The 237,486-nt window shown below is 54.8% G+C and overlaps 7 protein-coding genes across 15 annotated transcripts in view; 6 read left to right on the top strand and 1 right to left on the bottom strand.

Moving 5' to 3' along the window:
• Window positions 1-16,615: 16,615 nt before the first annotated feature.
• Window positions 16,616-32,204, top strand: SF3B2 (splicing factor 3b subunit 2). 2 transcript variants are annotated; one of them, XM_045025300.1, is made up of 21 exons: window positions 16,616-16,829; window positions 17,255-17,301; window positions 19,014-19,091; window positions 19,537-19,788; window positions 21,924-22,050; window positions 22,244-22,344; window positions 22,650-22,755; window positions 23,561-23,649; window positions 24,581-24,784; window positions 25,597-25,734; window positions 26,074-26,154; window positions 26,685-26,912; window positions 27,295-27,444; window positions 27,767-27,856; window positions 28,205-28,312; window positions 29,041-29,148; window positions 29,696-29,838; window positions 30,012-30,113; window positions 30,616-30,715; window positions 31,417-31,602; window positions 31,862-32,204. In XM_045025300.1, exons 1-21 carry the CDS (start codon window positions 16,715-16,717, stop codon window positions 31,931-31,933), a joined length of 2,625 nt encoding a protein of 874 aa, XP_044881235.1. In that variant the 5' UTR covers window positions 16,616-16,714; the 3' UTR covers window positions 31,934-32,204. The 2 variants fall into 2 exon arrangements, with proteins under 2 accessions (XP_044881235.1, XP_044881236.1); XM_045025301.1 differs by having other exon boundaries at window positions 16,617-16,829; window positions 23,564-23,649; window positions 31,862-32,200.
• Window positions 32,205-35,725: 3,521 nt separating this feature from the next.
• PACS1 (phosphofurin acidic cluster sorting protein 1) lies at window positions 35,726-145,879 on the top strand. 4 transcript variants are annotated; one of them, XM_045023322.1, is made up of 25 exons: window positions 77,868-77,947; window positions 80,925-81,037; window positions 92,964-93,051; window positions 106,113-106,202; window positions 109,719-109,844; window positions 110,144-110,288; window positions 114,238-114,329; window positions 115,007-115,087; window positions 116,424-116,483; window positions 117,455-117,615; window positions 120,901-120,994; window positions 121,925-122,005; window positions 122,392-122,507; window positions 125,215-125,353; window positions 125,997-126,101; window positions 128,028-128,134; window positions 131,918-132,072; window positions 132,577-132,687; window positions 133,289-133,391; window positions 133,966-134,008; window positions 135,424-135,466; window positions 136,320-136,455; window positions 137,401-137,627; window positions 141,894-142,013; window positions 142,468-145,879. In XM_045023322.1, exons 2-25 carry the CDS (start codon window positions 80,940-80,942, stop codon window positions 142,578-142,580), a joined length of 2,634 nt encoding a protein of 877 aa, XP_044879257.1. In that variant the 5' UTR covers window positions 77,868-77,947; window positions 80,925-80,939; the 3' UTR covers window positions 142,581-145,879. The 4 variants fall into 4 exon arrangements, with proteins under 4 accessions (XP_044879256.1, XP_044879255.1, XP_044879257.1 ...); XM_045023321.1 differs by lacking the exons at window positions 77,868-77,947; window positions 80,925-81,037 and adding an exon at window positions 35,726-36,000 and having other exon boundaries at window positions 116,427-116,483; XM_045023320.1 differs by lacking the exons at window positions 77,868-77,947; window positions 80,925-81,037 and adding an exon at window positions 35,726-36,000.
• Window positions 145,880-149,803: 3,924 nt separating this feature from the next.
• Window positions 149,804-163,543, top strand: KLC2 (kinesin light chain 2). 3 transcript variants are annotated; one of them, XM_045025088.1, is made up of 16 exons: window positions 149,804-149,895; window positions 152,755-153,004; window positions 155,037-155,267; window positions 155,500-155,572; window positions 155,659-155,881; window positions 156,535-156,622; window positions 157,178-157,279; window positions 158,273-158,446; window positions 158,939-159,038; window positions 159,245-159,294; window positions 159,425-159,492; window positions 159,848-159,956; window positions 160,413-160,568; window positions 160,954-161,078; window positions 161,315-161,372; window positions 162,206-163,543. In XM_045025088.1, exons 2-16 carry the CDS (start codon window positions 152,765-152,767, stop codon window positions 162,287-162,289), a joined length of 1,881 nt encoding a protein of 626 aa, XP_044881023.1. In that variant the 5' UTR covers window positions 149,804-149,895; window positions 152,755-152,764; the 3' UTR covers window positions 162,290-163,543. The 3 variants fall into 3 exon arrangements, with proteins under 3 accessions (XP_044881023.1, XP_044881022.1, XP_044881024.1); XM_045025087.1 differs by lacking the exon at window positions 149,804-149,895 and adding an exon at window positions 150,237-150,320; XM_045025089.1 differs by lacking the exon at window positions 149,804-149,895 and adding an exon at window positions 150,244-150,366.
• Window positions 163,544-166,252: 2,709 nt separating this feature from the next.
• On the top strand, window positions 166,253-184,607 carry RAB1B (RAB1B, member RAS oncogene family). Its single transcript, XM_045023403.1, has 6 exons — window positions 166,253-166,407; window positions 179,511-179,583; window positions 180,649-180,744; window positions 180,985-181,080; window positions 181,994-182,125; window positions 182,966-184,607. The coding sequence occupies exons 1-6, from the start codon at window positions 166,394-166,396 to the stop codon at window positions 183,158-183,160; spliced, it is 606 nt and encodes a 201-aa protein (XP_044879338.1). The 5' UTR covers window positions 166,253-166,393; the 3' UTR covers window positions 183,161-184,607.
• Window positions 184,608-195,391: 10,784 nt separating this feature from the next.
• CNIH2 (cornichon family AMPA receptor auxiliary protein 2) lies at window positions 195,392-217,238 on the top strand. Of its 2 annotated transcripts, none has more exons than XM_045023404.1 (6): window positions 195,392-195,652; window positions 203,995-204,063; window positions 213,295-213,342; window positions 214,482-214,594; window positions 215,659-215,802; window positions 216,041-217,238. In XM_045023404.1, the coding sequence occupies exons 1-6, from the start codon at window positions 195,572-195,574 to the stop codon at window positions 216,066-216,068; spliced, it is 483 nt and encodes a 160-aa protein (XP_044879339.1). In that variant the 5' UTR covers window positions 195,392-195,571; the 3' UTR covers window positions 216,069-217,238. The 2 variants fall into 2 exon arrangements, with proteins under 2 accessions (XP_044879339.1, XP_044879340.1); XM_045023405.1 differs by lacking the exon at window positions 195,392-195,652 and adding an exon at window positions 203,256-203,366.
• Window positions 217,239-222,080: 4,842 nt separating this feature from the next.
• Window positions 222,081-229,014, bottom strand: YIF1A (Yip1 interacting factor homolog A, membrane trafficking protein). 2 transcript variants are annotated; one of them, XM_045025505.1, is made up of 8 exons: window positions 228,835-229,014; window positions 227,729-227,946; window positions 226,930-227,034; window positions 226,463-226,541; window positions 225,994-226,051; window positions 225,408-225,563; window positions 224,660-224,753; window positions 222,081-224,076 (listed from the first exon to the last, which is right to left on the bottom strand). In XM_045025505.1, exons 1-8 carry the CDS (start codon window positions 228,863-228,865, stop codon window positions 223,921-223,923), a joined length of 897 nt encoding a protein of 298 aa, XP_044881440.1. In that variant the 5' UTR covers window positions 228,866-229,014; the 3' UTR covers window positions 222,081-223,920. The 2 variants fall into 2 exon arrangements, with proteins under 2 accessions (XP_044881440.1, XP_044881438.1); XM_045025503.1 differs by lacking the exon at window positions 228,835-229,014 and having other exon boundaries at window positions 227,729-228,357.
• A 5,929-nt stretch (window positions 229,015-234,943) lies between these two features.
• TMEM151A (transmembrane protein 151A) overlaps window positions 234,944-237,486 on the top strand; it is a 3,768-nt gene continuing 1,225 nt past the window's right edge. Inside the window, exons 1-2 of the mRNA XM_045025122.1 lie at window positions 234,944-235,105; window positions 236,643-237,486. The exon at window positions 236,643-237,486 is cut by the window's right edge and continues 1,225 nt beyond it. Coding sequence (XP_044881057.1) covers window positions 235,046-235,105; window positions 236,643-237,486 — 904 coding nt within the window. The 5' untranslated portion in view covers window positions 234,944-235,045. The remainder of the gene's footprint in view (window positions 235,106-236,642) is intronic.

Genomic DNA, 237,486 nt, shown 5'->3' with positions numbered 1-237,486 from the left:
TGCATGGTGCACACTGCTACACACAGAGCTACACACACTGCACTGTGCACACTGCTACACACACTCATTGCACGGTGCACACAGCTACACACATACACACTGCACTGTGCACACAGCTACACACACAGAGCTACACACACTGCACTGTGCACACTGCTACACAAACAGCTACACACAGAACTGCACACAGCTACACACACTGCTACACACAGATCTACATACACACTGCACCGTGCACACAGCTACACACTGCACTGTGCACACAGCTACACACACACTGCACTGTGCACACAGCTACATACAGCTATACACACACACTGTATAGTGCACACAGCTACACACACAGCTACACATGCACAGCACACTGCTACATACAGCTACACACACACTGCGTACTGCTAGACACTGCACATTGCTACACACACAGCTATACACACTGCTACACATACACACACTGCGCACAGCTACACAGTGACCACACACTGCACATTGCTACACACACACTGCACACTGCCACACATACATACAGCTACACACACCCCTCTACATACATAGAGATACACCCTATTATACACATACTGCACACTCCTACATAGTTACACACACACTGTACACAGCTGCACACTGCTATACACACATCTACACACACTGCACACCTCTACACACACCCAGCTGCACACTGCATACAACTACACACACTGCACACACAGCTGCACACACACTGCACATAGCTAAACACATGTATGGTGGATTGGAAAGGTTGTAAAGACAGGAACCATCTGGTCACCCTTGCATTCTTCTCTTTATTTTGCTTCATCCACTGGAGGGGTGCATGATCGGTCACAAGGGTAAACCGTCGTCCCAGTAGGTAATAAGGAAGCATTCCCATGGCCATTTCACAGCAAGGCACTCTCAACCACTGCATACTTCTGCTCTCTCGGAAGGCGTTTCCTGCTGAGGTAGAGGATTGGGTGTTCTTCGTCTCCAACCATCTATGATAGGACAGCTCCCAATCCTACTTCAGATGCATCGGTTTGTAAAATGAACTCTTTGTTGAAGTCTGGGGCTATAAGCACGAGGTTACTGCAGAGGGCTGTTCATAGAGCCATGAATGCGGTCTCTGCAACGTCAGTCCACTTCACCATATCCGGACCCCGGGCTTTTATCAGGTCTGTCCGGGGACTCGCTCTGGTTAGCAAAATGGGGACTAAATTGCCGGTAGTATCCCACCACCCCCAGGAATGCCCGGACTTGCTTTTTCCGATTTGGCCGGGGCCAATTTTGGATAGCTTCCAGTTTGTTCAGTTGGGGCTTGACTGTGGCCCTTCCTACAATGTAGCGAAGGTATTTAGCCTCAGCTAGCCCTATAGCACACTTGGCTGGATTGGCTGTGAGGCCAGCCCGTCTTAGCGTGTCCAGAACCGCGTCCACCTTTTCCAAGTGGGTTTCCCAGACGGGGGTGTGAATAATCACATCATCCAGGTATGCCGCTGCATAACTGGTATGGGGCCGTAGGAGCTTGTCCATAAGACGGTGGAAGATGGCAGGTGCCCCATGCAGTCCAAAAGGAAGAACAGTATATTGAAACAGACCCTCTGGTGTAGAGAATGCCGTCTTTTCTTTTGCATCTTTGGCAAGGGGAATCTGCCAGTATCCCTTTGTTAAATCAAGGGTGGTGAAAAATCGGGCATTGCCCAGGCGATCAACTAACTCATCGATGCCGGGTATGGGGTATGCATCAAATCTGGATATCTCGTTCAGTTGGTGGAAGTCATTACAAAATCTAGTGGTGCCATCGGGTTTGGGCACCAACACAATCAGGCTCAACCATTGACTGTGGAATTCTTCAATGACTCCTAGTCCAACATCCTTTTTACCTCTGCCTTGATCTCCTCCCTTTTTGACACCGGGACCTGGTAGGACCTTAAAGTTACCTTTGCCCCAGGGTCTGTGATAATGTGGTGATATGCTTTGGGGGTCTGGTCTGGTTTGGTTGAAAACACGTCCTGGTACTGGTTGATCATCTCAGTTACCTCCTTCTTCTGGTTCAGTGTCAGATCAAGGGATATCCTGATCTGCTCATGTAGGTTATCTCCCTGGATTGGGGCCTCTTGGGCCACCACACATGCCTCTCACTGGTTCCAAGGTTTCAGGAGATTAATGTGATAAATTTGTTCTTGTTTCTGGCGTCCTGGCTGCCGCACCTTGTAGGTTACTTCCCCCACAGGTTCAACCACCTCATAGAGCCCCGGCCAGAAGCTTGCTTTCTGCAGTGGGTACCAACACCATCACCCGATCCCCTGGTTGGAACTCTCGGACTTTTGCCTGGCGATTGTTGTTGGTTTTTCTGGGCCTCCTGTGCCTTTTCCAAATGTTCCTGTACAATAGGGGTGACCCGGGCAATCCGGTCTCGCATCTTTAATGCATGTTCAATTATGCTTCTCCCCTCATTGGGTTCCTCTTCCCAGATCTCTTTGGCGATATCTAATATGCCACGGGAATGGCGCCCATATAATAATTCAAAGGGTGAAAACCCAGTTGAGGCCTGAGGTACCTCCCGGATGGCGAACATAAGATAAGGTAATAGGGTGTCCCAATCATTCCCATCCTGACTTACCACCTTCCTTATCATAGCCTTGTGGGTTTGGTTAAACCTTTCTACCAGCCCATCGGTCTGCGGATGATAGACTGAAGTTCTCAGGGTATGTATATGGAGCAGTGTACAGAGGTCCTTCATTAGCTTCAACATAAATGGGATTCCTTGGTCTGTTAATATCTCTTTCAATAGCCCAACTCAGGCAAAGATCCCCACCAACTCTTTGGTTATCATTTTAGAGGCTGGGTTCTGCAGGGGGACGGCTTCTGGGTAGCGAGTAGCATAGTCCAAGACCACAAATATATATTGGTGGCCCTGAGCCATCTTCTCCTGGGGTCCCACTAGGTCCATCGCTATTTGCTTGAAGGGGACCTCTATGATGGGAAGGGGCACTAAAGGTGCCCTCAGGTGGGGACGGGGACTGTGCCGCTGACATTCCAGGCAGGAGGCACAATACCTCTGCACTTCTTCATGTACCCCAGGCCAGAAGAACCGTCACAGGACTCGTGCCAGGGTCTTCTCTACCCCTAAATGCCCCCCAAAAAGATGACCCTGGGCAAGGCTTAATACAGTGTTCTGGTGTTTTCGAGGTACTAGGAGCTGCTGTACCTTCTGCCCCTGTACTGGTGCAACCCAGTACAAGAGATTCTTCTTCATTATGAAGTAGGGTCCTGGTCCCTGGGTTTTTCCTTCCATGGGGACCCCATCTATTTCGGTCACCTCCTTCTTAATGTTGTCATACCTTGGATCTTCAGCATGGTCCCGTCCAAAATTTTCTCTCTCAGGCCTGGTATGTCTACTGTGGATGCCTCACTAACTTCAGGGTTCCCCTCTTTCTCCAATCCTCCTACTGGGAGTAAGTCTCCAAACCCTGGGAAGTCCCTCCCTATGAGCACCGGGTATGGGAGTTTAGGGACTACACCTGCTGCTACCTCAGTAGTGTTCCCCTGGATTTCAATTTTTACTGGGATGATCAGGTAGTAACTAACTGTCCCATGGACGCATGTTATCCCCATACATTTAGCCAGCAGCAGCTGATTATGCTTCACGAACTTCCCTGAGATAAGCATGATAGCACTCCCTGAATCAACCAGTGCTGGGGTCTCTACTCCATTTAGTTTCGCTGGTCTGGTGTACATATGTGGGGTTAGTGAGACTCCCACAAGGTGGATTAGGGAGCATGGGTCTGCCTAGTTCCCCAGGTTACCCTGCATAGGCTCCTCAGCATTGGGACACTGTGCAGCTATGTATCCCCACACCCCGCAGGCATAACATCTGTATGAGACCTAGGCGTTCCCCAGTCTCTTGGTTTGGGCAGTCTTATATCATGATCCTCTTCTTCTTCAGTGCTCCGACTCTTTGTGGCCTCTGGTGGGCCTTCAGCCCTTCTCTTTTTCCACCTGGGCCCTCCTGGTGGCCCAGTCACCCAAGCTTTAGGGCATAGTGCTGCTGGCCCGTATGAGCCGCGTCCCATCATGGCCGCGGTTCAGCTCTGTAAGGGTCTTTACCTGGTTTACCAGTTCCCGCAACATAGCACAGTCCTGAGCAGCCTGGTCCACCAGCAGCCGATTAGTCTCTTGCTGCAGCCGCACTGCCTCCTGTTGGGCAGCTGCCTGGACACGGGTAGCCTCCTGCTGGGCCGCCGTAGCTTGTATCAATGCCCGTACTACATCATCCATTGTGGTTAAAAAAAAAAATAAACCCGCTCCCTTTTTTTAAAATCACCCTCCTTCTTCTGCCGTGCACACCAAATCCCACTTCTGACACCAGTTGTGATAAAGTTCCTCCTCTACCTTGGTGGATCCTGCGCTTATTGGCGGATTTTGCTAGCCTCAGAGATCTTCCTGTGTTGGATCAGGAGTCGGGAGGTTTTGGGGGGAACCCGGGCCCGCCCTCTACCCTGGGTTCCATGCCAGGGTCCTGTGGACTGCAGCTGTCTAGAGTGCCTTCTGGAACAGCTGCACGACAGCTACAATTCCCTGGGCTACTTCCCCAGGGCCTCCTCCCAACACCTTCTTTGTCCTCACCACAGGACCTTCCTCCTGATGTCTGTTAATGCTTGTACTCCTCAGTCCTCCAGCAGGACACCCTCTCACTCCCAGCTCCTTACGCACACACCACTAACTGGAGTGAGAGCCTTTTTATACCAGGTGTCCTGATTAGCCTTAATTAATTCTAGTAACTTCCCAATTGGCTACAGGTGTCCTAATTAGCCTGCCTGTCTTAATTAGTGCTAGAAAGTTCCTGAGTATTCTGGAATAGTCCCTGTTATCTTACCCAGGGAAAAGGGACCTGCTTAACCTGGAGCGAATGTATCTACCTTTGACCACTCTCTTGTAGCCATCTGGCCTGACCCTGTCACAACACATACTGCACACCACTGCACAGTTACACACATGGCTACACACTTTCACACTTGAACACACACTGCACACAGCTACACACACTCACTTCACACTACTACACCCCCCCACACACTACTACACTCAGACTGCACACCCCTACACCCCTCACTAACCATACACTGCACGAGCTACACACACTGCTACACCCCACACTACACACACACACAGCACACCGTTACAAACACATCACTACACACACGGCACACAGACATACGCAACTACACACACACATGTCGCAGAGCTACACATGCACACTGCACACACTTGCACACCTACTCACCATTACACACAGACGGTAGACCTACACACACACCAGGACAGCTGCCTACACACACCCACCCACCCACATGCACAACCCTCTGTCATGCACACTCCCTGCTGCTCCACATTGCACTGTAGCTGGAATTCAGTGAGAGGGGACAGGAGCACACAGACATGCCTCCCCACCCCCACCCCCCTGCTACACACACAACCAGCTCGGTGGAGGACAGTGCATACACACACACACACACACACACACACACAGAGTCACATCCTCAGCACAGCCATCATCACCATCACCACATGCACGTCAGTGCACAGCAAGCGTCACACATTCTGTCACCATCCCAAACACACACTGGGGCCTGCACACACAGTCTGTCTGTCATACACACTTCAACACACACACTCTGTCATGTATGCACTCACACAACAGCCCATTTGCTCCTGCACGCACACAATCACACAACCCTTGCTCATGCACATGCACACACCCCATGCACCCTCACCCCCTGCCGTGCACCTTACAGGGCTGCTTCTGCAGCATGGGGGAAGGGTACCTGGGGACGGTGCCAGGCGGGGGCAGTGGGGTGTCTCACATTACCACCTGGTCCACAAAGCCGTCATTGTGGCTGGAAACTCCTGCTGTGGGGGGGCAGCTGGGAACTTATACCGGATCTGGGGCCGAGGACAATGGGGTGTGTGTCTGGAAGGGGGAGTGAGGGGCCAGCTCCCTGAGGGGACAAGGGGTAAATCCACCCTTTATCCTGGCAGGCAAACTTGGCACCCCCTGCCCTGCAGGGACCTCTCCAGGGGTCTGGGCCTCCACACCCTGCTCAGATCGAGGGGGCCAATTATTTGTGCCCAGGAGAACAGCGAGCTGGGCCGAAATCTGGCAGAATCACCACACACATGGGGCGGGGGGGAGGAGGGGCTGTCTCTGCAGGATCCCTGGGGCTGAGTCTGCCATACAGGGGTGGGTATGTTAGGGGGCTGGGGGTCCAAGGCAGGACGGCAGAGTGAGCTAGTAGTCTGGGATCAGCCTCTTGCGGGTCACACAGCCCTGCACACTCACTCACCCCATGGGGGAAACTGAAGCACAGAGAGAGGAATGGACTTATCTATGTTCACATGGCAGGACAGCAAATAGAACCCAGGAGTCCTGGCTCCCTTTCCATCCCCACTGCTCTAACCTCTCATCCCACTCCCCTTCCCCCAGGATAGAACCCAGGAGTCCTGACTCCCAACCCCCCGGCTCCAACTCCTAGACCCCACTGGACTCAGGGGTCCCGGTTCCCCTGTGCTGGAGTCTGGGGGCGGGGAGTGTTGCACACAGCCTCAGAGAGGAGGCCAGTATAAATAGCTACTTGTTCTGCAGCAGAAGCTGGGAGCAGACAGTGACTCATCCTGGGAAGGCGCATGTGGGAACTGGTGCTTGGGGAGGGGCTCCTGCCGCAGGCGTCTCAGCCAGTCCTCCTGCCCAGGGGCTGAACTGAGGCAAGGGCTCCCTAGAGTGGAAAGGGCCTGGAGCCCATCCGTTCCTCGCCCACCCTGAACCAGCCCCCCTCCCCCTCACCCAGCCTAGGGCTGGACTGGAGTTGGCGCCCCCCCCCGCCCCCCCGGGAAAGGGCCTGGAGCAAATTCCCCGCCCCAGAGCCAGATCAGAGCTGGTGCCCCTGGAGGCAAAAGGCCCTGGATCCCCTTCTCCAGGGTCCAAGCGATGTCTCTCTGGCAGATGCTCTCGATTATGGTTTGAGTTAAGGCTGTTCCCGTCACTCAGCAGATCAGCAAGGGGGCCAGCAGCCAGCAAGCCCTCCCTCTGGCCGCATTGCCGTGCTCAGGGGGAGCCGAGTGCCCTGGTCCCATGCACCCAACAGAGGGTTAAGCGGTGCCCCTCCAGGCCAGCAGCAGATGAGGTCTGGGGCCCCGGGGGGTGATTCCTGGGCACCCCAGGGGTTGGGGCGATCTGCTCACGTACAGACTGTGTGACCTTCCTCTGCATGCGACCCATGAGCTTTGGAACCGATCCCTAGCCACCCATGCCAGCCTGGCTCCCCAGAAGCAGCTGTCCCGGACCGGTCTCCAGGCAGGACACAGTGCAGCACCCACACATACTGCCTCCTACCCCCCCGCTTTCCCAGCCCCACTGCAGCCTGCCCAGCTGTGCTACCCTGCATGCATGTGAGCTCGTGACATGCTGGCTGGGCATCCCACTTGGATCGAGCAGCCCTGGCAGCTCCCCTTTCTCCCTGCACCCCCAGATGGGATAGGCGAGCTCTTCGTGCACAGCACAAGTGATGCTGGAGTGGCGTCCCCAGGGATCTCCGTGCCTGTGAGGCTGCAGGGCAGAAGACTGTTTTCTGCAACTTGGCCTCCCGCCTCATGCCATGGCAGCGAGTGAGGGTGGGAGCCCGGACTCCTGGGTTCTATTCTGTTCTCAGCCATTTGCTCCGTGTTCCTCTGATGAAGGCAGCCCAGCAGGGGATTTGAGGAGCTATTATGATACCAGACACCTCTGTGTTCTTGGGGGACCAGGGTGCAGTATCCAGCCTGACTCATGAAAGACACCTCCCCCCAAGCCTCTGCTTAAACCAAAACCCATCAGAGGAAAAAACTTGCAGAGATCAGTGAAGGGCAGATGGGAGACACACCAAGACCCCTTCTGACAAGGGTGACAAGATTAAGACATCTCCATTAGCATACGGAAAGGAGAGCAGAGACAACTCCCCATGCCTCATCTGCATGAAAGATGGGACAGGGAGACATCTCAATTTACATACAGAATGGAGAACAGAGAACCGCACTGAACTCTGGGACCAGAAAATGCAGGGAAGCACTGCATCATGGGAATCTCTGCTCCAGATGCTAATGAACCTAGGCCTGCACACACCCAGCTCAGCAGTTATCAGACCAACTCTAGTAATGAATCCTTAATTGATATCCAAATGCTGAAGCAGCCTAGTTGCATTGTGAGCTCCCTGGAAGAAAACACCACCCATAGCCAAGAGTGATCAGCTCCAATTATCTAGCCTAAAAAAACCCTTGTTTAACCTATAAACAAATTTAATGTTCTCCCTTGAACCATTGTATTTTCTCTACAAAAATCCCTACTCACCCTCTAGTGAGGGTTCTGATGCTTAGATCCAAACTATGCATCAGTTCTACTGGGACTCCATCGTCTCCTGACTGATCATGCTGTGGACTCTGCCTGTCTCCAGCATTCAGGACCCTCCACTACCACTATCACTTGGGAACCCCGACCAGTTCAAGCCTCATGGAGTGGGTGAGATCCCGCCCCCTTCTCGCTCTCTGTTTTCCTTTCTACCTTAGGTATTAACCTTTAATAATGTAGGTTCTGTTGGTCAAGCCTCCTTGGGTAGTTATCACTATTATTCAATAAATAACTTGTATGGTTAACTTGGGTGCTTCTCTCTCCTTGCTGAACTTTACGCTTTTGTTTTTAGCTTCCCCCATTCACTCTACAGCAACGCTTCTTTTTACCTGAGCTAAAGATCCCTGCAGCACCCAGAATACTGTGGGGTTTGCTCATCCAGTAGGTTACTGCCAGTACAATCGTGATGTGAAAGTGGGGATAGGGACGTGCTGAATCTGGGACGCATAAGGGTAACAGCATGAAAGTGCTGCTTGACCCAGTCCATGGAGCCCAGGGGCAGATAAGGAGAGGCAGCTTGAAAGTGCTGCTTCCTCCAGCCCAGTGAGTCAGACTTGCTCCCTTAATGTATGTGTGGGGGTGGGGGTGTTCATCCGGTTCTGGGGCTGGAGGAACCCAGCCCTAGGAGTCCTGCAGGAGAGCTCCATTGGGAGGGGACTTGCAGCAGGGAGAAGTAGAGCTCCCTATGGAAACACACGTGACACAAGCAATACATTGATAGAATTACACAATACCCCCCCCCTCAGAAGAGTAACCCGAATAAAGGAGCAGACCCCCAAGTAACCGGCAAATCTGGTGACAATTAGGAAGAATCAAGGGTTCAAGGATTTTGTTTTCCCCTCCACCAGGGGCTCAGGTCACCGCCTGCCCCACTCCATGGGCCTGGGGCAGAGTGGGCTCAGCACACACTGGTTCTTCCTGGTGGGAGGAAGGGGGAGAAGCCTGTGAACTCTTGTGTCAAGACTGGGAAGTGCAGGCCAGAACTGGGCAGTCGGGCAGACCACAGGGTGTGTCTGTGCCCCACAGCCCAGGGCCGCCCAGAGAGGGGGGCAAGTGGGGCAAGTTGCCCCAGGCCCTGCAGGGACCCCCTCGAGAATTTTTCGGGGCCCCTGGAGCGGGGTCCTTCACTCACTCCGGGAGTCCTGGAAAACTCTCATGGGGCCCGGGCCCCTGGAGCTTCTTCCACTCCCGGTATTCGCCGGCGGGGGGCCCTTACCGCCAAAGCGGGACCCACCGCCGAACTGCAGCCAGGTCTTTGGTGGTAATTCGGTGGCGGGGGGGCCCCTTCCATTCCAGGACCCGCCGCCGAAGTGCCCCAAGGACCCACGGCGGGAGCTTCCCGCTGCCGAATTACCACCGAAGACCGGGCTGCACTTTGGCGGCAGGTCCCACTTCGGCGGTAATTCGGCAGTGGGGGGCCTCTGCCGCGGGTCTTTGGGGCACTTCGGTGGTGGGTCCCGGAGCAGAAGGACCCCCCGCTGCCAAATTACCGCTGAAGCGGGGGCCCCCCGTCGCCGAAGACCCCAGGCCCCTGGAATCCTCTGGGCGGCCCTGCCACAGCCTTGACAGAGACACCCCTCCATGCCAGTCCCTCCCCTGGCCACGGAGGGGGCTCTCATTCTGGCTTCACCCCATCCCATCCCTTCCCCGGATGCCCCAAGACAGTCCTGCCCTCCCCCCACCCCCTTGCTCCATTCACCACATAATCGAGATCTCAAAGAACATTTCAAGGTCATGTTCTATTCCCAGGTTTGGGAGGGGTCTAGTGGTTTACAGCTCGGGGGCTGGAAGCCAGGACTCCTGGGTTCTGTTCCCAGCTCTGGGAGGGGCATGGGGGTCTAGTGGGTTACAGCAGAGGGGCTGGGAGCTGCTGATCTGGCACTTTTGAAGTGAATGAGTGATTGCACCTGTACCATGACCCTGCTAGACTTGAAAGGTTCCTGTGGCTTTGGGTCCAGTATTGAGCTACTCTGAATGGGGAGCAGTGGTAGGTGGGGTGGGGGCAGAGCGCCCATGGCTGGGGTAGCAAGGGGCTGCTGGTTGAGATTGAGGGGCACCAGCAAAACTGGGATGGGGGAAGCCAAGGCTGGGATGACAGGGGTGCTGTTAATACAGCGACCCCTCTCCCAGTGCTGAAATGCAGGCACCTCTGGGGTGGGGGTGGGGATCCCTCTCCTGGCACTGAGATGCAGACACTTATTGGATGGGGCATGGGGGGAGGTCTGTTTATACTAAGACTTCTTGCTCAGTGCTGAGATGCAGCTGCCTCTGGGGTGGTGTCTATAGAGGGACCCCTCTGGCTGAGAGCTTTAGGGCAGTGGGCTGAGCTGCGGGCAGTGGGCATGTGTAAGAACAGACAGGCAGACTCACCTTTTAGTCAGTGCCCCTTGCAAGGGACAGGCTAATGTCACCTGCTGGGACAGAGACAAAAGGCTCACTTTGGCTAGTGCAGCTCATGCTGCAAAACGTCTGTTAGTCTATAAGGTGCCACAGGATTCTTTGCTGCTTCTTGAATAGTTAGTGAATCTTGCAGAAACCGCAACTGTTACGAGCTGACCGATTCCTGTCAGTGCTCCCCCCTTTCAAACTGCCCGTTCTAAGCGCAGAGCCAAAGCCAAATCGACGCCCGCTCTGCCTCAGCCCCCAGCGCTCACCACGGGATCAGCTTGCCAAGCCTCCTCCTGGGGCTCTTGCTGATCAGGAAGCCGACAGCGGGGTCGGTAACTGCGTCCCAGGCTCGCCCGAGGAAGAGGATCAGAGAGGAATGGAACGGTTCCAGCTGGGAGACAAACGGCTGGATCAGGCCACAGCGCGAACGTGAGCAAGAGCCCAGCCAAAGGTGGAAAGAGTCCGAATGACTCGGCTCTGGGCAGAATTCCAGGCTATCTTTCTGGGAACTGGAATGACATGGAAACCTCCCCCCCCCCCCGCCCCACACCACACACACCCTCCTCCTGCAGCTCTTTGGAGCTAAGGCTCCTGATGAAATCAGAGCACTTGAAGCTGTGGGGCACCATCAAGGTCTTTTTCTAAGAACAAGCTGCAAGACCCACTTTCACCCAGGCTGCCCCACACATGCACACTCCTGTACGGAGTCGCTCTGCTTCCGAGCCCCACCATCCAGCGAGAAAGCGGCCGCTCACTTGCACAACATCCAGTAGGAAGATCTGGAGGAAGAACCCGAGGGCATTTCCCGTCATTTGGTAGGGAGCACCCCCTATGGCGTAACAGAGCTTCCTGTAGAATGGCAGTGGGGCCGGCTGCATCTGGAACCAAGACACAAATGAGCCCCACTCGCTGCAAACTGACATGCGCCCAAGATGGGAGCGACCCTGCTCTCTGCCGATGCTCTTCCCATCTCTGGATATCCTCCCAGCCCTGCCCAGAGCCTCAGCTTTCCCCTACCCATGATCCCTGCCACTGCAGCTGTCACTTGGGCTGAGGACTCCACAATCTGAAGCAGCCCCAGGAATTGGTGTAACATGAGGCTCGCCTCTTTCTTCCTTCCAGGCCTGAGTATGTGACTGCAGCTGGCCCACCACGCTCCGGCCTAGCAGGGAGCAACGACCCATGTGTGCAGTGGCCTGTGCAGCGTCCGGGCACGTTCCTGCCAGAGGGACTTTTCTGGATCAGCGTTTAGTTGGCTAGATGCCCAAGACTGCTTGCATCCGAAGAAGTGGGTATTCACCCACGAAAGCTCATGCTGCAAAACGTCTGTTAGTCTATAAGGTGCCACAGGATTCTTTGCTGCTTCTACAAAAGGCTCACTGCCGTCGGACATGCCAATGCTATGCATGTACTGCCCTCTGGTGGGGGCTTTGAGACTGCAGGAGCATTGACGTTAAAAACCTGCTACGTATGTGTACAGAAGTTGGAGACACCAGATGGGAGAGGTAATATCTTTTATTGCACCAACTTCTGTTGGAGAGAGAGAGATGCTTTTGAGCCACATAGAGGTCTTCTTCAGGTCCGGGAAAGGTAGTAGAACAGATTGTTTAGCATAATGAGTTAGCACATATTCTAAGGGACCATTCAAGGTAGAGGGCCTGTTAATATCTCTGCAGTCATAGGACAAAAAGGGGGGTTAGTGGGTGACAGATTGTTGTAATCAGCCATAAATCCAGTGTCTCTGTTCAGTCCATGATTTTTAGGCCTTGTCTACACTACAGAGTTTTGTTGATGCAAGTTATGCTGACGATCAAAACCCAGTATAATTACATCGCTCTGCATATTCACACAACGCTCCTTCTGTTGGCAGAGGAGCATGTCCACAGTTGATGTTCTAGCATCAACAGAGAGAGCAGTGCACTGTGGGTAGCTATCCCACTGTGCTACTCACCACCTTCTGCAGCTAGGAGTTATGGGAAGGCAGAATGGATCGCAGGGCATCATGGGTAAGGCTTTGTGTTTGCCGCGGAAAGTCACGGATTCCGTGGCTTTCCATGACCTTTGTGACTTCTGCAGTGGCCCATGTGGCTGGCCCGGGAGCCACCTGAGCAGCTCAGGCAGCCCCTGGGTTAGTTACACTGGCTGCTGCTGGGGCAGTCTTGGGGCCCCCCTGCTGCCCCCCAGCAGCAGGAGTTGGGGAGGGCGCTCAGGGCTAGAGGTTGGGGTGCTGGGCGGTGCTTACCTAGGGCAGGCTCCCCAGAAGGGTGACAGGACCTCCATCCTTCAGCTCCCAGCAACACGTGCTGCCTCTGCCTGCAGGCACTGCCCCCACAGCTCCCACTGGCTGCAGTTCCCAGCCAATGGGAGCTACAGAACTGGGCCTTGGGGCGGACCAGAGCCAGCACGTGGAGCTAGGAGCTGGAGGTCAGGGCTTCCCAGGAGCTGGGTAGGGAACCTGCCCCAGCCCCCTCAGCACCTGTGGGGCCCCCCGGGGGGCACCTCCCCAAGCACCCGCAGTGACCCCCCAGGCCATGCCCCGCCGAGCAGCCACGGCACCCCCTCAGGCCGTGCCCCCACCAGTACCCGCAGTGTCTCTGGGGTCCCCCTCCAGCACCCCCTGGGACCACCCCTCCAGCACCCGTGGCATCATCTGGGCTGCTCCCTGGAACTGCTACCCCCAAGTTTTAGTCAGGGATATATGGTAAAAGTCATGGAAAGGTGATGGGCCATGAATTTTTGTTTACTGCCCGTGACCTGTCCATGTCTTTTACTAAAAATACCCATGACTAAAACGTAGCCTTAATCATGGGTGTGGGCTCAATGTTCCATGATGCAGTTTTTTCCATCCCATCATTCCATGGGCTTTCGACTGTGCTTCGTGGCATTTCCCAAGGGCCCCTGTTTACTGTGCGCCGACCATCTCTGCCTGAATGGATGGATCCTGAACTGTTCTCTACTGTTGTGGTCACTGTTATGAACACATTGTGGATGGTCATGCAGTATATAATGAGCTCCCAATATGAACAGGAAACAGAGGTGCCTGACCTGCTGTGTGCTATGGAAAGAAACAACACCAGATTATTTTGGCATTCAGGGAGCAGTTGCACATGGTGGACCATCACTTTGGGGCTCAGGAAACAAGCACTGAGTGGTGGGATTGCATCGTTATGCAGGTCTGGGATGACCAGTGGCTGCAGAACTTTCAGATGTGCAAAGCCACCTTCCTGAAACTGTGTGAAGAGCTCGCCCCAGCACTGCGGTGCAAGGACACCAAAATGAGAGCTGCCTTCTCGGTGGAGAAGCATGTGGCAATCACTGTGTGGAACCTGGCAACTCCAGACTGCTACTGGTCAATTGTGAGTCAGTTTGGAGTTGGGAAGTCCACTGTTGGGGCTGATTTAATGCAGGTGTGCAGGGCCACTAATCACATCCTGCTATAGAGGACTGTGACTCTTGGCAATGTGAGAGAAATAGTGGATGGCTTTGGGGCAATGGGATTCCCTAACTGTGGCCGGGTGATAGATGGTATGCATATCCCAATTTTGGCCCCGGATCATTTTGCGATGGAGTACATCAATAGAACGGGATACTTCTCTATGGTATTTCAGGCACTTGTGGATCACTGTGGCCATATCATTGACATCAATGCGGGGTGGTCTGGGAAGGTGCATGATGCATGCATCTTCAGGAACACTGGCCTGTACAGAAAGCTGCAAGTAGGGACTTTCTTTCCAGATCGAAAGATTCCAATGGGGGATGTTGAAATTCCCATAGTGATCCTGGGAGATCCAGTGTACCCCTTACTCCCATGGCTCATGAAGTCTTACACAGGAAACCTGGACAGCAGCAAGGAGCGCTTCAACAATTGGCTGAGCAAGTGCAGAATAACCATAAAATGTGCCTTTGGCAGATTAAAAGCATGCTGGCGCTGCCTTTATGGCAGGTTAGACCTAAATGAGGAAAATATTCCCATGGTCACAGCAGCCTGTTTCGTGCTCCATAATATCTGTGAGGCGAAGGTTAAAAGTTTCCCCCAGGGTGGAATACAGAGGTGGTTTACCTGACAGCTGATTTTGAGCAGCCAGATACCAGGGCTACTGGGGGGCACAAGGGAGGGCTATTCAAATCAGGGAGGCTTTGAGGCACCATTTTGACAATGAGCTCCAGTAATCATCCAGAAACATTTCTTTCTATACAGCACTCTGCCATACTTTGTTAACTTGCCGCCATGCATGAAAATGTTGATTATTCCCGACCGTGATTTGTTCTCAGCGAATGATTAAATTGCCAATGTGTATTAATTCCAGCAGCAACCACCATGTGTAGCAGACCAATAAAGATTGGCTATCTTTCAGATAATATGTTTTGATTAAATACCAATTAACAACACACACAAAAGGCTTGGTGAGAAGGGAGAGAACAATGAAGGGCAGTGTAGGCTCTTATAGCTGTGTGTAAGTCCAGCTATCACTCTGGAAACTTTCCCAAGGAGTAGAATGAAGGGTACCAAGACAGGCCAGGAAGTTACAAGGAATGTGTGGGAGGAATTTGGGAAGGGGATGGAAAACAGTTCTGTATTGGCTGCAGGAGCTGCCAAGCACACATGAATTCTGCCTGCAGCATGATTAGGGACTTCAACATCTCCGTTTGCTCCTCCATCACTTTTATCATCCACTCCTGGCCCATTAAAATTCGCTCCTGGCTCTCCTTTCTGTCCTGCCTGTCTATTTCATAATTTTCTTTTAAAGTCTCTCTCCATGCCCTGTGTTCTTGTTTTCCAGCCTCTGAGGATTGGAGCAACCCTTGAAACATGTCCTCCTTGCTCTTCTTTGGTCACTTCCTTGTTTGGTGGAGGTGCTCCACCGATGTGTAGGTGTATTGGGGTTCCCGGGATGCAACCTGAACTGTGGGACTGGTAAGCCCTCTGTTTCACCAACCTGGGCTCCCTCTTACGCTGTGATGCTTTTGGCAAGCTGCAAACCTCTGGCAGGTACTGCTCTTACACAGACATCCACAGGCAGGGACACACCCAACTGAGTTACATTAAATGCTTCTCCCAGCCACTCGCGAACCAACAATAGAGAGACTCCTGCCAATTCCCCTCAGCTCCATACCCTCGCACCCCAGTACCCTCTTGCCCTGGTCAGAAGCCTGAGCAGTGTAAGTTTATTACTCAGTCTGCCCCTCCCTCAATGTGGAGAGGATGCACACTCGCCTTTGTTCACTGAGCTGAGGTTTCCCAAGCACTTCAGCCAAAACACACTGGTTTAGATGAAATATAAAACAGGTTTATTAACCACAGGAAGATGGATTATAAGTGATTATAAGTGGTAGGCGTAAGCGGTCAGAGGTCGTTACCAAAGAAAATAAAAGATAAGGGCACACGCTAAATCTTAACCCTCATTACACGAGCAGTATTTAGATCTGGCTGTTTTCTCACCCAGTGGATGTTACATCTCTTAATACACAGGCTTCTTCCTTAAGCCTGCTGGACCAGTCCCACGCGGGCCTCGCCAACCCCTCAGAACTACAATTCCCAGAATGCAAAGCTACGGGGGGGGGGGGGGTCAGCTCCTACATGTCTCAGAACTACAACTCCCAGTGGAAAGCGCGGTAACTGGTTTCCTCACTGGTCGCTTCATTACATGCGCGCTGACGTTACCCTACTGGGGACGCTCCCAGGACTACAACACCCAGAAAGCAGCGCGGGAGGAACCTTCCTCCCTCATTGGTTGTGCGTGTCGATGTCATCACGCTGCATGCGCAGCCGAGGCACTCATTACTCGAAGGTAGCACTTCTTCTGTTTAGCTGTGGGGCGCCCGCCGCGTGCCTGCGTGGTGACGTAGGTGCGGCGCCTACGGCGGCTGTTCAGGGTCGGACTGGGCGGGAAGATGGCGGCCGAGCACCCTGAGCCGCCGAAGGGGGAGCTGCCGCTGCCGGCCTACGGGGCCTGGGCGCCCGCCGAGCTGCAGGCGAAGTTGGCCGAGATCGGAGCCCCGGTGCAAGGTGGAGCCCGGCCGTGGGGAGTTGGGGGGGGCGGCTCCCTCCAGGGGCTTCCGGGGCCCATGTGGGGGTGGCGGCGAGCCCCGCTGGAGGGAGGGGACCCCACCTAGGAGAGCGGGTGGGAGCTGCTGGGGGGATGAGAGTGGGGGTGGCGCCCGCCGGGGGGTGCCTGGGGCCCGTGGGCGGCGGGAAGCCGCACGGGGGTGGGCGTGCTTGGGGCCGTATTGGGGGTAGGGTCTGTTCCGGCCCGCGGGCCCCGAGCTGCCTTTCCCAGGCAGCCCAGAGGCGTGGGGTAGGTTGGGGGTCGGACGGGAGCCTACTGGGCTGCTAGGGGTGGGGGAGCCCCTGGGTGGGGAAAGGCAGCTGGTGGTGGCGGCTCAGGCTCGGTTTTGGCCTGTGGTCTCTGACCCTTCATGTGTGTTTTCCAGGCAGCCGTGAGGAGCTGGTGGAGAGGCTGCAGACATACACGCTGCAGGTGAGGAATAACCTCCCCGTAAGCACACACTGCTCACATGAGGCAAGGGACTTGCTCTGCCATCAGAAACAGCCTCCCCAGGGCCCTAGCTGGAGCCCTGACACCAGAGGTGAAAGTAAGCTGGTACAGTCCGCTACTGCATACCGGTAAGAGCCGGTACACAACTGATCGTACTGGCAGGGCCTCTGGTGAAGGGAGCCAGAAGGGGCAGCTTCTCTGGAGCCTGGCAATTTAAAGGGCCTGGGGCTCCTGGCTGCTGCTACTGTGCGGCTGGAGCCCTGGGCCCTTTAAGTCACTGCCGCTACCCCAGGACTTTGGCGGCAATTTAAAGGGCCCAAGGCTCCAGTCGCTGCTGTGGTAGTGGCGGTGCTGGCCGGGAGCCCTGGGCCATTTAAATTGCTGCTGACCGCCCTGAGTACTGTTAAGTCCCTTAAGTTACTTTCACTCCTGCGTGCCACCCACATCCCAGTTTCTCTATATAAAAGGGATCCGTACAGAGGCCCAAACCTGGGGCTGCCAACCTGCAGTGGGAAACCTTACTGCCTTGCATGTACTGTAGTGTCACACCCCCAGCATGTATGATAGAGCATGCGGTAAGGGGCTCCCACCTTTACTGCCCTCCTAGCCACATGCACACCATGCTAGCTACACAGTGTGAGCAGTAACCACACTCAACAGCTTTGTGACTAGGAGCCAGGAGGCTACCAGCCTGGATTCACTGGTGTTAGAGTAAATGAGCAATATTAGAAGATGAAGGCTGGTGTAGTGGTTAGGGCACTAGCTGGGATTCAGGAGCCCTGGGTTCTAGTCCCTGCTCTGCCACAGACTCCCCCAGGAGACCTTCCGTGAGTCACCCAGCCTCTTTAGGTCTCAGTTTGGCATCTGTATAATGAGGATAGTAGTGCTGCCGGACCTGTAAGGATAAACAAATTAACAACTGGGAGGCGCTCAGATACTATGTTAACATAACAAGAGGTACCACTCAGCGTGAACAGTAAGCTGGGTTGTGACCATCCTCTGATTGACCCATCTTGGGTGCTAGTGACCTGTGGAAGGAAACTTTTGTGATCTTAATCTTAAAACTGGAACATGTGAGTGCTACTGCTGTGTTGGGCGGGAGGTGGGGGCACCAGTGACATAGCCAGTGCTGTTCGGATGCCAGTAGGGAGCTCTGTCCTAGTGAGGGTCATTGAGGTTTCATCTGGGCTCTTGTATTCCTTCCTGTCCCAAAATACAGCAGGGTCTGACTAGCCCACCTGCCCGCCCAACAGCAGAGGGATAATGACAAGTGCTCTGCTGAGGCCTCACCTCTCTACCCCACTATCTCTGCTGGTGTTCGTAGTAATTAGGGCAATTATAGTGCTGCCTGGGGGGAAGCTAGTGCGTGGGCTGCTGGGGGTGGCCTTACTTCTATCCCCATCTCTGAGCCACGTGCTCTGTGGGCATCAATATCCCCGTCCTGCTTTCTGTCTTGGCTATGGAGACTCTGGTATTGTGTTGTGGGGGTGTATGCGCAGCACCCCCAGGCTCCATCTTGCTTGGAGAATTCCACACTAAGGTCCTTCCTTGCCGTGGTGGTAAATTGGCCTCCCCAGCGCCTGCAGTTCCTCTCCTGACCCAGCGCAAGCCAGTGGGAGTCTCAGAGAGAGGCTCCCCAGTGGATAGGCTTTCACCTGCTTTGCAGCCGCATTTACTGTGTCCTCTCTCTGCAGACTGGCATCGTGCTGAGCAGGCCGTCTCTTAGGGGAGATGATGGTGACAAGCCCACCCCACCCCCGATACCTGGACAGGTAAGTGTGTGTGTGTGTGTGGGGCGGGGGGTTGGGGAGGAGGAATCCTGGCCTGGCTAGGTCACAGGGGCTTCCCTAGGGGCTGACTGGCCCGCTCTAGCTCTCCTATGTTGGGAGGAGGCTGTCCAGCTTCTCAGGGTGACTGGCATCCGTTGGTACTTCCTGCCAGGAGCTATTGCTAACCCCAGCATCCTGAAGAGCAGTGCTGTTCTACCTTCCTAAGTCCCTCCAACTGTGTCTGAGATCCACGAGCCGCCTCCTCTTCCTATGCTGAGCATGCTCAGCGTTGCTTTGTGGCTCTTGGGCTGTTACTGCTGCCTCTGCGGTGGGGCACAGCATCTCAGTGCAGGGCGATGGCTCTTGGTATAAATAACCCATGAATTGCTTTGTGATCCTGCACACTCTGCGTTGGTCCTTACCTCCTCATCTTTTCTCTCAATCACAGCTCCCTGGGATCCCTTTGCCCCCTCCCCCCATGGGGATGCCACCCATGCAGCCCCCGCCACCCCCTCCTCCTCCCCCTGGCATCAGCCTCAACTTCCCCATGGGCGTGGGGCCCCCTCCGCCACCCCCAGGCATGGGGCCCCCCCTCCGCATGCAGAGCGTGGACCCCTCAGCTCTGTCAGAGGAAGATCGTCTGAAGCTGGCGCAGCAGCAGGCAGCCATGCTAATGCAGCAAGAAGAGAGGGCGAAGCAGGTAAGGGCTGTGCTGCAGGCGGGCAGAGGTGCTCTCCCTCAGTGCTGGCCCCAGGGTGGCACTAAGGGGTGCTGTGCTGTAGGGGCTCAGTCTTTGTGCTCTCCCCTGTCTGTCAGTGCTGACCCCAGTGCCCCTGTGTGGTGTGAGGCGGTGCTATGCTGCAGGGATCTGTAGCGGCCCTCTCCCCGGGCAGTGAGTGCTGACCCGAATGCCCCAGTGTGGTTAGCCCTGTGCTGCAGGGTATCTGCCAGATGACATATAATGAAGATTCAACCACTTCGTTTGCCAAGAGTCTGGGCTTTTTAATCCTGGGGTCCTGGATTTGGCCTCCTCAGATCCCCCCTTCCCAAGTGCAATTTGAGTTGTGTATCGGATTCTTCACGTCCTGCCTTAAACCACTGTGAAGTGCTAATGCTGAGCAGCCTCTGTGTCCCACCCCAGAGGTGGCCACATCTCAGCACTAGGTGAAGGATCCCTGTATATCTAGCCCCATGCCCCACTTCGGAGGCAGCTATTTCTCAATGCTGGGTGAGGGAAAGTTCACCTTTAAATTCTAGCTTGTGCAATCTGTTCTGTCTGCCCATAGCCAGGGGATAGGGAAAGACACATGGGTGAAACCGACCAGGTAGCAGAGCAGTGGGGTCTGTATGTCGCATCTGGGCCTGAAGGAGCCTGATCTGGCTCCTTCCCCCCTCAAGTTGCTGAAGACACACTGCTCTCTCCTCTCTGATATTGAACTGAATTGGATCCAATTGCTGTCCTGGCAGAGAACAGATGTTGCGATCCATTCAGCTCCCTGTCTGCCCCCCTGCCAAGTTCCGCACAGCTCTGCTGACCCATTCCCAGATTGCTGCCTCGATTGCTGGCCTTTCCCAAAGCCCTGAGCAGGCAGGGGATGGGTGCCACATGCCACCTGCCTGGCCCCTGAGCTCCTGTCCGGGGAGCCTAGTCCCTGGCTCCTCCCCCACTGTCCCCCCTTTCCCATAGCCGCGTGGGCCACACTCTGGCCTGCCACTCCCACTGGGCAGCATGGGAAGCACAGCTGGCTCTGGCCGGGTGTCACGGCTGCGAGCGTCTGCTGCTGGTGAGGGGGGTGGGGTTGGGTAAGGGAGCGGGGGTTCCTGGGGGGCAGTCAGGGAGGAGGGGGTGGTTGGATGGGCTGGAGGTTCTGTGGGGGTGCTCAGGGGATGGTGAACAGGGAGGGTTGGGAGTGGGAGTCCCGGGGGGGCCTGTTGGGGTGGAGGTGTGGATGGGGTCGAGAGGGCAGTCGGCCCAGGGAGCAGGGGGAGGGGGGTTGGATAAGGGAGTGGGATCCCAGGGTGCAGTTAGGGGAGGGGGGTCCCAGGAGGGGGCGGTCAGGGGATGAGGAGCAGAGGGCGGTTGGATAGGGGGTGGGAGTCCCAGGGGGGCAGTCAGGGTGCAGGGGTGTGGATAGGGGTTGGGGCAGGGGGGGTTGGATGGGTTGGGAGTTCTGAGGGGGGCATTTGGGGCAGGAAGTGGGAGGGGGGCAGGCTTTTTGGGGAGGCACAGCCTTCCCTACCCAGCCCTCCATACAATTGCGCAACCTCGATGTGGCCCTCGGGCCAAAAAGTTTGCCCACCCCTGGCCTACAGTCTCCCCCAATAACCTTCATAGAATATCAGGGTTGGAAGGGACCTCAGGAGGTCATCTAGTCCAACCCCCTGCTCAAAGCAGGACCAATCCCCAGACAGATTTTTGCCCCAGATCCCTAAATGGACCCCTCAAGGATTGAACTCACAACCCTGGGTTTAGCAGGCCAATGCTCAAACCACTGATATGTCTATCCAGCACCACCTCCCAGCCACAAATCTGCCCTCTCCCTGCAAATCTCCAGCTCCCGTGGGCTCTTGGAGTCCAGAATCTGCCCCCTCTGTCACCAGTGGGCCTATCTGGCCCAATATCTCCACCACCAGAGGGCTCATGGCCTCATGTCTCCTGGCATCCCTCTCCATGATTATGGAGTGAGCATCCAACACTCCTGCATGGCAGGGGTGTTGCCTCTCCCACCCCATCCTGCCACAGACATCCTGTGGGGAAGGCTGGGTGGGGAGCAGGGCTGCTGATCTTCAGCTTCAACCCAACAGTGACTTCTCCATGTGTTCTCCTTCTCTCAGGCTGCAGTCTTACTGGAACAGGAGCGACAGAAAGAGATGGCCAAGCTGGCCCCCCCGGTGCCCAGACCTCCTCTGGATGTGGGGCCTGTCAGACCCATAGGACCAAGGCCCCCAATGGTGCCACGAGGTGAGATTATTTCCCCAACTGGGGTATGGATTCGGGGGCCTTTTGCCTCTACCAGGCTCTGGCTCTGATCCAACTCCTGGCTGCTGCCTCTGCTTTGGAAGTAGGGTGTCAGGAAGCAACAGGGAGCTGGTTACTTCAGATCCATTCCTTATGGGGACTCACCCCTTTGTTTGCGTCTCTCCTGCCCATCTAGGTAGTGCCCCTGTGGGACCGCCGCTGCCTGGAGTTCCTATTGGTGCCCCTGGCCCAAGGCCGCGGGGGCCGCCGCCGCCTCCTGGGGAAGAAGGCCGAGAGGTAAGGATGCAGAAGGTGGTGGCTGGAGGGTGGCCTGTTGCAGGTGGGGCAGCTTTCTGAGATGTGTTGGAGGTAGAGAGGAGAATTCCTATCCTCCTTCTCTTCTCTTCTCCCCCCCCCCCCCACACACACACACACACACACACACACACACACACACAGTGGGTTCTATACCTGGCTCTGGGAGGGGAATGGGGTCTGGGTGGGGTGCTAGGAGCCAGGACTCCTGGGTTGTTCCTGTCCAAGTCAGCCTGTGGGTCCTGTTGTGGAACATCCCCCTGCTTAGTGATCGCCTCCGTTTGTAGACAGACGATTCCACCATTGGCCCCAAGATCCCTCAGGCCCTGGAGAAGATCCTGCAACTCAAGGAGATCCGGCAGGAAGAGCTCATAACTGTGCCTGGCACCACAGGTAACAGGCTCCTTCCATTCTGTTCCTGTGTGGTTTGGGGCAGGAGCCCTGGCTTCAGGCGGAGCCCTGACCTCTCCCAGCAGGAGGTGCTGTAGGGAGCAAGGGCAGGAGTTCTGGAGGGTCAGGATGGACATCTGGGTTTTATCCCCAGCTCTGGGTGGGGAGGAGAGTCTAGTGTGTTAGAGCTGGTGGGCGACTGGGAGTCAGGACTCCTGGATTCTACTTCTGGCTCATGTGGAAGTGGGGCCTAGAAGTTAGAGCTGGGAACTGCATGCCAGTGATCTGTGCCCCATCATTCTAAATCCTCTTGCTTCCCCTGCCCTGCTTTTTGGTTGTGCCCTGGCACTGGTGACTGCTGTTGGGACTTGCCCAAGAGCTGGGTGCTGTTTGAAGGCAGGGGGAATCCTTCCTTCCAGGAACACCCCAGTTAACCTCTCTTTGCTGTGTCTGTACCCCAGAAGACAGAATTGTCAGGCATCTCCTAGGAAACCCATCTCTTGTCCCTTGGTAATGCTCCCCACAAAGCAGAGGCAACTAACCTGCCTGGGTTGTGTTCCTTCTATATGCTGCACCCCCCACTAAGCCAACTCTTGCACTGGGACAAATGGGGGCTGGTTGGCATGTGCTATGGGGGGCGCAGGAGAATTGGCCTCCCTTGTAATGTGGTTGGTCACTCCTGCTCCCAGCGTGCAGTTCTGAGGGGTTGGCAGGGCTGTTCCCTCCTTGTCTTCCCCCAGAGCTTGCTGCAGTGCGTCTGACACCCCCTCTCCCCCTCCACCCGTTGCTGATTCTCCCTGTATTTCAGTAGATGACGATATGGAGACAGATTTGAAGGCATTGATCAGTATCTCTGCTTCAGAGACCGAGGAGGACATGGCTCTGTCAAAGAAAGAGGTGAGCAGGCTGTGTGCCACGCATTAGTCCCCAGCTCATCAAGTGGCTTAGAGGGGAGAAGCTGGGAGCCAGGACTCCTGGGTTCTCTCCTCACTTCTGGGAGGAGAGCAGGGGGTACTGGGAGCCTGGACTCCTGGGTTCTATTCCCAGTCTGTCGTTGGCTTCTAAGGACCGGTCAACCCCTTCATCTGTCTCTGCTTCGGTTTTCCCTTCCGTTGAATGAGGCTTGTCTATCTTCAGGAGCAGAGAGCTCTGTTAGATGTGGAGATGGGCACTTCCCCCTAGTCTAACCTCAGCCTGGCTAGTGACAGATAGATTTAAAGTGACCGCATCAGCTGAGCACAGGCCTTGATGTTGAGGCTGAAAACATTGGCTTGGACTGTAATAGATTCCCATGAACCATGTTTCCAATTAGGGCGTTTGAATCTTCCCTGGCCGCCAGTGTGGGGAGGGATGAGAGTGAAATTGACTCTGAGTTGCATGTGAAACTCACAAGAATCTCCCTGCAACAGGGATGCTAGGAGTGAAAGGAGGTGGGAGATATTTCCCTTTGCATTCAGGGGGCTCTAGATTGGAAACACTTCACAGCAGCTGGGAACTGCCACATAAAGCTGAGGCCCTGGCCATGTGTGGCAAGTCTCATGAGCTGCTGTGCCGAGCCCAGCATCCTGCAAGATGACTGTCAGGATCATTTCGTGCTGTCACCATAAAGTTCCTCCTCCAGAATTCTTCTTCATGTCTGCCATATACGGTGCAGCTCTGTCATGTGCAGTGGAAGAGCTGCCACTTACAGGATGGAGTGTGACCTGCGTCTCAGTGCTGGGGAGGGTTCTCTGTATAAACAGCCCCTCTCCCCCGCTCTACCCCAGAGGTGGCCGCATCTGAGCACCAGTGGAGGGACCTATAGTTATTAACACACTTCTCTCGACAGAGGAACCGTAAGCGCCGTAACCGGAAGAAGAAGAAGAAGGCACGTGTGGCAGCACAGGGCACAGAGGGCAAAGGGGAGAAGGAGTCTCAGCGCACTGAGCCCAAAGACACTGAGTCAGTGGTGGAGATTGAGTACGTCACTGAGGAGCCGGAGATTTATGACCCCAACTTCATCTTCTTCAAGAGGATCTTCGATGCCTTCAAGGTGAGCCAGGCTCCGGGTGCAGCCCTGGGGTTTTGGCGCTACACAGCTAAAGGAGCCTCTAGTGGTTAAAGTGCTGGCATCTGGCCGAGGAGTGGGGTCTAGTGGTTAGAGCATAGAAGGGTGCCAGGACTCCTGGGAGGGCAGTGGGGTCTAGTGGTTAGAAGAGTGGGGCTGGAAGTCAGGACTCCTGAGTTCTACCCCTAGCTCTGAGACCATTCTCTTGAGTGGGGCATGGGGAGACTCACGGGCTGCACTGAGCCCCAAATCCGGTGCTGATCTGTTTGCAATGGGGCGGGGGAAGTAGCTGCAAGCTCCATCCGCCATGGCTCTGGGGGCAGTGCTTCCCGCCTCATCAGGATACAGATCGGTGTCTGCCCTCCAGCATCATGTTCCCTGCAGCCTGAGAGGGGGCACAAGCTGGGTTCTCGTGCCTGCTGCTGAGTTGGCTGACCCCTGGATGGTGCTGAGAGGAGGGGGAACTTCCCCTCCATAGTTCAGAAGTCCCTCCTCTTACTTAAGGGCCTGGCTTGTAGATCTTCATTCCCCAGGGCAGCAGCACCCCCACATGGCCTGTATCCCCCATCTGTTCTCTTTGGGGTTCTGCTAGCTCCTCTGAGGAGATGGGGGACAGAGTGAAGGATGCTCCTTTCCCAAGTCTTGTGCCTCCCCCGCTGTGGGGTTCCCAGCTGCTCCTTGGGGGACAATTGCTCAGGCTCATGCGCTCCTGCTTAAATCCCCCTCTGGTCAGTGTCTCCTCCCTGGGGATGGAGTCTCCGGCCTCTGCACCTTCTCACCCTCTCTTACCCCCACAGCTGACGGATGATGTAAAGAAAGATAAAGAGAAGGAGCCCGACAAGGCAGACAAGCCAGAGAGTGCAGCCGCACCCAAGAAGAAGGGCTTCGAGGAGGACCGGAAGGGCAGCGACGATGACAGTTCCGATGATGAACAGGTGGGCTGGGGGCGGGGCCAGGCAGCTAGCCAGTGGAACTCCCTGCCACCACAATGTCCCAGAGCGCAGGAGAGACTTGGGGGTGGGGGGAGGTATTGCTAGGGATCAATTAGGTTGGCATCTGCACTGACCCCAGTTGGTGCTGTGGTCCCGAGGCTGCAAAGCTGGGCTAGTGCTGCAGGGAGGTGCTTTACTGGGAGTGGGGATCTTTCATCTGCATCTTGCACTGCCCAGTATTAGCGTGTGGGGGGGGATATTGGGTCCATTGGTCTGATCAGATGGAAGTGGTGTGGGGGACTCTGGCTGGATGAGCCTATTGTGTTTCGTTCTTGGGTCTAGGAGAAGAAACCTGAGGCCCCAAAACTGTCCAAGAAGAAGCTGAGACGCATGAATCGTTTCACGGTGGCAGAGCTCAAGCAGGTGAGATGGTCGGTCACCCCCAGTGCCATGTGGGTGGCTGTGTCACAGCTTCTCTGAAGGGGCACTCCCTGGGGAACAGAGCTGGCCCTGCTCAAAACGCTGTAGGGAGGGATGGGACTGAACGGCCCCTCCCCTCTCAGCCCCTGGTTCAGGGCACAGGGGACTCTGCATTGGGGTTGGTGCCCTCTGGGCCCAGCTTGGCTAGTTGGGTTGGTACTCTTTAGGCAGCAAGAGTGCAACTGACCCAGCTGGGTGTTGGGCCGTGCTTTGTCCCGCAGGGAACACTGTACCAGCAAGGGGTCTCCCAGGATGAACTTGCCTCAGGTCCCATTGGGACCGTTTGGCCTCTGCTGTCTGGCTGGGATGGAGCTGATGGAGCAGGGGGAATCGGACGCAGTGGCTGGGATTGGGGGGCGGGAAGAGAAGGTTCTGGTGCTCTAAAGGTTAAGCTGTTGGCCTGGGGTAGAGATGATGGGCGGGTGGTGAACTCTGGCACTTGGAGGGTTAAGCCTGTGCTGTCCTGTCCCCAGCTTGTGGCGCGCCCGGACGTGGTGGAGATGCATGATGTGACAGCCCAGGACCCCAAGCTGCTGGTTCATCTCAAGGCCACCCGCAACTCTGTGCCAGTACCCCGGCACTGGTGCTTCAAGCGCAAGTACTTGCAGGGCAAGCGGGGCATTGAGAAGCCGCCTTTTGAGCTGCCTGACTTCATCAAGCGCACGGGCATCCAGGAGATGCGAGAGGCGTTGCAGGAAAAGGTACCCACACGTGCACCACACTCCAGAGGTAGCTGCATCTTGGTGCCAGTCGAGGGGTCCCTGTATAAACAGTCCCTACTCTCAGCTCCCCCTCTGATCTGGGTTGCTGTGTGGTGACTTGGAGGGGCTGGTGCTATATTCCCCTCCCTGGGATGACTGGAAGACTTGGTCCAGTTATCCATTGCCATATTTCCATGCCACGCACACACCTCCCCTCCCACCCCGTTGGTAGATCAGGTCTGCCTCCTGGAGAGGGGTTTACATCCTGGGCCCTGCAGGGGGTGGCAGGAGGCTGTTTGGTGGCACTGTCTGTCCCTGCAGGGCCTATGGCGTGGTTGAGGTGTGCTCACGGTCTCCTTTCTCCTCCCCCCCACCCCCCCAGGAGGAGCAGAAAACCATGAAGTCAAAGATGCGGGAGAAGGTTCGCCCCAAGATGGGCAAGATCGACATTGACTACCAGAAGCTGCACGACGCCTTCTTCAAGTGGCAAACCAAGCCCAAGCTCACCATCCATGGAGACCTCTACTACGAGGTAAGTGTGGGGCCCGGGGAAGCCCTGTCCCTATGGGAACCCCTCAGATGGGGCAGTGCCTCCGGCTGGGGTCTGGGTCCAGAGTGTGCCCCGTGACTCAGGAGGGCAGTCTCCATCTCTAGCAGACCGCTGGGGATTGTGGGCTGGGAAGGAAAACCTATCCTGGCCTGGCTCTCTCTGACCCTGGGTTTCTGGTTGCTGGGAGCCTCTCCCCAGCTGGATGCTAGGCTGTGATCAGCCCATGTGGAGTGCTGCCAGAGCCCACTAGCATTGGGGCACCCTCTCGCGATTGCTCTGACCCCAAGACTCTCCTCTCCACCAGGGCAAGGAGTTTGAGACGCGGCTGAAAGAGAAGAAGCCAGGGGACCTGTCAGACGAGCTGCGCATTGCCTTGGGGATGCCCGTTGGCCCGGTAAGTGCTCTTGGAAGCCGCCTGTCAGACGAGGGTAGCTGGTGTGACCCTCACCTGCTGGTCCTACGGCCAGCCTTTGGGAGGCAGCTAGTCATGGCTGGGCACCTGGGGGCTAGAACAGCAGAGCAGCTCTAGGGTGGGATTGCAGGGCACTGGCAGAGCTATGGTGGTGGGGAGGTAGGTAGCAGGAGGCTGGAGGTTGGGACTGACGGGTGCCTGTGAGTGAGAGATGAGGTTTTCAGTCCCCTCCTTCTGGCACTTCCTTGCTGATGGTCCGGGGGCTGGTTAGCTAGGGCTGGGCAAGCAAGTCTGTCCTATTGGCTAACACCATGTCTCTACTGATTGCAGAATGCCCACAAAGTGCCACCCCCGTGGCTGATCGCCATGCAGCGCTACGGCCCACCTCCCTCCTACCCTAACCTGAAGATCCCGGGCCTCAATTCCCCCATCCCAGAGGTGAGTGGCTGAGTCTGTCCTGCGGGGCGCTGGGGAATGATCCCTCGTCCCAGCATGTGCTCTTTGGGTGTCTGCAGGGCTCTCGAATGGCTGGGAGGCCAATGGCGCTGTCACTGGTGCCGGAGTCCCTGTTGGAGTGGTCCTAGTCCAAGAAAACCCCTCCCCATTTGGCCCTTTTTCACTAGGGGGAAAAGGGGACTCTTAACTCGGGGCAGTGCTAGTGCAGCTGAGTCACTGGGCCTTCCCACAAGCTCGGCCTGCCAATACAGAGTGACACTATCCCTGAGACTCCCCTTTTCCTAGCAAAGACCAGGTTGGAGCACTGGCCTCTTTCCTGCTTCCCACTCCTGAGCCCCCCTGCCCTCCCACCCCCCTAGATCGCTTTCATCTGGCACTCCACGCTTCTTGTTCCCGTGTTCCCCACTCCACGTGGTTATATGCTCGTCTTCCTCCTGCCCCACTCACACCATCCACAGACCTGTATTAACCATCCCGGAGTGAAATCTACCCCTTCTGCGTAGAAACCAGCACAGTCACAAGAGGTGAGAGGAGCACTGGCACAGCTTCCCAGCTGGGAGGCTAAGGCCCACAGATGGGAGGTGACTTAGCCAGAGTCAGTGGCTAGCCAGGACCAGAGCCCAGGAGTCCTGGCTTCCAGTCACCCCCTGCTCTAACCAACTGGACTCCACTGTCCTCTGGAGCCTGAATAACTCTTTCCTCTTGTCCAGGGCTGCTCGTTTGGGTACCATGCTGGGGGCTGGGGGAAACCCCCCGTTGATGAGACTGGGAAGCCCCTGTATGGAGACGTCTTTGGGACCAATGCTTCTGAGTTCCAGGTAGGTAGCCAAGTGATCACGGCCCTGGAGAGACTGGGTGGGGGTGGGAATAGCCATTGCTTGGGGGATTGTGGTCACATGCCACTCCTGTACTTTCTAGGCGCAACGGGATGAGCTAGGGGCCACCCACTGGCCGGCATTCTCCCTCTTTGGTACTGCCAACCAGGCCGGGGCTCTTCCAGGGTGGCGGGAACCAAGACGAATACACAACCTGCACTGACCCATTACCTCCCTGCTGAGTGTCAGTAGGACCCCTGGAACTGCTCCTCCATGGGGCTGATGAGCTGAGGCAGAGCCGGGGGGGGGGGGGGGGCAGCAAGGCTGGTGCTGGGGAAAAGATTGGATCCCTGAATGTTGGAGACTGAACCCCCGTTCCTACTGTACTGGGGCTGGAATGGTGCCCCCTAGAGGAGGAAAGCCCATTTCCCTACTCCTCTGAGCCAGCCTGTCTCCTTGCTCTGCGGCTGAATCAGAGCAGCGCCCTCCAGTGGGGAGAGGCCCCCGTCCTCACATCTCCCTCTGTCCAACCCATCTCCCCTCATTTCAGACCAAAGCAGAAGAAGAGGAAATTGACCGGACACCCTGGGGAGAGCTGGAGCCATCAGACGAGGAATCCTCAGAGGAGGAAGAGGAGGAGGAGAGTGATGAGGAGAAGCCAGATGAGACGGGCTTCATCACCCCAGCTGACAGGTCGGTGCCTATCGGGGTGGGGGCTGCCCTGGCATGGGCTATGGTGGCGCTGGGGCTGGCGTGGGGTTGTGGCGGGTGGGGGCATGGTCAGTGAGGGCCATGTGGGGCTCCTCCATTCTAGCCAGGCCATGTGGCCCAGGTGCTGTCTCTAACCATTTGCCCTTCCTCCCCAGTGGCCTGATCACGCCAGGCGGCTTCTCCTCCGTCCCTGCCGGCATGGAGACTCCTGAGCTCATTGAGCTGAGGAAGAAGAAGATAGAAGAGGCCATGGATGGGTAAGTCAGGCCTCTGCCTTGCTTGTGCCACTCTGCTCCCCCAGAGACAGCGCGGGGAGCAGGACTCAAGAGGGAATCCCATGGAACCCCAGGGAGCACCGTAGTGTGCACTCTGTGCTGGCCCTAATGCCCCCATGTGCCGTACTGGCATTAGGGCTGTACTGCAGGGAGCGGGGGTGGGGCTCGGTAAGGTGTGCAGAGCCTAGCGTGAGCCAGGGCGTGATGCTGGTGATGCTGTTATTTTGGAGGGCTCTCGGTCACTTACCTTCCCAGTTGGAGCTCTTAGTCCTGCTCTCTTGGCCCAGTCTCAGCCTTGCTGTTCCCATTCTGCTTCCCAAATCCCTCCTGCTGTTTCATTAGGGCCAGACACTCTCTTCTCCATTTCCTGTCCCAATCTGCTGTCTGGCTACCAAACAGCCCACCCCAGAGGTAGCTGCATCTCTGTCCCCCTGGCACTCATGGCCTGTTGTGCTGATCCTGTGTCTGACCCCCTTACCCACAGCAGCGAGACGCCCCAGCTCTTCACGGTGCTGCCAGAGAAGCGAACTGCCACGGTTGGGGGTGCTATGATGGGTTCCACTCACATCTATGACATGTCCACGGTGAGTGACTTAGGCCAGCCAGCCAGGTGAGCTCTGAGACCTGAACCAGCGACCCACGGCTTGGCGGGATGGGGACCTGTACTGCCAGAACCCACCTATTCTCTCTGGGCCCCTGGAGCAATTGTGGTGACAAGGCTTCCTTGCATGGGAGGGGCAGTGGGGTGGGGCTGCTTGTCCTTGGCATGAGCACTGGTCTGTGTTCACTAGTGATCTGGAGCAGGGATGGGGCCAGCTGGGCAGGGGAGTTGGGTACTGAGGGCAGTGGGGCTTGAGGAGTGGAGCAGAGAGCTGGGAAGCCATGGTGCAGGGAGGGGGGCAGGACTCAGCTGGATGGGCTATGGAAAGGGGTTGAGCAGCATGGAGGGCAATAGGTGGCCCTTAGCTGCTGAAGAGCCAGGCTAGAACTGTAGTTCAGTGGGACCACCCAAGCCCGGTTCAAGTGCAAGGCCCTGGCCTTCCCCACTGCAGTTAGCCTGTGGGACTCTCTGCCCACAGGGGCTCATGGTGGCTGGGAGCCAAGCAGGGTCTGGGTGTTTCTGTGGGCATTTGAGGCAAGAACTCTGAATGCTCCGCCTGGGGGAGATTGTCCCCCCCAATAAGATAAACCAGGCTAGTGTGGCCCCTGGCTGCTGTTCCCTGGGGGCAAGGGCTCCCCACTCCCATGCATAGTGCTGGCGTCTCACCCTTCTCCTCGCCTGCAGGTGATGAGCCGGAAGGGGCCGGTGCCAGAGATCCAGGGAGTGGAGGTGGCGCTGGCTCCTGAGGAGTTGGAGCTTGATCCGATGGCCATGACGCAGAAGTACGAAGAGCACGTGCGGGAGCAGCAGGCCCAGGTGGAGAAGGAGGACTTCAGTGACATGGTGGCTGAGCACGCAGCTAAGCAGAAGGTATTGGGGGGGCTGGGCTGGGGGAAGGGGCCTGGGGTGGGACATGGGGCTGAACCCTCTATGGGGTGCCAGCTCCTATCTGGCCCCACAGGGTAGGGGGATTGATTTGGCTCGGGGTCAGTGAATGGGATACAGAGCCTGTCCCCTCTAGGGGGTGCCAAAGCTCCTGTCCAGCCTCAGGGTTGGGGGAGAAACTGGGCCAGGGAGGAGGTCATGAGTCTCTTGCTGGCTGAACTTTCTCTCTCTCTCCCCCCTGCAGCAGAAGAAGCGGAAAGCGCAGCCCCAAGACACGCGTGGGGGCGGCAAGAAGTACAAAGAGTTCAAGTTCTAGCCCCATCCCCTTGGTTTGCATCCCTTCTGTTTTTAACCCACTTGTTCCTGTGCCTGTGCTGTGGGGAGAGCCACCCTCGCTGGCGCCCCCTGCTGCTCAGTCCCCTCCAACTGTTTTGTGGTTGTTTTTTTTTTTTTGTAAATAAAATCCTGGGTGCTGGGGCGATGCCCCTGCCTGGGTTCTCGCTCAGTCTGGCCCGTTGGATCTTGTCTCTAGGAGGCGAGCACTGCCTCCTCCCTTTGCTGTCTCAGGATCCCCATCAACCACTGCACCTTCCCATCTTCGGCCAGATGCTGTGGGGCAAGTGGAGACAAGGGGGCCAGGCAGGGTGGGCTCCTGGGAATCTTGCTCCTCAGGCAATAAGCCATGCTGTGAAGACTCAGACGTAGAACTTCTGTTGCCTGGGTGCCAGGCCTTGGAGTACAGTGATCTCTGTGCACTCTGCTTCCAGTTCCCTGCTGGCTCTGTGTGTGGCTCTGCCAGGGAGGTGAGATCTCCAGGTCTATTGTAAAAAGCCGGTGGGAGCAAAGGGGTAGTTGCCTTGTAGGGCTGTGCTGTGCTGAGTAATCTCCCCTGGCAGGCCCCCCTCTGTTGTAGTAAAACTGCTGTAAGCTGGGTCACTGCCCTCACCCCAGGGCTGCAGCCCCTACCGTAGTGTCTCGGGGAGCCCTCGCTGCTTTGGGAAGAGGGGATAGGGGGCAGCTGCATATGAAGCAGCACTGCTGCCCAGCCATCTCAAAGTGCTTGCCAGTCATCCCCGTGCAGCAGGCAGTGACTTGCCATTGCTCTGTGTGACCATGGGCCAGGCTGGGGATAGAATCCAGGAGTCCTGCTAGAGAAGCAATGAGCTAGAAACATCAGTCTGGAGCCTTTGTGCCATAGCTGTAGGCCCAGCTGGCCCCCTTAGCAAGCACCAGCTATCCTGGAGCTTGGGGCAGTGTTGGCCGTGGCTGTTTGAGAGGGGAAACTTTTTTCCTTGGCCTCAGCACAGGTGATCTGTGCCCTTGCCCCTGCTGGGAAACTTGGTTCTTGTTTCACCCGAGGGTGCTCCAAACCATGGGCCCCTCCAGCTGGCATCCTTCACCCCTGTCCTTCTCTGTAGTGGCTGGGTAGGTGGGATCCAAACTCCAGCTCCTTTCTGCCCCGCTGCCTGCGCTTTGCTTCCTGCTGTTGGTCCCAGCAGTGTGGCATGGCAGTGCCTATGATCCTGGCACTCTCACTGCAGAGCAGTGGGCACAGCACAGCCCTGGCACAGGGGTGGGATTCTGCTCTGGTTAGAGAGGAGCTTTTGGGCACAGGGAGGGATGGCAGGGGAACTGGGCTTCCTACTGTCCTATCACCTTGACAGTGGGGAGGGAAGTTTAGGGGCTGCCTTGCTCGGCAGCTGGGAGTGTCTCTAAAGCTGCTCAAGGAAAAGGGTGCCCCCCCACCCCCAATTCCCAGCAAGCATGCAGGTCTTTGTGTGCCTGGGAGAGGGGACTGCTAGTAGCTGCCTCACTGGAGTTGAGAACAGAGCAAGGAGGGGTGGATAGGTCTTGCTATCGGGTGCTGGGCTGGCACTTGGGCGGGTATGGCACTGAAGCAGCTGTGGGCATTCTTTCCCTGAGGAGAGGCCCCCACCCTTTTGTAGTAACCAACCTTGCCAGCTGCAGCCTGGGGCTTGGCCCCTGGGGAAAGCAGCTGCATGGCCCAGCCTTGGTGCTTGTCTGGCCAGAGCTCTGCTAGCCAGGTCAGTTACATGACCTCCCAGAGCTGGGGAAGGGAAAGCTGAGGCCAGGTAAACACCTTGACCTAGCACTGTCCTGTGTTGCTATCTGGGACCTGTGCAGCAGGCTGGCTGCACAGCAAAGGGTCAGACTGGGTTCCTATGACCCTTCTCTCATGCCCTCCGTTCTGACATGGGGAAACAGCTGGAAGAGCTGGAGCTAGATGTCTGGACTCCTGCCCCCACTCTATTCCAGAGGCTGCTCCCTTTTCAGTCTCTGGTCCTGCAGTCACTGTGGGAAGCTCTTGGGCTGGGTCTAGCGCCTGGAGCCAGCGCTTGGAGCCCAAGCTGCTGCATGGCAGTGGACAGGGCTGCTGGGACAATTTGTACAGGGGAGGTGCTGAGAGCCACTAAACTAAACCTTGTATACAATGGAAACCACTTCAAGCCAGGGGGTGCAGCAGCACCCCTAGTTCCAGCACCTATGGCAGTGGGAGAAAAGAAGTGAGCCAGCACCCTCATTTGGGCTGCTTTCCTGCCCTGGCTCCCCACCACCATTCCCTTACTGGGATAGAGGGGTCCTGGGGCCTAGAGCTGGGCTGAGTGACTCCCAAGCTGGGGAGGCTCTCCTCAAGCCAGTATAGGCCCAGCCCCCCTGCACTAGCATGAGTGGGGCAGTGGAGGGTGCCAGTAGGGGGCAGGATGGGAAGAGGGAAGAGGGATGGGTCTGGGTTAGTGGTAGGGTGGGAATCAGGAGGCAGTGAGGTGGCTGGGCAGCGAGGATTAGACGGGGGGCAGAGGAATTTAGTGGAGGGATGGGAAGGGGAGCGCAGAGGAGGTTAGTGGGAGGGAGGGGGCTGAGGGGTGAGGCAGTGGGGTGAGTGGGCAGAGAGGATTAGATGGGGCAGGGAGGGGGCTGAGGGATTTAGTGTAGGGGTGGGAAGGGGGTTAGTGGGAGGGAGGGAGCTGAGGGGTTAGTGTGGGGGTGGGAAGGGGGAGGCAGTGGGGTAGGCAGAGGGGATTAGTGGGAGGGAGGTTTGGTAGCAGGGTTAGTGGGGAGGGGGCTGAGAGATTTAGGGTGGGAAGGGGGAGGCAGTGGGGTGGGGGCAGGTAGGGGGGGTGGGGGCGGGGAGGCAGTGAGGTGGGGAGGGGGCTGAGGGGGTGGGGGTGGGGAGGCAGTGGGGTGGGCGGGCAGAGGGGATTAGTGGGAGGGAGGGTTGGTAGCAGGGTTAGTGGGGAGGGGGCTGAGGGATTTAGGGTGGGAAGGGGGAGGTGGTGGGGTGGGGAGGGGGCTGAGGGAGTTGGGGTGAGGGTGGGGGTGGGGAGGGGGAGGCAGTGGGGAGGGAGCTGAGGGAGTTAGGGTGAGGGTGGGGAGGGGGAGGCAGTAGGGTGGGGGCTGAGGGAGTTAGGGTGGGGGTGGGGAGGGGGAGGCAGTGGGGAGGGAGCTGAGGGAGTTGGGGTGGGGGTGGGGAGGGGGAGGCAGTGGGGAGGGGGCTGAGGGAGTTGGGGTGGGGGTGGGGAGGGGGAGGCAGTGGGGTGGGGGCTGAGGGAGTTGGGGGTGGGGGTGGGGAGGGGGAGGCAGTGGGGAGGGAGCTGAGGGAGTGGGGGTGGGGGTGGGGAGGGGGAGGCAGTAGGGTGGGGGCTGAGGGAGTTGGGGTGGGGGGGGAGGGGGCTGAGGGAGTTGGGGTGGGGGTGGGGAGGGGGAGGCAGTGGGGAGGGGGCTGAGGGAGTTGGGGTGGGGGTAGGGAGGGGGCTGGCCTGGCCGGGACGGGAGGAGGGGAGAAGCTCGGGATGGCCCTTCCGACCCTTTAAGCCGCGGGCAGGAGTTGGAGGCGCGCTCCCGCAAGCGGGTCCTCGCAGGGCTCAGCACCCCCCCCCCCCTTCTGTTTCCCGACCCCCGCCCCCCACCACGGGGACGAGCCTGGCGCTCCAGCGGGGCGGAGCGGTGGGGAGGTGCGAGCCCCGCTGTGACCAATCAGGTTGGCGCGGGCTCCCCCGTGCCCCGCCTCCTGCCCTCGGGAGCGAGCGGCGGCGGCGACGGGCGGGAGCGCGCCTGGGGCAACAGGCAGGGCCGGGCAGCGGTGCGGGTCCGGCTCGACTTCATGGCGGAGCGCGGGGGTCCCGGCGGCGGGGGGCAGCGCGCCCCCGCCCCGCAGCCCGCGGCGGCCGCGCTCCCCCAGCAGTCTCCCTCGGGGCAGCCCCCGGCCCAGGCCCCGGGCGCGGCGCCCCTGCCCCCCAAGCCGGGCTCCGGGCCCCTCACCCCTGGCGGGGCGGCCCCGGGCGGGCCGGCGGGGCGCCCGGTGCAGATGAACCTGTACGCGACCTGGGAGGTGGATCGGAGCTCGCCCAGCTGCGTGCCCAGGTGAGAGGCTGGTGGGGCGCGGACCTGACCCCCTTCCCCGGAGAGACCCGGCTGGACCGGATCCCCCCTTCTCCCCCTCCCCGGAGAGACCCGGCTGGACCGGACCCCCCCCTTTCTCCCCCTCCCCAGAGAGACCCGGCTGGACCGGACCCCCCCTTCTCCTTCTCCCCCTCCCCGGAGAGACCCGGCTGGACCGGACCGGACCCCCTCATTCCCCCTGCACGGAGACCCGGCTGGAGCAGACCCCTTGCCCATGGAGAATCTCACCTTCGCTTACTCCTGCTCCCTTCTCCTACTTTGTCTCCCCTCCCCACACACACCTTGTCCTGCTTCTCCTTCCTAACGGGGGTCTCCTCTCTCTGCCCTGCTGTTCCCCAGCTTCCTCCCACATGGGCTGCCATCATCCTGCTCTTCCATGGAGCGACCGCAGGGGACCCTGCCCCTGGACCCAGCCCCTTGGGATAACCTCCGGGCCCTCCTATCATAGTGGTGGGCTCTGTAGGATACCAGCTTCCCCCGCCCCCCGCGGGCCCATATGAACCACAGAACCTGCATAGGAACATATGTCTGCTCCTGAGCCCAGAGGGACCAGCATGGGGTACCCACTCCTTAGTATCCACCCATTCCCATGGGAACCACCCCCCTCGAAGCAAGGTGAAACCCAATTCTGTTTCGTCCCCCAAGTACCCAGGAGAGAGATCAACTTCCTCTGTCCCACACATCCCTCACCTGCCCAATCTTGTGGGTGTGACAAGCCACAGCCACCTCAGGGGAAAGCACCCTTCTCTCACTCAGGTGTGTGTCCAGGGACCCATCCTGTTCCCTTTCTACTTGTCTGGACCAGGGACACACCCCCTTCCTAAAAATGCTAGTTGTTGTGAAAGCCCAATTGGTGGTATTGGCCTGGCGGATGGGGGCTGCTGCCTAGCTGTGCCTGGCTAGGGAGAGGTGTGTGGCTACTGGGAGATAATCAGTCATCTCAGTTCATTGATTGTTTATTTTTAGCGCGTTCCTTTGATGCTGCCAGAGTCCAGGTGACTCGTTGTCATTCTGCTCCCGTGCTGCTGCTGTGGCAGGGATCGTAATTGCCGTGCTAATCTGTTGGTGGTAGCAGAAAAATATCTCAGACAACACATCCGGCTGTTGCTGTATTGTGGCGATTTGTGGTCACCAAAGCGGCTTCCTACATGCTCAAGGGCACCCCAATCTCAAACAGGGTGATGGCAGAACACACTTACGTGCACATTTCTCAGCTCACAGAGTACTGGCCTCAGACTTGCCCCACACCCCACTGAAGGGTTTAAAAAACAGCCAACCGCTCTTGTTTATTTCTTGGATGTTTTGATGAGAATTCAGGTTTTTTCCACCCAGTGCATTTAGGATCTGCTCTGTATTCAAATACATTCAACACCCCTTTAAGAACAGTGCGTGTAGCCCACCGAACCAAACCTGCACTGAGGTCCACCTCCAGTAAGCGATCCTGCTTCTCCAGAGAACACTTAGCAGTGGATCCTCCAGGTTTCCCTGTCTAAATAGGTAACTGGTCTAGGTTTTTTGTTTTTTTTTTTTGCACGGTTTGCTCAAGTCACTAACTAACTTGTATTTCATTGTCCTGGCAAACTATGCATCTAGTGATGAGTGAGGCTCACTGCAGAGGGGACAGGCTCCCTCGGGTAGCTTGTGGTCTGCCTTGGATGGGGTATATAATGTTTGTTATTTCACCACCCCCCTTCAACATCTCTCTTATGGGGGTCCATTTCTGAGGGAGTGGCAGGTTAATGTGTTGCATATGCAGAGTTTGGTTCAAGGTGAAAGCTACTTCTAAAGCAAATGGAGTAAAAGGTGAGGCTTTTTGTTTGTTTGTTTTGGGGCGGGGGGTTTGGTGTGATTATACCAAGCTAAATTGTGCTCACTTGAGAGGATGGTCTCATAATTCAATCCTGGGCTAGTGCCTTAGGAGATCTGGGTTCAGGTCCTGGCTCTGCCACAGATTTCCTGTGTGTCCTTGGGCAAGTCCCTTCATGTTTCTGGGCTTCAGTTTCCTATTTCTGACAGAGAATTAAACCTCCCAGCCCACAAGGCGTAGAAGACAAATTCAGTAATATTTGAGGTACTTGGATGTGATTGTCAGAAGGACCTTATACAAATACTACCAGACTGTTACTCAAGTAACAAAAAGTTAGTTCTGTAAGACTAAACTGAATCTATGCAGTGTTGTATCCTGGGACCAACACAGCTACTAGAGAGACATGGTGGGTGAGGCAATATCTTTTATTGGACCAACTTCTATGGGGGGGAGACAAGCTTTTGAGCTGCACAGAGATCTTCAGGACAGAAGAGCTCTGTGTATCTAGAAAGCTTGTTCCTCTCACCCACAGACGTTAGTCCAATAAAAGATATTACCTCACCCACCTTGTCTCTCTAAACTGAATCTTGACCTTTCCATAAGAGGTAGGTGCATTTGGTTTTTAAGAGCGAACTACTGCTCTTTGCGCTTTATAACTAGACACCTCTAGGCCATTAAGGTCCATATTTCAGCGCTATTCGAGTACTGGCTCAGTATACTTCCCCTTGGGCTACTTTGCCCTCCCTAAGGCATTTCTGGGTGATGCCACACATGGCAAACTTTTCTTGTCTGCATTCCCCTCTCCCCTGCTCTGAGCTTTGGCTATAAAATGTATATTTGCTGTGCATGCAGTTTCTGCTGGTCAAAGGGTTACTTTGATTACCTGGGAGAAAAGGACCATTCCAGATGAATGTGCACTCTTTGCAAAGGCTGCCGTTGTCTCTCAGCACTTCGCTCATTGTGCACGTCCTAGTCAAAGTCACTGACATTTTCAGGATGAGCTCTGAAACCCTCCTAGGAAAGGTGCCCTGATTGCCAATTATCAGCTCCTGTAGCATTTTGTCATGTGATTGCTTCTCTTTCAGATGGGCTGCTAAGGTCAGGCTTGTGCTTACACACTCCTCACCTCCCATCCTGTCAGGCTGGTAGTTAAATTGTTTCATCATCCATCCAAAAAGAAAGCAGATTTAGGGCCTGATGGGTTTTTTTCCTCGAGGTCCTGAGCAGCTCCTTCTCTCGTTCACTTCAGCTGGAGCTAGGGAAGCTTGCCACCTCTGAAAAGCAGACTCTTAGCGTAGGCCTTCCCAGTACCCGCAGACTGCTGATGTTTTGGTCCTAGTCAGTTTTAAAGGCGACTGTAGAGACCTGTTCTGCACCAGGGTTCTGTACTGCATTTCAGCATGGCTGTGCAGGACCATCCCTTTGTTGGGATCTTAGCTCTTTGTGACTGAACACTGAGTGCCAGTACAAGTGGCTTCACAAGATGGAAGTCTCCTTTCTCATTTTAGTGGACAGCTGTGTGGAGCAGAGAGCCTGCTGTAATTCCTAGCTGGATTCCTAGATTATAAAGCCAGAAAGGACCCTTGTGATCATCTGTGCTGACCTCCTGTCTGTCGAAGGCCATATGACTTCCCTGGATGAGGAACCTTAAGTCAGTGAGGATATCACAGGGATTAATTTAGCTTCTCATGTACAAAGCAATTGAAAACCTACAGCCTGAATAGGGACTCCCTGAGGCACTACTGACTGAGCTAGCCAAGCTTCTAGGGGCCCAGGAATCAAAGGACCATGGAGCCTGGTTTCTTTCTCACCTAGAGGGAGTCCATCTGAGTTTGGTTTGTGGCATGTTGGTTGTGAGTGCTGCATGCTCACAGCCTGGTGGCTAAACTGGAGGCTTGTTCTCCAGGGTTATTTCTTGTGGTCATTACTCCAGAATTGCTTTTACATTGATCCACCATTCATAGATAAAATCTCAGCTCGTGTTATAACTTCCTCTGCTGTGAAGATGACAGGACCTCCTTTCTTGCCCCATAGACTCGGGGTGATTTGTGCGCTACATTTTTATGGTCTTGCCATTTACCGTACATCACCGTAGCTGGCATGGTTTTGATTTGAGAGGCTGGCTTCTGTGTCTCACATAAAACTCTAAGGCCGCTTGGGTTTTTCTCTTGTATCTCACCCATCTGCTAATCCTGGCGTTTGGTAGATAAGGTAATAGGTAATAAGGTAATAATTGGAGATATACCAATCTCCTAGAACTGGAAGGGACCTTGAAAGGTCATCGAGTCCAGCCCCCTGCCTTCACTAGCTGGACCAATTTTTGCCCCAGATCCTTAAGTGGCCTCCTCAAGGATTGAACTCACAACCCTGGGTTTAGCAGGCCAATGCTCAAACCACTGAGCTATCCCTCCCCCCCATTCCAGATGTAACTGGAATGCAGAGAGTTCCTGAGGAAATGCAGTAGGCCAGGCCTCCTCTTGTTGGCTGCTGCTGTTAGAGTCCTGCGTCAGTTTTGAAACACAGCTGTACCAGAGTCTGTTATACCTGCTGTGCAGAGCTCCGCTGCCCTCGGGGGTGGGGGAGAGACAAATCCAAGAAATGTTTTTTTCTCCATTATCCTCAATTATTGTGGTGAAGGGCAAAGTGAGGAGATATGCCTGCATTGGCAAGCGTCCACGGTGATTTGTCATGGTTGCATTAAGAAATAAACGCAGGCAGGGATTTATCAACCTTGGTGGGTCTACGCTCCCTCCCGTCCCTAATCTTGTAACAAGGAAGCCCTCCATGGTTTCGTAACCTGTTTCTGTGTCTAGGTGGTAACTTGTTTCACATTTCCTACCTTCCAGAGGTAGCATGATGAGAGCGGTCCTCTGCTAGTTTGGTTCCTGAGCAACTTGACCATTTTTGTGATGTGCTTCATGTACTTGCCCCAGTTTACAGATGGAGGAATTGGAGTCCTACAGAAATCAAATGAATTTCTAGCAGAGCTAGGAATGGAACCAGGATCTCCAAATTCTAAGTTCCCTGCTCTAACCCTTCCTCCCAGAGCTGCAAATAGACCCTAGGAGTCCTGGCTGGCTCCTGCTAGAGCATGTTCGTATTGCACAGTGTCTGCTGGCTAGGGAGGCTATGGAGGTATACAAGATCATCTTTAATTTATGTGCGCCCATGCCTTAGAGCCTTAATTATCATTTTTAAACAGCAACATGGCTGATCCGATTTCAGACTGGGAACAAAGTATGAAAAATGCAGACCCCCACAAATGCATGAGAAAAGCAGGCGTTGTCAAGTCTTGAGCTTAGTGTGCAAGCAGCACATTCTGGGATTAATTGGTAGAACACCAATGGACTAGGAAGCAGAGGAAAGGAGGCCAGGACTTCTAGAGTCTTAACCCTGCCCTGCCGCTAACTGTCACCTGGGGCAAGTCACTTTGTCTCTCTTTCTCCAGCTCTGAAGGGGGGCAGCTTGCCTGTTTACCAGAGATTGTGAGGAGTAATGTTTATGCAGAGCTGTGGAAGTATTGATACTGAAGGATGCCATGAAAGTCTTAGCCTCCTGTGGTGATAAGATACTCAGAATTTGAGCGTGCTTTTAACCTGAGCAGAATCCTTGTATATTTCATTGCCCTGCTGCTTCATAAGACAGGAGCAGATGAGAGAAACACACACCCCAGCTGTAAATTAAATAATAAAATCTTGCTGTTCTAGAACAAACTTCTTTTTTAAAAACCTCATGGAACTTAGATAACAAGCAAACTTAACCTCAGACTCCAGGTATTGTTAGTCAGCAAACCTGAACAAGCTTTGGTTTAAAAGAAAATACAAATTTCTCAAGAAACTTGGACACTTCAGACAATTGGGAGAGGAGATCTTTGTCTTAAAAATAACTCAAAATCCTCCTTTCTGTCTGAAAATGTTGTGCCTCCCGTAGATAAGTGACACTTAAAAGGCCTATAACTGAAGGAAGGTAACCAAGTATATTTTTCTTTGTGCAATGTACAGGGAGTTGTGTATAGTCAATTTCATTATTTCCCTGCTTAGTTGATTGGCTAGTCAGTTTCTTCATTCCTGAGAAATCATTGTAGATTTTTAATTGCCTTTGAGTTCTTGCTCTTGAAGGATTGGGGGGGGGGGGGGGGACAGGTTGTGTCTCTTTAAATTTGACCCAATCTGTAAATTTTATTTTCAGGTTGAAAACAGCCCCTTTTAATAATGAAGACATTTGTTTACAATTTATGACTCTAAGATTGTGTCCCTTAATGTCTCAAGTCATTGGCAATAAATATATTGATTTTAAATGTATACACAAGTTTTTTAGACAAATATTTGATTTTGTATTTAACATCTGAAATGTTGCAGGGAGCTGCTTTTCTTGCATTGTTTTATAGGCTAGTGAAGCTATCAGCTTTGAAATTTAGAAGCTTGAGGCCAAGTCTACACTACCCGCTGGATCGGCGGGTAGTAATCGATCTATCGGGGATCGATTTATCATGTCTCATCTAGACGCGATAAATCAATCCCTGAATCAACACCTGTACTCCACTTTGCCAAGAGGAGTAAGTGGAGTGGACGGGGGAGCCGCGGCGGTCGACTTGCCGCCGTGAGGACGGCCAGGTAAGTCGAACTAAGATACGCGAATAGCGTAGCTGAAGTTGCGTATTTTAGATCGATTTTCCACCCCTCAGTGTAGACCAGCCCTGAGTGTGAGTATTAGTATGTTTTTAAAAAAATATTTCAGTGGTAAAGCACTTATTGGGATTTAATGAAGCACTGTGAAAGTGCAAAGCTAACTTTGATGGCTTCTAAATTAATTGTAGCCCTTCAGAAAAGGATCAAGGTGTTCTGGTGAAAGGCTCAATAAAAACCTTCTACTGTGCAAGGGAGATCAAACCAGACTGACAAGATCTTAGGATGTATAAAAAGACAGAGAATGTCAGAGCCCTGAGAGAGGTCTAGCTCACAGGGATGAGTAAGGGAAGACATGATAGAAGTGTGTAAAATAAGTGTTGTTGAAAAGTTCAATTACATACTCCTAATTGACCCTTTCTAATACAAGAAGAAAACACTGAATTAAATGAAAGGGTGGCAAATTGAAGCTGATAAGAGTAATAACTTTTAGTGCAGTGCATAATTAACCTGTGGAACACACGGTCACAGGACATTGAGACCAAGATCTTAGGAAGGTTTGAGATGCTTATTTTAATAACACCCAAAGCTACGTTAGAGAGGATGGAAACATCTAATGTGCATGTTGCGTACAAGCCAATCTCTCACTGATCTGGGTTTAGGAAGAAACATAGGGCTGTTATTGCCGACTATAGGGGTTTCTTACACCTTTCTCTGAAGTATTTGATACTGCCACAGTTGGAAACTGGAGACAGGAATCTGGAGTAGATGGACTATTAGTCTGATCCAGTGTGGCAACTCATTTGTTCTGAAAAAAGACCTTCAAATATGCTGATGGGGTCTGAGAGATGCATAGCAAAGTGTATGAAACACACTAATTTGGTTGCTACATCACTGCTCAAAAGGACTGTTTTTCCTTTGGTGAATTAGTCCTGTGTGTGCTAGAAAAGTATCCAGTGTGCTTTTGAAACTGAATATTAAACTGCCACCCAAATATGTTCTTATTACAGTAAACATTTCACGCCTCTTAGGCAGTACCTCCTCTGCCTTCCGTTGCTTACTTTTTAACATAGCTATGATGGTTCTGCTGATTTAGGTGACACCTCTCAATTACAGGAGCAGCAGAATGGATGCTTGTCTTGAGCTGCTTAACTCTGTCAAGGAATGGTGCAGAAATGACACGTTGTGTTTAAAAACATGCAGCCTGTGGAATTTATGAGCAAGGTCATTTCAAGGGAAAAGCGGACAGTGTGGAGATCTCTGGTGGTGTTGTGGGGAATATTTCCATTTAGTTTCACTTTGGCCTGATCAGCACATCTCTGCTCTCACTGTTACAAGGGGAAATGGTAAACAACGTTCCAGCAGTTGCTATAAAATCACTCTGTTGTCAAATAGTTCAGTGTTTGAAAATAAGTGGCCTGCAAATGTAAGGCAACCTGGGTTAGTGCATTATTAATAATGTATTTAAAAAGCCATCCCTTTATGTGTTTTCTCTCTACTTGCCTTTACCTAACAAATAGGAGGCATGTCAAGTCTGCACTAACTGGGGTTTTCTGGAGGACGCTTAGGAGGTGTGATGTGTTAATTGCGAGGTTTCTCAGGTGTCAGATCTGTAACTAAGGCCCCTCTTTTCCCAAGCGTTTGCTGGATGTCCGTTATAGGCCCAAACACAAACGTTTTCAATACTCTGATTAAAAGTTGCTCCTAATTATCTATGATATCCTCGTTTTCCATAGAGACTTCCAGGACAAAAGACTAGACAAGACTTGAATTTTTAATGGGTATGGAACAGGTTTGAGCTCTTTCTGCATTATAAAGAAGACCAACCCCCTTTCATTTCACCTTTTGAATACAGTTTAGGGACACAAATTAATGCTGAAACTACAGCATTGTGTAGGGGGCAGACTGATTTTGTTTGAAGAGAAATTTTGTTTCTGTGTTTCATATACTGTCTGGCTTTGCTGGGATAGGCTAAGCCTCAGTGCATGTTCATAACTGGCCCAAGTTGTTTTTCCAGATGGTGATATAGAGCATGAGGTGAGGGGAAATCATTCCCGAAGCCATGAAGTGTCGCAATGCATCATAGTTATCCAGGAGGTCCTGGCCCTTAAGCTATTTCTATCCTTTATCAGGCCATTTGCCAGTGCAGTTACCTGGTTTTAGGTGCAGAGACCGCAGTAACCTACCCAAAAATGTGCCCCTTATGTCATGTTAGGTGCCAGAATGAGCATCCCATTTATATGGATGGGATTAGCTCACCCCTGTTTGAGAGCTGTTAAAAGCTCTGATGTTCAGGTTCCATTCAGAAGGCTTTTAACAAGAAGGGCTCAGAAAATGAACCTATGCCAGCCTGAATTTGAATCTGTCATGGGGCTTGGATAGGTAGATCAGGTGGGCTGGGAGGTTAACCCCTGAGGTAGGCAATGGATGGGGGGAGAAGGTAGAGCAATGGTCTCTTGTGTGTCTTCAGCTTGTCCCACCTTCTTCCTTCTCTACCTATGTTCCCTTGGCATTCTTGCATTTCCCTTGTTGTAACCAGATGATTTGCTTAATTAATGATTCATTCGAGGCAATGGCTTTTCTGATAAGATTGTGTCTTCAAAGGGAACGAGTAATGCTAGACAGCCACCACACACACTTCCTATTGACAGGGTTTGATTTAACCCAGGGTATTTGAAGGTAAACTCTGGCACAGATCGGCCTGATCTTGTTAATGCAATATGTTCTGTTAATTATTTTAATCGCATGGAGGAACTGTCAGCACTGTACTTGCAAGCTAAACAGTGACTGATGAGGGCACTATGTGGATGGGAGATCTGTGTGGGGAAAATAGGGGCTGCAGGGAGTAGAGTGGGTGGCTTAGTAGCTGGTGCTCCTCCTAAGTCAGTATGGAACCCTGGCAGTCGGTGATTGAGGGGGAACCCTGTGTTACAGTGTGTGGTTTTTTGTTTTGTTTTAAAAAAGGGGGGAAATCCCATTTTCAAAGGGCAGAACATTAACTCCATTATCCTGAGCAAGTTTGTCCTTGCATTTGCCATTGGATACAGTCGTCTTTTTGTACTTAACTGTTAATCAGATAACTTTTCCATGACCAAGGTCGCTGCTTTGCTATGATGGTAGGAGGTGATTTTTCCCCCCACACTTTTCTAAAAATCGTTCTGGAGGCACCAATTTATAGACATTATAATTTTTACTGAGCGTTTGTGTCTGTCCATAAATTACCATCGGTATGTTACAGGCATCAATAACTGCGTGGAGTCTTAAAGAGCACTGGCAGATGTTATGATTGGAAGCATGATGAGCTCATTCAAATGATTTTCTATTAATGTAAATAAATGGAGGCGTACACAACAGCATATGCTAGTCCTTATCTGAAGCACAGCACAAGGTAGGCCAAGAAATCCAAAGGCTTACTTTGGCTAGCCAGTGATTTAAAGAATGACCTGGTCAGAACTCGTTAGCCTTGTCACAGAGCTAAATAATGATTTGCACATAAAGATTAGCAAAGGAGAACTGGCGGAATCTCAGTTTAAAGATCCAAGGCCAGGCCCCGGGAATGGGGCTGTCAGGAATCCCCCTCAGGTAGAAGATACAGAATGAAATCAGGATGGGTGTGAATCAGTTATTAAATCTCTGATTGGGATTGGTGATGAGTGAGCTGCCATTCCCCTCCCTCCACCCCCAGGTTTGTTAGTGTGATCTTATTTTTAATGCCGTACATGGGAAAGGACAGGAGGCCTTGCTTTGCTTTTTATGATGGTGAACTGACACCTGTGGGACAATCAGAAATAATGCTCTGCCTGTCTTCCATAGTGCCACACTTTCTGTAGTGCTGAATCATCTATGGGCATTGGGACAGTCTTGTCTAGCATCACATGTGGCACAATCAGGAGTAGAATGCAGCTGTCCTGGGTTCCAATCTAGTGCCTTCATCACAAGAGAACACCACTGCTCTGATACTAATCTTCACTTCCTACAGCCCCCTGACTTAGTCCCTGTTCATCCTGTGCCCTGAATGAAGTACTGGTCCTGCAGAACAAATAGCATGTGACTGTCATTAAAGACTATCTTCCATACATGCAAAGGGAGCTCATGAAGGTTGCTCATACAACCTTAATTCTGTCACTTCCTGACTTTTGAGTCCATGATTTTGCAGCTTCAGTGTTCTTTTAGTGTCGTTTTTTTGTAAGAAATTTCCTCTGTGTGTGTGTGTGTGTGTGTGTGTGTGTGTGTGTGTATATATATATAAGCAAACTAAAAAACTAAACCTATCCTAAAGAACTATGTTGGCCCCTGCCTGGGTCAGCAGCAGGATTTGAACCCAGGACCTGTAGCTTCACACAGGGCCGGCTCCAGGGGTTTTGCCACCCCAGGCAGCCCCCCCCCAAAGTCACGATCGTGATCTGCGGCAATTCAGCGGGAGGTCCTTCACTCTGAGCGGGAGTGAGGGACCCGCCGCCGAATACCGTAAAGTGCCTCCCTGCTCCGGAGTTGCCGCCCCAAGCACCTGCTTGATAAGCTGGTACCTGGAGCCGGCCCTGGCTTCACAGCATGGACCTCTACCACTAGAGCAAAAGGACTGATTGCTAGCAGTAGGAGGGTGTAATCCTCTGTGTGGTTCCTTCATTGTCTGTAACAGACCTTGCCAGCAGGAGTCAGGAATCCTAGGTTTTAATTTTCTGGCTCTGAAGAGGAGCGTGGTGTGATGACAGCGCAGCCAGACAGAATGAGTGTGCCAGGTCTGAAAGGCAATATGCCTCTGGATGAGATGTGGGTCTGCTCTAATAGAGACGGGATTCTGTTCCCAGTTCTGCCTGAAATGACCTTGTGTGTGACCTCTCAGCTCCCCCATAGGTAGCAGGGAATAAACGGTAGCGGCTTTGCTCGCTAGTAAGAGCTGTGACGTGCACGTAACTATTATTAGCAAGTGGAGCAGCTGAGATTAGAACACATGGCTTCCCGTTGGTTCCCACCCTAGTACTTCTTTCCACTGACCAAAGGGATAGTGGCTGCTTTGTTCCATGGGAGCTCAGGGTGGGGCCAGGACTGTGCTCAGGGAAGATGGAAAGTTCAGAGATTTTAGCAGCAATCTTCTAGCAAACTGTACGGAGCATGTGCAAAAGGTGATTTTCCTTCAGCTGCTTGTTACACTGTCAAACCTGGGTAGATTTTCATGAGGCAGCAAAGGGCCCCTTTGAGCACAGCACTGTCCCCTAGTGAGATTTCAAGTTCCTGCTTGAAACCCTGGCAGTGCTTTAAATAAAGGAGTGGTGGTGGGAGGAAGTTTAATATTGGCAAAACTACCTGTTACTCCCTAACCTCATTTGTGCTCAGACTTACCCCCAAAACTCAGCTTGTGGCAGAGAACAAGTATGGAAAGCTTCAGTGGTGAAAGTTTGGCAAAGTTATAAGCAACAGAAAACAAGAGCTTATAATGGAAAGTGACTGTAAATCTAGGTGTCAGTACCAGCTGTGCCTGTTATGTGTGTAGGTACACAGACACACACACCTCTCTCTCTCTCTCTCTCTCTGCCCCTGGAGTCCCTCAGGAGTGCTGCTAGCACTAGCCAGGCTGGGTTACTCCCCAGCAATGCAAGAGGCTCCCTCTGGATCCTGAATGTACTGCTCCCCTGGGTTACAGAGTAACAGCCATGCTGCCAGGAAGGACAGAATGAAAAAGAAGTGTGTCGCCTATTTCATAGTTGGTGCCTACGTGCTCCAACGCCACCATAAGCCTGATCTCCGACCTTATTAGCACCAATACACAGTCTGCCTTTAATAAGGTTTGTATTCAAACAAAGCGGTTTTTGTCCCAGTGTGTAATTGAGGGAGTCACATTCCTATACAGTGTTCCAGTCTGATTTCTTTTGCTTTGAATTGGTGGAGCATTCTGTTGCAGACATTTTGTCTCTGTGTAAGTAAGGGAACTGTATGTGTAGCACTCTATATATCCCCGAATCTTAACTCCTGTGAATAGGTTGGAGTTGTTGAGACGGAGCACAACCATTTAGGACAGGAAGTGAAGATTAACACCTTAGCTAATTGAAGCTGCTGGGGAATGTAATTAGCAAAATTAGCATGGGCTAGGGAGTGAGGGAGGCTCTTCTCTTTTCAGACATCAAATATGATTCTAACTATGTTCAGATATATTTGAGCTTTACTATGTCAGTTACATTTTATTGCACTTTCCTCTGCCTGCTAATGATGCTGGGGAGCTGAATCCCCTGCAGCATTGGCAGTGCCCCCAACCTGTAGCAGCCCAGAGCACTGTATAATGGGAGGGACCTTCGGGGACTTGCCTAGTGTCTCTGCAACAGGGAAGAGTCAGTGTAATCCTCCTTAACCCAGCCTCGATTCAGGCATGTCTAGTTGGAGCTTTGCTTCTCTCCAGGGCTGGCCATTCCACAAGTGTCCTTAGCAGCTAGTCCCATTGCCTGGCACAGAGTTGCTTTGTTTCGGTGTATTTTTATTATGGTATCTACTGCAAACAGGGCTCAGTCATGGTAGGCGTGGAGGGCTCTGGCTCCAGTCCAGCAAAGCACGTCAAGATTCCATTGTCTTTAGTGGGATTACTCAAGCGGTTAAAGTTAAGCACATGCTTAAGTGCTTTGGTATAGTTATAATAGTAAAGCAGTGATTTTCCTATTGAGTTTTTCTTAATAACCACAAAACTAATAGCATTGTTGCAAAATCAACATGAAAGCTTATCAGCAGTGCTGCGTGTCTAACCTACATCTCCCTAGCTGCCCCTAGGCGCTCATTCAGTCCTCCATGGCTAATCAGAATAACCCCTCCCTGTTGGTCCTCTTTGCAGCAGGTTGGCCTACATTTACCATGCTTCCCTTGCTGCAGATTCCATTATCTGTCACGGCAAAGGTGTCCTCAGCCGAAGAACTCTCCCCGTCATGAATAAATGATGTGGCAGATCTTCAGCCAACCTTAATGCACTGTTTATGAAACTGCAATTACTAAAACATTTTATGAAATTATTATTACTGGGCGGCAAGAATGACTCTGCAGAAATGGGCTCCTGAGAATTGGAAATAGGAACTAAACCGAGATTTCGGCATTCTCTGTTTACTCATTGCAGTTTGATGGCGCCACACTAAGTTGCTTCTGGTAAGTTTTCCTTTGGCTAAACTGCTCTGAACTCTTGCCTGAGCAGCAGTTGATTGAAGAAATGTTGGCTATCCTGCGGGTCTTCACCAGCACAGTATAGAAAGCTCCTCCTCCATTCATTTCCTGCAGCTCACAGCACATACAGTCAGTTAAGAGTAACACAGGTGGTTCTGTAACACCCACACTATTTACTTCCCCATATGTAGGGTAAATATATCCACATGCTGGCTTTAGTTACAAAAACAGGAAGTAAGTGTTGACTTTTCCTCCCTGTAACGGTCTCACTTGACGGGGAAGGGAGGGTTCTTAATCCTTAGCTCTGCTGTAGCACTTTTCACAGCAGATCTCAAAGCACTTTACAAAGGAGGTCAGAATCATTAGCCCCGTTTTACAGATGGGGGGGGGGAACTGAGCACAGAGCAGTGGCTTGCCCAGCATCACCCACCAGGCAACAGAAACAGGGCTCCTGAGTCCCAGTCTAGTGGTCTATTCCCTGGGCATGTTGCCTCTCAGTTAAACGTAACTATTCCCACTGTGGCTCCAAACCTAACATGGAATCAGGGCACTGGGTTGGGACTCGGCCCTGTGTTAAACTATCTGCTCTGCTACAGACTCTGTAACCTTGGGCAAGTTACTTAATTTCCGTGTCTTGTTCCCCCATCTGTAAATGGGGATTGTGACAGGTTAGATCACAGAAACCCCCCTGGGAGCTGCCACCTGATGTGCCAAGACGACGACTACCCCTGCTTTCCCTGCCAGCTCAGGACTCCAGCACCCTGTCATGTTGAGCTAGACACTCCCATCTGCTCCAGCACAGACCCAGGGTCTGAATTACTTGCCCCAAAGCTGCAGGTTTACCTGAAATCAGCTCCCAGAAGTGTTCCTGTCTTTAACACTCAGATGCCCACCTCCCAATGGGGTCTAAACCCAGATAAATCCATTTTACCCTGTATAAAGCTTATGCAGGGTAAACTCATAAATTGTTCTCTCTTTATAACACTGACAGAGAGAGATGCACAGCTGTTTGCCTCCCCTAAACATGGCGACTGTGTAGGGGAGGGATAGCTCAGAGGTTTGAGCATTGGCCTGCTAAACCCAGAGTTGAGAGTTCAATCCTTGAGGGAACCATTTGGGGATTGGTCCTGCTTTGAGCAGGGGGTTGGACTAGATGATCTCTTGAGGTCCCTTCCAACCCTAATAATCTATGATTCTATGATTAATCCATACTCTGAGTTAATAAGTAAAAAGTGATTTTATTAAATACAGAAAGTCGGATTTAAGTGGTTCCAAGTAGTAATAGACAGAACAAAGTAAGTCACCAAGCAAAATAAAATAAAATGTGCAACTCTATGTCTAATCAAACTGAATACAGATAAGATCCTCACCAGTTCCAGAATGCTCCCTTTTACAGACTAATCTCCTTTTAGTCTGGGTCCAGCATTCACTCTCACCCCTTGCAGTCACTGCCCTTTGTTCCAGTTTCTTCCAAGTATCCTGGGGATGGAGATGCTCTCTCTTTAGCCAGCTGAAGACCAAATGGAGGGGTCTCCCAGGAGTTTAAATAGACTTTCTCTTGTGGGTGGAGACCCCCCTCCTCACTCCTATCCAAAGTCCAGCCCCAAGATGGCATTTAGGAGTCACCTGGGCAAGTCACATGTCCATTCGTGACTCTCAGTTTTTACAGGTAGTGTCCATTGTTCACATGCTACCTTGAAGGTCCTCAAGTAGACTTCTTATGTGGATTGGATCCATTGTCCTCTAAGTGTTTCTTGATTAGGTACTTAATTTCAACATTCCTTTCTCCAGGTACTGACCAAATGCTCTACTAAGGTTATTTAGAAATCAAGCCAGTACACTGCCAACATTCATAACTTTTAATACAAAAATGATACATACATACAAATAGGATTAATACATTCAGTAGGTCATAACCTTTGAGATATGTTACATGGTATACATAGCATAAAACACATTCTAAGCATATTTCCATAAAGCCTTATGGGATGGTGTCACAGGGATGATGATTCTTCTCTTCCCCCCTGCATTGCCTATCTTGTTCATTTGGACTGTAAGCTCTTGGGACAGGGGCGCGCTGTACAGACATGACTTTGATGCGATTTCTCTGCTTGCCTCTTTAGCCATAAACATTTCCATCTCACATATTGTGACGCTGTCAGGAAGCTCCAAATTCAAGTAATTAGCCTTGCATCCAGCCCCAGCCCCTTCCTATATTCCTGGGCCCCCTCCCCAGCACCCTGGGTATCAAGATAACAGATGGAGCAGGCACTATTTAGAAGGATTTTGACCTTTCATTATTGTGAAGCCCGAGTCAAGGCTGATCTCTGTAGTGATATTAGATAATGTGACTCAGCTAATCACTGCAGAACTAACTGCATTCACCCAGACCTAGGGAAACAGCAACTAATCATCTGCTACCTAGTCAGTGCTACCCACCTCATACCCCCTCTTTGGCTGTGTCTACACCCATAATTCACACGGGTGCACGCTTCCCAGGGCCAGATCCTGTGTCAACAGGGCTTGTGCATTTTTACTAGTCTATCCTCTCAGAAGGCTTGGTAAATTGCAGTTCGATTTGTAACACCTCTGAGATCATCGTCATCTTGGCCAGCCTGCTTGTCAGTGCCTTGCAGTTTGTTTGCCTGTATTTTGTCTAGCCGGGTGTGCTATGGGCAAGCACTGAGGCGGCACCTCTCACGAAAGTGCCCCAGGGTCTGCGTTGGGCTGGCTTCAGTGAAAATAAAAACGGGGTCCCTGCTGGATTCCAGTCCGGAGTGACTGTGGTCATTTGGTCTCTCTGGGCCTGCCTTGCTCTCTCTTTGTAAAGCAGGGAGGAAGCTTGGCCTGAAACACCTCTGTCTAAGCGCAGGGTACGCACCTCCCCTGGAGACTACTCCACAGTCAGATTAGAACCATACTCCTAGCTAGGGAGGCAGGCAGGCCAAGGAGGAAGTTGTAATTAATCCTCCTTGGGCTGGTTCTCTGACATCTGCCCCTTGCCAGTTAAGGGGAGTTTCCTCCCTGAAGGCCTTCTGCTGGGCTTGCTTACACTGGTGTACAAGGGGAGCCTGCTTAGGGCAAGCTGAATCCCGCCCTGGGGCTCTCCTGAATAAGCCCTTCCCCTCTTAACAGTGCAGTTACACACTCCCAGCCAGGTTTGTGCCATTGTTCCAAGGTTGCCCATGTACAGTGTGCTGGATCTTCCTGCAATCAAATCTTTCCTGAAACATTAGTGTGGGGAGGGTGCCAGGCAGGCGGTGGGGTGGAAGCGGTTCCCCATGGGAAGGACTGGGAGGGTGCCAGGCAGGCGATGGGGTGCAAGTGGTTCCCCAGGGGGAGGGCACTAGGCAGGCGGTGGGGTGAGAGCGGTTCCCTGGGGGAAGGGCCGGGAGGGCGCCAGGCAGGGGCTGGGGTGAGAGCGGTTCCCCAGGGGCAGGGCCGGGAGGGCGCCAGGCAGGAGCTGGGGTGGGGTGAGAGCGGTTCCCTGGGGGAAGGGCTGGGAGGGCGCCAGGCAGGCGCTGGGGTGGGAGCGGTTCCCCGGGAGCAAGGCCCGGAGGACCCCGCTCTTGTCCAAGGTGGCAGGCCAGCTTACTTGCAAGCATCAGTGAAGCCCCCTCGCAGCATGGATATTTGTCTCTTTTCCCCAGGAGTGTGGGTATTGGTCAAACACTCTTTGAAATCTGTTAAAGCAGGTCCTGCTGCCTGACCCTCCTAGGTCCTCTGCCTCAACGTGCTGCTGCTGCCGCTTGCTACTGGGATCCCAGGACAGGTCTTTTCCCTGGGTAGTGTGGTGAGCCCCCCTTCCAGAGCCTTTCCCTGACCCAGGGTCTCCTCCAAGGGCTGCCCTCCTCCCTGCAGCTCCCCCTTTAGGGTGACCAGATGTCCCAATTTTATAGGGACAGTCCTGATATTTGGGGCTTTTTCTTAGATAGGTGCCTATTACCCCCCACCCACTGTCCCAGTTTTTCACACTTGCTGTCTGGTCACCCTATTGCCCTCCCCGAAGTGAGCTGTCTTTTGTCTCCCCAGCTGGGATGCAGCTGATCAGTCACATGGGGACCTTGTGACACTCAGCAATGGAAGTGCCCTGCTTTTTTCAGCAGCCCCAGTTGGCTCAGCTGAGGGCAGCCCAGCCAGTGTGCACTGCCCCCTGCAGAATGCTGTCTGCTCCAGGAATTAAGATGGCATTTAAAAGAAATGACGTTTCTAGCCATATGGCAACAGAACATAACCGGTGCAGTGGTGTGACTCCTCGGCAGGGCCGCCCAGAGGGGGGGGCAAAGGGGGCAATTTGCCCCGGGCCCCGGGCTCTGCAGGGGCCCCCAAGAGAACAGCGGAGGCTCCCGCCTCCGCCCCTCTCCTGGAGCCTCAGCGCTTGATGTCTCCGGCGGAGCCCCTGAGCCCCGCCCTGCTCCGAGCCGCGTGGGGAGGGGGCGGGGCTGGGAGCTCCGCTCCCTCCGCTCGGCGTGGAGCTCCCAGCCCCGCCCCCTCACCACGCGGCTCTGAGCGGGACGGAGCTCAGGCCCCGCCGGCCACACGCTGCAGCTGTTCCGGCGAGGCGCTGAGACTCCGGGCGAGGAGGGAGCCAGGGGTAAGAGGCTGGGGCCCGGGCTGGGGGGAAGCGGGACCCGCCGCCGAAGCGCAGCCCGGTCTTTGGCGGCGGGGGGCCCCTTCCGTTCCGGGACCCGCCGCCGATGTGCCCCGAAGACCCGCGGCGGGGACACCCCCCCCCCCCCGCCGCACTTTGGCGGTGGGTCCCGCTTCGGCGGTAATTCGGCAGCGGGGGGGTTCCCGCCGCGGGTCTTCGGGGCACTTCGGCGGCGGGTCCCGGAACGGAAGGGCCCCCCGCCGCCGAAGACCCCGGGCCCCCGGAATCCTCTGGGCGGCCCTGCTCCTCGGCCCCTGAAAGAGATGAGAACTGCTCCTGCCTCTTGGCAGAGCTTAACTCTGAAGCTTAATGGTGAGTTTAGATGCCAGCATTAACTATTTCACTGCTGATCAATGCACAGTAGGCAGGGACCTACCTGCTCCCCTCGAGCGGTCTCTCTCAACCATGGCAGGTGGGCATCCCTTATTCAAAGTCAAACGATTTCAGAGCCTCCTTAATTTCCTATGAGTACAAACGTATCAAAAATAGCAATGGTAAGGGTTCTGCTCCCAACCCTGCCACTGGCTTGCTGGGTGACCTTTTGGTGCCTCAGTTTTTCCCCCCTGTAAGGTGGTGGTGATAATAATATTGACCTCCTTTGTAAAGTGCATTGGGATCTACTAATTAACAGCTCTGGATAAAAGCACATTGGGATCTACTGAGTAACAGCTCTGGATAAGAGCTGGGTGGTGGTATGTAGTTTCTTTTATAGAAATATTAAAATTATAAGGATAGAAATGTTTTGATAGCTTTGCTTTAGAAGTGTAATAAAAATCCCAATGCCTCATGACCCCTCTGATTACCTTTCATGAGCTCCCTGAAGGTTGCCACTCACCAGTTGAGACATGCTGCTTTAGAGGAGGGTAATCCCATATCCCCCTGGGCCACTAGAGCAGCACAGGATGGTTCATGAGGGTGAAACGCCTTTCTGACCTCTTGGCAGTCAGCTGCTGTCCTGAAGCATAATAATTCTATCACCTCTCTTTTAGGGAGCCTAGCTACTAACCAGGATGCAGCAAACAACTTCCTGACAGTGACTCAGTGTGGCTAATCTTTAGTTCATCAACATAGTGTGCTCATGTTTGATGGCAAGTGGCGTAATGAACTTGCAGGTGGTGGAGAGTGAAAGTCCTGATCAGCTAAGTTGCATTGCAAGATGCAAATCACAGTCCCAGCTAGTGAGGCCCTTTCTGTGGCAGGCAATGATGTTGCTGTATGAGAATCTCGCCATATCCCAAAGCTCCTCTTGACTTCAGCTGGATATGTGGGTGCTCAATGCTCCTGGAAATTAATGTCAGAGCGTTCTCTTAGGCATGTTGCAACCGCTAGTGGCCTGTGGCCTTCGCAGGGGAGGAGGGCTTGAACGAAAGGTCTGATTAACTCAGAAATCCAAGCCTTGTCATTCTCATTTCACTGCTCACATAGGTGCAAAAGTCTTTTAGTTTCAAAGGGACGCTCTCGAATTGAAAATCCCTCGTCTGCAGACTTTCGCACCTCCTCTCGTTATAAGTAACACTTAAAACGGCTTGAATGTCTTTGATGTTCAGTTATTTTCAGTTTCTTCACCTTGCACTTGGGACCATGTGACTGCATACACTCGTGGCTCCTTTATTGCATTCTTGGGGGCAGGAGGTCTGGTCTTCCATGGAGAAACGCTGATTACAGAATCAGCACAAGGTGGGAAGCTCTAATTCTGTAGCTGGGTACTGTCAGTATTAACTCCTGTTTTTAGCCCTCCTCCCCTTCAATTTTGCAAACCCCTCTTTTGGCCCAGAAAATTCTCATGTCCCAGACTTCAGGAAGTTTGCAGTGAAATGCCCAAGTTGCTGTATGCCTTTTAGATTCTAGTGAAGTGACCGTAGTGCATTTCTGAGCCGAGTCCTCTGAATAATTCTAACCTTCGGCTTCAAGATTGCCATGTCCTTAGATTTTTGTTTTCTATGCATAAGATAACTTTTGAACGTAATTGATCTACAAACAAATTCAGTTCCCTTGCACACTAGTTAATAGCAGCTGCACATGGGAATACTTAGTCATCCACAACTTCATGACTAAATATTGCATTGCCAGAGGCAACTGCATCTAAATATTTAGTCTTTGTCTAATTAGCAGCAAAATATTTAGACGTCAGTTAATTAAACTAATTGACAGTTCTAATATGTCAGTATGTCTGAAGACCAATGATGATGTCAGAGACACACTCTAGCAGCAGCTCCGTGAAGGATTTAATTCTTACCTGATTCAGTGACAAATACCTGGAGTCTTACAAAGCAAGGTGTTCAGACAGGTGTGCGTGGGAGAGTCATCCTGCAGTGGCACGTCAAGAATGACCTAACATTCATGATGAGCCACTGGTGTTAGGTCATTCCCAATGAGCAAACTTCCTCCGTTGTCCTTGGAGATGTGAAGTCTGAGAGATTGAGATGAATCCTATTTTTTTTAAAGGGAACTCACAAAGTTTGGCTGTTAGAAATGGTCCCCCTGATAAAGCTCAGAAATATTGTAGTTACAAAATTTCACTGAGAATTTCCAAGAGGTGGTTTGAGTGGAGAGTAACTAAAGCTTTCTGTTCGGGGAGCATACTGCACAATGTGTCATTCTTGTAACAGGGAAAGGGCCTCCAGTGTTTGCTTTTGGCAAGAGGCAGGAGACAGAGAAAGGAACTGTGGGTAGAATTTTCAAAAGTACCTAAGTCCCATTTTCAAAAGTGACTGAGGTACTTGGGAGCCTTAAATCTTAGGCTGCTAAATCACATTTGAAAATGGGCTGACGAGCTCTGTGTAAGCTTGATAGCTTGTCTCTCTCACCAACCCAAGTTGGTCGAATAAAAGATATTGCCTCACCCACCTTTTATCTTGGTCATGGCAGGGCCACCCAGAGGATTCAGGGGGCCTGGGGTCTTCGGCGGCGGGGGGCCCCCACTTCGGCGGTAATTCAGCAGCGGAGGGTCCTTCTGCTCCGGGACCCGCTGCCAAAGTGCCCTGAAGACCCACGGCGGGGGCCCCCCGCCGCCGAATTACCACAGAAAACCCGGCACTTTGGCGGCGAGTCCTGCTTCGGCAGTAATTCGGAAGGACCCCCCGCCGCCGAAGACCCGGAGCAGAAGAAGCTCCAGGGGCCCAGGCCCCGCGAGAGTTTTCCGGGGCCCCCAGAGTGAGTGAAGGACCCGGCTCCAGGGGCCCCGAAAAACTCTCGTGGGGGCCCCTGCGGGGCCCAGGGCCTGAGGCAAATTGCCCCACTTGCCCCCCCCCCCCCCCCCCAGGCGGCCCTGGGACCAACATGGCTGCAATACCACCCTGAACCTAAATCAGTTGGGCACTCGTTAATCGTCCCTCTTGCCTAGTGATCAGTTCACTCAACCAGGAGCCAAAATCTTGTGTGTTCTGATCCCATCTCTGCCAGTGACTTGTTCAGGCCTTAGATGAGTCACTTAATCCCTCCTCTTCAGCATCCCCAGCTGTAAAATCGGGATAACACCCAGCTGCTTCCCGGGAAGGGGTGGTTAGGACAAAAGTTGCCTGCTTTGAAAATGGAAAAGCACCAAGGGCTTGAATCTCTTTAAAAGACCCAAAGTGCCAAACTCCTCTCAAAGAACTCCTGTGTTAGCTGCTCTGCTCTGAAATGGCTTTAGAATGCTTGTCACAAATGGCAGCTCTTGTTTAATTGCAGCTAATGTCCTGCTGGAGTCACTAAGGCCCAGGGAATGCTGTGCCCACCACCACTACCACCTGCTGCCACTCATTCCACTTGGCAGTGTGACTGTAGGGGCTTTAGCACATCTCGCATGGCTGAAGCCACTGAGCCTTCGGCTTCCTCCCTCTAGTCAGCATCTGAGGCGTGCAGTGATCTCCCACAAATAGTCTTGTCACGCTATATTGCTTAAATCTCATTAGTCTCTTAATTGCAGTAAATTAAGATGATTCACCAAGTGCTTCAGTTCCTCTTATTGAGATGTGAGGGATCTTGGCCTGTTGGGGTGCCTGTGTCATGCCAGAAGCATGCAAAGGGTTAAATTTGCAATACAGATCCTACCCCAAAGAGTTTGCAGGGAGTGGGTTGAACTTTAGAGTGGGGGAGTGGTTCTCAGAGCTGGGATGCTGCCCTGGAGGGCTGGTTTTTCACAGCTGAAATATTTTGAATGGAATATTGAATAGTCTTTGTAGTTGGAGTACTTCTTGGCCCAGCTGGCTCCAGAGTGGCTTAAGGCATAAGCTAGCTAAGCTACAGTTTAGGGCCTTGTAATATGAGGGGCCTCTTAAAAAAAAGAAAAAACTGACTCTGTTTCAAATGTTATCAAAATTGGTGGATAAAGAAAGGAGATATGGGAAAAAGGAGATTCTCTCCAAATATAGAGATTTTTGTTCAAATATGAAAAAAATATACACATCTGGCTACACAAATTCCCTTACCCTTCACTAATTGTTCATTATTGACAGCCAGGAGGCCACAGCTGAGAAAAGATAATCACACTTGTAAAATTAGTATTTCTGCAAGTAAGTCTGCTATATCCATCTTCTAAGGCAGTGTTTTGTTGGCCAGCTGCTACTGGTAAACTCCTGACCATGCCTTCATAACTTATTTAAATAATAATCTCACTGCCAATAAAATTGGGGAAAATGTGAGGTCGGACTAGATGGCAGTGTCATGAAGCAATCCTGCTGCACTCATACTTGTATGGGATTCATCCTAGGAGTGACGTCATGTAAAGCGCCCCCCTTGGCTGGTAATAGCCGGAAGGCCGCCGTCTTCCGTTTAAGGTCCAGCACGCTCAGTCGTATAGTGCCTTTGCTGCTGTTTTTTCTTCTTTTTCTTAAGTGTCAGCATGTGCTTCTTTTGATCTGTACATACGTACAATTGTGTATTTTAGTGTGCACACCGCTTTTTGCTTCATGCAGTATCCGTGCTTCAGATGATTGAGTTTGCAGGCGATCGTCTTATGGACTTGGGTTGAGTGGCTCTTGAGGAGGATAAATTTGTGTTGGCTTCCCTCCATCAGTTTCAGGAACCTTCACAGTAAATATCAGAGTGTGCTGACAAAAGGATAAATAAAAGGTTTCGAGAGAAGTGAAGGAAGATATACGTATATATCAAAATATTCTGAGTACTTGGTGAGCAAGTTATTTTAAACTACATGCATTATGATTTATAGGCTACTAAAGCCTATAATAGTCATTATATTTGCTTGAATATAGGCAAGTTTTTCTCACTTTCTCAATTCCTGTCTAGAGATTACCAGTCTTTTTTTCTGGTAAATTCTCTTTCGCACGTATAGCTTGTTGTCACTCTGTGTGTCTGAGGTGTTTACTTGAGATTAATCAGTGGTCCTGGGAGAGACCGAGGATAGAGAAGCGAATGCGAAGAGAGAGATTTGCCTTGAAAATGCTGCAAGAAAAGTTATCTGCCCTAAGCATTCTGTGCATCGAAAGTGACAAACTCTGTAGCTTATCATTTGAAGACATCATCAATGACTTTGCTGTCCAAAAATCATGAAAGAAAATGTTTTAAATTTCAGTGTGAAAATTAATGTGATGTGCAAACCGACATACTGCAGGTTGCACTGCTTCCATTAAGTGAGCTGGTCTGTGTAACTGTTGCCGTAGATACAAAGTTTTCAAACTACTAATTAAGAAATCATAGATGAAAATATGTTAATGTGAAACTATTTTATAATGTAAACAGGCATATTGCAAGACATGTTTGTTAGATGATTATTCTGTTTTTACAACTTCGCCTTTGTATATATGCAAATATAAAGCTTTCGTGTTTATATATTCAATGTCCTTTCTGTGACAATAATATATATATATCTTTTTAATCGTAAGGGGCCTCAGAATGTCATAATGCAGCCCTTGCTGGGTCTCCAGAAGCCCATTTGGAGAAGCCTTGCAGTGCTTGGAAAGTGACAAGGAGGCTGGTCTGGCATAAAGGGTTAATGTGTGAAAGAACGCTCGAAGTTGACAGTGGGCGAAGGAAATAGAGGGAGTGGGTGGGATGTTTGGAAGATGCAATTGAAATGAGAGCTGCTGTGTTCCACTCCCAACAGCTGCCTTTCTACTGTGGGTGAAGCATTTATTTTGTGTTAAATGTGCACACAGCTTTTTGTGGCAAGACAGTGAAATGCATGGTGATGGTTTCTCTTTTGCATAGGTTCTTATACCCCTGCATCAAGGCAGCTTCCTTTGCTCTCCAATTGACACTTGTTTAGCATTGCTGACTCTGCAGCTACCTGTGCTAACTGCTCAGCAGATGAGAACTGAATACATTGGTACCTGTGTATGCAAATCCTTCCAATCTCTGAGGCAGGTGTGATTTGGGATGGCTTCCAGGTCACTCCTTACTGGAAATGCTGGCAGTCAAATTCCAGAATGAGTAGCTGGCCTCTTTCACTCACGCGAGACAGTTGAGAGCTTCTTAGAGCTAAGGAAAATGTGATCTGATTTTTAAAAGCACCACATGGTATTTCCATGCTAGTGGAGCTCCGTTCATGGGAAGGTGCTACTTGGCTGCTGAAGTTACTCACACGGAGGTTACTTGACAATGTGAGTCCAGGGGAGTTATGGGAATGGAGGATTAATGAAATTAACAGGGCACTGGTAGTGGTTTAGAGCTCTCTGCCCGTACATAATGTCTCCTTTCAAAGCCTGTGTCTTGATACAGACATGGCGAGAGAATTGATCTAAACTGATAACTGGATTATTGGCGGGAAATGGCTTTCTAATAAAAAATCAATATGGGTCTGGGACCGGAGGAGGAAACAAACGTTTGTATTCTGGTGAGAGGGGTTTGTGTGTTGGGAAGGCATGTTTGTGATTCAAGATCTTTTCTGTAACCAACATTTGCACTAGTTTATAGAACTCGTATAACTCAGTTTTACCTTCAGATATTGACTTGCTTTATTTTTTTCTCCAGTGCAGCCTAATTAAGAAGTTGAAGTGACTGTTTCACTTCTATTTTGAGGTGTTGTGCTGGGCTGTCTGGATCAGTCTTGGAGAGCTATCGCTAATGCTCTTCCTTTTGGAAGAAAGCCTGAGTGGAATGGATGAGGCTCTTCTGTTCTGGAGTAATGAGTATGGAAACTTGCACTGTCAAATGGCCAGGGCTTGAAAACTTGCCAGGCATCAATCGCCAGAGGACTAAATAAGCCTACTTAGGTAGAGCTAGGTAAAAAGACAATATGGTGAATAGCGTTCCTCACTTCCTGCTCCCCCGCTCCCAGGAGTTGGTATTCATTCATACTTAGATAAGAGGATAATGCTGGACTGGGATTAAGTCTTGCCTTTGTCATAAACTCCCTGTGTTACCCTTGGACATGTTTTACACTCTGTCTCAGTTCTCCTTATGTCAGATCAGGGTAATACTGCCTGATCATCCAGCAGTGCTGTGAGGATAAATTCATTAGTGTTTGTGAGCCATTCAGATATGAGTGTGATCAGGGCCATGAGAGGAGCTGTCTAGTTGAAATTCAACTGCTGGAAGCCGCAGCTGGACAGGTTCAGACTAGAAATAAAGGGCACACTTTTAATAGTGAAGGTAATTAGCCATTGGAACAACTTACCTGCAGATGTGGTGGCGGTGCCATCACTCAGTCTTTAAATCAAGGTTGGACAGCTCTGTAGCTCAGCCAGAAGTGACAGGCTTGACTCAGGAACCACGGGAGGATATTCTCTGGCCTCTGTTATGCAGGAGGTCAGACTTGATTGGGGTGGGCAAACTTTTTGGCCCAAGGGCCACATTAAGGTTGCAAAACTATATGGAGGGCCAGGTAGGGAAGGCTGTGCCAGACAGCCTGGCCCCCGCCCCCATCCAACCCCTCCCGCTCCCTGACTGCCCCCCTCAGAGCCCCCGACCCATCCAACCCCTCCCCCCTCCTTGTCCCCGAACCACCCCCTCCTGGGACCCCCCACCCCTAACTGCTCCCAGAACCCCACCCCCTATCCATCCCCCCTGTCCCCAATCCCCTGAATGCTCTGACCGCTATCCATACCCCTGCCCCTTGACGGGCCCCCTGGGACTCCCACTCTTATCCAACCCCCACCCCCCAGAACCTCCGCCCCATCCAACCACCCCCTGATCCCTGTCCCCTGACTGTCCCCCGGGACCCCACCCTCGCCCCTTATCCAAACCCCCGGCCCCAGCCCCCTTACCATGCCGCTCAGAACAGCATGTTTGGCAGCCATGCCACCTGGCTGGAGCCAGACACGCTGCCGCTCTGCTCAGCAGGAGCGCGCAGCCCCGCCACCCAGAGTGCTGCCCTTGCGGCGGCGTGGTTGCGGGGGAGAGGGGACAGCGGAGGAGGGGCCGGGGGGCTAGCCTCCCCGACTGGGAGCACAAGGGCTGGGCAGGACTAGGGTGACCAGACATCAAATGTGAAAAATCGGGATGGGGGTGGGGGATAATAGGAGCCTATAAAATCGGGACTGTCCCTATAAAATTGGGACATCTGGTCACCCTAGGCAGGAGAGTCCCATGGGCCATAGTTTGCCCACTTCTGGACTAGATGGCTATAATCCCTTCTGGCCTTAAAACCTATGTATCTGTTAATTCTAGAGCGTGATGGTTTAGGCTGCCATGCACATCTGACAAGGAGGCCAGGAGCATCTCTCTGCTACTGTAACTCTGCATTGGAGAACATCAACACCCCCCCACACACACATGCACAGCACATCCTGTCAAAGCTAAAATGGCTGCCAGGTACAGTGCTTGCTAGATCATCCGTCCAGTTAGTTACTGCTGTGTCTGTTCTGTAGTACCACTGGGTGACTGTATATAGAGCAGAGCTCCTCAAACCCTTTGAGAAGGAAGGAGGAAGCTTTGTTTGGGTTGTTTAGGAATGACAGGCTTCCTATTACCCTGCAGGATCATTTTCAGTTGCTGTCAACAGTTAAGGTTATCGAGACGTCGCTTTTTCTGATGTCAGAACATGCAAGTCTCAACAAAGCTTCTCTAGTATCCTGACGTATGAATTTCCTGTTGCCAGTTGGAGCAGGTTTTGACTTGAGTCAGAGTGGCTATTTGCCTCTGGCAGAGCTTGGAACACAGTCCATTGCATTCAGCAGGAGACTCCTGCAGTGGGCAGAAGAGTCCTTGAGATGACCTTGGTTGACAACTGGTTACTGAGTAAACCTTGTTTGGCTTTGGAAAGATTGGTGCTAGGGAGGGAAGGACATGGGAGATGTTCTGTTGATGCTTAGCAGCCTGGGAATAAATTATGTACTTGTCATGTCAGTGTAAAGGAGGAGTGATAGAAAATGCAGTTAGTATCAAACCCAAGTATATGCCTTTCAGATGGAGCACTAACCCAAGGCTCCGACATTTCACAACTGTCAAATTTAGCCTTTCTGAATGGCTAGACGTCAGAGCCCTCTAGGCTATTAGGAGTGGATGGTTCCTTATGTGTAATCTTCTCTAAATTTGCATTAAGACTTTTTGGCTTTGGTTCGTAGCCTTAACGACCTCTGCTTTGACGCCTTGCTCCAGTTGGGCAGTATTCCAATAAACAAAAGCACTCTTAGTTCTCTGTACATTTTCTAGAATTTTGCTGATCTATGGTATCAGAGGGGTAGCCGTGTTAGTCTGGATCTGTAAAAGCAGCAAAGAATCCTGTGGCACCTTATAGACTAACAGACGTTTTGCAGCATGAGCTTTCGTGGGTGAATACCCACTTTTTCAGATGCAAGGCTTCTTGCATCTGAAGAAGTGGGTATTCACCCATGAAAGCTCATGCTGCAAAACGTCTGTTAGTCTATAAGGTGCCACAGGATTCTTTGCTGCTTTTGCTGATCTATGGGCATAAACTTTTAGGAACTAGACCCATTCCTCAGGCAGGGAGTTTCACCAGTGGGATACAAAACAGGATCCCACAGCATGTTGTAGTGCGTGTGTGTATGTCTCCCTAGGATGGCTGGCCCTCACAATAATGGCGTACTTGCAGTTTAAATGTGTTTTACTCCTTTAGCCCAAGTGATATGGACTCATGCTTTTGGTGTTGAAGATTGAGTTGCCAGGCTTAGATGTCTGGGGTGTTTTTATTGGCAGCCACAGTTCCTTAAAGTACCACTTGAATTAAAATAGCATTATTGGCTTGTGTGTCAGCCTATGACCCCAGTGTTGCTGTAAGCTGAACCCGGGGAAATCTGTTAGATGGAATTTGTATTGTCACAGGTGACTAAGGTTTCAAGAAATCAATTATAACTAGCTCCCTACATGGTTAGATTTAAAACTTTAGACTTTGCCTATACTAGGAATGGTGATGGAGAAAGATTTATAATTGCTCTTGCTGTTAATAATCTTTCCTTACTATCTAGTTTTACACTATTCCTTGCATGCCTTCAGGCTAGTTCTGACCTCTTCCAAGTCTGAATATTTGCCTTTCTCTGGCTTGGTACAGGTGACCGTTAAAATGCTGAAAGCTTTGAAACTGCGGGTATCTTCCTTTCTGCTGCATGGAACATTGCTTCAGAACTTTATTGCTGGAACAACTGCTTCAGCACAGATAGAAAAGCTCCACTTCCGTTGGACCAGCTTGGAGAGAAGCTGTTTCATCATCACTGCTTTGAAGGCGGCTGGCTGGTATCAAAGGGTTTTTAAAGCTGCATATATTTGCAACATTAGTCTTCATTTATGCTTATATCTCTCTCTGAATGTGGCAGGATCCAAGCTGTGCTGTCTGAAGTTTCCTTGCACTGAATATTTTCAGTGAAGTGAAAAAATCAAGTGCGAAGGGCCCAGTAGTGGGCAATAAAAGCTGATTAGAGGCATTGAAAGGCTTCCATGCAAGGGGAGATTAAAAAAGAATAGGATTTACATAGCCTACCAAGGAGGTGAATAAGAGGGGACGTAGGAGAGGTGCACAATACAGTGAATATCAAAGCGAGAGTCGCAAATTCCTGGGAACCTTTTTTTTTTAAATAAATCAACCTTAACGATAGCCGTGCTACTGCTCACGAGAATAGATCAAAGGGACAGTGGCCCCACAGAGGTATGAAGGGTTACAGTAGATCAGGAAAATGTCCCAGCGAGGCTTCCTGATTGTTCTTTCTCAATGATGTCCATATCCAGTGGAGGGCGGGCTGGTAACTTTCTGTCTAAACTGTTTTGTCAGAAAACTGGGTTTTCCACTAAACCAAATTTTTTGCAGAAAGGATCTGCTTTCAGCCAAACAAACGCCCCAAATCCAAAATATTTTGATTCAAAATTCCACCACTATGCTTCCAGTCTACTCTGAACCAGACACCTTGGACAGACTACAAGTCCCATGACTCCAGTGAAGCTTCCCAACACCCATCACCAAGAGGGTGCATCATAGGAAATGAAGTTCGGCCACAAAGCTTGACCCATAGAAGAAAATAAGAGAGCAAGGCACCCAAACTACAGCTCCTATGAGGCACAACAGTGTCATTTTTTCCATGGGACTTTCCCCTCCATTTTCCTACCAGCTCTATCTAATCTGTTGTACTCAGTTTAATACATCCATAAGATTTGAACGCACAGCTGTCTTCATCCCATTGGTAGTGATGTCCCCTAATCTCTAGTTATGGTCATCTTGGATGACTCGCAAGTCCAGATAGTTAGCTCAGGCTAGCTATATTGCCTCTCACATATGGGATGATCAGACAGCAAATGTGAAAAATTGGGATGGGGTGGGGGGTAATAGGAGCCTAAATAAGAAAAAGACCCAAAAATCGGGACTGTCCCTATAAAATCGGGACATCTGGTCACCCTACTCACATGACTCCTGCGAGCAAACTTTTCTCAGTAAACCCAGAGATATGATTTATGACACACACGGAACTGAGATGTTAAGGAAGAAAGTGCCAATCTTTTCACAGTAATTTTCTGGCATCGAACACTTTAAATTGCTATTTTTGTTTAGCAAACAGATGGAGCAGAGCAATAACTACTCAAGCTTTCCATCTCGGGCACTGTCAGAGCTTCTCTATTGCATTATAGCCTTTTAATCCATCTCCAGATTTGTGTGATGTGTCTAAGGAACTCCCCTCTGATATGAGTGCCTGCATCAGAGTTGGAGTTTCATTTCTTCCTAGGGCATTAAATACCCATGATTCCAAAGCACTGCCCAATTCTTAGCCCAGCTGTCTTAGTTTAGTATTTCCTGCTAGATTCCCAGCTTGCAGTGACAGAGGAAGAGCTCTGAACAAGCCCAGATTTTCCACCTGGGGCCACCATGTTTTATTTTTACAATCATCAAAGGGAAGAAATTAACAAGGATTCCAGTCTGGGCATGGTAGTTGGGCTGATTTAATTTGTTTAGTTGAAGAGACCATCTGTTTCGAGGACCCTTGCAGAGCTATTGCTGCAAAAGGAGTTTTATTATTTAGACGGCAATTAATTCCATTAGGGACAGTATAACGAGAGGCGGTTACGTAGCACTGTCTGCGATGAGCATATGGTCAAGAACAAGCCATCTGAAAATAAATAAATAAACATTATATGGATGTAGCTATTAACGGTGCCTTGTGCTTTCTCCCTTAGTGCTAACAGTGCTTTGAAAGCATCTTTTCATGTAAGGTTTTCAAAGGAAGAGTTTGTGGCAGAACCAGAAACATAACGGGGAGTGCTGGCTCCCAGAGCCACTGCTCCAACCCAACCCAACCCGAGACACTAGATTTTAAAATGTGATTCTAATGGGTGTCAATCCAACACTGACTTCTGCTTGGGGGAATCAGAATTTCCTTTGCAGTGACAAAAATACGGTTGTGACTTCCACTGTTAACATGGTGCTGTGAGTGGAACTGTGGGAGAGGGTGCCGCGTTCCGTCCTGGCCTGATGCACCCTCAACTCCATCTGCCAACTAAACGTGTCCATTGCAGAATCTTTTACTGTTGATACATGAGCCAGAAGGAACTCAGCTCTTAGATCCCAGGCTGAATGTGCCAGGCTTCGGGTTACAAAGTAAAGGAAAATAATTGTTCAGGCCAAACAGACTTGATCAGGAACAATTGAGAAAATTAACTGAACCCCCTGATGCCACTTTCCAGAGTAGAGCCTCTTTACTGAGTGAGACAACTATAAACGATAGGGATCTAGATATACTGGTGCTCCAGGATCACTCCATGACCTAGAAGAGCAAAGCTTGGGTGGGCCTGTAACTCTCTGAAGAGCAAAGATAACAGAAGAGTGTGATTGATGCTTTTCAGTGCCTGGAGAAGAGATTTTGTCTTCTCTTGAGATCCCTGCCCCCACACTGACGCACAGCTCACCACGCCTTTCTGTGCACAGCGCAGCTGCCCAACTGTGCTGCTGATCGTTAGAAATATTGGAGCATATTGCATTTACATCTGAGTTATAGCTGAAACAGACCAAAATATGTGAGAGGCACAGTGGCATTGTAGAGTGAATGAATTGGATGAGATTGAATGTGGGTGAATGAACAGAACGCTGTGACGCACTGGACCCAATTGGGGAGTGGGAGTGGAGGAAGAAGAGAAGTTTTAATTACACTCAGAGCTGTCCTCTGGCTTTTTGAGATCCCCTGCTGCTACCATCCACCCAAGTAAGAGGATATGGGGTGGGGGTTGGGTTGGGGTGGGAACGATGGTGGTTGGAGAATGAAAGAGGCAAGTTCTACCCCTGCAAGGCCTGGTCAAAGGAGACCCCTTCTGTGCTCCAGTTGCCCCTTTTTGTCATTTCCCCAGAATGATTCTGTTGCAGCTGCAAAGGTGTTTGTTGCTGTTAAAGGGAGACTGTGGCATTTCCTCTGGGCGTGCATTGCGCATGTGTTGATTCTCATGGTCCTTCTCCCACGCTGCATTCATCAAGGAATCTACAAAGACTTGAATGTGTGGGAAGCGGGAGGGGAGAGTTTAGCTTTTTGGGGTGACCGAACCCCAAGTTGCCAGCACTGCAGTACTTCCAGCAGCATGTCCAGCCAGCTTCCTGGCACCTTATTGTTGTCACCCAGATGAGTCAGGTGGGGCCTGAGAATGAGTAACTGCCCTGCCCAGGGGTGTTGTGAAGGAGGAGGGCACCCTGCGGGGGTGACCAGAGAGGGGGCAGCATGGCCTAGAGGAGTCAGGAAGTCTCTCCTGTGGGCAGCTTGCCCCGTGATTGTCAGTTGTACGGGTTTCTTTAACCTTCCTCTTGAAGCATCTGGTACTGGCCACTGTCAGACGGGATACCAGACTACACGGCCAACTGGTCTGGCCGACCCACCAGGCTGTGAGGATTAAACATCCGTGCAGTGTGTAAATGGCTTTACTAATGATATAATTTCAGGCTTACCATGAATGGTGTGAATAGTGCTCATGGCAGCCAGCTGTGTGTTGGAAGGCAGCCGGGGTATGTGCCGCTGTAAAAGTCTAAACTCTAAGATTGATGTAGATTGAATCTTGCTGATTCTTTCTGCACAACATCTCTGAGCCGACCTCTCCTATGCGGCTGCACAGCTAAAACCGTCCTCTAGGCTCTCATCTTGCATCTCGGTTACTGCCCTGTCCTCTGCTCTTCCCACCTTGCCCTGCTTGAGCCCATTCAAAATGCTGCTGCAAAGATCCATTTTCCTAGCCTATTGCTCTGACCGTGTCCCCCTATTCGCACATCCCTCCGCTGGCTCCTCCTTCTCTATCATCACATCAAACCTCAGCCACTTGTCATCACGGCCCATCCCCACCGTACTGTCGTCTCTCCCATGCTAGTGAGATGTTGAGTCCTGTCTCCCTCACCTGTCTTCATCGCCCACTTGCCAAATCCCCCTTTGTGTTTTCTCCCTGCTGCCCCACACAGTGGGGAGGTGCTCTCCATAAACATCTGCCACGCTACCTCATTATCTACCTTCAAGTCCCTCCTTTGCAATGATGCCTATATAAAAGTTGACAAGGGTTAAGCAGCTGGTGTGCTGACCACTGCCCATAGTGCTGAGCGGGACTGGCTCGTGGTTCCCTGAGCCTCCCCTGTTTGTCTGTAATCATCCGCTGTCTGGTCCCATACTTAGTATATGTTTTTTGGGGAGGGGCTGTCTTTGTTCTGTGTTTGGGCAGCACCAACCCAGTGGGGTTCTGGTCCACATCAATACAAATAATAACGTAGTAGCTTTAGTATCTTGGAGTGAAGAGAGCTCCCTAATAGCCAGCATCACACGTAATCAAAAAGATCTGGGTAAGATCTCGGTAAGACGAGAAAACAAGATAACAAAACTGCCTTTCCAGTATCACCGTGGCAGGGACTCGCAGGTGCTTTGAGTCCCTCTGCGGGCCACATGCACATCCCACTGACACCGAAGCTCTGCTGTGGCCAGGCCCTTCCATTTCAGGTGAGCATCACTGCCTCTGCTGTGCTTTCCCGTTGCCCTTAGCTGAGGCGCCGGAGGGTGTGAAATGACTTCAGAAATGGACACTCCTTCCAGGCTGGAATGGGAAGCAAGTTTGGAGGCTTGCCCAGCTCATCAAGTGCAGAAGAAGAGAATAGTGGTGTGTTGTGGGCACATCGAAGCGGTGTGGCAGTTTGAGATCCCTTCATCTGGCCTAGTAATGGCCAATTAAGGAATCTCCGAGGCCAAACACTCTGATTTGTAATTGTAATGCTCAGCTTGGCTGGCTAAATCGGTCAACACATTTCGGGCTTGTGCTTCCTTTTCAGCTGCACTGAAAAAACAAAACAAAAAACAATACTCTGCTGGATTGGCAGCCTCTGCAGACTAGTCTCCTGGCTCCAGAACAGGTGACACAGGGTATGGCTCTGTCATGTGCTGCCCTGGAGAGGGCTGGGAGAGATGAGTGGAGCCTCAATAGCCCATTCAGTCCTTGGAGCCTGCTGTTAAAGCCCTGCCCTGTTAGGAATTGGAGACACTGTTATTATAACCAAAATGTTCAGTGAAAATGTGTGAATTATTTAGAGAGACTCGGGGCGGGGATGGAGGTAATATCTTTTATCGGACCAACTTCTGGTGGGAAGAAAGACAAGCTTTTGAGCCAAACAGAGCTCTTCTTCAGGTCTTGAAAACGGTGTGTCACGGCTAAATACAAGATCGAAGGGCTAGTTTAGCGTAAGTAACTAAGCACATATTCTAAGGGACCATTCAAGGTAAAGTGGCCCATTAAGACCCATGTAGTCATAGGACAAAAAGCGGGGGGTTAGTGGGTTACAGATTGATGTAGTCAGCCACAAATCCAGGGTCTCTGTTCAGTCCATGATTTTTAGAGTCTAGCAGAGTTATGAATTTAAGCTCCCAGGCTTGTCTTTTGAAAGTGTTGAGCAGGTTTCCTTTGATAGGTCATTATGAATTAGTTATGCAGCCAGCAGGGTCGGCTCCAGGGTTTTTGCCGCCCCAAGCAGCAAAAAAAAAAGCTGCAATCGCGATCTGCAGCACTTCGGCAGCAGCTCTACTGCCAACGCTTCATTCTTTGGTGGCAATTCAGTGGCAGGTCTTTCCCTCCGAGAGGGAGTGAGGGACATGCCGCCGAAGAACCGGACGTGCCACCCCTTTCCGTTGGCTGCCCCAGGCACCTGCTTGCTGCGCTGGTGCCTGGAGCCGGCCCTGGCAGCCAGTGCCCAACATGCTGTGCTAGTGTCATTCCAACGACCTGATCCTCCCGGGCCGCTGGTGGTCTGTCTTCGGGATCATCTGTTATCCATCATGATAACTGACAACGCTGAATCTCTCAAGGTGTGGCAAGCTGCACATTTATTAATGATGGAGCTTGCCACTATGACAGCCCTGACAAACTAGCCTGTTACTTTCCTGTTGCAAGTTAATGAGATTTCTCTATAATGAACCCCCTACTCGCTCCGTGGGTTGTATCAGGGAGGCTAATGGAGGCCTAAGCAGCAAAGAATCCTGTGACACCTTATAGACTAACAGACATTTTGCAGCATGAGCTTTCGTGGGTGAATACCCACTTCTTCGGATGCAAGACTTGCATCCGAAGAAGTGGGTATTCACCCACGAAAGCTCATGCTGCAAAATGTCTGTTAGTCTATAAGGTGCCACAGGATTCTTTGCTGCTTTTACAGATCCAGACTAACACGGCTACCCCTCTGATAATGGAGGCCTGCAGATTGTTGCTCTTTGTAATCTTGCTATCTCCCAAATTCTGCCGTGCTTGGTGTGCTAGATGGAGGCATCCTAGATCCATGTTTACAGCGTGCACACCGAGCCTTTGGAAGGGTTTGAGATATAGATGGACTTGGTGGGAAGGCTGAGCTGTGTTTCCTTCCTGAACGGTGGCCAGAATAGTTGCAGCATGAAGCTGTGTTTTTTGTCTGACTTCTTGTTCCTTTTTCATGCTCTGGCTCTGGAATTGCTGCCGTGAGGCCAACAGCTACTGAGCTTCTGGCCTATCTGAACACACTGGAGCACAAAATCCTTGCTTTATGGATTCAGGAAGTTCAAGGCCAGAAGGGGCCATTAGATCATCTAGCCTGACTCCAGTACATCACAGACCAGAGAATTGCACTCAGTTACCTTGAGCCCAGTCACTTGTCTGACTAAAGTAGATCTTCCAGAAAGGAAGCCAGGCTGGATTTGAAGAGAATAAGAGGTCGTAAATCCACCCCTTTCCTTGGGAGTTTGTTCCAGTGGTGAATCACCTTCCCTGTGAGAAATTTGTACCTTATTTCTAGCCTGACTTTGTCTAGCTTGCTCCCTGCCATTGGGTCTCTTTTTGAGAGCCCTCTGCTACCAGAAATCTTCTCCTCCTTAGGTACTTACCGAATGGAATCTGGTCACCTCTTAACTTACTCTTTTTGTTAAGCTAAATAGGTGAGGGTGGTTGGGGGTGTAAATATACCATTGCTGTTGCTGAGGAAATGTAAACAAACTATATCAGCTGTTTATATAGGGCCTGCTCAAAATCTAGTATCTTTAGTCCTGAGCTTCCTTTTTTGGTTCTATGGCAACAGCTAACTATCAAACATTAAGCCATGTCTACACTAGTGAGCTTCCAGTGGCACAGCTGGACCAATGCAGCGATGAGATCGCTTGTGTAGTCGTTCCATGCCGATGGGGGAGAGCGCTCCCGTCAACATCCTAAAACCACCTCAATGAGCAACAGAAGCTGTGTTGGTGGGAGAAGCTGTCCTGCCGACATAGCACTGTGCATGCTACCACTCATGCTTGCGAAACTTATATCGCTCAGGGGGGTGTTTTTTCCTGTACGGGAAGGGGAATAAACTATGCGGGTATAAGGCACTTTGATCCTAGTATCACTGCATCCGCACTAGGGGCTGTACTGCTGTACATAGATGGGTAAATAATCACAGCCCTAACGGAGGGATCCTGCCAGTAGAAAATGTGCAAGCAGGCCCATACCCTGTTCAGTGGGCAGAGTAGAATGAGCTGGTGGGGTTCTGAACAGAGAATGGCAGCTCAGGAATGCAGACGTATTTGGTGCTAATTGGTGCAGTTTAGTTAGAGGAGCCAGAGGCTGAACTCCGATCTGCTTCCTGTAGGCTAGTGGTGGGGTTGGGGTAGGTGATATGTGTGGCAGCTGCTACCTTTACTGTGGGCTTGGCTACACTTGAGAGTTGCAGCGCTGGGAGTTACAGCGCTGGTCGTACAGCTGTGTAGGGAAAGCGCTGGTGTGTGGCCACACTCACAGCTACCAGCGCTGCAGTGTGGCCACACTTGCAGCATTTGCAGCGCTGTTGGGAGTGATGCATTATGGGCAGCTATCCCAGCGTTCAAGTGGCAGCAACGTGCTTTTCAAAAGAGGGGGGTGGGGTGTAGTGTGACAGGGAGCGGGGGAGAGAGAGAGAGTGGATTTTTGGAGCCAACACTGTGTATCAGCTCCCTGCCTTGCAAAATCAGAAAATTTTCCCGACCCCTTACTCTTAACTGCAAACAGCCTGCAGACCAGATAAGCAGCTGTTTCTCTCATCAAGCAAACACTCATCCCCCCTGCCTGCCTCATTCACAGGGGTTATCTCATTTGATTGTTCACAGTCAATTACAGATTGATCACAGCAAACAGGAGCTGTGTTTGTTTTTTAGATAAGCAGCTCCCAGAGCCCCGGTGCCCCGAGTTCACAACAAAACAAAGAGAGGCTGCATAACAAAACAAAGAGAGTAATTTAGTTAAAAGCATTCTGGGATATCTCCTAATACCCTGGAGGCCAATAACAGCGCTGGTGTGTGGCCACACCTGACGAGCAGCGCTGCATCACCAGCGCTGCACTCGTTACACCCCAAGCAGACCAGGTGTACAGCCAGCGCTGCAGCCAGGGAGTTGCAGCGCTGGATGTGCCTTGCAGGTGTGGACAGTTACTAAGTTGCAGCGCTGGAAAGCCTCCACCAGTGCTGCAACTCTCAAGTGTAGCCAAGCCCTGTGTCTGTTCTGTGAATGGTGCCTTCACTTCACAGTGGTTATTGATCAGGTGCCATATGGTTCTTGCTACAAAAAATCCCATGTGAACAATTGCCCGGCTGCACAGTGCTGGGCTATCATTCCTGTCAAGCCATCCAGGGGATTTCTGCTTGTATCCTCCTTGCCTGGTTTTGGAAGGGAAACATTAGTTACTGGCTTTCAACCTTTTTATCGTTTGGAGACCCCTTAAAATTTTTTGAATGGAGGTGTAGATCCCTTTGGAAATCTTAGTCTGCAGACCCCTAGGAGTCCGCAGAACACAGGTTGAAAACCGCTGCATTAGTTGATCTGCACAAAATACCCCACATACAAAGACTGAAGTCTGTCTTGAGAAGGTGAATGAGCAGACCCAACTCCTGGTCATCCCACTTCCCGTGGTTGGGAAATAATTCAGCAGCCTGAGGAGGATTGCTCCCAGCCCACTATTGATCACTGGTCCCATTCCATATTTCTGACATTGACATTTGAAAGGACGCGTGCTTTGAAAAATAATAGCTCAGGAACATTTGTCAACTCGGAATCCCAGTGATGAGTCTTCGAGCTGAACTGCAGAGTAGCGATATACATTTCGTGACTACAAGGGGAGTAGCAAATCAGTTATATAATCATGCGCATGCACACAGGTTAGGCATCCCCTTTCCATTTCTCCATGTGTTTTCATTCTGCAAAAATCCAACTGCTCACAGTAAAACACACTGGAAATGTAAGAGAACCTTATAGCCGGTGAGGGCAGGTGTCTGCTGGAGAAGGCAGCTTTATTTGGAATAATTCTCTTCCCCCAAACATCTAAAGAGCCTCAGCGCACCCAAAGGTCCCAAGGATGTGAATCTTGCTTCTAGCAAATACTCTCTCATGAGCTCTTTCCTCCGGCTGCTAGAGTTAATGCAGCTATTAAAATTGCTTCTGTTGAAGAGCTGATTCCTGCTGCCGCCCTCTAACAGTTTGAAGTTTTACAAGATAATTGGACTGTAATTTTCCTTTTATATAAAAGCTTCCTTCAGCAGTCTTAAAAAATAACGTTTTCCCCTTTGTTAAACGCTTGTCAGGGTTAGCCTGAATCTGATGCCTGCTTTAACCTTAGACAAAGGCCAAGTGTGTCTATCACACCCCTCCCACTCCAGTCTATTCAGTATAAAACCTTATACTCCTGAATTCTCTTAAGCAGTGCTGCTACTTTAGGTGAAAGGGGTTTTGATCAAGTTATCAGTTAATTCATGTTGCCCAGGAAAGCTTTTTTCCTTGGAGAGTTCTTTGGCTTTGCAGGCTTTCCCCATGAAAGCCATAGGCAGGGAGGAGAAGTTGCTGTGAGGGGTAAATAGGAAATTGACCAAGAATTCATACAGCCTTTCTTCTATGGGAGTGGTAGAGGGCAGACTTCCTGTTATCAAGGCGAGCAGCACTTCCTCTGTCTCCTCCCAGCACTGAGAAGTTGGTTGCGGGCAAGGCAGATTGGCTGGCAGGTGGAGAGATGGTTCATTCAAGCTGTCTCTGTTATAAAAAAGCAAAGGCTGGTCTTTTAAACACTTGCAAAGGCTGCAGATGCCTGACCGACCCACGGGTACCAACTGTAGCTATGTAATTAAATGCTCACATTGCAAACAGACTTCCAACATGGTTCCCCTGGCTTTAGGGGTGGGGATTCCCCTCTTCCCTCACCCCACTGTGCTAGAGAAACCATGAAACTGCCAGCCCTCTAGGTAGCTAACACTTGAGTAAAACTTTACTGGGAAGTTGGGAGGCTGGCATGATACTAGAGCATTACAGCATTAGCTGTGCTGTCCTGCCCAGGGAACTGCGATCTACATGCCCTAATTTGTCCTGCAGTTGAATTGTGCATGATATCCCTGGCCTAAAACCTGTTGCATAGTGTTGCTGTGAGCTATTAAACAGCTGCCATGTTCCACCCCAGAACTGGCTGCTTTTCAGAGTTGAATGGATTTCTGTTTCATGAACACCTTGTATCTGGAACAATATAAATATAAGGCTGTTATTACGTGTATCTCTAAGGTGTAGTTCTTACAGAATGTTTTAAGCCTACAAAATTGATTTTCAGAGAAATTAAAGATGTACAAAACTGATTAGTTCAGCTTCATCTACACAGGCTAGACTAGAACTAAATTCACTGTCTCTGTGTATGTCATATAGTCATAGTTTATAACAGGGGTTGGCAACCTTTCAGAAGTGCTGTGCCGAGTCTTCATTTAGTCACTCTAATTTAAGGTTTTGCGTGCCAGTAATACATTTTAATGTTTTTAGACGGTCTCTTTCTCTGAGTCTATAATATATAACTAAACTATTGTTGTATGTAAAGTAAATCAGATTTTAAAAATGTTTAAGAAGCTTCACTTAAATTAAATTAAAATGCAGAGCCCCCGGACCGGTGGCCAGGACCCGAGCAGTGTGAGTGCCACTGAAAATCAGCTCATGTGCCGCAGGTTGCCTACCCCTGGTTTATAAATACAGAAGAGACATTGTGATCATCTAGTTTGACCTCCTGTGTAAAACAGGCCATAGAACTTCACTGAATTAATTCCTCTTTGAAGTAGAACAGATCTCTCAGAAAAACATCCAGTCTTGATTTAAAAATTGCCAGTGATGGAGAATCCGCCACAGCCCTTGGGAAGTTGGTCCAGTGGTTCATGTTAAAAATTTGCACCTTGTTTCTAGCTTGAATTTGTTTAGCTTCTTCCAGCCATTGGATCTTTTTAGATCTTTGTCTGTTGTCATATTGCTTTAACTGCAACCACAAACCAAACCTGACTACATCTGATAGTACAATAAAGATATTTCTTAATTACAGAGCAGCTGTAAGCTCTTTAGATCAGGGACTGTCTTTGTTCTGTTTGTTTGCCGAGCACAGTGGGGTCCTGGTCTGTGACTGGGCTGCCTGGACACAACCACAGTACCAATAAATAATATAGTACTAAAGAACCAATCAAGGTGTCTCTGTGGCACATCCATAAGCATTCACAGTTGCTAGCTCACTTTCTGCTAGATCTGAAAAATCGCTAACCCCCAAGCAGAGCAGAGAGAGATCCACGCAAACTGGTGGTGCAGATTTCTGGGGTTGTTTAAAATGGGACTGGAAGCTAAGAGTTAATTAAATTCCATTCCAGTGGTGGATATGTGCAGTTATTGCTACTAGCATTAGTTCGTATGGGTGCCGCCTTCTCAGCCTCCAGAGCAAAAGAGATCTGTGAATAGCGAGGCTCCTCATTAGCTGATGATGCTTCTATGTGGGGCCCTGGCTATCTTCTTCACGTGTGATTAAACACTGCAATTCCCTTTCATTAAGCCAAGTAAATTGAATCTTTGTTTTTGTTCGTGATCCATACAAAATTATGGATTTAATGGCTTGGTGACCCCACCCCGAACCTGTACCAGCTCTCTCCATTCCATTCCAACAGGCTGCCTTCAGATCTGGGGAGCGAGTTTAAAATGGTGTCTGTCTTGTTGGTGGTCCTTCCTGTACATCTGCCTTGGTTGTCAGGCACATGCCGCTTGCAGTCTGCATTCAGTGTGGCTCTTTCTTGCCATACCCAGGCACTGGACTTCTGCACATTTGACTTTTTGAGCTGTGATTGTCTTCCTGTGCGGTTGTGCACCTAGCCCAATGCGGGGCTGATCTAGACTGGGGCCTCTGTGCTCTTCCGCACAGTGCTGCCAATCCCAAGCATTCAAAGATCATGAGTCAGGCTCTTCAAACTCCTGAGGTGTTTTAAAATATGTGTTCGGCTCTCCTGTGGCTGTCTGGTTTCTGAGCCCTTAGGGCACTGGCTCCCAAATGCTACTAAGGCAACTGCATTTTGTCTTTTTTGCAACTCACTATTACATATATTCACCCTCCGCCCTGGCACTGCAATCTTAACTCTGGCCTGATGTGGAGGGGAGGCCAGGTGGTAGGGTGGGGTTCAGAGATGACCCAGGCCTGCTAATAGTGGGGGGGGGGGGTAGAGTGAGGGCAGCCGGCTTCAGCGGTGTTATTGAGCATGCTCAGTACATCCAAGCAGAAAATCAGAGGGGGGGGATGTGACCCTGCATGACCCCCCGCGCACACACAAGTCGCCTCTGGTGGGGTTGGAAAGTGAGTTTACCCCGCAGCGGTGGCTCCTTTCCCACAAGGCTGGGCCCAGCCTTTCTGCTCTGGGCATTATGACCTGGTGCATGGGATCACAGCACCATTAGGTTTGGCCTGAGTGACACTGCAGCCCTGTGTACCAGATCATAATGCCGAGAGCCAGGAGCCTGGACAAACTGCCGCTGCAGGGTGAATGCAGGGTGGACTTGCTCTCTGACCCCCCTGCACTTTACTGGGCTGGGACAAATGTATGTTTGCCTATGGCGACCCATCTAGAACCTTCCTGTAACGTGGTGAGTCAGGGCCCACCGTTTGGGAAACACAGCTTTGAGGTGTCACATTTTCCAAGTTTTTCGCTATAACCATGAAGCCTTGCTTTTCGAAAGCCAAAATTGTCACAAACTGACATGACTCCAGGACAGGGTTCGGCAACTTCTGGCACGCGGCTCGCCACGGTAAGCACCCTGGCAGGCCAGGTCAGTTTGTTTACCTGCCGCATCCGCAGGTTTGGCCGATCGTGGCTCCCACTGGCCGCGATTCGCTGCTCCAGGCCAATGGGGGTGGCGGGAAGCCGCGGCCAGTACGTCTCTCAGCCCGTGCTGGTTCCCGCCACTCCCATTGGCTTGGGACGGCGAACCACGGCCAGTGGGAGCCACGATCAGCCGAACCTGCGGACGCAGCAGGTAAACAAACTGGCCCACCTGCCATGGTGCTTACCCTGGCGAGCCGTGTGGCAGAGGTTGCCGACCCCTGCTCCAGGACATCAAATAGTATGATGAAATCCCGAGTTGGCAAAACTATGGAAACAACTATGCTAATGATCTGTAGATGTCAAAAATGACTGTGCTTTCTAAATGGGTGATCAGCTGCCACGACTGCAAGCTCAGGAGGGTTTCTTTTCTGGGGAGACAGTTGGCATAATTCTTAATAAAGCCGAAGATGACAGCAAGTGATGTCTTCTCTTGTCCTTCGCTCCATTACTTTTGCCTGGAAACAGATGGAATACACAACTACTGTTATCCGAGGATTCCTTTAAAATTGTTTCAGAGGAAACTGAACAGCCTCAAACACTTCCATAGCAGCATGGTCATTCACATACACAATAAGCTTTGCCTGGCAGATTAACCTCAACAGGGGAATGATTTACTGTAGCTTTTTGCTACAGTATGATCTCTTCCGGGCTAGATGTGTACAGGTAATAGGGGGGTTTCTTTCTGTTTAGCTGCTACTGGAGATCATTGCAGCAGAAGGCAGTTAAGGCTTTGAGACAGGTTGGAGAAAATAGGGATAGTAGCATGAATGGAAGGTGTGCAAAGATCATGGAATATTTTAGCCATGGAATTGAACAGATGTGATGTCTCAGAGCAGTCAGATCTCTGAAATGTAGCCCCCTCATTCCTCTTGTTGGCTCTGGAGATGCAGGCCTGCAGGGTGTGTTAGTGGTGATTCAGTGATAATTCATGCTGCTTGTTCAGTGCTTTTCATCTGGAGATCTCCAAGCACGTCAGAAAGGAAGGTATCGTTCTACAGATGAAGCGCTAAGTGTAGTCAAAGCGCCAGCGCTGGGAGAGAGCTCTCCCAGCGCTGTCCGTACTCCACCTCCCTGTGGGGAATAACGTACAGCGCTGGGAGTGCAGGGGCTTTGACCACACTGGCGCTTTGCAGCGCTGCAATTTGCAGCGCTGGAGAGGGTGTGTTTTCACACCCTGCTGCAGCGCTGCAAATTTGCAAGTGTAGCCAAGGCCTGAGACAGGAAAGGGAAAGTAACTTGCCTGGGGTCACATAGTGACAGTGATAGAGTGAGGAATGGAACCATGGGTCCTGACTCAGTATCTGGTGCCGTAACCAGCAATAGATGCTTCTGTTTTCTCTGGGTCACTACTAAGCACAGGGTACCCATGTGGCCCGGTGCACTTCTACATTGGTGGAGGGGTCACTTCATACAAAAAGCCTTGTCTAAACTCACAAGTTGCACCAGTTGAACGAAACCCCTGTAGACTCCTTGCACAGACTCTTCAGCCAGTTATAAGAATGACTTATATTGACTTAGTTTAGCACCATCCCAGACTTACTTAAAGTAAATGTTTCCAAAGTGACTCAGGAGCCTAGATCCCATTGCCCAGGGCCTCTAGCTGCTACCATTGTACAAATCACTACCAAGGGAGTGTGTAGGTCCTGTCTCTTGAACAGATCAGGTACCTTATGTGTGAGTGTTAGGTTTGGAATTTTGTGGTATCTATGAACGCTTTCCAATGAGCAGTAATGACTTGGTTTGGCTTGTTTGTATTGGTAGCATCTTGCAATTCTCCCTAGCAAAAAAAAAAAAAAAAAAGAAGAAACTCCCCTAGCAATCACTGGGCTCTCACTTGCAGAGCAAAATGTAGCAGTGTTTGATGGTTCCCTGTGTCTTTTGTCCTTGCATAGTGCTCTGTTTACACAGCCTGCATACAGCAGCTGGGCATCCCTGCAGAGGAACAGTATGTTTCTCTTTGTGCTCTTCTTGCATTTTCAGATAATCCCCAGTGAGTTTGTGTGCATTGCTCAGCTCCTCGCTCTGGGAAGAACTGAATCTGTCTGCATCCTGCTGACACCAGATAATGATCAAGCTGTGGAAGATTTATTTTAACACAGCCTATTACAGAGCTAAAGCTGAAACCTGTAGCTCTTTTTCTAAACTGTAACATTTTAACCATGTTAAATCAACATAAAAGGAAGAGCCATATGGGATTATTATAATAAACATAGTGTTTTTCCTGTTCTCACTAGCTGCAGACACATTGAAGGACTGGGTTAAAGGCTATTGGGATAAAGATAGGGCCCTTCACAGTGGGTGTTGTTTCTGTATGTCAATCATCTTTATATGCTTGGCATATGTTAGCATCTACAGCAGTACTCAGGAAGCCACGGCGCCTCTACTCTTCCGTACAGCAGCATGACCACAAGAGAGAAAGCAAGGATTATAAATCAAGGTGTTCAAACGTGTCTGTCTTTACTTTGGTTATTTTAGTTTGCCCATCTGACCTCCTTTTCCCATGCAAATGGCACTGAAAAGGCTGCACGCCGCCAGCAACTGAGTGTGTGAAGACTTGCCTGTGGATTTCCTCAGCTGGCTGAATGTGACAAGTGCCAGCTTGTACAGAGTTAAACAAACAAACACAAGACCCCACTGGCTACAGGCAGCAAGAGCCACTCGACTCCGGGTTCTCTGTGATCACATTGGCTAATCCCTGGGGAAATGGAGTTCTTTACATCTGTTACCTTCCATCCTAGGCACTCTGCTAGTATATGTGTGTCAGACCGAGCTGGCGGACCACAGCAGCACTTCTCAGGCACCCGTCTCTCCAAGCATGGGCAGGAATAGTGCTGTCTCCATATGCTAGCAGGTAACAGTAACTCTGAGCACCACAAGATGCTCTCATTAATCTCAAGGCAGGTGTTAATTAAAGGGCCTGATGGTGAAATGTTGAATGTCACCATTAACTCTCTTATTGCTGATCATTTAACCAGAGCAGGGGTTTGCAAAGTGGGTTCAGCAGAATGAAAAATATAAGGACTGAGTTATGGTGGAGTTGGGAAGGAATGTGGAGCTCTGAGAATTAAAAGCTTGGAAACCCCCTCAAGCACCTAGATTGGTAGAATTTAAGGCCAGAAGGAGCCATCAATATCCTCTAATCTGACCTTGTGTATAGCCCAAGCCAGAGAATTTCACCCTTTATTGCGCCAAGTCGCTTGTGTTTGATTAAAGCATCTTCCAGCAAGGCAGCCAGGTTTGATCAGAAGACACCAGCAGATGGAGAATCCACCGCTTTCCTTGACAGTTCGTTCCAGTTGTTAATCCCTGTCTCTGTTAAAAACTTGTGCCTCAATTTCTAACTTGTCTGGCTTCAGCTTCCAGCTATTGCTTCTTGTTCTGCCTTTCTCTGTTAGCTTAAAGAGCCCTTTGCTACCCACTCCATTTTCCTCATAAAGGTAGCTATGCACTGTAATCGTCACCTCTCAGTCTTCATTTTGATAAGCCAAAAGAGTGAGCTCTAAGTCTTGCCCTGTCAGGCACTTTCTCCAGCCTTCAGATCATTTTTGTGGCTCAGATCTGCATCTTCTCCAGTTTTTCAACATCCTTTTTAAAACGTGGCCCTCAGAACTGGCCACAGTACTTGAGTGTTGTTCCCACTAGTGCCGTATCCAAAGGTAGCTCCATCCCTGCTCCAGGTCACAGTGGCCCTCTTTGCCAGGCATCGCACTGGGAGCTCATGTTGATTTGTAGGTGTTCTGGAATAGTGGGTGGAGCTGAGCACCAACATGTCCCCTAGACCTGACCACCATAGATTCCTCCTAGCCAGGCCTGAATACTACCGGTAGTTTGCCTGTGCACCCTGCATGATTGTTATACACTGTGTTGTAATAATGCAGCCTGTGAAATCTCTGTGTCTGCAGCTCCCTTCTGGTTATCCTTTGTACATCACTATTTAGCTTGTTTGTCATAGAGAGTGGCATTTCCTGAAACCCTTTTCTGATTTACTTCTGCTCTGTTTAACTTTCAGCTGCCCTTAAACATTACTGGCTAAATTAAAAGCCCTTCCATATTCATGCACCAGTTTCACCATTTTCAAAGGAAAATAGTCAGAGTGCCAAGACTGTCCCCAGCTAGTGGCCTAATTAAATGTGAAGACAAGTATGTTGCTTACATATTTTTTAGGTCACAGCTGAACTTGGTCTGTTTTTTGTTTATTTCTCTAAACACAAGAAATACGGCTGATCTTGAGGTTAAAAGACAGAACTTGTGAGGTCTGGGCTCCATTCCTGGCCCTGCCACAGACTTCCACGTTACGTCACTGCTTTGTTTCCCCCTGTGTAAAACAGGGATAGCTAATTCTTCCCTACTTCTGAAGTGGTGGGTGACTTAGAGATGACATGGAGCCTGACTGGCTATCTGGAGATCTGGGTTCCATTCCAGATTCTACCACTAACCTCTAACAAGCCTCTGTGCCTCGGTTTCCCCATCTGTACAAGGGCACCAGTCCTTGTCTTTCTTTTTGAGATCTAGCAGTGAGATGCACTAGAAGCTAATTACTTTGGAACTGGTAAATGGAAGATGCTCTAAAATTAATAGTTCTTTGCTCGTTTAAAACTGCCTGGTATGAAGATGACCTTTTTAGGAGCATAGGACTAGAAGGCACCTGCAGGGTCACCAAATCTAGTCCCTGCTATCATAGCCAACCCCATCAGAGAATCCTGGTCAGAAACGTCGAGCTCCATCTTCAAACTAGTTGGAGCGGGGACAAATAACCTTCCTATTGGAAGGCTGTTCCAGAACCACACTCCTCTGGTTAGAAATCTTCCTTTTGAAATGCTTTTTCCTCTGGCTAGTAGAGAAGAGCATTAGATCCGGTGAAACCCATGCTGCAGCATGTCCCCACTTGTCCACCAGTAATGCTACACCCAGTGCTCTGCAGGGACTCTGACATCCAAACTAGTGTGACAAAAAGGTGGGAGAGAAGCTCAGTTTAGTCACCGTTCAATAAAAGCCTAATTATTGCAATTGATTCCTCTGGCCTGCAAGTATTTACTGTACTAGAGTTATACATGTTTGGTGCAGTCCTCTGGCTGCTGGCGAGCTGCTTTGGGCATCCCAGTTTGATTACATGCATTAAGGTTTGTCTACATGCTACACAGACAGACAACTGACGTAATGTAGACCAACCGATGCCTTTCCCTCCACAGCAGGAAGCATGTACCCCTCCTACATATTGAACTGGCTACCCTAAAATATCCAGATTAATAGTTTTTTAAGGCCAGAAGGGACCATTAGATCATCTGGTCTGACCTCCTGTATGGCACAGGCCAGACAATGTTACCCCTGCACTGAGCCTAGGCAGTTGTGTTTGACTATAGCATCTTCCAAAAAGGCAGCCAGGCTGGATTTGAAGACAGTCCATCACTTCCCTTGGCAGGTTGCTCCAATGACTAATCAACTGGGCTGTTAAACATTTATGCCTTATTTTCCATTTGAATTTGGCTGGCTTCAACTTCCAGCTATTGGTTCTTGTTCTGCCTTTCTCCGCTAGGTTAAAGAGCCTGTGAGTATCCTGCATTTTCTCCCCCTAAAGATACACCATGATTGAGTCACCTCTTGATCTTCTCTTTGCTAAGCTAAGTAGATTGAGCATTTTAAGTCTCTCACTCTAAGGCATTTTCTCCAGCCCTGGAGTCAGACGTTTCCACGCAAAGTGACTCCTTTAGCTCCAAGGGTAGGGGCTGGTGCTGAAGGTCTGGGGTTCAGTCCCACTGGAGGTAAACAGGCCCAGTGTGTTACACAAACAGGCACGGGGGAGGAACTATTCCCATGCCTCCAAGCACCGAAGGACTGTAATGATCAAGTGTCTCTAGGCCAAGCCTCTCTACTATTTTATTGTGCAAACAGCAGTGTAACTTTCACTCTGGGATCTTGGAGAGCTTGACGAACAGCAATTGCTCCAGCCTGGCGGCGCGCCCATGAGATGGATATTAGCCAGCTGAAAGATGGGGAAATTGAGGCATAAGTAGGACTTTTAAAGAGCCCGAGAGTGAAAATCCCAGCTGCAGTGACTTCCCCATGGTCATACAGAAAGTCAATAGCAAAGATAAAAATAGAACCCAGGCATCCAGCCCCTCAGTCCCCTGCTGCCACCACTAACAGTTATAAGGAGAAGGAGGCCATATTACCCATGGGCTGGGTAATAGGGTGTGGGTTGCACTCCCAGCTCTGCCACAGACCTAGGGAAGCTGCTTAACCCCTCAGATCTCTGTTTTGTCTCCGTAACATGGAGACAACCCCTGCCTCCCATGGATGCTGAGTTCCTCGGTGCCGTAATACTTTAAGTATGATGATGGTGATGGTGGTGGACAAAGCGGGTAAAGAGCTAAGTGCATTATCATCGTGACCTGCATTCCAACTCTGGTAGCTTTCAGGGGGGTTGTTCATGGGAACCAAGTGTAGAAAAATCCCGTACAGGTCTGCTCTCTCACTCCTGACCCAAGTTACTAAGTTGTGAAAGCTTCAGTGTCACTGACTGGAGCTCTTTCAGGAACTCCGTAGAGATAGTTTTCTGCCTGACAAAGCTGTATGGTTTCCCAAAAGATTTCACAATGATGGATTCCTGCAGCAGCCCTGGTACATCAGGAACTCCTGGGTTTGCAACATATCATAGATCTTCCTTTGGAAGTTGTGGCTCATATTATATGTTTTCCCTTTCCCTCTGTGGCACATGTGAGGAAAGTGAGGTGGTTACTCCAGGGTGGTTTCTACACTTAGTGGGATGGGGAGAGGATTCTGAACAATCACGATTCACGTTTGCAGTCCTAGTCAATCACCTACTTCCTGGGCTGATGTGTAGCAGCATACTGTGTACCTTAGACCAGAGAAATGTAATGCATGAGGTGGCCTGGATTATGTCACCTGAGTAGTAATTTTCCCTGAATTTGCAATCATGTCTTGGAAGTGACCTGTGACTTCCTCCATGGTAATCTTAGGTGTCTCTTGGCATTGTGGCAAGAAAACTCTTGCTGTGTCTAAACAGCTTCAGAACTCCTAGATTTTGTTCATCTGGGAATAGACATGGGCATGGATTGGAGACTGGTAGATGATCTCTGCTTGGAGAGGAGATGAAAATCAGGTGTCCATGCTGAACTAGTTAGATCCACCTTCGGTACTATTGATCGTAAGGCGGTGGTGACCCTTGTAGACCTGTTGCAGTAGATGAGCCTGCTTTTGGCTACTCCTTTCCATCCGAGGGTATTTGGAACATGCTTCTTTCTCTCTGAGGATGCAGTCATGAAAGGCTGTCAAAAGATCCCATCTACCTCCCCCCATTGCTCAGTGTATATAGGGGCTGTGAAGAATGTGGTAGATATTTGTAGTATTTTATTAAAATTATATCCTTGTTTGCTCTTGTGTTGGGGGTTATGGGATCACAAGGGGTAAATTCCAGCGGATGCTGAGAGCTTGTCAACCCAGGGAAATAGCCCACAATAGCTGTTATGCACTAGCTTCCCGTGTGAACATTCTTATTCCACATTCATGCCTTGTGTGGTTAGTGGATTAAGCTGAAGTGCACAAAGGCACTCGGTGTGCGGAATAAGAGTGCCCATGCAGGGAGTTAGCGTGGAATAGCTGTTATCAGGGCCGGCTCCAGACCCCAGCGCGGCAAGCACGCGCGTGGGGCGGCCCTTTCCTGGGGGGGCGGCAGGCTGGGCCGGCGGACCTGCCGCAGTCATGCCTGCGGGAGGTCCACCGGAGCCCCGGGACGACCGGACCTGCCGCAGGCATGACTGCGGAGGGGGCGCTCGTCCCGCGGCTCCAGTGGACCTCCCGCAGGCATGACTGCGGATGGTTCGCTGGTCCTGCGGCTCGGCTGGACCCCCCGCAGGCATGCCTGCGGCAGCTCCAGCGGAGCCGCCGGACCTGCGAACCGTCCGCAGCTGCGGGAGGTCCAGCCAAGCCGCGCGACCAGCGGACCCTCCGCAGTCATGCCCGCGGGAGGTCCGCTGCTCCCGCGGCTCCGGGGCGCCTCCCGCGCATGACTGCTTGGGGCGGCCAAAAAGGTAGAGCCGCCCCTGGCTGTTATGTTCCTAATTCACACCCTAGCTATTCCACACAAACACCTCATCTAGACATACGCTAGCAAGCACATAGGCAAATCAGACTAACACCTCTAATTCCCACTTATTCACTGGTAGTTACAGAACAAAACAGAGAACCTACTGCTGTGAAGTCCAACCTCGATCTCCTGGTGAATAACCCAGTTTGGACCAGACCCAGGAGCCCAGGGAAGAAAAAGGAAGTTTGAAATGATGTTTATGAATGGGATTCTATGACAGGATTCAGAGTAGCAGCCATGTTAGTCTGTATCCGCAAAAAGAACAGGAGTATTTGTGGCACCTTAGAGACTAACAAATTTATTTCAGCATGAGCTTTCGTGAGCTACAGCCCACTTCTTCGGATGCATAGAATGGAACACACAGACAGGAGATATTTATACATACAGAGAACATGAAAAGGTGGAAGTATGCACACCAACAGGAATGATAGCTCATCTCAATTGATTAGACTCTTCCTGTTGGTATGCATACTTCCACCTTTTCATGTTCTCTGTATGTATAAATATCTCCTGTCTGTGTGTTCCATTCTATGCATTCGAAGAAGTGAGCTGTAGCTCACGAAAGCTCATGCTGAAATAAATTTGTTAGTCTCTAAGGTGCCACAAGTACTCCTGTCCTATGACAGGATTGACTGCGATAGCAGGGGACTGGACTTGGTTACCCAGGAGGGCCCTTGTTCTGTGTCCTATGCTCCTGTGAATAACAGTCTGCCAGTGACTCTTGGATAGAGAGAGGGAGTCTGCAGAGAGATGCAGGATGAACCTCAGACTCAGAAGTGGCTGGGACACCCAGCTAAAAGGGCAAGGAAAGGATACAGATTGGGTGAGAGAAGATGCGTATAGGTGCTTATTGCTTTAACTCTGTTTCTCTCAGGTTAAGTTTCTATGAATCAATAAATCATATTTGGTTTTGATGAAGCTATCTTGAGTCACTGCTGATTCTTACTGGTCACAAACTCCCATAGAGAAGTCTATAGCCAGACCCAAACCCAGCTGGGCCGGCTGAGGTAATGTGGTTGGTAAACAGGGAGTGTTGTAGCCTGGTGATCTTCTCTAAAGTGGAGTGAACCTCAGGGTTCCATTCTGGGGGCTTGGCTACACTTGCAGATGTGCAGCGCTGGGAGTTACAGCTGTGTAGGGAAAGCGCTGGTGTGTGGCCACACTGACAGCTACCAGCGCTGCAGTGTGGCCACATTTGCAGCATTTGCAGCGCTGCTGGGAGTGGTGCATTATGGGCAGCTATCCCAGCATTCAAGTGGCTGCAGCGTGCTTTTCAAAAGAGGGGGGGTGGGGTGGAGTGTGACAGGAAGCGTCGGGGAGACAGAGAGAGTGGATTTTTGGAGCCGACACTGTGTGTCAGCTCCCTGCCTTGCAAGTTCTAAGGACTGGAAGATACACAGCGCCAACCTTCAATCATTTTAAAACTTTCGACCCCTTCCCCACCCCTCTCTTATTCACTAAATGCAAATAGCCTTCAGACCACATAAGCAGCTGTTTCAAAACGGACCCCACCTCCCCCCCCCCTTCTCTCCTCAAGCAAATTATCTCTCTCCTCAAGCAAACACTAGCTGTGCACATTCCAAAGGAATTCCCCTGCCTGCCTCTGCTCCAGCAAACAGGAGCTGTGTTTGTTTTTTAGATAAGCAGCTCCGGGAGCCCCGGAAAGCAGCTCCGGGAGCCTGGAGTTCACAACAAAACAAAGAGAGGCATCACAACAAAACAAAGAATGTTATCTGGTACTTAAAGCATTTTGGGAAGGTTCCGGAGGTCAGTTACAGCGTGGTAAGATTAATCACTGTTTACACTTGCTCCCCAACGCTGCATCACCAGCGCTGCACTCGTTATACCTGAGGCAGATCAGGTGTACGGCCAGGGAGATGCAGCACTGGATGTGCCTTGCAGGTGTGGACAGTTACTAAGTTGCAGCGCTGTAAACCCACCACCAGCGCTGCAACTCTCCAGTGTAGCCAAGCCCTGGGAGAAGTGCAGGTAGAAGCACTTGAAAGACATGGAGAGAGCAAGAGAGATCCCAGGGGCAGCTCATTCCAAACTGTAATGTGGGGCTGATAGGGGACTGAACTTTCAGCTGGGCAGCTCTGAAAACCAGGCCACTTCTGAGCTGGCTAACTAGAGACACCCAAGTCTGAAGATTTTATCATTTGCTTCAGAAAACAAGAATAATGCACTCTCCGCCCACCCCTCAAATCCTGCCTGATCCAGCACTGATCGTTCTTCTGACTAAGACGTCTTCTTAACTCTCCAAATGCTGAAAGCTGAAGGACAGTATTGGGTAAAGGTTAGGGTGCATCTGCTCAACCTTTTCTCCCTTTTAACAGAGCTTTTTGCCTGGGAATTGTCTTTGTTTTTCCAGAGCATGTGGAAATACATACACCACCAGTTCCCGTGTAAGTGTAAAATATATGTAACTGTACTTAGTATTTGTAAGGTTCCACGGTGTGCAAAGAGGCTGCCAGTATGGAGTTCCCTTGTGCTGGCCTCTTATCTGTTGCAGCAGCTGTGCAGATAACAATAGATATTCCCACATTGCTGCTTCCACTCCCAAAACAACTTTGTCTTTCAAGCAGTGTGACCTTTTTAGAGCCACAAGAGCTAAGTGGAGGCCAATGTGTTTCCTCAGTCAGCACCTGATGTGTTCGCTGTTAGCTGGCAGCAGGTCCTTACCCAGTTTCTCTCACCTTCGCAATAAAGCTATGCCTCCCTGAACCCCTTGCACTTACCTGTCTCCTTCCTGAGCTCTGGCATGTGCTCCTGTTACAGGTGCATTCATGTATGCAGATGAACAATGAGTCGTGGATGATTTACCATGTGCCTGATACACACCGCATCTCAAGAGGCGTCTCTTTGCAATCTGGCTCCATCTGCCTTTTATTCCTCTTCTGCTTCTTTATTTCCAACTGCTAGAGATTGACATGGGCTTGGTGGGATGTAAAGTATGGGATTGCTCTTGGGAAATCTGAGTTCAGTTCCTGGCTCTGCTACAGATTAGGGCCCTGGGGCAGATCTCCCCTAAATTCCCAGCTGTGGTGACCCCCACCTTTCTTAATAGAACATGGTGACCTGTTACATGTTCATCTGGTCTGGCCTCCTTAGCTTGTCCATAAATAGCACAGACCTAACCTTTTAAACTAGTCCTGGCAAAAAGTTAGAGTGATGTTGGCTCAGACGTCAGGTCAAAGGTTGATCAGGAGAGAACTTTAAGAGGCTTCATGCCGCTGAGAGTTGGGTCAGAGAGTTCGGCAAAGAGGCGACGGTTCCCTTTTTTGTGGTATGGGTGCAGGTTAACCCCTATTGCATTGAAGATCTATTGGATCTCAGATCCTATGGTGATGGAGGTCGGACAGTTGGAGAAAGGAGAAGCTATGAGGCCTCAAGCTGGGTTTCATGTCTGTTTGAACTCAGCTCTGAAAGAGTCCTAGGTGGGACCATCTGCCCTGCAAACTTTTTTGTCCTTCTGACCCATTTTTTTCCTCTCCTCCTTTTTTGTCGAACTGCTGGCTTCCTGTCTAATAGCAATGCTTCTGGTGCGCTTCTATCTCCGTGACGTAGCCTGGAGAGTGAAGGTGGTGCTGTGAGGGACGCTGGAAAGCACCTGTTTCTTCCTTTCATCTTTCTATCTCCCCTTCATCTCTGAACGAGGAAGTTGCTGCCTTAGGTGCATCCTGGGGCTTTGTTACTCATTAATTGTGGATCTGAGGAGTTAGCAAAGTAATCACTAAAAACTGCAAGTGAGAACTTGGATCTGACAGAAATCTAAGGCTGCACAGCTACAAAACCATGGCATTTAAGTTACCGTGGTCTAATGGATGAGCCACTGGCTTGGTCTTGAGAAATAGGGATTCATCCTGCCATTGTGTAGTATTTGAGCATCTTGTCTCTGTGGGGTAGGGAAGTCTTGTTACTCCCATTTTACAGATGGGGGAAACCAAGGCACGGAGGGGAAGTGATTTGCTTAAGCTCACCCAGCGGCAGAGCGGGGACTAGACCCCAGACCTCCTAGCTCCTCGTCAAGTTCCTTAACACAAGATCCCCAAATCCACTCCGGCGCTAGTAGACCCAGGGGATTTCCCCATTGCCTAGAGATGAGAAGAATGCTTCCTCCATATTGCCATTTATTGATGCCACGCAGGCCCCTGAACTTTACTTTAGGATGATAGCATTTCCCAGCACAGGGTTTTCCTCTTGCTCCAGCCACTGCTCCCAGAGAATTCACAAAGGGCTTGCCATGAAAGGAACCCTGGCAGGAAGGCATCCCCATCTCCTGCTTCTTGGGCTGCCACAGTGGGGGACCATTGAGAGACAGCAGTGGCAGACGCTCCCCAAGGGGTTCACACGGAGGAGTTACTGCTATGTCCTGATCAGAAGAGTCTGCCAGGCACATGCACAGTTCTGCTCCTGGGAGCAACCAGGGGTGGTGCCCGTCTGACTAACGGCACTGCCCCGAGATCAGCACTTCCAGCGCTCCCTGGCAGGAGGCGCCTTAGCCGCCTCTCTGGTGGCTGAGGAATGATGCACTCTCAGCTGGCCTTTTCATATGCAAGCTGGAGAGCACTCGCTGGTGCCCCCAAAGGTTGTAGAGTCCATCTGAGGGGGGTGCCCAGTCCTGGGTCTTTGTCCTTGGAGAGGAGGCAGGGTAGAGGTGGCTGGAGCCCAAGGCCCAGCTTTCCCTCCATGAGCAACAGGCATTGTGGAATGCAGAGTTCCATTTACCATGTGCTAATTGGACAGCTGGGAAGGAGGCTTTCCTGCCTCCAGAGGGAGGTGCAGCTGTACCTGTCCTGGGCCGAAAGATCCCTGCGGTTATTCACTATCCTTAGCACAGAAAGTAGCATCTCTGGCAGTGTCAGTCCGTCTCAGCCCCCTGGCACCTGGACCTGGTCCCTACTGCTCTCGTGGCACGTGCATTCGAACAGCGAAGGAAGTGTCTGTTTATCTCCCCTCCACTACATTTGGAGTCTTCATTGCTCTCTCTGCCCCTAGAAGTGCACTGGGGCTGTGAGCACTATAGCCTGTTTCCCAAACTGGTTCTTTGGCCCGAACCAGTCCTCAAGATTGACCCTAGGCTGTCCTGCCATTGGAAAGCCTTCTCCAACGAGAGTCAAAAGGAGAGAGCACCTCCTAGCCTGCCATTTTCAAATGGCTAATGTGTCTCTCTGGGGTCTACCTAGTGGAAAGGTTATGTGGCTAATGTCAGAGCTCACAGGCTGGGGACAGTGGTGGCCACATTGGAGGATAATTGCATGGATCCCAGTGGGAGAGCTACTAGGAGTTTTTTCCCTTTGCTCCAATCTCTGGTCCCTCCAGTACAGAGAATGGAGTTAGTGGATGGAATTTTCAGAGCACCCAAGTGATGTGCTCTTGAAATGGGACTTGTGCTCCTAAGTCACTTCAGCGCAGTTGAAAACTCCACTCAGTCTCTGTACGTAGGCAGTCTCCCTCCCCGGGTCCGTACTGCCATTAGAGTCCCACAGGAATGGATCTTAGGACTTTAATAGGAGGGAAAAGAGGAGAGTGTATTTGAACTACCTGACAGTTTCCTTTCTCTGCATAGTGAGGTCCACAGACCCAGAATGTTGCTACAGGATCTGGTGCAGGGTTTGGCTCAGTGGAGAAATGCGCCTGTTTCTGTTGAGCTCTGCAGTACGTAACTGTCTTGAGTTTTTCTGGAAGCTTTTCAAGTTTCTTTGTGAGGATTCTGTCAGTCAGCCAAGCAGGTAACTTCCACAGAGCAGCAAGGGCTTTGGGGCCTGGGCTGCACCCCTTCCTGGCAGTGACTGTCTGACAGGTCAGGTTTCCCCCCAGAGCTACAGACCCACTGTAATGTGGGTGTGGAGCTGATTGCTCAGTGAAAGGAGATCTCCCGACTTCTCTGGGACAGATCTGGCAGTTGGTAAAGTACAAAGTGTCTCTCACAATGGGTGTCCTTTGAAATCTATTTTCAAAGATTCTTTAATGTGTGGCCTGCATTTTACCACCCTCTGCTCGCGACAGCACACAGACAGTGCAAGCCAGTGAAAATCACTGGTAGCCAAAACCCCCATTACCCAAAGGTTTGGCATGGCCCCCCAAGACCTGGCTCTGGATAATTGGGGCTTTATCTGTGTGTTGACCTATGTGCCTTCTGCGCATTTAGTGCAGTCCATAGATGTTATGGCCAGAAGGCCTGTTCTTTTCTAATCTGATCTCCTACATATCACAGTCCATAGCACCTCACCCTGTAACTTCTACATCAAGCCCAGAACTGCCAGAGGCTCAGGCTGAATGGAACAGGTTTGAGTTGCCTTCAAAGATCACAAGTTCAAAGCCGGTCAGTGCAGTGTTGCTTGACTCCCACATGAGCTTCCTTTCCCTTTCCCTGAGCACTGTTTGTATTGCAGGAGGCTGGACGGGCCAGGCACATAGCTGGGAAAATATTTGCACCACAGAAATGCACAAGGGCATGTAGACAGCCTTGGGGAGTGTCTATTCCAACCTGCTTATAACCCAAAGAAGCGCAAAGCTCTAAAGAGCTGCCTCCTGGCCCCGATGGAATAGGAACCCATGAGTGGATTGCATCTGTCACAACCCCCGATTCCCTGTTTAGCTTCAGGAATGCTTCATCCTGCATCTCCCAGCTGCTCCATCCTGTTTCTGACACTTTCTCTTCTCCTGACAGGTTGTTCAGCTTGACCCTGAAGAAGCTTATCATGTTGAAGGAGATGGACAAGGACCTAAACTCGGTGGTGATCGCTGTGAAGCTTCAGGTCAGTGTGCCCAGTCAGCGGCCTGAAGATGGTGTGTGTTGCACATGGGAGTAGGGTGGGAGGCATTCCAAGCTAAATAGTCACTGCTGGATTCCCAGATCTCCTGCTGACTTTTTCCCCACCTGGTGCCTCAGTTTCCCTATCTGAAAATGAAGCTGACTATGCCCACCTGTGTAAAGCACACTGTGACTGACAGATGAAGAGCTCTATGTAAGACCTAGATAGGTATAATTTAGGGGAAATCTCTAACATGCGAGGTTCTTGCCCTCCAGAACAGTCTGCCCTGCAGGCAATCTCTCCTCCCCCAGAACAGGAAAATGCTGACAAGGGGCTGCTACAATGAGGTGGGCTCTGTGTGTGTGTGTGGCGGGGGAGATAACAAAGCAGCCGGGGGTGGGGGTGAGTTGACATTATTTACACAGTGAGGAGCAGCGCAGCAGGGCAAGGATGTAAATCAAACCGGAATGTTTAAAGAGCAATTAATTTTCTCTAAGGTGTCATGAAAGAGGCAGGTCTTAGGAGGGACTTGACTAGTGGGCAGAGGAATGGCCTGGGTGAGGACTCCTATGCAGACCTGGTGTGTGTGTGGTGCGGGGAAGTGACCAGACAGGCTGTTGAGTGGAGAGGACAGGCAGGCAGGGAACAGAGTGAGAAGAGAGACTAAGCGAGCGATGGCGGTGTTCTGCAGAGTCAAAGGTAGCGGTGGAGGAAGAGGAGCCAGTGACGGGATCAGATCAGGCTTGTGATCTTAGCAGCTGCACTTTTCCTGGTGGTGGAGTGGGACACGGGGTGTGTCAGGGAGCCCAGAAGGAAGGAGGTTACAGCAGCCAAGCCAGAAGATGAGGACCTGGGCGGGATCATTAGCAGTAGAGAGTCTGGAGCCGAGAGATGTTCTGGGGAAAGCAGCAGCAAGACTTTCTCTGTGTACCCAGCCCTTGGACAAGAGGGAGGCCTGGGACAGGGGTGGTGTTGGGAAACGCTAGGAGGTCAGTGTTGTCCCTGCTCCAGTTAGGTGAATGCTGTTACAGATGTAACTTGCTGTGGTCTTTCTGGTAATCCTCTTGCATTAGGCGCATGAGGAATGAATGTCGGCCCATCCACTGCTTACTGATCTGCTAACATTATGTAAGCCCTGCACCATCAATAAAATGTATAACCCGAGCTGTCGTCGTGCATCTTTCTCTGCCAGTTTCGATGTCTGCAGCTCTACATCAGGTGATGCCCGGGAGCTCTTCCTTCCCACTCCCCAGTAATGAGTCTCGCTAAAAGCTGTTGCTCTTGCTTACCATTCAGGTTGTCAGCTTTGCAGGAGATCATTGGCATGCTTGACACACATTCCCTACCGCTGTCTCTCTCCCCCGTTGTCTGAGAGCGCCAACCTGATCCAGCTCTCTGGCTGTGATGCCCTGTGGGGATTCCCTGCAGCACTTGGAGAGGAGTTTGAGGGCTGAATCACTCTTGGTTTATAAGTGCAGCTGCTTTCTGTGTTTGAAAGGGCATGAAGAAATTAACCCCTCCTTTCAGGAGCTCAGGGGTTTAATTCAGGCAGTCTCACTATGTCTGCAGCCCTTTAGCTAGGACACTTGGGTGGTTAATTAGAGGGGGGAGATGGGCGCCCTCAGGATTTCCACCACACATTACACTCCGCACACTTGAGCCATCAAAACGAGAATCCATTCACAATATATTGTCCAGAGCTTCAAAATTGAACTTTCCCTCTTCTAACGTTGTTGGTGTTGCTGTCATTAGGGCCCAGAGTTAACGTTCTAGTCTGAGAAAGTGGGGCAAAGTCTCACCTCCTATAGCTGTGGTTAGGCTCCTGCCAGGCTTGTGCCGCTTGGACTGTTCTGACTTGCGCTGGGTTCACACCCTGAAGGTAGCCTGTAGCTATAAGAACTGGAGGATGTGGGTTCTGTTCCCACTTCAGATCCTGCCCTTCGAGGCCTTCAGCACGTCACCTTTTTTGCCTTACCTTCCCCGTCTGCCAAGGGGGCTCCTGACTGCCCCGCTTTGCAAAGTGCTGTGAAATCTTCGAGTGCAAAGCCAAACTAAAAACTGTATGTGCAGCTTTATTGGCCAAGCCCAGCCATGTCTTACACCCAACTCAATGGCACTTCTCTGTTGGCCTGCACTGCGATAGCTTTTGAATGCTACATCCAATAGATTCCAAAATTCCAGGGAGTGTTCTAGGCATCCGTGGACAGAACCCTTTGATTTTGTGAAAGTCAGAAAAACCGAATGGAGGAAATGGGAGACACACAGTGCTGCCGGCGGGGATTGTAAATGCCAATAGGGAAGAGGAATTGTTCAGGATGGCCTTTAAAAAGCACATATGGTGCATTCTTCTACATGCTACGGTCTGCAGAGCCATTCCAGTGGATATGCCAGCCTGCTTCAGCTGGGGACAGAGCAGTCTGAGAGTCACCGGCTGCAGCACCCCCTCCAGTTTTCTCTGCCTCCCCAGTGGCAACCCTGACCCCTCCCTGTTGCTGAGCTCTGCTGAGGGAAACCCCAAATGAGCAGAGCAGGGCACTGTCTGAAATAACTAAATAAGTTCCTGAAGGAGGCTTGACTTCAGAGCATTCCCATTTTCCCATCCCCAGACAATTCTCATGTTTTGCAGATGGATGGCGGCCCTTTCCCTTTGCTCTGACATATGCTTCCAGGGTCCCTCTCCAGGATCATGGCAGCAGTAATATTGGCTTTAGGGAAGAAGGAAATTCACTTAATCTTTTCCTGGACAACGTTTCTGATCGGGTTCTGTACAGAGAGAAAGCTGAAGCAAACACATGAGTGGTATGGTTCCTGGAGTAGCTTGGCTCCAGGACAGACACATGGTGCCTGGAAAGTCGATCATTGGCTAGAGTTTGGGACCAATACTAGCAGGTATGAGGTCTCCTCTCAGAAGATGATGATGGCCATAAAGGAAAACAAATGGTGTCCCAGAGAAATTATCCAAGTCCTATTGGAGCCTATGCAGAATTGTGATCTCCTAGACAGGCATGCTTCAGTGATCCTGGCTTTCTATGATTTCTATGTAGTAATTCTGGGTATCCCCTCCACATCTCGCCCTGTCACATCCAGTGGCAGAAATCTAGCTCCAGTTGTACATTCTACCCCCCACCCCCACAACTGGAGAATGCAGAGAATCAGGTTTTTTTAAGGAATCTTCCTCATTTGGTTCAGAGAATGAGAACCAGAATGAGAGAACCACATCTATCAGCTGGACCAGAGTGATTCATTGAGATCTCAGAGCTTCCATGGATAACAGACCTGTTCTGGTCGCGACAGTCAGTGTGTCTGATCAGGTTTTTATACACACTAGGAAAAACCACAATCAGCCCTTCCCCAGAGAGAAACTCTCCTGTCCTGGGCAGAGCAACGTTGGCTATCTCTATGTATGTTGCCCACCCAGGGGGAGATGAACACCAAGACTTCCGCGTCAGAAGTCGGATTAGCAGAGTAACTCCTACACCCAGAAATATCTCTAGTTGTAAACCAATTTGGTGGGCTGGTGATCAACTGCCTTGAATCTGGAAACTGTAAATAAAGTGCCCTGCAGCCTCTCTGTATTGGAATGCAAGATGGGGAGAAGGATAGTGCAGTGGTTTGAGCATTGGCCTGCTAAACCTAGGGTTGTGAGTTCAATCCTTGAGGAGGCCACTTAGGGATCTGGGGCAAAAATTGGTCCTGCTAGTGATGGAAGGGGGCTGGACTTGATGACCTTTCAAGGTCCCTTCCAGTTCTAGGAGATTGGTATATCTCCAATTATTTAAAAAAAAAAAAAGAATGACATTGTGCAAAACTGGGTGAGGTCCCTGCTTTGTTTTCCTGCCTATGGCATTGCTCCCCAGGGCAGTACAAAAACTAGTGAGGAGATAGAGGCGGTGATACTGTTTTATGCCTTTCTGGCTGAAGAGCCAATGGCACTCGGGCCTGATTAACTGAGTGTTGGATCGTCACTTGTCTTTAGCTCACAGAGGAGGTCTGCTATTGCAAGACCAATCCCCCATCCATGACCAGACAGATTGAAAGGAATACAGGCTGAAGTGATATAATAGGTATATCTCCAATTATTATTATCTCCTAGACCTGGAAGAGACCTTGAAAGGTCATCGAGTCCAGCCCCCTGCGCCTTCACTAGCAGGACCAAGTACTGATTTTTGCCCCAGATCCCTAAGTGGCCCCCTCAAGGATTGAACTCACAACCTTGGGTTTAGCAGGCCAATGCTCAAACCACTGAGCTATCCCTCCCTCCAATTGCCCCCAGGCACCCTGAAGGAGAGCTCAGCAAACAGAATGTATTCTGCTGGCTGGGTGCAAAGTCCCTGGTTTAACTGCCATGCTAACCTGGTGGAATGTAACCTTGAGAACCTCCCTGAGGGCGTTATTGCGAGTGTATCAGAGTGTCCAAGCAAAAAGGTCAAGTCTCTGAAGTGTAATGTTCTCAATATGTTCAAGAAAAGGACGTTCTGTGCAAATCCCAATATTAAATGCTTCCTTAGAGCATCAGCTTTATTCCAACCTGCAAGGTCATAGAGCATGACCTTGGATCCTTACTCTGCTCCTGACAGCACTACCCAGACTGAACCCCTGTGGAGGTGTCGTCATACTTCCTGTCCAAAAGAGAAGGCTTCTCGGTGTTTGAAGTTGGGAGCTTTCTCTAACGAGATCCTGATTGTTCTTTTAATGTAGAGAAGTCATTTCATTCCCTACATAAATTGAAGAAATAGTCCTCCTTTGGGTAAGCATCCAAATCCAGTCCCTAGGAGCACAGACGGTCAGATGGCAGAGCAGTGATGTCTCCTGTACAGGGCTGGTGCAAGGATATTTTGCTCCCTAGGCAAAACTTCCACCTTGCACCCCCCTGCCGATGTCCAGCCCCCACCTTCCTATGGCCAAATTCCGCCCCCAGGGGCCCAGATGTTCACAAAGTGCAGGGGGCACGGGGGGCTGCAAAGAGGGGGGTCATATGGGGGCTCTTCCAGGGGGTGAAGGTGGCAGAGAGGTGGGTGCACGGGATTGTTGCTGGGGGTGGAGGGGGCCAAGAGGTGGAGGGGGCAGGGGTGTAGTGACGGAAGAGATTGCACAGAGGCAGAAAGGGCTCGTTGCAGGGGGTGCAGTGGCAGGGAGGGAGTGGCACAAGGGAGAAGTGAGCAAGAGGGGCTGGCAGGCGGGGGGGTGTCTGTGCCCAGGGTTGTTGCAGGGGGGTGAAGGTGGCAGGGAGGGGTTTGCACAAGGGAGGAGTGGACAGGAGGGAGATGGCAGACAGCGGGGGGGGAGGCGGGTTCCCGAGGGTGATGCAGGGGTGAAGGTTACCATGGCTGGCTTGGGGGGTTGCCGGGTGGAGGTTGCCCAGAGGCGAAAGTGGCAGGACAGGGTGGGTTGTTGGGGTAGGGGGTGCACAGGAGAGAAGGTAACTGGTCAGTGGGTGTTGGAGGGGGTGGTGCTGGCTGGGGGAGGGGTGTCTGGGTTGCTCCCACATACACCATTCCCCAGGCCAGGGACTGCAGCTGCCCACCCCCCGGCGCTCCGCGGGCCCGTGTGGCTCCCTGCGGGCCGGCTAGGTACCTTGCAGGCGGAGTAGACACCCAGCTTCTCTGCCCGAAGAGCAGAGCGCAGCTGCGCCTTCTTCCCTGCACCATGGGCCAAGCCGGGCTCCCCGCCGCCCCTGGGGCTCTCAGCGGCGGCACAGGCAGCCAGTCCCCCCCGTTTCTCCCCCTACGCCTGAGCCTGCTGCCACCGCCGCTGCTGAGAGCCCCGGGGGCAACAAGGAGCCCGGCTCGGCTCACGGCGCGGGGAAGAAGGTGCTAGTGCTAGACCCTCCCCCTTCCCCGCTCCGCCACCGGCTGCTCCCCCAGGGAGAGGGACTGGCTGCGCCGCGGGCGGCCCCTCTGGAGCCGGGTGGCAGGGAGCAGCAGCAGCAGCCTTGTGCTCTGCCGTTTTAAAAAAAATGGGGGGGCACCGCTTTTTGGTGCCCCTAACCACGTGGCGCCCTAGGCAGCCGCCTCGTCCGCCTAGTGGTTGCACCGGCCCGGCTCCTGTATTGAGAGTGGCTGGACAGCCACATGGTCATCAGTATGTAAGTTGGCCAACTTCTGCATCTTAGCCATTGCGAGAAGACTTCTCCATCTCTTAGTGCTCAGGGGAAGATGGAGGAGATATAATCTACCATGGTTTTGATGTCTGTACTTAAAGAATGATCCTGCTTCCCACTCTGGGGGCACGCTGCTCTGAAAAACCAGCAGATCTGGTGCTTGGAAAGTCCATCATAGTCTTGCCATGAAGAAGTATAAGAACGTGTATCCTTGCTTACCTGAGAAGTTCCTTTCTTCAAGTAATAAGGGCCACAGATCCAGCCCACCCAGGAGACAAATGAATCATCCAGGCTAGAGATGGAAATTGACATCCAAGGATTTGGATTTGTCGTCACTGAAATTTCCCATGCTCTGAAATAGGAGAAATTGAGCTTTTTCCTCAAAGTATATTTATCACAGTCTGTAATTTAGGAAACGAAGTCTGAATGATCCTGGCTGTGAAAGTTCTTGGCTGCAGGAGACTTCCTGTAGTGGGGCATTCCCCTGCTGCCAGTGACTGTCAGGCCTGGTTCTGCAAGCAGATGGAAGTACCCATTGTAATGGATATATGGGGACCTTGTTGCTCAGTAAAAGGGAATTTTCAGGTAAGTGCAAATACATTTTTTTTTTCTGTTTTTTCATCTTCCAAATTCTTTGCAAACATTAACTCTCACAGCCTGCCCCAGGAATACCATCCCCCCGCCTCCCATGGACGCACAGAGATGGCAGGACAAAGTCTGGGGAGAGCCAGGATTGGAAATGGAGTTGCTGATCCCAGTTCTGTGGCCTCTTCCTAGGAGCAATAAGCTTCCTAATGGTCAGATCTGTTGGGCTGGGGAATAGTCTCTCCTAAGAAACATCCCATGAGATGGGGCAAAGCCTTAGAGATTTGCTCCAACTCTCTCCCTCCTTTACAGTATCTTCTCCTCTACTCCACTCCACATCTGCCCCTTCTCCCCTGTTCTTCCCTTTTCAGTGTCCCTTCACTGCCATTACATAGTTCACTCTGCTTGTGTGTTACATCCCTTCACCCTGCGTTTGGTCTGTTTAGATTGTCAGCTCTTGTCAGCAGGGACCATCTGCTGCTCTGTACAGCGCCTAGCACAGTGGTGCCCCATTCTTGGCTGGCCCTTGGGCACTACTGCAATAAACAGGATTACTAACCATAACCAAAGTGGAAGCCATGCTGCACTGCTGGGAGCAGATGGGGCTAATATAGCAGGTGTAACTAGTATGACTATGAAAAAGGAACTGGTCTTTCCTCGGGCAGCCTAGCAGTGATTTGGAGAGAGACCTAGAGACAGCAGTGGCCCACCAAAGAGCACTGCAGTACGGGACAACCCAGCATTGCATCAGGGGCTTTTCCAGCGGCCCCCCTTGGACCAGGGAACTCTTCAGTCCACATTTCCTGTGTAAGGCAAAGAGGGAAACAAATATGTCAGGCCAAGAGCTCATCTGTCTAATCACAGGAGTGGGGGGATGACCTGCTCCAGAGAGCCCTATGCATTTAATTAAAAATTTATCCCAGTGTGAATTAGTTACAGCTGAGATGATGTGCTTTTATTACTGACTTGACTGCTGGGGGTTTTAACCCTTCCCCTCCGGGGTTTCCATAGACTGTACAAATGATCCCACATCATAGCAAATCCCCCCACCACCTCGCCATAAGTCCTTACCAACCAGTGCTTCGGGGGGTTTAAACCAGTATTTCGCGTCCAGTCTAAGGAGAGCTGTTACCAAGAGAGCGTTTCCTTTTATTGCTGTCTGCTTCCTGCTGTTTCCTTATCATGTTCCTCGTTGTTAATAACTTGAGTTTATTAGGGTTTCATGCAGAAGAATTTCAAAGTGTTTTAGGGTCTATATATAGCTCGCTCTGTCCCTGCTGAGATGCAGCCACCTCTGCAGCACGCAGCAGCCATTTAGCAGTGTGGATCACAGCACGCAGCAGGTCGGGGGAGGGAGCGAAGTAGCCTGCATTTGATTGCAAGTGCCAGAGGCCGAGTGGCACTTCCCCCACAACACCGCTGCCTTCGAGAGCCGGTGAAGAACTTTCAGAGGAACTCTGACCTCAGGGGCACTCGCATCACTGCCGAGTCTGGGGCCATTCTCTTGTGGGACACACATGCAAAATATTTAATGAGCTAATTAGCATATAAGCGTAAACCTCAGCTTGAAAATGTTTGTGTGAATTTGATGCAAATCCTGCCTACCTTCAGTGAGGAAGCACTGTGGGGATGGGGATTCCTGGCTCTGGGTGCAGTGTGGGGTCTGATGGCTTGAGCGGTGGTTCCTGACAGCAAAGCCAAGAGTCCACACCTGGCATATTCACTCTGGCCTGGTCTACACTAGGCGTTTAAACCGGTTTTAGGAGCGTAAAACCGATTTAACGCCACACCCGTCCACACTTTATATCGGTATAAAGGGCACTTTAAACCGGTTTCTGTACTCCTCCCTAACAAGAGGAGTAGCGCTAATATCGGTATTACCATATCGGATTAGGGTTAGTGTGGCCGCAGATCGACGGTATTGGCCTCCGGGCGGTATCCCACAGTGCACCACTGACCGCTCTGGACAGCAATCTGAACTCGGATGCAGTGGCCAGGTAGATAGGAAAAGCCCCGCGAACTTTTGAATATTTCCTGTTTGCCTAGCGTGGAGCTCCGATCAGCACGTGTGGCGATGCAGTTAAAAATCAAAATAAAGAAAGAGCTCCCGCATGGACCATGCGGATGTGATCGCTGTAAGGACAGGCAAATCTGTTCTATCAGCGCTCCGTTACAGAAGACGAAATTCAAAATCATTTTTTTAAAATCTCCAGACAGACGCCATAGCAGGGACTCAGCGCACTGCTGCGTGACAAGCGTAACGGAAAGCCAAAGAATCAAATGGACGCTCATGGACTGGAGGACTCAAGCTATCCCACAGTTCCTGCAGTCTCTGAAAAGCATTTGCATTCTTGGCTGAACTCCAAATGCTTCTAGGGTCAAAAACAGTGTCTGCGGTGGGTCAGGGCATAGCTAGGCAATTTACGCACCCCCCCACCCACCCCCAGAAGTGAAAGGGAAAACAATCCTCTCTTGACTCTTTTACATGTCACCCTATCTTTACTGAATGCTGCAGATAGATGCGATGCTGCAGCACTCAACACCAACATCCTTGCTCCCCCCACGCCATGGATGGCTGATGGTACAATATGACTGGTATCCGTCCTCATCATCAGCCTATTGGCACATGGGGCAGTGCAAAAGGACTGGTAACCATGCTGACTAGCATCAGTGAGGTCAATCAAGGGCACCTGCTCCTAATTTTTCCTGGTAGATGGTGCAGTATGGCTGGTAACTGTCTTCATCATAGCAACAGGGAGCTGAGCTCCATCAGCTCCCACCCTTCATGTGTAAAGAAAAGATTCAATTGCCCCTGGACTAGCAGAGGGATGCTGGGCTCCTCTCCTCCACGCTCCTTACTGTCCTGTCTGGACTATCATAGCAGCTGGAGGCTGCCTTCCACTCATATCTCACTAACAAGTCACTGTGTCTTATTCCTGCATTCTTTATTACTTCATCACACAAGTGGGGGGACAATGCTACGGTAGCCCAGGAAGGCTGGGGGAAGAACGGAATCAACAGATGGGGTTGTTGCAGGAGCACCCCCTGTGAATAGCATACAGCTCATAATTTCTGCAGGATCTGACACAGAGCAGCTGTGCTCTCTGGTTCCATGATACAGTGGTTCTCTAGTACACTTGCCCATATTCTAGGCAGGACTGATTCTATTTTTAGATACCAAAAAGGAGGGATTGACTCAGGGAGTCATTCCTAATTTTGGCTTTTGCGCCCCTGGCTAAGAGCAGCCAGGGGTACTTATGACAGCAGCAAATGGTGCAAAACGATTGGTAGCCATGATCATCTTTTTACCAATTTATGGATTGGTAGATGGTGCAGTATGGCTAGTAACCATCTCTGCTGTCATGCAAAAGCAAAAGCATGCTGCTGTGTAGCGCTGCTGAATCGCCTCTGTCAGCGGCATCTAGTACACATACAGTGACAGTCACAAAAGGCAAAACAGGCTCCATGATTGCCATGCTATGGCATCTGCCAGGGCAATCCAGGGAAAAAAGGCGCGAAATGCTTGTCTGTTGTTGCTTTCCCAGAGGAAGGAGTGACGGACGACATTTACCCAGAACCACCCGCAACAATGACAATGATTTTTGCCCCATCAGGCACTGGGATCTCAACCCGGAAATTCCAAGGGGCGGGGGAGGCTGCGGGAACTATGGGATAGTTACGGAATAGCTACCCACAGTGCAACGCTCCAGAAGTCAATGCTAGCCTCGGACCATGGACGCACACCACCGATTTAATGTGTTTAGTGTGGCCGCGCGCACTCGATTTTATACAATCTGTTTTACAAAACCGGTTTATGCAAATTCGGAATAGTCCCGTAGTGTAGACGTACCCTCTGAAAAGCCATGTGGCTCAGGGGGACAAGATCTGGGTCTGTCCTATTAGAGACCTGGCTTCTCTTTCCCAGATAGCAGCATAGGCAGCCTGCAGAAATATTAACAGCAGTCCATGGAAGCGGGAAGCCTCAAACTCATTGGTCTCCTGGTTTGCAACTCAGTGCACCTTCTTCTCAGTCTAAGGGTGTCAGCTGAGGTGTGACAAGGCTGCCAAATGTGCAGGTGCCCGGTGAGACGCGAGGTGCATGGCGGGTCTCCGCTCAGGACTTTCTTTGATGAACGAGGCCTTGAACATCTAGACAGCACTTGGAGGGCCTCACCTAAGGGCCCCTCTGCTAAGCTCACAAGCACTATCTCAGATTTGGCTGGCACTGCCTGCCTGCTGCAGGGTTTGTCTTTGCAGCACCTGGTGCTGGCCACTCTCAGAGGTGGGGTTCTGAGCTAGACGGGCCGTGGGTCCAATGAGTCTGGGAGCTCCTATTGTTGCTCATTTTAGGCAGCATTGGCCTGACTCCCACTACAGGTCATCAGCGGGAATAGATCCTGTAACCCTCCGCAACAAAAGCACAGGCCTCTAACACTAAAGCTGTAACCATATAAGCTGATAAGGGATTCAGCAATGGAAAGGCCGGAAGGGCCCATTAGATCATCTATAGGGTCCTACCAAATTCGCAGTCCATTTTGGTCAATTTCACAGTCATAGGATTTTAAAAATTGGTAAATTTCATGATTTCATCTATTTAAATGTGAAATTTCACGGTGTTGTAATTGTAGGGGTCCTGACCCAAAAAGGAGTTGTGGCGGGTGGCGGGGGGGGGGGGGGGTCACAAGGTTATTGTAGGGAGGTTTGCGGTACTGCTACCCTTACTTCTGCGCTGCTGCAGGCGGTGGCGCTGCCTTCAGAGCTGGGCAGCTGGAGAGTGGCGGCTGCTGGCCAGAAGCCCGGCTCTGAAGGCAGCGCTGCCATCAGGAGCAGTGCAGAAGTAAGGGTGGCATGGTACAGCATTGCCACCCTGGCAGGGCGCTGCCTTCAGAGCTGGGCGCCCAGCCAACAGCCACCACTCTCCTGCCGCCCAGCTCTGAAGGCAGCAAGGGTGGCAACTCCCCCTAAAATAACCTTGCCAACCCCTTGCAATTCCCTTTTATGTCAGGACCCCCAATTTGAGAAACGCTGATCTCCCCTGTGAAATCTATATAGTATAGGGTAAAAGCACACAAAAGACCAGATTTCATGGGGGGAGACCAGATTTCATGGTCCGTGGCACATTTTTCGTGGCTATGAATTTGGTATGGCCCTAATCATCTGGTCTGACCTCCTGGATGGCCCAGGCCAGAGAACCCGTTCCCCCTGCACTCAGCCCAGATGTGTGTGTTTGATGAAATACAGCCAGGCTGGATTTGGACACATTGAGAGATGGGGAATCCCCCCTTCCACCCCTCGTTCCCTTGGCAGTTTGTGCCAATGGTTAATCACCCACACTGTTAAATCTTGGTGCCTTGTTTCAGTTTGAATTTTTCTGGCTTCAGCTTTCAGCCATTGGCTCTCGTGCGGTCTTTCTCTGCTAGGGATAAGAGTCTATTTTGCTGTGTGGATCAGCTCCCAGAGGGGGACATGCCACATGTATCCAAAGGCTTCCACTGTCTGTGGTAAGAGCAGGGAGCAGTTGGAGTCGGGATTCCTGTGGGCATAGTAACAACATGCCAGGGGCTTTAAAGGCGAGGCTCTGCCACCCAGTGGGTCTGTGTGCTCTGGGAGGAGTGGCTAGACCAGGAGATACTGGGTATTATTCCTGGCTCTGCCACTGTAGTGTGTGACTGGGAGACCTGGACTCAATTCCCTGCTCCGACAGACTGTGTGTGTGACCTTGGGCCTCTGTGCCTCAGTTCCCCATTTGGGCAGCAGAGATAATCCTTCCCTAGCTCCCATTAAAGATTGTTGTGGTGCCCAGATGCTGTGGGGGCAGAGGGGCTGGGAAAGTGCTAGGAGATCTCGGATGACAGGCATTTGGAAAATGCCAATGTTATTCCCACAGCATGAGCATGTCTTTTGTCTGGGTCTGTCTCCAGGAGCTCTCTGCCTGCTGCTGGATCCAGAGCTTGGTAACAGGGGTGGGGTGGGATGGGGGGGTGGAGGATTTAAAGTGGCGCTGAAAGTGAAACAGCAGCAGGGGAATTCCTGCTTCTTACAGGACGCATGCATGTGTGGTGTTGGTGCTTCCTTTGGAGATCTGCCAGGCAGTGCGTTGGAGAGCTGGCCTCTGGGACAGAAGATGACGGGTGGATTTCAATCCTGTCCTCACCCCTGAGCCCCCTTCACAGCTGTGGTTAAGGATCAGCATGAGCAGGAGGCTGCAATACCTTCTCTCCCTGTAGTTGGGCCCTCCAGGGTGGGGTTGGCTCAGGTTGATGGGGGACACTGCTGGGCAAGGTTGCCCTGCTGGTGCTGATTTGGCCACTACTCTCTGCCTGCCCTGATCCCGAACGTAAGTGAACATGTAACACTGTCCACTCTGTGTTGGTTACAGGGCTCAAAGAGAATCCTGAGATCCAATGAGATTGTCCTGCCGGTCAGCGGACTTGTAGAAACAGAGCTTCAGCTGACCTTCTCGCTACAGGTGAGTGTGTGCAGCCGTGCGGGGCAGTGAACTGGAGAGGCCTTTTCCTTGACAGGTGGGAACTCCCGTGTGGCACCAGCTTAAGGTTATGTCTCTTCCAATATACCTGAGGGCAGGTCTTACACTACAGCGGGGATCCGGGATCCATGCTCTGAGATCGATCCACCGGCAGTCGATTTAGCGGGTCTAGTAAATCGACTGCAGATCGCTCTCCAGTTGGCCCCTGTACTCTAACCCCAACGAGAAGAGTAAGGTAAGTCAACGGGAGAGTTTCTTCCGTTGACCCCATGGTCACTCGACCTAAGGTACGTCGACTCCAGCTACGTTATTCACATTGCTGGAGTTGCGTAGCGTAGGGCGACTTACTGCGGTGGTGTAGACGTAGGCTGCGTTGGTTTTTAGAGAGAAACTTTGGCTAGAGGGGCCTTCCAGAGTCCCTAATGCCCACAGGGCTACAAAGCTCTTGGAGGTGGCAAGCTGAACAGGCACAGTTGCACTTAATAACACCAGGTTTCCTTGAAAGCTCCAAGCAATGACAATTCCATCATCTCCTGTTTGACATTCCCCCTGCCTGCCCTCTGCCAGTCTAACAGTTGGGCAGGAGACCGAAATTATATTCCTGGTGTGATCTTGGGCAGGTCCTTTACCGTCTCTATACCTTAGTTTCCCCATCTGTAAAATGGGAGCATTCTTAGGAACGGGCAGGATGGGACTGGACTTCCTGGGTCGTTGAGTCCATTCCCATGGTATTGTAGGCAACCCTGCCATGCCATTAATGATAGAGGGTTCAGATACTCCAGTGCTGGGACCGTACAAGTACCTAGATTGAGTGAGGTATCAATGCCAAAAATGGCTTACAACTGTGCTCTCCACGCAGCTTGCCATGTTTCGTCCCTGCTGCTTGACCCCTTTGACAACTCCCTCCACCTTTGTAAGATCTTGGCAGCAGAGAAGCAGGCCCCAAATGTCAGCCTTGTACCATGGGACTCTTGTGTTTTCCTGATACGCTTTGTATCTTTTTTGAGATGTGACCCTTCCCCTTTCATGTGGGGGAATCGACAGAGCCGTAACTAGCTATTTTTGCGCCCAAGGCAAGAATATAGAATTGTGCCCGCCCGCCCCCGCTCCTCCAGCCGCGCCGCCCCCCCCCCCTTGGCTCCTCTGGGAGCACCGCGGCCATGCTGCGCCCCCCCCCAACGCTCCTCCAGCCGTGCCCTCCCTTGGCTCCTCCGGCTGCGCCGCCACCCCCCTTGGCTCCTCCGGCCACACTGTGGCCATGCTGTGCCCCCCCTCGCTCCTCTGGCCTCGCTGCCCCCCGTTGGCTCCTCCGGCCATGCCCACCCCTTGGCTCCTCCGGGCACGCTGCGGACATGCTGCGCCCCTCCCCCCCGCTCCTCTGACCACGCCCTCGCGCCTCGCTCCTCCAGCCGCACCGCGGCAGTGCTGCCCCTCCCTTGCTTTTTTTTTTTTTTTTTTTGCTTGAGGCAGCAGCAAAAAAGTTAGAGCCAACCCTGTGCTCCCCGCTCCGCCTCCACCTCCCTGGGCCTGAGCGCGCTGCTGGTTGCTTCTCCGTGCTCTGGGGCGGAGCGTTCAGGGGAGGAGGAGAAGGTGGAGCAGAGGTGAGCCCCTTGCGCCCCTCCCCTTTGTGCGCCTGAGGCAAGTGCCTCACTCGCCTCGCCCTTGTTATGGCACTGGGAATCGACCAGCATCCCTAGAGTATATGAGCCAGGTATATGATCGCAGAGTGAAACTGACTAGCCTACTATAACTTCCTAAGCTGAGTGACATGCACAAAGCAGACTAGCTTCCCCCACATCCCCAGTTTTTGGCCCTCTCTGAATACACCCAAGTGTTGCTTATAATACAGCATAAAAGGATTTCCAAATGATTTTAATCCTGAGGAAAATGTACCGTGGCCAGTAATAAGAATTGATTCATTAAACTGTTGCAATGACATCCTTTGGCAGTTTCCATTTCTTTTAGCAATTGGAAGTGTTTGCAGGCAGTCCTGGCCTGGGACAGGTCCTTGGAGTAGTTCTGAATGTCCCTTTCTTCCCTGCACTCACCCAAGAGAGTGCATACAGAGAGCCTTGTTATTTCTCATGAGGGACACTGTATCTTCCCTTTGTTTTTCTAAATACAGACTCAAAATGGCAATGAAGCTTTTGCCACACCTCATTTGCCAGTGAATGTAAAGTACTGCCCTGGACTGCGTGCCCTGGAGCTGTGTGTTGTGCTCAGACATTGAGCATAGCACATTTGTCATCCTGGATTATTTCAAGGTGTTCATGACCTGTCTGATCCCTTCCTTAAAGCCTCTCTGGTGTAGCAGTTTTTGGAAGCTGCGGTATGCTCAGAATGGCCAGCCAGAACACTGCCTCTTTCAACAGCTGGCTTCCAGACACTTCTTGAAATTAACTTGGTTTCTTTCAGGAAGGAAGGCATAACCAGTGGGAGGCGTGGGAAGGCAGGGAACTGTCAGGCAGGACTCCTGGGTTCTGTTCTTGGGTTTTGGGCAGGAGTGTGAGCTAAGGGGCAGAGCAGGAACTGAAGTCCAGCAGTCCTGGGTTTTAGTCCCAGCTCTGCTATTCTCTCAGTTTGTCCTTGGCTAAAGGGTAAAATCACTGGCACTTCTAAAAATGAAACTCTAAAGACCCATTTTCAACAGTGATTTAGGAGCCCAAATCTGACTTCGTTCAATTTAGGCTCCTTAATCACTTTGGTGCTTTTGAAAATGTCATCTTTCAGTGTTGCCATTTTGCCACGTGTAAGATGTGAATAACTTACCTGCCTCCCAAAGAGAGAGGAGGCTTAAAGTTTGCAAAGCACTTGGATTCCTGGAGGAAGACATGACAGGAGGCAGAACGTTATTCCTCCTGTCTGTGCTTGGTCTCCCTGTGCAGTGCTAGTTACTGTCTGCAAACCTAGCACGGGTTGTTTCTGCTCACGTTACTCATGCAGGTAGTGGCATGAGATTTTCCCATCCTCTTTCTCCTGCCAGTGGAGCTGCAGCCACCCTGCCCCTGGACAGAACAGCTCACCCTCTGTGCCTGACTGTCCCCTGTGCTGCATAAATCCCTGCTTCCCAGGACGGGCAGTTAGGAGCTCTGAGAATTGTAAATGCGTGCACCGTATGGTCTTGTTGAGCCTTGGCTGCTGCTCACGTTGCAAGCTGGATCCCACCAGGGGGCTTATCACCAAACAGGTGTGGACGGGATCTTAGATCCCACTTCCATGGCTTTGTCATACCAGCTCCAAGCACCAGCCTATGTAGCCTGGCCACTTGCCTTTACTGATCAGACCAAGCACTGTGCCTAGGGTGGGAGCTGCTATTTGGTGCCTGGGAGAAAGATACGTTAGGCTTTGCTGCCCAGTGCTGTCCATGGAGGAGGGACGGGATGAGGGGATCTCTGCTCCCCACACCTTCACACTGGGCCACATGGAACCCCAAACATACCGGGCTCTCGTGCGGCCCCCTGTCATTGCTGCTCTCTTGACTGTCACTTGCCCTTGCAGTATCCCCACTTCCTGAAGCGAGATGCCAACAAACTGCAGATCATGCTGCAGAGAAGGAAGAGATACAAAAACCGGACCATCCTGGGCTACAAGACTCTGGCTGTTGGGCTTATCAACATGGCTGAGGTAAGGAGGAGGAGGGAGGCACCAGGCACGGTCATGGGGAAGATGTGATTAAATGTAACCTCTTCCCTCTTCAGCTCAGACAGAGGCAGAGTGCTGTGTGCCTAGGCTGGGCTCAGGGGTGGGACCTAGCCAGAGACACCTAGACCAGCAGAGCTGTCTCAGTCCTGTGTCAGCTTGGGTCCTCCTTGCGTGGCCCACGCGGGGCCATGGTCTCAGTGGGGGTGACTGGCTCGGTATTCTCAGCAGCCTCCCATGGGGCCCACTGGGAGTACATGTCGCGTGGTGTCTCTCCTGCCCAGGTCATGCAGCACCCCAGCGAAGGAGCTCTGGTGCTTGGACTCCACAGTAACGTGAAGGACGTATCTGTGCCCGTTGCTGAGATTAAAATCTACTCTCTGTCCAGCCAGCCAATCGACCACGAAGGGCTCAAGTCGAAACTGTCCGGTAAGGAGGGGAATAGTTTGGGGTGAGGGGGGCTTGGGCGTGGGGTATCCAGAGGGGGAAGCTCATTGGCTGCCCTGGATCCAGCGTCACTAGGCAGGTGCACAGCTTGCTAATTCTCAGTTGGCACAGTGAGCTGCAGGTGTTTTCAATCCTCTCCATTGGGCATGTGCCCCCCTCCCTCCCTGCTGGGAGAGAGGTGGGTGGCTCCCTGGCAGGGGACGCTGAGCTGGCGGTGGTACCGCCTTCAGATGAAACGGAACCGGTGTCCTGACTTGGTCATTAAAGTTCCTGAGTGAGTCACTTGCTGTTTGCTAGAACTGGGGTGTTGGAGCCAGTGTCCTGGCTGAACACCACGGGGAATTATGTTCCACCTCCCTAAATTCCCTCCCGGCTCTGCCTTTTCCCTGGGACTGAAAATTCTTCCTTTCCTGTCCTGAGCTGTTGTAGAGTGTGGCTACGCATTCCTCCCCAGAGGGAGCTGCATTTCCACACTGTGGCAAAAACACTTTTCTCCAGAGACTCAGCTTGACTAAAGTCTCAGAAGCAGAACAGATTTTTCCTGGTCCCTGAAACCTACCAGCTGTAAAAGCCACATGCCTGCTGGTTCCGTTCTGCATTGTACAGCTCTGCTAGTCTTTTGTATGCATGGTTGGAGGCAGTGTCTTAGAAAGCACTTGGAGCCTCTTCAGCTACATTCTATCCCTGCGTAGCTACATGTGTTTCTGGTGCTTCTGTGACACAGCCCAGGTGCGAGCAGCAGCCGTCTGGGTATCAGCCCCTTCTTGGTTACCTGTAGGGCCATTTGGTCTAGGGTTTTAATGTGTTTAATCTGCAGAAGTGAAGGCAAAACCCTGCTCAGGGCCCAGTTCCACCACGTCCATTCGCATCAGATCTTGTTTGGACAGTGGAGGCTAATTCCTTCCAACACGGCTATATTTAGCCCTGCGTCTTGGAATCCTTCCGTTTATGATACTGTCGCGGATGGCTGCCTAGGCAGTAAATCTGGTTGCCAGGGAAACCAATGGAGATGCAGGCTCTGTGTTGGATTTATTTTAATATTTGGGTTTATTACCAGCAACTCCGTGACCCGACAAGGGAAGGCAGCTGGGCACTGATGGGGGGGGGGGCACCTGTTGATCTAGAAATCTGCACCCTTTCCTGTCCGGCATTTTGAGGCAAATAGAAATCAGTCCAGGTCTCTCATAGACAGAGCCTAAGTTCCTCTGTGGTGGCAGAATCTAGTCCTTGCCACAGAATTGTACTTCTTTATCTAGCTTTCATTAAAAACAAACCTGTGGCGCTCTTATGGTTGCTAAGTAAACCCTCCACATGTGAGGGATGTAGTAGTGTCTGCCTGAGTCTGCAGGCAGCCTGAAACAAGCATTGTCAAATGGAACTTCATTTATCTCAACAGGATGTTAACTCTGAAGCATACTGATGGCAATGTACATGTCAATATGGTTAACTATTTAGCTGCTGAGCATATTAGTGGAGACATCCCTCCAGTGTGTATATGGTGTGTGCGCCATGCCTCTTGACCCTATCTTCTAGGAAGTCTGTGTGTGTGTGTTAATGCTTATAAAGTGCTTTGAGAGCCTCCAATGAAAGGCACTAAAGAGGGGTCCAGGCTTCTTGCTGTAAAGGGAGAGGTGGTTCCACTCTGCTAGATTCCGTGAGGAAACAGGAATGTAAATATTGTGAGCCATGAAATCCCCTCTCTCTCTCAAACTCCAGCACCAGCTGATCTTTATCCTTGAGTGGGAATTTAAGCAATTATTTTATTTTAATAGTGTCCAAGGACGACTCCCCATCCCCAAAAGAATCTAACCAGATACAAACAACTATCTGTCAAATAATGGGAAATACCAGATGGTCCCAAAGGGAGTGCTGGGAGCTGTTTGCATCCCAGTAATCCGCCCAGTTCCCAAGTTCATCAGTCAGTCCACGGCCAGCTCATCTCAGATGTTGGGCCGGCTCCATATTCCACACTTCTCCACACCCTGCACAGGGTGACTGTTCTCCAGTCATTGGCTGCAGGCAGGGCTGCAATCAGAAGGACTGTGGGCTGCTATGGGCCATGGGGATGCTGTCTTTGGACACAACTGAAGGAGAGGAGCGGAGGAGGATCGACTGGGCACGTGCTAGTTTTTTTGCTCCCTTAGGGTATTGGAAAGGATTCGTTTGCATTTACCTTGGGTGTATCAGGAATGGCTCTTCCCTGAGGTTTGGAGACCCCAGAGAAGCTGCCTGGGAGCTTTCTCATCCCTTAAATGAAGGGGGGAGGGGTTGAATCTTCAACAGACTTTATTTTCTACCAGCTGTTCATCCAGTGGACGGCTGGCCTGGTGGCTCAGCACTTGCCTAAGAGACCTGGGTTTGACTCCCTGGGCCACCTTGGGTGAGTCCCTTAGGGTAACCGTGCCCAAGTCCCATTTTCAAACACGACTTAGGAGCTTGAATCTCATTGAAAGTCGCTGGAATTTCGGTGCCGAAGTGCCCGAGTTACTGTGGGAGGAAGGTCTTATGCTCCGAATTAAAGGATGGGGATACATGTCTCCAGGAGCTCAAGCCATTTAGCTTAGTAAATGGAAGGTTCAGGGGTGACTTGGTCTGTAAGCACCCATGCAGGGAACGGAAATTGGGTAATGGGCCCTTCAGTCTGGCAGACAAAGGTCTAACAAGAGCCAGTGGCTGGAAGTTGAAACTAGATGAATTCAGACGAGAAATAGGCATACATTTTTCATAGGGAGGGTAATTAAGCATTGGAACAACCTGCCGTGGGCTGTGTTGGATTCTCCGTCGCTGGTGATTCTTAAACCAAGGTTCAGCCAGGCGTTAGCCTAGGCCAGGGGTCAGCAACCTTTCAGAAGTGCTGTGCTGAGTCTTCATTTATTCACTCTAATTTAAGGTTTTGCGTGCCAGTAATACATTTTAACATTTTTAGAAGGTCTCTTTTTAAGTCTATAATATATAACTAAACTATTGTTCTATGTAAAGTATATAAGGTTTTTTAAATGTTTAAGACGCTTCATTTAAAATTCAATTAAAATGCTGAGCCCCCCGGACTGGTGGCCAGGACTCGGGCAGTGTGAGTGCCACTGAAAATCTGCTCACATGCCACCTTCGGCACGCGTGCCATAGGTTGCCTACCCCTGGCTTAGGCCTCAGGGCTTCCCTGCACTATGCAGGAGCTCAGACTAGATGACCACAATGGTCCCTTCTGCCGTTACAGTTTATGAATCTAAGCCACTCAAATGTCACCCTTCCCTCGGTGCCTTGGTTTCCCCATCCCCCCAGTCGGGTCACTAATCCAGCTTTCCTTCAGCCTCATGCCTGTTGAGACTGTAAGTCCTTTGGGTCCTAGCCCCCTCGGTGTCTCCGCCACCCCCCAGCACAGCAGGGCATCCAAGCACTACGGCAGCACAACCCAGCTTTCGAAAGAGTCTGCATCAAAGGCCTTCTCAAGCAGCCCTGCCTCGGTGGGTCCCATGGTGCCGGAGCCCTCCTAGCTCTCCAGTCACCCACAGAACCTTCGAGGGTAGACGAGGTCTGAATTTCTAATGGAAAGGCAAGCCACTAAAGCCTCTCTCCTCCATATTATGCATGACCAAAAAAGGACGCAAGCTTCTCTTTTGGATCACCCTTAAAACCGAGTCCTGACCACTCTGTGGCTACTTATGGTACTTTCCACTAGAGAAGGGGTATGTTTGTCTGATGGTGGAGAGGCCCAGTACCGGCTGCCTGCTATCCCATCTGTAACATAGGCCAGGGTATACAGAGACTAGGGCCCTGGCTGGACGGCACTGTGCTGGAGGACCAGTCTGCACTGCAGAGCACCCTCTGACCTGCCAGACTGTGGTGTGTGGTGTCCTGGACCTTATGCGAATCCTGCTGACAGCGCTATGCTCCCGAGCTGGACTTCCAGCCTAACCCCAGCTGTGTCTTCCAGATCGGTCCCCCGACATCGACAACTACTCGGAAGAGGAGGAGGAGAGCTTCTCCTCGGAGCAGGAGGGCAGCGATGATCCCCTACATGGACAGGTAACCCCCACCCCCCTCCCCAGTCTGCTGCCCCTCAGAGCGCTCAGGGCAGAGCTCCATTGCAAGGCATTACCAAGCAATAGGCTGGCTGGGCCTGGCTGCCTCCATTTGCAAACCCCTCTTTCCATGGGTTTAGGCTTTCCTCCAGTCCCGATCTCTCCTCAGCGGGGGGGGGGGGGGGGGGTTCACCCGGTTTCTGCCTTTAACCCTCCCCAGCCCTGCGTACTTCAGTGGCTGAATCAAGGCAGAGAAGAGTACCCCCAGCGAGCTTGGAAAAGGATGCCAAGTGGCTCCCCCTTCCAGCCTGCACCTTCCAGCCTGCAAAGGGAGCCAGAGGTGGTGCTGAGCAAGCCAGGCTGGGAGCTGGCTCTGTGAGCATCCCCCTTTGGGAAGGGAGGGGAGAGGCGGACACCTTGCAGAGCAGCCTCCCTTTGGGATCTGGCTGAGGACTGTGGACTCCAGGCCACTGATTCCTTGGCTGGCTGCCCCAAGTGGTTACCTATGACTGGGCTTCAGCCTACGTGGAACTGTACCTGCCTGGAGCTGGGCTGCTGCGCCCCAAGGACGAGGGAGATCCTGGTGAAGAGAGCTAGCTGTGGTATTGTGGCCAGGCTCCCATACCCCCAGGCCCTGGGGGTATTATTTCTCTGAATGTGCTGTCTCCCCCGCCCCACAAGGACTTGTTTTACGAAGACGAGGATCTCCGGAAGGTGAAGAAAACGAGGAGGAAACTGGCCTCGGCCTCAGCGATCACTCGGGTGAGTGTGTTCTGAGGGGGCGCTGGCTGGCTGGCCACCTTCTGGCTCCAGTCTGGTGTGAGGCCTCGTGCCAAGAGGGTCTCTGAACTGGTCATAAGCAGCTTCCGGGGGGACTGGGTGGCTCTGGGACTTGGGGTGGGGCAGAAGGCGCCATTCGCCTCTCGAAGTGACCGCTGCTCAGCAGATTCAGACACGCTGCTGGGAGTGAGGGGAGCTACGCCGCTTCAATCTCCAGAGCTGTCAGGTTGTCCCCTTTCCACCACACTGTCACTCACCTAGGCGTGGCTGTTTGACCTCAGCTGTGGCTGGGAAGCTTTGCCCTGTCTCCTGGGAACTGGCCTGCAGTAATGCTGCCTCTCACCGTGCCCTGCTCAGAAGGCAGTTACAAGAGCTCCTTGCATGCCTCTCCTTTAACACCTAGCTATGATAACAGCCTCTGAGCCGCATGTGGGTACTATACATACTTTCAGCCTAGCTATCTCGTGCAATGAGCTTGGCTGGTTTGCAAGCTAAGCAGGCTTGCTCTGGGCTAGACCTCTGGAGGATGAGCCAGAGGTGCAGCGTGGAAACGTGTGGTTGACTCAGGAAGAGGAGTGCTCCCCTCTGGATTGCTGCTAACCCCAGTGCACCAGCATGGTGCTAGGGAGCGCTGTGCTGCACTCTGCATGTTCCCTGCATCCAGCCCTGCATCAGGTTTGAAAACTCTAGTGGACTTTGAGCTGTCACTTAAGGCAGCGTTTCTCAGATGTGGCCCCTGTGGCACCCAGTGAGTTCCCCACCTTCCCAGGGATGGTGGGGCTCAGGCTTTGGGGTTCAGCCTTGGGGTGGTGAGGTGGAAGGCTCTGGCAGCAGGGCTCCAGGCTCCGGCAGTGGGGCTTCAGGCTCTAGCCTGCTGCTGCCTCCCCTGGCCCCCTATCCAGGGCTTAATTTGTCCCCAGGCTTGCCAGGGCTGAGTAAGTCTGCTGTGAAAAGTGATACTTGTATGTTTGTTAATATCACTTTTCACAATGGTCTTACTAGCTAGCAATAAATGACAATGACTTGGACGTGTATATGTGCATATTTATTTGTTTTTCCTAAAATTAACGAAGTATTTTAGGAAGAAGTATGAAAGCGGCCACCAGTAAGAGATGGTGACCGCACTCTGAGGCCACCAAAAAATTTGTCCTGAGAACCGCTGATTCTGGGATGATCTGTGGGGTGATGCGATAGTCTCCTTCCATTGGCCCCTCAGTCGCACCTATGGCAAAGGCCTGCGCCCCCTCACTGGGACCCCCGATTCCTGTTCCCTTTCTTGGTGTCACTGTAACGAGTCAATGGCACCGTTTCTTGACAGCAGCCAAATATAAAGCAGAAGTTTGTGGCGTTACTGAAGAGGTTCAAGGTGTCGGACGAGGTAGGTGCAGCCCTTCTGTCTTGTTGCAAATGCCTTCGCTATTGCAGTGGTCTCTTGTTGGTAGCTGGAGTGCTGGATGGGCTGTGATTCAGATCAGGTGAAATGCATCCCTCCTCACCGCTCCTCCCGCCTCCAAATGAATGGCAGTGTGAGCTCAGAGCTCATGTCCTTCAATGGGTTCGTCTCGTTTTTGTTGTTGAAAGGGAGTAGAGTCTAGTGGCTAGAGCAGAGCGGGGCTGGGAGCCAGGACTTCTGGGTTCTGTCCTAGCGCCTCCACTGAGTCATTCATGGCAAATCACATCACCTCTGTGCCAGGTTCTCAATCCCCTGCTCTAATCACCAGACCATCTCCCTCCAGGTGCTGGGAATTAGAGCCCGCCTCTCCCTCCCCCACTCCCCTTCCATCAGTCTGACCTCTGTTATCAGTTACCCCCGGCTCCAGCCACTGGACCCCATTTGTCTCAGAGCTGCGGATAGAACCCAGGAGTCCTGAATTCCAGCCCCCCTATTCTGACCACTAGACCCCACTCCCCTCCACCCTTCTAACAACCAAAGGGTCAGGGGGTGAATGAGACTAAGTAGGGGCCCCTCCTACTTCATGGGCTAAAGCAGACATGAGCTGGGTGTTAGACAGGCCTGTGAGAGACAGTGTAGTCTGGCATGTGCCTCGGAGGTTTCTTGCAACTTTCCCTGAACCGCCAGTGACAGCCACTCGCTGACACGGGATCCGTGACTGGCCGGGCCGTTGCTCTGTGGGTGACTCTCCATGTTCTCTGGGAGATGTCAGCCCGACAGCTGACTGGTGGGGTGTTAGACCCCTGACGTGCCATTGGCTGGAGAGGGAGAGCCAAGAGCAGGAGGAGGTCCTTGAGGCTTCTTCCAGCACTCGCTCCTGTGGGCTTTCACAAAATACACAGTCTCTGCTGCGCGTTGCCTGGCCCCCCGGCTAGTCTGGAGTCTCCTGCCCACAGGTTGGCTTTGGCCTGGAGCACGTCTCCAGGGAGCAGATCCGAGAGGTGGAGGAGGACCTGGACGAGCTGTACGACAGCCTGGAGATGTACAACCCCAGCGACAGCGGCCCGGAGATGGAGGAGACGGAGAGCATCCTCAGCACGCCCAAGCCCAAGCTCAAGTGAGTGCTGGGGGTGGGGCAGCACGGTGAGCGACCGCTGCAACAGGGAGCGAGCCTGGGCTGATGGGAGCCATGGGACACGGCAGCTGCTCCCAGCTCTGCCACTACCTCGCTGGGTGAACTTGGGCAACTCGCTTCCATTCTCGGTGCCTCAGTTTCCCCTCCCACCTTCTCTCTGTCTCATCTGTTTAGGCTGAGAGCTCCTCAGGGCCATGGCTATTCTCTTGCCACACGTTTTGGGCCGCATCTGGCATAGCAGGGTCCTGATCTTGGCTGTGGCTTCCAAGCACTCTTGTAATACTACTAATAGTGTGGGCTGTGGGACTAAGAATCAGGGCTCCGGGAGTCTCTTCCCACAGGGCACTGACACAGCAAGTATCTACAGTGCTCCGTGACTGCCTGTGAAACACTGTTGTTATTTACACTGTAGTAGCTCCCTGAGGACCCAGGTCCATTGTGCTGGGTGCTGTACGAACCTGTAACACAGATGTGCTCCCAGCCCTACAGAGCTCACAATCCAGCCATGAGACTAGACAACAAGGGGAAGGGAGCACAAGGTGACCCTGAGATGGTTGAAAATGATTGTCATTCTCCATGAGAGACAGTGTAAGTCTCCACAGTGCTTTAGGAAACAGCTGCGCTGAAGTGCAGCTAATTCTGGGGTGGGGCACAGCAGCCGCTGTGTCAGTGACGTAAGGGTGCATGTTGGCTATGGACACTAGAGGGCCCAGCATCTCGACTGCACATTCAGAGCCCCCCCGTCCAACAAGCCTCATGGAAACTATCCAAATGGGCTGAGACCTGGGATCTCCATTAGTGCTTCCAGCCAGTCTGGAATCAGAGCGCTGACGCTCTAGGTCTCTTTCCCTGTAGCTGAGGCTGGTGTCACACGCTGTCCCCTGGGAATTGAGGATTAATTAGGATTTGTGCAGCCCTTGGAGATGCCTGGATGAAAGGAGTGATCTGTTCAGCTAGGTTGTTTCTCGCCCTGCTTTGCTTATGCACGCCAGCCACTGCTGCTGCAGACCCTTCTCCTGTGGGTGTGTCCCCCCGCCCCAACACCCCAGTCAGAGCCCCCTGCCTCATCTGCCCTTGCAAGCCCCTGGGCGCTCTGAGAGTCAGCCTGAGCAGAGCATCTGATTCGTGCAGGATTCCTGCCATCTGCCTAGAGTGACAACTTCAGTCTCGGTGCTTCACAGACCCCAGTAAGGAGCTCATTCCTTTGCTCTCACCATTAGACACACCTCCCCTCCCAGACCTGGGAACAGAGCCCAGGAGTCCTGGCTCCCAGCACCTCTGCTGTAACCACTAGACTCCCCTCCCAGAGCTGGGGATAGAACCCAGGAATCCTCATTGCCAGCTCCGCCCTGATCTAACCCACTAGACCCCAATCACTTCCCAAAGTTGGGAAGAGAGCCCAGGAGTCCTGACTCCCAGCCTTGTGCCTTACCCACATAGCGGTCTGTGGGGAGTGTAGTTCCATCGCAGGGGGCATGGGGGCCCTTCTCCAGCATTGCCAAAGGGGCTGGGAGTCACTCTGACTGGTTGCTGACAGGTTGGTCAGCGGCTGTGGAAAACCGGCACCTTAGATCACGGGCAGTATTCTATGTGAGTCACAGCCAAGGCCAACGTCGCACGTGCTTAATCAGACACCAATAGCAATCTGAGCCCGTTCCCCTTCCCAAAGCAAGTGTGGGCTGCCAGGCTAGCCCTACCAATTACACCCTCCCCTTCCTGGACCTGAGCTGTGCTCTCTTCTCCCCCCTGCAAAGCACAGCCAGTGATCTCGCCCCTCCCCGACTCTGGTGCTTGCTGTCCCCGCGCTGCCCAGCTCTCAGCATCGCTGCAGCTCCTCATGTCCCTCGCTCCCCCCCCGGCCCTCACTGCTCTGATCCAGCCCGGGCACAGCAGTGCTGCTCTCTAAAAGCCAGCCTGGTTCTGATTGGCCCGAACTGTGTCCCTGACACCACGCGGCTCCCTAGGGCTGCCGCAAGCCAGAGCTTGCCATGGACTTGCTGGGCTCAAGGCCTGGTGGGGTAGGGTTCAAACACCGGAGCAGGAGCACTGAGCGGGAGCTGACTGTGCAGAAGCTTTCGGCCACACAGGGGTTACAACAGGGGATGAGGTGCTGGGACTCCTGCTTCTGACCTGCCCCAGTCTTGCCACCCGAGGGCCGTGGCAGCTGCGCCCGTCCCCTCTCTGTAGCTCAGCTCCCCCGCCTCCTGGGGAAGGCGTGCGAGACGGATGGCTGTGTACGTTTCTCCCGGGGACCGGTGTGACTGAAGCTGTGAATGGAAGCCAGGGCACTAGGCCGCCTGGATGTAAGAGAAGGCTGTAACCGGTTCCCAGGGGCTTGTCTATACCCAGACGTTGCACTGGGTTGTGGGAAATCGTGGCAGCTTTTGCGTGTGGACTTGTATCAGTTTCACACTGGTGCGATGGCGTTAGTGCTCCCACTAAATGAACCGACGCGAGTTGAACAGAGAGAAGCCAGGCTTAGCCCAAACCAGCCTTGCAGGCTTCTGTGCTGACTGGACTCCTGCAGGGTGAAATGAGCCATCGTTACGGTGCTCAGCTGTGTGGGTAACTCAGGCTTACCTGGCATAGGCCCCTCTGGTACCAGAGCGAGGCTGATCGGCGCCCACGCTTGCATGGTGTCAGGGAGATCAGTGCAGATCCCCACACGGACACTCTCTGATCTCAGTTTGAATTAACCCTGTTCCCAGTCGACTTGAGCTGCAGCGGCCACAGGGCCTTTGGCACCAGACTAGCTAGAGCGGTTTCGGTTCAGTGGGTAAGTGATGCCGTCTCAGCTTTCTCACGCAGACGAGGCCTGGTGTGTGTCTGCCCAGCCCCCAACCTTCCCTGCTTGGAGCTAGGAGGGGGCTCGGCAGCACTGCAGCTTTTCCAGGGGTGGGAGAGGCCCCTGGAGAGAGTCCCTTGTGGGAAGGATGAGCCTGTCGCTCCCAACCAGGCTGGGGCATTTGATGCTCCGTAGCTGAGACAGTGCCAGAGAACCTGGAAGGGACGGGAAGCCCTGCGCTGGCGCCCATTGCTGTGCTATCCTGTGCCAGTCTGGAGGGCCCCTGCAAACCATGGGAGGAAACGGACCTTCAAATATCAGCCAAAGTTTCTACCATGCAGGCCGGCCCGGAGGCACTGAAATACGCCCGGGATTCGCACAGGCCATCCCTGAGGCTTGAATCCCTCTGACCCTCTCCTCACCCCGGGCCAGGGTCTGCAGCAGCACTTTGTTCCCTGACCCGCTGCATCTCTCCCTGCCAGGCCGTTCTTCGAGGGAATGTCTCAGTCCAGCTCCCAGACAGAAATTGGAAGCCTTAACAGCAAGGGGAGCCTGGGCAAAGATGCCACCAGCCCGGTGAGTAATCGCAGAGGGAGGGAGTGGGTCCCATGTTCCAGCGGGGGGTGCCGGACGTGGGCCCGTGTGGGTCTGGCTGTGTGGTGATTCGCAGCTGGTACGTGACCTCGACTTCCAATGCATGTGAATGCGGTCGCAGGATCTGTGCTCTCTGCTGGAGCCAGGTGGCTGCGGGAGTGCTGGGCGCGGGCAGGTGAGAGCAGTGCTGAACTCGGCCTGGGGCCTGGCTCAGTGGCTGAGGCAAAGCAGCGCGGCCTGTCAGTGCAAGGGGCAGCTGCCTGTGCCTTGTAGTCACTCATATCTTAGCCAGCACTTATCCCGGCCCGTTGGAGTCGCCCCCAACCCTCCCTCAGTCCAGGCAGTTCTGGTACACAGAAGGGCGGTGGGGTCTCCCCTCTGGCACCGCGATGCTCCCCAGCTCCTAGGCAGAGTTTGCTTTCCTAGAGGCCGGCACATACAAACTGGGTTTTCTAACACTAGTGTTTGTAGAAGGCCAAGCTGCTACTTATCAGCATTGATTATCTGTATTCGCCAACACGCAGTACCCCCACTCCGGGCCCAGCACCCCGGTGCGCTAGGTGCTGTACGAACCCTGAACGCTGCCAATCCAGCATCAGCCAGGAGCCGGCCGGTGGACGCAGGCAGACGGGCAGTGAAGCCCAAGGAGGCTGTGAGGCGTTCCTGCTCAGCACAGTGGCAGTGCTGCCAGGGGATGCCTGGAGTGGGCCTGGCCCTTCATACCCTGCCCAAAGAGCTTCGCCGTCTCGACGGAGCACTCAGCCAAGGGGGGCAGGGCTCCAGGGGATGAGCTGGGAAGCACTGTCGGGATCCCGGCTGGGCCAGTGGCTCTGAGGGTGGCTGAAGGGGAGCGAGCACAGCTGCCCCAGACCTGTAACCCTCCCATCCTTCTGCCCTTGGCTGGTTTTTCAGATGGACCCAGCCGTCGGGGACAAGTTGAAACCTTCGTGGAGTAAAAACCTGGACGACAGCCTCAGCGAAATAGACACCCTGGTAACATGCCCCAGCCGCGCTGGCCCACTCTCCCTTCAGTGCTCCATCTGGCTTAGGGGCTGGAGCCAGGGGGACATGGCACATACAGGCCTCTCCCTTTTGGGGGAGCTCATGTGCCCAAGGTAACACCCTGCGCTGGTGCCTGTTTGCCCCTGGAGGCAGCATGGCCTAGTGGGTAGAGTGCCGCAAAGCTGAGCTCAGGATGGGGAGACACAGCCGCTCTGACGATGGAGCCTAACTTGTCTCAAGTTGGCATGTACAGTCAGTGGCTGCTTGGAATGACATAGTCAGTGGCTTTTGGCTGCGAATTGTCACCCATTAGGGCCCCAGCTGTTGATCACCAGAATGAGCTCTGGAGCCTCCTCATTCCCTCCCCGTGTTCGTAGGAAGCGAGTGAGCAGGACACATTCGGAGACTCCAGCACCACGTTAATCATCCCCGAAAAAGTCAAGACACCCATGAAGAGCAGCAAGGGGGAGCATCAGAGCATGGCATCACCCAGGTAAGCTGCCTGCTTTGAAACCAGGGATGGGAGACATGGGTGGCACGGGGCAGCAGGTGGCTGCCTCCAGGGGGCTCTGACTCCAGGCCAGCCTAGGGCAGGGGGCTTGGCTGGCTCAGGGGGCAGAGAATAGGACATTTCCCTTTCCCCTTTAGAGAACTGGCTCCTAGCCAGGCTGATAGCTACCAACCATTGCTCCCCTTGTCCGTTCCCAGGCGGGCCTCTTTCCCCAGCACTCTGCAGGGTTGGGGTTCAGATCCTGCTTGTCACCCAGGGAGGAGGCTCCTTGATCTCACAGCTGGTGGAACTCTCTTATAGAAGTGGTTTATTGAATTCTCCCTGAGCACAGGCTCTCTGCGGGCTTTACTCGAACTGTCACTCCAGCCCCAGAACCCCAGGGGCACACATCCCTCGCTTGTCACAGGTCACTGATGTCGCACACTGTCAGGCTGGGGGACGAGATCACCAGGATCAGTGGGGTTTGCCCCCCAGAGGCAACCCCTGCCTTGTGCTCTCCAATGAGTTGGCCCTGAACTGGAGAGGTTTAAAGCAAACTGCTGGTTACAACCCTGCTGAGATTCCCTGCCAGAACAACCTGGTGTGTTGCACCTGAACTGCCTGAGACCCTCCCAGAGAGAAAGGGGATGTTGCTGGAGTCAGGAGGCCTGGGTTGCATCTCTGGCTCTGCCCTTGGAATGTGTGGTTCTCACTATGTCGCCTCAGTTTCCCCATATCAGGTGTTGGGCGCTCAGAGGACTGTGTGGCATTTTGCATCCAGTTCCCAGCATTAGGCATCTTCCCCTGGCCAGGTTTCTGGTCTGGTCTGTTATTGCCCGTTCCATCCCAGGCCAGGGAGGGTGGTGATGCCTCATGGCTCTGAGCCCCCAGCACTGGATGGTCTGTGGGCAATCTCGGCGTGGCTGGATTTGAACCTTTGACTGTGTGGTGTCGGGCCCCCATCCCGTCCCCATTTCCCTGTGGGTACTAGGCCTCTCCCGCTGTGAAGGCAGTGGGGCCATGCCGGCGCTGCACTGAGTGAAGGATTGGAGCCACATACCTAGTGTGTTCAAAGGCCTTTATGTTCCCAGTGGAAACCTGCCCCATCTGCCTCCTGTTTTGCCAAAAGTGCATCTTCAATGTGTGACGCAGGCTCGCCATGCCGGCCCCGCTCCCAGATGCTATTTTGGGTGGGGAGAAGGACTCAGCCATCAATACCCCACCCCCCATTTGTCTGCTCGTCTCCCTGATAGTGCTGAAGCTGCTGCTTGCACTCTGACACTGAGCAGCGCCTTCTTGGAGCAGAGCACCAGGCTGCCCTGTCCTGGAGTTAAGGCCTTTGCTTAATTGCTGTGAGGTGGCAGCAGAGGCGGCTGTGTCCTCGGGCTCCTGGGAGCTCTGCTGCTCCATTCAGGCCATGCTCCGGATCAGATCTGCTAGGCTTACAAGCGAAAAGCTCTGGTTTACTGTCTGCCAGCACTGCGAGCCCCCGGCGCTCGCACCTCCAGCAGGGGAGAGTGTGAACTTCTGGGGGCGGGGAGGGCATGAGCGCTAGATCAGCTGACTGGAGAGCTCAGACTGTATGATCAGAACGAGCCCTTCTGGCCTTTACGTGTCTGAATCTAGGAGCAAGGACTAAAACTGTATTCTAGTCAGTGAAGGAAGAGCTGGGACTCCAGTACCCAACCTGGCTGTGCAGTAAGGTGGGGCCATCGGAGCCACGGTCACGTTTCAGGGGAGTGGCACACTCTAATGGGGGAACTGACAAATATTCCTTAGCAATGCAGTGGCAGGATCTAATGGTTAGGGCAGGGGACTGGGGATCTGGACTCCCAAGTTCTGTCCCAGCTCTGGGAGGGGAGTGGGGTCTACTGGGACAGAGCAGGGGGGCTGGGAGCCAGGACTCCTGGGTTCTATCCCCAGCTCTGTGGGGGGAAGTGTAGGCTGGAGTGCATGCCAAGCTCATCCCACAGGGGCCTGGGCTGGAGAGCAGGCCCGTCTTGCCCTACTGAGGGAGGGGGCGTGGGCAGGAGCATGGAGTTTTGTGCTCTGAACTGGCCATGTTCCGAGTCCCCTGACCCCCATGTTGCTTTGTTGTCTTGGTTTGTAAGCTTGTATGTCCAAGGCCTGCACAGCATGGTCCTCACCCCTCCAGGGTCTCGGTGCTCCAGGAGAGATGCCAAACCTGTCAGCCATTGGCGGGCTCTGCATTCCTGTGGTGATCCAGCCCCAGCACCTAGCACAGCCCCCTCTGCTGCTCTGGGATTGCTGGAGAAATCCGGATTGTGGCAGAGAGCCCTCTGAACCCTTGGCAAAGGGTGGGCACCTTCCTGGCTAGGAGCCCACCTTGAATCTGCTGGTAGCCCGCCCCTGGGGTTTCCTCTCAGCCTGTGCTGGCTACAGACTGTACGTGGGCTCTCCCTGTGTCTGACCAGCCCACCCAGTCCTGTTTGTACCCAGCAGTGTTGCTGAGCTCCCGCTCTTGACAGTGCGCCAGGAAACCTGTCACATGGCCATGCCATTCTGTTCCCTTGCCAGCGGGCAAGCAAACGCTCACAGGAGCCCCAGGACGTGGCTCAGACCTGAGCGGGGCCTGTGTGTGTATCTGCAATGAGACCCTGGTGTGTGGGGGAAGGACCCTGCTCTCCCAGCTGGATGCTGTGCCATGCCAGGGAACCAGGCCAACAGCCCTGTCCTTTGTCTGCTGCAGCAAAATGGAAGGTGCAGCGCACACGCCGCGGCAGAAGAGAAGCACTCCGCTGAAGGAGAGACAGTTCTCCAAGCCCCTGAGCGAACGGACCAACAGCTCGGACAGCGAGAGGTCCCCGGACCTGGGCCATAGCACACAGGTGATGTGACTGCAGCCCCAGGCACTGCTCCATAAAGGGGTGATCCCAGCCTGCGCCACCTGCAGCTGGGAGCTCATCACAGATCTGGTCAAACATGGTCGGTTGCCTGGGAGTCCTGTAAGGAGAGCCAGGGGCTGCAATGAGCGACATCAATGGGGAGCTTCTCTCTAACTGTACTGAAGCAATGGCATTGGGGGTGCAGTGATGTGGCGGGGGGGAGGATGCTCAGTAGGGGGTGCTCTCCCTTCAGTCAGTATTGGCTCCAGTGCAGCACTAGGGGGCGCAGTGCTGCCGGGAGCGGAGGGAGGTGCTCTGTAGAGGGCGCTCTCCCTTCAGTCAGTATTGGCTCCAGTGCAGCACTAGAGGGCGCAGTGCTGCCGGGAGCGGAGGGAGGATGCTCAGTAGGGGGCGCTCTCCCTTCAGTCAGTGCTGGCTCCAGAGCAGCACTAGGGGGCGGCAGGGGCCTCGCGGCAGGTGGCTGGATATGCAGAGCTGAGGGAAAGGCAGAGGACCGGGCTCCTGGTGACAGCAACAAGGGAGAAGCAGCTCACCAGGGGAACCTCCAGGGTTCTGGCCCAGCCCAGTGTGTGTCGCCTGTGCCCTGCCAAGGCTTAGCCCTCACCTCGCCCTCCCTCCCCAACAGATTCCTCGCAAGATCGTCTATGACCAGCTGAACCAGATCCTGGTGTCAGACACGGCCCTGCCCGAGAATATCATCCTGGTGAATGCGGCCGATTGGCAAGGCCAGGTAGGGAGGCCAGCCCTGGGATGGGACCCTGCAGGTGCTGCTGGGAGTGACCCATGGAGATGAGGCCCCTCTCTTTCCCTGTCTTCCGTTGATGTGCTTAGGCCCCATCCCCTCGCTCAGGGCTGATCTCCCGCCCTGCCAATCTCTGGGCTCTGCTGCCATCACAGTGCCTGCCTTGTCCAATGCAAACTGAGCAACAGCTCGGGTCACCCGGGCCCTCGGAGCCCTGCTGCCCTGGGAGTGGACTGGCAGCTCCGCAGAGTGGCTATCGGCTGTGTGGCCTGGAGCCAGCCTCTGCGGGGAGCCGGTGCTGGTAGGCAGCGTGTTAAGTGGTGCTCCGGTCTGTGCGAGCAGTGGGAGTGCAGGGCATTGCCTGGGCTGAGCTGGGGCGGGGGCTGAATGGGAAATGCCAGGGGGAGGGGTTGGGTTGGCCGCCCTGCGGGTGAGCATTAATGCTGCTGCTGTGACTGGGTGGCAGAGTTTGAATCCCATCTGAACATCCCCCTTGACTGGGCGTGGAGTCTGCCTGAGCTGTGGCTATAGGTGGGCTGGAAGCTCTGGGGCGGATGCTGATCTTTCCCAGTCCAGACCAGGGCAGGCGTGTGATCCGACGGCTCCGGGTCTCTGCGTGTCCCTCACCAGCCCTCCTCACTGCTATACCAAGCACCTCTCGAGGCCCAGTCCTCCCGCCCTGCAGAGAGTACACAGCACCTTCTGAATTGCAGCTGACAGGCCCACTCTTGTTTGCACACTCTGTGGAGAGACCAGGGCTGTGGAGCCTGACGCCTCTCCCCTGCCCTCGAGCGGGTCCCTCGCTGGAGCCTGTTGCATGGGCATTGTAGGCAGCCTGCCTCTGCAAGCCATGAAGGGGAGTCTCCAGCGCTGTTGTTGTGACCCTTGACTTGCCTTGATCTCACAGCTGAGATTGCCAAGCCCAGAGGAAACCAGCCTCTGCTGCCTCACAGCTGCCACTTCCCACTCACTAGGCAGCCACAGCGCTCCCGGCCCTTGGCAGTCGGGAATGAAAGCACACCCCGTGGCCATTGCCACCTGGCCTGCCTGTGCCCCCACAGCGCTCCCGGCCCTTGGCAGTCGGGAATGAAAGCACACCCCGTGGCCATTGCCACCTGGCCTGCCTGTGCCCCACAGCGCTCCCGGCCCTTGGCAGTCAGGAATGAAAGCACACCCCATGGCCATCGCCGCCTGTGCCCCCACAGCACTCCCGGCCCTTGGCAGTCGGGAATGAAAGCACACCCCATGGCCATTGCCACCTGTCCTGCTTGTGCCCCCACAGCCTGCTGGCCCTTGGCAGTCGGGAATGAAAGCACACCCCGTGGCCATTGCCACCTGTCCTGCTTGTGCCCCCACAGCGCTCCTGGCCCTTGGCAGTCGGGAATGAAAGCACACCCCGTGGCCATTGCCACCTGGCCTGCCTGTGCCCCCACAGCCTGCTGGCCCTTGGCAGTCCGGAATGAAAGCACACTCCGTGGCCATCGCCGCCTGTGCCCCCACAGCGCTCCCGGCCCTTGGCAGTCGGGAATGAAAGCACACCCCGTGGCCATTGCCACCTGGCCTGCCTGTGCCCCCACAGCCTGCTGGCCCTTGGCAGTCCGGAATGAAAGCACACCCCGTGGCCATTGCCACCTGGCCTGCCTGTGCCCCCACAGCCTGCTGGCCCTTGGCAGTCCGGAATGAAAGCACACCCCGTGGCCATTGCCACCTGGCCTGCCTGTGCCCCCACAGCGCTCCCAGCCCTTGGCAGGAACAGCCAACTGGCACAGGGAGGTGCACGCTTACCCACCTCTCCCCAGGGACTCTGGTTGCTAAGCACAGAGGAGGAGTGTTGCATGGCAGGTGGTGTAACCGATCCCTTTGCTCCCATATGCACGGGCATGCTGTGCTCACCTTTCCTCCTCTCCTTGCCAGTATGTGGCCGAGCTGCTTCGGGACCAGAAGAAGCCAGTCGTGTGCACATGCTCCACCGTGGAAGTACAGGCCGTCCTGTCCGCTGTCCTCACCAGGATCCAGAGATAGTGAGTAAAGGACAGTGGCCCTCCGGTCCCAGCACCGGGGGCAGATGGTTCCCATCGATAGGGGGATGGTGGAGTTGCTCTATTAGCTAACCCTGCTGTGGGTTATGAGTCAGCTCTTGCAAGCTAAGCAGGGTGGGGCCAGGTCAGTGCTTGGAATGGGAGGCCTCTAGGCAAAACCGAGGTGTGGCATGAGTGATGTTGGAGGTTCATTAGAGGGCACTCTCCCCTCGGAGTTGATACCAAACCAATGACCCAGTGTGGTGCTAGGGGGCACTGTGCTGCAGGGAGTGGGGCAGGAGCTCAATTGGGGGTGCTCTTCCCTCATAGTCAATGCAGGCCCCAGCATGGCACTAGGGGGCGCTGTGCTGCAGGGAGCTGGGTGGGGGCCTGAGTAAGGGGTGCTCTCCTCCAGGCTATTCCTGGTGCCAGTGACTGAGCCGTAGTTGGGAGTGTGGTAAAGTAGGAGGAAGGGCTGTTGATCCAGTAGTGGGAGCTCCAGTAGGGGATCCAGGACTGAACCACTGCCCCAGGGTGATGCTAGTCCTGGGCCACTTGAGATGGTTTTCAGACGGGGAATAAAACCAAGATCCTGGCCATTTGTGTTCATTCAAAGGCTCCTGACAGTATCATGTTCCTGCCCATTAGCTCCCAGAGTCCGGCATGGTAATTATATTCCACCCGTTTAAAATATCCCTGGCTGCTTCACTTTATGTGCTGTAAGCTGTCAAATGGCTGCTGTGTTCCACACCAGAGCTGGTTACATCTCAGCCCTCAGCAAGGGGTCCCTCCATAAACAGCCCCTTGCCCCACCCCAGAGGCATTTCATTGCTGGGCAAACATTCCCTGTATAACTCCCTTCCTGCATCTCTCTCCAGAACTGGCTGCATTCCCTTGCTAGATGAACTCTCTCTTATATAATAGCTGCTGTGTTCCACCCCAGAGAAGGCTGCATTCCAGTAGTGGATGATTCATGCGGTGGTGTATAGCACAGCAGGGGCCTGCAGGGTGAAGGCTGCCACAGATGTGTAAGATGCGTTCCTGCACTATGAACTGCGTGAGGGCTGGAGTCTTTCCATGGTTCTCTTGCCTATGACTCAGAATATTGTGGTATTTGAGGGACAAACCCCAGCCTGCTTCACGCCCAAGTGGAGCCGCCTAGGCCTTGTCTACAGTCTGCAATCTCCACTGCTCCCCAGCCGGCTCTGCTCCTAACCCAGGCCATGCCTTGCCAGCAGATCCGCCACGGGGCTGCTTTCCTACAGCTAGAGATGCTCTGCAGACGCTGCCAGCAGTGCAGGTACGCAGGCCTTTCAGTGACCTCTGCAGCCGTGACTCAGCAGCAGCTGGCTGGGGATGCAGCCGGGCTATTTTTACCCACTCTTTCTGCCCGTCTCCACACTTTAAAATGCTGTCTGTTCCCTGGAGTTGTTTTCAGGTGAGCCGATTGTAATGGTCCATAGAGCCATCTCTCCTTCCGCCTGCACGGCAGAGAAACAGGAGCTTGGGGCTTATTTAAGATGTAGAAAGGTACAAAAGATTTCCCTAAAAAAAACCAAGCCAAAATGTGCCTGTTAGAAAGTCAGGTCCCATCGGCCTTGTCTCTTTCCAGGAAACTCTGTGGGCAACTGGAGAGCTAGTAAAAGAATTACCAGTCCAGGTACCAAGAAAGGGGCAGGCTGAGTCAGACGGGCAGGACGTAGTAACACCTGCAACTTAGGGCTTGTCTGCACTTCCTGGGGGATCAACGTGTGGCGATTGATGTATCAGTGGTCCACACTATGTGATGTCGATGGGAGACGCTCTCCCATCAACTCTTGTATTCCACCTGAACAAGAAGCGCAAGGGGAGTCAACAGGAGAGCGTCTCCCATCGACATCACATAGTGTGGACCCCACGGGAAGTAGATCTAAGTACATTGACTTCAGCCACGTTATTCATGTAGCTGAAGTTGCGTAACTTAGATCCATCTCTCTCCCTAGTGTAGACAAGGCCTTAGATGCTCTACAGACAGCTGGGAGAAATGTTCTTTCCTAACAATTCCATCCCCTCCCTTCACCAAAGGGGAGTGAGTTCCCAATCCACCTCGCCAGCGTGCCCACAGAGACCTTCAGGAACACTCCGACTTCACTTTCTTCTCAAGTAGATAATTGAAAGTTTGTTTCTCCCACCTGCCTTTGTGCATCAGATCCTGCAGGGACAGGTGCCGAAAGCAAACCTGGATGGTTAGATCAGAAAAATGCAAGAAAGGCTGGAAGCCCATTGCTTGTCTCTGCAGATCACCCACACCCTATCAGCCTGCAGCCTTCCCCCCCAGGGGTCTGTCTGAAGGGGAAACCTGGGCCCACGCTCCTTTCCCCGGGAGAGGACAACCTGTGTGTGTGTGAACATCCCTGCCCTCTTTGCATTTGGACATAGGACTGGAAGGGGCCCCCTGGGCCATCAAGTCCTGTTCCTGCTATCGCAGTCTGTCACAGAATCCACTGCACCCCCTGGGGTCACAGCTTCCAGCAAAATCACTCCCCTGCTTTCATGCCTGTGGTCCAGGCCTTGAATCTGGTGGCTCCCACAAAGGGGGATTTGAGTACTGATGGCTTGGAGGCTGGCAATGCCTGCAGCCACTTACACTCCTGAAGGAAGAGGTCTAGCATTGTTCTGCTTGGCAGAGGAGGGGAGAGGCAGAGGCCTAAGCAAAGGGGAGAGGAGACGCTGTCAGCTCAGGCAGGTGAGATGGGGAGGAACTGCAGAGGAGAAGGCTCTTGCACCAGCAGTTGCATGCCGGTGAAAAGGGGAGCAGAGGGGCTAGTGAAATACAGGGAGGGGACTAGAGCTAGAGGGTCTTGGATGGCGTAGCTGGGAGGGCCCATGGCACTGCACCGTAGCGCTGATCTCTTCCCTCGCCTGGGGACAGGCTGTCCCAAAGCCATTTGGTAGTTCCTTTCTTTGGCCCTATTAGCTGCCTAAAGGAAGTTGGTGGTTCTCTGGTGCCCTCTAGTGGTAGCCGTTGTGCGGCATGTTTAACTGCAGCTGCCCTAGATCAGCAGCTAGAGGTGCAGCGCTGGGCTGGGCTGTAGGGCGCCAGGCCCATGGACGTGCTGGGCATTAGCAATGCTGAGGGGGGTCCTTGGTCCTGAGCACATGCGCTGGGCCTGGCAGGGGGCTGAGCCATTGGGAGCTGCTCGGTGCGGGCACGCTGGGTCCCAGGGCTGAGAGAGGCTGGAGCGGCGTCAGGACCCCCAGGATGCTCTATGTGGCAGCGAGCAGCAATGCCAGGTGCTGCGCGGGCTCTGCTGGCTCCTCCCTCAGTGCGGGCGGCAGCCACTCTGTCTAGCTGGCAGGTTGCTGACGTCACTGCTCCACAGGCAGCTGCCCTGCTCAGGGCAAAGCTTTTCATCTGCGAGTCCCGCTGGAGCACTCTGCTGGGATTTACTGCCTGCTCCCTGGCATGGTAATTACGGCTGGGCACGGCAGTGCCGGAGATAGCAGCCGCTCATCAACTCGGTGCATTGCAGCCTGGCAGGAACAGCAGCCCTCACTGCCTGTACTACCTACCACAGTGTATGGGGAGGGGCACCCATCGTCTTCCTCGCTGGCCAAGGGACTCCTGTGTGAATGGCCCCTGTGTCCTACCCCAGAGCTGGCTGCATCTCAGCACAGGGTGAGGGCCCCGGTGCCCCAGCCCAGAGTTGGTCAGGTCTCAGCGCTGCCTAGCGTGTTTAAGCGTCGTACCCTGCAGGCAGAGGGGTGCAATAAGCACATACTCTCCCATTGTCCTGTCTTTTCCAGCTGCAACTGCAACTCCTCTGTGCCGCGGCCCGTGAAGGTGGTGGCTGTCGGGGGGCAGAGTTACCTCAGTGCCATCCTCCGTTTCTTTGTGAAGCAGCTGGCGAACAAGACCCCAGACTGGCTTAGCTACATGCGGTTTCTCATCGTCCCGCTGGGTAGGTGCCTCTGCCCAGACCCCGCCCAGCTGGCGCGAGTCCTGCTTGACCCCCCTGCAGCCAGAGTGAGACTGTCGGTGCAGGCCTTGTTCTAGCCTCTCCCTGTTAGTGTGGCTAAGCCGCGGGTGTGGGGTCCGGCACTGACACCCAGGGGTGCACACGGGGGGGGCGGGGCTGAGCAAAGCACATCTGGGTCTGTAGCAGGTGCCCCCAGGGTGGTGGCCGCCTCCTGCTGGGGATACCAACACAGCAGCTGGGAAAGGCCTCTGCGTTGCCATTGAGCTGGGTAAAGGCTCGTCAGGATGGGGTGGGAGTCGGGGGTAGGGCATCCACAGGACAGCTAGACCATCGCTTCTGGAACAGCATCCCTGGGGCCGTAGGGGGTGTTGCCCAGGAGCCTCGGAAGCACCCTGCTGAGGGACTCCTCCTGCGGGCACTGTAGTGCACAACAAAGAACCCCCACAGGGGGCGCGAGAGCAACCCCCCCCTTTCTCTCCTCCGCAGGCTCCCACCCTGTAGCCAAGTACCTGGGCTCGGTGGACAGCAGGTACAGCTGCACGTTCCTGGACTCCGCCTGGAGGGAGCTGTTCGGCAGGGCCGAGCCCCCCGGGACAGGTGAGGGGCCGTGCAGCACCAAGCACTGCGTCCATGGCCCCTGTGCTGTTGGACAGGGAGGGCTGTGGGTCGCTGTTCCCCAGGGGCTAGCGAGGGAGCAGCTAGAGCTGGGGGTAGGGGTGGGCCCGGCTGTTGGGATGTGGCTTGGGCTCCCCTATGGCAATGGCTGTTCTGTCTGCACAGAGCAGGCCTGGCCAATTCCTTCCTGAGCCCTGGTTTATTCCCTGGGGCTGCTCCCAGCACCAGGGGTCATCGAAGGGGTCACAGCTCCAGCCTGTGTGCAGTGAGAGGGAGGGGGGGTCTTCTGTGGGGCCAGGGAGAGCTTTGGGTGAGAACGTGTCCTTTCCCCTTCCCACTGCAGCATAAGCTCCGGCCCTCCAGCCTTGCTGCCTGGCCACCTGCTTCTCCCTCAGCCGCCCCTGCCTGGGGCAGGATCCCCTCTGACCCACACACCCCCTTCTCCTCTGCTGCCACTCAGCCAGCGGGGGGCACCCTGGCTCTGCTGTGCGGCTCACCCCTGCTGCGGGCTCAGGGACAAGGAGGCAGGGAGCGGGCTCTGTGGGGATTGCTGGTCACACCCCTCTCTCCCCTCTGCCCCCAGAGCCGTTCGATGTGGTGGGCCGCATCGTGCAGTATGTGGGTGGAGCCAGCATGACCCACCAGCTGCCTGTGGCCGAGGCCATGCTGACTTGCAAGCATAAGTTGTAAGTGCCGCCCGGGCGACTCTCCTGCGGCAGGGGGCTGGTCACACGTTACAGGCACCCAAAAGACCCTTTCAGTTGGGATAGCAAAGCTGTTAAAGATCACTGACAAGGCGGCTGTGATCGGGACTCCTGGGTTCTGGTCCCTGTTCTGGGAGTGGGAAGGGGAGTGAGGACTGGTGGTTAGAGCAGGCAGCTGGGAGCCAGGACTCCTGGGTTCTGGTCCTGGCTCGGCCACTACTCAGTGTATGACCTCGGACACATCACTTGCCCTCTCTGTGCCTTGTCTTGTTTCCACCTCTCTCAAAGCTGCCCCGAATCTGGGTGTGTTTCTGGAGCACCAGTTCCCTTTGTATCCCAGCCCCTCTGGCCTGGGGACGGGAACTTACCCGCCTCATCGGGTGGGAGCTCTTCCGTGGTCACTGTCAGTAACGTGGTGGGGCGGGGAGGTTGTTCAGCCTGGCGAGCTTCGGATGCCCTTCATGCATGCAGGGTGAGGCATTCCCTGCCTGCTGGGCCCCGGCTCACCATCCACCCCCCAGCAGACCCTAACAGTCGTCTCCTCCTCTTCCTGCAGCCCGGACGAAGACTCCTATCAGAAGTTCATTCCTTTCATCGGGGTAAGGCTGTCCCCTTGGGTGTCTAGCTCTCCCTGGGGCCCCGGAACACCGCTGTGCTGCTGGGGTGGGGCAAGGCCCATTGTGACCCTCCAGTTTGAGCCCTGCCTCACCCAGGGTAGAGCTCCCTGCCTCCAGCCCATCAGTGTTGGGGCTAAAGCAGGCTGGAATTAACCCCCCTGCCCTGGCCCTGGGTCAGTTCTTCTGGGGGTTAATCCCACTCCCTGGTAAGCAGGTAACTCTCGGTACTTCTCCTGCTGTTGTGGGATCCATGCAGGTAAAACCGCTCCAGAGCCATGCTCTCCAGAGTGTGCAAGCCCCATCGCGTCTCCGACACCCAGAGGGCCTGGTTCACGCTGCTCAGCCCCCGACTCACTGCAGTGGCTGCGAGGGGTGTGAGCTCTGCTGGCCACCAGGGGGCGCCATCCACCCACTGAGCAGGGAATGCAGTGATTTTTGCACAAGAGCCCCTTCTCCCCATAGAGCGCTGGGACTGCTGCTCCGATCTCGTTCGCCCCGAGGCAGGTCGGCTGAAACCGAGGGCCTCCGCCCAGGCCCCAGGCTGCCCAGAGAAGAGACGTACCAGGGTTGGGCCTCTTCCAGGGGCATGGGCCTGCGAGGGTTAAACCTTGGGAATAATCAACAGTGATCAGAGCCTCTCTGCTGTGTCCATCCCCATAGAGGTCTGCTTGGAGGACTGGAGTTAGTGTTTCCAGCCCTTCGCTGCTTCCTAGTGGATAGAGAACTGGCCTGGGAGTGAGGAATCCTGAATTCTCTTCCCAGCTCTGCCACTGGCCAGCTGGGTGCCTTGGGCGAGTCACTTCCCTGCTCTGTACCTTAGTTTCCCCGTCTATAAAATGGGATAATGCTTCTGCTGTAGCCTGACTGGCTCTGCATAGAGTGTCCTGGGGCATTGGCTGGGTGCTGCTCTCTGATCGAAGGAACAAAGAGGGAGGGCAGCCCCCATTGCCTGGAGGGGCTCGCTGTTGTCCAGATACTTTCAACACACTGGAGTGACAGGGCGGCTTCGTGCCCTGCCATTGTAAACACCCCGACGCAATGTCCCAGAGGGTGAGGCTACCATTGCTTTGGGCACTGGGATGCCAGCCAGGGTTGATGGCCGGGAGAGGGCATCTCCCACTCTCTGTCACCCCAGGGGTGCATGGTGTTTGGGATGTGGGCAGCCCAGATGCAAAGATCCTGGGGGGTCCCGTCCACTTAGATTTCTGCACGGAGCTGGTGGAGCGCGAGTGGGGATGTGAGCTCTTCTCCCATGGTGCAGGAAGGGTTAACGGCAGCCTTGGCCCTGCGGCTCTGGGTCTCCAAGAGGAGCAGGCTCAAATGGCTCCTCCTGGGCAGGCTGGCGGGATTGATTTCCAGCACAGCCTGAATTGCTGATCTCTGTCTCCCTATTGCAGGTGGTTAAAGTGGGCCTCATCGAAGATTCCCCTGCAGCCACAGGTACGTCCCCTGCCAGGCCGACCCCCGGCTGGGTCCAGGCTGGCTGGGACTGGTGCCATGTCAGGAGTCTGGGGGCACAGTTCCCACCTCCCCAAGCTGCTCTTAGGCTCGGTGCAGAGCTGGGCAGGCCCAGGGCTTCCTCCGCAGTCAGCAGGGCCAGGAACGTGGTTGGTTAAAGGCAGGGTGAGGCCCCGTCTGGCTGAGACACCCTCCCCTCCTACCCACCCCCCCTCCGCCCACAGCCCAACCTCAGCTCAAGGGACCCGCTTCCAGCTGGGCTTTTACTGCCTCCTGCTGCCACTGGAGTGGGGGGTTGTCCAAGCAACGGGATCTGCCCCGGGATCTCCCCTGCCCCAGCTCCAGGCTGCTGCTCGGCTTGTTCCCCTCTCGCTCCGGCTGGACAGGGAGTGACGGCCGGATCCCCGCAGGGAGGCTGGGGGCTGAATCTGTTTGGCCTGGGGGGCAGGGGGATGATGCAATGCAAGAGTTCAGGCATTGAAGGGGAGTCGCTAGGGCTGTGGAACCTGCCCAGGGAGGTGACAGCGCCTCGGGGCTCAGGACGCCCCTTAGCCTGGTTCCCCCAGAGCGCCCCCGTCCCCAGGTCCTCCGCTGGGCAGAGCCTGGGAGCTCTCACACCACAGGAGTGACTGGGTGGCTGGCAGCAACAGTGAGCTCATCTCCCGCCAGCCCAGCAGAGTGGGGAGGCCAGGGAGCCCCTGTGGTTGGGGAGGGAGCCCTTGTGGTGAGGACAAGGCGCCCTGTGGGGAACCAGGAGGTCTGGGGGAGAAATTAGTCTGAGCGACACGGCCCGGACCCTGCCTCACCCCAGATTCCCCCTCTGCTCTCTCGGCAGGAGATGGAGACGATGTGCCTGTGGTCAGCCTGACGGTTCCCTCCACGTCCCCCCCCTCTTCCTCCGGCCTAGTGAAGGACGTCTGTGCCACCCCCCCATCCTCGCCCTCCATGAGCAGTGGGCTCGCTGTCGTGGGGTGAGGCAGCCTTGGCCACCGGCCCCATGGTCATTAATGAGGAACCCCATGCCCCAGCGGGCAGATTGGCCCCATCTGTGTGCGTGCAGGGCCTAGCACGCTGGGGCAGGGCTGCGACTGGGCATCCCGCAGGGCAAATAATATCTGCCATGTTCCAGCAGGGGAGAATGAGGCCTGGGTGGGGGAAGGGACGAGCGTAGCCACACAGGGAGTCAGCAGCAGCTGGAAGAACCCTGGCGTCCGCGTGCCCGGTTGTGTGCGAGGCCATGGCGGTAGAGTGGTTCTGTGGGCATGTGCTCAGTAATAGCCTCTGCCATCGTGGGGTCGGGGCTGTCCAGCTCTTGGAGCTCCTGGTGCTGGCAGGTCCCTTCCCTATGAGTGCCCTTGCGTGGCTGGTGCCCCCGTGCTCCCAGCCATGCAGGGTGAGGCAGTCATCTTGAGTCCTACATCTGGGGCTCGCTCTGAGCTAGTGCTTAAAGCAAGAACACGGGACGTCAGGACTCCTGGGTTCTGTCCCTGGCTCTGGGGGTCATGGGGTCTACGTTAGAGGAGGGGGACCTAGGCTCTGTACCTAATTCTGGGTTGAGTCATGCTGCCTCTGTGCTTCCTGTGCCCTCGGCAAAGCAGGCTGGTGTTTACTCGCCTCCCAAAGGTATCAGAGTTAGTTACCATTTGCATGGGGCATTGGGATCTCCCAGGAGCCATCAGCCCAGGAGCCTGGCATTGAATTTGCTCTGCTGGGCCCCCAGTATCCTGGCACTGGGAGCCAGAACTCCTGGGTTCTCTTCCAGCTCTGCCACTGACTTGTTATAGGTCTTTGGGCCGGGCCCTCCCAACCCATGCCTCAGTTTCCCCATCTCCGTGATGTGGGTGGTACTGTCCTTCCCTTAGGGGGTGAACCCCTGCTCTGCCCAGCTGCTGCTGATGCTTCCCCACTATCCTCAGGTCTCCCAGCAGCCCCTACGGAGACGTCATTGGCCTGCAGGTGGACTACTGGCTCGCCCATCCCACGGAGCGCCGGAAGGAGGGCGAGAAGCGAGATGCCAGCTCCAAGAACACCCTCAAGAGTGTCTTCCGCTCGGTGCAGGTGTCGCGGCTGCCCAGCGGCGGGGAGAGCCAGCCCTCGGGGACCATGGCCATGACAGTCGTCACCAAAGAGAAGAACAAGAAAGGTTGGTGGGCGGGGGTTGGACGGGCGTCAGGCTGGTAGCACTGGCCCCCTGCGAGGGGGGGGGGGGGGAATGGAAGCTGGGGCCTTTTCCCTCTGGGGGTACTGCCTCCGATCGGGCCCCAGGGCAGTAATGACCCTAAGTCCCCTGATCAGTTTCCCCATGGAACAATGTCCATGTTTTTGTCTCCAGAATTGGCACTAACTGGCCCATTCCTTGGAGGTGCTAGGGGCAGCAGACTGGCTCGGCCCTGTGTGTGGGCCCCAGAGAAGTCCTGCTAGCTAAGGGGGAAGCCCATTCTGTTCCTCCTCTGAGCTAGGGGCTCCACCAGCCCCTCTTCTCCCCACGAAAAGTGCCAAGGGGCTGCAAGTGGCAAGGCTGTGTCCTCAGGACGCTCCCACGCTGCCCTCTGCAGGCTGCCTGGCACTAAGCATGCAAGGTGCTGCTGTTTGCAACCCAGCTCTGCCTTCCCTCTGCAGGAGGCAGCGCTAAATGTACCCCTCCCTCCCCACTCCCCACCATCGGCGGCTCTGCTACTGCCACGTCTTTCCCAGTCCCCTTGTTCACCCTGTACTCTGGAGGAGCTGACTGAGTGGGGGTGTCACTGGGAGGCTGCCAGTCTAAACAGGCCCCTGTTCCTTCGCACTGGGCACTGGTTTCTGCCTTTCTCACTGCGGCCGACGGCGAGAAATGGAACATGCGCGCAGTCTAGTCCATGGCAAGAACGTGGGCTGAGGCGGTTCGGAGGAGACTCACTCACAACTACAAGTACTTCCGTGGGTGGGGAGGAGCTTTCGGACAGTGCGTTCATAGACACTAAGGCCTGACGCACCCATTAGATCATCTGGTCCAGGGCCGGCTCCAGACCCCAGCGTGCCAAGCGCGCGCTTGGGGCGGCATTTTGCCGGGAGGGCGGCAGGCGGCTCCGGTGGACCTTCCACAGTCATGCCTGCGGGAGGTCCACTGGAGCCGCGGGACCAGCGGACCCTCCGCAGGCACGTCTGCAAGAGGTCCCCCGGAGCCGCAGGACCGGCGACCGGCATCGCGCCCCCTGCGGCATGCCACCGTGCTTGGGGCGGCCAAATTCCTAGAGCCGCCCCTGATCTGGTCTGACCTCCTGGATGGCCCAGGCCAGAGAATGTCACCCCACTCCCGGGGTGACCTCCTGCACTGAGCCCAGGTGTGTGGGTTTGACAAAAGCATTTGCCTGAAAGGCAGCCAGGCTGGATTTGGAGACACCCAGCGATGGGGAATCCCCCCCCCCCCCCTGGTTAATCCTCCACACTAGGAATGTTGATGCCTCATTTCCAGTGTGAATGGGTCTGGCTTCAGCTCCCACCCCTTGGTTCTCGTTCCACTTTCTCTGCTACACTGAAGAGCCCGATAGTGCCTGGGGTTTTCTTCCTGAGAATGTCCTTACAGTCCCGCGAAGTGTGGAGCTAGAGGAGTTCTGAAGACACGATGGGTAGGCTGAGTGACAAGCGGAAAAGTATTGGAGACGACTGGAGCTCAACAACCACTAGCTACTTCTGGCAGGCAGATTTGGTCTGCAGGGCACATCTGACGAGCTCAGCAGGCGATGCCTGTGTGCGGGCTGGTGGCAGAAGAGCAGGAAGCAGCTCTTGGCTGGATGATGCGTCTCCTAGGTGAATCCGAGGAGCTGTTCGTCCGCAGGGCACTGGTTTCTGCCTTTCTCACAGGCTGCCGTGGCTTCAGGGCGCCAGGAATGGAGATGCCCTGTAGGAAGGAGGTGGTACTCAGACCCAGGACTGAGTCGCCTCTTGACCATGTTGATAAGCTAAAGCTCTCTAATGGCGCAGACACAGGCCAAGGGCTGGGAGCGAGGCCCGACACATTCAGCCTGGAACTGAGGGGCCAGTGTTTAGCAGGGAGGGGGATTCGCCCTTGGAAGAACTGCCTCAGGGACGGGGGTGGGGAGGTTCTCCAGCACGTGGCATCTCCGAATCCAGACAGGACGTCTCTCTGTAAAAGCTCCGCTCCTGCCCGACGCTGAGGCAGGGGTCAGGCCAGAGGCTCACAATGCCCTTCTGGCCTCAGGCTCGCTGAAGGTGCAGCTCTGGGTTGCAGTTTCCCCACTGTGCATGTGCGGGCAGCTGCCACCTGTCAGTGGAGAGGGACGGCGTTAGCCCCAGGCTGGCTGGGAAGCCGTGGCGTGGGGGCCCTGCCTGAGTGATGGGGTGGCTTGGCCTGGGGGCTCAGGCCACGCCCTTGGCCCTTGCCAGCTCTAGTACAATTTAATCCATCTTTGCCATGCATCAGTGCTGGCAGAAGGGCTCCCTTCCCCCATCCGGGGCTGGGGAGGGGCCGAATGAACCCCAGGGCTCCCTGATGTGGGGGCAGCTCCAGCAGGATTTACAATCCAGGCCAGAGACTGTTCCCTCCCCAGGCAGAACCCGTCTGTCCTCAATCCTGGGCTCGGCCGGGGACATGGGGCACCTGCCTGGGAAATGGGCCTCAGCTCTGTGGGGCTGGAGAGGGGGGCGGGGGGATTGGCCTACTGGGATGTGTTGGGCCCCCAGCCTGCTGAACTAACCACTATAGGGCCTTGAAATGCCCCTTCCACCTTGTCCAGAGGAGGGGGAACCTGGGAGCCAGGACTCCTGGGTTCTTTCCCCCTCACAGTGGGGCCATGGCTATGGGGTGGTGGTGTGCAGCTATGTGTCTCCATAGGCGCCGAGTCCATGGGTGCTCTGGGGCTGGGAAAAATTGGAGAGCACCCACCAGCAGCTCCCCGCCCTGCCCCAGCTCACCTCCGCCTCCTCCCCTGAGCGCGCCGCGTCCCCGCTTCCCTTCCCAGCGCCTGCTGCCGTGAAACAGCTGTTCTGTGGCGTAACAAGCTGTGGGAAGGAGGGGGGAGGAGCGGGAATGTACTCAGAGGTGGGGCTGGGGGTGGGGATTTGGGGAAGGGGTCCAATAAGGGCAGGGAGGGGGCGGGGTTGGGACGGGGACTTTGGGGAAGGGGTTGGAATGGGGGCGGGGAGGGGAGGGGGGCAGGGGTTGAGTCGGGGATGGGGGCAGCACCAGGAGATGTTGGCACCTGTGTGTCTCTATGAGGCTTTCCCAGCATCTCTCCATGTAGCCCTGAGCTCAGTCCTGCTCTGGCTCCCAGGGCAAGTTCTGCTCCCACACAGCCCTCCTGGCAGCTCTGGGCTAGGACAGTGTCTCCCTGGCCAGACCTAGCCCAGGAAAGTGACCTACCCCTGGCTGCTGCTGCAGAGCAGGGCCCTGCCCAGAGTCTGGAGCTCGGCAGGAAGGAGTCAGGTGAGGCCCCTTCAGCCAACTCCAGCTTCCAGCCCCCTCTCTGGAGCTGCCCCCCAGCCCGGGGGTGTCCAGCCCTCCCGCTACCAGCTGTTATCCTCTGAGCTGTGAGCCAGAGTCGAGCCAGGTTTGAGTCACTGCCCTAAGAAAAAAGAACAGGAGTATTTGTGGCACCTTAGAGACGAACAAATGTATTTGAGCATAAGCTACAGCCCACTTCATCGGATGCACAGAATGGAACATATGGTAAGGAGAGAGAGAGATACATACAGAACACGAAAAGGTGAAAGTAGCCATATCAACTCTAAGGCTAATTCATTAAGATGAGCTATTAGCAGGAGGGAAAAAACCTTTTATAGTGATAATCAAGATGGCCCATTTCAGACAGTTGACAAGAGGTGTGAGGAGTAATGATTGAATCTGTTTCCCCATGTTAAGTATCCTCTTGTCAACTGTCTGAAATAGGCCATCATGATTATGCTACTCTGAAACCTGCCCTAAGAAACACATTGGGATGCAGTAGATGGGGCCCGGACCCCTGGCTCTGGCTCTGCTGCTCACAGCGTGACCTTGGGCGTATCACTGCCCCCTGTGCCTCAACCCCCCCTGCCCCCCCCACACACGTGATGGGGCACAGACTCTGTAAGTGCTTTGAGAGCTAAATATGACCCACTAGCACCCACGTGGGCTCCTGACTGACCCCTCAGGGACTTGGGGGGGGGGGGGCTGAGCACAGGGTCCCAAGGTACTTCTAACAGCCAGTGCTCGAATTGCACCCAGCTGGGGGCATTCTCTCTCTGCCATTCCCAGCCTATGGCTGCCGTTCCTCCATCCCTCCACAGCAGGACTTGGGGCGAGGTTGGGCACAGAGTGCAGGGTCCATGTGCCACCACCAGCCTCTGGGATGCCACATCCTGCCTCTCGCCCAGCTGCCCTCCCCTCAGCACTGCCGTCTAAAGGCTTGTGCTGACCGCGCGCCTCTCGTTCCAGTCCCCACCATCTTTCTGAGTAAGAAACCCAAAGAAAAGGAAGTGGATTCCAAGAGCCAGGTGATTGAGGGCATCAGCCGGCTAATCTGCTCTGCCAAGCAGCAGCAAACCATGATGAAAGGTAAGGCCGCCTCTGCAGTGCAGCTACCTCTGAGGCAAAGCAGATGATTATACAGGGGTCCCTCGTCTCTCACTGAGATGCAGCAACCTCTGGGTGGGGGCGCAGGGATATTTATAGAGAGATGCTGAAATGCAACCAGCTCTGAGGCGAGGCAGCTGTTGATCCAGAGGTCTCTTGTCCAGCATGGAAATGCAGCCACTTCTGGGGTGGACAAGCGCTTTAACAACCACACCGCAATACCAGTGTTGGGGAGGCAGGTGGGAATTATCGTGTCTGTTTGTTCAGATCCAGGATTGGGACAGTGTCACTTGCCATCCTGTGGGGGCAGCATAGGCGGGCTAGGGGCACAGGAGCCTCAGAACTATAGCTCAGCAGGGGCTAGCTGCCCCAGGCTACCCCCTGCACCGCGAGCCAGCTGCTAGGCCCTGCTCTAATCTCCCCCGTTCCTTTGCAGTGTCCATCGACGGGGTGGAGTGGAGCGACATCAAGTTTTTCCAGCTGGCCGCGCAGTGGCCCACACACGTCAAGCACTTCCCTGTCGGACTCTTTGGCTCGAAGCCGGCGTGACAGCGCCCGCCCTGCTGCCGGGCAGCGCCCACCTGCCAGGCTGAACCCTCAGCCAGCGGGAAGCCTCTTCGGCTACATCCCACCCTCCTTGCGTAACTGTGTTGGTATGTTCTGCACTGGGAGGGCTGGAGGAGGGAGCACTCCAGTGCCAACCTGTCATCCCCCCCATCACCAGCTTTGTCTCCAGCTGCCACCGACCGTTTCCTTGTGCGTGCATGTGTGCGTGTGTGTGTGTCTGGGCAGGCACATGCACCGCATTGGGTCCCCATGCCCAGTGGGGAGGGACCCCAGCCCTCCCGAGACACACCCCCACCTCCAGCCCGGAGCACCCGGGGCTCACTGACCAGCCAAGCCCCAGGGAGTGCTTAGTGTGTGAGAAGACTCTGGCCTGGCACAGCTGGCCAGCGGCTCTGCCCTCGCCTGTGGCCAACACACCCTAACCCCCTTCTGTAGCCCTTCTCCAAAAGCACAAGCAGCCAGGCCACAGGCTGGGTCCCCGCTGCCATCTGCCCTGGCATAGCATGTGGGCCCTTCCAGCACAGCCTCCTGTAGGCAGTGGGCACTCGCTGATGCCCAGGGCCACTGCACTCCAGGCAGTGCAGCCCCTGCTGTTGGCAAGCGGAGGAGAGCCCTGGTGTGTGATGCTGCAGCTGTTCTAGCACTGATGGCTTTGTGTCTAGCTGGAAGATGAGCCCATGAGGGGAGCCCCCTGCTGGTGAAGCCAGAGATGGGGGCAGTGGGGTTTGGAGGTGGGAGAGGGGTATCTGCCTTGCCTGGCCTGGGGCAGGGGCGTGCTCTGACCTCCAGCTGTGTGTAACCATCCCCTGGGCACTCGCGTTTGTCTCTATCCTAAATGTTTGCCAAGACCTAGTTGCTTAAATTTATCCCTGCCCCACTGCCGCCCCTCCCCCGTCTGTCACCTTTGCCACATCGCGCTGCCTAGCCAGGCACCACAGGACAGCAAACCCATATGCCAGGCTTGGCTTTCCCACTGCCCTTCCCCCCCCCCCCCCCCACGCTCAGCTGCTGGCTGAACTCAGCTCTGCCCTGCCCTACGCTGCCAGCGGCTGCTCAGAGCTGCCATGCTTCAGCTGGGGTCTCTTTCCTCAAAGCCAGCAACCCGAACGTAGTGTGCTCCAAACGGGCCAGCTCTGAACACAGAGTAGGATGGATCAATAGGGATCAGGTCAGTGGGGTTGGCCCCATGTATTACAGCTCTGAGCATGGCAGATGGAGATCCTGTGTGTAGTGGGGGTGGAGGGGGGGTATATTCCCCGGATGGGCTTTTAAGAGTGAAGCAGCAGGCAGCTGGGTCCCAGTCCCAGCCTGAGCCCCTCACAGCACTGAGTCCCCGACCCTGTTCTTTAGCACCCAGGTGTGGCAGGAGCTAGGAAGCAGCATCTGGCCATCCCAAGCCAGTTTCACTCCTGGCTGCACTTCATCCCTCCTGCTCCATCTCAAGCCAGCACCTTCATTACAAACCCCCCTTAAACCAAACCCCATAGTTGGGCTGCTTCTCCCATCCCCCCGCTGTTGTCTTTCTGACCCCCCGGCCCCAAGCAGGCAGCAGCCAAGCGGTTGGATTCTCCCATGCAGGCTCACTGTGAGCTCCACTCTTTCCTCCCCACACGTCTGGCGGGAAGCCGCAGTCCATGTAAGTGTGGTCTGGTGGGTCCAGGAATGTGTCCAATAATTCCCATTGGTCACTGCTGAGTCCTGGGCCATGTGGATTCTGCCTGGGTCATGAGCAGGACGCCCCTGCTCCCAACTCTGAAAGAGCTACAATTATCAGGAGGGGGCAGAAAAGTGCCTCCCTGAGCCTTGTTCTGATGGGCCTGGAGTGCCACTGCCTCAGCCAGTAGGCATCCACACGCTCGGGGTGTGTGTGTGGGCGGGGGGTGTCTTAAAGAGCCAGTGGGAGCTGCAGTCCAGCCCTCTGGCATCCCGGCCACCCTGCTTCCCCCAGCACCCAGTCCCGATCGCTCAGTGCAGCAGGCAGGAGAGAGGGCATGAGAATCCAGATGATCTCCCCCACCCACCTGGTAGCAATAAAGCCAGCTGTGTCACCAGCAGCCTGGCAGAGCCTCCACACACACACACGAACACCCACACACAAACACCACACTCCATGCTGCCTCCATTGATTTCCCATTGTCCTCTGTGCTGGTCTGGCTGGGTGGGGAGGAAGGTCACTGGGTTGTGACAGGTGGCACCCACAGGCCTGCCCGGCTTCCCCAGGCAAGTGATAGAGCTGGGTAGCGAGTGTCTGTAACAGCGCTTGCCTGCACTGGGCCACTCACCTGGGCGTGGCAATTCCTTTGAAAGTTGCTCAGGTGGCCTGGGCAAGCTCTGAACAACTGGTGCTTGGGGGGCCAGAAGTCCCGAGCCAAATCGCCAGCGCAGACCGGTGCCCCACCGTGAGCCCCTGCAGGCCAGCTGTTCCCTGCTGACCAAGTGTGTCCCAGCCATCTTCTGCTGCAGCCTGGCCCCCCATTGCAGTTTCTCCCAAGCACAAGGAGCTGCAGCCAGCACTGACCCCGCAGAGGGGTCTCATGTTTGCTTGGCGTTCTCTGCCTTTTGCATTCCAGCGTGGCCTGTTCAGTCCTGGTTCTCCCCAGGGCTCCCTGTCCCTCCGTGCTCCGAGCCTTGCAGCTGGCATCGGGCAGGGGGGGTCAGCAGGCTGGGTGCGGGGTGTCTCCCAGGCCTGCGCACTAGGCTAGGGCTCTGAGGCACTCCAGAGCCCACAGGAGGTTTCAGCAAAGCTCCGGTGTCCCCTCAGGCTGAGCCGGCTGGGGGTAAAGGGACCCAAGGCCCATGTGATCCCAACACACATTTCCACAGCCAGAGTGATCAGAACATTCTAGGCCACCCCAATCTCCATGAGAGCCGGTGGAGTCCCCATCTTGGTCTGTGCGCCCACAAATCACTCCAGAAACTCCCTGCACTCCCCCAGCTGTGTGGGGCCCCAGGGAGCTCTGGCTCCAGGCTGGAGCCACACGAACACCCAGCGGGACTCTGGTCCAGTCCGTAGGAGCCGGAAGGGGCCTGGTCCGGCCCTCAGGGCCTATGTGGGCTGGGAATCTCAGTCTGTCCCCCCAGGGCACTGTGTACATACCCCCCCCCCCCCCGTGTGTATAGGTGCGTGCCTCTCCCATTTGGTTTGCGCACTCCGTCCATGTTGGGATCATTGTCCGGGGTTGGGGAGAGACCCCTGTTGTATTTGACACATTTTATGGGGGGAACTGCTGTCCCCCCTTTTTTTGGAGTTTTTTCATTAAATAAACTGTGGTTATTTCTTAGAAGTCATTTCTTTATTTAATCAGTTCATGTCTGTTCAGCCTGAACCCTGCAGGGGGCTCCCCAGTCCACAGAGGGTCAGAGCTGGGAGCCAGGACTCCCGGGTTCTGTTGCAGGCCGAGTCCGCTAACATGGGCCAGGTGCGGGTGTGTCATTGGGGTGTAGACGTACCTTGTGTGACATGGACCATTGTCTCGACACTGCTCACAAGAGACTCCCACCGCTTTCCCCTGCCGGGACAGGCCAGGAGGAAGCTGGAATTGCAGGATCTCTCGGACTTGTGCAGAATGAAGAAGCCCCTTCCCTGGGGGGGGGGGGGGGGTGTTTGCTGGAAGCCACTGAACTAAACTGTGAACTCTCTATATGATGGGAGCTTCAATTGCTGCTACTATTCAAGCTAGGGGGTGCTGCCTCACCCCTACCATTCTCTTGCTGGGTCCTGTTGCCTGGTCCATTGTCTTAGGGCTGCTGCTCAAACTTGGCTGCAGTGGAGAATTGCAACTGAGGGAAAGTGCTCCCCTCTGGACCAAAGAGAGAGACATGCCCCACCCCACACCCTGGGGGAGAGAGCCTGCCCCTCCCACCATACAGCGGCAACCCACCCCCAGCCAGACCATGCCGCCTGCCAGGCCATGTATGGAAAAACATGCCTGCATTGTCCCAGCTCAGAGCAGCATCGGTGCCAGCTGGACCTAGGGGCTGCCACTTTTGGGGCTGCCACTTTTGGCCCTGCATCCTGGCTCATTCTACCATCACACTAGCCCCCTGCATGTGAATGGGGGCTGCCAGAGAGACAAATGACCTGAGTGCCAATAATGCAGCTGTGGGGACAAGAAACTGCTTTCACCATTGGTAGCTAGCTCTATAAACACCCGACTGGGTGCACCAACAATGCCACAGCCAGAGTGATCAGAACATTCTAGGCCACCCCAATCTCCATGAGAGCCGGTGGAGTCCCCATCTTGGTCTGTGCCCCCACAAATCACTTCTCAGGAAGCTACATCAGGGATGTAATTGTCCCTAGCCACTGCAGCCAGAGGCCTAGATCATAGCTCGTATGCACACACACGACCGTATCCTGGACAGCGGTGATCGTGGGAGCAGAGTGGACAAACTGCTGCTGTGGCAGAACAGGCCAGTGTGCCCCTTGGCTGTATAAACAGAGGCGTAGGAAGTAGGAGCAGGGAGGGGATTTTACTCTGTCTACGGCATTGGTGAGACCCATCCTGGAACAGTGCGGCCAGTTCTGGGGACCATATTTTTAAAAGGATGTTGAATTGTTGCAGAGGATGCAAAAAAGAGCTGCAAAATTTACTTTCGGGCTGGAGAAAACAGCTGCCTGTGGATTTAGAGCTCAGCCTGTGATTGAGAGGTGACTTGGTTATGAGATATAAACACCTTCCTGGGAGAAGATACTGGGATGGGACCTAAAGGGCTCTTTAACCTAACAGAAAAGCAGAACAAGAACCAGTGGCTGGAAGCTGAAGGCAGACACATTCGAAATAAGGAACCAGAGGGTAATTAATGGAGTGAGTGGTGGATTTGTAATCTCGGTGTCTTCAAATTCAGACTTTCTGGAAGAGGCATTAGTCAAACACAAGTGATGGGCTGAATACAGGGGTAAAGGTGAAATTCTCTGGTTTGTACTGTACATGAGGTCAGACTAGATCGGGGTGGGCAACCTTTTTGGTTTGAGGGGCATATCAAGGTATAGAAATTGTATGGTGGGCCATGAATGCTCACAAAATTGCGGGGGGCTCTTGCTGGGGGGGCAGAAATTAGGAAGTCAGGGTGTGGGGAGGGCTCTGGGGTGGGGCTGAGGATGAGGGGTTTGGGGTGCAGGAGGGTGCTCTGGGCTGGGACCAAGGAGTTTGGAGGGTGGGAGGGGGATCAGAGATGTGGCAAGCTGTTGGGACATGGGGGGTGAGGGGCTTGGGGCACAAGAGGGGGCTCTGGGCTGGGATTGAGGGGTTCAGAGGGTGAGAGAGGGATCAGAGATGCAGGCTCCAGGTGGTGCTTACCGCAAGCAGCTCCCGGAAATATGTCCCCCCCTCAGCTCTGAGGTGTGGCCAGGCGGCTCTGCATGCTGCTCCGTCTGCAGACGCCACCCCTGCAGCTCCCATTGGCCACCCCTGCGGCTCCCATTGGTCGGACAATAGGAGCTGTGGGGGGGCGCTGTGGACAGGGCAGCGCGCAGAGCAGCCTGGTCATGCCTCCACGTACTATGTAGGAGCTGGAGCGGGATCATGCCGGCACCTTTCTGGGAGCCGCACAGAGCGGGATAAGCCCCCAACCCCGCTCCCCAGCGGGAGCTGAGGGCTGAATTAAATGGTCTGACAGGCCCGATGTGGCTCGCGGGCCGTAGTTTGACCACCCCTGGACTAGATGGTGATGGTGATGGTGTCCTCAGTGACTGAGAAAGGAGGACGCAGGGAGTGGGTAGTGAACTCCGTTTTAGCCATTTTGAGCTAGACAGCCACGAGGTGTGCTGTCTAGCTCACCTCGTGGAGCAGAGAGGTAGATCTGTGAGGCAGCAGCATAGAGATGGCAGTTGAATTTGTGTTTGTGGATGAGATTACCCAGAACTGAGGGAGAAGAGAAGGGGACCAAGGGCAGAGCCCTGTGGAACGCCCACAGAAAGCAGGAGAGGTGGGGTGAGGGGGATCTTCTGGAGGACACACTAAAGGGATGATTAGAGAGTTAGGAGGGGAACCAGGAGAGGACAAGATTTCAAGAAGAGGCTCATGGCCAATGGTGTCGAAGGCAGCTGCCAGTTGAAGGGTGGTGAGGCTGGAGTACTGGTTCTGAGCTTTGGCTAAGAAGAGGTCATTAGAGACTGGGTGAGAGCGGTTTCATTGGAGTACATGGGGTGGAATGGGATTGCAGTGGGGCTATGATGGAATGAGAGAGCAGAGCCGTAACAAGGGTGGGCTAGTGAGGCACTTGCCTCGGGCGCGCAAAGTGGAGGGGCCCAGCTCTACCGCGATCGGTGGCACTTCGGAGGCAGCTTTACCACTGCCGCTGCTTCGGCGGCAGGTCCTTCCCTTTAGGCTCTGACAGGCCCTCAGAGACCTGCCACCAAAGAGCCTGGAGCCGCCCCTTGCCTCGGGTGCAAAAATTCCTTGTTACAGCTCTGCGGGAGAGGAACTCTGCACAGTGAAACTTGGCCAGGGGCTGGCCTATGTGCCAGGGCTGTGCTTTCTGCCAGCCCTTCAGCGTTGTCCCGAATTTGGCCAAGTTATAAACCTTTGAAGAATCGCAGTTCGCACAGTAAACTTGCTAGAAGCTTTCCAGCTACGTTCTGGGCTACGTATCCATCCTGCGCATGCTCCAGCCTGGGGGTGGTGCAGGGCTTTCCCCATAATTGCAGCTCTGGGCTGCTGCAGGCTGGATGCTGGAATTGAGAACAGGGGGCCTGTCTTTCTTGTGCTCTCCAGGGGTAGACTCCAGGGCAGACTTCACCTGCCTGAGTCATGAGCCCCTCCTTCCTCTCCCTGCAGCCCCCTGCCTCCTGCATTACTCCTGCCAAATGCTGCAGCAAGGGAGGCACTGCCCCCCACCCCGGCCATTGTGTTTCTGGGCAGTGCTGGCCCAGTCCGGCTACCAGTCATGACAGGTCTGGGGGTAGAACCCAGGAGTCCTGGCCCCGCCTGGCTCCCTGAAGCCCCCCCAGCTCTAACCACTAGACCCCACTCCCTGCCCAACGCTGGGGAAGAACCCAGGCGTCCGGGCCCCCAACACTTTCATACCCAGTCCCCCCATCCCCGCCCCGCCGACACCTCCCCTTTAACGCCCCCTCCCCTTAACGCTCTGCTCCTCCCCTTTAAGGTGCTGGCTTTCTGCTCGCCAGACACTAAGTCGCTTTCCCTTTACGGCAGTCACTGTGGGGGATCACAGGGTACGGCCGCGGGTGCTGCTGGGTAGCGATGGGGCGGGGCGGGATGGGGCCGGCGGCTGCTGCAGGTCGGAGCTGAGACCGGGGAAAAGAGAGAGAGAGAAGGGGCGGAGCCTGTCGCAGGTAGGGGCGGAGCCACGCGGGGGGAGGACTCAGGTGTGCGGAGGGGGGGGGGGAGGTCTGTCTAGCAGGGCGCTGGGGTCAGCCCGTGTTTGCCGGGCTTGGGGGCCTCTGGGTCCAGCGGGGACCTGGAAGGGCTGGACATGGCGGGGGTTAGGATCTGGGTCCAGCGGGGACCAGGGGTGGGTGTGTGTCCACTGAGGACCTGGAAGGGCTGCCAGGGGGGCACATCTGGAATGGCACCGGCGGGGGGCGGGGAGTATTGCGGAGTTTGTTCCTCTAGCGTGGTCGAGAGGGCCTGGGTGGTGTGGGGAGGGGACTATGACATTTACGGTTCGGAAAAGGGGACGCCACATCTGGAATGACTTCGTCAGCGTGGAGAGGACGGCACTGGGGGATTTCTTCCAGATCTGGAATAACCCAGTGAGGTACGGAGGATGTTGCTGTCACATCTGGAGTCGCCCCGATTCTGGGGTATGTGTTGAGGGGAGAAGTGTCTGGAAGGGCAGTGGGGATGGGGGATTACACCATCTCTGAGCTGGCCCGGTATGAGAGTGTAGTGGGGGAGGGTAACTGGACATCTGGAATGGCTCTGAGTGGTATGGGAGGGGTGTTGGGATTACTGCACATCTGGAATGGTCTCAGGTGGCACGGGGGGCACTGGGGTGGGATTACTGCACATCTGGAATGGCCTCAGGTGGCACGGGGGGCACTGGGGTGGGTTCCACCACATCTGGAATGGCCTCAGGTGGCACGGGGGGCACTGGGGTGGGTTCCACCACATCTGGAATGGTCTCAGGTGGCACGGGGGGCACTGGGGTGGGTTCCACCACATCTGGAATGGCTCCGGGCGACGGGGGGGGCGGTTACTGGACCGGGTTGGGGCAGCGGCCCCCCGTGGCTGCCCGGCCAGTGCCGAGGCCGCCGCTCCGTTCGCTCCGGCTGCAGGGGAGGCGGAGCGAGCGGCGGGGCAGCGGCGCGGAGGGCGCATTGCGGACTGAGCGCGCCGGGCTGGGCAGCCGGGGGCAGGTGAAGGACGCGGGCGGGGCTGGGGCCGGGGCCGGGGCACGCCTGGGGGGCGGCGGGGGGGATGCAGAGGGGCCCGGGGGGAGGGGGAATTGCACGGGGGCGCTGAGGTATAAGGCGGGCGGGAGGGAGGGGCAGTCTTGGGGCCGGGGGAGCATGTCCAGGGGAGGGGGGCTGCGAGGTCCTCCGGGATGGGGCCAGGGGGAGTCTCAGAATGACTCCGGGGTCCGGGGTGTGTGCAGGGGGAAGCTTGTCCCGCCCGGGAGCTCCAGAGTGCGCTGGGCGTGGGTGCGGTGATGGAGACTATGCATGGAGGGGAGGATGCGGGATGTGCTGGGGCAGTTTCAGGATGCATTGGGGGTCGGGGGAGATGAGGGATGCAGTGGGGAGTCCGGGGAAATGAGGGGAGCAGTGGGGGCAGTTTCAAGATGCAGTGGGGGGTTGGGGAGATGAGGGTTGCAGTGGGGGGTCGGAGGAGATGAAGGGACCAGTGGGGGCAGTTTCAAGGTGCAGTGGGGGGGTCGGGGAGATGATGGGTGCAGTGGAGGGTCCGGGGAGATGAGGGGAGCAGTGGGGGCAGTTTCAAGGTGTAGTGGGGGGTCGAGGAGATGATGGGTGCAGTGGGGGATTGGGGAGATGCGGGGTGCGCTGGAACAACTTGTACAGTGGGGGCGCTGAGCGCCATTGAACCGAACTATAAACCCTGTGTATGATAGAAAAAACTTCAAGCCTGGGGGGGGCAGCAGCACCCCGCTCCTAGTTCTAGCACCTATAGTGCTGGGACAGTTTCCAGGAAGTGGGGGGGGGCGGGCGAGGAGATGCGGGGTGCAGTGGTGGGGGCAGTGGTCTGGGGGGAGATGCGGGGTGCAGTGGTGGGGGCAGTGGTCTGGGGGGAGAGGCGGGGGGCAGTGGTGGGGACAGTGGTCTGGGGGGAGAGGCGGGGGGCAGTGGTGGGGGCAGTGGTCTGGGGGGAGAGGCGGGGGGCAGTGGTGGGGGCAGTGGTCTGGGGGGAGAGGCGGGGGGCAGTGGTGGGGCAGTGGTCTGGGGGGAGAGGCGGGGGGCAGTGGTGGGGGCAGTGGTCTGGGGGGAGAGGCGGGGGGCACTGGGGCAGTTTCAGGGTGCAGCTGGGGGGAAGGTGGTGGCGAGGCAGAGAACGAGCTCTGGCTCTCCCGCCCCGAGGGGGTGATTGAGGGGGTCCCATTCGGCCCCAGAGCTGTGCAGGGAGCCGCTGGCTGAGCAGCTCGTGGGGCTGCACCGCATTGCGTCGCTATCGTCTGGGCCGCCGGCCCCCTGCTGGGGGAGGCTGGAACTTCAGCCACGGGAACCAGGGGTCATTCCAGAGAGATGAGAGCCCATGTACCCCTCCCCCAGATTCCCCCGTGCATCTCCCCTACACGCTCCCCTCCCCAGCAGAACGAGGCCGGAAATTAAAGGGACAAAGGGAGCATCAAGGAATGGCATCTAGTGGTTAGATTTGGGAGTACAGGGGGTCAGGGTGGGAGTCAGAACTTGGGTTCTAGTTCAGCTTTAGGAGTGGAGTGATGTCTAGTGGTTAGAGCAGGGGGCTGGGAGCCAGGACTCCTGGGGTCGGTTTCCAGGTTGAGAGGGAGAGGGGTCTAGTGCTTAGAGCAGGCAAGCTGGGACCCAGGACTCCTGGGTTCGGTTTCCAGGTTGGGGGGGGGGGGGAGAGTGGGGTCTAGTAGTTAGAGCAGGCAGGCTGGGAGCCAGGACTCCTGGGTTCTGTTCTGAGGGATGGCTGTGCTGAGGCCCTGAATGTGTGTTGTGGGGGAGGGGGTGTGGTTGCCAGGTCCCTGTCTCATAGCCCACTCCCCGCAGGAGCCTGGCCATGGCGACCATGGTGTACCCGCGAGAGGAGAAGCTGAGCCAGGATGAGATTGTGCTGGGCACCAAGGCAGTGATCCAAGGCCTGGAGACGCTGCGCAGTGAGCACCACTCCATCCTGGCCACCCTGCTGGACCCCAGGAACTGCCTGGACAAGCAGCACGAGGCCAGCACTGTGCAGGAGAAGTCCAGCCTGCTGCGCAAGTCCCTGGATGCCATCGAGCTGGGCCTGGGGGAGGCCCAGGTGAGGCCTGCACAGGGACGTGAATTGGTTATAACTGTTGTTGGGGGCTGGGGGGGTGAGAGCCAGGATTCCTGGGTTCTAGTCCCAGGTTTCTTGCTGGCAGCATGACCCTGGAGGCAAGTCCAGTTTCTCTCTGAAAAGGGACAGCGACCCTACACCGGGGGCAGATGTGGCCTGTGGGTAGTGTCAGGGCTCTTGGGGAGTTGTGAGGGTGGGGGAAGGGGGGAAGCGCAGACCCTATGGGGTGGAGGAGGGCAAGGGGTTCCTGTGTGGGAGAGAGGCTGGTGGTGGGGCAAGGGGAGTGGGGAGGGTGAGGGGGGTGGAGGCTGGGAGGCAGTGTCAGGTGGGGGAGCAATGGGTACCTGTCAGGGGGTGGGGAGGTCACGGGGCAGGGGAGCATGGAAAGGGCTGTAGTTGCAGGGGGCAGTGGGTGCCGGGGGCAGGGGGAGGGCTGTGGTTGCAGGGGGCAGTGGGTGCCGGGGGCAGGGGGAGGGCTGTGGTTGCAGGGGGCAGTGGGTGCCGGGGGCAGGGGGAGGGCTGTGGTTGCAGGGGGCAGTAGGTGCCGGGGGCAGGGGGAGGGCTGTAGTTGCAGGGGGCTGGGGGATAAGGGGAGGGCAGTGGTTGCAGGGGGCAGTGGGTGCCGGGGGCAGGGGGAGGGCTGTGGTTGCAGGGGGCAGTGGGTGCCAGGGGATAAGGGGAGGGCAGTGGTTGCAGGGGGCAGTGGGTGCTGGGGGATAAGGGGAGGGCTGTGGTTGCAGGGGGCAGTGGGTGCCGGGGGCAGGGGGAGGGCTGTGGTTGCAGGGGGCAGTGGGTGCCGGGGGCAGGGGGAGGGCTGTGGTTGCAGGGGGCAGTGGGTGCCGGGGGCAGGGGGCAGTGGGTGCTGGGGGATAAGGGGAGGGCTGTGGTTGCAGGGGGCAGTGGGTGCCGGGGGATAAGGGGAGGGCAGTGGTTGCAGGGGGCAGTGGGTGCCGGGGGCAGGGGGAGGGCAGTGGTTGCAGGGGGCAGTGGGTGCCAGGGGATAAGGGGAGGGCAGTGGTTGCAGGGGGCAGTGGGTGCTGGGGGATAAGGGGAGGGCTGTGGTTGCAGGGGGCAGTGGGTGCTGGGGGATAAGGGGAGGGCTGTGGTTGCAGGGGGCAGTGGGTGCTGGGGGATAAGGGGAGGGCAGTAGTTGCAGGGGTCAGTGGGTGCCGGGGGCAGGGGGAGGGCTGTGGTTGCAGGGGGCAGTGGGTGCCGGGGGCAGGGGGAGGGCTGTAGTTGCAGAGGGCAGTGGGTGCTGGGGGATAAGGGGAGGGCTGTGGTTGCAGGGGGCAGTGGGTGCCGGGGGCAGGGGGAGGGCAGTGGTTGCAGGGGGCAGTGGGTGCTGGGGGATAAGGGGAGGGCTGTGGTTGCAGGGGGCAGTGGGTGCTGGGGGTAAGGGGAGGGCAGTAGTTGCAGGGGGCAGTGGGTGCCGGGGGCAGGGGGAGGGCGGTGGTTGCAGGGGGCAGTGGGTGCCTGGGGGAGTGGGAGGGCTGTGGTTGCAGGGGGCCGTGGGTGCTGGGGGATAAGGGGAGGGCAGTGGTTGCAGGGGGCAGTGGGTGCTGGGGGATAAGGGGAGGGCTGTAGTTGCAGAGGGCAGTGGGTGCTGGGGGATAAGGGGAGGGCTGTGGTTGCAGGGGGCAGTGGGTGCCGGGGGCAGGGGGAGGGCAGTGGTTGCAGGGGGCAGTGGGTGCTGGGGGATAAGGGGAGGGCAGTGGTTGCAGGGGGCAGTGGGTGCCGGGGGTAGGGGGAGGGCAGTAGTTGCAGGGGGCAGTGGGTGCTGGGGGATAAGGGGAGGGCTGTGGTTGCAGGGGGCAGTGGGTGCCGGGGGCAGGGGGAGGGCTGTGGTTGCAGGGGGCCGTGGGTGCTGGGGGATAAGGGGAGGGCAGTGGTTGCAGGGGGCAGTGGGTGCTGGGGGATAAGGGGAGGGCAGTGGTTGCAGGGGGCAGTGGGTGCTGGGGGATAAGGGGAGGGCTGTGGTTGCCTAGGGGGCTTGTCCCATCTCACATCCCCACAGGTGATCATTGCTCTGTCGAGCCACCTGAGCGCGGTGGAGTCGGAGAAGCAGAAGCTGCGGGCCCAGGTGCGGCGCCTGGTGCAGGAGAACCAGTGGCTGCGGGACGAGCTGGCGGGCACCCAGCAGAAGCTGCAGCGCAGTGAGCAGGCCGTGGCACAGCTGGAGGAGGAGAAGAAGCACCTGGAGTTCATGAACCAGATCAAGAAGTTTGACGATGACATCTCCCCCTCGGTGCGTCCCCCAGAGCCAGGACTCCTGGGTTCTCTCCCAGCTCTGGGATGGGAGTGGAGTCTAGTGGGTTAGAGCAGGGTGGGCAGGGAACCAGGACTCCTGGGTTCTCTCTGCAGTTCTGGGAGGGCAGCAAGATCTAGTGGTTAGAGTAGCAGCGTGGGGCTGGGGCTCCCACATGCTCCTCAGGCTGGCATGGGAAAGCCCCAGCCCTGATCGCCTTCTCCCTGCCCAGGAGGAGAAGAATGGAGAGGCAGCCAAGGACTCGCTGGATGACCTGTTCCCCAGCGACGACGACCAGGGCCAAGGTGAGCTGCCCGGCTGCCAAGGTGAGCGCTGCAGGGCAGGGGCCGGCTCTCTGCCCACAGGCCCTCACAGCCTCTCTCTCCTGCAGGACCGACGCCCGGCAGCGGGGAGGCCGCCGCCCAGCACGGGGGCTATGAGATCCCAGCGCGGCTGCGCACGCTGCACAACCTGGTGATCCAGTACGCCTCGCAGGGGCGCTATGAGGTGGCCGTGCCGCTCTGCAAGCAGGCGCTGGAGGACCTGGAGAAGACCTCGGGCCACGACCACCCTGATGTGGCCACCATGCTCAACATCCTGGCATTGGTGTACAGGTGGGGAATTGAAAAAAAGGGCCTTTCACCTCTATGGGGCACCAGGTCTGACCTGGCACCAGGGGCAGGGACTGGCTGGGTCGGGGGCAGGGAATGGGGCATGGGGCCCCCCTCTGGGGGCACCAGCTCTGACCTGGCACCAGGGGCAGGGACTGGCTGGGTCAGGGGCAGGGAGCGGGACACAGGGCCTTTCACCTCTGTGGGGCACCAGCTCTGATCTGGTGCCAAAGGGCAGGGACTGGCTGGGTCTGGAGAATGGACCATGGGGTCTTTCCCTTCTAGGGGGTGCCGGCTCTGATCAGGCACCAGGGGGTAGGGACTGGCTGGCTTAAGGGGGCAGGGAATAGGACATGAGGTCTTTCCCCTCTAGAGGCACCAGCTCTGATCTGGCACCAGTGAGGAAGTCAGCCCCGCCCAGTCTGACTGGAGTTTGGGTGGTCTCAGGTCCTGGCAGTACCCACCCCCCTTGGCCATAAATGGCCACCTGGGTGTTAGCCTCAGCGGGGACCCAAGGACTCGGTGGGCCTTGGAAATGGGGGTCCCTGCTAGGTTTGGACAGCGAGAGCCTCCCCCACCCCAGGGCTGTGCTCAGGGCCAGGTCCGGATGCCCATAGCACATGGGTCTCACTGGGGACCCTCTGTCCCCACCACAGGGACCAGAACAAGTACAAGGAGGCTGCTCATCTTCTCAACGACGCGCTGGCCATCCGGGAAAAGACCCTGGGCAAGGACCACCCTGCTGTGAGTGTGCCATGGCTGGGGGCTGGGAGTCACGACGCCTGGGTTCTATCCCCGGCTCACAGACGGGAGTCAGGCCTAGTGGCTTAAAACAGGGGGAGCTGGGACTCCTCTGGGGTTCTGTCGCCAGCCCTGGGAGGGGAGTGGGGTGTAGTGGTTAGAGCAGGGGTGGCTGGGAGCCAGGACTCCTGGGTTCTGTCCCTGGCTGGGATGGGGGGAGTGGGGTGTAGTGGTTAGAGCAGGGGTGGCTGGGAGCCAGGACTCCTGGGTTCTGTCCCTGGCTGGGATGGGGGGAGTGGGGTACAGTGGTTAGAGCAGGGGGGCTGGGAGCTATGACTTCTGGGTTCTGTCCCTGGCTGAGGGAGTGGAGTCTGGTGGCTAGAGCAGGAAGGCTGGGTGTTGTAGGCGGGTGGCTCAGGTCTGCGCTGCGCTGTTACCCCAGACTCATCCCAGGGGCTTGGGGGCTGAAAGTGCCATGGAGCTTGAACTCCCCCTGGGCAGAGCTGTGGCCAGGGGCTGCCGTGCTGGGTGGACAATGACACCCCTCTGCCCGTGCAGGTGGCTGCCACCCTGAACAACCTGGCTGTGCTGTACGGCAAGAGGGGCAAGTACAAGGAGGCCGAGCCGCTGTGCAAGAGAGCGCTGGAGATCCGCGAGAAGGTGGGGGGCAGTGCTGGGGCATGGCTGTGAGGGGTGGGCTGCAGATCAGAGAGGAGGATGGATGGAGCCGGGGGGGGTTGGCATGTCGGGGTGGCCATTGGGTGGGTCTGTGAGGGGGTGCAGCCCTGGGGCCGGAGGGTGGTACGGGCAGGGCAGCAGGCTGGGGAACCCAGGAGCAGGTGCAGCTGGTGTGGTGGCAGCGTGATCTGGGCAGGGCAGGGGATGCCGTGTGAGTGGGGGGCAGAGCTGGGTGAATCTTCTGGGTGCTTTTTGATCCCCTATCCCAGATCCACAGGCTGCACCCCCAGCTCTTGGAGAAACCCCTTAGCATGCCAGAACCCAGGGGCCTCACTCTTCCTCCAGGGCAGGCCACACGGCCTCCCTGCCTGCCCGCTGAGACTGGCCCTCAGCCCCCCTGCTCCTGGTGGAGACTTGCCCACTCTGCGGGGGTTAATGCACTGACATCAAACCGCCGGGTTCACGGTCTCCGGGAACACAGCGTAGGAAGCCCCCAGGTTAGCACAGGGAAAGGAGAGTAACGCCTGAAGGTCAGCCCAGAGCTCAGCCAGGTTCTGTCGCTCTCTGACAGTCAGTCCCGCCCAGGCCCCGTCCAGCAGCCAGCCTGTCTCCTCCCAGCCCTCTGGTCTCCAGCTGGGGTCCCTGCTCCGCTTCCCTGCTGAGAGGTGGGGGCCCCTCCTCCCTCGGGGCGCTGGATGCTGGGGGTCAGTGTCCTGGCGACTGGGTTTGCCATTGTCTTGTCGGGTTTTCCCCTGGTTGGTCTTCATGGCCCTTTTCATGACCCATTCACTCCCCTCGGACAGCTAGGTGACGTACACCCACCCCTGTGTCTCTTAGCCTGCCCTGAGAGCCAGCTTCACCCCTTCCCCCCACCCCGGGTAGCCAGAGAAAGAGCAGGGGAAACTGAGGCACACAGAGGCTTTGGCAAATCTCTTGCCAAAACTTCCCACTTCGTCATTGTTCCCCTGCCCCCAGGTGCTGGGCCGGTTCCACCCCGACGTTGCAAAGCAGCTGAACAACCTGGCGCTGCTGTGCCAGAACCAGGGCAAGGCGGAGGAGGTGCAGTACTACTATGGGCGGGCGCTGGAGATCTACGAGAGCCGCCTGGGCCCTGATGACCCCAACGTTGCCAAGACCAAGAACAACCTGGTGAGAGCTGCTGCCAAGTGCAGGCAGGCAGACGGCCCCCGCACACGCACGCCAGGCAGGGGAGGGGAGCCCGGACTCCTGGGTTCTTCTAGCCCCTCTGTTGACTCTGTGGGATTAATCTGTGCAGGTCCCTTCCCTTCGCGGTGCCTATGTTTCCCCCTGCAGATGGCGAGGGCAGCATCTGCCCTTCCCCAGGGCTGAACGTGGGCTCTGGGCTTCTCAAGGGAAGGGGGCAGATGAGGGCAAAGGCCCCGTGGGGAGGCAGAGAATGCTGCCCCCACCTTGGAGACTGCCTGGCCCAGCCTCGCCCCCTAGTGGCCAGTTTGGGCAGTGCAGGCCAGAGCTGGGTAGCCGAGAGGAACCACCAGGTGTCTGTGGCCAGCAGCCTGGACAGAGAGAACCCTGCCCCTGCCCCTGCCCGGCCCTTCCTGCCCTCAGGATCCCCGAGTAGACGCCCATGCTCACCATGCTGACCCTGGCTCTGCCCCACAGGCATCCTGCTACCTGAAACAGGGCAAGTACAAAGAGGCCGAGGCGCTGTACAAGGAGATCCTGACTCGGGCACACGAGAAGGAGTTTGGCTCAGTCAATGGTGAGTCTGGGATGGGGGCGCTCTCCCCTCTCAGTCAGGGCTGGCCCCAGTATGGCACTAGGGGGCGCTGTGCTGGAGGGAGTGGGATGGGGCTCAGTTGGGGGCTCTCCCCTTGCAGTCCCACTCCAGAGGCAGCTGTGACCCAGTGCTGGGCAGGAGCCGATGGAGTGCTACTGTAACCCGCCCCTCCCTGTCTGTCCCTGCAGGAGAGAACAAGCCGATCTGGATGCATGCAGAGGAACGCGAGGAGAGCAAGGTACCTGGGCGTGGGAGTGCAGGGCTGTCGGGGGCACTAGGGTCTCAATGGGGTGCTGGGGGGATCCTACCTCTGGTTGCCCCCCCTGCACAGTGACTGGGACTATCCTGTGTGTCTGTGCCCCCCACAGGACAGGCGCAAGGACAGTGTTCCCTACAGGGAGTACGGCAGCTGGTACAAGGCCTGCAAGGTGGACAGGTGAGTTCGACTTCCGGGGGACAACGTCCAGAGCCCCATTGGAGGGTGGCAGTGCTCTCCTACACCCCACCCATCATTCAGGCTCCGCCCCCTCACAGCAACTGTCTGGGAATTAGAGGAAGATAGACTGGGAGCCAGAACTCCTGGGTCCTATCCCTGCTCTGGGGGTCAGTTGGAGTCTAGTGGGTTGGAGCAGGTGGGGTGGGAGCCAGGACTCCTGGCTGCTATCCCCAGCTCTGTCCCTGTTTTATGTTGGTTGAGCCCCTCCCCCTCTGCCTCAGTTTCCCCTGTGCGCACAGTGTGCTGAGCAGGCTGTTACTTATCGCTCCCTCTGGGTCCCCTCTCCTGCCCACAGCCCCACAGTGAACACGACCCTGAAGAGCCTGGGGGCTCTGTACCGGCGCCAGGGCAAGCTGGAGGCCGCTGAGACGTTGGAGGAGTGTGCCATGAAAACCCGCAAGCAGGTACCACCAGGCCTGGGGAGAGAGGGGGCTGAACTGGTTTCCTCCAATTCCCTTCCCCACCCCACTTGGGAAGGAAGGAGGGCGTCTAGTAGGTTAGTGCAGGGGGCTGGGAGCCAGGACCCCTAGGTTCTATCTCAGCTCTGCAAGGGGAGGGGTGTATAGTGGGTTAGAGCAGGGGGCTGGGACCTAGGACCCCTAGATTCAATCTGTGTCGCCGTGTTCTGATTTCTGTCTCCCCCCATGGTGGAATGATTTTAATTATTATTGAAATCAGGAAGCAGGAAACTCCCCTCCCAGAGCTATGGATGGAACCCAGGAGTCCTAGTCCCTGTGCCCTCCCAACCTTCACACAGGTTGCCAGGATGTCAAATGTCATTTTAAGTGGGTTTATTTTTAAAAAAGAAGAGTGTCTTTCATTTCCCTGAGAACAAGCGGATGCCGATGGTCTCCCCACAGGGCGTGCACGCCATCAGCCAGACCAGGGTGGTGGAGCTGCTGAAGGATGGGGGCCGATCGGAGCGCCGGCCCAGCCGGGAGAGCCTGCCCAACAGTGCTGCCAAGGCTGAGAACGGGCCCGGGCCCGAGGACGGGATAGGCACAGAATGGGCTGGGGTGAGAGACACTGCTGCAGGGGGCAGGGATCAACAGGCAGGGCCAGAATGCCAGGAGCCTCTTAGCATGGTATCTCCACCAGGCATATCCCCCCCTTTCCCCCCCCCGCAATCAGCCCCACGGGGTCCAGCCCCCGCTGAGCATCCCCCTCCCCTCCCCGGGTCGGCCCCAGGGGCCCACCCCACCTCCTCTCACCCCAAGCAGAGCCATGGGTAGGAAATTATGGGTGTGTGGGATATGGGGGGATCACATGGGGATCCTCCCCCGAACTCCATCTCCCACCCCAGGCCTGCTCCGGAGCCCTGCCCCAGATGGGGTGTATTTGCAGGGGAGTGTCAGGAGGGGTCTGTCAGGGTGTCCCCGTATGACTCGTCCTGCCCCCCAGGATGGCTCTGGAGCCCTGCGCCGGAGTGGCTCCTTTGGGAAGCTGCGGGATGCCCTGCGCCGGAGCAGCGAGATGCTGGTGAAGAAGCTGCAGGGGAGCAGCCCCCAGGAGCCCAGGAACCTGGGGTGAGTTCATCCCCCATATTCTGCTGTCCAGCTGCCTTTCTGTCTCTCAGGTGTCCCCTTTCCTCCCAGCCCTTCCTATTGGACTTATCCCTCACCAGCCTCTGCTCATGTGTGCCTTGGGGGGTGAGGGCAGGACTCCTGGGTTCTATCTCTGGAAGGAGAGGTGGGGGAACGAGAGCCCGAACTCCTGGGTTCTCTCCCTGACTTTGCTGGGATTCTCTTCTCTTCCCCTTCAGGATGAAACGGGCCAGTTCCCTGAACTTCCTCAACAAGAGCGTGGAGGAGTTGAGCCCGGTGAGAAGTGGGCAGGAGCAGAAGGGGGGCGTGCAGCTTCGGCCCCTCCCCTCTAGCTTGCCACCCTCCTCATGCCCCCGCCTGCTACCCCTGCCCTGACTCCTGCCCCCAGACACTGCTGCAGCCCTGTCCCCCAGGGGCGAGTGCTAGTCACAACTGGGGGGAGGGGACCTTGTCATGCCCTTGAGCTGGGCCTCTCAGGTGCCGTGGGGATGCTGGATTGGGCCTCTGCCAGGCCCCCTGCACAGGGAGGGGAAGGGGCCACACGCAAACACACCCCTGCAGGTGTGGGCATCATCTGCCCATGGTGGGAGCTCCCTGGGGGAGGGATAGCTCAGTGGTTTGAGCATTGGCCTGCTAAACCCAGGGTTGTGAGTTCAATCCCTTGAGGGGGCCACTTAGGGATCTGGGGCAAAAATTGGTCCTGCTAGTGAAGGCAGGGGGCTGGACTCGATGACCTTTCAAGGTCCCTTCCAGTTCTAGGAGATTGGTATATCTCCAATTATTACCTTTATTACCTGCCCAGGCACTTCTCTCCCTGCCAAGCCCTTGTCAGCACTGACTGTCCCAGTCCACTGCCCCCTCACCCCCACGGCCATGCCTAGCTTACAGCCCCACATGCCCTCAGGGCCAGGGGGTCCCACAGGTGCTCGGGTGGGGGATGGGGAACTCTTCTGAATGTTCCCCTGTATGTATGTGGAGGGGGAGAGGCAGGGGTCACAGGAGTCCCCATCTCCTGCCTCAGGCCTTGACCCCCTCCCCTGCCCAGCTCCACCCCTCTAAGGGAGTGAGCTCCATCTAACACCCCCCCCCACCTTTTCTGTCCCCTGCAGCCAACCAGCAGCAGCCTCTCAGAGAGCCGGGGCCTGAGCGCCAGCACTGTGGACCTGTCCAGACGCAGCTCCTTGCTGGGGTGACCCCGGGCCCGCACAGACACCCCCACAACTCCCGTGGGCCAGAGTAGAGGAGACACCTGCTGTTACACCTCCATTGGCTGGCTCCCCTCTCCACCCAGTGTGTAGTGATGGGGGAGGGCCCTATCCCCAGATAGAGACTAGGGGCTCCCCACCCTCCACGTGGCACGACCTGGCCCCTCCTGCTCTGGGATATCAGGCCATTAGCTCACATGCTGCTGTAGGGACAATTCCCTATTGGGAGTGGGGGGCCACCCCTTCATTCCCCAGCCCCACCCCGTTAGCTGCCCCAAGCTGCCCTTACCCCTCAGGCTGGGGATCTGATGCTTGGATGGGATGGGAAGACTCATCTGTGGGGCTGGTGGGGAGGTGTAGGGGGGCGAGTTCAGGAGGAAACCTCTGGAACTCCACTGCTGGGTTGGAGAAGGGAAGCAGGAGGTGAGTTACATCTGCCCCCCTCACTACTGGGTCGTTTTTCCTTTGTATTTATGTTTTGTTCTCAGGGAGTCCCCTCTGGCGGGAGCCCCCCTTTGCCCCATGCTGCCCCCAGACCAGCTGGGAAATCCCTCCCCCTTTGTTCGTTCAGTTGCAGAAGCTGCTGCTGCTCAGTATCTAGCTCCTGTGAGCTGTCTTCCCCACACCTTGTGCACCCTCCACTTACCCAGAATCCTCCCTGCCCCATAGCGGGGGGGCAAGCCCTCCTTGCTGAAGGAGGCTGGCGCATGTGGTGTCACTACTTCCCCCCTGTTTGCATGGTCCTGGTGCAAGCTGGTGACCCCGTCCCCCCGGCTCTTCAACACTAACTCCGCTGCTGGTGGGGGGTGTCTCATTTCCTCCTAGCTAGAGCCTGAGCCTTACACTGGAAAACACTAGCCCCTCTGGGGCCTTGGGGGACGGGAATGGCGATATCGGTATCACACGATTCATTGCCCTCCCCAGCCTGTCACATCTCTGTACTCTGCCATTGAACACAGGCATAGTCCTCACCCGCTGCTGTGCCTCAGAACGGGCAGGGGGCACTGTTACTGCCCTCTGAGGGGGGTAAGGGGGGAGAGGCTGCTATGGAAAATCTCCCCCTTACCTAATTGGGGCCTAGCTGGGTCCCTCCTAATCCTCCCCTCACCAGGGCCCCCTGAGCCTTCACTGCTTCACCCACCTGCCTGTTCCCCTGTTGGGGAAACCATTGGGGGGTGGGGCACCTGCTGAGTTTGCTCTGGATTTACCAGTTTTGCTGTAGAAATAAAAGGTACTTCAAAATCTCTGTGTGGGGCTCTGTCTTCTTGGGGTCTGGGGCCTTCCCCTCCAGGGGGTGCTGGCTCTGATCTGACCCCAGGCTGGGAGGATGGGCTGGCTCCAGGGTGGGGAATGGGACATGGGGCTGTTCCCCTCTAGGGGATGCTAGCTCTGACTGAGCACCAAGAAGTTACATTATTGGGGAATCCAGATCTGTGGACTTGGCACCTGCCACTACCCCCTGCCCCCTTGAGACAAGTCTGGCAGCCTCCACATGGGGCCCAGGTTAGTGGTTTAAGACCCTGGATATCCTCAGCTGCAGTTTCAGTTTGGAGCTCATCTGCTGGAAGCAGGTCATTGCCTCCTGGCCCAGGGCTCAGCCCCCATGTGCCAGGCCCCACAGTGTGAGTTCAGCTAAGGCCCTTGTGAGATGCATGTGTGGGACCTTGCTTTGCCCCTGCCAGGGGAGTCATTTCCCAGCATCTCTCCATCACCGGCGCAGAAAGGAAGGCTGTGATTGGCCCATCATCCCAGGGCTCTGGGAGCTGGGGCTTGAAGAAAAGCACCTCCTAGTGTGCTCCTGCCATCAATTTGAATTCATTTACATAAATTTGCATATGGACAATGCCTGTCCCTATCCCAAACATAGATATTTCCTGTATTCATTCCACATGCACCCAGTCCCCATTTGTCCCACAATCTGTCAGCCCAGCCCATGCTACTGGGATGCTCCCTCTGATTGGCTGCCTTTCCCGGGCTGCCTGGAGAAAGGAAGCCAATCAGAGCTGCTGGATATGCTGATGGACGGGAGCAGCCAGACCCTTCCCCAGCAGCCACCCCCACCTCTAATCCAACCTGTGTGCCCTTACCCTTTTAATGGTGCTGGAAGCCCCTCCATGCTGCCCCTCAAGGCCTGGCTGCCCCCCTCCCCAATTCCATAGAGGAGTCAGGCTTTTGGGGGGAAGGGAGGTGCCCTTGCCCAATGGTATTTCCCCATCACTTGGCTATGGGAGTTCCCTAGCAATGAGACCACAGGAGGGTAGTCTTAGTATGAGCTGTATTGAGGCCCATGCTGGAATTGCATGCTATCACTTTAAAGGCTGAGTAGGGGTTCCTGGTTCTGCTTGCAGGTGCATGCATTTGAGCAGAGTTGGTTTGCAGCTAGTCGGCCTACTGCAACGTAAGGTGAACGGAATCATTCTGTTTTTTTTAAGGAGCAGCCTGCTTTGTCTCTCTCTGTTGTTGGGTTTGTGTATGTTTTCATTCTGATTTCTCAGAAATAAAGTAGCATTATGTTTCAATCTTCCAGCACAAATTATTTTGTGTTTTCTTCTTCTCTATATGCCATGAAATATAACAGGTGCCAGCCTGGGACTCTGCTATTCCCTGCTATGCTCTTTACAGTTCCCCCGGTAAAGGCCAGGGCTGTAGTCAGAGGGAGCATCCCAATAGCATGGAGGAGTAGCCAGGAGTTCCCCCAGTCAGAGCTCTCGCTCCACACCCTACAGCACCCCTTTGTGGGAGAGGCTGGGAGCTCCTCAGCCAGCTCTCCTCCCCACAGTGTTTCCTTCAGGAGTATCCCAGACTGGAGTAACCAAGAGCTCCCACCTGCTGCCAATGCTCCCCACTGCAAGAGTCAGCCCTTGGAATAGCCAGGAAGGAGCTCCCTCTACAGCTAATGCTCCTTTGCTTCTCCTGACAGTGCCCCCTGCTGGGAGAGGCCATGAATGGAGTAATTGTGAGCTGTCCCTGCAGCCAGGGTTCCTGTCCTGCTCCCAACAGCAGCTAGACAGACAGAAAGTTGAGGGTCCACCCACTCTGGGATTGTCCTGAGTCTCTTTCTACTATACCACTGCTCTGGAGGTCCCCTCTGGTGGGACAACTGTAGGGGACAGGGGCACTTATGGCGCAGTGTGGAGCTATTGAGCTTCTAAAACTGTCCACATGGGGGCTGTGGGATCTCCTAAGATTATAGATGAACAGACAGAACCAGAAGGGCCATCATTAGAAGAAATATCCTCTATCACCCAAGCCAGACTGCCCCCAGCCATCCCTGCAGCCAGCCGCATAACTAAGTACTAGGCCCAGGTCCTGCTCTATAGCACTGTGCTGCAAATAACTCTTAGAGAGGGCAGGGGCCTGTTGGAAAGAGAGATTGGGAGCGTCGGTTTCCCCTGCCTGTGATGCAAGAACAAGGGTGTGTTTCACTAAAATTAATTAGGGGCAAATGCAACATAGCCCAAAGGCAATAGTGACCCACACAACCAGTCATTGTGTGTGAGTCACAACCTCACTACTATCCTGCCATAGGGCTAGAATCTAGGGGCCCTGGTTCTAACCACTAGACTCTCTCCCCTCCTGGAGCTAGGACTAGAAGAACCCAAGAGTCCTGGCTCCCGCCCATTGTGCTCTGGGGTCTCATGGGTTCTGAAGTTAGCTTGATCTGGTAAATAAACTACATCCCCCAAGGGTCTTTGCGGCTGGGGCTCTGACGGAGACACTGAACACGTGGCTGAAAAAGAGTCTGGCAAGTAAACTACATATCCCGTGAGGTATTGCGTGTATGGCGCCTGTGCACGGGATACGTAGAGTCTGCACGTAGAACGTGTGAAGCCTGGGCACGAGGAACTACGCATCCCATGAAGTCATGCGCTCTCCGCACATGCGCACTTCCCTGCAGGTCGGACGGCCGCAGGGGAAGGGGCGTGGCCAAGCGTGAGCGGGAGACTACATATCCCAGGGTGCCGGAGGCAGGACTCCGCACCTGCGTACAAGCGGAGCCGCCCCTGGGGTGGGGGGAGAACCAAGGGGGAGCCGCAGGCCGCCGCCATCTTGTGAGTGAGGAGGAGCCGAAATCACCGCGGGGGCGCCGCCATGAACCCCGAGTAGTGAGTGCGCGGGGAGGGGCGGGACCGGGACCCCCGTGCCTCAGGCGGACCGAAGCCACTCGGGGCCGCCCCCTCACCCCGGCTAGGACCCCGTCAGCGCTCCCCACGGCCCCCTCGCCGCCCTCGCCGGGGCCTTACAGCCCCGTGGCCCCGCCCCTGCTGCCTTTCCGGGACCGCGGGGCGTCTCCTGCCGCCGCCCCCTGGTGTCCCCCGGCCAGGGTCCGGGACCCCCCGCTTCCCCTCCCCCAGCCGGCCCCTGGAGCTGCCCCGCCTCACGTGCCGGTCAGTTCCCCTCGCCAGCGTCCCTGGGCCCCCGGCCCCTGCCCTTCGCTTCGGCCCCTCCCTGGGGGGAGACTCTGCTCCAGGGGAGGGCAGCCCTGGCCCTGGCCCTGCGGGGCTGGGTCCCTCTGCCCCGGCGCTCACCCCGTCACTGGGTGTCTGCGGGGGGGCGGTGGCGTGTCTTATCCTTGTGCCTGGTGGTGGGGGCCAGTCCCTCTGTGCAGTGGGAGCTGAGGCAGCAGGGGGTGGGGGTGGCTTTGTACCAGTCTAGCTGTTCTGGATCGGTGCCCAGTGTGGGCAAGGTTACTCTGGGCTAAAGCTCCCCACTCCTCCTTGCTGCCCAGGGGTAGCTGTACGGGTGTAAAGCATCTGCATAGCAGGGTAACTCCATCCACGCTAGGGGCTTGCATTGCATTAACTGGACTGGTGTCATTAAAGCAGGGCGATGTGTGTAGATGAGGCCTGAGCGACTGGCCCAGGATCAGCCAGGGAGTCTGGTGAAGCTGAACCCAGGTCTCCCATGTCCAGGCCGGTAGCCTAACAACTGCACCAGCTGTTCTCTCAAGGGCTGATGGGATTTCAGTCTCTGTGCCGAGGCCCATTCAGGCCTTGGCAGAGGAGGCCAGCAAGGGGCTGGTTAGTGCCCACTGGGATGTGGGACAGGTGATATAGGTAGTTTGACTTGGGGTGAGACCACCCCCTCCCCAGTTTGTTTTAGGGGGATGGGCCACCAAACAGGCATAAGATAAGAACAGGTTTCCACTGTGGGGCCTGGATGGAGCCAGTGGCCTGCAGGGGAAGGCCCCAGGTTCCACTCTCAGAGCCAGACAGACCCCTTACAAACTCTGTTACATTTCAGTGCAATTCTGTTGGGCTTGAGCCTTTCCCTATGAGGTGATGGCTCTACAGGGCAGCATCTTGGCAGATTCAAGTGGACCCAGTGCTAACTATCCCAGCTGCTTGTCAATAGCACAGGGAAAGAGTCAAGTTGATGTGAATCTCAGGCCTGCTTGGAATCCTCCTCCACTGAAGCTTCCACAGCAAGGGATGTGGCGTGCCCTTCCTGCTAGACTGACCTGGCACTAACTGAAATGGGAAGTGCTCTGACTGCTTCCCGAGTGTGTATGTGACTGCAGCTCTGGGGCACTTGAGGAACCTCGGATGTGGCCCCAGAGAGGCCATCCCTTTAGGTGAGCACACAGGGAAGCTGCATTCTAGCTGGCTGTAGGCAGGACTGGGCAGAAGACCTCATCCAGGGTGGCAGAATTCCCTGTTGAGAAGTGGGGGGGTCTAGTTTGCCCCCGCAGCAGCTCAAGTGGTGCTGGCTGCCTTTCTGAATGGAGCTGTCCACACACTTTTCATAGCAGCTTGTCAGAGCCAAGATCTGGCACTGACAAGCAGCTCCTGTGATTCTGCCTTTCAGATGAGACTTAGCATAGGTCCTGACCTCTTGGAGCCCAATACCCTTTCTCTTCCCAGCCCTTCTTGGGGCCATTCCATTTTGCTTCCTTTTAAATCCCTCTCCGTGAGTTTCAAATGAATACAGGATTCTGTTCTTGCTAGTATCTCCATTGGCTGTTAAAAAGCTGTTGTCTCCCACCCCAGAAGTGGCTGCTTTACAGTAGTGGGTGAAGTGATGTCTGAAATGCATGGAGATGGCTGTGGTGTAAAAGGCACCAGGAGCATGGGAACTCCAGAAGTGGGGGTTGGGAACAATCTCAAACTGAGCCAGCACTGTTTTTGCTGAATTTTTGATCCATGTGGGTACATTCTCTTGGATAGTTAGTCATGCTCCCCCCACTGAAGACTAGGATGGGGACTGCCCCAAAGCATCTATGTTGAACGCATGTTGAATCAAAGAGAAAGTGACAGCAGATAGCATGAGTCAGGGCTTCCTGTCCCCTCCCCACCAGCAAAACACACTAATTGGGAAATGGCGCTCATGTTGCCTGCTGCTAGCTGGACTTGATTGTGTCACCAGGCTAGCTGGGCCAATGAGGGGTGATGCAGCCGGCATAGTGGGCTACCTCAGCCCATTGGTGTGAGGTGACAGATGTAACAATTTTCCAATGCCAGAAGCACACAAATGCCCCATAATTCATTGTGCTGATTCCTACGGGAGCCCCTGGAAGTATCATGGGGATGGTGCAAAGGATTCTAGGGCTGTTTGGAGCAGAAACACTTGTGAGAGGCAAGGAGCATGCTGGATACCCCCTGGTGCAGAGACATCAAGTAATCATGGAAGGTGTTGCTGTCTCCTTGCAGCAGCATCAAGCTGGTGGTGATGAGAGAGGTCTGTTCAGAAGCACCCAGTGGCTGTGGCAACTATCTCCAGTGCAGTGGTGACAGTGGGTCTCTGCTCATTCCTGTCTGTGTTGTGCAGGCAACTAAGAAGTGTTGTACTGACAGCATGATAGCTGTAAGAGACAGAGTGGGGACCGGGGTGGGATCTGAGGAAGGAGTCGTGATAGTTGCTGAAGAACTCTGGTTGGGACTGACCTGGAGTCTCTTCCCTTTATGACAATGCTGATGCTCTGGGGGGGGGAGGGAGAGAAGTGGGTTACAAGATTCAGTTTTGGCTGCCTCTGTGCCTGAGCAATGCTGGGGGCAGTTAGGCACTCGCACTACGTGGTCACCACTGACTGGTGACTGGGTATTGACTTGAGAACTCCCAGAGCCTGGCTTCTGGGGATGATGAAGGGCTACGTACCAAACACTTGGTGCTTTAAAAAGCTTGGTCGATATTGTTCCTGTATTGCAGAGGGGGGAAACGGTTGTGCCAGTGACATCTGTGCCTGAGGCTAGAACCCAGGAGTCCTGAGTGCTCGTACCTGAGCCTTACCTATTGCTCTGTATTGTCTTAGAGGATTGTAAATTGTCCCGTATCTGAAGGCTGGGATGATCAGCAAGGGGAAGCATTGTCGGGGGGGGGGGGGGCGCAAGGGGGCAGATAAATAAAGCTGGGGGAAGCAAGAGCTTTATATTGGGAAGCCCTTCCTAACAGTGGGGTCTCTGGAGCAAGGAATCTCCTCCCAAGGGCAGCAGTGGCACCCCAGTACTAAGCCAAGTGCCAAGAAGCCATTTTGCATGGCCTGGGATGGGCTGGATGAGGTAATGGACTCTTCCTGTCACAAACTGCAGCTCTACACAACAATAGCAGTCACTCAGTCCCTGTGCTCTTGTGAAAGCAGTGTCATCTCAGCACATGTGGAGGGGTCTGGAGAGCAGAGTCCTGGGAGAATGACACCCCCCCACACTTAACTCCTGCTGGGTTTCTTCTTCCACGCTAGCTTTTAAGCCACCCTCTCCCCAAAGAACAAAAGAGCTTCCCAAAGCCTTATCCCAGCTGTTGGACTCAGCTGTATAAAGCTTCCATTCTGGCTGGGTGTGAGTATTAATCCCATATAAACTGCCCCATGGGACAGTGCTGCATGTGGATCCCAGCTAGGGCAGGGTGGCCCTTGGTCCTGTGGGGTTTCAACATCCCAGCAGGTGGGGCTTCCTCCTCTGCCTTGGGACCAGTGTGGTCTGAGCTCTCATGGTGATTGTCCTCTCCCAGACATATCCCCCAAAGCAACACCCTTTGTTTGGGAAGAAAGTGTACCCAGCAGCTCCAGTCTGTGGATCTTTGCTAGTCCTGGTCACTGTGACCTTCAGCAGCCTCTCAGCTCTCCACCTGTCCTGCTATTGCCAAGCAGAGCAAAGTGCCCTCTGCCTATACCCCATGCTGGTGTTGGCGCTGGAACTGGGTTCTCTCCTGGCTTGCCTGTTAGCTGATTCTGTCAGGTTCCAATGAGCAGGGTGAGCTCCTGCTGCCTGCACAGTCCTGTGAGGAGGCATCGAAGATGGAGGGGTTGCCTGGGGACACTTGAAGGCAGTGGTGGGTGTTGTGGGATGAGAGCAGGATTTGGCTTGCTGTAGTTGAGGAGCAGGGCAGAACTGTTGTCTCAGTTTAGATGGAAAATATGGGTCAAAGGTGTTAACATAACCCAGTCACTCTCCAACCTTAAACAGTGGTAAACAAGGGTCTGGATTAGGTGTACAGAGACCTCAGCCTGCTTAGCACCATGGTGTAAACACAGTCACCATGCTTTAAACCTTCTATTACAAATACAGAAAAAAAGAAACTGTTAATACTTTACATTTCAAAGGCTTTTAAATACTTTCATTTTAACAGCATCCCTTGTTCTTTTTAGCTGTAGTTTTAGAACACACAGCCTCTTGTTTACATGGTATTAAAGATGGTAATAACTGTCTTTTTTGTGGGGAAAGAAAAGTCAGTAGAGATGGGCTAGGGCTGTTGCTGTTAAAACCTGATCCTGGTTCTGAGAAGACCAAACAAGACACAAACAGGAGGAGAGAAGAACAGCAAAGTTAGAAAATGCAGCTCTGTCTTGGGTTGACTTTCAATTGCAGCTTCAGTGCTGTAGAAACACAGGCACAGCACATGGTCTTGTTTGCCAGGTCTTTGAATGGCTAATTTGTACCAGCATCCAGCTGTCTAAGGCATTGCTTTTAGCTGCCTCTTTCTGATCACAGGCTTACAGCAGTGTTGCAGAATATACAGTCTTGGCCAGCTGAGACACTTATTAAACAGAGGACAAATGGAGACGAATAAAGTAGGAAAGGAAAAGGACATATGGAGTGGGGAGGGAGAGCTTAAAGTCACACATTCCTGTTGGTGTTTGAGATTCAGTTGAAGCGGTGGAGGTGGCAATGTCTGAGTTCCCCTCTCTGGCCCATTCTGATCAGGACATCTCTCAGATTAGGATGAAGAATATTAGAAAACCAGACTGTCTGTGGGGATGACAACCAGGATGGTGAAGCTCACTCGTTCCCCTTCTCTCGCCCGTTAGTCATGCCAACATCATGGTAGCCTCCTTCAGCTTTTCCCCAAAGGGAGTGATGGGTGGAATAACCTTATTCCTTCATTACTTTGTCCATCAAACCAAAACTGGTGTCAGAAATTAGGCCTAAAGTATTGGATTTCCATCTTACTACTATATTGTTTACCAGGGAATGAGCTCAACACTGATTTAGTTACATCAGACTGAGTTAGTCCAACCGAAGAGGCATACTTCATCTCTTTGCACTTCTTCCCATCATCATAGTGGGGAGGGATAGCTCAGTGATTTGAGCATTGGCCTGTTAAATCCAGGGTTGTGAGTTCAGTCCTTGAGGGGGCCATTTAGGGATCTGGGGCAAAATCAGTACTTGGTCCTGCTAGTGAAGGCAGGGGACTGGACTCGATGCTCTTCAAGGTCCCTTCCAGCTCTATGAGAGAGAGATCTCCACATGTTATAGGCTGTTGTGATGGTCTGTGAACTCACTTTTCACAGCTAAGCTCACAAGTAGAGTAAACTTGTAGGCCAGTTGTTACAACAGAACCCAGCTTCACATGGATCTGAGGAGCTTGCTGCCCTAGTGGAGTGGGTGGGGTGTAGTTTTGAGGTAAGCCTGGGAGCCTGTCCCAGCTGATAGGTGCTGCAGAAGAGAAGGCTCGGGGGGCTGCAGGGAAGCAGTGGTGCAGCAAAGCTCTGCCTGCAGACATGCTGCCCAGGTTCTGTTAGCTCTGCTCACAGATAACACTGCCCCAGCCAACATGTTGGTGAGGTATATGGAGGGGGAGCTGTCCTTGCTGCCCCCAGCTAGTGGAGGGGGAGCAGGAGAGCTGGTGCCCTCCTGCTCCCCCTCCACTAGCTGGGGGCAGCAAGGATAGCTCCCCCTCCATATACCTCACCAAGTCAGCTGGAACAATCTGTCTGCAAGAACAGTTAAGAAAAGGGTGGGTGTGCTGTCACAGCAGCTCATATGTGGCTGGCTTTTTAGGGAAACACCTGGCTTCCCTAATACCCTGTTATCAAAGGATCCTGCAGTCCTCAACACTGCCAAGGGGCATTAGCCCCTTTCTACAGGTGGGGAAACTGAGGCACAGAGGTGAGGCCCCTGCCCACAATCATGCAGAGTTGGTGGAAGAGCTAGGAATAGAACCCAGGGCTTCTGTTAACCACTGAACTACACTCTCTCCAGAGACAGGCAGCGAGTCCTGATTTTCCTGCCCGCTGCCCTCCAGAGCTGGGGATAAAAGCTCTTTTGATTTAACATCTGTCCCTGCATCCTGTATGTCTGACCTTCCTGAGTCAGCTGTGAAGTACAGGCCTCCAGTCTGGGATTGTGGAACAAACTACTTCCATGCAGCAGGCACCACTTCTCTCTTCTCACAGTCCCTGTGCAGGGGGCTGTGGGTGGCAGCAGAGAGGAGTTGTCAGGGGCCTCACCCATTGGGCCTTCATGCAGTTCCATACAGCCCTGGAGACCTGTCACTCTTAGCCTCTGCCCACATGCTGTGCAGATATCAGATAGCTGGGAGGGCTGGAAGTCAGGACTTTTGGGTTCTAGTTCTAGCACTAACTCATCAAGTGGCTGTGGTCAAGTCGCTTCCATCTCTAGACTTTTATTGCCCATATTTAAAAATGAGGAAACCGCTTCATTGGATGCTGAAGCTTGGCATGTGAACTGCATAGCACCCTTTCATTGACAGTGCAGTGAAACTCTGTGGCACAGGTTTGAGTCCGGCACAGGTCAGTCACAAGCAAAACCAGTTCCCTCTTGCAGCTTCTACAGAAAATGCACTGGTGGGTCTGAGGGTCTGTCAGCACTACAGGGTTAATGGAGTTCACCTCCTTCAAGTGCAAGTGGCCACCGTGCCTGAAAACACTGGAGCAGCTGTCGCCATGCTGGTACTGTGCTCTCTTGTGTTTAGTGCTAAGACTTCTTGGGGCATATCCCATGGTTCCTAGTGCTGGAATCAGCTGAGCTGTTCTGAGTTCTTCTCTAGTGAATTGTGGGGGAAACTGATCTGTCCTTTCTGGGCAGGAGTGGGAAGGAGACCCCAGGGAATGGAGGCATTGGAGGACTCATGGCACTCCAGTAGAACTACCCTGCAGCATGGGTGCAGGCTGGCTAAGTTAGCAGCTGCTGAGTTGTGCTCACACAAGCTGTAGCCTATGCCCCTACAAGCCAGCCAGCTCAAGTTGAAACCACCACCGTACTTGAGGGAAGGGTTTTTTGTGTGAACAGGGCTTGAGTTTGTGACTGCATTCGCCATGGAAGCCAAGTTAACTCTGTGGTGAAGTGGAGCCCTCAGCCCAGCTCGTGCTGTCAGAGGCTTCCACTTATAAAATCTTCCTGCTCCTGGCAGTGACCAGACTTGGTGCTGGCAGTGAGCCACTTTCTGTGTTTACACACTCTTCCTACATGGGCCTTGCTGCTGCAGGCATTGCACCAGGAAAGCTGCATCAGTTGAACACAGTGGTTCTCAAACTTCATTGCACCGTGACCCCCTTCTGACAACAAAAATTACTACATCACCCCAGGTTGGGGGAGGACAGGTGGAGCCTCCAGGCTTCAGCCCCAGGCCCCAGCAAGTCTAACACTGGCCCTGGTTTCAGAGTAGCAGCCGTGTTAGTCTGTATCCGCAAAAAGAACAGGAGTACTTGTGGCACCTTAAAGACTAACAAATTTATTTTAGCATGAGCTTTCGTGAGCTGCGAGCTGCAGCTCACGAAAGCTCATGCTAAAATAAATTTGTTAGTCTTACTGGCCCTGGTGACACCATTAAAATGTGGTCCCAACCCAGAGTTTGAGAACTGCTGTTTTTGTTTTAGCCTACAAAGGGGTTTCCACTGGCTATCTGGTACTTATGTCACACAGTAGGCCAGAGTAGCTGGAGAGAAAGGGTCACAATCTATGAATCTTTGTTTTGAGAGTGGTTTATATTAATCTAGCTTCAGCTGATGATGCCTCGTGACTGAAACTAAACTTAAGATTCAGAGTTAAGGCCAAAAGGGACAATTGGATCCTCTACTCGGTCTCTCTTGTATATCACAGGCCAGAGAGTGTCACCCTGTGACCCCTGTATTAAGTCCAATTGTTTGGGTTTGGCAAAAGTATCTTCCAGAAAAGCATCCAGTCTGGACTTGAATCCACCACTTCCTTTTGGCTAAAAAACCGGTGCCTTATTTCTAGGCTTTGCAGGATTTGATTTTAATCTAGAATTGTAAGTAAATGTCTTTCAGCCGACACATTGAAATCGACAGATCAGTTGGTAACAGTTGATGTGACTGCAGGGACTGGGTCGTGTGTGTGGAGCCTTCTGCATCCCTGCATCACAGGAACGAGTGAGCTGGTCTGTGTCAGCAGAGCTCTGCTTCCTAAGGGCCAGGGTCACCCGATCTCTGCAGGTGCAAAGTCTGGGGAGGCTGCAGCGCTCCTAGCCCAATGGAACAGAGACCCTCCTCCAGGACTGCAAGGAGGAGGACATGCCCACAGCTCTGGGGGAGGCCACCCCCTGCTGAACAACTGCCTGGGGCTGGCTCCCATGCTCCTGACTAGTGAATGAGTGAGCGGGATTGGTGATGCCCAGTCCTTGCAGGCACAAGGTATGGGAGTTGTTCCAGAAGAGGCCACCCCAGGCAGGAGCCATTCAGCAGTAGGGTGGCCTCCCCCACAGCTGGGCATGCGGATGCCTTAAAGCCCTGGCCAGAGGTGTCTGCTGTGCCCCACCAGGACCCCAGCCTTCCTCACATCTTGTGCCTGCAGGGATTAGGTGTCATGAGCCAGGAGTGTGGGAGCTGTCTCTGGGCAGGAGTTTAGCAGTGGGATGGCCTCCCCCACAACCAGGGGCTTCTGCTCTGCAGGGCCAGGACTGCAGCCTCCCTACTTATTGTGCCTCTGGGCTGCAGAGGGAACCCCCTGCAGCCCTGCTGTCAGCACTGCACTAACCCAACCCCTGCAGCTATGGAGAAAAAAATTAAAATAGAAGAAATCTTTTAAATAAAAATTGGGAAAAGAAAATTGACTTCTGCCAAGCCTGCTTATTTCCAGTTTCAATTTACCTGGCTTTAACTTCCAGCAGTTTAACAAGCCACTCTAAGGCCAAATGTGCAAATCCTACTACAGACCAATTTGTGGCCTAGGAGCCCTGGACATGGGCCCTGTTGTGCCAGGTGCTGTACAAACATAGCATTGGTCTGACTGGTGTAAATTTCTCATGTGGCTGAGACTTGGAGTCTGGAGATCATAGACTCCAGTTTACCAGCAGCTCTTCTGAGTAGTCATTCCCTGGATCTTGCTCTCTGTCCTGTTGCCAGCACTAGAGCTTCGGGGCTCACGTTTTTATCAATTGCTCTCTAATAAGAGTGGGTTGTGTTGTGAGGAGTAATGGGCCTTGATAGCCCAGCTTGGGTACTTGAAAGAGCCTATGAGGCTTGACAAGGGCTGGTGTTAATTAGGCCTTGTGGTGAGTTGTGGGGGTGGCTGTCTCTGCAGAGCCTGGTGTGTATCCAGGGCTACCCTAGGCTGGCTCTTAATGAGTCTTTAGAAAAGGCTTGTACTGTATGCCATGTAAAGCAGGGTTGAATGTAGCAGGTGTGTGCCCAACAGCCATGCAGCCTCTCCAGGGGCGAGTGCTAGATCTGCACCAGGAGGGCAAGTGAGAGCCAGGTTTAGCTCTGGGTGAGTGGAGCCTTGTTGCATGTTCCCACCACTCATGGGGTGGTTACAGCATGGATTCAAACTATAGCTGTGTAATGCAGCAGCTCTGAAAAGTGGTGCTGGGCAGGGTCACTGCTTGGATAAGAGACCTCCATGGAAAACCCAGGCTGCCACATGGGGTAGTGGTGGTTCTGTAGGCGGTGCTTTCCCTCTGAGCTGGCACTGAATATAGTGTCCTGGTGCTTAGCTCTAAGAAAGGGTGGTACTGGGCTCCACAGGGGGTGCTCTTCCCTCTATGCTGGAGGTGCGCAGAGGGGATGCCCTTTTTTCAGATGTTGATGGCCTGGTAGCTACTCATTTTCCCCACAGTTCCCAAATAGTAGCTATAATGCAATTGAGTCTGATTAACCTTCACTTCTGCCTGTGCTGTCATGCAACACTGAGCAGGGGCCAGGCCAGGGCTCCTGTGTAAACAGCTTGCCACAGTAATAGGTCATCGTGCACCCTGCTTTGGGGTGAAGGACACTATAGCTCTGTGTAGCTGCTTTGCTGTCAGGATGTAGTGCTTACGCACCCAGGCTTTGCAATTGTGCTGAGCTGTGTTGCTGTTCAAAGGCCTCAGCTCGGCTGGCCAGAGAGTGAGGCACAGGTGGGCCTGTACTTGGGATAGGTGCTACCATGTTGTATGGTAAAATGGTCTGTGCAGAGGCCTCTCAGTTCAGTTCCTGCTGGCTTGTGGTATGGGTGGAAAGAACATGAAGGACCTTGTTATTGCTGGTGGCAAGCTGTGCTGGGCAGTTAGTGATTGTAAAGGGCTGAATATTTACCCTAGGGCATGTTATCCTTCTCTGTGATAAATCAGACCCTCTCTACAGATGACAGCTATTCTGGGTGAAACTGCGCTGACATCCAGGATGGACATCCAGATGGAATTGAACAGAGGGCTGGGAGCCAAAATTCCACGGTTCTTCCCAGAGCTGGGGAAAGGAAGTGGGATCTAGTGGCTAAAGCAGCCCAAGGCACAGAATGGGGGGCTTACTGTATCATCTCATCTAAGATTTGGGGAGAGAACCCAGAAAGTCCCCTTCTGTGACCCCTAGACCCACGTTGTGTGACTTTACCTCAGTGCTCTGCAGCTTCTAATTTCCAGAGCCTTCTGAACTCTGACATGGAAGTCTGCTCTGGCTTTGTAATCCCTATTAGGGCCCCTGTGTGGAGCAGGGGACAGTCTGTCCCAGGGCTTGGTCTCTGGCTGGGTTTGGTTCAGGCTGCCCTGAGTGTATCGTGACTCTTCTGTTCAGGGATTTACTGCCAGTACCCCCAGCTACAGTGCTGGGAAGCAGAGAGAGTCTCTAGCTGGAGCTGGTTGGGGCTAAGCTGCCTTTGTGATAACATCCAGCCACTCAGCCTGTCTGCCCATGAGGTCTGTAGGCTGGCCATTGCAACCCCTTCTTGGCTGCCCCTGTGTCACTGTCACCAGGTGGGAATTTCTGCTGCTGCTGCCTTGGGTCTCAGTGGCTGAGGGTGAACTGCTGCTGTGCTGGGTCACATCCTTCCTGTGCAGGGAGGGATGGGTGGTGCCAGCGTCATTGCACATGGCATTGCCATGGCAATGTATTGGGTGATAGATTATCCTCGCAGTGACTGGGATTGGGCTGTTCTGTACAAATGGGTCTCTTCCCTTGCTGTGGCTGTGCTCACTGTCTCAATATGGTGAGGGGTTGAAGCTGTTCTGGGTGGTAGGTGACAGAGCAGCCTATAACACTCCCAGAGAGGAAGGCTGAAATAGGGAATGGTTGGCTCACTCGCTTCTCAGAGATCAGACCTGGAGGCTTTAATCTATTTGCCTCTCCCAAAGGGAGTTTTAAAAACAGGCTGGCAATTTCCAGACCCCTCACTGCTGGGAGACCTTCCCTGATTGCCTGCCTGGCCCTAGCTGTCCCCCTGCTTAGTCACCACTGACCCCCTCAGAAGTGAATTTAGCAACCTTGCAAGGCCAGGGTAGGAGCCCAGCTCCCTAGCATGGGCAGGACTGAAGCTGCCTTGCCCCAGGGCACCTGTATTCTGTAGAAACCCAGCCCTAGAGGCCAGCTCAGCTTTGCACTATGGTGCACAGTCTATGCAGGACTCTTATGAAAGGCCCTCTTCCTTCCCCCTCCCTGGAGTTGTGACACTGCTGTTTGGGATCTCTGCTTTGCTGCAGCTTCCCCAGAGCTGGGTGAGCATTTTGCTATGGGGGCAAGGGGCTGGCCATAACCAAGTGGGATCCTAAAACTTTAAATACCCAAGTTTCTGTTAAAGAGGCTTGAGAACAGCCCCAGTGCTCAGTGTCAACCCACAGAGCTGCAGTGTGGCCTGGGGTGACTCCTCCAATCCCAGCAGAGCCAACAGCACCAGCAGATCCATGGAGGCTCCCACATGGCTGTGTGCAGATCTAAAACCTGACTTAAAGGCAGGCTTTGGCTGGTCAAAAATTCTAAATCCTTGAGCTGTGGCTGCATTTCAGGGGCTGTGTGAAGGCCTTTAGGGTTGGCCTTGCTGAAAGGCCCTAGATGTAGGGATGACTGGGTGATCAGAACAGGCCTTGCTGGACTCCAGCTCTGAATGGTTTGTCCCCAGATTCTTCTTGTTTCCAGGGTTTGCTAATGCTTTAGTCTCTGGGATCCCCTGAGGCCCCCAACAAGTTCTGTCTTGAGGGTCCTGTAGAGAGTTAGACTGCCTCATGAGTGGGGGCAAAGTACCAAAACCAAGCACTCCATGCTATTCTCCCTGCATGTCTGACCTCTACCATGGGCTGCACCCTGGAAAGTGGGCCTCTCAAAGTTTGGGAGGGTGACACTGCTCTGTAAGATACTGCCATTGTAGGCGAGTCCTATTAAACTAATCTGAATGTATAGTGTGCACTCATCCAAAGCTAGGGAGAGGGTTGGAGTTCAGACTCTTGGCTTTTATTCTCCACTCTGGGAGGGGAGTGAGCGCTAGTGCTTAAAGCAGGGGGGCCAGGAGCCATAATTCTTGGGTTCTAATTACGTCCCTGTGGAGCATCTGATGCTCCCTGTTGTCTCTTGGGAATGCTGTGGGTGGTAGGGAGCAGAGTCCTGACTGCCCAGATCTGACTAAGGATCCCTGTTTAAAGAGCCCCCATGCCCTACTCCAAAGTTGTTTGCCAGCACATACACTTTTCCCCACTACATGTACTCCAAGCCCTCTTGTCGTCTTCCACTGGGAACACTCCCTGGTCTGAGCAGGGGAGAGGTCTCTAGTTATCCACACTACTAGAAAAGTCAGGAACTGTTCTGTTTCCCTCATTCTCCATCTGTCTGTTTCAGCGATTACCTGTTCAAGCTGCTGCTGATTGGAGACTCTGGTGTGGGGAAGTCCTGCCTCCTGCTGCGATTTGCTGTGAGTGTCCCTGCCTTGTGCAGAGCCCCTCATGATCCAGTGGGCAGCTGTCTAGCCATATGGTGACAGGCTGGCCACATCTGTTGCAGTGAGGCTGTGGTGTCTGAGATGTGGCTACTTAGGTCTCATCACCCTGGAGCACATTTTATGAAAACTCAAACCATCGTACAGTGACCTAGTCAAATTTGCAAGCTAAAGACATTTAGTCCTGTCAGTGCTTGTCTAGGAGACCTCCACACTGCAGGGAACAGCAGAGATGTAATAGGGTGCCCTCAGTCTGACCCCAGTATCATGCTGGGCAGGAGATTGCTGAGCCGCAGGAAGGGCTCAGTAGGGAACTGTGTTGCCCCAGTGCAGTGCTTGAGGACATTGCTATTGGAGGTGCTGCCTTTTGCAAAAGACTTAAAACTGGGTTCCTGACTCTTTGGGTTCAGTCAAGATCTGTGACACTGTCCTAAGAGGCTCCGTAATCACTCTGGTATCCTGGTCAATTTCCATCTTGAGTGATTATATTTGGCCTCCTGTAACTCCACATCTGGTTACAGTCTTCACTTCCTGTCCTAAACTTGCACATTATCACTGTGTGCTGCTTAATGGTCCCCATATGCCACCACAGAGGTGGCTGCATATAGTCTTATCTGACCATAAAGCACTTTGGGGTAGGAGTACCAAGCATTACAGGGCAGCTGAGTGGCTGGTGCTGCATGTCCTTTGGCAATGGGCAGGTACCAAGGAGTTGTCTTGCTAGATTGACAGTTGATTTAAAATAGACTTTTTAAACTGCAGAACCTTCTTGGAAGCTAAGCAGCTCCTGACGAGGATCTCCAAACTACCAAAGCACTTAATAAAAGCCCTCTATTTAAAGGCATGCCAAACCCTCCTCTCTGCTCAGCACTGGGCTGGCATCTGTTCCACTCTTAGTGGTGGCTGTTTAATATCTGAGGAGTGTTTAGATCCAGGCCACTGGGCATCAGGGCTCTTTGCCCTGCCACTAGAATTGGGTGATGAAGGTTATGAGCACAGACCCCAGCTGCCCTGGTAATCACCTCATTTTGCACCCTGCAGGATGACACCTATACAGAGAGCTACATCAGCACCATTGGGGTGGACTTCAAAATCCGGACCATCGAGCTGGATGGCAAAACCATCAAACTACAGATTGTGAGTATCTGGCCCCTGTCCAGTGCTGCTGCATTGACCTCTGGGGACTGGCTCTGGAGGGCAGGGAATGGTATACGGGCCTTTCCCTTCTGAGGGTGCTAGCTCCTATCCTACACCAGGGTGGGGACTGGCTGGCTCAGGAGTGTGGGGGAATGGAATATGGGGGTTTCCCCTCTAGGGGGTGCTGTCTGTCTCTAGAAGAGGATAAATGCAAGGTCCAACCCCTCCCTTCTCTTGCAGTGGGATACTGCTGGTCAGGAGCGGTTCCGGACCATCACCTCCAGCTACTACAGGGGGGCGCATGGCATCATTGTGGTGTATGATGTAACAGATCAGGTAATGCTGCCCCAAATACTCTGGCCCTGCAAGTCCCCAGACAGGTCCCTGACCTCCCTGCATCCAGGGCCCCTCCAGGTTCAGGCAACAGGCCTCCTGCTGGGCACCTAGGGATGCAGGACCCCTGGGTTCTGTCTTGTTTCCAGGACTAGAGCAGGGCTGTAAGAATGCCTTACTATTGGTAGCCAGACCCTGCCTGCTGGGTGGCAGTAGTGGAGACCAGGCAGTCTCCACTGTTTAGTTGTGTTGGGTCTTGGCAGGCTGGTGGGTGTGGGGGGTTGTCAGGGGAAGAGAGTGGTCCTGATCACTATTCCAAAGTGACCATCCATTCCTGCACCCTTTGTGCTGGGCACTGCCCCTTCCTGGGCCAATGGAGCCTTGCATTCCTTCTGCATCTGCCCCAGGCATTGCTGGCGCAGGTGTCACACATAACTATGGCAGCAGCTACTCTGCTCTGTGCCAGCAGTTGGCGTACCCATGACTGGCCCATGGAGCGGGTTGCAAAGCCAGGCCCAGGGGGTTGCGCTGCCTTCATTTCCGTATTCACCTTGAAGATGGGGAATTGGGCAGTTTCTGAAGATAGCAAGGCTGGCAGCAGCTGCCTGGAGTAGGTGGGCAGGACATCAAGGTAACAGCATCTAAGAACAGCTGCTGAACGTGGGAAGGGCTGTACTGGTAGAGCAAGCACTGGGAGCAGGACTCCTGGGTTCTGTCCCCAGCTGAGCTACCAACTCGCTGTGACCCTTGTGCCAGTTGCTTCCCCTGTCTCCACTTCCTGCCTATGAAATGGAGATGCACCCTTGCTGAGGGGTGCTGGGGACCTGCTCCCCACTGGGTGGGCGCTCTGAGCTGTTGCTGTAAGCATGCTGGCAGGGTGGCTGGGGTCCAGCTGAGCCCATGTTCCCTGTTGCAGGAGTCCTACAGCAACGTGAAGCAGTGGCTGCAGGAGATCGAGCGCTATGCCAGCGAGAACGTCAACAAGTTGCTGGTGGGCAACAAGTGTGACCTCACCACGAAGAAAGTGGTGGACTACACCACCGCCAAGGTGAGCAGGGCACAGCAAGCCCCTCTGATGCTTGTCAATAGCACTCCCCCTTCTGTCTCTGGCAGATGCAGACAGGAAGCAACTCTCAGGTGGGGCCCTATCAACTGTGTCCCCCCCTACTGCGGCATGTTCCCGCAGTACCAGGAAGCCCCACCAAGGGGCAGCACTTGTCCTATCACCTGCTTCCTCCCCTTCATGCCTGGCTGTAGCTCAGGTGAAGGGCTTGCTATTTGCCAGCAGTAGGTCCGATCTCTGGGGCTGTGCTGGCTGCCTCCATCCCCACTGGCAGCCCTGGGCTCAGGCTCCTGGCTGCCTGTCTGGCTGGGGGACCTTAGATGAGTGCACAGATGTCTGGGGACAGAACTAGGAGTGATGGGGTGAAATTGCTACTTCCCAGAAATTTAGCCTGTCTGCCCTGTGGCACTAAGGAGCTGGAGATGTGGTTAGGATCTCCAGCCCATCATCCAGAACTCCTGGATTCTATTTCTGGCTCTAGGAGGGAAGTTGGGTCTAGTTAGAGCAGGGGCCTCTGGATTCTTTTTCCAGCTCTGCCACTCATTCACTTTGTCCCTTTTGGTAAGTCACTTCCCTGGGGTGTGTCTTAGTTTCCCCATTTACAAAGGGGAGCTAATGACTGACCAGACCTACTGCCTGGGAGCTGGGGGGGTCTGAATGGTGAATGTCTGGCTGGGGCAGTGCTGAGTCCCCTCTCCCCAAGGGGGTGAGGGCCCTCCTGGGTAGGTGACTCTTGGTGATGGGGACCGCCCTGCCCCTGTTGGGCCATAGACCGGAGAGGCCATGTCAGCCTGTAACCCTTTCTCCTCCCCTGCCTTTTCTTAGGAATTTGCAGACTCCTTGGGCATCCCATTCTTGGAGACCAGCGCCAAAAATGCCACCAACGTGGAGCAGTCATTCATGACCATGGCCGCTGAGATCAAGAAGCGCATGGGCCCCGGTGCCACCACTGGTGGGGACAGACCCAACCTCAGAATCGACAGCACTCCAGTCAAACCAGCGGGCGGAGGCTGCTGCTGAGGCCCAGGACTGAGGGATAGGGTGGGGAGGGGAGGGGACCGTCCAACCCAGTGCTGTCCAGCACCCTCCTCCTGTGGAGTAGCAACTTTCCCGGATGATACCGTGCAGGGGGACGGGACCTCTCTGGTGGGGTGGTGGTTTGGGTTTTCTGCCTGTGTTAATTACTTACCCTTGTTGAGTGTGTGGTGGGGGCAGACCTGCAAGGTGTGCTCTCCCACCCATGAGAACTTCCCTCTATGCAGCCTCTTGCCTCGGTCCTTGGTGCCCGATGGCTGGCAGGATTCCTGGCTCCTTCTCGTGGGTTCTCTGCTCCCCTCCCCTTCCTGCTGGGTGCATGGAGCTGCTCCCATTTCCACCCCCAGCCTCTGCTCTCCTGCTACCTGCAAGCCCCCTTCTCTCCAGTTCCAGGTGGGGATCTCAGTTAGGGGGTGAGCCTATCACATCTCTTCCTGGGAAGGCTCCTTCCGGTTAAGCTTGAGCAGCTCTGCTGCCTGGTACCTGGTTTCCATGGGGCGGTTGCTTGTCACTAGCAAAATAATGGAGGTAGGGGCATAGGCCCCTCTGAACAGGTCAAGATACTCACCACTGGGTTGTGCCCCCTGCCTCCACTCAGGGGGTCTGTTGGCCTGGTTCCATGTAGTTTTTTTCCATTCCTCTTGCTCCCAGTGGCACAGACACTTCTGTTTAATCCCCTCTGCTGCAACTTGGGGTCCCCTTTCTTCCCACGGCCTTGTTCTAGTTCAATATTTATACCCCTGCTGCAGACCCTCCCACAGTGCCGCAGAGTGGCTGTGACACAGGGCTGGCCCAGGAACGCTGAGCGGAGCCTGATGCCATCACTTCACCTCCGTCCCTTGGCTTCCTCACCTCATCCGGCTGAGGCTGTCTCCCAGTGCTCCCCAGCCATATGGGGCAGGCAGCTGTCCCTGGGCCACCCCATACCAGGCCCACTGAATGTATTCAGGGTAGCATGGACAGTCAGGGGCCTTAGAACTGATCAGAGGCCTGTCGGCTGCTTGAGCAGCCCCTTCCCCAGGGCTCTTCCTGGCTCAGGAGCTCCCAGCACCTCAGCCCTCAAGGGGCTAATGCACTGAGCAGCTGTCCTGTTCCCTCCAGCTGGGAAGCTCTTGCACTTTCTGTGGGGCAAGTGCATGGGGGCTGGGGGCTCCCCTCTGCAGCATCAGCCCTTCCCAGCATGACCAACCCTCAGCCCTGGCAAGAAGGGGAAGCTGGGGGCCTGAGTGCATATCCCTTTGCTGTGCCCAGCCCCCCCACCTGCACTGCCTGGCCTTGCCTGGCCATGGCCCTGTTTAGGGTAGTGGGAGGAGCCGGCTGGATGGTTCATTTGTTTGCTTTTTTTTTCCACCAGTGACATTATTTAAAAAAAAAAATTGAACAAAAAAAATCCCAAAATAAAGGTGAGTGCCTCTGCGGGGAGGCTCCCGCAGCCTGCACCCTTCTTCCTGTGAGCGGGCCTGCTGGGGTGTGCACCGCTAGAGCGGGGCTGGGCCAGGTGCCCCCTCCGCCCTTGGATCAGGCAGCCCTGGTACAGTGCAGGCACTGTTCAGCCCCCTCCCTAGGGTCCCCCAGCTAGACTGAGCTCAGCTGGGCACCTTCTGGCTTCCTTCCCCCAGTCAGCTGGGCAGGCATTGTATTGTTAGGACTGCCCCCCTCTTTCTCCCCTCCCCCCCATGCACTCCCTTTCCTGGCTGTGCACCTGCTATTCTTGCCCCATGGGGCTGCCCAGAGCTGAGCTCACCTGCCTGGGGCTGCCATGGAGCACGGCAGTGTCCTTGTGCTGAGAACTCCCCTGCCATTTTGGAAGACTCAAAGCTGGGGGAGAGAGACTGCATCCCCTTGACCCAGCTTTGGGTTCAATTTTAGAGCGGGGCAGGTGTATACCTGCCAAGGGGTGGGGGGAGCAAAATCCCAGTTCTGGCCTAGACTGTTGCAGTAGCAGCAGTGCTGGCCTGTTGCACCTGGCTACAGAGCTGGGGCTGTTTTGGGGCAACTATCTCCCCCTAGCAGTGGGGCAGCATCTTGCATGCTCGCTAGGGATGACCCCTTCTCCTGCTTGTCAGGTGCCTGTAATTCTTTCACTGCCATGTGTGGCCCCTGGGAGACTTGCCCCTGCTTCATTGTGAGGCAGAGGACTGGATAACTTGCCCCCTTTGGGAGTCCCCAGGGTTCTGGTGTCTGTGCTGTGGTGAGACCTGCTGGGGATAGATGTTACTGAAAGTGGGGGGGGGAGGGGGTGTGGCAGGAATTGGCTCTCAGGCCTTGCCAAGTTGTGGGGCTTCAGGAGGGACATGCAGCCCTAATGTGAACTTGCTAGAGGCTATGCCCCCCTTTTGGAGCAGTGCCTAAGTCTTAGGCTGCTGCCAGGGTGACCTACAGAACTCTGGGGCTTGGCTCTGACTAGGTAAGATTCCCCTTCAGCTACGCATCTTGCACTGTGCCCTCTGCCTACTATGTGGGCTGGGCCCAAGGCTGTGTATGGCACACCTTCCTGAGGGTGTGTGGGAGGGGCTGTTTCCCAGGACAGGCCAGATATGCTTCTGCTCATGTGTCCTGAGTTGGTGCACGGTGCACCAAGCAGCTTGCCTCTCTAGGTGGGCATGGCCCAGAGGGCTGCCCTGCTGTGGTGCCTGGCAGTGCCCTCTCGGGCCTTGGGTTGGGCCCCCAGTCAGCCCCCACTGTGGTGTTGGCTTGGACCACAATCTCTGCGCCAAGCATCGTCCTGTGCTGCCTGCCCTTGAGGGGAGGGGAGGCCCTGGCATATCACACCTCCCCCTGCCCTGCCTGCCTTGCTCCTGCTTGCTGCTTAACTGTATCACACTGATCTCCATGAGAGGTGTGTGTGTGTGTGTGGCTGGCTGGCTGGTTCTTTAGTGCCATGGGCAGGGGGGACAGTGTGCAACCCTCACCTAGAGGAAATCACTGCACCCCTAACTCCCCTAACACGGAGACCCAGTCCTGCCCTTGATTGCTGTAGCAGTGTTTGGTGACTTGCTTCACTGGCAGGGGGCCAGGGCTGGTCAGCCCTGGATTGGTGCCTGCCCCTGAGCTTGGGAATGAGCTGAGTGGGTGATAGACCTGCATCAGCCAGTGCTGCCTGGGGGCTGGGTGTACCTTGGGGTAGGGGTCCCCATATGTAACCTGTTAAGTGAGGTCTGGAAAATGCACCTCTCAAGCTGGGCCCTGCAATTGCTACTGAGAACTGTGGCTCTTCTCTTAAGGGTGGCTGTAGCTTAGCCCCCCCGCACTGCCAGGGCAAAGTGTTCACTTTGCACTTGCCCCCCCCCCCCAGGCTGGGGGCTGGATCTGCCACCACAAGCAGCACCAACTTGGGCGGATCTGGGACAGGAGGTGGGGAATTAGGGCAGCAGCTGGGGGGAGGGGCAGGGCCTTGCCCAGACCTCAACTGTCTGGGAACTTCTGCTCCCAACTTAGGTCCCCTGGGGGAGGGAGAACTCACAATCCCGGGTCAGCCAGGCAGGACCTGGGCTATCTGTCCCCTGTGTGGGGGCTGCTTCCTAGCATGGGGCAGAGAGCTGCACCCCAGCTGGAGCATGCCTGTATTAGTGTTAGCAGCACACATGCACCTGTCAATCTGTACCAAGGGCAATATTGGGGCACAGTCTCCCTGACCTGCAGAGGAAATAGCAGGTGCCTTTATTCAGCACAGGTTCAGCCAATGGTAGCTGAGGTGAGGGTGGGCGATGCTGAGCCATTATGTCCCCATCCCAAGAACAATCCACTATTTTAAGCCCTTTGCTGTCAAGAAATAAGGTCACTGCAAGGGCAGGAGAAAGAACAGTGTGAGTTTGCCCAGCAGCAGGAATTACCTGCTAAACATACATGTGGGTGCATGCACACCCTGGTTGCTGTATCTCTACAGGAGGTGAGGGATCCCTGCACAAACACCCCCATACCTTCCCCCCTGCAGGGTGGCTGAATCTCCACACCAGCCAAGGGCTCTTTGTATAATCAGCCTTGTGCCCTACCCCAGGGCTAGCTGCATCCCTGTGCTGGGTGAAGAATCCCTCCAGCAATAGCCCAGCACTTGCCTCCCTGCCCCCCAGGGGTGGCTGCATCTCAGCACTGAGCCAGGGCTTCCTGTATAAACAGCCTGCCAAAGGCATTGGGATGAAAGGCTTTGAAAAATGGAAAATCTTGCTGTGAAAGTGTCTAAAGTGGGGGTTATTTCTCAGCAGAGCTGGGCTGTGTGAAGCTACGCTGTTGAATCCTTTACTACAAGAAATTCCTGTGGCCTTTTTGAAAAGTTCTGATAGGGCTGTGGATTGCACCTGGCCTTTGAAATCAGGCTGCAGTAGCCCTAGGGCTAGGGATGTGCCTTTTGATGTTCCATGGAAGCTGGTGCCTGTCTGGCTGAGTTCTAAGCTTCTGAAAATGGCCCTTTTCCCCCCTGTGGTTGCTTGATCCATCAGGATTTTGGCAGTAAGACAAGGACTGTCAGCATTCACCAGCCCTAGCTGGGGCCTCTCTGTGGCATCTCACCTCTGCCCCTGGCTGGAATGCAGCTACGATGGATCATCTTCAGAGAACCCTTGGGCCCAGGAGAATGGGTGCTGGGCTGGGAACCTGCTATAGTAGAGTTGCTTATTGGTTGCTGTTAATTCTGTGCACTTCACAGCCCCTAGTTCAGCATGGAGGGATGGGGTACTATCTCTTTAAACACATGGGAGCAGGCCCACTGAGAGCAATTCTGGGCCTCAGGGCTTTCACATGCCTGCCCGGTTGCCTTCGCCACCATCCGTACCACCCTGCGGCCTGCTTGGACAATTGAAAAGAGCCTGGGGCTCCTGGGCCCTTTTAAATCATGCAGGGCCCTGGGCCTTTGCCCCCCTGCCCCCTCTGCAGCTTTGCCTGTGAGTCCTCTCCTCATGCTGGCCTTCTTCTGTTTCACACCCTGGCCAGACCAGCTGTGTGGCTGGAGCTAAGCCTGGCATGTCATGTGTAGTTAGTAAACAGGGCTGTCTGAATTCATGGTTCCTTCCTGTTATGCAGTTTGTGCAAAGAGCAAAAATCACAGATGTTTGTTATTAAGGACCCACTGTGCGGTTACGCAGCCTGCGAACAGTCCCCAGACTGCACTCCATGCCCATCAGAGCACCCCTGCACCAGCTTTGTGCATAGCAACCCTCAGCACTGTGCTGGGGCATCAAAGCCAGCAGAGACTGCACTGAGCAAGCCCCCGGGCCCTGCACTACAGCGCCCCCTGGAGCCAGCACTGACTTTAAGGGGAGAGTGCCCCCTCCTGAGTCCCTGCCCTTCTCCCTGCAGTACAGTGTCCTCTTGTTCCTTACTGAGCATTGGGGTCAGCACTGACTGGGAAGAGAGGGGTGGTGCTATTTGTTATGCTAGAGGCTGGTCGCAGGGGATAACAACCTTCTCTTGCTGCTGGTTCAAGTGGTAGCAGGCACGGCCTTGGCTACACTTGCAAATTTGCATGCTGAAGGGACTGGGAGAGCCGAAATCCTGTGGAGGGCACACAATTGAACAGTTTAGGGTTGCACGTGAGAATTTTTTTTTCCTTTCAAAAATAAAAACTTAGGAAACTGCCTCCCCCCCCCCCCCCCATTAAAGGCATATGAGCTAGGCCGGGAACTCAAGCAAAGGCTGCCCCATTTACTCTGAACTCTGCCTGCCTGTGCCAATGCACTGAAGTCCAGCTTTGACCATGTGGTCACAGACTGCGCCACAGGTGACAAGCTCACACCAGCAGTTGATCCTGTGGCTTTAAAAATAATCATTTGGGAGGTTCGGTCTCTTTCCTCTCACCTCCCTGAACCTTTCAGGGTCATGTTTGTAAACTCTTCTCTGCTAAAAACGTTTACACCTTGCAAGGTGACATTCTCCCAGCTTGTTGTGAGTCCAGGAAAGGTGCCCACTAGTGTGAGATTTGGGATAGACTCCTGAGAGGGGGCACCACTGGGCATTTGCCCCAGGGCCCTGCCTCGCTCATTGCTTGGGATGGCTGGTAAATGTGGCTGGTAGCAGTTCCTTTCTCTACCATGTATGTTCCCATCTCTGTGCACTGGCAGCTCCTAGACCCGAGGGCAGATCCAGAGAGTTGCTTGAAATTTCAGGTTTGGGGGAGGGAAAGAAATGACCTTTCCTGGGGGAGGAGGGATGACATATTTCTCTCTCACACACACATACACACACACACACCCTCTTTGTTGTTTCTCAAGTATTTTCCCAACAATTTGTATCCAATGTTTTAGCAGAAATTGCATTTTTCCCTTCACCAACCCCCCTAGATCTGGGTCAAAACCCCCAAAGCAATGATAAAAGTTTTGATTGGAAAATGGGACAAAAATAGGGGCCCCTTTGAACCTCGCAAAATGGGAAATGATTAAATTTCCTGCTCCATTTCTGCAGCGTTTCCCTCCCCCCCCCAACTCTGAACCCCAGCAATTGCCTCATCGCTCTTGGGTCCTTTTTAGGGGGAGGCCCATCAGCATGGCATCAGGGCACCTCGCAGAATTCAGTGTGCTTAGTCTCACACACTGCTGGGAAGGGTTCTTGGCCAAATTGTATCGATGGGAAGCTGAGATGCAGAGACATTCGGTGATTTGCCCATGGTTGCCCTGGGATTGGGATCCAGGTCTCCACAGGCTTAGGCTGGCACCCTACCACGTTGCCTTCCCAGGAGAATGGTGTGATCCCTGTTTTACAGAAAGGGACCTGAGATAGTGACTCTGCCAAGGTCACACAGTGAGCGATGGCAGACGCGGGATTCAAACTCAGCCTTGCAGGCCTGACAGCTAGAGCAGCCTCAACAGTGGTGAGTGCTCAGCACTTCTGCAAAACAGACCCCAGGGATTCACGTTAGGCCCCAAACATGAAGAACACACAATTAGTGACCACTGGTGAGCATTTTGCTTTAAGTGACTTGCCAGGTGCCAGAGAGGCAGGGATAGATTCCAATTCTCCAGCTCCCTTAACCATGAAACCCTCCTTTCTCTCCCTGCAACCCCCTGCCTCATTCACTGCTCACCAGCCAAATTCTGCAATAAATGAGGCAGGGTCCAGAGACAGTCCAGCTTGTGCACTGAATGAGGCAGGGGTGTTGTGGAAAAACTGTGATAATGTCATTCAAACCTGTGGTGTGATGCAGGAAGGCTAGAAATGTATAAATGCCTGGCCTAGTTACCTGCCCTATCTTCCCATGTGGAACTGAGGCACTGGAAGTAGGGGTGCAGGGGGTGGCAGCACCCCCTGGCTTGAGGTAGCTTCTGTCACACAGAGGGTTTTCGGTTATGTTCCATGGCTTTCGGCATCCCCACTATAAACATTCTTCTAGCTCCCTTGCTTGGAACCCTGCAAACATTTAAGGGGCATCAGCTGAGCTGTGGGGGAAGAGGGAAGGAGCCTGGGACTGGGATAGCAATGAGCTGGCGGGGTGAGATTGAGGGGCACCAGTGGAGCTGCATGTGTGTGGAGGGGGCGCTCAGGGCCGGGATAGCAGGCAGCTGGGTGTTGAGATTGAGGCAGGGGCTGGCAACGTGTCCATACACGGACACAAGTGTCTGTGGTAAAAATGAGGTCTGTGGGGACGCTCACCTCGGGCAGCTCCCTGCAAGTGGCTTGCCGGCCCTGCTGTTGCTGGCGGAGGCGCGGCCAGGCGGCTCTGCACACCGCTTCCGTCCCCACTCCCTGAGCACTGACTCTGTGGCTCCAAGCCCATTGACCAGGAACCATGGCCAATGGGAGCTGCAGGGGCAGCTCCTGCGGATTGGGCAGTGCGCAGAGCCACCTGGCTGTGCCTCCACGTAGGAGCTGGAGCGGGGACATGCCGCTGCTTCCAGGAGCTGCTTGAGGTAAGCGCTGCATAGAGCCTGCACCCCTCCCCCCCCACACCCCAACTCCATGCCCCATCCCTGATCCCCCTCCTGCCTGCTGAACCCCTCAATCCCAGCCTGGAGCACCCTCCTGCACCCCCAACTCCTCATCCCCAGCCCCATCCCAGAGCCTGCACCCCCAGCTGGAGCCCTCCCACACCCCAACTTCCTGCTCCAGCCTGGAGCCCCCTCCCACACCCTGAACCCCTCATTTCTGGCCCCACCCTGGAACCCGCCCCCCGCCAATGTCCGTCACTAAGTCCAGTAATTTTGTCAAGTGTCTGTCGCACAACATGGTGGTGCTGACCCCTGGACGGAGGGGCACCGGCAGAGCTGGGGGGCGCGGAGTGGGAGTCCACGGCTGGGCTAGCAGGTGGCTGTGGGTCACAGCAAGGAGACCCAGCCTTCTCCAAGCTCCCATTCCCCTGTCAGGCAGGGCAGGTGGGGCTGGTGCGTTGGTCCCGTGCTCAGTCACAGACTGTTCTGTACCATGTTGTGGAGGGGATGGCAGCCACCCGGACGGGCGTTGGGTGTAAAGTAAAACAGAACTTGAATAATACATTTCATTCTAATTAAAATTATTGCTCATATGAATCATCATGTAATTACACCAGATTATGAATATTTAATTAATCCAAAAACATGCTCAGAAATCTGCAAACGAGTTCCCCACCTCCATATAAGGGAATTTCTGATCTCTTCGAGGGGCCTAATGTCTGTGATACGGTGCCTGTGGCCCTCAGTCCCTTCTTGCAGCCCAGATAACTCAGCGTTGGGCTCTCCCCCATCTCTGCAAGTGCCCCTCAACCCCTACTAGGGTGACCAGACAGCAAATGTGAAAAATCGGGACAGGGGATGCGGGGGGGGGGGTAAGAGGAACCTATACAAGAAAAAGACCCAAAAATGGGGACTGTCCCTATAAAATCGGGATATCTGGTCACCCTAACCCCAACCCACAGCTCAACCAATGACCTGAGTCCTGACTAGAGCTCCCTGACATCCCAGCCCCAGGCACTCCACTCTGCAACTCTGCTGGTGCCCCTCAGGACTCCAGAAGATTGGGAGTGATGAGACCAGGCAGCTGAGAATGGCCAGGCCTGGTGCCATGCAACACAATACACAAATGCGGAGGGGTACATGTGTTGGTGGACATGGCTGGGGCATGGGTGTGTGTACAGGGTACATGTATATATATCAGGGGTAGGCAACCTATGGCACGCGTGCTGAAGGTGTCACGCGAGCTGATTTTCAGCGGCACTCACACTGCCCGGGTCCTGGCCACCGGTCCAGGGGGCTCTGCATTTTAATTTAATTTTAAATTAAGCTTCTTAAACATTTTTTAAAACTTATTTACTTTACATACAACAATAGTTTAGTTATATGTTATAGACTTATAGAAAGAGACTTTCTAAAAACATTAAAATGTATTACTGGCACGTGAAACCTTAAATTAGAGTGAATAAATGAAGACTCGGCACAGCACTTCTGAAAGGTTGCCGACCCCTGATATATATTGTTGGGACAGAGGAGGTGTATTTGTGAAGATTAGGATAAGGGTGCTTGTGTACGGTTTATTGAGGTGTTTGTGTGTTTCCAAGCACAGTAGTGCTGCTATCCATTTGTCTGGCTATGTGTTAGTGTGCCGTGTGTGTATAGGGGTGGTTGTGCAGGATGTGTGTGCTTCAAAGGGGTTTGTGTGTTTAGATACAATAGGAATATTTATAGTGTGACATTGCAGGTGTATGTGTAGACAGGTGCTTGTGTGCATTTGAGTATGGGGGGAAGTTGTAGGGTGTGTGTGTGCATGTCCACATTCTTAGCTTGTACGTCCAGAAGGGACCGTGTCATCATCTACCCTGATCTCCTACCTAACAGACCAAAGGCTGCCCTGAATCAATTCCTGGCTGAACTACCACAGATCTTTTAGGAAAAACATAAGATCTTGATTTAAAAATTACCAGTCATGGAGAATCCACCACGACCCTGGCAAATTGTTCCAATGGTTACTTCCTCTCTCTGGTCAAAATTTGGGCCTTATTTCTAGTCTGAATTTGTCCAGCTTCAACTTCCAGCCCTTGGCTATTGTTAGCCATCTTGTCTATGAGATCAAAGAGCCTGTTATCAAATGTCTGTTTCCCCTGAAGGTATTTACATACTGGGATCAAGTCACCTCTTGACCTTTCTTCGTTAAGCTTAATAGACTGAGCTCCCTGAGTCTCTTGCTATACATTTTCCAATCCTTTAATCATTCTCTTGGCTTTTCTCTGAACTCATGCACACTCCTATCCAATGTTTTAACCTCCTTCTTGAGTTGTGGACACCAGAACTGGACACAGGATTCCAGTAATGTTCACAATAGTGCCACATACGGAGGTAATAGAACTTTCCTTCTCCTACTTGAGATTTCCCTGTTCATACATCCTAGGATTGTATTAGTCCTTTCGGCCACAGCATAGCACTGGGAGCTCATGTTCAGCTGATTATTTTCCATGACCCCCAAGTCTTCTTCAGAGTCACTGCTCCCAGAATGGAGGCCCCCATCCTGTCAGCATGGCCTACATTCTGGGTGCCTAGATGTGTAACTTTTTATTTGGATATCTTAAACAGCATATTGTTTGCTGTGCCCGGTTTAGCTGTGTGTATGTGTGCAGTGTGTGTGTGTGTGTGTGTATACAGTGTCTGCAGAGTGTGTATTCATGTGTACAGCATCTGTAGAGTGTGTGTACAGATCATAGTGAGGTGGTGGGCAGCTGAGGCTGATGTTTCTGTTGTGTAGTTGTGGTTTGAAAAGCTACACAACCTACCATACTCAGCTCCCTCCACAAAGCAGTTCCCCCACCCCACGTCAGTCCCAGTATCCTCCACTCTCTCCCCGTCTTCCCACCCCAGTATTGCTAATCCCTCAAGATCCAGCTGGTAATGGTATCCACTCTCAATTCCCCAGCCCCCACCCAGGGATTCCCTCCCACAATTCCTGCCCCTCCTGGGAACCCAAAACAATTAATTAAATAATGGAGAGAGGATCCTACTGGTGCGTGATGGGGGAGGATGGGCCAAACCCTGACAGCATTGACCAGGGAGACCCCCACACACTGAATCCCCCCCCACACTGAATCCCCCTACAGGTGGCACAGGCTCCACCCCACAACCCAGCACAGACACAAACTCCATCTGACACAGACCCTCTAGCAGAGATTCCCCCTCATCATCCACCTGCCCCTGTAGAGAGGCAGGAGGCCACATGGATGTTTGTGTGTGAACATATATGGAACCAGGCAATTAAATGTCCTGCCCCCAGTTATGGTTTCTAAAGACAGCCCCTTTGTGCGCATGCACACTCCCTTTTCTGTCACATTCACACACACAGTCACCCCTCTTTCTCACACTCACCCCTCCCGCTCATCTCTCTCACCCCTTCTCTATCTGTCACACACACACACACCCATCCCTGTCTCTATCGCTCACCACCCCCCTTAGGACACACTCTCTCATACACACACTCTTCTCCCCAGCCTCCCCCACCCTTTCTCTCTCTCTCCTCATACCCCATTGTCTCTCTCACACACTCACTCATACACACATTTCTCTCCCAGCCTCTCTCTCACACAGACTCAAACACCCCCACCCCCTCTCACCCACCCTTTGTCTCACACACACTCTCACACCCCCTCTCTCTGTCTCTTGCACACTCACATCCTCCTTGTCTCCCTCACCCCCCCAAACACTCACCATTGTCTCTCTCACACATACACCTTGCTCTGTGTTTCACACACCATTGTCATCATCTCTGTCTCACACCCTCTGTGTCACACTCACAGACCTCTCCCTGTCTCACACGGACTATACCTCCGTCTCACCCATGCACACCACCCATTGTCTCTGTCTTATGCCCTTCCTGTCTCACACTCCTACCCCTTCCTACTCACACCTTTCCATGTCTCACACACTCACCATCTCCCTGTCTCACCCCCTCTGTCTCACACACTCACACCTCTCCCTGTCTCACCCCCCATCTCACCCATACTCACAACCATCCCTCTCTCACACACTCACCCCCTCCCTGTCTCACACCACCTCTCCCTGTCTCACACACTCACCCCCTCCTTGTCTCACACCCCCTCTGTCTGTCTCACACACACGACACCTCCGTGTCTCACCCAGGCACACCATCCATTGTCCCTGGCTCACGCCCTCCCTGGCTCACACTCAGAGCCCCTCACCCTCACCCCTCCCTGGCTCACACTCACACCCCTCTCTCTGCCACACTCACACGCGGTTGCGCTTGCGCCCCGGCTCCTCCCCCCGGCTCGTTGCGAGCGGGGCCGGGGCTGCCAGTCGCGGCAGAGCCGGTCGAGAACCGGAGCGGGGAGCTGATCGGAACTGAGGCGGGGCCCGGAGCGATGGGGGCCCGGGTTCCCCAGCGCTCCTAGGCGGGCGGGTCCCCCCGATTCCCCACGGCGGCGCCCCGAGCTCATGGGCGGCCGCACGGGCTGAGACCCCCCGCCGGACGGGCTCGGAGGGACCCAGGCGTCCTGGCACCATGGCGTTCACCTTCGCCGCCTTCTGCTACATGCTCACCCTGGTGCTGTGCGCCTCGCTCATCTTCTTCGTCATCTGGCATGTGAGTGCGGGGGGGTGTCGGGACGGGGGTTCGGTGCTGGGGAGGGGTCGGGATGGGGGGATCCGGGCTCTGGGATGGGCGTGCTGGGTGGCTGCCCGTGTCCCTGTCAGGCCGCCTCCTCTCCCAGCCAGACCCCCCGGAGATCAGTCACCCCATTCGTTCTGCTCCGTTTCTGGGGTTCGGGCTTGTCTCGCTACTTGCTCCCCCCACCCCCGCGTCTCTCGGTCCCTGCTGACAGGCTGTGCCTGAGTCTCTGCTTAGCGAGAATCATGAATAATTCTGCAATGAAAGAGAGACAGACAATTTCCCTCTGCCCCCCGCCCCCCAACACCCCCAGTTCCCATCGCCAGGCCCCCCTGCTCACCACCCCCCTTGGCCCTGCACCCTGGCAGCCCGGTACCAGTTTGGGGGGTGCTCCCCAGCCCGGGCTGGTGGGAGGCGTTGGGCCGGACCGGGGCTCCTGTCAGTCCGTGTGTGTGTGCGCGATGATGGTGGTGGTGGTGATATGGAGCCGACGTAGCTAGGAAACCCACGGTGGGGGGTGGGGGTGGATCTGCCTGCGCTGCCCCCCTGAACCCCCTACCCTCCCTCCGTCGTGGCTCCCCACTGTGTCCCAGCTCCCCCGGGTCTCCCAAACTGCCTCCCATCCCCCTCCCCGCCGGATCTTCCCCAAACATCCCCCTCCGCAGCCCGATCCCTCTCTCCCAACACCCTCCCGTGCAGGATCCCCCCTGTCCCCAGCCAAATCCCCCGTGGATCCCCCAAATCCCCCTCCGCTGGATCGCTCCCCCCTTTGTTCCAGGGCTGCTGCATATCCCGGGCTCCCCGCGATGTAGCCCCCCTTCTCTCTCAGCCGTAGCTAGGGAACCTGGCGCTGGTTGCCATGGGAACTACATCTGTTTACAAGATGGGCTCTGGGTATCAATAACTGGGTGGTGGGTTTAACTCCTCTGGTTCTGGGAGGGAGGTCTCCCCATCGCTCCCCTTGCTAGCCCTGCACCCCCAGCTCCGCCAGTGCCCCTCAGCCCTGTCTTGCAGCCCCCCTCCTACCCTAGCCTCTGTGCCCCTCAATCCCCACCTGCAGCCCCCTGCTATCCCAGCCTGGGCTCCCCCCACACGGACACTGGTCTGGCTTGGCTTTCCACTGCATAGAGACAGCCTGGGCCTGTCTCTCCTGTACCCCAGATCACTGCCTCCTCATCTCTGCCCCCTCCCCATGGGCATCACAGCACAGCTGTTCCATCCCCCTCCTTGCCCACCCCCCAGCCCCAGAGCACCCAACTGCTTTGGCACCTGCCCCTGCCATGGGAGGCCTCCAACCACAGCTGTCTGGGGCAATGATCTTTGCAATAGTCGAGGATGAAAATGTGGTTGTGGGTTTTGGGAGTGAGGGGCACCAGCAGGGCTGTGGGTTGGGGGAAGCCCAGGGCTGGGATAGCAGGGGGCTATGGGACAGGAGTGAGGGGCACCAGCAGTGTTTGGGGCATAGGTTGCATTTGAAACAGGGACCATTCCTGCCCCCTGGCTAGAAGGGGCTGTCCTGGCAGCAATGATCCAGGGGAACCTGGGAACTGCCAGCTATTTCCTCCCCTGGTGCTGAAATGCAGCCACCTCTGGGGTGGGGCACAGAGGCTGTTTATACAGCAATCCCTTGCCTCGCACTGAGCTGCAGCTGCCTCCGGGGGTTGTGATAACAGGACAGGGTCACACAATAGTTAAGGACAGGAAGTGAAGCAGAATCCTGTTCGTCTGAAGAGTGCTCTAGGAGGACACAGGAGTAGGGCTGGTGTGAGCTGCATTTTCCATTTCATGGCAAATTCCACAAATTCAACATTTTTTCTGGAAAAGAAGCAAAATATTTTGAAACTTCCCACAAAAAGAATCGTCCTCCCCCCAGGCATTTGGAGTTAATGGAAGCGTCTGGTTCCCATTTCGACCTTTTCCAACTTTTAATGTTTTTCTATATAGAAATTGATGAATTTTGTTCTGAAAAGTCGTTTCAAAACCAACTGCCAAACCTTTTCATTCCAAAAACGTGTGAACAGGACAGTTGGGTTTGGACAGAAATGGTATTTTTATCAAGAAACAGTCCGAGGAAAAATTGTAGATCCAGTCAGAAGCAAAAGGGAATGTACCAAACAGAATGTGAGCAGAGTCCCTGACATGTAAGGATTTTGTCCTGTCCTGCTCCCTGCAGTACAGCGCCCCCTGCTGAGCATCCTGTCCTGCTCCTGTATCACAGCGCCCCCTGCAGAGCACCCCGCCCTGCTCCCTGCAGCACAGCGCCCCCGCACGGCTCTCTGCAGTACAGCGCCCCCTGCTGCCTCCGCCCCGCTCCCTGCAGCACAGCGCCCCCTGCTGAGCCTCCCCGTGCTCCCTGCAGCACAGCGCCCCCGCCCGGCTCCCTGCAGTACAGCGCCCCCTGCTGAGCCCTCCGCCCTGCTCCCTGCAGCACAGCGCCCCCTGCTGAGCCCCCTGCCCTGCTCCCTGCAGCACAGTGCTCTGCTGAGCCCCCGCCCTGCTCCCTGCAGCACAGCGCCCCCTGCTGAGCCTCCACCCTGCTCCCTGCAGCACAGTGCCCCCGCCCGGCTCCCTGCAGTACAGCGCCCCCTGCTGAGCCTCCGCCCCGCTCCCTGCAGCACAGCGCCCCCTGCTGAGACCCCTGCCCCGCTCCCTGCTGCACAGCGCCCTGCTGAGCCCCCCGTCCTGCTCCCTGCAGCACAGCGCCCCCTGCTGAGCCCCCTGCCCTGCTCCCTGCAGCACAGTGCCCTGCTGAGCCCCCTGCCCTGCTCCCTGCAGCACAGTGCCCTGCTGAGCCCTCCGCCCTGCTCCCTGCAGCACAGTGCCCCCTGCTGAGCCCTCCGCCCTGCTCCCTGCAGCACAGCACCCCCTGCTGAGCCCCCCACCCTGCTCCCTACAGCACAGCCCCCTGCTGAGCCCCCTGCCCTGCTCCCTGCAGCACAGTGCCCCCTGTTGAGCCCCCCACCCTGCTCCCTACAGCACAGCCCCCTGCTGAGCCCCCTGCCCTGCTCCCTGCAGCACAGCGCCCCCTGCTGAGCACCCTATCCTGCCCTGCTCCTTGCAGCACAGCGCCCCCTGCTGAGCCCCTGCCCCGCTCCCTGCAGCACAGCACCCCCTGCTGAGCCCCTCACTCTGCCCTGCTCCCCATGGCAGTAAGGTCAGTAAAGACTGAGAGGAGGGAGTGCCCCCTATTGACCCCTCCACTCTGCTCCCTGCAGTACAGTGCCCCCTATTGAGGGCCACCCTGCAGCACAGTGGTGGAGGTTTTAGAGAGGGATGTGGTGGGGGTTGAGCCCTGGGACCAGCTATCCCAGACGGCTCTGGGGATGGAGGTATGGACTGCTCCGGGCCTTGCTGGGCCTTCCTCTAACCTCCCCCAGGGCTCCTGACAGTGAAGTTGTGTCACTGCGAGTGCTTAATTTGTGCCAGGGCTGAGCCCCGGCTCTTTTAGGTGTGGCAGTTCATAGCCCGGCACGCTGGGCTTGCTGCATCAGTTATGAATGTAAAGAAATTGCTTGAGCCCCAGCACCTCCTTCATTACAGATTAAGCATTGGTCACTAGCCCCCGCCCCCCAGCCATTAACGCCCTTCTGTGCACTGCCCCAGGGCCACACACTGGCCCATCCAGCCCAGTATCCCCCAGAGGTGTTTTGAGGGGGAGCTCACTGTGGTGCCCCCCTTCCTTTCTGTGCTGGGGGTCAGGCGTTTGCATTGAACTCCAGCACCCCACAGATAAGTGATCTTTCCTCCCTGAACATGCGGCGCATCCCATAATACTTTATGTGCTGAGGGGGGGCCCCTGCCCCATTCCCTCATTAGCTCCACTTGAGCACTTGGGAATCATAGATTCCCCTCCCCCCCCCAGCAATGGAGGGTAAACTGAGGCAAGGGGGTCAAACAGCTTGCACAGTGGTATGCAGGGAATCTGCAGGGGAGCCAGGAACAGAACCCAGGTGTCCTGAGCCCCAGCCCAGGGCCCCCACTCCGCTGACAGTGCCTGGCCCCTGAGGGGGCTTGGCTGCATGGGAGAACCCACATGTGTCTGCACATCGCTTTGCTGGGTCTCCTCAACCAAACTCCTAGCAGAAATGGTTCCCCCAGCCCCGTAAACGCCCCCGCCCCCAGCAATATGCAGCCCTCTCGCCACCAGGGAGCTCAGGGGCTGAATGGTTCCCCAGACTCGAGACAGAGTGCTGGGGGATCCCTGTGTGGAGGGAGGGGCAGGGGCACTGGAACAATTTATATAGTGGGGGTGCTGAGAGTCATTGAACCAAGCTGTAACCCTGGATAGGATGGCAGCCACTTCAAGTCAGGGGGGTCTGGCAGCACCCCCAGCATCCCTAGTTCCAGCACCTAGGGGGAAGGTGGGGAGCTCTCCCAGCCAGGGTTCCTGTCTCAATAGAAGGAGTGAGCCTGGCTGTTCCCTGATCCTGCCCTTCCCCAGGCTCAGAACCCAGGTGACTGGGATCAGGGGGCCCAGGTAACTGGGGGACCCAGGCAATTGGGGGACACAGGTGACTGAGATTGGGGGACCCAGGTAATTGAGGGACCCAGGTGACTGGGATCAATGGACCCAGGTAATTGAAGGACCCAGGTGACTGGGATCGGGGGACCCAGATGACTGGGGGACTCAGGCGATCGGGGATTGTGGTGCCTGACCCCTCAGAGCAGCAGGGAAAGTTCCTCCAGTGCACTCCCCCCGCACTCCGCTGGAAACCATCCCGTTGCCCCAGCGACTGGCTCCCAGGCTGCCAACGGTGGGTGGGTCTTGCACTGGTTTCTCGCCCTCCTGTTCTGGGCAGGTGCTGGGTGTGGGGGAAATGGAGGGGATGGAGTTTGTAGCTGTGCAAAGCCAGTGCACCTCAATCCTGACCCACAGCCCCCCCCGCTCTGCCACACCTCAATCCCACCCGCAGCCCCCTAGTTGTGCCAGTGCCCCTCAATCCCAACCCACAGCCCCCCAGCTCTGCCGATGCCCCTCAATCCCAACCCACAGCCCCCCAGCTCTGCCAGTTCACCTCAGTCCTGACCCACAGCCCCCCAGCTCTGCCAGTGCACCTCAGTCCTGACCCACAGCCCCCCAGCTCTGCCAGTTCACCTCAGTCCTGACCCACAGCCCCCCAGCTCTGCCAATGCACCTCAATCCCGACTCATTGTCCCCCAGCTCTGCCACTGCCCCTCAATCCCAACCCGCAGCCCCCAGCTCCGGCAGTGCCCCTCAATCCCAACCCACAGCCCCCCAGCTCTGCCACTGCCCCTCAATCCCAACCCGCAGCCCCCAGCTCTGCCGGTGCACCTCAATCCTGACCCACATCCCCCCCACTCTGCCAAACCTCAATCCCGACCTGCAGCCCCCAGCTCTGCCAGTGCCCCTCAATTCCAACCCACAGCCCCCCAGCTCTGCCAGTGCACTTCAATCCCGACTCACTGTCCCCCAGCTCTGCCACTGCCCCTCAATCCCGACCTGCAGCCCCCAGCTCTGCTGATGCACCTCAGTCCTGACCCACAGCCCCCTAGCTGTGCCAGTGCACCTCAATCTCGACTCACTGTCCCCTAGTTCTGCCACTGCCCCTCAATCCCAACCCACAGCCCCCAGCTCCGGCAGTGCCCTTCAGTCACAATTCAAAGCCCCCCAGCTCTGCCAGTGCTCCTCAATCCTGACCCACAGCCCCCCTGTTCTGCCGGTGCCCCTCAATACTAATCCCCTGCTTTTCCAGGGCTGGGCTTACCTCCTCCCCGCCCACCCAGCACACACTGACTGCTAATCTCCCCCACTGTGCCTGTCACCAATTTATGTTTGTCCCAGCACAAGCTGGAGTGCTGGACCCTGTCTAGGGCCTGGTGTGTGCGGCAAATTTGTAGGGTCTCAGCTTCATTCTGTGTGGGGCAGGCACCCAGCCCCAGAGAGCAGCAGCTAAAAGGCCCAGCCAGCCACCTCGTTACCCCATCCCTCGCTCCCTGCACCCCCAGCTGGCCTGGCAGGCTGTTCCCAGGGCTCAGGTTATGCGGGGAGGGCGCTGAAGCAGAATCCCTCCCCTGCCAGGCAGAGGAGCCGCGTGTGAGGGTTGCTAAGCAACCCCGACAGGCGCCTGTAGCCTTCATTGTTGCTTTGACAGATACCAAGTGCAGCTCAGATCTGACTGTGGCTGGAGAGGAGCCCAGGGCTGGGTTAGCAGTGGGCTGTGGGTTGGGATTGGGGGGCACCAGCAGAGCTGTGGGGGTGAGGGAGAGCCCAGGGCTGGGTTAGCGGGGGGCTGCGGGTCAGGACTGGGGGCACCAGCAGAGCTGTGTAGGTCAGCGGAGCCCAGGGCTGGGTTAGCAGTGGGCTGCGGGTCAGGATTGGGGGGCACCAGCAGAGCTGTGGGGGTGGGGGAGAGCCCAGGGTTGCATTAGCAGGGGGCTGTGGGTCAGGACTGGGGGCACCAGCAGAGCTGTGGGGGTCAGGGGAGTCCAGGTCTGGGTTAGCAGGGGGACCTGCTTTGAGCAGGGGGTTGGACTAGATGACCTCCTGAGGTCCCTTCCAACCCTGATATTCTATGATTCTATGTGGGTCAGGACTGGGGGCACCAGCAGAGCTGTTGGGGTCAGCGGAGCCCAGGGCTGGGTTAGCAGGGGGCTGTGGGTCAGGATTGGGGGCACCAGCAGAGCTGTTGGGGTCAGCGGAGCCCAGGGCTGGGCTAGCAGGGGGATGTGGGTCAGGATTGAAGGACACCAGCAGAGCAGAGCTGTGTGTCTCAGCCCATCGCCTTGGTGGGTCTCTGCTCTGAGAGCCCGGAAACTGGTGACGGGAGTGTCTGCGGCTGGGGCGCATGTGAGGGAGCCAGCAGGCTCTGGGTGCTGGTTATTGGGCCTGAGTGTGATGGACCTGGCAGGCAAACTCATGGGCGGGGGCTCTGGAAGGGGGAAGGGATTCCCCCAGATACACCTGCTGGAGACCACGGCTGCAGGACTGAGCTCAGGCTAGTGACAGAAAATCTCCATTTGGGGAGGCCGGGAATGGGACATTTCCCCTCTGGGGGTATTGGCTCTGAGCCAGGCAGGGGGCTTGCTACGGGGACCGCCCCCCACTGTCTCACACCGGATCTCTCCCAGCCCCCGGAGGACGGGGAGGCGGTGGCTGAGTCACCCCATTTGGCTGGGGCTCTGGGGCTGGCTGTTCTGGAGCCGGCTGTGCTGGCAAGAGCCCAAACAGAGCCATGTGGAGTCGGGGGAGGGAACTGGACCCCAAGGGAAGCTGGGTCCCTCCACATGCTGCTGGGAGCTAACTTCCCTAGTAACGCTTGGGGGAGGATAGATCCAGCTCTTCAGGGGACAGATGAGTTCAGGGGGGCTGGGAGCCAGGACTCCACGTTCCATCCCAGCTCTGTCAGGGGAGTAGGGTCTAGTGGTTAGAGCAGGGGGGCTGGGAGCCAGACTCCTGCTCTGATCATTGATAGTTTTATTATTGATATGGAGGTGCAAAGTGGCTGAGACTGATGAATTCCTGTCGGCTTTATCACCTCTGGGGAGTTTATCAAGCAGTGACTGTTAGCAGTAGGGTCCTATTCCTCCCCACCTCCTGTATCCACGAGCCAGCCAGTCCCCTGGCCCTGGGGCTGGACTGGAGCCAGCACCCCATAGAGGGGAAGGCACTATGTCCCATTCTCTGCCCTGGGGCCAGAGAGGAAGGGTGACAGAATGGGGAGCTGAGAAGGTGTGTGTGTGTGTGAGGGGGGGGGTATCTGGGTGGGTGCCCCAGTAGGTGGGACTGGCAGATGCTCCTCTCTGGCTTCATCAGCCGTCAGTTGGGGTCCCCCTGTACAAATTAGCAGGATGGGGGCTGATCTGCATATGTAAATAAGATTGTGTAGGTTGGGCCAGACACTGCATGGGTGATCATGTTCTCAGGCAGCCCCACCATGGGCTTGTGTGACCCCCTCTAGCCTGCTTCCCATGGAGGGAGCCCTCCTGGGAACTCCCTTCCCTTCGCTCAATGAATGGGTGAGCCCCCATGGGAATGGGGGTATGGATCCCTGTATAAACAATCCCTGCACCCCACCCCAGAGGCAGCTGCATCTCAGCACTGGGTGCTGACGAAGTGGGCATTCACTCACAAAAGCTCATGCTCCAATACATTTGTTAGTCTATAAGGTGCCACAGGACTCTGTTGCTTTTTACAGATCCAGACTAACACGGCTACCCCTCTGATACTCAGCACTGGGTGAGAGATCCCTGGATACACTGCACTCATGTCCCACCCCAGACTCAGCCGTGTCCCAGGGCTGGGCCGGGAGGATCTGTCTCTCTCTGCAGCTGTCTCTGACCCTGCTCTCCCCCCACAGATCATCGCTTTTGACGAGCTGCACACAGACTTCAAGAGTCCCATTGACCAGGGGAACCCGGCGAGGGCAGTAAGTCAATAGATGTGGTGGGAGAGGTGTGTCTGTCTCTGTGTCCGTCTGTGTCTGACCCTCCCCCTGACCCACTGCCACTATGCTCCCACCCCCACCTCCACGATGTCACCCGTGTCATTCCTATTTTTCTTAAATGTGGTGTCTGCTCAACTGTCCTCTGCCATGCATGAGTGATGGTGGCTTGATGGGTGCAGGGCTCCCAGACTCCTGGGTTCTATGCAAGCTCAGGGAAGGGAGGGGAGTCTAATGAGTTAGAGCTGGGGGGATTGGCAGCCAGGACTCCTGGATTCTCTCCCGCTGGCTGTGCTGAGCTGAAGTTTGTGTCACTCAAATGTTTTTTCGGAAGGTCTCAAAGTTCCCATCAGCCCCTGGGGCAGGTTCCCCAGGGTGTCAACACCACTCTGGGGCTGGGATTTCAAAGGGCTTCCACAACTTAGCACCAACCCACCCCCTCCCATCCCCTCATCCCTCTTCCTTTTCCTCCCCAGTGCCTCACTCCCTGCTTCTCTCCTCATCACACCCTTGGCCCAACCCCACTGCTTGCTACTTTTTAATCTCTCTTTGCCTAGTTTGATCCAGCTGCATCAGTGCTGGTGCCCCTCCATCCCAACCCACATCCCCGCTAGCCCTGCTCTGGGCTCCCACTCAGTTCTGCCGATGCCCTGCACTCCTGACCTGCAGCAGCCCTGGGTCCTGTTCCCGCCAAGCTCAGCTGATACTCTTCAGTCCCAGCCCCCAACCCCCTGCTATCCCAGCAGCCCCCATTTAGATTGGGGTCAAGGTGTGGGTGGGTTCTGGGGGCTGGCTGTGCTCAGGCGCTGGGGTCGAGGAGCTGTAATTAAAGGTGCTGCTGACAGTCACTAATGACTGCCCAACCAGGGGTTGCGGGGGGCGGGGCGACGACAGGGATAGCACCTTGGGGCCTCGAGAGGGGAAGGGGCTTGCCATGGGTCACAGTGAGTCAGTGGCAGACTTGAAGAAAAAAACCCACTCCCACCCCAGAGCCAGTGATAAACCCAGGAGTCCTGACTCTCCCTCCTGCTCAACCCCCCTATCACCAGCGTTTCTCAACCCTGGGGGGGGGGGCGGGACCCAAAATTGCGTCGCAGAATGTTCCAAAGGGTCGCATGACATCTCCTGTCCCATGGGGCTGGCTGGGCTCTCCCTGTTCCAGGCACTGCAATCTCTGGGGTCCCAGCACCGCTCAGGTTTGGCCCAGCTGTCCAGATAGGCCAAATCTGAGTGAGTGGTGGCCCTGTAACCCCATGAGCCAGATCACAACGCCACCCATCCACATTTGGTCCAATCAGGTGGGCGGGGCCAAACCTGAGCAGTGCTGCAACCCCCAGAGGTTGCAATGCCTGGGACGGAGAGCCAAGCCCAGCCAGCACAGGAGCTGCCGCTGTGGGGTGAGTGCCGGGCAGTGCCCTCAGGATCCCAAGGCCTCCACCCCCAGACTATTTAGTGAGTCGCCACAGGCCATAAACATTTACAAATGGGTCCTGAGCCCAAAAAGGCTGAGAACCACTGCATTAAACCCCCTCCCCTCCCAGGTGTCCTGGTGGGTGGCGAGCCCTGTGTGCTGCCTGCGTGGCAGTTGCAGTAACGGAGTTGCTGGGAGAGGAATTCAGGTCACACTGAACTGTTTATATTTAGGGAAATGGAGTGGGAGCGATGGCCCCAGCTGCAGCCCCTGGCTTGGGAGGGTGGGGGGTGAGGTTGCTGGGTTTGACTCTGCCCAGCCCAGACACAGTGGAAGGGACAGCTGGGTTAGGCAGAGGAATAACTCCTCATAGGGCAGAGTGCTCCATGTCTGTGCAGCCAGAGCCTTGGAGTCAGCCACCTCCCCTCTCACACACAGCATCTGCCTGACTGAGGGGGGCGGGACTGGATCAGAGTCATGCAATGAGTAGGGATGAGAAAGGGAAATAGAACCCAGGAGTCCTGGCTCCCAGTCCCCCTGCTCTAATCCTAGACCCACTCTCACCCCAGATTTGGGGATAGAACCCAGGTGTCCTGGTTCCCAGCCTCCCCTTCCCCACTAGATCCCACTCTCACCCAAATTCTATTCATTGACATTTCAGTACTGGAGTAACCTCATTTCATATCTGATACCAGAATCCAGCCCCAACCCCAGTGCAGTCAGGGGTGACTCCGGATATACCCTGTGGGAGCTGACACCAGAATCTGGCCCTGACCTGAGTGCAGTCTGGGGTGACTCCGGATACAACTTGTGGGAGATGACACCAAAATTTGGTCCTGACCCCAGTGCAGTCAGGGGTGACTTCAGATACACCCTGTGGGAGATGACACCAGAATCTGGCTCTGACCCCAAGTGCAGTCAGTGGGGGATTTTGGATATACCTTGTGGGAGCTGACACCAGAATCTGGCCCTGATGTCAGTGCAGTCAGGGATGTCTCTGGATTTATCCCAGGTAACCAACATCAGACTCACCCACATTCCATCGTAGTCAGATGGTGACTTTGGATTTACTCAGGCTCTCAGCTCAGAATCTGTCCCTAGCCCCATTGCACCTGGTGACTCTGGATCAGTGCTTAATGTGTGCCAGGGCGAAGCCCCAGCGCCTCCGGGCTTGGCAGTGCCTAGCCCCAGCACCTCTGGGCTTGCTGCATCTGGTATGAATGTAAAAAACATTGCGTGAGCCCCAGCACCTCTTTCATTACAAAGTAAGCACTGCTCTGATTGACCGGGGGAAGCTGAGCTCAGAATCCAGCCTTTATCCCATTGCTGTTGCTGGGTGACTGGATTTACCATGGGGACCTGAGATCTGGGGGCCACTGGGGGCTGGCGGGGATGAGATGGGGGTGAAGGAGGCGGGGAGAGAAGGAGCTGGGGAAATTGATGGGGGTGGGTTCTGGGGGCTGACCTTGCTCAGGCAGGGGGTGGAGGTGTCACAGCGGAGTGAATTTGGGGGTCCGGCTGTGCTCAAGAAGGGGTGAGCAGGTGGGAGGAACTTGCCGTGTGAGTCCTGCTTGTAAGTTTGCCTTTCCTGTTACTGATCCAGCCAGGGTTTGGGCTTCACTGGATGGCTAAAGGGCAGAGACATTGAGGTTTCAGTCCCCACAGATGAAGCTTGAGTTGCTTCCTGTTCCCTGCAGGGTCAGTGGCAATGTGGGGAGCCCAGGGCTGGATAGCAGGGGCTGCGGGTTTGAGGGGCTCTGACAGAGCTGTGTGGGGACCCAGGGCTGGATAGCAGGGGCTGCGGGTTTGAGGGGCTCTGACAGAGCTGTGTGGGGACCCAGGGCTGGATAGCAGGGGCTGCGGGTTTGAAGGGCTCTGACAGAGCTGTGTGGGGAGCCCAGGGCTGGATAGCAGGGGCTGCGGGTTTCAGGGTCTCTGACAGAGCTGTGTGGGGACCCAGGGCTGGATAGCAGGGGCTGCAGGTTTGAGGGGCTCTGACAGAGCTGTGTGGGAACCCAGGGCTGGATAGCAGGGGCTGCGGGTTTGAGGGGCTCTGACAGAGCTGTGTGGGGAGCCCAGGGCTGGATAGCAGGGGCTGCGGGTTTGAGGGGCTCTGACAGAGCTGTGTGGGGACCCAGGGCTGGATAGCAGGGGCTGTGGGTTTGAGGGGCTCTGACAGAGCTGTGTGGGGACCCAGGGCTGGATAGCAGGGGCTGCGGGTTTGAGGGGCTCTGACAGAGCTGTGTGGGGAGCCCAGGGCTGGATAGCAGGGGCTGCGGGTTTGAAGGGCTCTGACAGAGCTGTGTGGGGACCCAGGGCTGGATAGCAGGGGCGGCGGGTTTCAGGGTCTCTGACAGAGCTGTGTGGGGACCCAGGGCTGGATAGCAGGGGCTGTGGGTTTGAGGGGCTCTGACAGAGCTGTGTGGGGAGCCCAGGGCTGGATAGCAGGGGCTGCGGGTTTGAGGGGCTCTGACAGAGCTGTGTGGGGACCCAGGGCTGGATAGCAGGGGCTGCGGGTTTGAGGGTCTCTGACAGAGCTGTGTGGGGACCCTGGGCTGGATAGCAGGGGCTGCGGGTTTGAGGGTCTCTGACAGAGCTGTGTGGGGACCCAGGGCTGGATAGCAGGGGCTGCGGGTTTGAGGGTCTCTGACAGAGCTGTGTGGGGAGCCCAGGGCTGGATAGCAGGGGCTGCGGGTTTGAGGGTCTCTGACAGAGCTGTGTGGGGAGCCCAGGGCTGGATAGCAGGGGCTGTGGGTTTGAGGGGCTCTGACAGAGCTGTGTGGGGAGCCCAGGGCTGGATAGCAGGGGCTGTGGGTTTGAGGGTCTCTGACAGAGCTGTGTGGGGACCCAGGGCTGGATAGCAGGGGCTGCGGGCCAGCACAGGGACACCAGCAGGGTATCCAGGGCTCCAGAGCGGGAATCCTCTCAGGCTGAGTCTCTGTTGGAAAAAGCTGCCATTTGAAGTCCTTGTTGCCCAGTCTCAGAGTTTGATCATGACAGTTGGTGTCTTAGGGTATGTCTATGCTACAGCCAAACACCTGGGCTGGCCCCTGTCAGTTGATTCGGGCTCATGGGGCTCCCTCCCTCCTTATGGGGTCCCAGAGCCCAGGCTCCAGCCCCAGCCCATACATTGACCCTGCAGTTGTATAGCCCCTCAGCCTGAGTCTTGCCAGCCTGAGTCAGCTGGCGTGGCCTAGCTATGTCTGTTTTACTGCAGTGTAGACATGCCTTTAAATCCCCAGCTCCCAGAGTCCTGGGATCTTCTGAGAATCGTGGCTTTAATATGTAAAACCCGCAGCAAGTTTCTCTCCCTTGTGGGGAGAAGCTGGGATCTGTGTCCTGGAGGCACCCCGCAGGCACCAAGCCAATAAATACAAGCCCAGTGGCACATGATTTCAAAATCAGTCTCATGGTTTTGGGGCCCCACTCGCCTTGGGGTTCATACTGAAGAAACTGGAAATGTAAATGGTCCCTTTCCCCTCATGGGAGCACAAGCGGAGCCACTTCTCTTGAGCTCTGTCTACGTAAGGGCTAGTATTTGTGTTTGTAGTTATGCAAGGCTTAATGTCTGGTGTTTATGTGGGGTCTTGTCTGTTTGTGTAGGGCTTAGTCTCACTGTTTATGTAGGATATTACAAGATCCTTGACTTGTGTATTGTACAAGCCTTAACTAAGGGCACACGATGTGTCAGACAATGATGTGAATGATGGAGCCTGAACCCACTTTACGGCTTGGGAGGAAGGAAGTGGGGCCCCAGAGGCCCTGGGATTTGGGCTCCACCTTCATTTTGGAGTTTCTGCAAACCCCAGCCCTATATAAGGGCATTGAGGTGTCTTTATGGCTACTTGCACCCCACCCTTGACCCCAGCTCCAGCAATACCCCAACACACAAAGCTAATTCCCGGAGCAGGTATCCATGTAGATCCTCCCCTCCCCCAACCACTAGACCTAATTCACCTCCCACATCTGAGAATAGAACCCAGGAGTCCTGGCTCCCCTCCTCCCCCACACCCTGCTCTAACCACAAGGTTCCTAGATTATAAAGCCAGAAGGGACAATTGTGATCATCTAGTCTGTCCTCCTGTATAAGCTGTTGCAGTGTCTAATTAAAGCACTGGAGCAGGTTATTTGGGGAGGCAGCTGAACTCCCATCAGTGGAAATTTTTAAGAACAGGTTAGACAAATACCTGGCAGGGGTGAGCCAGGTTTACTTGGTCCTGCCTCCCGCAGGTGAGTGGCCTAGATGACCGTGTTAGGGCCATTCCAGCCCTACATTGCTATGATTATATAACACAGGGTATAGGACTTCCATGAATTAATCTCTGGTTGCACTAGACTAGAGCAGATCTGTTAGAAAAACATCACCAGTAATGGCGAATCTGCCACAGCCGTGGAGAAATTGTTCCAGCGGTTAATTACCTGCATGGTTAAAAATGTAGGTGTCTTATTCCTAGTCTGAATTGGTCCAGCTTCAACTTCCAGCCCTTGGCTTTTGTTAGACCTTTGGCTGCTCTGTTGCAGCTCCATTATCCAATTTCTGTTCCCCACATAGGTGCTTCTAGCCTGTGATCGTCACCCCTTAGCCTTCTCTTGGTTAAACTAAACAGATCGAGCTTCTGGAATCTCTCACTCTAAGGCACGTTCTTTAAGTCTTTAGTCATTCTCACGGCTCTTCCCTGAGCCCTCCAATTTATCAGCGTCCCTCTTGCATTGTGGGCACCAGGACTGGATGCAGGATTCCAGCAACGGCCGCACCAGCGCCACACACGGAGGTAACAGGACCTCCCTTCTCCTAGTCGAGATTCCCCTGTTTACACACCCCAGGAGCGCATCAGCCCTTTTAGCCACAGCATCACACTTGGGAGCGTGTGTTCAGCTGATCATCTGCCATGAGCCCCAAGCCCTGGTCAGAGTTCCCTGTCCTGAAAGCATGGCCTGCATTCTTTGTTCCCAGAGGTGTATGTTTACATTTGCCCATATTACAACACGCACTGTTTGCTTGTGCCCAGCTTACTCAGGGAGCCAGCCTGCTCTGGATCTGTGATCTACCTTCATTATTTATCACTCTCCCAATCTTTGCGTCGTCTGCCAACGTTCCGTGATGATTTGATGTTTTCTTCCAGGTCACTGATAAAAATGTTAACTAGCGTAGGGCCAAGACCCAATCCTTTGGGACCCCACTAGAAACACTCCCATTCAGTGACGATTCCCTGTGTACAGTTACATTTTGCGACCTAGTGCTTAACCAGCGTTACCCCATTTAATGTGTGTCATGTCGGGTTTGGATTGTTCAAGGTTTTGAATCACAATCTCATGCAGCAGCATGTCAAATGCCTTACAAAAGTCTCAATATATTACATCAGCTTTATTACCTTCGTCAACCAAACTTGAAATTTCATCAACAAATATACCAAATTAGTTGGACAGGAGCTATTTTCCACAAACCCACGTTGATTGGCATTAATTATATCACACTCCTATAATTCTTTATGAATTGGGTCCCATCATATCTGCTGCCCCATGTCTTGCCTGGGATTGGTGTCAGGCTGACAAGCCTGTAATGACACAGGTCCATCCTTTGACTCTGTTTAAATATTGGCACAACATTAGTGTTCTCCCAGTCCTCTAGAACAGGGGTTCTCAACCTTTTTCTTGTTGAGCCCCCCCGCCCCAATGATATAAAAACTCCACGGCCCACCCGTGCCACAATAACTGGTTTTCTGCATATAAAAGCAAGGGCCTGTGTTAGGCGTAGCAAGCAGGGCAATTGCCTGGGGCCCCATGCCACAGGGCCCCTGCAAAGCTAAGTTGCTCAGGCTTTGGCTTCAGCCCCAGGTGGTAGAGATCATGTCCCTGGGCTTCAGCCCCAGGCAGTGGGGCTTTGGCTTTCTCCTCTGGGCCTCAGCGAGTCTAATGCTGGCCCTGCTTGGAGGCCCCCCAGAAACCTGCTCGTGCCCCCCCCCAGGGGGCCTGGATCCCTGGTTGAGAACCTCTGTTCTAGAACTTCCCCAGTGCTCCAAAATGTATTGAAAAATCAACCCTAATGGTCCAGGGAGCACCTCAGTCAGTTCTTTGAACACCTTTGGATGCAAGTTATAGGGCCTAGCTGATTAAGAAATGTCTTAACTTTAGTAGATGCTCCGGAATTACTATTGGACTAGAGTGTTTCATCACCATCATCATCATATAATATGAACACATTATCTGGCTTTTTCTCAAATACAGAACACAAATAGTTATTGAATACTTCTGCCATTTCTATTTTATTATTGACAATTTTGCCATTTCCATTTAGTAATGGACCAATGTTGTTTTGTTCTTAATATTCTTGAAAAAAATTCCTTCTCATTGTCCTTAACTCTGCTGGCCAAACATCACTCCCGTGTCCTTTTGCTCCCCTTATTAATTTTCTACAATTCCTAGCTTCTGATTTATATTCATGGCTATTGACTTCCCTTCACTCCCCTTTCTTTCTTTCTTTCTTTCTTTCTTTCTTTCTTTCTCTATCTATCTCGTTCATTTATTGTAATGAACTGCCCTCACTTCATCTCTAAGAGATGTGGGTTCTTTCTTGATTGTGGCTTTTTAGGCGTCTATTAAAATGTTCTTAAACAATTCCTAATTATCATTCACATTTTTCTCATTAAATTCTGCCTCCCAGCTGACTTGGTTCCTTTTAGCTTTCAGCCTTGTGAAGCTAGACCTTTTAAACATAAGTTAATATATTGCTAGTTTGGAGTTTATTCTGTTTATACGTAACAAAGTCATGATCGCTTGCACCTAAGAAATAACAATTTTTTAGTTCTGTGCTCAATTCCTCTTAATCTGTCCAGATGAGGTCTAATATAGAATTCCTTCATGTTGGATGCAACACTCTGAGCTAGGAAATTGTCATTTATAATTGCAATCTACAATATATAGAAATTCTAAAGATGTTTTAGCACTGACAGCAGGAGGCCTCCAGCGTAAGTCACTCAGATTGAAGCCCCCATGATCAGGGGCGGCTCTAGGCACCAGCAAAACAAGCTGGTGCCTAGGGCGGCAAAATGTAGGGGGCGTTCCCTGCCGCCGGGGGGGGGGGGGGGGGCGGCAGGCTGGGCCGGCGGACCTGCCGCAGTCATGCCTGCGGGAGGTCCACCGGAGCCCCGGGAGGACCGGACCTACCGCAGGCATGCCTGCGGCAGCTCAACCGGAGCCGCCGGACCAGCGAACCGCCCGCAGCTGCGGGAGGTCCAGCCGAGCCGCGCGACCAGCGGACCCTCCGCAGTCATGCCCGCGGGAGGTCCGCTACTCCCGCGGCTCCGGGGCGCCTCCCGCGCATGACTGCTTGGGGCGGCCAAAAACGTAGAGCCGCCCCTGCCCATGATCCCACTGTTTATTCCCCCTCTACTCATTAAAAACAGGTGTGGAAGGAGCCAGGCATCCTGTTCCCTAGTAGATTTGGTGGCATGTAGAAGACACCATCTAGTAACCAATCTATTGCTTTATCTGTTAGGACATTGATCCATAAGCATTGTAGATCATTTGCTTCTGAGGTGTCGATGACTCAGACACTCATAATGCCATATTTGACACACCCCTTGCCTTTTTGCCCACTTGATCCTTCCTAAATAGGTTATTACCATCAATTTTTAACATTCCAACCCGACTCCCGTCCCAGAGCCAGGTATAGAACTCAGGAGTCCTGACTCCCAGCCCCTCCCACCAGGCTTGAACACCCCTCTCTGTTCCTGCCTCCCCCCCTTCTCTCAGCCCTCCCCTGTGCCAGCTCTCAATCTAATTCCCTGTTTCTTTCCCCCCTGCAGCGAGAGCGATTGAAAAACATTGAGCGGATTTGCTGCCTCCTGAGAAAGGTGCGTCCGTGTGTCCCTATCCCTGCCTCACCTGTCTGTGTGTCCCCCCCACCGTCCATGTGGCCCCATCCCTGCCCCTTATGTCTTAGCTCTTCCAGTCTCCGAAACAGTGAATGACTAGTTCTTGAACCCCCAGTCTGGGAGCAACTGACCCTGAACCCTCCATCCCCCTCAACTCCTGCACCTCGCTGAACATCTGTACCTCCTCCCTATAGCCTCCTCACTTCTCCCCACTGCATCCTGAACCCCCAAGCTCCAGCACTCCTCCCCTTCCTGGGCTTCCTGAACTTCCTCCCCACCTCTTCCCACAGCCTCCTGAACCCCCAAACCCTTTCCCATCTCCTGCCCCTCCTACACTCCCTGGACTTCAGCCCCACAACCCCGCCCCCACTTCTCCCAGAGCCTTCTGAACTCCCAACCCCCTCAGCTCCCTGCATCTCCTCCCCACAACCTCGTCTGCTCACACCCCCTCCCTCCTAGGCTCCCTGCACCGCCTCCCTGAAGCCCCCAACACCTCTCTCCACAGCCTTCTGAGCCCCCAACCCCCCTCGCACCTCCTCCTCCTAGGCTCCTAGCATCTTCTCCCCACAGCCCCCTGAACCCTCACCCATCCCCCAGCCAGTCCCCACCTGCCTTAGGGCCAGATCAGAGCTGCCCCCAGCAAAGGCCCCATATCCTATTCCCTGCTACCCTGAGCCAGCTGGTTCCCCTGCCCTGGGGCCAGATGGGAGCTAGTGCCCCTGGGGAGATGCTGTGTTGCTTGTGTCAGTTTCCCCGTTGTGTGTTGTTCTGCGTTCCCGTTTGAGAATATGCCCCCCACAGCCCCATGTATTATTTATACCTGGCTGCTGGCAGGACAGGACATGGCCACATCAAAGCCGCAGAATACTAATGGGGTGCCTGTGGGGAGCACAGTGGGCTGAGGTGGCATCCACCCGCCACTGGCACTGGGAGCCAGGTAGGGTTGCCAATTTTGGTTGGACGTATTCCTGGAGGTTTCCTCACATGACATAATCTTTAATTACAGATTAATCTTAAATTCCTGGAGTCTCCAGGACAATCCTGGAGGGTTGACAACCCTAGAGCCAGGACTCCTGGGTTCTATTTCCCCACTGACCAGGGCCTGCTCTCCTTTCCAGCTCGTGGTTCCTGAATACTCCATCCATGGGCTCTTCTGCCTCATGTTCCTGTGTGCAGCCGAGTGGGTCACCCTGGGCCTCAACATCCCTCTGCTCTTTTACCACCTCTGGAGGTGAGTGGGGTCTGCGCCCTGGGAGTCAGCCCTCCTCGAGAGGACAGCTTGTGTGGGGAGGGGAGTGCAGCCTCTGGGGGAAGTGGGTTGGGATTGAAAGACGTGGGGCAGGGGTACCCAGGGCTGGGCTAGCAGGGGGACCGGCAGAGCCGTGGGCGCGGCTGGGCTAGCAGGGGGACCGGCAGAGCCGTGGGCGTGGCTGGGCTAGGAGTGGGACCGGCAGAGCCGTGGGCGCGGCTGGGCTAGGAGTGGGACCGGCAGAGCCGTGGGCGCGGCTGGGCTAGGAGTGGGACCGGCAGAGCAGGGGGCGCGGCTGGGCTAGGAGGGGGACCGGCAGAGCCGTGGGCGTGGCTGGGCTAGGAGTGGGACCGGCAGAGCAGGGGGCGCGGCTGGGCTAGGAGGGGGACCGGCAGAGCAGGGGGCGCGGCTGGGCTAGGAGGGGGACCGGCAGAGCCGTGGGCGCGGCTGGGCTAGGAGTGGGACCGGCAGAGCCGTGGGCGCGGCTGGGCTAGCAGGGGGTCCGGCAGAGCAGGGGGCGCGGCTGGGCTAGGAGGGGGACCGACAGAGCTGTGGGCGCGGCTGGGCTAGCAGGGGGACCGGCAGAGCCGTGGGCGTGGCTGGGCTAGGAGGGGGACCGACAGAGCTGTGGGCGCGTCTGGGCTAGGAGGGGGACCGGCAGAGCAGGGGGCGCGGCTGGGCTAGGAGTGGGACCGGCAGAGCAGGGGGCGCGGCTGGGCTAGGAGGGGGACCGGCAGAGCCGTGGGCGCGGCTGGGCTAGGAGTGGGACCGGCAGAGCAGGGGGCGCGGCTGGGCTAGGAGGGGGACTGGCAGAGCAGGGGGCGCGGCTGGGCTAGGAGTGGGACCGGCAGAGCCGTGGGCGCGGCTGGGCTAGGAGGGGGACCGGCAGAGCCGTGGGCGCGGCTGGGCTAGGAGGGGGACCGGCAGAGCTGTGGGCGCGGCTGGCCTAGGAGGGGGGGTCTTTCCTAAGTACTACAGGAGCCCCTTGCACGAGGGGTTTGGGAGGACAAAGACGCTGTCTGAGCCCCGGCCTCGTTGTCCCCCAGGTATTTCCACCGCCCGGCAGACGGGTCTGAGGTGATGTACGATGCCGTCTCCATCATGAACGCCGACATCCTCAACTACTGCCAGAAGGAGTCGTGGTGCAAACTAGCCTTCTATCTGTTGTCCTTCTTCTACTACTTGTACAGGTAGCGCCCCAGCACGGCCTCTGGGGAATCCTCTCCGGGGGCTGAGATGCAGCCTCCTCTGGGGTGGGGTATGGGGAGGTTATACAGGGCTCCCTCACCCCATACTGAGGTACAGCTGTCTCTGGGGTGGGGTGCAGGTCTGTGTGCCTGGCGCTGAGACTCTGTTCCCCTCGCTCCTGACCTGCAGCTCCGTTATGCTGCAGCATTTCAGGGTGTCTCTTTCTCTTTCTCTCCCCAGTATGGTTTATACTTTGGTGAGTTTCTAAGAGGACTGAGTGGGGGACCCCACAATTATCTCAGTGGCTGCTCCCGGACTCCTGGGTTCACCCCCAACCAGCTGTTTCTAGGAGAGCGCAAGAGATGCTGGGAATACAGGGGGGGCCCTGAAACTCCAACACCCCCATGGATTTGAGGCTCTGCCCCATCGCTGGACGACTCGCAGGATCAGACGTTGGGCCTTTCCGTATTAGGGCCACCCCACGTTTTGAGTGACTCACTAAACCCTGCTGCCCCTCATTTCTGCAGCGCCCATGAGGCAGGGGCACATCTCCTCCCAGATGTACCCTCCCTACCTGTGAGATGGGGGCCAGGGCAGGAGCGACCCCCCTCCCCACTGCAGCTGGGACACTCCCCATTGTGAGCCTGTCTGTTGGGGGGCAGGGAGAGGCACCCCTCACCTGCAGTGACATTATAATGCGGGGGTAGGGGTTCAGGGCTGATGTCCCCAACACAAGACCGGGGGGGGTTATTCTGTTGGACACATTTACGTCTAATCCAGGAGGTGTAACCCACAACCTATGGAGCACAGCCTCTGGCCCCCCGACCCCACCCCAGGGCAGGCCCAAACCCCACACATGCCAGGGCAAGGCAGGGTATTTCTGTGTGTTTGTAGTGTTGCATTTATTACCAGGAGTTATTGTCTGGCGTGGGGGCTGGGGGGCCCAGGGGGGTGCCTTAACTAGACCCCGGGGAGAAGGGGATCAAGGCTGAACAATTACACCCCCACCAGGTCACCCCCTCCCCTTGCAAATGTCAGGGCCCCTCCAACCCTGCCTCCTCATTACCAAGCTGGAGGAGGATTTTGGGGTGCACTCAAATTTGGGCTTTGAGTCCAGAAAACTGGGATGGGGGTCCCTGTGTCGGGGTGACCTGTTATCTTGCATGGGGAGTCCCTGTGCAGAGCACCCTGTTGTCCCACATGGGGAGCTGTTCTGGGCTCAGTGCCGGTGGTGCTGGGGAGGAAACCCCTGGTCTTAGATGGAGGGGATTCCATGCCCTCCACCTCCACCTGGGGTCAGACCCATACAGAAAGGGACCCTGGTGCCAGAGCTGTCTACAGGTGTGTGCGTGTGGGAAATCGCTTCCCCTTGGTCCCCCCTTTCCCTCCTCACAGGGCATTTGTGTATAAAAGAAACATTGGATAAACAATCCTCAACTTTGTGGCTAAATAAAAACTTGCAAAAAAAAAAAAAAAAGGGCGCCCTATTGACCTCCTGGTGTCTGTAAGTGGGCCATGGGCCATCAGGGAGCGCTGGCTCCAATCCGGCCACAAGGCGGAGGGGGCGGGGGGGAGGCGCTTTCCACTCTAGGGGGCACCAGCTCCAATCCAGTCCCCTGCCACAGCGCTTCATTGGCCCCCTCCACAGCCACAGGCAGGGGCGGCTCTAGCCATTTCGCCGCCCCAAGCACGGTGGCACGCCGCGGGGGGGGGGGGGGGGGGCGCTCTGCCGGTCACCGGTCCCGCGGCTCCGGTGGACCTCCCGCAGGCGTGCCTGTGGATGCTCCACCGGAGCCACGGGACCAGCAGACCATCTGCAGGCACGCCTGCGGGAGGTCCACCGGAGCCACCTGCCGCCCTCCCGGTGACCGGCAGAGCGCCCCCCGCGGCGTGCCGCCCCAAGCACGCGCTTGGCATGCTGGGGTCTGGAGCCGCCCCTGGCCACAGGAGAGGGGCTGAGCAGGCCCCTGACTAGCTGCTTCCCAAGGGGCTGGGGGCAGGGGCGGGAGGGGCGTGCTTGGGCACTGCTGCTGTGGAGGACAGTGAGGTGCTGGGCAGCCTGTCCCCACCAATCCTGGCCTCCTGGGACAGGTCTATGGTCCCAGCCCCCCAGGGCACTGGGGAGCTGCTTTGCACTGCAACAGCCCAGAGGCCTTCCAGAGGTACCAATATTGTGGTTCAAAACTAAGGGCCTGTTTGCATAGCCCTTCCCCGCCCCGATATTATTATTTGATTTGGCAACATATAGCAATAAGAAGCCGTACTCACCCCCCTCGGCACTGCTTGCTGCTTTTCGCAGCACTCAGCAACTCCGGTGCTTGTTGTACAGAGATGAAAAAATAAGGAACGTCCCTTGTAATAAGGGACTGCTGGCAGCCCTGCTTCTGAGTCCCTTGCCACAGGGATCCCCAAAGCCTGCCAGGATGGGATGTGTGCCCTCATCCCAGGGCTGGGCACTGCTATTGGAGGTGTACGCAGCCCTTGAGCACCAACGGGCACACACTCACTGTCTCAGCCCTTCATGCCAGTCCAAACCCCTACCCCCCCACAGCCTCCCCCCCAACTAGCCTCACACACAGCCTGCTTGACACCCCCCCCCCCCGACACACACAAATGCCCCTCCCCAGCCACCTGCCAGCAGTCACTCAGCTGGGGCTTGTGGCTGGGTCTGTCAGGCCTGCCTGAGCCAAAGGGCCAATCCCAGGGTTGGCTCCTGTGCAGGGACGGGGGTGGGTCATAGTCACAGTGTAGGCAGGGAGCTCAGCCCCTATGGGACAGCCCAGCTAGCCAGCCCAGGGACAGCCGCACTCCTGGAACCTGGGCAGGGACTCCTGGTTCATTCCCCAGCCAGTGGGAGGGGGTTAGAGCCAGGGCAAGGGGGAGGGGGGGACCCCCATGAGGCCTGCAGGGCTCTGTCACTCCACTGGGAGAGGAGTGGGGTTTGGGGAGGGGCTGTTAGCCAGGATTCCTCGGTCCGATCCACTTTGCTGAGCTGTTTCCCCTCTGTAATGAGATCAGTAAAATGCTCTCCTGGGGCAGTTGTAGGACTGCACAGCTCTTTGAAGCGCTAGAGAATAATCAGCAGCTGCTGTTTTCTGGCCCATTTAGCCAACATTTTTCATCAGGGAAATTCCTGTCTTAGATCAAATTTGTCACTATGCTGCCAGGGAGAGAATGTGAGCGAGAACGAGAACCCTGCACTGGCAAAGAGCCACTTCCCCCAGGCTTTGATCTGCTGGGAATGTGCTCCATCACAGCCGTGTAGCTAGGGATCCCTCGCCCGGCAGTGAGCTGCAGCTGCCTCTGGCGTGGGGCACCGCGGCTGTTTATACAGGGATTCCCCCGCCCGGCAGTGAGCTGCAGCTGCCTCTGGGGTGGTGTGCTGGGGCTGTTTATACAGATTTCCTCCCCCACCCTGCCTGGCACTGAGACCTGACCCAGCAGCATTTTGGGGTTGGGGGGGGGGGGGGGAAATGCAACAATAGGAGCCCAGGCCCCCCCCCCCCACGAGGCTGGGAGCTGTTACATAACGGCCAGTGCTCACTACCCTCCCTACTTGCTTCAGCACATTAGCCATGAGCTGCGGTGCTGATGGATTTAATCTGCTTAGGTGAGTTGCCACCTGACCCCCACCCAAGCTGGCCCCATCTCCAGCCAGGACCCCAGCTGCCTGCCCTGGGGCTGCTGTCAGCGCCCCCAATACACCTGTCCCCTGTAATGCCCGTGAATTTGTCCTTGATTCGCTCCATTTCCTCATTAAACAAAGCAGGATAGCTAATGTGTGTGCACCTAGACTGGGCTGGGAGGGGGGGGGGGCAAGCATGTGTGTATGTCCGACCCTCTGAGGGGTGGCAGAGCCAATCCAGCCCCAGGGCAGGGGAAACAGACTGGTGTGGGGCGGGGAATGGACTACAGGGACTTTCCTCTCTTGTTGGTGGGCGGGGGCAGGGGTGCTCTGGCTTTTGGGCACACTGGCACAGACATGGGTGATGGTGCTTGTGCAAGGTGTGTCTGGGTTAGAGCTGGGAAGGCTGCCAGCCAGGCCTGTGCAGGGAGGGGGTGTCTGGTCCCAGCTGGGATGTGTGTGTGGGGTCTATTGGTTAGAGCTGGGTGTCAGGACTGCTGGGTTTTTGGCCTCGCTGTGGGAGGGGCCATGGAGTTAGTGGGAAGAGCTGGGTGTCAGGACAGTGGGGTTCCAGTCCCAGCTCACGGGGTGGGAGGGGAAGTTCACAGCTCTTTCACCCCCCCCCCCATCCCAACCCAAGATCTCTGCTTAATTGGAAGAGCCAGCAACCTCCAGAGCTGTCAGAAGCAGGGAGCGAGGCAGGTGGGGGAGTTGTTGAGGAGCAGGGGGGGGGGGGAACAATGCAGGGGGAGGGGGTAGAGCATGTCTGTCTTTCTTGCCCCCACCCAGCCATGCTGACTGAGGTGCTGGATTCATGGTGAGGGGAAATGAGGGGGGAGGGGGCCCAGCAGGAGACCCAGGCACCTCCCCACACCTGCTGAGGTCAGCATTGCAGCATGAATTGCTCTTGGGAGGAGTGGTTGCAAGGAGGTGCTAAGCACTTAACTAACAGAACCTGAGACAGAAGGGGGAGCCCAAGGCTGGGCTAGCAGGGGGCTGTGGGTCAGGATTGAGGGGCACTGGCAGAGCTGGGGTGGGAACCTACAGCTGCTCTGAGCCATATGGGGGGGTGTCCCTGGCTCATTACTGGGCATAGGTGCTGGAACTGGGGTGCTGCTGCACCCACCCACCCCCGCCCCCCCATCTTAAAGTGGTTTCCATCATATCCAGGGTTTACAGTTTGGTTCAGTGGCTCTCAGCCCCTCCCCCCCCCCCCCCCACTCTGTACACATGGTTCCAGGGCCGGCTTTAGGCTGATTCAACCAATTCCCCTGAATCGGGGCCCCACGCCCAAGTTGGTGCGCTGTACTGGGGCGGCCTGGCTTCCCCAGGGGGCAATTTAAAGGGCCTGGGGCTCCCAGCAGCGGCTGGAGCCCCAGGCCCTTTAAATTGCCACCAGAGCCCCACTGCTGGAGCCCTGGGGTAGGACTGTGGGGCTCTGGGGGCTATTTAAAAAGTCCCAGGCTCCCATTGCTTCTACCGCCCTACCCCTTTAAATAGCCCCCAGAGCCCTGGGATAGCAGTTCAATTAAAAACATTCCTCCTGGGAAAATACAGACATATGGTAACTCTATTGGTACAAAAAATACATACTGTGGCACATCTCTTAAATCAGAACTTTTTATAGGGCACCGGTTGCCAAGAAATTAAAGGCTTTTTTTTAAACTTTTTTTTTTAAGTCATCCCTGCCAGGGCCCCACCGAAAATGTTCAAATTGGGCCCCGCACTTCCTAAAGCCGACCCTGCATGGTTCCAGCACCCCTATAACTGAGGGCATCTGCTGAGGAAAGTTTGTGGGGCTTCAATACCACCTGCTTCCATTTGCTTCCCTGCGCAAAGGGCCCTGTGTGTTCGCACTGACACCTGGTGGCAAGAGGCAGAATGACAATGTCAGCAGCATTGAAGGCAGGATAAGCCAGAGCTCCTGGTCTGTTCCCCTCCCCACCCTAGCATCCCTGTGTGACAGCAGGCCTGGGCTATAGTGGAGACAAGGGTTAAAGTGCTGGGCAAAGGGGCACAGACCCAGCAGCAAATACAACTTCTGAGACTCCAGCTGGGTGCTTGCACCCTACCTCTGATTGGCTGCTCACCCCACCTCCTGTGGTATAAGCGGCCAATCAGAGCTGCTGCAGAGCACTTCCCCAAGGAGGTGTGTGTGTGTGGGGGTAGAGTTAATAGGGGGTGAAAGAAGGGGCCATTTGATGGGGCAGGCAGTGTGAAGTCATTTTAATAGCTGTGGAAAATTACAGATGAAATCCTTCCTCCCCCCACTCCTTTGTCAGAGTACTTTACGTGCTGTTGGGAGCAGGGCCTGCACTCGTCCCCCACATGGGTTCAAAGCTCCCTGCAGCCAAACACTCAACCCTGAGCTGTAAAGATACCAGACCCTAATGAATCTCCCACCTCCATCACTCCAGGGCACAATAATGGAATGACTGACACAACAGAACTGAATCAATAAAGAAGTGTGGTATAATTAAAGCCAATCAACATAGGCTTATGGAAAATAGAGCCTGTCAAATTAACTTGGTATTTTTTTTGGGAGAGTCAGAGATGAGTGTTGATGTTGAACACTTACACTTCTGTAAGATATTTGCCATGGTACCCCAGGATATCTTAAGAAACCAGATCAATACTAAATCACCACAGCACACGTTATTAACTGGATTAAAAACTGGCTTACTGAGCCATCTCACATTTTACTTGTAAACAGGGAATCATCACTGGGTGCATTATGTTTCTACTTGGGTCCCACACAGCTTGGTCCTATCCTGTTTATTATTTTTAGCAATGACATGGAAGAAAACAAAATAATTGCTGATAAAGTTTGCAGATGACACAAAGCTGGGAGTAGTGACTAATGAAGAGGACAGGTCACTGATACAGAATGAGCTGGTAAACTGTGTGCAAACAACCAATATGTGATTTAATATTGCAAAATGTAAAGTTACACATATAGGAACAAAGAACGTAGGTTACACTTACAGGATGGGGGACTCTATCCTGGGAGGCTTGGGGGTCATCGTAGATAATCAGCTGAATGTGAGCTCCCAACATGAATCTGTGGCCAAAAGGGCTAATGCAATCTTGGGATGTATAAATAGGGGAAGCTTGAGTAGAAGGGAGGTTCTGTTACTTCCATAGGTGGCACTGGTGCAGCTGCCACTGGAATCCTGCGTCCAGTTCTGGTGGCCACAATGCAAGAGGGACGCTGATAAATTGGAGGGCTCAGAGAAGAGTCACAAGAATGATTAAAGGCTTAGAGAACATGTCTCATAGCGAGAGATTCCAGGGGCCTGATCTATTTACCTTAACAAAGAGAAAGCTAAGGGATTACTTGGTCGCACTCTAGATAACAGAGGGCTCATCAATCTAGCAGACAAAGGTCTAAGACGATCGAATGGCTGGAAGTTGAAGTTAGACAACGTCAGACTGGAAATAAGGCACATGTTCTTAACAATTTAATAATTAACTACAGAACAACTTCCTAAGGATTGTGGTAGATTCTCTGTCAATTGCAATTTTTAAATCAAAACTGGATTTGTTCTAAAATATCTGTTCTAGTTCAAACAGGAATTAATTCAGGGCAGTCCCAAGGCCAGTGTCACACAGGAGGTCAGACTAGATTATCCCAACAATCCCTGGTGTACTCAGCCCTGCTCAGAGCAGCAGGTTGGTCTAGATCTCGCTTCCAGCCCTACGTATCTCTGATTCTGTCATATATAATCTATGGTTCTATGACGGGGACAGAAATTGCAGAGGCGTCAGGTTGGTATTGAGGGGCAATGTACTAGTGCTCTGTGTAGGGGGGGTCCACAATGCCTGCAAGGGTAGAATGCTCCCCTACTGAGACCCCACCCTGCTTCCTGCTGCACAGCCTGCCTAGTACCATGCCTGGGCACTGGGGCCAGGGCTACAAGGGCAAAGTGCCCCCTATTGGGCCACTGCCCCACTCCCTGCTGCACAGCTCCCCCTAGCACCATGGCCCAGCACTGACACACGGACTGCTGGTTAGTCAGGACTCTTTATTCCCTCTCCCCAAGTGTTGGGTTTTGATGGAGTTCTCCGGGAAAACACTGATATGCTGGAAACACTGTTTTTTGGGGTACTTTCCATCCCAGGGGACTGGGGGACCAGATACCCACCAGCAGAAGGGAGGCGGGGGGTAGGGCCCTGCACCCAAGGTGATGTGGCTGGGCAAGTCCCAGAGGGCAGGTTAGTGTTATCATCCCGCCTTCAAAGTGAGGGTGAAACTGAGGCATAGGCAGGAGAAGGGAAGCGCCTCAGGTCACCCAGCCAGTTGGGGATAGAACCCAGGCGTCCTGGCTGCCAGCCCCCACATGGGGGTCTGAGGTGTCCATGCTTCAGGTTGTGTATGGTCCCCGACAGCTGTGCATTGGAGGATGTGCGTCCTGGGTGCCTGAATGTCTGGGGGCGTCCCAGGAGTCCATGTGTCTGGGACGGACTGTCCCCCAGGGTGCCACGCTGCCCCATCTCAGCGGACCAGGTGGAAGGTGAGCCAGTAGACGATGAGTGGCTGGCAGGCAGCAGCCCCCAGGGTGACATAAGTCTGACCACGCCCACCGCCTCTGGGATGCCCCATCCCATCTGGCACCAGGGACGGGTGCAGCTTCATTCGCAGGGACCGTGCCTGGGGAAAGACAATATTAGATATAGGGGGAGCCTGGCCCGGTAACCCACCTGCCCTGTCTCTCCCTGCCACCATCTCACCTGTGGGGAGACAGCATTAGACATGGGGGATGAACTGGTAATTACCCATCTCCACTCCTCTCCTCATGCAGCCCCATGCCCAGGCTCCCACCTCTGCACTGCCCCCATAGAGTGAGTTGAACATTGTAGCTACTGTGGCTGAGGGAGCCATTACCAAGTCCCATGATGCCTCATGTTCAAAGGCTACTGCCCCCCGCCGCCCTGCAGCTGGGATTGGCAGATACCACCATGTGGGGACAAGGCACTGGAGACTACCCCATGGGATGGCCTCAAACGGCCCAGGGGCAACATGGCCTCACTCACTTCTGAGGCTCTTCCTCATCTCCACTCCCAAGCACCTCCAACCTGTGGGTTACAGGGGCTATAGCTGCTGTAGAGAAGCAACCCCCATTCCTGGGTGCCTGGCACCAGGGATTCATGGGGGCTCTACATGTCTATATAGGGACTGTCCCTAGAGATTACTGTACGAGGCTGCAGGTGTCCATATTGGGGCTTACACTCACCAGGAAGTACATGAGGGCACAGGATGTCCAGGCAAGGGCCACATAGTACCCATCACTGCCAAAGAGCAGCCCCCCCAGCACAGCCAGGATCATCCTGGAGGAGACAGAAATTAGGGGAGGGCAGGGCCAGGCAGTGAGAGGGGGCTCCTCACTTCTTCCCACCCTGCACAGATGCACCAGCCCCCCCTCCTCCAGCATCATGCCATCTAGCCTGCTCCCTCATCCTGGTGGGACCCCTCAGACTCATCCTCGGTATCACCCCACCCAGTCCCCCCATCCTAGCTGGACACCTCAGACCCACTCTCAGCTTCACCCCATCCAGCCATCCCAACCCTGGCAGAACCCTCAACCCCACCCCAGCATCACCCGGTCCAGCCCCCCATTCCAGCAGGTCCCCAAGGCCCACCCCACTGGTGCATCAGGGGAGATATAGTCTGTGCAAGGGACACTAGCACACAGTGGAGAATGGGGGCTTGAGGCTCCTGGACTATAACTCCCATGATGCCCCCTACAGCAGCTTTTCCCAAAATTTTTTTGAGTAAAACTGAAATATTATCAGAATTTAAATTTTCGCCAAAAAACTGAAATTTTCCATTAAAAATGTAGACAACAATTAATTGTTTGTTTTCATTAAATTATTTTCATTTCAGCCTAGTTTTCTGTAACCCCTGCCCCACATTTGTAGCCTCGAACCCCCCTCCCCGGCAGCTGCCTGGTGACAGCAGGGTCGTCCTACATGCAGACTCACCCCACGTATTTGTACCCACTGTAAGCGAGCAGGTCGAAGGGCGTGAGGTCGCTCTGCACTGTCACTAGATACAGACTCAGGAGCAGGGCGAGGACTTCGATAATGACCCACACAAAGGCAGTGCTGGCACACATGCCCAGCACCTCCGGGGAGAACCTGCCAGGGAACCATGACAGCAAATCAGCCTTCGCTTCTGCCGCTGGGGTGGGGTGCAGGTGCTATTCATACAGGGATCCCTTGCCTGGCATTGAGATGCAGCCACCTCTGGGGTCACACAGCAAAGCTACACCCGAGTGAGAGAGGAAGTGAGGGAGAATCCTCCAACTGACAGAAACTGTAGCAGGGATTTAGAAACAGGTAGAGTCACCCAATCTGGAACCTGGCTAGGAGGACACCTGGGTTCACACTTCAGCTTTTGAGGAAAACACCAGGGGGATCCTCCACACCTGGGAATCACTGGAAAAAAGGACCCACCACGGTAGGGCATTGGGGTCAGCACTGCCTGAGAGGGGAGAGCAACTCTGACGAAGCCTGTGGGGGAAAGGTGGGCTCAGAGTTTTGGTGGCTCCAGGGAAGCAGGACTCACCTTTGCTGCAGGCCCAGGGCTATGCCGGCCAACAGGATGTAGGTGATAAAGGCCATGCCTGAAACAGACACACAGACGAAGCGTGAGCTAGAGCTTCCACTGAGGTGGAAGGGGAGAGGCAACCCATAGGCAGGATAGGAAATGTGAGGGGAGGAGATCAGCCTCCCAGGGGGCAGTGCTAGCGATATCCGTCTGCCTAATTGGCCGGGCAGTCTGTCCATTGACCCCCTTCCCCCAGTTCATCCCCATTCATGAACCCTCCCCCCATCCATTCATCCCCATACACACCACATCCTCTCTCTCTCTCTTTGACACCTACCAACTGCTCTCTCTTGCACTAGATACAGACAGAAACAGGGGGTCTCTTAGACCCTAGCTACCAGTCCTAGGAGAAGGGTCATCAGGCCTGACTAACCTGGGCTAGGAGGGGAGGCCCCTTCCCCATCACTATTTGCTTGATCATACTCACTGGGGATGTACAGGTCCGGTGCATTGATGTCCTGCCGGGGAGTCAGGGGTGTGTCCCTGCTATACCGAACCTCCCAGTTCTAAAGAGAAGGGAGAGTGATTGGATATTGCCTCTAAGCCTTGCAGATCCTTATCCATTAAACAGGGGAAACTGAGGCATGGACCTCATCATCATCATCATCATGCAATTGAACCAATGGCAGAACCTGGACTAGAACCCAAGAGTCCTGGTTCCCAGGCAAATCCCCTCCCCACCCACCCAGTATCCCACTAAACCACAATCTCCTCCCAGAATTGCATATAGAACCCACAAGTCCTGGCTCTCAACCCATGCTCCTCTATCCCACTTGATCCCATTCCCCTCCCAGAGCTGGGGAGAGAACCCAGGAGTCATGACTCTCAACCCCACGGCCAGCTTCAAGACCCCATAACTTGTGCATCAGGATGTGCAGCAAGGGCATCCCGTACCTGGTGTGCATACGGGAAGAGCAGCAGTGCCAGCTTCTTGGTCACGTAGGCAGTGTCCACGGCAAAAAAATATTTGAGCCTGTTCACTGACATGAACCTGTGGATCTGTGCAGGGAGAGAGACGGGTTATGACACCGGAAAGGGGACTTGGGAGTTACTGTGCCAGGAAGAGCAGGGGGTCGTGCTATGGGGCATAACGGGGGACTAATCATGCTGGGTGGGGCAGGGGCGGTTATCACACCAGGCTGCACCAGGGGATTACTGCACTGGACAAAATGGGATGTGTGTGACAGGGGCTTACTGCGCTTGGGGCATCCTGGCAGGACAAAGCCCATCACTAGTCAATTAGCGACACCTCCCCATTCTCCTGTGGGGGCCAGATCCAATTTATAGAGAAGAAACTGAGGCAAAGAGACAGGAAGGGAACCCCGGAATCCTGGCTCCCAGCCCATCCCTGCTCTAATCCACTAGATCCCACTTCCCTACCACAGCCAGGTATAGAACCCAGGAATCCTGGCCCCCAAGGTCCACTCCCCTCTCAGAGCTGGGAAAAGAATCCAGGCCAGACCCCCCACTTTAACAAGCAGACCGTGCTCCCTTTTGTGAAAGGGCCATGGAGACTCAGTTCCCTCTGCCCTGCAGAGGGGGCACTGCCAGAGTAGGGGAGGACTTTCCCCACCATGGGGGTGCAGGGTATGCAGACTCCAGGGGCTTCAGAGCATTCAGCACCCCCAATCTGCCCAGCCCCCCCGTTCTAGCCCTGACCGGTGCAGGGGTCTGGGTCCTGTCCCTCCCATACCTCCTTGTGGACAATGTCCTTGCTCTGGCTGGCAATGGAGGAGCCATAGGCCACGGCCACGTTAGCCATTGGGTCAGCCAGGAGGGTGTTGAAGCCCATGTCGATTCCTGAGGCAGGGGTGCCTTGTGCATGTGGGAAACCAGCACTGGTGTCATCGAAAAGCTGGTGGGGGTCCGGGGCAGGAGGGACCAGGGGCCCCCGGCCTCGGTGCTTGGAGCCTGCAATACAGATAAAATCAACGTTGATCAAATGTGCAGATAACATGCAGATTGGTAAACAGTGACTGGGACAGGGCTGTCATACAAAGCGAGCTGAATCGATTGGGGAGCAGGGCCCATTCAGACACACTATATTTTAATACAGCCAAACGTGGCCACTTATCTAAGAACAAGGGGGTCAGGCCGTGCCGACAGAGCTGGGCCTGTCTCCTGGAGAGCAGTGACTCTGGACAGGATCCAGGGGTCAAAGCAGACAAGCAACTGACCATGAGCTCCCAGTGCCATGTTGTGGCAATAAGGACTAAGGTGACCCTTGGAGTCACCCAATCTGTGACCAGAGTAGGTGTAAGAAGCAGCATACGGCACTGGGTAGATAGACCCTTACTGCAACAGGGCAGCTGGTTCTGGGGCCACAGGCTGAAAACCTGAAGAGGGTGCAGAAAGGAGCCATCAAAGTGACTTGGGGGGCAATGCTACTTTGTCACCGTAACTCCCGCCCCATCACAGCAGGCCTGGCCCTTGGCATCGCCCCTCCCCACAAGGGCCTGGCCCCGGGGTCCCCCCACCCCAGCTCGTGGATAGGGCCGGGGGGCCGAGCCCCGTTACACCAGGCACCGCCCCCAAACCACACTGGGGCGCCCTGCCCCCGAGAGCTGCCGGAGAGACCCCGCGCCAGCTGGGGGGCCTCGCCCGAGTCCCCGCTGGGGTCCGGCCCCCACAGCTGCCCACGGGAGCCAGGAGCCGCGGGAACCCGACACCCAGAGCCTGGCAGGGGCCCCCGAGGCAGCAGCAGCGGCGGCGGCTTGGCGCGGAGACCCCGCAGCTGCCCGCCCCCGGCCCGGCCCGGCCGCGCCTCAGGAGAGCGCGAGCCCCGCGCCCCGCACTCACCTTGCCCCCCGTAGCCCTGGTGATAGGCCATGGCGGGCTCAGCGCGGGGCTTTGTGGGTATGAATAACAATGAGCTGCGGGCCCCCCGGGCGCTTTCACGGGCCCTTCGTTCGCTGCGGGCGCCCCGGACCGGCCCCTGAGACCCGGCAGCGGCCACGTCCCCGGCCACACGCTCCCCGGTTCCGATTGGCCGCTGGTCCACGTGGATTGGACAAACGGTCATGCTGATTGGGTCAGGAGATATCAATCCAGACCCAGTTGGTCCAATGAGAAGTCAGAGGGTGGGATGTGTGGGACCAGGGAGTGGCGCATGCGTATTTACTGCAGCTGCAGCTCTCAATGCCAGGAGTGTGGAGAGGGGGCGAGCAGCAGAAGGGGCAAGTGGAGCGGTCGAGGGAGTAGCTCAGCCAGGGTTCATACTAGATCAGTGGTTCCCAAACTTTAACAAGCTGTGAACCCCTTTCACTAAAATGTCAAGTCTCATGAACCCTCTCCTAAAAATGAATATTTCCTGGGATTTTCTCATTTGCCTGAGTGTGAATTATAAAAGCAGTGATTTTGGAAATATAAAATTTGTTTTTATGACATGCTTATTACACACTATTTATTAAGTGTCCCTGGCATCTGTTTACCAGAAGCTGGGAATGAGCGAAAGGGGATGGATCACTTGATGATTACCTGTTCTGTTCATTCCCTCTCGGGCACCTGGCACTGGCCACTATCGGAAGACAGGACACTGGGCTAGATGGCGCCTTGGTCTGACCCAGTAGGGCCATTCTTATCTTCTTCCTTATCATTACAGTATTTTTATTACATTATAAAAATGGCAACACTCTTCCAAGATCTCACTTTTTAACTTGTATCAGTTTGAATAAGCCTGTTATGAGACAAGGCTCCTATGTTTCATCAAGGAGTATCAGATGTGACACAGCATGGAGGTATTTAAGAAGCCAACTCAAAGAGTTCCTCCTACACAAGCCTTCAGGTCTTGAGCAGTCCAGACAAACAACGCACGTTACAACAAAGCTTAAACTTGTTTGTCATAATAATTTAAAAAACAATACTAGCTGCCTATTTAATTTTAAAAACAGCAAAAAATATCCACTTCCCTTTCTTATAAGGAGTCTTGAAGTTTAAATCTCCTCAGTGTGATAGATGCACTTGCTTTGATCCTCTTAGCAGTCCAGGGGCTCTGGGCTGTTGGCCCTATGCATGCTGCCCAGGGACAGCTCTGTCGGCCATTAGGGAATTCCCCCCAAGAACTGGAAGGGACCTTGAAAGGTCATCAAGTCCAGCCCCCTGCCTTCACTAGTAGGACCAATTTTTGCCCCAGATCCCTAAGTGGCCCCCTCAAGGATTGAACTCACAACCTTGGATTTAGCAGGCCAAATGCTCAAACCACTGAGCTATCCCTCCCTCCTCCTGCATGTAACAGGCCACAGGACTGTCCTGAATTAATTCCTGTTTGAACTAGAGCAGCTATTTGAGAAAAAAACCCATCTATTCCTGATTTAAAAGTTGTCTGATGAAGAATCCACCGTGAGCCTTGGAAAGTTGCTCCAATGGTTAATTACCCTCGCTGGTTAAAAATGATGCCTTCTTTCCAGTCTGGCGCTGTGTAGATTCATTTTCCAGCCATTGGATGTTAGATCTCTGTCTGCTGGATTGAAAAGCTTGTTGTTAAATTTCCGTTCCCCATGTAGATACATATAGACTGTGATCAAGCCATCTGTTAACCTGCTCTTTGTTAAGGTAAAGCACATTCAGCTTCTGAAGTCTCATATAAGGCACATTTTCCAATTCTTTAATCATTCTTGGGGCTCTTCCCTGACCCCCCTCCAATTTATCAACATGATCCTTCTTGAATTGTGAACACCACAACTGGACACAGGATTCCAGCAGTGGTCGCACCTCTGCCACATACAGAGGTAACAGAACCTCTCCTCTACCTGAGATTCCCTTGTTTGTGTATCAAAGGATTGCATTACACTGGGAGCTTATGTTCAGCTGCTTATCCACTATGACCACCAAGGCTTTTTTCAGAGTTAACAGCTACCTCCTCCTGCCCCCGAGACTGCTATACATCCCGCAGCTCTGTCAGGTGCACCTGCACAGCCAGGAAAATACCAGGCATATGAATGCATGCCTCCCCTACACAATACCCTGGGGAAGGTGCACTCAGCTACTGGCCAGTAGCAATTGGTGTGAGGATCCTGATGTAATTGTGGGGTCCCAGCCAGGGGAATTGGAACAATAAATACACAGAGAAGCGGAGGAGCCTGAGGCAGCCACCAATGGAGTTTATGCTGGCCACAGATGTGGGGGATGGGGAGAGTTCATACCTGAATAACAATCTAGCACATTTTTTAAAAACACAGCAGGAATTAGTCAAATCTCATGGATCCCTGGGAGACTAAGCCCGTTGGGCCCCATCTGCACCCGAAAGCACACCCTCACTTTGGGCCACTGACTCCAGTTGCAGGTGGAGTTGTTCGCTACTGGGAGCAGATTCTCAGTGGGTGAAAGTCATCCCAGCACTGGTGACTTCAGTGGAGCCTGGTCAGTTTCCACTTGCTGAGAGTCTGACCCAGAGGGGCCTATTTAAAGTGCCAGTTCCTGGAGTCCCAAGATTACAGGGTTTTGAGTAAAGTGACTTGCTTAACTCACCATCCCTTTTGGACCAGCTGAACCTTCGCCTAATAGCAGGCATGACTCCACAAGGCCTGGCTGGAGAACCCTGACCCCAGTGCAGGCTGGGGGCTGCATCCAGGATTGCAGGGACTCATGAGTGCTGGTGAAAATCAGCTGAGCAGGAGCTTCCAGTGCCACGCTGTTGCTATGAGGGTGAACGTGATCCTGGCATGTCTGAGGGACATGGAGCAGGAGCTGGGAGGTGAAATCCCCTCTGCACACAGCATTGGTGAGACCGAGACTGGATCTTGCACCCACATCCAGTTACCACTCTGCTATAGGCTGGTGACAAATCAAGGGGAGCCTCAGAGAAGACGCACAAGAAGTATTCGAGGCCTGGAGGACTTGCCTTGCAAGGAGAGGCTGATGGAGCTGCATTTAGTTTATCCCAGAGAAGGTCCCAAAGGGGCTCAATCCTGACCTTTCAGCACCTCCACAGGGAGATTTTTTGGAGCTGGGGGCTCATTAATGTCACAGACAAAAGCTGAGCAAGAGCCAAAGGCTGGGAGCCAACGCCCGACACATTTAACCTGGAACTGAGGGATGCGTGTTCAACAGGGAGAGGGGACTCACCCTTGGCACAACTGTCCCAGGGCTAGGGGAAGGGGGTTCTCCATCAAGTGGGGTCTTCCAATCCAAACTGGGTGTCTCTCTAACAGCTCAACTCCAGCTTAGCCAGCAGCTCTGGGTGGGGTGCAGGGATCTGGGTGGGGAAGTACCCAGCTTGAGTGATACAGGAGTCAGAATGGAGGATCAGAAAAGGGCCTTCTGGCCTTTGAATCTCCCATCCATAAATCATGTGGCAGGGAGTTCCGCAGCTCACCCACTGACTCTCATGCCAGTGTCCAGGTAATCTAGTTCTTTGCACATTGCACAAGGAAGTCTTGCATCCTGCACAAGTTCTCTGAGATAGGGATTCCCTTGCCTGGGCACTGCCCCCTTGTCCTGGATCCACGGGAGCTGTAGGAAGAGATGGAGAGGAAGTCTGGGGGGAGGGCAATGAAGCCAGTCTCACTTCTCTTACTTGATCAATGGAGTCCGTGGGCAGTCAGGACCAGCCATTCTGCCAGGAGCATTGCAGGGACTGAATTCCTATTGACATTTGAGGGGGGTCTGTCCCTTAGGACTAAGGTACTTCCTCCAAATGTGGGTCCCAGCAGCGTGGAGATGACAGCCTCACTAGCTAGTGAGGATGGAAGTGGTGGTGGGTGTTCTGGGGCAGCCCCCTAAATGTTAGGGACCATCTCCAAAATGCAACAACATGGGGGGTGGGGGTGGGGAAGGAGGCACAGATGGACTTTGGCAATGCTGAGCTGAGACACCTTGCACTCCTAAGGGCACTGGAGGGCAAGGGGAGTGGGGATTGTAGGCACTGAGGGATGGTGCCAGGGGGTGCAGGTTGGTAGGAGTAGGAAGCACAGGTTGGGGTGGGGGTTGCAGGATGGCACTTGGGCTGGGGGCAGAGGGACAATTAGGAGCATGTTGTGTGGGTTGCACCGTGGAGGTGAGGAGTGCGGGTCAGGGGGCACATGCAGGTAGGAGTGCAGGTAGCACTGGGGCGCAGGGCATAGGGGGAGCAGTGCAGGGACAGGAGGTGTGGGTCACACTGGGGGTGTGTGTGAATAATTTGAACAAGAGTTTTGTCAAGCTTGAAATGAACAATAGTATTGTCAGTGTTAGGCCTAAAACTTCTGGCAGCTTCACCAAGCGAGCCTTGTAAAATTAGCTTTAAAAAGCAAGCTTTGCAAAAGGAAACAGACTTCTGGTCAAAACGCGCTGCAACCAGATAACACATTATGCTGAACCATATTTAAAACAATTGGCTACAAGAAAATAAATCAGCATAAATTATACAGCCAAAGCGATCACGCTAACCACATTAAAGATTTGGCCGACCCTGATTGGTTGACCTGCTTCAAAACACGGCGAGCAGATGAGATAAAATGTGTAGAGCTCAGGTGGTTTGTGTGTGTGTTGACCTAAAAGAGATCACACTTTGTCAGGCTCACATATACCCCCTGAAGCAAGGAAACCTGAATTGCACTGACTATCTGTACTTGGCCAGTGCAAAGAGCAGTCGACTAAAGGGTAACGTATTCTCCGCAGGATATGGTTTTAAAGTACAAAAGTCTGTGTGCATGCAGAATAAGGTAACAGAGTAAAGAAGTCTGGGTTGCTCAAGCTGATTTAATCTCAAATTGTACTGACAATATAGTATTAAGAATGGTAGTGTTGAAATAATTTAATCTCAGGTTATATCAGTGCTGCAGTACTAAAAATAGTAGTAAATACCTGGTGCATAATATTACTTGTGCTTGTCTTCAGTATAATTTGCTGTTTATATTAATCCTTATTCAATGCTGGTCTTTAACTTTTCTTTTCCTATTCTGTCCTTGTTGCATTTATAGCCATAAGTCATTAAAAACCTTTCTTGAGGAATAATCAGTAGTTTTAATTTCTTATGCGGACACCACATAACCTCATTACATCTGTGTTGGATGGTGGGAAGTGGCGATCACCCAGGGCCCCCTTGGGGGCCCTGATGCGTGTCCCCCTCTTCCATAATCGCCACAGTGAGGCGTGGGGGTTCAGGGGGCACATACAGGTAGGATGTGCGGGTAGCACTGGGACACAGGGGGTGCAGTGCAGGGACAGGAGGTGAGGGTCACACTGGGGGGGGTGAGGTTCAGGGGGCACATGCAGGTAGGATGTGCAGGTAGCAGTGGGGCACAGGGCACAGGGGGTGCAGTGCAGAGACAGGAGGTGAGGGTGACACGGGGGGTGAGGAGTGAGGTTCAGGGGGCACATGCAGGTGGGATGTGCAGGTAGCACTGGGGCATAGGGAGTGCAGTGCAGGGACAGGAGGGGGTTAGGGGGTGGGACAGGGTGGCCCTGGGGTTGCAGGGGTCCTGGGGTGGGTGATGAAGGTGGGGCAGAAGGAGAGAGGGGCTCACAGGAGCGGGGATGTCAGGAGGCATAAGGGTGCCCAGGGCACGGGTGACTGAGAGCAGGGTGTGCCTGTGTGTGTGTGTGGAGGGAGCACATGGGCTCTGGGGCACAGGGATGCAGGGTAGGGTGGGTGGCACCAGGGGATGGGGCAGAGGGAGGAAGGGGGCAGGGTTGGGAGGGGTGGTGGCACAGGAGACCCCTGGGGTGCAGGGGACAGCAGGGCCCTCGGTTGGGTGGCAGGGGATGTGGGGGCGCTGGAGGGCTCTGGATGGGTGGAAGAGGTGGGGCGCCCAGGAGTAGGGGTGCGAAACCGGGGGCGAGGCTGTAGCCGGGGCGCAGTGCTGGGCAGGGGGCGCTGGGCACCGGGGCAGGAGGGAGGCTTCGGGAGGCGGCCCCGGCGCCGCGGGCAGGGCCCCGCCGGGGGAGGCGGAGCAGGCGCACGGAGCAATCGGAGCGGGGCGCAGAAGATGCACCAGGCAGGGAGGCGGCTCCGCGCTCGGGCCGGGGGGCGCTGGGTCTGACCCCGCCATGGTGCCCGCGATCCCGGCTGCCGCAGCCCCCAGCGACAGCCATGCTCGGCGAGGGGGCGCTGCCCGGCCCGCCCCCCGCGGGGGACCCGCACCGGGAGGAGGTGAGCGCTGGGCCCGATCCTGGACCCCCCATGCGCAAGGGGGGGTGCTCCCCCCAGGGGCTGGTTGGGGGGGCGCTGCTCCCCCCCGACAGTCGGGCAGGGCGTGGGGGTGGGTGTTTGTGTGTGAGTTGGGGGGTGCGTGGGGGATCGGCAGTGTTGGGGGGATGGGAGGTGCGGGCTGGGGGCTAGGCGGGGCTGGGGGTACGGGGAGACAGGCGGGGTTGGGGGGTAAGGGGCGGTTGACGTGGGGGTCAGGGCGATTCCCCCGCTCCGTCCCCCCGGCATTTCGGTAACTCCCGTTACAATGTGGAGGGACGATGCACCGGAATCACCGGCGCTGGACCGGGACTGGGGGGCCCCGTTGGCCCGGGGGGGGGGGCGGTTTGCCGTCGCGGAGAGGCGGGTCGGGTGCCGGGCTCTGCATTGCAGCAGAGCGGCTGGGGCTGGGTGTGTGTGGGGGAGGGACCGGGAGGGGCTCGATCGGGACAAAGGCGGCGGGGGGGGGCTTGCCGGGGCTGGAGTCCCCCAGGGTGGGGTGGGGAGCGCTTGTTTTCTCCGTGCCCCTCCCCCCGGTGCTGCAGGGAACACGCCTGGGGGTGGGGCCGGCGGGGTATCACAGAGGCAGGCGGAGGCGTGCGGGGCCGTCCTGCTTTGGCTGGTTCTGCGCATTTTCGATCCCTGACCCCCCCCCCATCACGTCCGGGGGCCCACCCCTCCATTCCCAGCGCTGGGAGGTTGTGGGCTCCAGTGGCAGGGAATAGGGGCAGGGGTGTTGGCAGCCCCCTGGCTTCTGTTCTCAACTCCAGGAGAGGCCTGGGATCTAAAGCAGGAGGGGCAGGAACCAGGACTCCTGGGTTCTCTCCTTGGGCATGGGAGGCAAGTGGGGTCTAGGCAGTTGGAGGTGAGCAGGGCTCCTGGGCTCTAGTCCCAGGTCAGGGTGGGATCTAATGGGCCATAGCAGTGGGGGTAGGAGCCAGGACTCAGGGTTCTATACCCAGCTCTGGGATGGGGGACAGGGGACAGGGGATAAGGTCTGGTGGTTAATTTGTCCCTGAGCCTTCCCATCCCCCAGTGAGCTCATTGGTGCTGATGCATCTGCATCCCTAGCCCTGCCCTGCGTCCGGGAGTCCATTTGTTTTTGGCGCTTTGCCTGGTGCTCACGAGACGCTGTTGAGGTGGAAGGAGGGTGGGGGCAGATTAGATACTGGCTGCAGGTACAGCTGGGACTTGTGCCGGAGGGGCCAGCTTTCCAGGCACTAGCCTGCTCACGTGCGTTCTGATTGGCTACTGCTGCCTGGCCTGGGCCAGCCGTTTGATAGGGAGTTTGGAGGGCAGGGTATGGGACATGGGGCCTTTCCTCTCCAGGGGGCAGCAGCTCTGATCTGCCTCAGGGGGGACTGGCAGGCTTGGGAGGAAAGGAAATGGGACCTTTCTCCTTTGTGGTGCATTGGCTGTGATCCAGCCCTCAGGGCAAGGGGACAGGGAAAGGGACACAGGGTCTTTCCCCACTAACTGTGTTTTTCTCTCCCCCGAGCAGCAGCGCCCCCTCAAGCAGTCGCTGAGCAGCTCCCTGTGGCGGGAGTCACACTGGCGATGCCTACTGCTCACCTTGCTGATGTATGGTTGCTTTGGTGCCGTGGCCTGGTGCCACCTCTCCACCGTCACCCGCCTGGCCTTTGATGGGGCAGCCCGGGGAACCTCCACTGTCTATCACGCCAGCCCCTGCTCAGACGGCTATCTCTACATCCCGCTGGCCTTCCTGGCCATGCTCTACCTGCTGTACCTGGTAGAGTGCTGGCATCGCTTTGCCCAGGCCCGGCGCCAGTCCCGGGCCAGCACTGCCAGCGTGCACCAGCTGGTGCAGCACATGCAGCAGGCAGCGCCTTGCGTGTGGTGGAAGGCGGTGAGCTACCACTACATCCGTCGGACGCGCCAGGTGACCCGCTATCGCAATGGCGATGCCTACACCACCACACAGGTGTACCATGAGCGGGTCAACACCCACGTGGCTGAGAGCCACTTTGACTACATGGCCCACGGCGTGCGTGACGTCTCCAAGGAGCTGCTGGGCCTGGCTGAGCATCCGGCCACGCGCCTGCGCTTCACCAAGTGCTTCAGCTTTGCCAGCGCTCGGGCCGAGGCTGCCTACCTGGCACAGCGGGCACGCTTCTTCGGCCAGAACGAGGGGCTGGACGACTACCTGGAGGCACGAGAGGGCATGCGGCTGCAGGATGTCAACTTCCAGGAGCAGCTGATGGTCTTCCCTGAGCCAGGGCACCCTCCCTGGTTTGCCCGGCGCTGGGCCTTCTGGGCAGCCTCGCTGGCGCTTCTGTCCTGGCCGCTGCGGGTGCTAGCTGGGTATCGCACAGCCAACGTGCACT

The sequence above is a fragment of the Mauremys mutica genome, chromosome 7, assembly GCF_020497125.1.
Source record: "Mauremys mutica isolate MM-2020 ecotype Southern chromosome 7, ASM2049712v1, whole genome shotgun sequence".
NCBI classification, from domain to species: Eukaryota; Metazoa; Chordata; order Testudines; family Geoemydidae; genus Mauremys; species Mauremys mutica.
This window is presented reverse-complemented; position numbering and strand designations above follow the sequence as displayed.

Excerpts from the sequence above, each read along its gene's own strand:
- RAB1B (XM_045023403.1), top strand. Across the intron at positions 180,745-180,984 it reads AAACCATCAAACTACAGATT|TGGGATACTGCTGGTCAGGA; the intron begins GTGAGTATCTGG and ends CTTCTCTTGCAG. Across the intron at positions 181,081-181,993 it reads TGTATGATGTAACAGATCAG|GAGTCCTACAGCAACGTGAA; the intron begins GTAATGCTGCCC and ends TCCCTGTTGCAG.
- KLC2 (XM_045025088.1), top strand. The coding sequence starts at position 152,765 with ATGGCGACCATGGTGTACCCGCGAGAGGAGAAGCTGAGCCAGGATGAG. Across the intron at positions 157,280-158,272 it reads CGCTGGAGATCCGCGAGAAG|GTGCTGGGCCGGTTCCACCC; the intron begins GTGGGGGGCAGT and ends CCCTGCCCCCAG. Across the intron at positions 161,373-162,205 it reads GCGTGGAGGAGTTGAGCCCG|CCAACCAGCAGCAGCCTCTC; the intron begins GTGAGAAGTGGG and ends TGTCCCCTGCAG.
- PACS1 (XM_045023320.1), top strand. The coding sequence starts at position 35,741 with ATGGCGGAGCGCGGGGGTCCCGGCGGCGGGGGGCAGCGCGCCCCCGCC. Across the intron at positions 132,688-133,288 it reads GGCCGAGCCCCCCGGGACAG|AGCCGTTCGATGTGGTGGGC; the intron begins GTGAGGGGCCGT and ends CTCTGCCCCCAG. Across the intron at positions 134,009-135,423 it reads AGTTCATTCCTTTCATCGGG|GTGGTTAAAGTGGGCCTCAT; the intron begins GTAAGGCTGTCC and ends TCCCTATTGCAG.
- SF3B2 (XM_045025300.1), top strand. The coding sequence starts at position 16,715 with ATGGCGGCCGAGCACCCTGAGCCGCCGAAGGGGGAGCTGCCGCTGCCG. Across the intron at positions 22,756-23,560 it reads AACTGTGCCTGGCACCACAG|TAGATGACGATATGGAGACA; the intron begins GTAACAGGCTCC and ends CCTGTATTTCAG. Across the intron at positions 27,445-27,766 it reads ATGGAGACCTCTACTACGAG|GGCAAGGAGTTTGAGACGCG; the intron begins GTAAGTGTGGGG and ends CCTCTCCACCAG.
- CNIH2 (XM_045023404.1), top strand. The coding sequence starts at position 195,572 with ATGGCGTTCACCTTCGCCGCCTTCTGCTACATGCTCACCCTGGTGCTG. Across the intron at positions 195,653-203,994 it reads TCTTCTTCGTCATCTGGCAT|ATCATCGCTTTTGACGAGCT; the intron begins GTGAGTGCGGGG and ends CTCCCCCCACAG. Across the intron at positions 204,064-213,294 it reads AGGGGAACCCGGCGAGGGCA|CGAGAGCGATTGAAAAACAT; the intron begins GTAAGTCAATAG and ends TCCCCCCTGCAG.
- YIF1A (XM_045025503.1), bottom strand. The coding sequence starts at position 227,992 with ATGTTATCTGCACATTTGATCAACGTTGATTTTATCTGTATTGCAGGC. Across the intron at positions 227,035-227,728 it reads AGGACATTGTCCACAAGGAG|ATCCACAGGTTCATGTCAGT; the intron begins GTATGGGAGGGA and ends CTCCCTGCACAG. Across the intron at positions 226,542-226,929 it reads TCTTCCCGTATGCACACCAG|AACTGGGAGGTTCGGTATAG; the intron begins GTACGGGATGCC and ends CCTTCTCTTTAG.